Here is a 274,384-nt window from a genome sequence, read left to right as displayed (position 1 = left end):
TGATCAAAGATGAGTAGTGGTAATAACAGCTGCGATACAGCATGACATACCACTGATGGTGTTTTTATTGCTACAAATTATATAATATATAAGACTAATGATAGTATATATGACTAATAATGATAATAGTAGCAGGAAGCATCATGCAGGACCACGGCAGCAGGCACCACCACGATCAATAGAGACCTGCGAGACGACAAAGCACAAACATCTCCGGGGAAGAAGTTAAATTAGTAACATGCAATTATGAGACATGAATGATACAGACAGAGAGGAGAGAAGCTCAGAGTATCAGGAAAAGTATTATCCCCGGCAGACTAGGTCTATACCAGCATAATTAAGGGCTAGTAAGTCCTAATTATATGCTTTATCAAAGAGGTAAGTAAAATACAAAAGTATGCAAAAATCGAGAAATAGCCTTAGACCTCAGAGGGTTAAACATGACGGCCTGCACCCTAACCAGGAGGGGTCAAGACTTTTATCTGTTAACATTGACCTGACTGTCCAGCCCTGCACCACAACCACCTCCTGAGTCACTGCACCTTACACACACTCACCTTCACCCCCGCCTGCCTCTACCATACACTCACCAGCCACTTTATAAGGCATACCTGGTGCTTAATAAAGCTTCAGTGTGGTCTTCTGCTGCTGTTCCCTCTCTGCTAGAAAGTAGGTGATTTCTCTCGGTGCGGCCCCCAAAGGTAGATTCTTCCTCACCTCAGATCTCAGTGCCCAGCCATGTCTCCTAAGCAACAGCTAGAGGGTGTGTGTGGGTGTGTATGTCTTTCTGTATCTCTGTGTATATTTGAGGAGGTGGGAGGTTTTGGGTTTCGTTGTTCATGTTTTGTTTTGCTTTTATTTTCTGTAAGTACTTTTTGCTACTGTAAAAGTATGAAAAGTACCATATAAATAAAGATTGATTTGATGAAATACTACCAAAACAAAATTACAATAATAAAAAAAAAAATTACACTACACCACTTGATAAAAATATTGACTCCACTTCACTAGCTTTTAAAAAAAATCGTGCGTGGTGTTTTGGCATTTCATTGAAGAAAAAGGTATCTGCTCTCAGCAGGGCCAGGGCACATATGCGAGGAGACCCGCCTTATACCGGGTATTCCGCTGTAATGAAAACGCACCTAACATGAGTTTAATGCCGAATTCAGGTTATGTGCATGTAATCTGTTTAGGATAAAGCTTCAGTCAGCATGCAAAGACCTTGTGTCCGTGTGAAATATAGCTGTAATTAACAAAATGTACTTTAATTAACTTAGATCTACTTTCTAGTCTAGTTTGTTTGTTTGACCCATGTGATTACACTTGCGGCTTTAGCACGTCACTATTGCACGTGTACGAGCATTGAGGGCTGCCCTGAGGACTATTTACACTTACCGGCCACTTTATTAGGTGCACCTGGTGCTTTATAAAGTGTCAGTGTGGTCTTCTGCTGCTGTTACCTATCTACTAGAAAGTGGGTGGTGGTGTGTGTTAAACTAATTCCTCTGCTGTAACCAGTGGATGTTTCAGTTACTGTTGCCTTTCTATCAGCTCGAACCAGTCTGGCCATTCTCCTCTGACCTCTGGCATCAACAAGGAATTTGCAGAAGAAAGAACTGCCGCTCACTGGATATTTTCTCTTTTTGGGACCATTCTCTGTAAACCCTAGAGATGGTTGTGCGTGCAAAATCCCAGTAGACCAGCAGTTTCTGAAATACTCAGACCTGCCCGTCTGGCACCAACAACCATGCCACGTTCAAAGTCACTTCAATCACCTTTCTTCCCCCTTCTGATGCTCGGTTTGAACTGCAGCAGATCGTCTTCACCATATCCACATGCCTAATGAGTTGCTGCCATGTGATTGGCTGATTAGGAATTTGCATTTACAAGCAGTTGGACGGGTGAGTGTATATGTAGCTGTTCCCCGTGAAGGACATTTAAAAAGATGCCGCCGAAGGAATTGCGGTATTCTGATGCAGAAGAGTGTTTTAAAGAGTTGAAAATCTTATGGATTTAACTTTAAGTTTTACACAATATCAGTGTTTTTCACACCATTTCCTTCAAACTTCCCTTCTATTAAACTATCCAAGTGTTACTCCCCTTGTTCTCAAAGGGATTGGTTTCCTCCACTGTGCCTACATTTACGTATCCGTAGGGACAATAACTTTTTTTTTTTGGGGGGGGGGGGGGGGGGGGGGGGTGTACTTGACATTTAGAGCATTAATATAGCAGTAAAAGATATAGTGGAGTAATGTCATCCTAAGGAGAGAATTAAGTCGTCCCTCTGTGCATGATGACAGTTCAGACAACACAATCAGATAAGTAGTGAGACAGAGAGGAGGGAGGGAGTGATGCTAAGAGTGATTTCAATCTAAACGATAACAGTTCAAGAAGCACTTGCAGTTGAGTGCAGAAACACTTTAATATGATAAAAGCAGCATTTCAGCCTGTTGAGTGGACAACAAAATGAGTTTATGATTTTAAAGAATGTTGTTAAAATTATAAAGCTGTAGTTAAGAATACAATCATCCAACAGGTTTTTTGACGTTTTTACAGTTTTAATGGCATCCCAGTGTCCCTGAGCTCCTGTTCAGCTGCCTTGAAACTTCTGTATAATAAGGCTGCAGGGTGGTGCATTGGTGTATATTGTCCCCACAAAAACATGCGTCCCCCACAGAGGGTGTCGGATCACTCTGCAGCAGCCCAGGTCCTCAATCTGAAAGCCAAGGTGACGGTACCTGTCATCCGTCTCAAACAGTGTATTGTTGGTGTACGAGCCAAAGAACTGGGGAAAAACACACATATTTATTATATTAATATCTGATCACACCCATATCTTGCTTCTGTGCTTAGCCCAAGACACAAACATCTTGTCGCCTCACCATTCGAGAGAAGTTGTGTGAGCTATATGATGTGGTTACTGTGCAAGGCCCAGATGACATGGAGGGGGAAAGCAGTGACACTCGGGGACACAACGTCGCTAGCACAGAGGCACTGGACAACCTCTTCAGGGAGGACTAGTTTGAAAATATGGATGTCAACGAGCAAGAAGTCCAACAGGCACAGAATGGAATGAAGATTTAATCACGTTTTTGGAAGCAAACAACATTTTTAAATTGTGGTTGTGAAAAATCAATCCTTAAAGGGTAACTGTGACTGTTTTGATTGAGAATAAGCATTATCATTATTCCTGCAGGAAGATGCAGTGTTTTCTAAAAATAGATTTGGAAAAAAGAGGACGCCTTGAGGAACTGATGCAATCCCCCTTCAGAATAGTTGCAGTTTGAATGATCTAGTTGACATTCAGACAGTTTTATGAGAAGATCGAGATCTGACCATTATTAAAATGTATAGTGTTCAAGAATTAGGATGAAAACAAAGAGTTTGTCATCATTTTGACATTTAAGGTGGCTTGTATGATTCACAATGTTAACTTATGTAGTAACATGAAAAAAAACACTGCACAAGAAGTGTGTGTTAGTGACAGAAAGGCTGTCACCGGTGCAGAGGAGATTATATATTATATCATTATATTTACAAGCCAGTGAAAAGATGTGAGTGCACAGATCATTTTCTGCACTCCAGTAGTAAAAAAACAAAAAAACAGCGCTTCACCACTAGATAAAAGTGTCTATATGTGTGTATATATATATATATATATATATTATCACTTCTGTTCATATAATTCTAGTAATTCCGCTGCAATAATTATTATTAGTTATAATCCTATTATTATTGAATTTAATTATCATAGTTGCTTCTGTTAATTCTGTGGTTGCTGTGAATCTCTGGGTCTCCCTCTCTTTTTATTCTCCCCAACTGGTGAAGAAAGATAGCCGTCCTACAAAGAGCCATGTCTTTTCCGACGTTCCTGCCTGTTAAAGGTAAGTTTTAGCTGTCACTGTGTGCAAGTTTGCTGCAGTGAGACTAGCAGATCGTCATGGTGATATATTGGGTCTTTGTTTAACATCAAAGTGTAGTCTATATGGAAAGTGTCGTGAGATAAAATTTCTACTAAAAATAAAAATTCAACTGAAGTTGAATTGATTCCCACCAAACAAACTCCCTTAAAAAAATTGGATTTTGGATTGGATAAGCAGATTCTGAACATGTAATCTTACAACACTAAGTGACAATGGTATCTTACCGCCAGACCTGAGGATGGGTCGATAAAGTCAGCCCAGAATCCTTCTCTCTGCAGAGCATAGCAGATCTCCTTCGCTCCATCAACAAACTGCAAAGCAGAGGATACAAGTTTCTGTTTTATTGGTTAAATATAGACACAAGGTCAATAGTACAATAAAATGTGTTGACAAGACAAGAGAACAGGTCACCTAAGCAATATAAAGACATAAAATAAGATAAATCGACATTGATAAATGTAAAATGACAAGATGACAGCAAGCCTGTGAATGTTCTCGTCTTTAATGTCAACATTATCTCAGACATGTAATGACACATTTCCGAATTAAAGAAAATAAAAGAATGCACATGCTTAAATACATAAGAAATAAAGATAAAACATGAATGAAAATATAAAAATAGCATCTCACATTGTTGTTATCACTTGGTTAGGTAGAGGATACTAATGGCGTTAAGAATAAAGGATTTACTAAATACACCTTTTGCCAGAGATACTCTGTAGCACCTCCAAGCTTTCGGGAGCTCAAACTAGTTGGAAAGAGGTTGGGCACTATCTGCACTGATTTTCTTAGCTTTCTTCATTTGGGTCAGGTGTTTTGGGGGTTTTCCCACTATTTTCCTCTCCATTGACACTATCGTGTTAAACTTGTTCTTGGATTTACAGCTTAAATGGCCAAACCAAGCAGGGAGGTGAAAGGTTAAATATATACAGTATATACAACCTTTATTTAACCAGGTTTGTCCAATTGAGATCCAAGATCTCTTTTACAAGGGAAACCTGGCCAAGAATGACAGCACTTGAAGTTTCAACACAATGTCACAAAACACAAAAAGAAAAACAATTAGAATACAATAACAATTGAATTTTTCAAAAAAATAGTTAAAAGAATTTACAAGATTAATTTTAACATTTGCACTCAAATAAAACATTTGCACTCCTGACACCTGGATGTAATGGAGTTTATCTTGGACTTGAATACATTCAGAGATACCAGACTTTGGAGTTTAAGCTCTGACTGCAAAATGCTCCATGTACTTGGAGCAGAAAATCTTAAAGCTTTCTTCCCCATTTCTGTTCTCACCTTAGGAAAAGCAAAAAGATAAAAATCCTGAGAGCGGAGACTGTAGGCCCTGTTAGTTAAGATAAGAAGGGAAGATAAATAAGATGGAATCATCTCAAGAATAGCCTTGTTAATCAGCACATACCAATGGCCGAACCTGCGCACATATAACGATGGCCAATTTACTTTACTGTATAAGACAAAATGATGAGTTAGAGCTCCATAGTTTGCAATGAACCTAAGAGCACCATGATACACACTATCCAGCATGTGGAGGCATTGAACAGAAGCATTCATATATAACACATCGCCGTAATCAATAATCGGAAGAAAGGATGACTCCACCAGTTTCTGTTTCACCCTAAAGGAAAAGCAAGACTTATCTCAGAATCAGAATCAGGTTTATTGCCAGACAATTTTCATTGCAAGGAATTTGACTTGATTTGACAGTGCCTACATAAATATAAACATGAACACAAGCAAACTAAACATATGGCATTGAATTATATACATGAAATATAAGTGACTGTATTTGTGTGACCAGTGCAGGTAGTAATGTGCAAGTTAAAGTGTCCAGTGAAAAAAAAAAAAAAGGGGGGGGGGGGTTAATATAACACCTGTGATTTGGGTACGTTAATATAACGTGTGAGTTCCAGATGTCGTTAATATAACGAATGACAGTTAAGTGTCTTTAACAGAATTCCAGAGCCTGACGGCAGAGGGGAAGAAACTGTTCTTGTGGCGGGAGGTTTTGGTCCTGATGGACCGCAGACTCCGGCCAGAGGTTCAAACAGATAGTGTCCAGGGTGGGAGGGATCAGCAGCTATACTCCCTGCTCTCCTCAGGGTCCTGGAAGAGTAGAGTTCTGGGAGAGAAGGGAGGTTGCAGCCAATCACCTTTTCTGCAGAACGTATGATACGCTGCAGTCTGCGCCTGTCCTTGGCAGAGGCAGCAGCGTACCAGACGGTGATGGAGGAGGTGAGGATGGACTCGATGATGGCAGTGTAGAAGTGGACCAGCATTGTCCGTGGTAGATTGAACTTCTTCAGCTGCCTCAGGAAGTACGTCCTCTGCTGAGCCTTCTTGATAAGGGAGCTGATGTTTGGCTCCCACCTGATGTCCTGGGAGATGATGGTTCCCAGGAAGCGGAAGGACTCCACAGTGTCCACTGGAGAGTCACACAGGATGATGGGGGAGGGTGGGGCTGTGCTCTTCCTGAAGTCTATAGTCATCTCCACTGTTTTTGAAGCATTTAGCTCCAGGTTGTTCTCCCTGCACCAAGTCACCAGTTGGTCGATCTCCCATCTGTAGGCAGACTCATCCCCACCAGAGATGAGTCCAATGAGGGTGGTGTCATCCGCAAACTTAAGGAGCTTGACGGACTGGTGACTGGAGGTGCAGTTGTTAGTGTACAGGGAGAAGAGCAGGGGAGAAAGAACACAGCCCTGCGGAGAGCCGGTGCTGATCGTCCTGGAGTCCGAGGTGAGGCTTCCCAGCCTCACGTGCTGCTTCCTGTCAGTCAGGAAGCCGGTGATCCACCTGCAGGTGGAGTCTGGCACGTTGAGTTGAGAAAGCTTGTCCTGCAGACGAGCCGGGATGATTGTGTTGAATGCAGAGCTGAAGTCCACAAACAGGATCCTGACGTAGGATCCTGCAGAGTCCAGATGCTGGAGGATGAAGTGTGTAGCCATGTTAACAGCATCGTCTACAGACCTGTTGGCTCTGTAGGCAAACTGCAGGGGGTCCAGGAGTGAGTCTGTGATGGATTTGAGGTGGGACAAAACCATCTCTAAAATAAAATCCAAGTAAAAGCTTCAGCTTCTTTACAGTGTACTGAATATGTTCTTTAAAAGACAATTGGTCATCAATTAAGAACCCCAGATACTTAAAAGTAGATACAAGTTCAATTTGTTGACCATTAGGGCCTAGTACTGAACCTAAAGGTACCCCCTTGAGGACAAATTGAACCTCAGAAGAGACACCTTCTAACTGGAGAGCCTGGCTTCTGTCTTTAAGATGGTTAGCAAACCATCCAACTGCATGTACAGAAAACCCAGCTGCTGTAAGTCTAGGAAAAGAGAGAGAGAACACTGTCTATTATCTAAGGCTTCAATTATGTCATTTATAACCTTCAAGGCTGCAGTGCTAGTACTGTTTTTTTTTACAAGGAATTCAAGTACCTTAGCCAGAACATACAGTTTAGAAATAGGCCTATAATTGTTTAAAATGTTTGGATCTCCTCTTTTCAAGAGGGTAATAACAAACGCAGATTTCCAGACTTTTGGAATTACATTGGTCAATAAACTAAGATTAAAAATGGAACACAATGGAACAGCTACAATTTCAGATGCCAGTTTTAAAAACAAAGGCTCCAAATTATCTGGTCCTGGTGTTTTTTTAGGATCAAGGTCTTTAAGAGCTTTAGCAACCTCTGCTGTAGAAAAAGGTGTGAAATTAAAAGCCTGAACATTACCAGGGGTCCTATCAACCAGTGGAGGGTCAGAGGGTTGTTTCGAGAGGTTTTTAGAGTTAAACAAAAGCCCAGAGGAAATAAAATGTTTGTTAAAACAGTTTAGTATGTCTGTTCTGTCAGTTACTCTGCTGCCATCAATCAGCATACTGGAAGGAAGATTAACTGATTAAGAGGTAGACAACAGGGACTTAATTGCTTTCCAAAATTTCTTTGGATTTTTCAGACTTCCAGTAGTCGTGGACAAGTAAAACTCAGCTTTTTTATTTTGAAGAAGAGAGGTAAATTTCTAAAATTTCTAAAATAAAGCCAGTCAGTTTCCAAGCAGGATTTACTTGCACTGGAATTTCGCTCATGCAGAACTTCTGCTACTTTGGATGTAAACCATGGGTTATCATGACCTTTAATTCAGAATTTGCGCAGGGGGGCATGTTTGTTAATAATGTGACTGAAACTTCCATGAAAGTAACTCCAAGCCAATTCAACATCATCAAAAAGAGCAATCCTTTCCCAGTCAAAATGATAAAGGTCATGCACGAAAGCTTGTTCACAAACATTTTCATATTGAGCTTCTCTACAAAGCGTTGTTTGCTTTTAGGATGCCTTGTGTCTCTAATGACCGCTATCACAGATAATTTGGAAACACACCTGTTGTCACATATTCGGAAGGCATGTTGTTTAAAACTAAGTCAATGAGTGTTGCTTTTTGGGAACATTAAGGGTTGGGTCTGGTAGGGGAATGAATTAATTGCCTGAGGTTGAGAGAATCACATTGTGCTTTCAGGTCATCGGACACAGGCATGAGCCAGTCACAGTTTAAATCTCCCACCAAAAGTAATTAATTATATTTCAGCTGTGATAAAAACTTGACAAGGGAAGACAATGCATTTTTAGGAGCAGATGGTGGTCTGTAACATCCTACCAACATGATACGGTGATTCTTTGTTAATTCTATTTCAAGAGCAAGCAACTCAAGCTCCTTAGATACTGACTCTTTAAGCACTAAATTAACATCAAAATATCTCCTGATATAAATCGCTACTCCGCCCCCTTTTCTTGAACGATAAGCACGATAAACATTGTAGCCATTAATAGAAATATCCTTATCAAGCACAGATTTGGTGAGCCAGGTTTGAGACAAGACAATAACATCAGCATTTGTTGAGTTTATCCAGAACTTTATCAGGTCCATTTTGTTTAGTAGCCTCCTTACATTTATATGAATTAATCCAAGACCAGTTCTAGATTTAAAGTCTACATTTTCAATGTGTGTGGTGTAAACTAGCTCAGTTTCAACTGCTAGGACATTAAGTAAAACTGTCTCTGTTGTTGTGTCTTGTTTTTTGCAAAAGAGAAACTCCTTTGTCTTTGACACATTGATCTCTAGCTCGCTATCGTTGCACCATGCTTCAAGGGCCTTTATGTGTGCTAGATAAGGGGCCTCATCAGAGAGGTCAGGATTTGTAAGAGGCCTACTAAGGCTATGTCATCAGCATATTTGATCAATTTAAAAGGCTATTATTCATAGAAAACTTGTTTGTGAGAGAAAAGCAAAGGGGAAAGAACGCTGCCTTGTGGGCAGCCTGTAACGATGGTTTGCACTTCTGACAGAATGCCATTTACACAAACCCTCTGAAGCTGCGTTCAAACCAAACCCGATAGACACATATACAATCGCTTCAGACGCTTGTATCGCACCGCTTGCTCACATTTGTCACATTTCTGATCATCTCCTCATCGCTTCAATCGCAGGAAGCAGCTGAGGCGGCTAGCAAACTAAAGCTAACCCCAGGCTCAGCCTACACTGCTGTTGTGCTAAATAGGCAGTTATGCTAGTGCAAACCAGGGATCTGAATGCTTTTAAAAAAACAGAAAAGAGCTCTCAGATGAAGTGTGTGGCTCTATTTTCGTTCCAAACTCCAGCTAAACAAATAACATATTTAACAACAACAATATATACAGACAACACTATATATCTGGAAAAACAGAAATATAAAACAATATATATATATATATATATATTGTTTTATATAGCCACAGTGACTGACACAGTGAACGGATTGCGAGTCTGGATTCTAACGCTAATTTAACGAAAGAGCGCATATAAGCTTTAGAAATATCATGCTCGAGGCCAAGCTCAAAACCAAAAACATCGATCTGGAGGGACGAAGTCAACGTAACAACATCAGGATTGTTGGCCTACCTGAATCCATAGAAGGTCCACGGCCCACAACCTTTTTCTCGGACGTCCTGATAGAGGTTTTCGAGATCCAGGTGCTACAATTCCCTCCAGAGCTTGACCGGGCCAACCGCTCCCTAGCTGCTAAGCCGCGACAGGGAGAAAGTCCCAGCCCCATAATCGTCTGCCTTCACCGGCACCAGACCAAGGAGCTAATAGTCCGGGAGGCCCGCAAAAGGAGGAATGACCTGAAGTACCGTGATTTGCCGGTCCGCATCAAGGATTACTGCCCCAACGTTTTGGAGCAACGAGCGGCCTACCATGATTTCATGGCTAAGCTGTACGACCTGGGCCTTCAACCAGCTCTGCCTTACCAATCGAAGCTCCAAATAACCTAGAAAGATGGAGAAGAAACGTTTCTCCTCAGTCGAAGAAGCCACGGCCTACATAAGTTCTATGCCCGACCCATAAGGTTGCATCACTGACTCAAGCCTGCAGTCGAAGTACAGGCTAATTTACTAGTGGCTAACGCTAAACCCATTACTAACACGGGCCTCTGGACAACTCGCCCAGCCGGTGTCTTGACATGACATCATTCAACACACAGTGACTGTGAACTCTTTCTATTGTCGTATGATGCTTTTCAAACTTTGAGACTGTTTACAATGGTAAATTTCCACCCGGGCTTGTTGAGCTGCAGCTGGGTATGGAGTGTACCCCATTTGTTTTCCTTAGGCCTGCCACACGGCCCATTTAACCGTTTATTATTGTCCATGCTATTCATAAGTTGCTATGGCGCAATACTAGGTGGCAGCCTGTAACAGCAGCTCCCGAGGGTTTTTAAGATTTAAAAAAAGTTTTTGTTGTGTTGTGTTTTTTGCTGAACTTTTGGCGACTCTTGTCCGGAGACTGGGAGAGGACGAACACCTTCCTTTTTTTCTTTTTTGAACTTTTACGGCACTTTTTGTGACGTTTTTGTGATGTTTTTGCTAACCCTAGCAATGGAGGGTTCAGAAGTGCATTACTGAGCGCATTGTTTACACACGCAACCAGCTGATTGTGCAGTGTGAACCTGTACTGCTGCCCGGAGCCAGACCTGAGGTCCTGAAGGAGCTGCGGAGGAGACGCCATGGCTGCAGAGCTGGAGTGAAACGGAGGGTGAAGAGGAGACACAGACCTGCTGTACCGTCGATCGTCATGGGAAACGTGAGGTCTCTGGGGAACAAGACGGACGAGCTCGCCGCGCTGATAAAGGCTCAGAGGGAATATCGTGAGTGCAGTGTGTTGTGTTTCATGGAGACATGGCTTCACTCACACATCCCGGACCACAGCGACGCGATTCCTGGCTTCAGCACTGTTCGGGCAGACAGGGACGTGACAAGCAGCGGAAAGAAAAAAGGAGGAGGGATTGCACTGTACGTGAGTGAGAGGTGGTGTAATCCCGGGCATGTTCACGAGAAGAAACGTCTCTGTACCCCGGACATTGAACTGTTAACTGTGGGGATGAGGCCTTATTATTTGCCCCGGGAATTCACGTCTGCCATCATTATCGGTGTGTACGTTCCTCCTTCAGCTGATGCAGCGCTGGCCTGTGACGTCATCCACTCCGCTGTTGCGCAGATACAGACGCTGCAACCTAACGCATTTATTGTCATCACTGGGGATTTTAACCACGTCTCACTGGATAAAACCCTTCCAACATTTCACCAGAATGTTGACTGCCCCACCAAAGACTGTAACACACTGGATCTGTTGTATGCAAATGCTAAGGATGCATACAGTCCCACATCCCTCCCCCCTCTTGGAAGATCTGACCACAACCTGGTTCTGCTGACCCCTAAGTATATTCCCCTTGTTCAGCGGCAGCCTGTCCACACTAGGAGAGTGAGGGGGTGGACTCAGGAGGCAGCTGATGCACTACAGGACTGCTTTGAGTCGACAGACTTGGATGCACTTGTTGAGCCACATGGAGAGGATCTGGACAGCATGACCGACTGCGTCACAGAATACATCAGGTTCTGTGAACACAACACCATGCCAACCCGGTCTGTATGCCGCTTCCCTAATAATAAGCCGTGGATCACCAATGACCTGAAAGCCCTGCTTAACAAGAAGAAGAGGGCGTTCAGGTCTGGAGAAAGGGAAGAACTGAGGAGAGTGCAGCATGAACTCAGGGATATGCTGAGGACCTGTGAAGACGTCTACAGGAGGAAGCTGGAGGCCAAACTCCAGCAGAACAATGTGAGGGATGTGTGGACTGGTATGAAGCAGATCACTGGGTGTAAGGTGAGCGACAGGAAGTCATCAGGCAGCCTGGAGAGGGCAAACGAGCTGAACAGATTCTTCAATAGGTTCAGCTCACAGCCTTCTGTTATCTCCATGACACCTCCAGACCCCCTCATTCCCCCAAATGCTTCCTCCCTCCCCCCTCAATCCCCTGCTGTGAGCTCTCCTGTGCAGCACCTCTCCTCCTCCTCCTCCTCCTCCTCCTCCTCCACCACCACCTCTTCCTCCTCCACGTCCTTCTCCTCCTCTGCCTCCTCCTCCTCCTCCACCTCCTCATCCTCCACTGAAGACACCAGCAGCCTCCCCTGCATAACTGTGACTGCAGGCCAGGTTAGGAGACAGCTGGAGAGACTCCACCAGCATAAAGCTGCAGGCGGTATCAGCCCCAGGATCCTGAAGACATGTGCCAGCCAGCTGTCTCCTGTCCTACAACACCTCTACAACCTGAGCCTTGGTCAGGAGAGAATACCAGTGCTTTGGAAGACTTCCTGCGTGATTCCTGTTCCAAAGAAGTCGACACCATCAGACCTCAATGACTATCGACCAGTGGCCCTCACATCTTACGTCATGAAGGTGCTGGAGAGACTGGTTTTGGTCAACCTGAGGCCACAGGTGAGAGCCCTGCTAGACTCTCTGCAATTTGCTTACCAGCCCCACTTGGGAGTTGATGATGCTGTCATCTACCTGCTGCAACGAGCCCATTTGCACCTGGATGGTGGAGGAGGTACTGTGAGAATCACATTCTTTGATTTCTCTAGTGCTTTTAACACCATTCAGCCACTGCTACTGGGGGAGAAGCTGCGGGTGATGGGAGTAGACGACACAATGATCTCCTGGATTACTGACTACCTGACAGGCAGGCCACAGTTTGTCCGTATGGGCAGTGTTCTGTCTGATGTGGTGGTTCGGGATACAGGAGCTCCACGGGGGACTGTACTGTCTTCTTTCCTGTTCACCTTATACACCACTGACTTTCAGTGCAACACTGGGTCGTGTCACCTGCAAAAGTTTTCTGCAACTCGGCTGTTTTTGGGTGTATAAGTGACGGACAGGAGGAGGAGTACAGGGCACTGGTAGACAACTTTGTGAAGTGGACTGGACAGAATCACCTGCGGCTGAACATCAGCAAGACCAGAGAGATTGTGATAGATTTCAGGAAGAAGAGGATGACAGCTTTCCAACCTCTGTGCATTCTGGGAAAGGATGTGGAGGCGGTGGAGGATTACAAGTACCTGGGTGTTATATTCAACCACAGACTGGACTGGAGATCTAACACTGAAGCTGTTTACAAGAAGGGGATGAGCAGACTTTACTTCCTAAGGAAGCTGAGATCCTTCAACGTGTGCAGCAAGATGTTGGAGATCCTTTATCAGTCTGTGGTGGCCAGTGTACTTTTCTTTGCTTTTTCTCTGCTTTGGTTTCTACTCCTGGGTCATATCGCCACCTACTGCGCTTAAGTGAATAATCATGTCATGTCCCTTTTCTATATTACTCCATAATGCAACTTTATGCTCACGTGTGAATTAAACTGGTTACAGGCCTTACAGTATGGGAGGCACTAAACTTTTTTCTGTGCTATATGGGTTACACTTGACCCTGCGGGAGTGGTGAAGTCATGGGGATCAGTGAGTATAAAGGAACTGGAAGCTTCACAAGGGTTTTGAATGTGTTAATAGGGTTTTCTGTTGTTACTGCCTTCGTGTTTTTAAAAAATATATATATATACATTTTTTTTTAATCTTCTTGCGCCCCTCCCCCTCCTTCCTCAGGGCATCACCACCGTACATCTTCACTTAACAAAGGGTGAGTAATGCACAACACAACTATACCTCAAAATCAGGGCTGCAGGTTTTTGTCATGAAACGTTAGGGGTGTCAATGGTGTAATCAAGAGGGGCAAAGTGATGTCACATTTGAGACAACTCAAGGGGGATAATTTATTTCCTTCAAGAAACTCACCTCAGGACCTCTGAGATTTCTCACATTAAAAGACCTTGAATGATTCATTTATTTCATTCATAATTTTCTGCAAGGGTGAGAGGAGCGGCCATCATTATAGGTAAAAATAGAGCATTCGAACCAACAAAATCCATTGAAGATCCCAATGGCCGTTTTGTGGCAGTTTCAGGCAAGTTGTTTGACATCCCAGTTATTTAAGTGAGTGTCTACGCCCCTCGTGGGATTATGACAAATTAATTACCCATCTTTTATGTTCCTTCCCAGATATTGATAATCACTACCCAATTATAGGTGGCGAATTCAACCTCATTCAAGATCCTGTTCTAGATAGGTCCTCTTTTAAACCCCTTACTCTGTCCAACTCTGCCACTACATTAAGCTCTTTTATAAATCGGCTCAGCCTATGTGATCCCTGGAGGTCTCTTAATCCATCCACCAAAGCTTTTTCATTTTTTTCCCCCCATGTCCATTGTACATATTCTAGAATTGATTTTTTTTTTTGATAACAGACTGTTGCATTGGGTCAATTCTAGCCAGTACCACAGTATAGTGATCTTAGACCATGCTCCTACATCAGTCGTGATAAATTTCCCAAATCGCAGCCCGCTTCAGACGCAGTGGAAACTTTCCCACTTTTTACTGCATAACCCACATCTTAGAAAATTCCTTAAGGAAGAAATTGCCAATTTTTTTCCACGCAAATGACACCACAAACATCTCCCAAAGCACTTTATGGGAGGCGTGTAAGGCATATCTGAGGGGTCAGGCGATCTCATTTGCTTCTCAGCTGAAAAAAGTAGACACGCAAAAGCTGCTGTCAAAATTCAGCAGGCCAAGATTCAGCTGCAAAATTCAATTTATAAAATTCAGTATTAACACCCGGGAACCCAAGGAAGAGCAATCGATTCTAGATACTAGATCAGGTCTATGTGGTCGAGCAAGGAGAGCTGTGACAAGCGTGGCTGGCTAGTTATAATAATCGACTATGGCCATTCTCCTGCATCTTTTTAGATATGTCTTAGAAATGTAATTGAAATCTTCTATTATGATTTATTCAAGCTTCACTGTCTTTAAGGATTCATTGAAAATGACACTACATATTCTGTTGTGACTGTGAGGTATGGAACACAATCCTGTTTACAGGTAGCAGAAGACACCTTATCTGTACTGTTTGTCATTAAAGTTGTACTTCATAAGATTTCCAACTATTTTTAATTGCCTTTTAAGTTAATATCTATCAAATAGTGAGTTAAAACAGTGGTGAGTGATCATATGACCCACTGATGAAAGCACGTGTTGCCTTTTTCCTGAGCATTCCAGTATCCGTGTCTGTGGCGACATTCGTGGGCTAGATGTAAATAAGCCACCATGTTAGTGACTCTGCTGACATCGTAAATTGGAAATTGAAATCGGAATTCCCAATTTCTGAGTCAGGCTTGTAGTAAGGGCAGAAGTGTTATAGTAACGTGTGTGTGTGTGTATTTAAGAGGGGGAAATATAGGGGATGGAGTGGAAGTAGAGAGGTGAATGTGTTTCAATAAAATTTACAAGAGAAAAAAAAGAAATTAAATTGTCAACCCACATAGGGACCATAAATGTGACAAGATGGAAGCTCTGAAAGAACAGGCTCACCTGCAGTTACATCTTACTGCCAAAGAGGCCTCTAGAAACAACATATCTCAAATCTAGATTTCCACCACACAAACTCAAGACAGAAGCTCACCTTGTCAAGCATCTGCTCTCTCTCCTGTTCCACTTCCGCACACCATGACGTCATATCATTCTGGGTCTTTTGGGTCACTGTGACCACAATCATAGCAGAGGATGGAGCCTCAGGAAACATGGACTGGAAATCTATTCATCAAGTTATCAGGAAACATATTATTAACAACACATCAGACAAAAAGGCTGCTTCTCGTCAGCAGTAAGAGCAACACTTAATATGTTTTGCTGACCCTAGGGTGAACAGAAAAAGAATTACAAACATTTAAATTACAAAGTCACCATACCAGCAAAGACACAAAACACAACAGCTTTTGCCTGTTTATTAATGGACAGTCCAGACAAAGAAAAGGAACATGGATACATTTGCAGGAGTGCAGTATCAGCACTCTACCTTTCTTTAGAAGTTCAGGGCAGGACTGGATGGCACATTCCACACTGGAGTCGTGAAAGCACTGTTCAGCTCTATTGACAATCTGAGAAGAGGCTGGGTCATCTTTCTCCTGTGAGAGAGAGAGAGACAGACACACACACACACACACACACACACACACACACACACACACACACACACACACACACACACACACACACACACACACACACACACACACACACACACACACACACACACACACACACACACACACACACACACACACACACACACACACACACACACACACACACACACACACACACACACACACACACACACACACACACACACACACACACACACACACGGAATAATGGAGCTAACGATTGAGGAAAGACTTCAGATAAATTCACTTTGAGGCAGTGGTGGCCTAGAAGTTAACAAGCATGCTTGTGACTGGACCATCGGGGAGGTGATAAAATAGGACTTCCCTCTCCCTCATTGAGGTATTTGCCTACTCTATACTGTATGTAGAGTGTCTTGAGATTTGGCACTGTAAATACAATTGTATTGAATTGAATTACAACTACTGAGGTACTTAATTCTAGCCTTGTGAGACCATCTTGAGCTCACAAACTCCATTATATTTTACTCGCAGATCAGTCTGGTAATGTGGTGGAGAAAATTTGGGGAAGTTTGCCAAGTGACCGAATCAATAGAGTTGGTTTTGAGGCGGATATAAGTGTGATGAAACAAGAAGCTACTGTTCAGTGTAAACAACATGGCAGCTATAGAGCAAGCCACTCACTAACTCTTTTTTCTCTACGATCCTTCTGTTGGAATATGGACCAGGCACCTAATTGGGCCTTTGATCTGTGAATTTGAGCTACACAAACGGAAAATATCCTTCACGACATGTTGTTTACTTTCTGAGCTTTGCCCCAACGCCATTAGTACGTCATACTCTTCATTAATCTGATTGGTTGATTTGGCCTGTATGTTGTTGATGACCGATGGTTTATCCAACCAGCAACCAGTATTTTCGCCCCTTCCCAAAAGATCTCTAAACGAGAATTCCTAGATGGATATGCAGAGCAAATGAGAATCAACCCACCTGCCGGAGTCATGTTATCTTAATTCAACACCCTGTCTAAATACAACAGAATATTTATATTCTGACTTTAGCCCTTCCTAAATTCATCATCTTGCTGCAGGCTCACTGCAAATGATACTGAATGCTTTGCTCCTTTAGCAAGACTAGGTCAAAATCTAGTATATGGCTGGACTGTGTGTGGTCTTTGGGCTTACTTGTGGTCAAATCAGTGGTGTATTGTTGGAGCAGCCACACTTCCGGCCTGAGTAGGTGAGGCTTGGTTGCTGACATCCACAGATTTGAGTCAGTGACTAATCTCTTGACTGTCATATTGACCATGTAGAACTATCGAGCAGGTGTGTTCCGAGTTTTGATACCATTCTTTATATATATATATATATATAAATATATTAAAAGTGATGGATGTTATGATTATGTTCAGGGGTATTTGAGGATATAAGTGTGTATATTTACCACCTTATTTAAAACTAATTAACATCACTAATTATCAAGCTGAAAGGCTAACCTAGTAGTAGCAGTCAGGCTACCCAATGTGTGTATGCTTATTGTGTATGTGTGAACAATAAAAGTTTATAAAGTGACTCAAGTTGTATCCGCCATACTTGTCCTTTGATATTTCATATACAGTACAGACCAAAAGTTTGGACACACCTTCTCATTCAATGAGTTTCCTTTCTTTTCATGACTATTGACATTGTAGATTCACACTGAAGGCATCACAACTATGAATTAACACGTGAGGAAATGCATACTTATATTCTACTTTCTTCAAAGTAGCCACCTTTTGCTCTGATTACTGCTTTGCACAAACTCTGCATTCTCTTGATGAGTCAAGGTAGCCACCTTTTGCTCTGATTACTGCTTTGCACACACTGTGCATTCTCTTGATGAGCTTCAAGAGATAGTCACCTGAAATGGTCTTCACTTCACAGGTGTGCCCTGTCAGGTTCAATAAGTGGGGTTTCTTGCCTTGTAAATGGGGTTGGGACCCTCAGATGTGTTGTGCAGAAGTCAGGTGGATACACGGCTGATAGTCCCACTGAATAGACTGTTAGAATTTGGATTATGGCAGAAAAAAAGCAGCTAAGTAAAGAAAAACGAGTGGCCATCATTACTTTAAGAAATGTAGGTCAGTCAGTCCGAAAAATTGAGAAAACTTTGAAATCGTCCCCAAGTGCAGTCGCAAAAACCATCAAGCGCTACAAAGAAACTGGCTCACAAGAGGACTGCCCCAGGAAAGGAAGACCAAGAGTCCCCTCTGCTGCGGAGGATAAGTTCATCCGAGTCACCAGCCTCAGAAATCGCAGGTTAACAGCAGCTCAGATTAGAGAGGTCTCAGGTCTCAGGCATAAGAATGGGAAAGAAAGGTGATGACTGACTTTGAACGTGGCATGGTTGTTGGTGCCAGACGGGCTGGTCTACTGGGATTTTCATGCACAACCATCTCTAGGGTTTACAGAGAATGGTCAGAAAAAGATAAAATATCCAGTGAGCGGCAGTTCTGTGGGAGCAAAGGCCAGAGGTCAGAGGAGAATGGACAGACTGGTTGGAGCTAATAGAAAGGCAACAGTAACTCAAATATCCACTGGTTACAACAGAGGAATGCAGGAGAGCATCTGTGAACACACAACACCACCTACTTTCTAGCAGATAGGTAACAGCAGCAGACGACCACACTGACACTTTGTTAAGCACCAGGTGCACCAAATAAAGTTGCCGGCGAATGTATTTATATTCAGTTTTTCTTATATAAGCTGAAATTAATTTCCACCTGGGATTATTAAAGTATTTCTGATTCTGACTGTTCTGAAACCCTTTCAGTGGGGAGTTTGAGCTATGGCAGGTAGCTTAATAAAAAACTGGACAGTTGTAAACCGCCATCGGAGCTGTGCCAGAGAGTCGCAGACCTCAAGCAGAGGCTAGCCATCGTTCATGACCGACGCCCGGACCAGAGAACCGGAGTCTCGGAAGAAACGCCACCATAACTAATTCTACTAAAGCACTCACAGCTCTCCTTCTTTCAGTTACTTTCTCCATTCTATGGTGTTTAACACGCTATCCGTTAGCCACTTTAGGTTAACAGTTAGCCTTACGGCTGGTGATGGCTTCCCCGGCTCTCTCTCGCTCGGCGTGTCGTATGTTTAGCTACTCCTCTGCCTCCTTTAGTGATAAGGGTAAATGTAATAAGTGTAGTGTATTTGTAACGCTGGAGGCGAGGCTCAGTGAGTTAGAGGCACGGCACAGCACCATGGACGCTGAGTCCTATGCTACGGTAGCTAGCCAGCCACCTTAACTATAGTTGGTGAAAAGCTACACAGAGTAGAATTAGCTTCTGGTAGCTCTACCTCAGCAATCCCTGAGCAGCCGGGGGCCCTGGGTGACTGTGAGACAATGGAATAGTTCTAAGTCAAAGCCAGTGGTTAACCATCCAACCGTTCATGTTTCAAACAAGTTTTTTCCACTCAGTGACACACCCGCTGAGGAAACACTTGTTATTGGCAGCTCCATTATGAGAAAGGTGAACTTTGCAACACCAGGGATCATAGTAAAATGCGTGGGGCCAGAGCGGGCGACACTGAGTCCTATTTGAAACTGCTGCCTAAGGATAAACTTAAATATGGTAAGATTGTTATTCACGTTGGCGGTAATTACACCCAGTTCTGTCAATCGGAGGTCACAAGTTAAAGTGGAGTTGGTCTGTGCATATGCAAAAACTATGTTGGACTCCGTAATTTTCTCTGGTTTCCTGCCCAACTTGACTTGCGATGACATGTATAGCCGCATGTCATTATTCCGTCACTGGCTGTCTGGATGGTGCCCAGTAAATAATGTGGGCTTCGTAGATAATGCTGCTCTCATATCTAAGAACCTGGACGCAGTTGTTAGCAGTCTAAAACCCTGACAACCCAGTGTTGGGAACAGGAAGTAGAGTGGCAGTTTAATACACCTCTCTGCGCTGCCCTTATCACAGATGCCCAGGAAGCAGAGTGGCAGTCTTACACACCTCTCTGCACTCCTTGTGGAGCACATACAAGCTCAGTATCCTATACAAACGCTGTCTGCCCTACGATCATTTAAGTTAACCAGATCAAAAATTAACAGAAGAGGAGATACACAGAAAAACTTGATACAAATCAACACTAACTCTGCAATAGTGTAACAAAATTGTAAAATAAAATGTGGACTTTTAAACATCAGATCTCTGCCATCTAAAGCTGTATTAGTAAATGATTTGACAATCATATTGATTTATTCTGTCTGACTGAAACCTGGCTGTGTCATGCCTGATTGAATAAAAGACTGTTTTGTAAAATAATCAGCAGTGTAAGCATCGTTAACAGAGAGGCAGTGCATTCCAGAGTTTGGGTTCCACTGCCTGAAAGGATCAATCCCCTCTGGTTTTAAAACAAGTCTGGGGAACAACTAACAGCCTCTAACCTGAGGCGGGCGGGAGTGTAAGGTTGTATCAGGTCAGAGATGTAAGAGGGAGCTTGGCTATGTAAAGCAAGAAATGCGAGTAGTAGTTCATTATGAGTGTATACCATGCTGCTTTTTAAAAAATGTATTATTTTTATTTCATCCATTATACGTGATTGCTGTCATGTGTTTGTTTTCTTTCTGTTCTAAAAACTTAAAGTATTGCTAAAAAAATCAAAACTAAATAAATAAAAGATGCATCTTACTGCAGTTTTCCTGTTTTCATAAAAAACAGTCATGTCAACATTATTACACTTACAAAAAACTCTCTGAGGAACTGGGCCAGAATGAACTCATGTCTCTCACTGCTCGATGACGACGACAGCAGGACATGCGCAGGGGCCATCTTGTGTGCAAGGCTCTTCTTCTGCTCAGTTAAACCTTCCAGGTGGCAGTCAAAACTAACATTACCAGGCAGCTGGAAGCGCTGGTCCTGGAGTCCAAAAGGCCCCATGCTCTCATCAGCCCACACCGTCTGCAGTCCTTAACCAGGGGGGCACATTAGGAAAAGTTCATGATGCATGAAAATGCAGGTTTCAGAGAAAATACATCTAAACCAAAAGCTGTCTCCACAGCACTGTGTGAGCACTGGAGAATGAAGCTGAACACTGTATGTTATTTTTAAATGTCAATCCCTTGTAAAACAAAAAAAATCCTACCCATGTCATAAGGACTGATGGTTACGTGGGGCTCATCAGAGGCAGAGGATCCAGCAGCAGAGAAAGCTCTGGCTCCAGTCACACGATGCACCAGCACATGAAGCCCTGGAAGGTAACTGATCAGCCTTACTCTGCTGCACAGCACCTGAAGACAAACACATTGGACTTGAGTGTTCGTAAATGAAACTTGTTTGCTCATATTAAGTTTGAACACTTGTTGGTTCTACCATGAGCTGGGAAAGATGACACAAAATAGTTTAGAACTCGTCTAAAATATATATGTGCATCAGTTCACTAGACAAAAAGGAGTCCATGAACTAAAACAATAAAACTGAAATAAAACAGCTTTATATGCAATATTAATACAAATATATATATATATATATAAACAAATCTAAAAATAACATTGCTGCCTTTAATGTATAACTGATTATAAGAATAGTATATGATAATTGTATTAGGATACACTAAAGCCATGTAGACTAGTATATTGTAGATATATTGAAACATAAAGGTCAATAACGGAAGTAGAATTGAAACAAGTAGGCAGGTGGGACGCAATTAAAGCTGATGCCGCTTTCTTCATAGTTATACAGTGCCCTCCATAATTACTGGTACCCCTGATTAAGATGTGTTCTTTAGCTTCTAATAAATTCATTTCTTTTCTAAATAATATAGAACCAAAATGAAAAAAAAGAGTAAAATCCAACCTTTGATTCAAGTGCACGTATTCAGAAGGAAAAAAATCCCACATTAAGAAATAATTATTTTACATCAAATCAAATGTGCCACAATTATTAGCACCCCTGATGTTAATACTTTGTACAACCCCCTTTTGCCAACAAAACAGCACATAATCTCCTCCTATAATGTTTTACAAGATTGGATAAAACAGAAAGAGGGATCTTTGTCCATTCCTCTTTGCACAATCTCTCTGAGGGCGCACTCACACTGTCCTTCCACACCGCGCCCCGGGCTTTAGGGTATTTGCCCCCCCCCCCCCCCCCCCCCCCTCCCTCTCCCCCCGCGCCCCAGGCCCGTTTGTACTCACACTACCTTGGCCTCGCGCAAATGCTTCTTGCTGTCCATACGTCATCCACTGTAAGACTTCACACGCATTGATTGACGTCATCGCGATGCATCGCTTTGTTTACAAATCTTTCCATAGACCTCAGAGTTTCTGTGCGTCTTGACGACTGTTTTTGAATATTTTTTTATCGACCAAATCTGCAGTAAACACTCCACCTCCGCATCACACCAACGTGAACCTTTCGCCGCCATTGTTGTTGTTAAATGTCCGCGCATGGTCCGTCCTTCTATTTTCTATGTCCGAACAGGCGCACATAAATTATGTCAGAACCGTCATAGGCCTCGTGGTTGTACACGTGCGCACGCTCGTGCTCATACATGTGCAAACGCACTCTACAAAAGCCCACCTCTCTCAGACAGGCCGTGGACGGCCAGCTGGCTGCAGTTATGCGCGGAGCGGTTGCACTCACACTGGTCAAATGCACTAGGCTTGACCTGAAAAACCTGTTTTGGCCCGGTGCAGAAGGACAGTGTGAGTGCGCCCTAAATCATCCGGCGACCTGAGTCCTCTCCTCTGTACTCTCCTCCTCAGCTCACCCCACAGGTTTTCAATGGGGTTGAGGTCTGGGGACTGAGATGGCCATGGGAGAGCTTGATTCGGTGTCTGGTGAACCATTTCTGTGTAGATATGGCCATAAGTTTAGGGTCATTATCTTGCGGAAAGACCCAGTGACGGCCCATCTTCAGCTTTCGGGCAGAGGCCACCAGATTTTGATTTAAAATGTCCTGGTATTTCAAAGCATTCATGATGCCATGCACCCTAACAAGGTTCCCAGGGCCTTTAGAAGAGAAACAGGCCCACAGCATCACCAATCCTCCCCCATACTTCACAGTGGGTATGAGGTGCTTTTCTGCATACTCGTGTAGATAGCGCCTGATGGTTGTTTTGGAGACTTTGTGACCCCAACATGCAACCATTTGATGCAATTCTGTAACAGTGAGCTTTGGAGATTTTTTTATTTCTCTTACCCTCCTCCTCACTGTGCGTGGTGGCAAAATAAACTTGCGTCCTCTTTCAGGCTTGTTTAACACTGTTCCAGTTGTTTTAAACTTCTTAACGATTTCTCTGACCATAGAAATGGGCAGGTGTAGGCGAGTGGCTATTTTCTTGTAGCCTTTGCCTGCCTTGTGAAGGTCGACACACATCTGCCTTATTTGAACGGTGTGTTCCTTTATCTTTTCTATGTTGAAGAGACATGGCCTCTGTGTCACGTCATATTTATACCCCAGGGAAACAGGATGTTAAGAATTACTAATTAAATGTTCCTACAAACTCTGATCAACTTTGTAAACTCCTGTAGAAATGACCGAAATACTTTAATTACATTTATTTCCTAGGAATTGTTAGGGGTTCCAATAATTTTTGGAACAGGTGATTTTATGAAGAATAATTAATTCTTAGTCAGGGATTTTTTTTCCCACCTTAAAATTCATTTGAGTTGAAGGTTACATTTTTCTACAATTTTCAGTGTGAGAGTATGCTGCTACAATAAAAATTTAATTTATTTTAAGGCTTTTACCACATCTTAACCAAGGGTGCCAATAATTATGGAGGGCGCTGTATATATATATATATATATATATATATATATATATATATATATATATATATAGTTCGATGAGCATGACCGGTCCAGCTGATTCTTCCATGTTACAGAAACAGAGGTAGGACCTGAAAGAAGAGGTTTGTGTTAACAAACAACTGGTATCATTAGTAATAAAATAATTATCTGCTATAATTCGTTAAGTAATCACAATTGTCTTTGTGTTGCACATTTTGTTGAGTAATGTGTAATCTGTATTGCCTCTGTGCTCCATGCTATGTTGGATAAGTTGTATCGCTTTGATGGTCTGCTGGTAATGTTGCTTCTGATTATTTGTATATATTGAATTTTGGCAGTTTTGACCATACATAAGGTTAGAGGCAGGCCATGGAGGATAACGTAACACAGAGGTGGACAGACTCAACCTCTTCCACGGTAGATGGTAGTTAGACATCTTTACATGCATAACTATTCACCCCCCTCAAAGTCAATACTTTGTAGAGCAACCTGTAATGGCAATCACAGCTTAAAGTCACTTTGGATAAGTCTCTATGAGCTACACCACTGGGATTTTTGCCAATTCTTCCTTGCAAAACTGCTCCAGCTCCTTCAAGTTGTATGGTGAACAGCAATCGTTAAGTCTGACCATAGATTTTTTTTGACCAGGCCATTCCAGCACATTTACATGTTTCCCCTTAACCCACTCAAGTGTTGCCTTAGTGTGTTTGGGGTCATTGTCCTGTTGGAAGGTGAACCTTTGTCCAAGCCTCAAGTCACGCACAGAGTGGTTATAGGTTTTGCAAAATATCTCTGTATTTAGCACCATCCATCTTTCCCTCAACTCTGACTCTGTTTCCCAGTCCTGGCTGCTGAAAAACATCCTCACAGGATCCTCACAGCATGATGCTACCACCACCATGGGATGGTGTTCTTTGGTGTTTTCTTTGATGGCCGAAAAGTTTGACTTTAGTCTCATCAGACCAGAGCACCTCCCTCCATACATTTTGGGAGTCTCCCGCATGCCTTTTCGCAAACTCAAAATGTGCCATTTGCTTTTTTGCTGAAAGTAATGGCTTTCTTCTAGCCACTCTGCCATAAAGCCCAACTCTATGGAGCGCACAGCTTATTGTCGTCCTATGTACAGATACTCCAGTCTCTGCTGTGGAACTCTGCAGCTCCTCCAGGGTTACCTTAGGTCTCTGTGCTGCCTCTCGGATTAATGCCCTCCTCGGCAGGTCCATGAGTTTTGGTGGGCGGCTGTCTCTTTGCAGGTTTGCTGTGTGCCATGTTCTTTCAATTTGGTTATGATAGATTTGATGGTGCTCCTGGGGATCATCAAAGATTTGGATATTTTTTCAACAACATTGTCCTTCACGTGTTTGGAGAGTTCCTTGGTCATCATGGCAGTGTTTGGTTAGTGGTGCCTCTTGCTTAGGTGTTGCAGCCTCTGGGGCATTTCAAAAAAGGTGTGTATATGCACTGACAGATCATGTGACAATTGCACACAGGTGGACATCATTTCACTAATTATGTGACTGAAGGTAATTGGGTTTTTTTTTGTAACCTGGTCCCAGAGTGGGAAAATTTGAGAACTGACTGTGCTGCAGATGAAGGAGCAGAGGAGTAAAATTCAATTAAAATTGAAACTATGCGAATACTGTCATGTACAGGATCTCATTACATTACCATCAGAAGCTCTGCTGGCTGTGTGACATGTGACACTTAGTGGTGGAAGTCCGGTATTACCGGTCAGTATTTTGCATAATAGCAGGTTTTGATGTAATCTTTTTGACATTTATCTGATCTTACTGTTCTTTCAGATTTTGTTTTTGTGGAAGGAGGGATCAGTGTCATTTAACCTTATACATTACATCATATTATGTTGTATATCATCAGATTATTTCTAATGAAGGAATTTAATTAATGCATGCAAACATTTGAAATGTTTAGCAAAGGAATGAAGTGTCAAATTAAACAAAGTAGACCAAACTCATAGCCGTCTAAAGCCATGCCATCAGTAGCAATCAACATATATGATCATATCAAGTGAAAAGTTATTTTTCCCACAGTGTAACATTTTGCATTGGGGAAGAAAGTGGCAAATTTGGGTCACTTACAGGATATGTTTGTTTTTTTTGTTTCTGTGCATTGAACAGCCTGCTGTGCAACTGTCCATTAAGCCCTCTTTTGTGAAAACTACAGCAAAACATCTACATTCTCCAAGTTTTTGGATCATGTTTTGTAAAACTTTTCAAAACATGAAACTATTCAAAACATGAATTTACATAGATATAGCTGTGTTTACGCTCCATTTCCCTGCACACCATGCTGTCATTTTATCTTAAGACAAGCTTTAACCCTGGACAAGTATTAATACATTGAAAATGTCGCAACATCAACAGCTACAAAAAAGCATCTTGACAGCTTTCTAATCCATTGGGTAAGTTTTCTAACACTGGACTATACAAACCGTTGTCTGTCTGCCTATGGATTGTGGGAGAAAGCTATGGTATGCTGAAATTCTATTCAAGGACATTATTTTAACCAAACCGACACCTTCGTGAGTCAATTCCATGAACATTACCCAAAAGCATCATACTGAGGACTATTGTAAGATCTCTTTGGATGATATATTGCAAATATACAAATTACATTACAAATATATTGTAGAATTCTAACTTTGTATTTAGTTTTTCTTCATGGGCTTTTTTAAGTAACATAAAGTCATTAAGGCTTGATCAAAACTAGCATTACGAGATGTGGGGAGTGGCGAGTTTCAGAGAAATTATACAGAATAAAGAAGTATTTTATATTAGACTGGTTATTTCACAGTTATATAATGTTTTATGGAATGGCAAAACTTTTATTTCTACCTTATTTTTGAGAAAAATTATGCTGAAAAGGGTAGTATTTTATTTTCATACAGACTCTTTGTTGCACAGTAAAATAGTTTTATTTCATGGCAACACCTTTGCTTATACGGTATTTTCATGTTTAAGAAAAGGTAGAATATGGAAAAAATCTCCAACCTTTACCGTAAAATCAGCAGTACTAATATCCTTTTTACCGTTATGTAAGAAAAGGTTTTACTGTATTCATTACATTAGACTTCTGTTAACCAAAGCTGCCATTTTTACTCTAAACCTGGGTTGTTTTTTTTTAAGTGTACTGCATATTTCCATTTACTGTAGGTATTTTTACAAAGATACACCAGAATGTAAATTTTGCAGGAAATTAATTCTTATTTTTTGCATTCAGCTATTATCTTTACAAGGCTCCAGTGGATAATATGATTTTTGAAATGAATTCAGATTTTAATGTGCAATAAAGGTTCTTATGAAGGCATTGCCATAAGTCTGTTGATGGGTACACATCTGGTATGAATTTTAACATTAGAAACATGTACATTATTGTAAAAAGACAAGAAAAAGCAGTGTTTTGATAAATTGTAACAGTTACAATGTTCTTTATGCAGTATTTTAGCTTTCATCAACATTATAGAAATTGTTGTGCCTTGTGATAGGCACATGATACATTTTGAATAACCAAGCAAAAGTATTCTGTATTTCATGGAAAATAAACTCAGTACTGTTCAATCACTGCAGGAAAACCGAAAACTAGGATTATCATTTATTATATTGTTCAATTACAATTACTGTATATATGAATATAAGTATTGTACACTTTAAGGACAGAACAATAAATTAATTCCAAAAACTGCAGTGGGTGATTTAAAGAGCTCACAACATCATTGGTATCTAGTGAATATCAGTTATATAGTGATGATCCTCCTTCACAATAAAACATATTTTCTCTTGTGTAACATAAAGTGAATACATTTGCATTTGGTTGTGCAACCCTGTGTTGTAGAATGAGATATAAATGACCATCCATTCATCATCACCACACATTGAGAACTAAAAATGTCGCCCTTCTCTACAACCAGATGAATGACACCAAATATGCCCCTCCACAGATGAGCTCTTCCTTCTGTTGGCACCGGTCACTCACTTTTCTGTGTGGAAACCCTTTACAGATGCAGCAAAAAGACTAAAAACATACAATCAGTACATTATACCATATAAAACAAGACATACCTCAAACGTTAACTGATGTTAGTTTTACATTCACCACTAAGTATTGATACATTTACTGTGTGATCAGTGCATCATAATGCATCTGTCTACCTTCTTGTCTAAGAAGAACTGATCCTCCTCAGAGTGTGTACTGCACAGACCTGATATGTCTGATGGGTCCAGTTGTCTCCTCATGTTCACCAACCACTGCATCAGCCTGCCACCATCACCTGAAGGAAATCTGTTTGAAAAATGTCTTTACTGTTGTGCGTTCAGACTCTACATTATAGTATAATGTGTATATTCACATTAGGTTTTTCCAACTAACATGTGTACACATCTGCAATATGCATCTGCAATGAATATGAGGATTGTTTATGACGGTTGCATATCACAAAATGATGTGCAAATAAACTGTATAAACTAACAACTTGCTACATCTGCACAATGCATCCGCTATTAAACTGAACTTGAATACATCAAATAAATCTGACAGATACAGCTATACAGGCTCATTTTAATTTGTAAAACATTAAAATGAAACTTAAAACATAAATGATGAAGCTACATAGAGCTAGTATCAGGTAACATTAGAACTAGCTTAGTGAACAATGTGCAGCTATAATTCACGTTAACTGTGATACTGTGCTGGCATGCTAACTTTGGTTAGCGAGAGATAAGGCTTATAATAATATGTAACATTACTTACCAGATAAACTGAACAGCTGACTGCTTGGAGTGTCTTCAGTTCAATGGGTTAAACTTTACTTTAAGAAACCGAAAAATAATCTGCAGACACCAAAGAACAACATCACGGCTGTATTTTTCCACGGCTGTAGGTTTGATTGACAGCTCTCTGTCTTTGAGACCTGTCAATCACAAGTAAGCCTGTCCCCAAAGCATCCCCTGCTTTATCAACTGGGACCGAATTTGGAAAATGAACACTGTTGGGTATTTTAAAAAGGCATTAAACTAACGATAAAGACAGTAAAAACCTCTGCAACCTTCATATTCTCACATTATCAAGTGAGAAGTAGGTAATTTCATCGTTAACTTGCCGAAAGTCTCTCTGCAACCGCACGTGTCGCCTCCTACGGGCCACTCGCTAGAATACAGGTTAGCTTCACGCACACGCACACACACACGCACGCACTTACACACTTACACACTTACACTGGCCATCCTGGTGTGTGTGTTTTCTGGCAGTGTCCAGTTATGTTTCTGTAAGAGTAGGAGATGAATCAGTCAGCAACTACAATTAATGCTGAAACTTCAACCTAAGAAAGAAAGAATCACGCTTCAAGAAACCAAACTGTGGCTATAATGTAACGTAAGGAAACAACGTTAATTGTGCCACTGAATTGTGAGATCCATATTTATATCATATAGCCTGACGAAACTGCATTAAGATATTAGCACTTTGAGATTGTTGAATGTAAAGTGCAATACAAAAAAAATGATTACTTCTGCACTAAGACACATTTAGAATGTTTATGTTTACATGTTTGAAAAGGGCCTTTTTTATACTCTCACGTTACTACTCAGAGTCTGAATCAAGTCAAGACAAGTCACGGATTTCGTAACACTAGAAGAGTTTACCTAGTAACTTAGCATTAACGCTGTCTATTATGGCAATTGAGGATAGCAGAGCAGCAAGAACACGAACTTACCTAACTGAGTCAACGTTCACGTTACAAAGTTGAAAGAAGATGGCAGCGTCAATTAACGTCAGTTTGCAGTGTTAGACAGAACACCGAATTGCAAGACATTAGACCTGTATATGACCGTTCTAAATGCCGAACTCATTCAGTTAGAATTAGCACATCCGTGGCAGCTAAATGCATCCTTGCTAGAATCACCTTGAATTCACGCATGCGTGCTTCTGCTTCTGCTTCTTCGTCTTCTTCTTATTTATTGGCGGGTTGCAACCATAACTTTCTTTGGTGCATACCGCCACCACCTGCATCGGAGGATGGAACAAAAGCAATAAATAGATAAATAAAGTAAATAATAAATGAATAATCATAACATTAAAGAGTGAAAAAGGGGGGTGTTAGGTTATATAAACATTTAAATAAATCATTTGAAATAACCCTGTGTCCTTTAAATACTTGCTGAGTGCCTTCTTCGTAAGTGACACCCTCTCCTGTTGTTCCAGTCTGCCTCCCAGACTCCACACTCTTCCTGATCTCTGCACTTCACCAGCCAACCTCATTCTCTCCTCTGTGTATCTCTCACACTCCATCAATACATGTTCTTCACTTTCTGTTTGTCCACATTCACACTCATCCGTTCCACTTTTTCCTATTAAAAATAAAGTTTGATTCAGTCCTGTGTGTCCTGTTTTCGTATCAGAGCTGTTTCCTCGCTTCTATTTTTCCATTTAGCACCATGTGCACTCACATTTTTTTGTATATTATAATAATTTCTTCCAGTAATGTTTCTGTCCCACATAGCTTGCCTTTTTTATTACTTATTTTTTAAATATTGCTTTAACTTCTGCTTTTCAAAAAGACATATTACATTATTCATTTTTGTTGCTCTTTTGGTAGTTTTGTTGTTCTCTTGGCAGTTTTGTCTGCTCCCTCATTCCCTTCGACTCCTACATGGGCAGGAACCCAGTAAAACATTACAGATAATCCTGTTCTGTGTAATCTATATAAACTTTGTTGTATTTCTAAGGAAAGGTCTTGTCTGTTAGAATTACAATTCTGTATACTTAGAATGGCGGCTAATGAATCAACACAGAACACTAGTCTATCTGGTCAAACATTCTCCATCCACTGTAATCCAGTAATGATTGCCATCATCTCTGCTGAGTAAACTGAAATTTGGTCTGGTAACCTTTTCCCTATATAGATGTGCATTGATGGAATATACACACATATTCCTACTTTATCATTTTCATATTTTGATCCCTTTATATATGTCTAAATACATGTAGTGATTGTTTTTAATATAGTTACTTACCTTCTATTTTTTCTCGCCCACTTACCATTCTCTCATTTCTATTAAATTTATATCTAACTCTATTCTAGGAAAAAACTAATTTGATCTTTACTTATAGGAGTAGAGGTCACTCATGTATTACTTAACCTATATTCCTCTGTTTTAGCTTTTGTTATCCATCTAAATCCATTACATTGATAAGTTTCATATTCCCAACATTCCCAGATCACAGTTTTTTTCAAGGTTTTCATATCCACATCCCTGTACTCCAGTATTCAAGCAACAGTATCTCTTCTGAGTTCTGATGACCTTATTATCCTTTATTACTCTATCTATTTTATTGAGTTGTGTTTTAGCTGTTCATCCTTACACCATACATCCAAAATCTAATGTCAATCTCATTAAAGCCCTATATAATTAAATTCAATTAAATTCAATTTTATTTATAGTGCCAAATCATAACAAAAGTTATCTCAGGACACTTTACAGAGTAGGTATAGACCACACTCTAGGACTTATTTATGATTTACATAGACCCTGTAGAGTACGGTGGCAAAGAAAACCTTCCCTATAACAGGCAGGAACGTATAGTATAGTATATATATATATATATACATATATATATATATATATATATATATATAGTATATATTGTATATAAGTGCTGTCAAATGATTAAAATATTTGATTACAATTAATCGCATCAATGTCATAGTTAACTCACAATTAATCGCAATTAATCACACATTTTTATCTATTCTAAATGTCCCTTGATTTCTCTTTGTCACATTATTTTTTTTTTAATTTATTTTAATGCTCTTATCAACAAGGAAAAGTGGATTGGCTAGCTTTATGCAAGTATTCTTACTTATTGAAAAACAACATTGGCAAACATGGCGATCCAAATAATTAATTTATAAAGTAAGAGCTCAAGCTAGAGTTAAAGCTCAACCCTCGTCCTCCACAACGTTAACAGGTCTACATGCAGCAGCCACCCATATAGCTATATTGAAAATAAACTTTCCATTCAACATCTTATTGCCATCCATTTCGGCGTCTCTCGCTCACCATCCACTCAAAACGTAACCTACTACTCTTTGGCTGGTTCAAGCCCAAACGGTGTATCTGTTGTTTTTTTCCAGTCTAGCTAGATTCCGTGTGGTGTTGTAGTTTTTTTTAACGTTACCAGTTGTTGCAACATTGTGTGAAATTAAAACGACAAAGTTTGCTATGCCAAAAAGAACGTTAATCTTGCGATAAAACATTTAAAGCCTGTTAAAATGAGTTTGCGTTAACGCCGTTAATAACGCGTTTAACTGACAGCACTAATATATTATACTGTATATAGCTTAACGACTGCTAGGTGTGAGACTGTGTTGGGGGAGTACATGCAAACTCCAAAAATAAGGGCCCCTGAATTTGATTACACACCGTGCCGCCAGTATCTGACCTCAACTGTGTAGGTGCAACTGGCATCCCAAAGATGTTTGTTCATTTCTGGATTAATGTGAACTTTCAGTTTGATTATGAGAAGGCCTTAGTCTGATCAAGCAACTCTCCCACAACAGGTCACACCCAGGTGTTAACTCCAAGGGACCCCAAACTGTTAGTCCATTGGCTGACCTGACCTCTGGTGATGACATCACCATCGTCACTATAAAACTGTAGGACAGCTTCCTCCTCACACTCTGTCTTTGATTCCCTCGACTCGACTCTCTCCTGCTGGATCCAGGGACCAGCTGCCAGCTGTCCCTTGGCCCTGAACATGGCCTGTATGGAGTAGGATCATCAGCCAGGTTTACCAACCGGTTACCAACCCAACTGAACAGAACAAAGCAATCTGACTCCTCTTTTGTCTAAGAGCAAACAACAAGGACAAGAACCTTTCTTCACCCAGCTTCCTTCACAAGGACCAGCCACTGGCATCGAAGCAACGCAACTTATCTTTCCTATCTCATGGACTGGTAACTTACACCAACTGGGGCATTACTACAGCTAAGCACAGAAGTGTGACTTTGACACGACTGATGTTCAATGATGATTATGTGTGACTGCGTTGATTCAGTTAAGTTGAGGATGTTTTGTTAGCAATGCTCCACACATTATTGCAAGCACTAACACTATAACTGTATTTGAACAGACTACACACACATAACCTGAATGTAGAACGTCTGAGATCTTCAGCCTGCTGGCTTTTGTGTAATTGAAACATTCACACCTTTTCTGCAAGGATCCAAGCCACAAACCCCTCCCCCTTCTAATTCAATTCAATTCAATTTTATTTATAGTGCTAAATTATAACAAAAGTTATCTCAGGACACTTTACAGAGTATGCATAGACCACACTCGACACTAGATGTCACCTTCCACCTGGCTGTCTGAGGGAAGTCGTTGATCTCCAACTTATTTATGATTTACATAGACCCAACAATTCCTCCGTAGAGTATGGTGGCAACGAAAACCTTCCCTATAACAGGCAGGAACGTCGGACAGACCCAGCTCTGTGGAAGACAGCCATCTGTCTTGACCGGTTGGGGAGGAAGAAAAGGAGAGAGAAAGAGAGAAAAGACAGACAGATGGACAGAGAGAGAGAAACAGACACACTTCCAGAGATGCAAGCAACCAAAGCGTAACAGTAACTATAATAATATTATGGTAGAACAATGTATTATAAAAATAGAAACGTCTACAAGAAGGAGTCAGCAGAGAGGTCTCGCAGCAATCAAGGAGAATTTATTGAATCAAGGTCTGATACACTCATCACAGAGTTCCAAGATCCACAATACCAAATTCCAATTCCTCGTGTCTCTTAACAGAACTTCCCGTCTTATAACGAGGCTGACAACAGTTACACGCCCCATCAGGGGCCTCATGTACTAAGAATTGCGTGGCTTTCTTACTAAAACATGGCGTACGCTAGAATTCAGAAACTGGCGTAAGCACAAAAAAATTCAGATGTATCAATGTGTGCGTACGCATGGATCCAAGCACTTTTCCTTTGTACATCCCAATCAACGTGGAATTGAGCGCACATGCAGAAGTGCTAAACTCCTCCCTGTCCACGCCCCCATTTAAATATGCAAATCAATGTAAATAGGGCCTGCACCGGGGATTCCCTCTCTGCACTATCAGATTTAAACGATGAGTAAAGGTAAGAAGCGCAACTTCAACGAGTCTAAGCTCGAAATTTTATTAAATGAAGTGGAGACCGAAGAGCGGTTTTATTTGGTAGCCTCTTTTCAGGGATAAACACAAAGAAAAAGACATTTCTGGGGAGTGTGTGTGTGAGGCAGTGAACGCTGTTGGGTCGGAGCAGCGCACAACCACTGAAATAATAAAAAAAATGGTCCGACGTGAAGCGGAGGATTTCGGCCCACCGCCGAAGTATCACCGCAACGGGCGGGGTGACAGGAGGGGAGGAACTGACCCCCTTTGACCAGAGAGTGGCGGCTATTGTGGAGGGAACAGCTCTAAGCGGAGTTGTGGGGGGCCATGAAGGCGACACAGATCATCCTCAAGGTAAATGTGTTAAACTCAGAAATGTCATTATACTAGGCTGCTCACATTACACATGCTCGTGCGTTAAGTTGCCAGGATATAAACACATTGACTCATGTTTAATTACTTCATTTTTTTAATTATTATTTCTCAATAGACGATGAGACAGGAGAGGGCTCCTCCCTCTGCATCGTGCGCCCTGGCGTCTCCACCGGCACCTCCAGCACCACGCGCCCCGGCGACTCCACGCCAGCTGACGTCCGCCCGACTGGCCGTGTCCTTTCACAAGCTGTGCTGGAATCACAGGAGGAAATAGTGAGAGCACTCCGTGGCGTCAGTGATCTTCTAGATCAAATTGTCAATGCACTGGGAGATATTTATCATGCAATAAATGCACGTACAAAGTAAATCGTGTCCTTGCCTCTTTACATCATTGAAATCAGTCGCTGCCGGGCCCGTATCGCTTTGCGGGGTGGGTCGAGGTTGACGGGTCCGGCATCCGGTTCCTCCGGTGGGGGGGATGTGCTCTGGCAGTGGTATGCCATGGCGGTGTGCCAAGTTGTGCAGGACACCATAGGCCAGCACGATGCGGCACACCTTCTCAGGTGTGTACAGCAGCACCCCGCCCGACCTGTCTAGACAGCGCCAGCGCCCCTTCAATAGGTTAATTGCCCTCTCCACCACTGCCCGAGTTCGGGAATGGCGGTCGTTGTATCTCCCCTCTTGGTCGGTGCCGGGGTTAGTGAGAGGGGTCAACAGCCACGTTCTCAGGGGGTAACTATATATATATATATATATATATATAACTCACACTACTGTTCGCGGGAAAACAAACAGGACAAAATAACTGCATTACAAGGATTGACAAGACTGATCACACTTATATTAATGACTGCAGAGGTTCCAACTTTACGCACGCGTTTATTGAGACGAATAATGAACACAAGGAGACATTCTTTTTTCACCAGGAAAAAAAACAAATATACATATTTGAATGCGCGTGTCCAAACGGGCATTGTGCTGGTTTAAATTCAGGGCGCATTAAACGGATAAATGATTTACTCACCGATAAGCCACCCATCGCGCACCGTGCCAGCCTCCAACCTGTTACCAACCATGCTATTGTTTAGATTGAACGAGTCATGCGTTGCCAGAAATCCCAGAGTGGTCAGCACCTGTGTGGGAATGGACAACCCCTCGCTCCTGGGCGTGTGTCGTTCTAAGTCTGGCCGCGGCTCCGCGCACAGCTCTAGTAACACTGGCCTCGGCAACCCGAAACGACTCATGAGCCAGTTGTCGTCATTTGCAAACAGATCTTCCCGCTCTCTAAACACCCTCTCACGGCTGACATAACCATTTGCGATGTCTTCTAACAAGGCCAAGGCTGCCATTGTTAATTCCATTTTTTATTAAATTGCGCATGCTTTTATATCCTTCTCCTTATTTTATATCCTTACGATTGCAAACACGTGTGTGTTAATTGTCCATTAATGTGTCGCTGATGCGCACATTACACTGAGGATGAATTGTTTTCACATAACTAACAGTTTCCCAGCATCACCTCTAAGTGTCGCCAACGAAACAATAGCTGTAGAAACGTGCGTACGCCAGCCATGAAGTTTGCGTGGCGCACCGCACATTTCCACGGTCATTTCACTTTTGATACATCCGAACGTTGGCGTGGAAAATGGCGTACGCCACGTTTTTGTGCGTACGCAACATTGATACATGAGGCCCCAGGTCTTTCCAATACACACTCAGTACATTTACAATCAGTGGGGTATACTTTGTGTCCAGACGTCATCATGCCCAAATACAGTTCAATTGTTTTCTAAACAGAATTTGCTTTATCAGGCCTATGTCCCCAGTACACGGTGACCTCGCCCTGTTATTCACTTTCTCAATCATATTTTCTTCCACATATCCCTCCTGTGAGGGTTTTAACCCTCATTAAAGTGTTATCGTTAGAAACCAATTCGCCATCCGCGGCTCATGCAGGTGAAAAACCTCCGGCCTTCATTTCTTCATCATGTAATCATTCTTGATCATCTCATCATTCTGTGGAGGAGAAAAGCCCTGCATAGTCCCCATGGCCTCTGTTTTGACGTACATAGATAATGGCCGACTGCGCTGGGCGCAAGCAACGGCTGCATTGATTTCTTCACGGTAATCTTTTAGCATGTAATGCTAATTAACCAGTGATAAAACATTTGTAAATGAAATCATACAAAACTAAGACAATAAACTGTAACACTGTAAATAATAAGTGCAATCATGATATAGTGTTATTACCTGTAAAACTTTCAACTGAAATCATCAAATGTAGTGTAAGCCTGAGCAACTGTGGATTAGCGCTTGCCTGCGTTGCTCAGTTGTGTTAAATCAGAACATGAAATTAGAGTATATATGTGTCTATATCTGAAAATGAATCATAATCTTTAATTAGATAGACAGATAGATAGATAACTTTATTTATACCCGAGGGGAATTTAGGTAATTAATTACCTGTAAAACTATCAACTGAGTTATAAATGTAGTGTAAGTCTGACCAACTTTAGATTAGCGCTTGCCTGCGTTGTGCAGTTGTGTTAAATCATGTTTTGATCAGAATAAAAAATAAAAAATGAATGAATGAAAACACTTAACAATGAATGAAAATGTATCTTAATCTAACTGAGTATATTGACTGACTTTCCTGACTCTCAACTATGCAGATCATTCACTGTGAGCTGGTGATTATATCTATCTAATCTGTGTGTGTGTGTTTACACCCACCATACCATATCCGTCCTGAAGTCACCTTATGTGATTTACCTTGATTGTCTTATTACCATAAAACCTGTAACTATTCTCTAGTGTATGATTATGATGTAACCTTTATATTGCAACTTAAACTCTATTATTGGACAGCATACCCATATGAAATGCAAGAACATTCTTTTACAGTCTTAAACAATAATGGAATAATATGTGGGTTAATCACCCATCATCAGTCCTGGAAGTCGCAGACTCCGCCAATACCAAGATTCAGTCGGGCAATATTTCAGCGTGAGAGGATGTCTGATGGCACAGTCCTGATGAGCTCTCTCTCAGTTAGTTTGTGTCCATTTCACCATCCTCCTAACTGCTCCGAAAGAGAAAAAGAAAGAATCAGAAACCATGTAGACATTCCATAGTTCATTTGCCCTTGGTAGTGGTTCAGTTGACCAACTCCAGTTGAGCCATTTGTAGTTTTGTATCTTCCACTGCCGGCTTGTACAACATTCCCTGGATCCACCTTTTCAGTATGGGTATGATGCAACAGTGTAGGGATGCTACAATAATTAACACTATGAAAACCTCCGCAATAGCTTTTATACATAACGTCCCCCACTCTCCGGCTATTGCTTCTAGTCCTCTCCACTCACAAGCATCTCTGCCAGCATTTTTGTAACTTTATTTCATTTAAGCCAATTTGTTCATAGCTATAATCTCATCTCAGCCTTAAACTCGTATGGAATTCCTCGTGGTTGTCCTATCACATCCAAGTACACTTAGTTGTAGTAGTCGTCTTAGTTGGTGTTGTGATACTTTTAGTTGTAGTAATAGTCTTAGTTGGTGTTGTAATCCTTTTAATTGTAGTAATATTGTACTCACAGGTGTAGTCGCTTCTTCTTCAGGTGTGGCGATCGCATCCCTCGCCAGCCTTTCACACAGCACGTCCATCGTTGGCTTTGCATACCTTGCACTCCATCGTACTTTCACGTTCATCTGACCACCTATTTCTGCAGCGCTTACACTATTCAGTTCATATGTTTTACCAATATTAATTGCTGCATTATCTACTTCCATGATCCATCCACACAACGCCTCTCGGACTACTGGCATGCATTTCACTGCCCCCTTGTCCCACACTGACATTACTAACTTATCTGACATCCACCCACATATAACTTGTCTACTTCCATCTCTGAGTATTTCTGAAATCGTCACCTCTCTTCTTTCTACCAAACCTTAATCTCCCTCCTGTTACCACCTCTGTCCTAAATAGCTTGTTCTCTTCTAACTTCTCCGGTACCACTGCGTCAGTCACCCTTCCTAGATTTATGTCTCCCCATATAGTATTCATTTGGGTTTGTTCAGTTATTTTTATAAAGGCTTTGTGGTCATAATTTGGGTCCTATTGTTTACCCAACTTAACTTTGATCTGACACTGATCTAACCCCCATCGGCTGCCTTCTTTTCCTCTGTCTATACTACACAGGTTTGTCTCACCTACTTTTACATGCACAATGTACTCATATATTGTTCTGGCCTTGTAAATTGTTCTGAAAGTATTATTTTATCTTCCTAGATCCATGCTGTATGACTGTCTTTTCTTCCGCATTTTTATGCTTTCCTGTGTTAGACGCAAATGGGTTTGTAAATTTGTTTCTATCTGACAATGCTGGCAGATGGCACAGAGTGTTTAGTTTTGCATCATACTCATCTGTTTTAGACTGATGGATCCCCGTCTGGGGCTGGATCGCCTTTTCCTCGTCTCCGACTCCTCCGATTCCTTTCTGTGGACTCTCGCTTGTCGGTACCTGGCTTGGCACGGTTGTGCTCTCCACTGTCATCATACTCTGAACACACAGGGATGTCAGAGTCAGTTTTACCACATTTCTCATCTCCCACTTCTGCCGTTGGGTTCCCTTCATCCTTGATTCACGTTTTTGTGAAATGGTTCAGATGGTACCACGTGGTGCTCCCTTCGACCTGGACAGCTGTCGGCGTGGCCCTGACCACCTGGTACGGCCCTTCCCAACGCGGTTGATGCCACTTCCTCTGGAACACCTTGATCCACACCAAGTCTCCTGGTTTCACTGGCGACACCCCCTTCTGCTCCAGGCTCTCCTCTCGTGCTCTTTCCTGTGTGAAGTCAGTTCTATGGATCATAGTTAGATATTTCATATATGCTTTCAGCTCATTTTGCAATTGTTCAAGCGGTGGTCCTTTAAAAGGACCTCTTAGCTGCGGTGCTGGCATAGGTCGACCTGTTAGCCTTTCAAGCGGTGTTAAATGCGCTATTCTATGCATTTGCATGGGATAGCTCATTAGTGCTAGTGGCAAAGCATCTACCCACCTCGTTCACCATTGCTTGCATATAAGGCGACCAGTAACCTTGTTGTTGAATTTTCTTCATCACTTCCCCCCTTGCACAGTGATCTAGACTGTGCACTTCAGAAATCAACATGGACAACAACGTTACTGGGGCCATCAACAAACCATCTAATTCAATTCAATTCAATTTTATTTACAGTGTCAAATCATAACAAAAGTTATCTCAGGACACTTTACAGAGTAGGTAAAGACCACACTCAATGACTTATTTATGATTTACATAGACCCAACAATTCCTCTGTAGAGTACAGTGGCAACGAAAACCTTCCCTATAACAGGCAGGAACGTCAGACAGACCCAGCTCTGTGGAGGACGGCCATCTGTCTTGACCGGTTGGGGAGGAAGAAAAGGAGAGAGAAAGAGAGAAAAGACACACAGATGGACAGAGAGAGACAGACACACTTCCAGAGATGCAAGCAAAGCCTAACAGTAACTATAATATTTATAGTAATGTGAATATAACGTATATGTTAAGGCAGTTAATACAACAGAATAGTAGAAACAAGCACAGCTAAGGTGACAGAATATGAAAATGATAATAATTATGGTGGCAAACATGATCAATGATGAGTAGTGGCAATAGCAGCTACGATACAGCTACAAATTTTATAGTTTATTAAACTAGTGATAGTATATATGAGTAACAGTGACAATAGCAGCAGGAAGCGTCATGTAGGACCATAGTAGCAAGCACCACCACGATCAGCAGAGACCTGCGAGACGACAAAGCACAAACAGCTCCGGGGAAGAAGCTGAATCAGTAACATGCATTGATGGGACATGAATGATTCAGACAGAGAGGAGAGAAGCTCAGAGTATCAGGAAAAGTATTATCCCCCGGCAGACTAGGCCTATAGCAGCATAATTAAGCAGAATAAAGTCTCATCGTAAGCCCTAGCTGTAAGCTTTATCAAAAAGGAAAGTTTTAAGTTTACTCTTAAATATGGGGACAGTGTCTGCCTCCCGAATAACATTTGGGAGTTTGTTCCACAGGAGAGGAGCTTGGTAGCTGAAGGCTCTGCCTCCCATTCTACTTTTGGAGACTCTAGGAACGACGAGTAGCCCTGCATTCTCAGAGCGCAGAGATCTAGTTGGGTGATACGGTACTATGAGCTCTTTAAGATACGACGGAGCCTGACCAATAAGAGCTTTGTACGTAAGGAGAAGGATTTTAAATTCTATTCTAGATTTTACAGGTAGCCAGTGCAGAGAAGCTAATACAGGAGAAATATGTTCTCTTCTATTTGTTTTAGTTAGTACACAAGCTGCAGCATTTTGGACCAACTGGAGACTCTTAACAGACTTATTGGAGCAGCCTGATAATAAGGAATTGCAATAGTCCAGCCTAGAAGTAACAAATGCATGAACAAGTTTCTCTGCATCTTTCTGAGACACAATGTTCCTAATTTTTGCAATATTACGCAGGTGAAAATATGCAGTCCTTGTTGTTAGTTTTATGTGAGAATCGAAGGACATATCCTGATCAAAAATAACACCCAGATTCCTTACTGTGGTGCTGGAGGACAACACAACATCATCCAGAGTAACAATGTCTTTAGCTATTGAATTTCGGAGGCCTTTGGGGCCAAGTACAATAATTTCAGTTTTGTCTGAGTTTAACATCAGAAAATTGCAGGTCATCCAGCTTTTTATTTCCTTAATGCACATTTGAAGTTTATCTAACTGATGGGTTTCTTCTGGTTTGATCGACAAATATAATTGTGTATCATCAGCATAACAATGAAAGTTAATGGAGTGCTTCCTTATAATATTTCCTAAGGGAAGCATATATAAGGTGAAAAGAATCGGTCCAAGGACAGAACCCTGTGGGACTCCGTGACTAACTTTAGTGTGCATGGAGGATTTGTCATTAACATGTACAAACTGAGATCTATCTGATAAATATGACTTAAACCAGCTCAGTGCGGTTCCTTTAATGCCGATCAGATGCTCTAGTCTGTGTAGCAGGATGTGATGGTCAATAGTGTCGAAGGCAGCACTAAGATCTAGTAAGACAAGTACAGAGACAAGTCCTTTGTCTGAAGCTATTAGAAGGTCGTTAGTAATTTTCACCAGTGTTGTCTCAGTGCTATGATTTGCTCTAAATCCTGACTGGAAATCCTCAAATAACTCATTATTATGTAAAAAGTCACACAACTGATTGGCAACTAATTTCTCGAGGATCTTAGAGAGAAAAGGAAGGTTAGATATAGGTCTATAGTTGGCTAGTACCTCAGGATCAAGACTGGGCTTTTTAAGAAGAGGTTTAATTACAGCTACTTTAAAAGACATTGGTACATAACCTGCTGATAAAGACATGTTAATCATATCTAATACAGGAGTGCTAATTAAAGGTAACACTTCTTTAAGTAACCTAGTTGGAATAGAGTCTAGAAGACAAGTAGAAGGTTTTGATGCTGAAATAGTAGAGGTTAATTTGTTAAGGTCGACTGTAGAAAAGCAGTCCAAGAATATATCAGGTCGTACAGTTTGTAAGGTTCCTGGGTTCGATGAAAGATTGGTGCCAAGCGAGTTGATTTTGTCCCTTATAGTTATAATTTTGTCATTAAAGAAGGTCATGAAGTCGTTACTGCTGAGGGTTATAGGAATACATGGCTCAATAGAGCTGTGGCTCTCTGTCAGCCTGGCTACAGTGCTGAAAAGAAATCTAGGATTGTTCTTATTCTCCTCTATTAAAGATGAGTAATATGCTGCTCTGGCATTACGGAGGTCCTTCCTATAGGTTTTAAGACTTTCTTGCCAAACTAAGTGAGATTCCTCCAGTTTAGTGGAGCGCCATTTACTTTCCAACTTTCGCGATATTTGTTTTAATTCACGGGTTTGTGAGTTATACCACGGAGCTAACTTCCTCTGTTTTATTATCTTCATTTTTAAAGGAGCAACAGAGTCAAGTGTTGTTCTTAGAGAGCCTGCAACACTTTCAACAAGGTGATCAATTTCAGAGAAACTAACGTTAGTGCAGGAGTCTTGAATATTAGGATGAGGCATTAAAGTAAATGCAGATGGAATCGCTTCCTTAAATTTAGTTATAGCACTATCAGATAAACATCTGGTGTAGAACCCAGTGGTGAGTAGTCCTGTAATATGAATTCAAAAGTTATTAAATAATGGTCTGATAAAATAGGATTCTGTGGAAAGACTATTAAGTCATCAATTTCCACACCATAAACCAAAACAAGGTCGAGGGTGTGATTAAAACAGTGAGTAGGTTTATGTACACTCTGACTAAAACCAATCGAATCTAATAGAGAGATAAACGCGATACTGAGACTATTATTATCGCTGTCCACATGAATATTAAAATCACCTACAATTATTACTTTGTCGGATTTAAGGACTAAATTTGACAGAAACTCTGAGAATTCGGACAGAAATTCAGAGTACGGACCAGGAGCACGGTACACTATAACAAATATAATTGGCTGCACAGTTTTCCAGGTTGAATGTGAAAGACTAAGAACAAGACTTTCAAATGAATTATAATTTAGTTTAGGTTTAGGGTTTATTAATAGGCCTGAATTATAAATAGCTGCAACGCCTCCTCCTCGACCACTCCCTCGAGAAATATGAGTATTAATATGACTGGGAGGAGTGGATTCATTTAGGCTAACATATTCTTCGGGACGCAGCCAGGTTTCGGTCAGACAGAGTAAATCAATATGGTTGTCTGATATCAGATCGTTTACTAATACAGCTTTAGATGAGAGAGATCTAATGTTTAAAAGTCCACATTTTATTTTCTGATATTGTTGCATTGTCGCAGATTTTGCGTTGATTTGTATCAAGTTTTTCTTTGTAGCTCCTCTTCTGTTCATTTTTGATCTGTTTAATTTAAATGATCGTGGGGCAGACAGTGTTTGTATACTAAACTGAGCTGGAAAATGCTCCACAGGGAGCGCAGAGAGGTGTGTAAGACTGCCACTCTGCTTCCTGGGCACCTGCGATAAGGGCAGCGCAGAGAGGTGTATTAAACTGCGACTCTGCTTCCTGATCCCAACACTGGGTTGTCATGGTTTTAGACCGCTAACAACTGCGCCCAGGTTCTTAGATATTAGAGCGGCACCCTCCAAAGTAGGATGAATACCATCTCTCCTAATAAGACCAGGTTTTCCCCAGAAAGACTGCCAATTATCTACGAAGCCCACATTATTTACCGGGCACCATCCAGACAGCCATCGACCGAATGATGACATGCGGCTATACATGTCATCGCAAGTCAAGTTGGGCAGGGGACCAGAGAAAATTACGGAGTCCGACATAGTTTTTGCATAAGAACACACCGACTCCACATTAATTTTAGTGACCTCCGATTGACGTAATCGGGTGTCATTACCGCCGACGTGAATAACAATCCTACCATATTTACGTCTATCCCTAGCCAGAAGTTTCAAATAGGATTCAATGTCGCCCGCTCTGGCCCCTGGGATGCATTTTACTATTGTCCCTGGTGTCACTAAGTTCACGTTTCTCAAAATGGAGCTGCCAATAACCAGTGTTGTTTTCTCAGCAGGCGTGTCACTGAGTGGAGAAAACTTGTTTGAAACGTGAACGGGTGGATGGTTAACCATGGGCTTCGATTTAGAACTATGCTTTCCTCTCACAGTCACCCAGGAGGACCCTGGCTGCTCAGGGATTGCCGGGGGAGGGCTAGCAGGAGCTAACGCTACACTATGTGGCTTCGCACCGGCTAAAGTTGTAGGTGGCTGGCTAGCTACTGTAGCGTAAGACTGAGCTTCCATGGTGCGGAGCCGTGCCTCTATCTCACTGAGCCTCGCCTCCAGCGCTACAAATACACTACACCTATTACACTTACCATTATCACTAAAGGAGGCAGAGGAGTAGCTAAACATACGACACTCCGAGCAAGAGAGAGCAGGAGAGAGAGCGGGGGAAGCCATCACCAGCCGTGAAGCTAACTGCTAAGCTAAAGTGGCTAACAGCGTGTAACGATTAATTAGCCAGAAAGCGGCAGAGCAGGAGGCGGATTACCGTCGCAGCAGACAGTCATCTTGTGACCTCATAACCCTTGTTCACTCATTGTTGCACCTGGCCTTCTCCAAATGTCTCATTCATCCTCAGCAGCTTTTTTTGTATCAAAAGTTGTACTTTTAAATATTTGGGTGTTTTCAACTGAATTTTGCATATTTTTTGATGAACACAAAATTGTCATGTTTATTTTACACAATGCCTCTTCCTAATCAAATTGCCAAGTGTTTATTTCGCAACCAGAATTGGGATTTTCATTTCTTAGTTTTCTGTGGGAGTTTTCACTGGAGCCATCATTTGAATTAGTTCTTAGTTAATAGTTATTCTTAGTTTCCTGTGGTTATTTTCACTGGAGCCGTCATTTGAATTAGCTGCTTTTGTCCCGAGAATCCTACTGTCTCAACAAATCTTTCTGACATGGGGAGGTGCATGGAAAACTTTGTGTGAGTGGCTCCAGTGTCCACTAACATTGGAACTTGTCTACTTATTTTTGAACCTGCAGCATAGGTTCTTCATCAGCACATAATGCCCCTGAGTGCCCTTTATTAAAATTAGATACTGGCCTGCCACCTATCTGTCTGGTTTACATATGTTTGCCCATTTCTTTGATAATCTTGGGATATCCTTAATGTATTCTGGGTATTTGGCCCCCATTATCTCAATTGGTCATGCAGTCATTGTTATGTTGCTGTGTTATAATGGCGATGCTAATATTTAATAGCACTTTTGCAGAAGTGAATGGTATTTCTATGTTTTACTGGTGATAAGTTAAGGCCTAGCTTACCTTGGTTATGCTCATTTTTAGTGATATTTGATATCAATTGAACCGTTAATTCTTAATCTTTAATGCTAGCTATTTTAGCCTTAGCTAGATTGGTTATGCTATGCTAGGCTATGGAAATACCCACAGTCTAATTAAAAATGCTAGTTTTAAATTTTTTCAATGCTAATTAGCTTAACCTTAGCTATGCTAGTTATGCTAAGCTAATCTATGGTTATACACCAAGTCTAATTTAATGTTCTAGTTTTTAGCTCAATGCTAATTAGCTTAGCCTTGGCTATGCTAGTTATGCTAAGCTAATCCATGGTTATACCCAAAGTTCAATTTAATATGCTAGTTTTTTAGCTCAATGCTAATTAGCTTAGCCTTAGCTATGCTAGTTATGCTAAGCTAGGCTATGGTAATAGCTGTAATCTATTTTAAATGCTAAGACTTGGATTAGCCTTTCAGGTAGCTATGCTATTTGGGCTTATAGCTAACTGCTACGTCCTCTCAGTTGGTGCTATCTTTTGCACCCCCCGCCTGGCGGTCTGCCAAACCACACCTGGCAAAAATTACGCTCACCAAGAATTTAACCTGCACAAGGTTTGATTAAAAATCAGATCCTGCTCAGTTTGTAGTGAATTCCCTTTTACGTATATATCAATGATTTAGTTTACTCTGTAGTACCACAGCTCAGCCCGTAGCGGTAGCGGTAGCGGGTCAGCATGTGCGTGTGACCCATATAGACAGACTCTAAAGCGCACGCCCCCCATATTATATTTCCAAACTCTTTGGAAATATCCTCTTAAGCCAATACCAAAAATTCAGTCAGTTTTTTTATTGAAACACTCATCCACTCCCCATTTAACAATCACAATGACCAGTCATCCACACACACCCCTATTTCACACTTTTTCTGGCCAGTATTCTTTTCCCTTTTTTTTCTTTTTTTTCACAGCTGCTGACACAGTCCAATGTTTCAAATTCTTGTTATATCATAGCAAATTTTAAAGAATTACAGCAGCTGTCCTGCATGCAGGAACACACAAGACAGCCAGAAACCTCCCAGCTGACTCAACCTGTTCAACCTGGAATGCACCTCAAAAACGCTACCCTGAGTCAAGGCTGAGCCTCAACAGGCATACAACTGTGCGAGATAGGATAAAAGTTCCTTCCTTTTTGGCGCCTTACGCACAGCCCCTGAAGTGGTGAGCTCAGCCGTAGTCCCAGCGAGCAGGTCCAAACCGATCGAACGCCCGGGGTCACCAATTTATGATAAAACAATGTATTATAAAAAAAGAAAGGTCTACAAGAAGGAGTCAGCAGAGAGGTCTCACAGCAATCAAGGAGAATTTATTGAATCAAGGTCTGATACAGAGTTCCAAGATCAACAATACCAAATTCCAATTCCTCGTGTCTTAGCAGAACTTCCCGTCTTAAAACGAGGCTGACACTTACACGCTCCATCAGGTCTTTCCAATACACACTCAGTACATTTACAATCAGTGGGGTCTACTTTGTGTCCAGACGCCATCATGCCCAGATATAGTTCAATTGTTTTCTAAACAGAATGTGCTTATCAGGCCTATGTCCCCAGTACATGGTGACCTCGCCCAGTTATTCACTTTCTCAATCATATTTTTCTTCCACAATATCTATCTAACAATATATAAGTGAATATGACTTATATGTTATGGCAGTTAATATAGCAGAATAGTAAAAACAAGCACAGCTAAGGTGAATGAATATGAAAATGCTAATAATTATTGTGGCAAACATGATCAATGATGAGTAGTTGCAATAGCAGCTACGATACAGCGAAATATACCTCTGATGGTGTTTTTATTGCTACAAATTTTATAGTTTATTAGACTAGTGATAGTATATATGAGTAACAGTGATAATAGCAGCAGGAAGCCTCTTGCAGGACCATGGCAGCAGGCACCACCATAATCAGCAGAGACCTGCGAGACGACAAAGCACAAACAACTCCAGGACAACAACTCTCTCCTCTTTGTCTCATTGACACACACACACACACACACACACACACACACACACACACACACACACACACACGCGCACACACGCACACATAGAAACATTTTTTTGTTTAGCTTTAGTTTATTGTGTGTTTTTTTTGTGCATTTATTAATTATTTATTAATTATTTGTTAATAAATGTTTGTGCTTACAATATGTCTGTTAATTTAATATAACACAAAGATGAATGGGCCAGCCTCTACTAAGAAAAGAACTTTTAAATCCTTCAACTGAGTAAACTATTACATTTATCGGTGGTCAACCCTTAATTCGTAGTTTAATATATTTAACGAGACTTTCATATTAGTTGTCATTCCGTCTATGACGGTGGTGCACCGAGGAACTCTGGTTTAACTAGAGTAATTTTTATTATTATCTTTGATAATTATTGGTGATAGCTAATATTTACTTAATTTATGATAAATTTATTGAAAATACTCAATCTTAATCCGAATGTGAGTCAAGGCCCTACATTTAATTGGTTCTCCTTTAAATATTTACTTTTGATCCAATTAATCTAGAGTACCTACAACTGCATAAAATGTTGGGTTGTATTTTTTTTTTTTACAGTAAGACACTTTGTGATCAATTTTGTAGCTGAAAAGGGCTTTTTGTAATGTGCCTGCCATAGGCCCAGCAGACGACCTGCATGTAAGCTGTGTAATGATCGTGCATGACGGGGACACAATATCTACAGTTCATAATGATATTAACATTAAAAGGAGATATAGTTTGTGATGATGCACACATTTATCGGTGTTCAACCCTTATTTAGAACAAATATTAGAACAAAAACCCATGCTGCACAGAGCTAAAGAAAGTATAGATGGAGCTGAGATGTATCCTTTCCTCTTGGACTTCCCTCTTCCCCTGTCTGACGTTCCTGCCTGTAATAGGGAAGGTTTTCGTTGCCACCGTACTCTACGGGGGAATTGCTGGGTCTATGTTAATCATAAATAAGTCATAGAGTGTGGTCATTACCTTGTTTGTAAAGTGTCCTGAGATAACTTTTGTTTTGTTTTGGCACTATAAATAAAATTGAATTGAATTGAATTGAATTGAATTGATGTAATACTTGTAAAAGTACAGAAAATAACCCAGATTCCATTTTATTATAGTCTCCAATTTACTATTTTATTTATAGGATACCATTTTTTTATTTTACTATTTAGTTTTACTATTTGTAGTATTTGCAAGTTCGAAGCGGTAAAGTCAACATCACATATAAAACATCTGGGGCCTCATTTATGAAGCTTGCTGCGCACAAAAACCTTGTGTAGACAGGCATGTAGGAGATGAAGAGAGAACTACTGTCACACAGTGAGAGGTGTCCCGTCTTGGGTTTTTTGTCTTGTGAAATTCCCGTTTTATTTTGAAAAGTAATCTCCCTCTCGTTTCAGGTCACTTGCTCTTCCTCCTGCGTCACTGCTCTGCTCTGTTCCCTTATTACCAGACTGTGTTCATCTGTGTCACCCTCCCTGATGTGTATATAGCCTTCATCTGCCCCTGTCTTGTTGCCAGAGTGTATTGGCGCGCTGTGAACCGCCAGCCATTACTGCAGCTGTGTCTTGAGTCTAAGTATTGCCTCCCTTATACTTCTATTTCCTTGTTTACCTCTGAAGAAGAGGGTTTTTTTTTTTCCTTAAAGGTTTTTTGGTCAGCTTGTGTAGCTAGTTAAATTTCATAGTGCCCTTGTTTTTTATCCTCTTCAAACCCGTGAATTAAAACAAGTATCGTGAAAATTGGAAAGTAAATGGCGTTGTACTAAATTGGAGGAATCACGCTTAGTTTGGCAAGAAAGTCTAAAAATATATAGGAAGGACCTCTGTAATCCCGGAGAGCCTATTACTCATCTTTAATAGAGGAAAATAAGAATCCTAGATTTCTTTTCAGCACTGTAGCCAGGCTGACAGAGAGCCACAGCTCTACTGAGCCATGTATTCCTATAACCCTCAGTAGTACTAACTTCATGACCTTCTTTAATGACAAAACTATAACTATTAGAGACAAAATCAACTCGCTTGGCACCAATTTTTCTTCAAACCGAGGAACCTTAGAAACAACCTCCTCTGAGGGCAGAGGGGGTATTGCCATAGACATATAAAGAGTAGACGACGCATCGAACGTTTGGCCGCGAGAAATGCGGCCGCCATCTTGGACCGGTCATTCTCCCAGATCAGTTCTATGAATGACTCGTTGAGCCTATGAGTTGAGCAGCAGAAGGAACAAGATGCCAGAGCACTATGCAGCGTATTCCTGCTCTAATCTAATATTACAATATTACAATTCATAATCAGTACGGTACAGTACAATTTTAAACAATTATACATAAATCCATGCATTTTTGAATGTTATAGTGAGTCCCTCAGGCTGTGGCAGGTAGATACATATTTAGCTGCCAGAGGAGCTGCTGTCCCTTATTATATTATTATTATCTTGTCACAGTAGAGGCATGGAGATTAGCCTCTGTGGGAATCTTAGTGCGTGCGTGTGCGTGCGTGTGCGTGTGTGTGTGTGTGCATGCCCGTGTAGATATGAAAGGAAAAGCAGGGAGGAGAGGGGTTGTCGTACATGTGGTCTAGTGTAAATGGATTGCACATTTCCAGCAGTAGGTCAGCGGAGGATGTGCTGTGGTTTCATGAGAGGAAGACACTTCAGAGACAGTTCATCTCAGGTCACCTCAGATATTCTCAGTTTTGTTTTTTTAAATATTGAACATGACATTGACATGAATTATGAGATCATTTTTCATGTCATGTCACTTTTTTTTTTTTAAAGTTTAGTCTATCAAAGGAGAAGTGGCAGAATCGGATCAATATCCTTTGCTGTTAAACTGTTTCATCAAACAGGAGCAACATGATGTGGGGTTTATTATAAAGAATGAATTAGAGATTTACGAGGCAAGCGTGAACATGTATTTCCACTCTGTGCCCGATATTCTCACAGCTGAACTAAATGTTCCATACATTTTTACTTGGTTCTCCACATCTCCACTTAAAGCAGGACGAACGTCACATGTTTGTAAACCAGAGCTGATGAGTCCAGGCTTTTTTAGTTCAGTTGTACCACAGAAGTTGAAACAGTCTGAAAAGAAAAAATCATACATTTATTTAACTAAGGAAAAATCTTAAATGGTTTGTATAATTTAAAATGGATATTACTGAACTATGCCCCGTGTTTTTGTTTGCACATTAAATACATTTACTACATCATTAAAATATAAATAAATAGAGCTACACTCTAATTGGTAATTGTGCAAGAACAAAACCGTGTGAAAATGATCGATTTAACAAAATGTTATATATATTTTTATACCACACACACACTCGCTCCCTCTCCTCTCCACTACCACTACTATGCGACTGGCAGAGCATGGATCATTTCCAAATATTTATTTTTGTGCTATAAATGGAAGTGTGTCTGTTTGACTTGTATTTAGATGTGTCCAAAATGTCATCTCTCTCTCTGACCTAATTGTATTGATACTCTTGATTTATATGTATTTTAATTTTCTCTGTGTGTGTGTGAGTGTGTGTGTGTGTGTGTGTGTGTGAGAGAGAGAGAAAGAGAGAGAGAGAGAGAGTGAGAGAGAGATGTATGTATTCATGTATGAAATATAGCCTATTAATACTCTATAAATGATTTCTATTGTTGTGTTTATATTTATAGTGTTTGTAAAACACCTATCATACATCACATATATCATATATCAGAATATTCTATTACTGTTAATCCCACTATGAATATTAAAATACGCCGAACCGTGTCCTGTCCTTACACTGAGTGGAGCGGGCGACCGGTCCAAGATGGCGGCCCCACCGCTCGTCAGCGCCAATAGGCCCAACGTTCGATGAGGCGTCTACTCTTTATGTCTATGGGTATTGCTACCAGCATGACCTTTAACCCCGCCCACTCTCCATCCCTGCTGCTCATTCCTTTGAACACCTGTCATTTAAACTATCTGACCCTACGCCTCTCATCATTTCTATCATCTACTGTCCCCCCCAAATCCAACTTACTTTTCCTTTCAGATCTCTCAGGATTCATCACTGCATTGTCTTCAACTTCACCATTTATTTTACTCCTTGGTGATATTAACCTCCATATCGACTCCCCGGACTGTAAAATAGCTATGGACTTTCTGGACCTACTCAACTGCTTTACCTTCACCCAAGACATCAACTTTCCCTCCAACAACTGTGGATACATCTTAGACTTGTGGTTTGCGCCACTGGTCTCCACATCCACAACATCTCCAGCACCGACCTCTTCATCTACGACCACTGGGCCATCACGCTCGTAATTGACATTCCCATCCCCCAACCCAAACAGGACCACACAATAACTTTCTGGAATTTTAAATCCATCTGCCTGGTCTGTCTCTCCACCTGCATTTCAAACACTCTGGCCTCACCCTCCCTGTTAAGCCAGCCCCCATGGATCTTGTCAACATCTATAACAACACACTGTCCACCACCCTCAACCAGTTGGCCCCCCTGATAACCATAAAACCATAAAATTTCCACTTTCACTCACTCAGCCCCTAGGTTCACCCCTGAACATCACAAACTAAAAACAAAAAATTAGAGACAATTAGAGACAATTAGAACGACTGCATAAGAAAACCAGTCTCACAGTTCACCTTTGCATCATTCATTCTGGATCCTCAGACCCACGCACTCTGTTTTCCACTATAAACAAACTCCTCAAACCCCAGGACAACATCTCATCCTCTTTCACCCAGGAAATATGTGACAACTTCCTATCATTTTTCCACCTCAAGATCCACAACCAGCTCACCATCTCCTCTGCCACCACATTCGACTTGGAACCTCCACTTCCTTCACCCCCAGACCACCAATTATCCCTTTTCTCACCCATAACCACAGCTGACCTCTCCAATGAAATCATCCACCCCCCCTGGATCCCCTGCCCTCTGACCTCGTCAAGGCCTGCTTCGCCTCTCTCGCCCCACTCAACTCCTCCCTTACCTCTGGCACCGTCCCCCCAACTCTTAAGCACAACATTGAAGCAAAATGATGACAAACCTTGTGCCCTTATCAGCAAGGCGCTAAACAAACTTGTCAGTTTACATTTCCTTGAGTTTTTGCACTTTTGATAGACCCGTTTGCAAGACATTTAAAAACTGTAAAGTTGTTTTTTTTCCCCTCTCTTTTCCGGTTACAATCTATCAAAATAAAAGCACAAGCCTAGAAACAGGAAGTAACGGTAAAAATAAACAAATTTCAAGAGATTTCTCATGAAAATGCAACTACACATTTTGGGAATATGATGTGCTATATTAAAGGTAATTTACAGGCCCAGGATCAGGTTGGGATGAATACTGGCAGCGAGTAGTAGGACGGGTGAATCGAGCAGGAGAATATGGTAAAGATAATTCAGTTGGAGGAGGACAGAGCACGTGAAGAAGTAGTGGGAAACAGAAATAATGGTCTGAGTAGGTTGTGGCATAAGAGAAAGAAGGAGGAGAAGGAATAGGAGAAGAGGGAGGAGCGAAGAGCAGATTTGCAATGGCCGGACTGGCAGCTGAGAGTGTAGAGACAGCTGAAAAATAGGGCAGAAAAGAAGGAGGCAGAAACAGTACCCCCACCCTATCCCAACCCACCCCCGTCACCATCAGCCCTTTCAGCAAGTAGAATATACCCAGATTTGTCTTTACAGTTACCTACGATTGAGGCAGAAGGAAGTATGAAGGTAAGAATGAGAAGAAACGCAGATTAAAAGAGAGGAGGACTTTAGTATAATAACAGGTGAATCTGAGAGGGTGAGACTTTAGACAGAAGAGGAGAGACAGTGGGAGGAGGAAAAACAGTAGGAGAAGGAGAGACAGCGTCAGAGAGGAGCGCGATATGAGGAAGAGAGATTGCATGAGAGGGCACAACAGAAAGGAGGGGCTTTTGGAGAGACAGTATGAGAGAAGAAGTTAGAGGGAGAAATAGAGGGAGCAGCAGCAAGGACAAAACTGCCATTTAATGAAAAAACACCTACTAACATCCACAGACACCAAGCAGGAAAACCCAAACCTGAGACTGACTTAACTGACTCAGACCACTCTGACTATGACTATGTAGAAGCTAGAAAAGCGACAAACACGGGAGAAGAGAGAGGGATTTAAAAACAAACACGTAAATCCAAAAATCAGTATGATGAGTTCTGTCTCAGAGGGGGAGGAAGAGGAGATACTACGGTCAGAATGCGGAAGTGAAGGACCAGGAACTAAGACTGGACGAGACATGAAGGAAGAAAGGAGGATGAGGGAGTATACATGCAGGAATTAGTAGAGATGCAAGAATTAGTGGAAAAGAATCGAATAGAATTAGAAGATGAGTTACGACTTCTGGCACAGCATGGAGCAGACGGACCAGTAGCGTTTAGAACACGTGGTAAAAGGACTCACATGATGCCTCTAGTACGCTCAAAAGGGACAGGACCAGATATACAAACCATTTAGTTTAGCAGACAAGGAACACATGAATGCACAACTGCCACCACTTAGTGACGGAGCTGGAATATGGTTACAGAAATTAGCTGGTCTAACCGTGGGCACAGAGCTCACCATGAATGAATGAATGAATTTTATTTTTGGTTTTACATCAGATGTTAAATAAAATGACATAATGTTTTGACAATTTCAACCAAAGAAAGGATTTGGCTGAAGCAACTTGCTTTTATTAGCCCACCCTAACATCACAGTTCTGACTGTTTAAACACAACATATTTACTTATGATTAAACATATATTTGATTCAAAGTATATTTACTTATACCTAAATAAATGAAATCATTGAATTACTTTATATACATTTAAACATATTATACATATACACACACACACACACACACACACACACACACACACACACACACACACACACACACACACACACACACACACACACGCACACACACACACACACACACACACACACACATACATACACATACTCACAAAGCAAAATCTGCAAAATCAAAATTCATATTTGCTTAATTAAGGTTTACTGTTTAATAATCAAAATGAATACCATTTCCCTTTTTTATTTATTTATTCATTTCTCTCTTTTACAATTATAACATTTATACAGATGCATTCATTATTTAAGATTTCAAGGTCTTTTTGAATAACGGTCGTGTTGTAATTACTTTCAGTTTATCATTAAGGTCATTCCACGTTTTTACACCAATAACGGACGCGCATCTTTGTCTCATGTTAGTTCTTGCTTTTCTTGTTTTAAATCGAAGCAGTCCTCTTAAATTATAGCAATTGTTTCTTAATTTGAATAAAGATTAAATACCTGTAGGATGATTTTTTTTTTTTACAGCTCTGAATAAGATTTCAAGTATTTTTAGCTTGACTATATCCGTAAATTTTTAAATATTAGATTTTATGAAAAGCTCCTTAGTAGAGTCATGGTATCCCATCTTAGGTGATGTGAGAGAATTAAGATTCAAGATTCAAGAAGCTTTATTTATCCAGAGGGAAATTATTCTGCAACAGTTTCAATACAAAGATGGGAAAGGATCAGAGTAACAATAAGCTAACATAATCAAATAAAATAAGCTAACATCAAATAAATCAAACAATAACTAAGTGTGACAGAGTGCAACAGACATTGTGGTTAAACGTAGGTTTATACAATATACAACAATACGCACTGTGCAGTTTAGCAGCAGATTAAATTAGTACAAACTAGATAAGTGATAAAGAGCGATAATTGAAACAGTGTTAAAAAGGTAGCAACATTTCCTACAGAACTAAGGATTAATTGGACAGAAATACGGATTAGGGACAACAGACCAATTAGATTTAGATGCAGGAAAGACTGGCAGGAAAGGTCAGGAACAAACCCAGGGTCAGATCCACTGCAGGGATCAATGTTTAAAGCTGCAGTTATGAAAGGAACAGATAGGGAAGTGCAGGCAAAGATGGAGGATGACCCCAGAGCAGACACAGATCCACTACACATATGGATGAGGACACTTCAACATCACATGCATAGAGCAGATGAAAGAAAGGCTGCGAGCAAAACAGAGATAGAGAATTTGAAAATATAACTGAACAAATTACAGTTAGCAAAAGCCAGAGAGGAAGGCACAAGCCACAAACAAGCAGCTAAAGCAAAGACACAAGCACAAATGAGCCAACAACAGCAACAACGTGAACAGCTCTCCAAATATTCCATAGAACTTGTGGGATTTGGAGGACAGCCAACACTCCCTTTCACAGAACCCCTCCCCACTAAAATAGCTGGTTACCAGTTTCATCAAAGCTATGTATATTCGCCACAATGCCCAATCTCACTGTTAGGAAGAGATGTCCTAGTTAGATTAAAAGCATCAATCCTATTCAGCCCACAGGGGGTACAAGTTAATTTCCCTAATGGGGTAAAAATACAATTACTTCAAGATGTAACAATGGACAATGGATCCTAGGGGAAGATCCTGATCAGCAGCAACAGTCGGCCAACGTTTACTGGGCTCAATTGAAAGAGGACCCAGACCCGCCAATTACCAATGTTTTGAAACTGTATCAACACCGTGGATTCACTCAGTGCACCCATATGAACCGGTCCCTGATGTTCCTCACTGTACTTTTCTCTATGACCGCACCCAAACTGAAGAAGTGTATGAGGAAAGATTTTGGGAAGTAGAGGGTTCCCCTTGGACACTGACTTCGGACTGTATAAATCAGAATCAGAAAACCTTTAATGTCCCGCAGACGGGGAAATTCTTTTGTCACAAGCAGCAACAGAATATGACAAAATAAGATAAAAATAGCAAAAATAAGCAATAAAATTAAATTTAAAAAAGGGAAGAAATAGAAATAGACATATATACATATTCACATGATATAGTGAAGTTGTTCTTGTTTTGTTTGTTTTGTAATAATATAATATGGAGTGAATAACTAGAAGTAAATAAGACCAAATAGTGCAAAAACAGAAGTGACCATAGTACATAGTATATATGTATCAAAGAAAGGAGTAGTAGCACAAGTCCTGCTCACTGCAGAACAGGCAGAGTGGTACAACATGGGTGACACTGCAGCACCCCTTATTAGCTTAGCATTAGGAGCAGGAAGTCAAGCTATAGATTTAGAGCCCATGGTAAAAACAACATCTCAGTTACAGGACTGGGAACAAACCACAATCCCGGCAGTCACATACTCTAAAGAAGGACAGGTGTACAAGATCACTCATCACACCACCTCGCACTCAGAATTAGAGAAAAAGGTAATCCAGACATCCACTCAAAATTTTGACCAGGCATAGTGTAATAACGTTAATCTCATCATCCGTTTTTACTCTATCAGGCTCTCGACTGAGGAAAGTAGAGGACGGCTTAAATGCATACATAACGTACACACACGAAGGAGTAAATGCAGCGAGCTGTTTAGCAGTTCCAGATGACGAAAAACCCAAATGACTGCATTCCACTGACAGCGCAAGCCATTAAAGTGAGACCCGACTTGCATGCAAAATCACAGGACCGACCAGACATGGACTTGTATGTAGACGGCTGATGTTTCAGAAAAGATTAGCGGAGGACTAAGCGCAGCATGGGCAGTGGTTATCAAAGATCAGGGAAAGTTTGAGACACTAAGTACAGGAGAAGTGACAGAAAAACCGTCAGCTCAGCTAGCGGAAGTGATGGCAGTGACAGCAGCTTGTAAGCATGGTGAGGGAAAGAGAGTGAACATATAGGATAGATAGATAGATAGATAGATAGATAGATAGATAGATGTAGTGTTTAAAAGGATCTATTTCTTTAGGTGTAATCACTCCCCATGTACATTGTTTTCCCTATTGGTGGTTCGGCATGCGCAGTGATATTCATGTTCTACATTAAAAGTAAACTGAGTGAACTTCATCTCCGTTTGAGAATTATACTTTTATAATTATGTAGTCCTAAAGACACGACAAATTGGCGACGAGTATTCCACGAACCTAACGTGCAAATGGAGCCGACTGTATGGAATGACAAGTCAACCGGAGGAAAGGAGAGAAAGCAAGAGCAGCAGCACTAACGGAGGGGAAATGTGGATGCGTGAGTAACGTGCATAGCACACAGTAAGCTACGCAACTAATCAAGCTAAAGAGGTTCATCTGCAGACTGACAATGGCTTTCGTTGGAAAAGTAGACGATTTTGACAACGCAAATGAAGACTGGGATGCTTACATAGAGAGAGTGGAACTGTACTGTGATGCTAATGACGTGGAGGATGAGGGGAAATTAGGTCATCGTAGCAGCGGTACAGAGCAATCGGAAATACTAAAAATAAGATAAAATATAAAATACAAAATATGAACAACAATAAAATAAAATAAAAGTACAGTATCGCAGATAAACACTATATTACAATGTGATATGTGGATTTTAATGTGCAAGAGAGATAAAGGTGCATTTCAGTGATAGGTCACTTTGAGTAGTGTGAGTTTATTTCCTGAGCGTCGCTCAGCGTGGCTGTGCAGCGTTGTACAGTCATATGCAGACTCTGCATAGGCCAGTGCAGCAGTGCATTGTCAGTTGAAAGAGTGAGAGAGAGCAGGGTTTGTGAGAGCTTTAGGTCTGCCTATTGAGCATGAGGAGGAAATGAGGAAAGAGAAAATAGCGAAAATGATGGCAACTGCAGGTCTATCATGATTAGACTGTTTGCCTATGGCACTATACTCTATAGTGTGAACAGAGAAAAGAAATTTACCCCTTATGAGTTATTTACAGGTCGCACCATCCCCGGACCAAGACACCAGGAACCGCTGCAGCCAGGGGCCACACCAGGACTGGCATGGTCCTACGTGACTCAACTCCAAGGCTGGGTAAAAACATTGGTCAGGAAGCCAATGGGGGGGGGGGGGGGGTCAGGACCAGTACCAGCTCCATTGATGATTGACCCACATACACCATTAGTAAAAAAACACCACAGTATATAGAGTGGATAAATAGGGTAAAAAAAAAAAAGGGAGCAGAAAAACAAACAGTGTGTGTGTGGACACGTATTGTGTTTATTGTAATATTCATTATTTTAGTGGTAATTTATCTCATATGTGCATGGTTTGATAATTGTTAGAGTTATGGAACTTGGCAGGCCACGTCCGTGGCATTCATTTAGACATCCAGGATTTTGTGGTCTCGGAGAAATGATCACTCTAGTGAGTGATCAACAGGGGGAATTGAAGAATTAAAAATCATGTGTTAGTGTGTGTATTAGTAATGATTCAATTAATAATCATGTGTCAGCATGTGTATTAGTAATGATTAATGAGAGTGTGATAATAAGACGCAATAAGTATAATAATCTAAGAATGTGATAGTATGTGCCTCTGATATTATTATTATTATTATTTGACCAGGCTCAAGCTTTTCTGCTTTCTCCAAAAGCACACGAACAGTCAGTCAGTCAAGGTCACAAAGACAATGAACTAGCCATGTTGCAAATATGCACCTGGCAAAGTTAGTTGAGATTAGGGAAATTGCTGTACGTGTTGTGCTTTCTTCACAGATAAAGAAGAAGACTCCTGCTATACAGAGGCTACTCCTACGCGCAGGGAGGAAGATGGAGGCTGGAGGACTGCTACTTCTGAAAATACACATATGCACGCACAAGCAGACACATAACCCCGCCTTTGTAACAAGTTTATATGCTGGAGTAGTTAGAATAGATATTAGAACTTTTTGCCTCTGGTCACGGGTACTGTGTGTTCACAGTTACTCTAGATAGAGACTAGAACATTTCTCCAGACGTCTGTAGAATCCGATGTTCTTCTGCTAATAAATGCCTGCTGGCGCACTAAACTACCAACGACTCTGCTGACTCCAGAAAGCCTCCTGTAGAATTTGAATTACGCAAAATATATACTCTGTGAGGTCCTTCTGATTTGTATTATATTGTATATTGTATTGTAACCTATTGTGTGTAAAATTCCTACACCACCTTTGGTAGAAACCGGTGCTGGTTTGTTTCAGCCAGCAGCTCCTTTACTTGGCCAAAGATTTGTGGCAACCTAAGAAAAACAGAACAGATAAGTCAGCGTACTGTGTGTAAAACAGTGGCAGAAGATGAGAGACTTAGCAATGCAAGCTTAGTTATGCAAGCTTAGCAACAGTCCCTGGTGCAGCTGTAAGTGAAATAAAATCTTCCTTTGTAAGTAAAAAGCCAATACTTTATACTTTTATACAACTCTTTTCAACAGGCATAAACATGTAGAAAAGCAATATTTCAATCTGCTCTGTCTACATGCAGTGTGTGCTGCGGCTCACTCATTAATCGGCCATCAAGTATAATAGTACCGTTCACGTTTTATTGTACATATAGTGACCCTTTGTCACTATGTGTGCATACTAGTATGAAGGGCTTATATGCTTGCCAGTGTATAGGCCTATATGCAAGTGTAAGGGCGCACTCACACTGTCCATCCGTACTGTGCCCCGTGCTTTAGGGTACTTGTCCCACCCCCCTCACACTACCTGGAACTCGGAGCAAATGCTTCTTGCCTGCTTATACGTCATCACGCCGTAACACATCAAACGCATTGATTGACATCATCGCAATGCGTCGCTTTCCCAGTCTTTTGGCCACATAATGTAAAGCAGTGCAGAAAACATGGTAACGTTTTTGGCTTTGTGTTTTTTTTGGACTCACTGTGATGTGGCACGATCCCGTTTAGTCGACGTTGCAAGGTCCGTCCTTCTTTTTTTCTATGCCCGAACAGGCGAACATAAAATGACGTCAGAACCGCCGTAGGCCTCATGCTCGTGCTCGTACACATGCGCACACTCGTGCTGGTACATGTGCAAACGTGTTTTACAAAAGTGCTTGACCAGCGTTTGACTGGCGCTAGACTTTAGCCGTGAAACGTGCTTAAATGGTACGGATGGACAGTGTGAGTGCGCCCTTAGTGCACAAACACAGCAAAATGTACAAACATTTACTTTTCTTTCGTGCTGACTTATTACACACAGATGAGGCAGTAGACTGCTTTATCAAATTTTCATATTACACAATAACTTACAATTATTCTGCGGTGTTGCAAGCCATGGCACAGTCAAAATCTGTCTGATTCTCCAGTGTGCCTGTGCTCATTAACCCAACTGACAGAAAACCACCGGCCTGGATAGATACTGCCTACAGTACCCATAACGTTAGAAGCGCCAAAATGCAGTCTCTCATCCGCTGACTGCCGTATTGTAGGGGTGAGCCGGTACGATTGAAACACGGGACAAATGAAACACAGCGATTTCCTGGAAAACCATGCAAGTCTGACACGTCAAATTATGTCACTACGTTCAGCATGCAAGACTGACCAACCCCATGAATTATCATGTTATGATTTGTATATTTATATGAAAACTGATCCGTCTTCGGAGACAAAGGAAAGAGGGAGTTTCCTCCACTTTAGGCAGGAAAATGAATGCATCATATTGTTCTGCCTTCCATTTAATTTCATGTCTGAGCTTAGTTTCACCCACATAAATCTTATGGTGAATACCGCCACCTAGTGGACCTTTACGGGTTACTGCGCCTATTGCGCAATCCTACTTCCTGTTAGTTCCGGTCAGTGTTTTCAAGTGTTTCTGCCGCAAAGCCACGGACTTCATCTCTCTCGCAATCCATATCTTTTCACACTCGAGCCTTGGACAATATTAGTCTGTAAGTAATCCTTTGTGTGAGATTCAGTTTGTAAACGAAATTGCATTGTTATTTTGTTGTATATTTCGATCTATTTGGCTCTTGAAATGATGTTTACTTTGCCTGGAAATGTCGGCTAATCTCATTCTACTTAGCTATGCTAGGTCACGTTTTGTGTTGGTTGAAAATAGATCGCTGGATTGTGTGTAGATTCATGTCATGTGGAAATGTTTAAGTATGTGAGATTCATGTATCTTTATTTCGTTTTCTGTTTACAGTTTTACAGTAAAGAGAAGTGTATGAAGAATGAAAGAAAGAAAATATAAGGACAAAATCACACTTCAGCTTGCCTTCTCTTGAACTGTTCGCTAGCTGTCTAGTTCTGCACCAGTAACGCAGGCCGAGGGCAGCATAGTAAAAAGACTACAGCGCGGCGGGCCCAAGTAAGAAGATTAGGATGGAAAAAGAAGTCATGAGCGAACACTCAATCAGCCCAGAGCAGAATGCCGTCGAACAGGCAACTGGTGGAGCTCCAGTAGAGCCAACCACAGCAGATATTCACCTGTCAACTGAACGGGGAGAGCCATTTCATACACCACAAGATGCCCAGTCACAAGCATCCCATCACCCCTCACACTGCTCCAGCAGGAGATCAACGTCAACTGCCAGAGCCATGGCACGCGCCAAACTAAAAGCTGCACAGGCAGAGCTAGATTTCGCTGCAAAAGAAGCCAGCATGATGATACAGAAAGCTGAACTCGAAGCCAATCTCCACCTCCTCAGCTGCCAAAAGAATGCTGCTGCACGCAAGGCTGAAGCGGCCGCATACGAGGAGGAAGAGGAGATTGAAAGCGGGGAGAAGCGCCATGGGCCATACGTTCCAGGACGGCCCCTCAATGCAGCGGAACGAGCCGGTAACTACGTCCAGCAACACGCAGCGCTGTTTCATAGACAACCACAGCCACTGACACACACACCAGTGGAGCCCCAAATAACACCCAGACACCAAGTCGCCGCAGCCGGGCCAGCCGCAGTGGGGCCCCAGAGAACACTCACACATCAAGCCGCTGGAGCCGGGCCAGCTGTTCGCCAACATCCGATGCCAAACGCCACGCACATCAAAAAAGAAGAACCCAGCGTGAGGCCTCCACCCAGGGCACATCTTGACAAACTACAGTCGCTTACAAACCCCCAGAGAGTGACCTCACACGAGCCACATCAAACACAAGACCTGGCCAGGTATCTCATGCGGCGAGAGCTCCTCAGCTCAGGCCTTCTCAAGTTCGACGACCGCGCTGAAAACTACTGGTCGTGGAAAGCATCCTTCGTGACCGCCACACAAGAGCTAAACCTCTCCTATAGAGAGGAGCTGGACTTGCTAGTCAAATGGCTTGGTGCCGAGTCAGCCGAACATGCAAAACTAATCCGCTCAGTGCACGTCCTCAATCCCGCCGCCGGCCTCAGCATGGTGTGGCAACGCCTAGAAGATTGTTACGGCACACCTGAGGTCATCGAGCATGCACTGTTTAAAAAGCTGGAAGATTTCCCTAAGCTAAACAACAAAGACGGCGCCAAGCTCCGGGAACTGGGCGACATCCTCCTCGAACTGGAATGCGCGAAGGCGGATGGATACCTCCCTGGCCTCACCTTCCTAGACACGGCCCGGGGGGTAAACCCCATTGCGGAAAAGCTGCCCTATAGCCTCCAAGAGAAATGGATCAACACGGGGTCCAGGTTCAAGGAACAACACGGAGATGCCTTCCCTCCATTCCAAGTCTTCTCAGACTTCGTCCGCCAGCAGGCCAAAGTCCGGAACGACCCCAGCTTCGCTTTCGCCACCTCCACGCCGTCCAGACCCGACAAGGTCGTAAAACCCAGCCAGAACGCTACGGTCGCCGTGCACAAGACGGAGGCTACGTCCAAGTCCAGCGACAGTCATACCGGTTCCATGGAGAAGAGCACCAGCGCACCAGACCGGGAGTGTCCACTGCACAAGAAGCCACACCCACTCAAAAAGTGTAGGGCTTTCAGACTAAAGACTATCGACGAACGCAGGGCATATCTGAAAGACAACCACATATGCTACAAGTGTTGTGGGTCAACTCAGCACCTCGCAAAAGACTGCAAAGCGCCCACCAAATGCACCGAGTGCAACAGCGAAAGACATATAGCAGCTCTCCACCCTGGTTCTCCGCCACCTGCAGAGAACGCCAAAGCAGTCAAGGATGAAAGCGGGGAGCCAACGGAGGACACACCGGCAGCCGTGTCCAACTACTGCATCGAGGTCTGCGGTAATGCAAACACCCCACGCTCATGTGCCAAGATCTGCCCCATTAAAGCCTTTCCTGCAGGGAAAAAAGAAAAAGCAATCAAGATGTACGCAGTGCTGGACGAGCAGAGTAACAAGTCTCTCGCCAAAGCAGAGTTCTTCAACCTCTTCGGTGTCAAAGCCAGCCCAGCACCGTACACGCTGAGAACCTGCTCGGGGACTACAGAGACCTCCGGCAGGCGAGCCAGCAACTTCGTGCTTGAGTCCACGGATGGGAAACTGCAACTCCCGCTCCCCACGCTGATCGAGTGCGACATGGTGCCCGACGACAGATCAGAAATCCCGTCACCGGACGTGGCATACAACCACCCACACCTCCAGCCAGTCGCGCACAAGATCCCCGCTGTGGACCCAGACGCACCCATCCTCCTGCTCTTGGGAAGGGACATCCTGAGAGTCCACAAGGTACGGGAGCAGATCAACGGGCCACACAACGCTCCTTATGCGCAACGGCTTGACCTAGGATGGGTCATCGTGGGCGAAGCCTGCCTGGATGCTGTCCACAAACCAGCCGAAGCCAACGTGTACAAGGCAAGTGTGCTACCCAACGGTCGAGCATCTTTTCTCTGTCCCTGTCCGAACAACATCCAGGTGAAGGAGGACTACAGTGGCAAGTCACACCGCCACCAATGTCTCTCCGCCACCCAGCAGGACGACCCGGACCAGGCAACGAGCACAGATGGGCTGGGGCACTCCATCTTCGAGAGCTCGAGAGACGACAACAAACCAGCGCTGTCGATGGACGACAAAGCGTTCCTGACCATCATGGACAAGGAGGTCTACCAGGATGACAACCACAGCTGGGTAGCACCCCTGCCGTTCCGGTCGCCACGACGACTCCTCCCCAGCAACCGGGAACAAGCAGTGAATCGTCTAACGTCACTCAGGAAGACTCTGGAGAAAAAGCCAGAAATGAAAAGTCACTACACCGAGTTCATGCAGAAAATGCTGGACAACGACCAAGCTGAGCGCGCGCCACCCCTGGAGCCAGGTAAAGAACATTGGTACCTGCCCACGTTCGGCGTGTACCACCCGAAGAAGCCGGGTCAGATAAGAGTAGTGTTCGACTCAAGCGCCGAATGTCAAGGCACCAGCCTGAACAACGTGCTCCTCAGCGGCCCTGATCTGAATAACACCCTCCTGGGGGTGCTCCTTCGATTCAGAAAAGAGCCAATCGCCGTTACAGCAGATGTGCAACAAATGTTTTACTGCTTTGTGGTCAGAAACGATCATAGAGACTACCTCCGCTACCTCTGGTATGAGGACAACGACTTCAGCAAGCCCGTAGTGGAGTACCGGATGAAAGTCCACGTCTTTGGGAATACCCCATCCCCAGCCATCGCCATCTACTGCATGAGGCGAGCCGCCGAGAGAGGCGAAGCGGAATATGGCTCCGACGCAAGACAGTTCGTGGAGCGCCAGTTCTATGTCGATGACGGGCTGACCTCTGTCGCCACACCCAAGCAAGCGATAGACCTCATCACAAGAACCAAAGAAATGCTCGCAGAGTCGAACGTACGGCTGCATAAAGTAGCATCAAACAGCGAGCAGGTGATGGAAGCCTTACCTGAACAAGACCGCTCCAAGGACCTGAAGGACCTGGAACTCGGCGTCGATCCTCTCCCCCTCCAGCGAAGCCTGGGCCTATCCTGGAACCTGGAAGCGGACAGCTTTACCTTCTTAGTGTCCCGGGAAGAGAAGCCGTACACAAGAAGAGGTATCTTGTCCACGGTCAACAGCCTATACGACCCCCTGGGGTTCGTCGCTCCTGTCGTAATGCAAGGAAAAGCATTAGTGAGAGAACTGTCAACAGAGCAGGGGTGGGACACTCCACTCGACCCAGAGAAGGAGACTCAGTGGAACACGTGGAAGGATTCACTAAAAGCTCTGGAAGACCTGCACATAAAGAGGTGCTACATCCCCGGGCTACTGACTTCAAGTTCAAAGCGAGAACTCTGCATCTTCTCCGATGCCTCCACAGTAGCCATAGGCGCCGTCGCTTACCTGAGGGCAGTCACCGCTGACGGCAAACCACATGTGGGCTTCATCATGGGAAAGTCCAGGCTGGCCCCCCGTCCTGCTCACACCATCCCCCGCCTCGAGCTCTGTGCGGCCGTGCTTGCTGTCCAGATCTACGAGCTGATCAGAGACGAGATGGACATCGACGTGGACGCTGTCAGGTTCTTCACGGACAGTAGAATCGTGCTTGGCTACATTCACAATTCGTCAAGAAGATTCTACGTCTACGTAGCCAACCGGGTGACCCGCATCAGGCAATCCACCCATCTAGACCAGTGGTACTACACCCGCACGGACCTGAATCCTGCGGACCACGCTACAAGGTTCATGCCAGCAGCAGAGCTACAGCAAAGCAGTTGGTTCTCCGGGCCCAGCTTCCTCTCACGCGAGACCACAAAGGAGCCTCCAGAACCCAACGTCTTCACCCTCGTGGAACCTGAAGCAGACGCAGAGATCCGACCCGAGGTTGCGGTTCTAGCTACCAGAGCCGTGGATGCTCCTCTGGGCTCCCAGCGCTTCGAAAGGTTCTCTAGCTGGAGGAACCTCTGCAAAGCTACAGCCAGGCTGATCCATGTTGCCGCATCTTTCAGAGGCAGTCCACCCAACTCATCGCGCAACAGGTGGGGCTCTTTCAGGGACGCACTCACCACGGACGAGCTGTCCCACGCAGAGAGCGTCATCATCCGTGCAGTCCAGCACGATGCCTACAAAACGGAACTAGAGTGCCTCAGAGAGAGCAAGGCACTTCCCAAGCAGAGTCCCCTCAAGAAGCTCAATCCAGTGACCGATGAAAGCGGCCTGCTGCGGGTCGGAGGTCGCATCTCATCCGCTCCAGGCCTGCCAACGGAAGAGAAACATCCTCTGATTATCCCACACACTCACCACATCGCCACACTGCTGGTGAGGTACTATCACGAACAAGTAGTGCACCAGGGGCGTCACATAACGGAGGGTGCTGTGAGAGCAGCTGGATACTGGATCGTCGGAGGTAAGCGCCTGGTGTCTTCTGTCATCTACAAGTGCGTGATCTGCCGCAAGCTACGCGGGCGCCTGCAAGAACAGAAGATGGCCGACCTACCTCCCGACAGGCTCACTCCAGAGCCTCCCTTCACCCACGTAGGCCTTGATGTCTTCGGGCCATGGGCCATTATGACTCTTAGGACAAGAGGAGGAAGCGCGGACAGCAAGCGCTGGGCAGTGATATTCACATGCCTGTCCACCAGGGCTGTTCACTTCGAGCTCATAGAGTCCATGACCACCGACAGCTTCATCAATGCCCTGAGAAGATTCTTCGCCATCCGGGGCCCGGCCAAGCTTCTCCACTCCGACAGAGGGACTAACTTTGTCGGTGCCTGTAAAGAGCTGGGCATCGACACGGAAGACTCCTCAGTTTCAACTTACCTCCAGAGCAGGGGGTGCTCCTGGGTCTTTAACCCGCCCCATTCTTCACATATGGGGGGGGCTTGGGAAAGACTCATCGGCGTCGCCAGGCGCATCCTGGATGCCATGCTGCTCCAGACCGGACACACTCGCCTGACACACGAGGTGGTGAGCACTCTTATGGCCGAAGTCATGGCTATAATGAATGCAAGACCCCTGGTGCCTGTGTCCTCCGACCCAGATGAGCCCACCGTCCTTACCCCGGCAATGCTCCTGACCCAGAAGATGAGCACCGTCTCCGCGCCCTCCGGAAACTTTCAGATGGCTGAGCTGCATGGGAAGCAGTGGAAACACGTCCAGTGCCTCGCAAACACCTTCTGGAAGAGATGGAGGAGAGACTACTTATCCACGTTGCAGGGCCGCCGAAAGTGGACCGACGAAAGACCAAGTGTCAAGACCGGCGATGTCGTCTTGCTCAAAGACAGTCAAGCCCACAGGAACGAATGGCCTGTGGGAGTGATTGTCAACACGCTGCCGAGCCGGGACAAGAGGATCCGGAAGGCGGAAGTAAAGATCGTGAGAGACGGAACTGTTAAAGTCCTTCTGAGACCCATCTCAGAGATCGTCGTTCTGCTTTCTGATGAAAGCTAGAAGACCATATCCTTTTGGACTTATTGTGTATTTTGTGTTTAAGTAAAAGCTTGTAGTGGCATATTAGTTATACGCCAAGCGGGGAGTGTTCTGCCTTCCATTTAATTTCATGTCTGAGCTTAGTTTCACCCACATAAATCTTATGGTGAATACCGCCACCTAGTGGACCTTTACGGGTTACTGCACCTATTGCGCAATCCTACTTCCTGTTAGTTCCGGTCAGTGTTTTCAAGTGTTTCTGCCGCAAAGCCACGGACTTCATCTCTCTCGCAATCCATATCTTTTCACACTCGAGCCTTGGACAATATTAGTCTGTAAGTAATCCTTTGTGTGAGATTCAGTTTGTAAACGAAATTGCATTGTTATTTTGTTGTATATTTCGATCTATTTGGCTCTTGAAATGATGTTTACTTTGCCTGGAAATGTCGGCTAATCTCATTCTACTTAGCTATGCTAGGTCACGTTTTGTGTTGGTTGAAAATAGATCGCTGGATTGTGTGTAGATTCATGTCATGTGGAAATGTTTAAGTATGTGAGATTCATGTATCTTTATTTCGTTTTCTGTTTACAGTTTTACAGTAAAGAGAAGTGTATGAAGAATGAAAGAAAGAAAATATAAGGACAAAATCACACTTCAGCTTGCCTTCTCTTGAACTGTTCGCTAGCTGTCTAGTTCTGCACCAGTAACGCAGGCCGAGGGCAGCATACATATTATCCAGGCCCCATCTTTGGACTTGGATAGCAGACCCAAGCTGTCTCTTCAGATTTCCTCAGAAGAAGTTTTCCTCAGATTTCTCACTTCTTTCCTTCAATCTTCTGTCTTATTTTGTCTCCTCAGTCTTTAGGCTCTTAGTCTTGCTTATTGTACAGTCTTTTATTTTGTAATATTTATCTAGTTTTATTTTTTTTATTAACTTTCTGCTTGGCTTTGTTTCAACGAAGTTCATTGTTTTATTTGATTAATAACATTTTATTAATCAGTCAAAAGTTGTTTTAAATTAGTGCTTGTGTTTTTGAGAACAAGCTTATTTTATCTTGAACAGAGAAATTAAGCTTTAGTCAACAGTGTGAAGTTACCCTTTATGTTTATATCAAAGTCCAGAATTCACCAGGAGCTTGAAAGTGACCAACTGACTCTCTCATCCACCTAACTCAAAGCTGTCAAAGCTGAAGAATCCAGAAAGACTCTTTTTGGCTTAAAGCTGAAGATTTAGGGTTCTCAACGGAAATGAAACCTTGACGCTGAACATCCGCTGCCACGGTGAAGCGTCCCCTATCCAGAGGCTATCACATCCGCCCTGTTGGACAGCCCGTCCACTCCTTGCCCTCTGACGACCTGGATCAGCCAGCAGTGCACCTTGGGAGAGACCCGGTGTTATATATTCATATTTTTGTAGTAAAACCCCCAAAACCCCAAGTCGTTGTCTATGAGCTTTCATTCCGTTTTGCAAAGTTTTGAGGTCACTGTTTTATGAGAACAAACGTTTTCGGATTGAGATTGATAGAAATTTTTGGATACAATTAATTGAATAATTTACTTGATAAGAGAAACTAATAGAAAAGTATTCTTTTAATTCTTGCAGGGGACTAGGTTTCCATCAGGCTCAAATTATTTATATAGTAACATCATCTTCGCAAAGACGTTTAACTGAAAAGTGTTTCAATTGACCTGTGCCCTCCCTTCATGTCATCGGACCTTGTAGCGTCCTCTATTCTTTCTAAACTTCTTCTTCTAAGCTTTTTTTATTTAAATGGTAATAATTAAACATCAGAAAAGTCTTTATGGCACACTGAAACCATTCTGGACAGAATTCTGGGACTTTTTGTGGCAGGATGGATCAAAACATGATGCGGTTTGCGTGTTATTTATCAAGGCAGTGGCTGTGAAGATGGAGATAGAGGTGTTTTTGTTAGAAGCTGCAGTTTCTTCCTCTTGAAGTCTGTGGGCTTCTTGTACAGTTCCATGACAATGGGGCCCAAGGCAAAACATTTAGTGCCGGTGAACCCCTTTTTAAGGTTTGTAGTGCTTGAATTCAAAGAAGATAGCTGCTCCTTCTGGTAACTTCTCCACTTGTCTCTGGATCTCCACGTCCACACTGGAGTGAATGTAGGTGTCTTCCTTTCTGGAGGCCACAGGGGTGTCCTGCACTGGGTCACATCTATACCGTTGAAATCTTTAACACCAATAGTCATGTATGGTAAGGCAATATACCAGTTTCTACCAATCTGGATCTGAATGATCAACACTGACATTTTACCTCAGGCAAAAGCACGTTAAAGACAAAGGCAACAGAATCTATGGGTTGTCTCGCTCCTGGTGTGTCTTTAAGGATTCCAAAAAGAAAAGAGACCACTTCATCAAGCTGCGTGTCATCAAAGTAGATGGTGGCCGTTTGCTTTTTTCCTTCCCACAGCGAATGCAGATAGCCAGTGGTGATGGCCTTCAAATAAACATCACTTTAAAATGACATGGCATTGATCATCTTCTGATAAATGCTTTAAGATGGACATCCAATGAAAGCCATAACTGCTAATGAATTTAGTGCCATATAGATACCTCAAGGTGTTGCCTTAGTTTAGTCTTCCCTGTTATGAAGTCAATCAGTACTCAACACTGCTGTTTCCGCTTCTCCTGTGCCTCTTCTACCATTTCCTATAATTTCATAAAGCAAATATTAAAATTATACTAAGCGCAGTTAATTCCACATACTAAGATGGCTTTTTACTGACCTCTAGTCTTTTCATGCTCCCTTAGATCCATTGTCCTAAAAGTAAACATTTTAAAATGTAGTTATGTTTAGTAAATGCTTGATATAAATTAGGGAGACTAGATAGCATGCTTGATACTAATAACTAAATCACATACTAACCAACTCAGCCAGGTTGATTGTGCATGGCCTCTGTAAGTCACCGTGCTCCCTGATGACGTGGTCATCCTGTGTTAGCTCCTGTTGGCCACATTTATAATATAATGAACTTATAGCAATGTCATGAACATTTACATTACTACCACTACTTAAAAATATAAAACACACTTTCTTAAACAAATAATGTCTCAAACCTTTCCATTTTTGTCCTCCGCTTGGCTTGTCACCTCCCCCTGGACATTAAAAACAACTGTGTCCTTTTGAGGAAAGTATTTATTTTTTTTAACCATGTCAAACTGTTAGAAATCAATCAGTTATGGTGATTAACATACATAGACTTTTATAATATTGGACACTTAATTCACCTCTCTTTCGTTTTAGTCTAAAGACTGGTGGAAGAAGACCATTCAGCATGCTTTCTGCCTCCTTGGAAAAATGGGCAAACCTTCTGCCATGTCTGTAGAACAAACAAAGTCAAGTCAAAATATGACACAGACAAAAACAGACACAGACCCCACCAGGTGCAGGTTTTCCACTAGCACTGCACACCACCATCTCCACAGAGCTGCCATGTCATCCTAAAGGAAGAACATTGCCACAAATACAAAGTGCATGTTTGTATTTTTCTATGTTGTACGGTAACCTCATGATTCCAAAGAGATATTATTTCTGTTTGATAATGTCTACTTACAACAGTGAAGTCAAATGGTGCATCCATATACGGGTTAAAGAGAAATATGCCTAGGCTGGCTTGTCTTTTCATCATTGTGGTGCTCATGGTTTTCATTAGCACTGGCAGTTTAATAAGCATTTAGCGGTCGACACAACAATCTCAGCGCAGGAAAATCCCTTTCACATCTAACAGGTTGCAAAAAAACTTTATCAGAAATGTATTTGCCACAGAGTGACAGCACTATCCTCAAATTCCTGCGCATCAAATATTGCTAGTTAGCTCGTAGTTAGCAACATTATCAACATAGCAAAGCTTACGTTGTTTTAAAACGTCTCCATTATCTTCATCATGTTCAGCCGTGACAGCGAGTTCGCTAAAATTCCTGCCCACTTACTGATTCCCTTCCGGCAAGCAAGGGGCTTTGTCAAGTGAGGGACCTGTGTCAAGTGAGGGGCTTGTACTCCGGGTCTGCAGCTGGATGCTACTCGGTTGATCAAATAAGGAAGTGCCAAAACTGCAATTCTCCGAGTGTCCAGTAGGAGTACTTTGCACAATAGAGCAGTTTCTCATTGACCCCCATGTTTCTCATTGACCCCCATTGACCCCCCGCCGTTTTTCACAGCATAATTCAATCTATTTAGGGCTTGTTTACAAAAAACATTCTAGTCTGTATGTTTAGGTCATATCTCATCATTTTTTTTTTATAATAGGCTAGTTTTTATTTTATTGGAGGTTAAAGTTTGAATGAATGAAGAAGCTGGCTGAGGAGGCTGAGAGGGAAGCTTTTGGCTCTGGTTAAGGAGAAAGAACAAGTGCTGGGGAACGAACAACTAAACCCAACAACAACCGCAGGGGGGAACACCTATCTGCTGCAGGGCTTGGCAGGGAGACGTCCGTGTCATTGCTCCGCTACCAGGAGATGTTCCAGGATTAAAGGAGCGAAACATTAGCGATTGGTGGTTCCTGGCTGATGACCCTGCAGCTGACCCGTGGGAACTAGAGAAGGTGCGAGCAACAGCAATGCCTAGCGTTAATGTCACATGTGTAAGGTAGTGGTTTTTATTGTGTGTATTTTAAACTCCCGGTGTTTTAAGTTGCATGTCTGCTTTTATTGTGTATTCTTATTGTGTGTTATTGCATGTTGTGTACACTGGGAGTGTGTGCTTTTATTTTAAACAACCTTACTCTAGTGGTGACAGTCCCAAATGCAATCATTGCACCTGGGAGTGATTGGGAGGACTTTAAGAAGACACAGAGCAGGCGAAGGAGAGAGAGGGGACAAAGCAGGTGACGGAAGAGGAAGCGGCAGGAAGCAGCGAGTCTACACGAGGGAGGACACCGACCGGAAAACCTACGCCAGAGCACCCAGTAGACGGAGTAGCCAGGTGGCTAATTGACCGCAGGCTCCATGAAGAGACGCGCAGAGTGAAATTCTGCCCTTCTGCGTGAGTGGCGGCCTTGAAAATAAAGCGCGACTCACAATAACCGTTTGTGTAAAAGTGCAGTGACTGCCGTCTTGCCTCCGATAGCTCGAAACCATGCCAGGAGAGGACGACAGTGCAGAGCGGTGGAGTCAAGAGACGGGGTACCGAGTAAAGGACGTTTGGCTCTTTCCCTCGGTGACCGAGCCACCCCCGCCTTTAATCTGATTTTATTCACTGAACAAAAAAATCAGTGTACATCCTGTTGATATATTGTGGTTTCTTGGTTTTAACGACTGCTCTCTCGCCTGATTTTAAATGTAATTAATTTTTAATTAAACACCTTTATTTTAAATTTCATAATTTTAATTATTTATTACTCACACCATATACTCCTGCGTTACATTAACGTTAGCTTTGTTATGCTAATTAAATAGCTGCACTTGCACCATGACTTGCAGTTAGGGAGTTTTCACATGTGATCGTCCTGATTGTTTACATTCCTCCGACTGCAAGCGCAGCGCACGAGTGACGTCATCCACACCGTCGTCGCGGGCCTTCAGACACGGCACCCAGACGCATTCATTGCAATATCTGGGGACTTCAACCACATCACTCTGGCTGCAACACTGCCCACTTTCAAGCAGTTTGTGGACTGTCCCACTAGGGAAAACAAGACACTGGACCTGCTGTATGCTAATGTTAAGGAGGCTTACAGCTCCACTGCCCTTCCTCCTCTTTGGAAGATCGGACCACAACCTCATCCACCTGCAGCCCCTGTATAAGCCCCAAGTCCAGCGGCTTCCTGTGACCACCAGGACTGTGAGGAGATGGTCTCAGGAGACCGATGAAGCTTTACAGGGCTGCTTCGAACTTACAGACTGGGATTTGCTCTGTGATTCACATGGAGAGGCCCTTGATGATCTCACGGACTGCATAACAGGGTACATCAATTTCTGTGTGAACAGCGTTGTTCCTACAGTGACTGTATGCTGTTTCCCCAATAACAAGCCGTGGGTCACCAGAGACATCAAGGTCCTGCTGAATGAGAAGAAGAGGGCCTTCAGAGATGGGGACAGAGAGCAGATGAGGCAGTTCCAGAGGGAGCTGAAGGAGAGGATTCAACAGGGCAAAGACAGCTACAGGAGGAAGCTGGAGCACAAACTGCAGCAGAACAACTTGAAGGACGTGTGGAGCGGCATGAGGAATGTCTGTGTGAATGGGTGAATGTGACAGACACTGTGAAGCGCCTTGAATAGTCAGATGACTAGAAAGGCGCTATATAAGTACAAGTCCATTTACCATTTAAGTACAAGTCCATCCTGCCTGGTACCAGTACAGAAGAAGGTGTGTCCCAGCACCTCCGAAGACTACAGACCGGTGGCGCTGACGTCGTACCTGATGAAGTCCCTGGAGAGGCTGGTCCTGTCATTTCTTTGGCCCCTGGTCAGCTCATCACTGGACCCTCTACAGTCTGCCTATATTACTCAGATGTAAATAACCTAAAGATTTCTTTCATAATATTTTGTTTGATGTCTTACTTTGACACATGGTTGCTCCCTTATTGCCAGACAAGCTTATCTAGCGTCCACCAACCCACAGGGAAAGGAACTCTGTTCCAATCAGGACAGCAAAATTGCTCGTGCCACACACGGAGCGGAGATGTCCAGCTTATAGAAACGGACAAAAGTGATCAGCGAGGACCAACTCGCTGCAGCACAGATGTCCCGAACAGAAACTCTTCTAAATAAGGCCCAGGATGGGGCCAAGCCCCGAATCGAGTGCGCCCGAAGGCCCCGCAGGTGGCTGCAGACCCAAAGCAATTGCCTCCACAACCCCGTGGGACAGGCGTTGCTTTGTGATAGGTTTCCCCTTATGAGGATTAGCCCAGGAGACAAAGAGTGTCAGTCGTTCCGCCGAGATGCAGGCTGTGAAAGTCACCGAGTCCAGGGATATTCCCAGAAAGATCATGTCTTGTGTCAGGGACAGCATGCTCTTTTCTGTGTTTACCACAAAACCCAGATCAAATAGGTGCCGTGTGAGAATGTGGAAATACGTGTCTTTTGGGCCTTGTGTAGTCTTTTATTTGATCAGGCTGAGGCCTTGTCTGAACCAAACTGAAAGTTCACATTAGTTCAGACAATCATCTGTGGAATGCCAGTTGCACCCAGGGATACACAGGGATAATGTGCTCACTTACAGTATATAAACTAGCTGAAAATAAATTATAATATAGTATATATATATATATATATATAGTATATATACTGTATATACTTTACATATACTGTATAAACTGTACATATACTGTGCATATAGTACATATACTATATACACACAGTAGTGGCACAATCTAAAAGGTACTAGAAATTCTGTGTAACAAGCTGTCAAGTCGTAGCTACAAGATTGGTAGAGGAAGAGCAATGCCTCTGATGGGCAGATTTATAGACCAGTGGGAGTTTCTTTCTTTTTTTTAGGCCATTGGGAGTGGCCTGCGTAGCTGTGCATTGTGGTGCATTATGGGAGTTGTTATTTTCAATCCACAAGCGCCATAAAGTCACTTTCTGCGTTTTCTTGGTCATGAAGCCACCAAGTAATGTATGTTACATATCGACTACATACAGTGCCTTGCAAAAGTATTCACCCCCCTTGGCATTTTTCACGTTTTGTTGCCGTATAACCTAAAAGTAACATGGATTGTTTGAGGATTTCTCACTCACTCAAGTCATTCATCTTCAACCGCTTATACGGGGTCGGGTCGCGGGGGCAGCAGCTCTAGCAGGGGACCCCAAACTTCCCTTTCCCGGGCCACATTAACCAGCTCTAACTGGGGTATTGAGAGGCTTTCCCAGGCCAGTGTGGAGATATAATCTCTCCACCTAGTCCTGGGTCTTCCCCGAGGCCTCCTCCCAGCTGGATGTGCCTGGAACACCTCCCTAGGGAGGCGCCCAGGGATTATCCATACTAGATGCCCGAACAACCTCAACTGGCTCCTTTCAACGCAAAGGCAGTGGCTCTACTCCGAGTTCCTCACCGATGGCTGAACTTCTCACCCTATCTCTAAGGGAGACTCCAGCCACCCTCCTGAGAAAACCCATGTCATGACCTCGTTCTTTCGGTCATGACCTGGCTTTCATGACCATAGGTGAGGGTAGGAACGAAGATTGACCGGTAGGTCGAGAGCTTTGCCTTCTGGCTCAGCTCGGTGCAGTAGAGCGACTGCAATACCGCCCCCGCTGCCCTGGTTCTCCGACCAAACTCACGCTCCATTGTCCCCTTACTTGTGAACAAGATCCCGAGGCCCTTGAACTCCTTAACTTGGGGTAAGGACTCATTTCCCTTTGAGCATTTGCATCATTTAATTAACTGAACATGCCGACAACTTTGAAGGTTTTTCTAATTTTTTATTATGAAGCAAACAACAAATAGGACAAAATAACAGAAAAAAGTCAAAGTGCATAACTATTCACCCCCTTAAAGTCAATACTTTGTAGAGCCCCTTTTTGTGGCAATCACAGCTCCAAGTCGCTTTTGATTAAGTCTTTATGTGTTTTCCGCATCTTACCACTGGGATTTTTGCCCATTCTTCCTTGCAAAAGTGCTCCAGCTCCTTCAAGTTGCACGGTTTGCGCTTGTGAACAGCAATCTTTAAGTCTGACCATAGATTTTCTATAGGATTGAGGTCTGGGCTTTGACTAGGCCATTCAAACACATTTACATGTTTCCACTTAAACCACTCAAGTGTTGCCTTAGCAGTGTGTTTGGGGTCACTGGGGCCTTAGCCTCAAAGCACGCACAGAGTGGTACAGGTTTTGCTCCAGAATATCTCTGTATTTAGCTCCATCCATCTTTCCCTCAACTCTGATAAGTTTCCTAGTCCCGGCTGCTGAAAATCATCCCCATGGTTTTCTTTGGGTGATGTGATGTGTTGGGTTTGCGCCAGACAGTGTTTTCTTTGATGGCCAAAAAGTTCAATTTTCGTCTCATCAGACCAGAGCACCTTCCTCCATTCATTTTGGGAGTCTCCCACATGCTTTTTCGCAAACTCAAAACGTGCCATTTTGTTTTTTGCTGAAAGTAATGGCTTTCATCTGGCCACTCTGCCATAAAGCCCAACTCTATGGAGCTTACGGCTTATTTTCGTCCTATGTACAGATACTCCAGTCTCTGCTGTGGAACTCTGCAGCTCCTCCAGGGTTACCTTAGGTCTCTGTGCTGCCTCTCTGATTAATGCGTCATCAAAACGGGATGTCCTTGTGTTGCTTTGCATCGTTTTATACAAGTCTATTTTAAGCTTTTAATTTAATCAGTAACACTGTTTTGGAGCGATTCAGAGCATCTGTCTTTCTGAAGGAGACAATTATTTCATTAAACTGCTTGCTAGTATTTAATAAATACAGCATTATTTTTGTGTGCATAAACAATCTTTGGAAGTTAAAGCTGCAAACTGACAGTTATAATATCATTTTTTAAGTTAAATATGTTTGTTTATTGCACTCTATTCTGAGTTTGTAATTAAGATAAAATGGTTAAAAGGGATATTTCATGATTGTAAATGACAATTCATTTTCTGTTAAAGGTTAAAAACACTATTTTGATATTGTTGAACATGATATTACATAGATGGTATTATTTATTTATTTATTACATATTATTTTTGTTTCATTCCATAGCTCTTACTCTTATTGTTCACGTTGTGTTCAGGGTCTTCAAGGTGTCAAAAGATTTACGGTATCATATATTTTGCCCAAAAAGAAACACTTGTGAACCACTATTTAAAGAGTCCGACCATCAATCAGCCGGGGACGCTACAGGGCCTGTCATAGTTATTTCAGCTGTTAAAGTACTATTCACAGGTATTTATTTATTCTTTATTCACACACACTCGTTATCCGGTCAGTGGATCTAGTCCCCAGTGATCCTCCCCTCACTCAAGCTTCTACTCTACCGGGATAGAGCGGAGTGAGACGATATCAATCACCAGTTTTAATGACCAAAAGCCGAGTGTCACAGCCCCGTTATTTATGTACCCTCAGATAAGAGAAGACCAGTGGTGAGTTTAATCGTCAGGCTTTTCTGGGATGTCTGCAACAAGCTTCTACTGACAGTCTTTATCTATCAGCGGCTCCAGACAAGGTGTATCCACCACCACAGAAACCTACTCACACTTTTATCTGTTTGTGTTTTCTATTATCCTCAAAACCTCCCATACAACAATCCCACAAATAAACACAACTTTTAAGTATTTCTTATACTTTGGTTCCCAGAACCTTTAGGTCCCAGACCTACAATTTTTTCTTTGGTTCCCAGAACCTTTAGGTCCCAGACCTACGGTGGCTTTCTAGGCTCACCTAGGGGCTATTCCCCTGTGGCGCTTTTAGTCCTTAATGCCTAATGTATATTTGAGGGTCTCTACAGCCTCCGGCCTTTCTGCGTTCCCTGAACGTCTTACTGAGCACCGTTTATGCGCCTAGGACCTGTCGGGATTTCTGATCCCAACCCTCCTTTACCTTTTACTCTTATACTGATTCCAAATCAGTTTAACAGGCCTTTTTTCAATCGTCAGTCCCCCGGCTAAATTTGGATCAAATTAACCTCTAGGAAACATACTGACTTTCTCCACCAATTTAGATTATAGGCCGAATCACAGTCTTTACTTCTTAAGATGAATAGGTGACTGCTTACCTTTTTTAGTGGTGGGCGCCCTTGTGGAGAAGTTCAGTCGGCCCCAGGAGGTTCCCAGTGACTCCGCTTGGTCACCGGTCCAACCTCTGCAGCTCCTTTTACCTGAGCCTCCTTGTTAGAATCCCGTCTGGGGTCACCAAGTTTCTCTGTAGGAATTTTACACACAATACGTTATAATACAATATACAATATAATACAAATCAGAAGGACCTCACAGAGTATATATTTTGCGTAATTCAAATTCTACAGGAGGCTTTCTGGAGTCAGCAGAGGCGTTGGTAGTTTAGTGTGCCAGCAGGCATTTATTAGCAGAAGAACATCAGATTCTACAGACGTCTGGAGAAATGTTCTAGTCTCTATCTAGAGTAACTGTGAACACACAGTACCCGTGATCAGAGGCAAAAAGTTCTGATATCTATTCTAACTACTCCAGAATATAAACTTGTTCCAAAGGCGTGGTTATGTGTTTGCTTGTGCTTGCATATGTGTATTTTCAGAAGTAGCAGTCCTCCAGCCTCCATCTTCCTCCCTGCGCGTAGGAGTAGCCTCTGTATAGCAGGAGTCTTCTTCTTTATCTGTGAAGAAAGCACAACATGTACAGCAATTTCCCTAATCTCAACTAACTTTGCCAGGTGCATATTTGCAACATGGCTAGTTCATTGTCTTTGTGACCTTGACTGACTGACTGTTCGTGTGCTTTTGGAGAAAGCAGAAAAGCTTGAGCCTGGTCAAATAATAATAATAATAATAATAGCAGAGGCACATACTATCACATTCTTAGATTATTATACTTATTGCGTCTTATTATCACACTCTCATTAATCATTACTAATACACATGCTGACAAATGATTATTAATTGAATCATTACTAATACACACACTAACACATGATTTTTAATTCTTCAGTGGCTATAATAAAACAAGTGCCGCTAAAGTTTCATAGATCTAACGCTAGAAGCGTCACAATGCAGTCTCTCGTCCACTGCTGTAATGTACTGTACGTGATGTCATCGGACCTTGTACAGCCTTCATTCTTTCTAAACTTCCAAACACAGTATTTTTCAGAGTAAGCTGGAGACATAGTAGCCTGCACTGTGTTGATATTGAAGTGATGTAGTTCAACAGGGAGTGTAAAACGGAACACTTGAGGAGAAAAATAAAACACTATCTTTCGACTTTGAATCTCGTAAATCTGCAAGTTTTTTCTCGTAGATTTGACACTTTTTAAACTCATAAATCTGCAAGTTTTTTTATTGTGGATTTGCCACTCTAATCTCATAAATCTGCTAAATTTTTCTCAAAATATTACCCCCCTTCCCCAGGTCCGTCATTTTTTCTTTTTTTTCACTTGGCCCTAATATGCCGTCGTAGAAAACAGTATCAAATTTAAACGGTGAAAATTTAGAAACTGACCAAGATATCAAACAGCTGAATAATACGTTAATAGTTCAAGGTCTTGTTAGTTGTTTAAAGTTGGAATGGAGTCTGTAGCTGAAACTGGGTGAAAGCTGACACAAAGCTGAATCAACCCCCAATATGTGATTAAAGAGCTGATCATTTTGATATTTTAATGGTTTCTGTAGCATAATGTATATCAAAGTAGTGAAGAAGAAAATATGTATGGAAGAAATCCGCAGAATAATAATAAAGATTAGATTAATGCCTTGAAGCATTCCCACTAATAAGCCCAAGAAACAATATACTGTGTGCTTTCAGGCCCACAAAGTGGGCTACGGTAAGTTACTGTGTAAATGATCACACAAACTATATAGTAATGTTTTGTTGACTTGTCATTATGCCACTATACACATCCACAGTCTCAGCCGTTATAAAAATCCCTATAGATCCCCATAGATGTACAGTAGAAGAAAAACGTGGACAGTTAAAGTACCAGTATAAACCATGTAGAGTACTTGCCTAGAAAACTGAGTATGGGTTCAAACCGAAAACTGTGCAGGAGGAAGCAGGAGTGTCTTGTTTAAGGTTAAGGTTAGACAATGAAACTCAGATTTCCGGTTTCTCGGTGTACACATACAGGAGGACTTAACTTGGAACATTAACACCACAACCACCACCAAGAAAGCACAACAAAGACTGTACTTCTTGAGAGTTCTCAGGAATAACAATCTGACTCAGAAACTTTTGGTGTCATTTATTCGTTGCTCCATAGAAAGCATCCTGACTTACTGCATGTGCGTGTGGTTTGCCAGCTGCCCAGTGGCTGACCGGAAAGCCCTCCAAAGGGTTGTTAACACAGCCCAAAAGATCATTGGTTGCTCACTCCCCAGCCTGGAAGAACTGTACAGCTCTCGCTGTCTAAGTAGGGCTAAAAACATTGTACGGGATTCGTCCCACCCAGGTCACCAACACTTTGAATTATTGCCTTCGCGCAGACGTTTCAGATCTCTAAATGCTCGGACTAATAGACTCAAGAACAGTTTTTATCCAAAAGCTATAACAGTGCTTAAAAGCGCAAATACTGTTACAGACAAATCTCCATCTGTATAATAGTATTGACATGCAAAGTACATGCACTGAAAACCACCTTTTTTTTAAAAATAATCACCAAATTTGCACTCTACTGTTTGATCTTCTCTCAGGTCCCCAAAGCAATCTCAGTCAAAAGCAATTGGACTTTATTTTTTGTCTAGGAAGACGTTTCACCTCTCATCCAAGAGGCTTCATCAGTTCATGTACGCATCTGACCAGGCTGGGACTGGTATGGCAGTTTTTGATTCCACGTTCCAGGTTGTTTATTTGATGTACATTTTTATACATTAAGAACAACACACATACAAATAAGACTAAAACTGTTTTAGATGTATGGTAAATGTATTATAAAAATAGAAAGGTCTACAAGAAGGAGTCAGCAGAGAAGTCTCACAGCGATCAAGGGGAATTTATTGAATCAAGGTTAACACACTCATCACAGAGTTCCAAATTCCAAGATTCCAAATCCTAACTTCCTAAATTCCAAATGTCTCTTAACAGAACTTCCCCTCTTATACTGAGGTTCGTGTGCTGACAACGGTTACACGCCCCATCAGGTCTTTCCAATACACACTCATTCATTTACAATCAGTAGGGTTTACTTTGTGTCCAGACGTCATCATGCCCAAATACAGATCTATTATTCTCTAAACAGAATGTGTGCTTATCAGGCCTATGTCCCAAGTACACTGTGACCTTGTCCTGTTATTCACTTCCTCAATCATGTTTTCTTCCACAGATGTTTTAATTATCTCTGTAAATCAATACATTACTGATAAGCAGATTAAAGAGTAGTATTTTCATTCACTCAGATGTTTATTTCTAGATTTAGAATTTTCATTTTAATAAATAATAAATTACAATCAATGTTATTTTAGGGCAATTTCACATAAGATAAACATTTTTGTCCCACAGTCCTCCACCCTGATTTATTTTTTGGCCCATCGTATGAAAGAAATTGGGCACCTCTGCCCTATATTGAATGCATATTATATAAAAATATTAAATCTAATCACATAATTCTTTGCAGAATAGCAAATTAATTTCCATAATGTTAATATACTATCGAGTAACCTCAAGCCCATCCTGACTGAAAAAATGAGACCGATTCTGGCATTAAAACAATGAAAACGACCCAGCTACAAGTTGCGGACAAGCGATTCAGCAGTGTGGAAGATGAACCTCTGTACGCACTTGCCACCTTGCTGGATCCAAGATGTAAAAACCGGAGAGATAGTAAACCATTACATAATAGAATCTTTATCTCCATAGTAAAACTCAGCCCATAATTTCACCTAGCTATGTTTTATTTTTGTTTCACGTACTTTTCAGGTGTAGACTCCATAAAGCATGTTAAAGATGCACTGACTCAGGAACTTCAGGAAGCTGACTTGAGAAACATCAAAGCTGCATTTGAGGCTTCAGAGCCTGCAGACAACCAGCTCAACTGGAAGCAGCAGTAAGAGCAGCTTAATGAAGGAATTTGTGCTGATGCTCAAGTGCATATTTTTTTACTGAGAGAACAATTGCTACCTCAGACAACCCTTATCATTACTGGAGAGTCAACAGGGATCGGTTTCCTAACCTTGCTGCCACTGCCAGAAAGTTCCTCTGTGCCCCTTGCACAAGTGTAGAAAGAGAGAGACTGTTCAGCACAGCCTCCAACATTCCGGACAAAAAGAAGAATAGAGAGAGGAGAAACACATATTCTTATGAGGAAAAACCTGCCATTGCTCCTGAAGTGAGTACTGTATTTTGAGCAGGTCAGGTCAGGTGTGAGCACAAAATGCTGACATTTTATCTGAATTATTTACCTGTATTGATTTTGGGAGTGTTAGACCACTTCTGTTTATTTTGTAATTTTAAACAAATAAATTAAGCCACTTCTGTTTGTAGGTTTAAGTTGCTTTATTTTATATTAGATTAGTTTTTGAATATCTGCTGCACTAAATGTTTACATTTACAATCAAGCCATTGTTTGCTGGGTTTCAGGCAACTGCTTTAATTTATATTACATTTTAAAATATCTGTTTGCAGTGCACTTTACATGGAAGTGTTATTTATTTCTTTTTTCCGCTAAAGTACACTTTATTAGTTAATAAATAATATAATTACATTTATATTTGTGTTTATTTGTTACCCTTTTTTAAACAAGGCTAAATGTCAATGTCAAGCCTGATGCCTTCACTCACATGGCGAAGTAAACAGTTCATTCATTCAACAGTAGTATGGTATCAGGTATCTTCCGATATGCTCAACCCAGGTTTTGGTATCGGATTGAATCAGAAAAAAATAGATCTGGGTATATCTACCTCTTGGACAACTACATGGCAGGGTGAATGCAAATGTTTATGTGAACCTCCTTCAGCAACATGCAATACCTTCACTGCAATTGTTCACCCAATCAGCTGCAATTTTCATGCAAGACAATGCCCTCTGTCCTACTGTAAAACAGGTTAAGCCGTTCCTTGAAGCTAAGAATATTGAAACAATGAAAAGGCCAGAGTCCAGATCTAAACCCCATAGAGAATCTCTGGAAAATCCTTGGTGACAAAGTAATGTCTAAGAAACCCACCACAGTTCCTGAACTGGGTGAGACTGAGTCAGAATGGACCAAGATCAAACCAGAGCAGTGTGAGAAACTAGGGATAGCAGATGTGCTGAAGTAATTTAAAGCTGTGGCCTCTACACTTCCTATTCATTTTTGAATCCTATAGCACGAAGAAACCTTCTCTTTTTTCATATGCTAGCCAAAAGTAGATCTGGCCACACAGCTGGCTACTTTCACGCTAACTCAGGTTTTTCCACAGAGATGAACAGTTGCATGATGCTGCTTGTGAAATGCTAAAGGTTCTACGGATAATAAGGACCTAGCTGGACAGGAACAAGGTATTTATTGTTTTTTTTGTGTTATTTAAGACAAGTATGTTACTTTATTGGTCGCAAAGATAGCCTCACCTGTTGTCAATTACCCTTAATTGCACATGGTTAATGTTTTAACTACGAGTAATGTTTGTGTGGGTTTTGAACAGTATGTTTATATAAAGGGCTCATTCTTGTTTCATTTCTGTAAGTCATAAAGATCTGACTTTTTTGCATTGGAAAACACTAGTGTCATAATGAAAACGTGAAAAAGCCATGAGGGTCGTTACGCTCATAAACGTTTAATTCAATATAAATGAATCTTTAACCTGTACATTTTATTGTGCTGATGTGTTGATCCTTAATGGTGTGACCGTGTACACTAAATTATCAATTGTTCTCCATCACAGGTTGTTCTGATATATTTGAGTAGTCGTTCTCCCTCTGTTCTACATGTGGACTTGTTCTCTCATTTGGGACCATTGTCAGAATTTGGTAAATTTATCATGTTTTTGTTTTTTTAAAGATTATTATTTATATTTATATATATATATTATATTTATTTTTGCCAGTTTTTCAAGATCTTTATTATATACGACAGACAGGAGATGGGGTGAGAGAGAGAGAGGAGGAGAAATGCAGCAAAGGGTCAGAGTCTAACCCGCGGCCTCGAGGACCTTCAGCCTCTTTAGATGGCACTCCAACCACTCAGCCACCGGCTGCCCCTATCATGTATTTTTTAATGTTATATAAATTTAAAAAAATGTTAAAAGAAGCGCACATCCAAAAAGTTTTCAACTCTAAGTGCAGGACAGAGGAAAACATTTTCTTTATTTTTCAGAATTAATAATGTATCAAATACCCTCTAAGGTTTACCAGTTGACATTCAAGAGCTTGGGCAATTTTAAAATGATCAATTAACCTAACACGTGCATATCTTTGGATTGTGGGAGGAAACCAGAGAACCCGGAGAAATCCCACGCTGAAATGGGGAGAACATGCAAACTCCACACAGAAAGGCCCCCGCCGGGATGCGAACCTGGAACCTTCTCGCTGTGAGACGACAGTGCTAACCACTACATTGAGGATTTTAATTTCAAACATCTGCATATCTTAAACGATTAACAGTTATGCAGGTAGGCCCTAGGGCTTTCTTGAGACTTGAGTCATCCTTGATGACGGATAAATTTGTTACCAGGGCATGAAATTGGCACCCGCCCACATGCCAAATGAATCAGAATCAGAAAACCTTTAATGTCCCGCAGACGGGGCAATTCTTTTGTCACAGCAGCAACAGAATATTACAAAATAAGGTAAAAAATAGCAAATATAAGCAATAAAGTTCAATTTAAAAAGGGAAGAAATAGAAATAGACATATATACATATTCATATGGTATAGTGCAGTTGTTCTTGCTTGTTTGTTTTGTAATAATATAATATGGAGTGAATAAATATGAGTAAATATGACCAAATAGTGCAAAAAACAGAAGTACCCATAATACAGGCATGTTGCACAGTGCAGGGTACAGGATGAGGTCAATAGTCTATAGGGAGAAGTGCTGATTGTAAAGTCTGACAGCAGCAGGAAGGAAGGACCTGCGATACCTCTCCTTCGCACACTTAGGGTGTATCAGTCTGTTGCTGAAGGAGCTGCCCAGTGCTGTGAGAGTTACCTGCAGGGGGTGGGACTCCTGTACCAGCAGCGATGACAGCTTGTCCAGCATCCTGCTCTCTCCCACCACCTGCACTGAGTTCACAGGGCATCCCAGGATGGAGCCGGCCTTCTTGATAAGTTTATCAAGTCTCCTCCTGTCTGCTGCTGATATGCTGCTGCTCCAGCAGACTACTCCACAGAAAATGTCTTATATGTTGATGCAGTGTGGTCAGAACTCCCAGGTACTTGTAAGATGTCACCATCTCAATGTCCGTTCCCCGTATGTTCACCTGTGTGCAGGGTTGTTTGTGCCTGCGGAAATCCACCACCAGCTCTTGGGTCTTCCCGTCGTTGAGCTGGAGGTGGTTCCGCCGGCACCAGTCCACAAAGTCCTGAATAAGTTCTCTGTAGGCTCCGTCGTCACCGTCCCTGATGAGGCCGACGATAGCAGAGTCGTCAGAGAACTTTTGTAGATGGCAGTGAGGGGATTGGTGGTAGAAGTCTGCAGTGTACAGAGTGAACAGGAAAGGAGCCAGGACCTTTCCCTGTGGGGCCCCCGTACTGCAAATTATTGTGTCCGACACGTAGTCCCAAGTCCTCACATACTGTGGCCGGTTAGTGAAGTAATCCAGGATCCAGGATGTGAGGTGTTGGTTCACCCATGCCAGCTCCAGCTTGTCCCCCAGAAGTGCAGGCTGGATGGTTTTAAAGGCACTGGAGAAATCAGTCTGATCAATCCTGTTGAAAAACAGGTTCGTGTTGTTCACCCACGTCTGATCCCCCGCAGCCTGGGAGCCTGGTGTCCTCTGCCCTGAGATAGTTTTTAGGCTTTTCCAGACTCCACTGACATTTCTCTGCTGCAGCTGGTTTTCCATCTTCCTCCTGTAGCTGTTCTTCGCCTCTCTGATCTTCTTCCCTCAGCTCCCTCTGCACAGCCTTCAGCTCCTCCTTGTTTCCTGACCTAAAGGCCTTCTTTTTCTCCTTAAGAAGGGCCTTTATATCAGGATAAATCCAGGGCTTGCTGTTTGAAAAACACAGTACAGTCCTGGTGGGTACAGTGTTATCAACACAAAAGTTTATGTAGTCCGTTATGCAGTCTGTTTAGCTGTCGATGTCCTCCCAATGAGAAACACACAGTTCTTCCCCCACAGTTGAGTCAAAGCAGTCCCTCAGAGCCTCCTCAGACTCCTTAATCCATGCTTTAACTGTGCGGACTTCCACTGGTTGCCTGTTTACGAGGGGCTTGTACACAGGCAGAAGATGCACCAGGTTGTGGTCAGATCTTCCCAGGGGAGGGAGGGGGGATGAGTTGTATGCCTCCTTGATGTTGACGTACAATAAGTCCAGCGTTTTATTGTCTCTAGTGTGGCAGGTGACATACTGTGTGAATGTGGGCAGAGTAGAGGACAGAGAGGCATGTCCCCAGAGATGAGAAAGAGGGCCTGTGGGTGCTATGTCTGCAGTGAGCTTGAGACTGAATGAAGAACATCACAAGCTGCATCAGCGTTAGCAGAGGGAGGGATGTACACAGCGAACACAATCACCTGTGTGAACTCCCTCGGGAGGTAGTACGGACTCATGCTAACAGCTAAAAGTTCGATGTCCTTATTGCAGACTTGCTCTTTAACAGTGATGTGCCCAGAGTTGCACCAACTGTCATGAACAAAAACAGCCAGCCCTCCTCCATTTCTCTTACCGGTCTCCGCCGTCATTGAAACCCGTTGTTGAGATCAACCTGCAGTTACCTCCCCGGGTCCGTTGAGGATAGAAGAAGATATCTTGAGACGATGGCTTGAGATCACACCAATATCTTTGCAAAGCGGAGACAAGTTCTGATACAACTCAAACCAGGTCATACATCAGACGAGTCTGTTGTGGTCTAAGAGTAGCGGCTTTAAATACACTGGTGGGCTGATGGTTACGCCCCCAAGGTAAAAAAGGCAGCAACAGACATTAATCTGCCTAGCAACATCTTATAACACTAAAGGCTGAGAGAAGGAATTTAGTGCATGTCCCTATATGGCTATCTAGAGAGACAGATGTGTCTGTGTTTGCAACACACGAACTTATTAGTTAATGAGTATGTGTGTGTGTGCCTAAAATGAGGAAATGAGCATTTCCTCTGTTTGTTAGAATCTTTACGAGGTGATGGGTGAGTGGGCACGAGATCTCTATCTTCCTCTCTTTTCTGTGAGGGTCTGTGATGCAAGTTTATTATCTGCTCAACCAGCAAGGACTAGTCTCATTCCAGGGGTTTATGTACCATGACCCCACTGTGTACCAACTTCAGTTTAGCCATTTCAAAAGCCACATGAAGAGAGCAGCTCATTTCTCTTTCTTCCACAATACCCCTTTTGAGCTCTCAAAAGAGCTCAACATCAAGCGTTCGCAATTGCAGACAATCATTGATAGCAAGCCTGGATATAGCTCGGCGTATGCTATAGTTCGGCCGTACATGGGTTATGCACTTATCCTTTTTTTTTGCGTTCCTCGTTTCTTACGAGAGAGCGGGCTAAGGGGTGTCACTGCCTTACTCTGTTCATGCTGACCCTCGCATACCCAAAAAATCAGGGGTACAATTATACACACGATAATAACACGCCGCTATTACCAAATAGTAGCATGATTTAGCACTAAAACCTAGTGGTGCCTGTGAGTATTAGTTTTAGCAAACCTAAAGCAAAGTAAATAGCAAATATTACAGATAGAAAAACGAAAAAGTTCAGTTGACACGTTGTCATGGAGATGGTGGGTCTGGCGACGTCCTCTTCTTCGGGTGTTGGTTTTAACGAGCTCAGGTATACTACCTTCCCTCCAGTGCCACCAGGGGATTATTCTGCCCCTTGTTGGTCGGTGGTCTTTTCTTCTGTACCAGCCGGTACAGTGCACGATGCTTTCAGGTCCTGATGCACCTCACTCAAGGAGCGTTGTGGTTCTGCTGCTGCCGCACACTGGCTCCAGTGGTACCAAGTGTCGCCTTTCCCCTTCAGTCGGACAGCGTGGGATGTTCGCTCCACCACCTGGTATGGACCTGTCCAGGGAGGTTCGGACCACTTCCGCTTGATGACCTTCAGCACCACCCAGTCTGTCTCCGGCGTTGACTGGGCCTCCGCGTTGCAGAGTCGATCGGTCACCTGTTTGGCGAATGCTGAAACGAGACTTTGCAATTCACGGAAATACTCTCTGTTGGTTAGTGATTGGTCATAATTTTTCATACCAGGCAGCCTAGACTGTGGCCCTGGCAGAGCCCTTCCTGTTTGCAACTCAAAAGGCGTGAAACCTGTGCTCTGATTCACAGAGCTCCTAACAGACATCAAAGCTAATGGTAGGGCGTCAACCCAATTCATTTTGATCTGTGCACAGATTTTGGCCAATTTGTTTTTTATAGTCTGATTCATTCTTTCCACTTTCCCTTGTGACTGGGGATGGTAAACTATACCAAACTTGTGTTTCAAACCCAACATTGATTCTTGAAATGTGTTCCGTTATCTGACCTGATTTTCTCCGGGAACCCATGTCTCCTATCCACAATCCCCCCAGCAGTCATTCATAGCTTGACTGTTAGGTAAATCAACATACAGGGATTTACATCATAGATAAATAAAGAGTTACAAAAAAAAGTAAGGTCAATCTTGGTTATTTCTCACATTCCCCCTTTTTGACACAAAGTGTCAAATAATTTTCTTGAAATAACACAATATCATCAACGCACTCTTTCTTTGACTATACACTGCAACCATTAGTAGAGGTTAACTTTTAACTCTCCGAATATGACAAGGAAAAATATAAACAACGAAAAACATTAAAACAAAAACAATTCTATTCACACCGTATCATCATCTGCTATTGCATTGCCCTGTGAAAACTGAGTCAGCGTGAACACTTTTAACTGTAAACAGGTAAAAGTGTTAGAGACAAAAGGTTAAGAACAAAAGGTTTTCCTGTAGGAGTGAGAATGCCACAGTTTTTCCCAGAGTCTGCAAGTTATGGACAATATTAAAGCATATTGTGACTCTGACACTGTATCATCTGTTGCGCCTAGAAAGAAAACTACAGATTAATACAATAACTCTGTCGCCTTAGCCGACGAGCTATTTTGGCAGTTTAGTTCAAAGGCAAACACAGAAAGAGCAGTTAGATGGATTCCTCACAGAACCATCTATGAAGAAAAACAGAATCATCGTTAGACACTATGTATCAAACAATGCTTTCCATGGTTTTGATCCACTGTTAAACATTTCCATCCAAGAATGGTTCTCCATCTTCAGCTGTAGGATCAAAGCTCAAAGATTAACGGTACAGCGCTTCAGGCTGACATTAAACATTAGTGTGACAATGAGTATCATGCATAACATGCACACTTTGAAAATACAATAGGGTCAGATGTTAGTGTTTGTTAATAGACATAAAACTACTGACATACAACTATCATGCAAAAATTAAAAAGAAACAATCAGAGCTCGATCGGGTAGGTCATTTTAAGTCGGTAGAGGCTATTTGCCTCAGCAGTCACAGTCTAAAAAGTCAGTCATTGGCAAAGTTTCTTTATACAGGGGAGATCTCCACAGAAACATAAAATAATCCATAAGTGGCAATAGAATTTAATCTATTTATTTATTTATTTATATATATATTTTTTAAAACCCATCCAGTTCCTATGGATGCAGTCAGGACCCACTTATTATCATTATTAATAATATTATCCTTATTATTGTTATATCTAATGCTTCAATTCGCAAAAACAAGACGTATGTTTCTGAAAACTTCACCATCACTATGGCAGTTTTTTAAACCAGGTTTTCCCAGAAAACTATACCATTAAATTCCAAAAATTAAAATACCATTGAGAGTGAAAGCAAAAAACCCAGAATAATGAGTTAGGATTTACAGTGATGCATCAATATTGCATTCTCTAAAATCAATCCCCAAAAACTCAAACCTGTGACATCTATGATGCCTCTTCAGGTAAAATGGGAGGTATATTTGAGACATTCCACAATGGCATGCTTGTTTTATAAGAAATAATCAGTGTTACTTTCAATAACTTGAATTTTTTCTTATGTGAGCTAAAAAATATTTTGTCTGAGCATAGTAATCAAAACCTTAACTTTCTGTGTCTAATGATCAACTCTCACTGCAAAACCCTAATTTTCCCTATTGACACCAATACTTATTCTTAATAAATGTTCCTATATGTATATGCAAGTGTATGTATGTGTTGAACATTAACATCCTGTTCATTCTAAGTTCAACTAACGGTGTCATCTAGTGTGGATGTTTTTATCTTTAATTTCTAATTTGTGATTTTCAAATGTTCTGACCTTCCTCCGCTGTCTGTATGGCCTGTTCATGGGGGAACCATGAAAAAACACCAAGCAGAAACACGCAACCAGGACTTCTCTGGATCTTCAGCATTGAGCCATTGTCCCAGTCTCCTTCTGTCTCTCCTTCTGCTGTTGTCTTGATGAGGCCATCTTTGTCCAGGATTCTGTGCCCCATTCTGCTGGTATAGCGAACCAAATGGCCAGTCGAATGTTGCGTTCACACCTCTCCAGCTCCCATCTCCTTGCAATCTTTCAGTTCCTCTGGCTGCCATGTCCTGAACACAAGCTCTTCAGTGTTCAATTCAACTGAACATCTGGTGCCGTGGCCATCCGTTTCCTTTTCTTCAGGCCAGTAGTCAAAAAGAAGTTGCTGTTTGGAGAGAGAACTTTTCTGGAGAAACAATGCTAACTTTTTCCTTGTTTCAGTCTGTTTTCCTCATTTACTGGTTTTGTGACAACTGCCACATCAGATGCAGGTTCAGTCTCCCCTCCCCCTCATTGTCAGAGTCCTTCTGGGAATATGCATATGAGCTTGATGGAGGGGCTGCATGGCTTGGAGACATTAGGAGGAGGCCCTGTCTTTTATCCCTAATCTCTGCTCCTCATCATTCACACATACTTATTTCTTTAATTTCTTGTCTTTCTATAACTGAGTTTGCTTTCCTCCTATCTTTCCCTACTCGCTGTCCCTTTCTCTCTCATCACTTTACCCTCTTCACTACATTTGTACCTAGACATGTGCCTAATAAAAGACGAAAAAAAAAATAAAAATAAAAATAAAAAATAAAAAAATAAAAAACCTCTTAGTCTAGTAATGCCAAAATGGAAGCTCTCAACCACATTAACCCATTTATCTGCTATAAATTTAGCAGGATCTGTAAAAATTTTAACTTTCCCATTTTGTTTCCCATTTTTCTATTGACTCACTGGGATGTGCTTTTACTTTCAATGGGCTTATTGTTCACTCAGACAGATTTCACACATGCTGATCTTTCCATACGAATATGGTTAGATCTTATCACACATACGCTAACTTTGGATAATCTTTCAGCCAGGTGGTCTGTACGACAATGCACCCTTTAATATCCAAACTGGATATTTAGACACTGAAATGAGTTACCACAAAGTTTATTTTTCTTACCACATTCATACGCCCATTTTATTGTAGTTGGGAATCCCTACACTCATGCAAATTATATTTGCATTTTAAAAATTTCTACTCCTTTAAAGAATTGATTGATCATTCATTTTCTCCCTAAATGCTTATGTATTTTCCAAAACACTTCGCTGTTCTCGTCAACGGGGGTCAATGCCGGTAATGCCGTTCTAGTAAAGGAAGCTTCTACACAGACTCACGTCTGTGCGCCTTCACTCTCGGGGTTACCCCAGAACATGCACCACTTTTCCCATTTCAGATAAAAACAGCTACAGAACTATACCACCCTCTGTTGTCCCACAGAAATGTGTATTCCTCAGAACCTGAGTCTGATGTCAAAGTGGATATACACATGAACCTCCCACACTTCTTTAAACACACATATGAGTCCCAGACTCGTCTTATAGCAAAATTGCGATACAAACACACATATGAGTCCCAGACTCGGCTTATAGCAAAATTGCGATGCCTCTACATATGAGTCCCAGACTCGGCTTATAGAATTCGGGGTATCCTCAGTTCCCCGGGCCTCTAACCCAGTAACCTCCTAGGTTTTGTCCGTATCCTCGTCAGAATAACGGTGGGGTCAACCGCGACCCAGGACCATTCTCAGTTTACCATTCTCAGTTTACCATTTTCAGTTTTTCCATTATCTCAATTTAAATTGTTTACTCACTGTGGCGCAGGCAAGACACAATGTTTTAGAATGCCCAATGTGCAGAGTTTCCATTAAACAGGTTCTGCTTACCTTTACTAATGTGCCGGATTGTGTCTCACGCTGTTCCCCGTGAAGAAACCTTTTTGGGTCAAATTTACCTTCTCCTCCTTCCGATCCCGGACGAGCCCCCAAATTGTTGAGATCAACCTGCAGTTACCTCCCCGGGTCCGTTGATCGGAGGATAGAAGAAGATATCTTGAGACGATGGCTTGAGATCACACCAATATCTTTATTGGCTTACTTTGCAAAGCGGAGACAAGTTCTGATACAACTCAAACCAGGTCATACATCAGACGAGTCTGTTGTGGTCTAAGAGTAGCTGCTTTAAATACACTGGTGGGCTGATGGTAACGCCCCCAAGGTAAAAAAGGCGGCAACAGACATTAATCTGCCTAGCAACATCTTATAACACTAAAGGCTGAGAGAAGGAATTTAGTGCATGTCCCTATATGGCTATCTAGAGAGACAGATGTGTCTGTGTTTGCAACACACACACTTATTAGTTAATGAGTATGTGTGTGTGTGCCTAAAATGAGGAAATGAGCATTTCCTCTGTTTGTTAGAATCTTTACGAGGTGATGGGTGAGTGGGCACGAGATCTCTATCTTCCTCTCTTTTCTGTGAGGGTCTGTGATGCAAGTTTATTATCTGCTCAACCAGCAAGGACTAGTCTCATTCCAGGGGTTTATGTACCATGACCCCACTGTGTACCAACTTCAGTTTAGCCATTTCAAAAGCCACATGAAGAGAGCAGCTCATTTCTCCTTCTTCCACACCGTCCAGGTTATCATCCGTGTCAGGGGTCAGCTCCGTTAGCCAAGTCTCAGTGAGCACTATGATGCTGCACTCGCGATAGTCCCTCTGATGCCGGGTCAGCGCCGTTAGCTCGTCCATCTCGTTGGGAAGAGATCTTACATTGCACTGCACCGCAGCGCTACTGAGGGCCAACAGCTGATCCTTACTGTAAACAACAGGGCTGCGTACAGGCTCCCCGGACACAACGGAAAAGGTTGAAAAAATAAGTATTGAGACCAGAACGAAGTACGCAAGTCTGGTCTCCATACTGCCCAAGAGAGAGCTCAAAAGAGTGTTAAGAAAGAATAGTTAAAAAAGTGCAAAAGAAATATAAAAAGAGGAAAAAGCTCAAAAGTGAGCGAGAGCTGCTGTAACAGGCTGCCACCAACGCAGCGCCATCTTACTATCCACAATGCAGGTAACTTTTGTGATTGGCGGGTGAAATTGTCAATTTATCTGCCACGTTGGGGTGTAACCAATAAGATAAGTGAGTAAGTGTTGTGTTATCTTATTGGTGTGTGTTGTTGACCAATCGGGTAGTCTGTTTTTGCTAATCAAGCCCCGCCGTTTTCTTGGACTTTCAAAATAAAAAACAAGAAGAAGAAGAAAAATAACAAATGTGGCGGCATATTGCTGGCGCTGTCTGCAACAGAACAAATAGTGGATGAGGAGGACGATTAAAAAAAAAAATGGTGTGTGGAATGTCATGAACGGTGCAGGGAATAACTCCGGGGAGTGGGACCCAAATGCAGACAAAGACACCAAGAAAGGTTTAAACAAATATTTAATGAAACAGAAACAAACAAAAACCATGGAACGGGGAAAACACAAACACAAACACAAACACACACACACACAGTAAGGTTAGATTACTTTTAATAATATCTTGGCAAACATATTGTTAGCATGGATTACTTAAATTACAATTAAAGAATAGGGCCCAGGTCCGATATAAAAGGGGGTGTCGACACATTAATAGACAACCCTTGGATACCAACATGTCTACATCTTTTTGTGAAGATTTATTGAGATTTAAATGAAGCTTTGAATGTCTGTCATCATATTTTATGACTTAATCACCATAAGAAAATGTTTTTAAAAATGCAAAGGACTGCCAGTGAAGAATCAGAATCAAATACATATTATTATCTTTTTTTGTAACATCTAAAATGCTATTAAGCTTATTATAATAGTGTTAGTGTAGTGCCAAATTAGTTTTTTGTTATGATTGTTCTATACATGTTATTAATGGTTGCTCAATCAATACAGGTGCATACCTTCTTTTTGGTACAGCAAGCAGTAGATCAAACAGTATTTTGTCCAAATTGTTGAAACTCTTACATAAATCATACGGTATCACACACACACACACACACACATACACACACACGCACACGCACACGCACACACACAGGCAACATTTTGCTTTTGTGGAGATGGAACATGAAGTGTGTCAGGATTCCATTCCTGGCAGTCATCCCCTCCTTCTTTTTTGTGCTTGTGTTTGTCTCCCTCTGTCACCCTCTCAGTGTTTGTCTGGATCCCCGCCGGTTTGCCTACCACCCATTTGTGTTTTTTTTCCCCTTGATCACCTCGTAGATGTCTCTTTACCTGCACCTGGACCTCACCCCTTTTCTCCCTGCTCCCTGGTCACTTTTGTTTATAGTTTATTGATTAAAACACTTAAAATCTACTCTGTTTCCGTGTCTGCATTTGGGTCCCGTTTCTCTGTGTTACTCCAAGTACCGTTCATGACAAAGTGTTTATTTTTGTCACAATATAATTGAAGTTTTGTTATTACTCACTGTGCATGTATAGCAGTGAAATAAAAATGATTTAGCATGCTTTAACATTATTATCAATTTAAGATGCCATAATTAAAGGATGCTGCAGATATGCTCCAGTTTGAAACTAGGTGCAATATAATGAGAGGGGGTTAGCCCCCGGAAGTGGAAAGTTCCAGAGTAGGGACAGTTCTTTCTACAGGAACTGGCGGTTCATTGGAGGATCCGTGTGACCAGTAGGCGGAGTATTTAACTTGTGAACGAATGAGAATGATGGACAGAAAGCCAGAACCAGGGACTGCCTCAGCAACATTCTGAGCCAATCACAACAACTCAATGAACTTTACTGCTGTTATAAATTCTTTGTGAAGGGAGGGCTCTGTGCTCTTTTTCTGGCTCCTTGGTTGCAGCAATAGCTTGGCTAGGATGACTGTGATTTCTGACCCCAGAGAGAGTCCTTGGCCAAGCAGAACATTCTTTGCCGTTTTTAAAATAAACATTTTAAACTTTAAGAAGTAGTCTGTTTTTTCTTGAGTAAAGATACCAACACTTTCCCTGTGAGTTATGTAAACAAAAACAAATGGTAAAGTGTGTGGGCTCTCATGGGATTGCTTTGTGTACTCTGGTGCACCTTGGAGAATCAAATCATACCCTTCTGGCATCTAGAAGTGACATTTTCTGTATCAGCATTGTTGATAAAAAAATGTGTGTGCCTAAGATGTTTTTTCCTTTTGCTGAGGTATCAAGTATTGTTTACTAGTACCAGATTAAAGTTTAAAATTGTGGTATTTTGAAAACCTTGCTACTATAGGGCCCAAGCCCTGCCCAGTGGAGAAGTTAAATCATGCCACCATTAGCTGTGTTTCCGTAAACATATTATCCCGATTATGATATTTCACATTTCAGGACCCCAAAAGTCACTACAAATAGTAATACTCATATTTTTTGATCGATACACCACCAAAATATGTCAACGTATGCAACCAGACAGAATGTAAAAGACCAGGGGGCGAAGGTTAGCACCGCAGACGAGCCAGGTGGTGAGATTAGCATGGTGGCTATTGCTAACCTATGAGAAGAGCCCCGTACAGCCCTATCCGCTGAGTTCAAAGCCCTCTCCGTCAATCTTAAAGCCTGCATTTCAACGCTCAAAGCAAAAATTGTACCATGTCCCAGGCCACAGTTTCCAACCATGCTCAGAAGATAGGCCTCCTCGAGGTTAACTGCAAGTTTACAAGATGAGCGTTTGTCGACACTGGAGGCCTCCTGTGCCATGCTTGCAAAGATTGCAAGTCTAAGCTGGTGGCTAAAGTCTGTTTCCTGGAGTCCATGAGCCGACAGAATAATATCCGAGTCATCGGCCTACCTGGAGCAGTGGAGGGACCGCGGTCAACAGCCTTCTTTGTGGAGCTGCTCATGGAGGTTTTTGGCAAGGCTTCCTGGAATCAGCACCAGAATGTGACAGAGCTAATCGCACATTCTCCAAAAGCCGAAGCCAGGGCAGAGAGCACGGCCAGTCATTGTCAGGCTGCACAGGTACCAGGTGAAGGAGAAAATCATATGCGAAGCACGTGCAAGGAGGAGCTATCTAGGAGGACCACGAGCCGGAGGTTGTGAAACAACGGCGGAAATACCGAGGGGTAATGTCAGAGCTTTACAACCTGGGCTTCAGACCCATGTTTCTGTTCCCTGCCAGGCTTATTATCGTGATGAAGGACAGAGGGAGGAAGAGGCTCTCTTTGGTCACTGAGGCTAAAGGCTTCATAACATCCATCCACGCGGAAGAGACCTGATGACCGGGGGAGACTATTGATTTTACCACAGATGAGCCGCTGTCACGCTATCTGGATAACCGTGAGTTGATGCGATGCCAGCTGTATAGCTGTGCTTTAACCAGCCCCGGACGGGCCGGAATTTATTTTTGGACAGCAGCATTAGTAGTTACAGTCCTGACTGTTTGCTGATATTGTGTCTGTTAAGTGTTTTCTGATGTTTTTGAAATTCCTGTTTTTTCATCTTTTTTCTTGTGCCTGCTACTATGTGAATTCAGATTATCTTTAATTGGCCCTTGTGCCAAGAACTAGAAGCTCGTCTACATGCAGATTTCAGTTCGTTATTATATTTTCATAAATTTTATCACCCACCACCACAGGGTTATCTGAAGTTTTCTTGCTTTCTGTTGCTCACTCGGTTAGGGGGTTTTGCTGAGGCCTTTTTTCTCTTGTCTTATGGTGACTTAAAGGATCAAACACTGTTAGTTAAGGGAGGAGACCCCGGAAGCTCAGACATGCTCAAAATGAGGCGTCACCATAAGATTGTGCTGAGGTTTTACCTGTTTTACCTTGTGCTACTACTCCTTTCTTTGATACATATGTACAATGAACTATGGTCACTTCTGTTTTTGCACTATTTGGTCGTATTTACTTATATTTATTCACTCCATATTATATTATTACAAAACAAACAAAACAAGAACAACTGCACTATATCATGTGAATATGTATATATGTCTATTTCTATTTCTTCCCTTTTTAAAATTTAACTTTATTGCTTATTTTTGCTATTTTTAATCTTATTTTGTAATATTCTGTTGCTGCTGTGACAAAAGAATTTCCCCGTCTACGGGACATTAAAGGTTCTCATATATATATATATATATGAGAACCTTTATATAACCATATATACAGTCCGAAGTCAGTGTCCAAGGGGGACCCTCTACTTCCCTAAATCTTTCCTCATACACTTCTTCAGTTTGGGTGCAGTCATAGAGAAAAGTACAGTGGGGAATGTCAGGGACCGGTTCATATGGGTGCACTGAGTGAATCCACGGTTTCCATTGTTGATACAGTTTCAAACAAATGGTAATTGGCGGGTCTGGGTCTTCTTTCAATCGAGCCCAGTAAACGTTGGCCGACTGTTGCTGCTGATCAGGATCTTCCCCTAGGATCCATTATCCATTGTTACATCTTGAAGTAATTGTCTCTGAACAGTCTATTTTTACCCCATTAGGGAAATGAACTTGCGACCCCTGTGGGCCACATAGGATAGATGGTTTCAATCTAACTAGGACATCTCTTCCTAGCAGTGAGATTGGGCATTGTGGCGAATATACATAGCTTTGATGAAACTGGTAACCAGCTATTTTAGTGGGGAGGGGTTCTGTGAAAGGGAGTGGCATTGGCTGTTCTCCAAATCCCACCAGGTCTATGGAATATTTGGAGAGCTGTTGACGGAACTGAGGTTGTATCAGAGTCGAATGTGTTGCTCCTGTATCGACTAAAAAGTCCACTTCTCGTTCGTTCACTTCTCCCCGTAGCAAGGGGTCAGCCTCTCCCCTTGCCCTTGACCCTGGGCACCCCTAGTATTGGTCTGGATACCAGGTGCCTTGGGGCGACTGGTTACCTGGGACCAGTTGTGGTTGTGGTGGCACATGCTGTTGTTGCTGCTGTGGTGGTGGTCCCCCTCTTGGTGGCCCTCTCTGGTTTTGTGGACAGTCTCGTGCCCAATGTCCATGACCTCCACACACGAAACACCCATTGTCCATAGCCCCCGGTGATCCGCCCCTGCCCCTTCCATAACCTCCTCGAGGATTAAAGCCTCGTCCTCTTCCTCCTCTATAATGTGATTGTGGTGGGCCCCATGGTCCTGGTGGGTTCCATGGTCCCTGGGGAGGGGGTCCTGTATAAAATTGGCCTGCAACTGGAGCAACTGGAACTGGGGATTCCCATTGGCGCTGGCTCCTCCTGATGTTGGCTCATTTGTGCTTGTGTCTTTGCTTTAGCTGCTTGTTTGTGGCTTGTGCCTTCCTCTCTGGCTTTTGCTAACTGTAATTTGGTCAGTTGGATTTTCAAATTCTCTATCTCTGTTTTGCTTGCAGCCTTTCTTTTATCTGCTCTACGCATGTAATGCTGAAGTGTCCTCATCCATATGTGTAATGGCTCTCACTTCCTTGTCTGTTCCTTTCATAACTGCAGCTTTAAACATTGATCCCTGCAGTGGATCTGACCCTGGGTTTGTTCCTGACCTTTTCCTGCCAGTCTTTCCTGCATCTAAATCTAATTGGTCTGTTGTCCCTAATCCGTATTTCTGTCCAATTAATTCTTAGTTCTGTAGGAAATGCTGCTACATTTTTAACACTGTTTCAATTATCCCTCCTGATCACTTATTTAGTTTGTACTTATCTTATTTAATCTGCTGCTAAACTGCACAGTGCGTATTGTTGTATATTGTATAAACCTGTGTTTAACCACAATGTCTGTTGCACTCCGTCAAATTTAGTTATTGTTTGATTTATTTTATGTTAGCTTTATTCTATTTGATTATGTTCGCTTATTGTTACTCTGATCCTTTCCCATCTTTGTATTGAAACTGTTGCACAATAATTTGCTTCTTGAATCTTGAATCTTAATCCTCTCACATCACCTATGGTGGGATACCGTGACTCTACTAGGGAGCTTTTCATAAAATCTAAAATTTTTGCTTTGTGAGTATGTCTATGTATGTTTATATGTATAATATGTTTAAATGTATATAAAGTAAGTAAATGATTTAATTTATTTAGGTATAAGTAAATATACTTTTAACCAAATATATGTCTAATCATATCTTGTGTTTAAACAGTTAGATCTGTGATGCCAAATCCTTTCTTTTTGTTTGAAATTGTCAAAACATTATGTTTTTTTTATTTAACATCTGATGTATAAACAAAAATAAAAAATTCATTCATTCATTCATGGTGAGCTCTTTGCCTACGGTTAGACCAGCTAATATCTGTAACCATATTCCAGCTCCGTCACTAAGTGGTGGTAGTTGTGCATTCATGTGTTCCTTGTCTGCTAAACTAAATGGTTTGTATATCGGTGGTCCTGTCCCTTTTGAGCGTACTAGAGGCATCATGTGAGATTGACCACTTGTTCTAAACGCCACTGGTCCGTCTGCTCCATGCTGTGCCAGAAGTCGTAACTCATCTTCTAATTCTCTTTGATTCTTATCCACTAATTCTTGCATCTCTACTAATTCCTGCATATATACTCCCTCATCCTCCTTTCTTCCTTCATGTCTCGTCCAGTCTTAGTTCCTGGTCCTTCACTTCCGCATTCTGACCATAGTATCTCCTCTTCCTCCCCCTCTGAGCCAGAACTCATCATACTGATTTTTTTAGATTTACGTGTTTGTTTTTAAATCCCTCTCTCTTTCTCCCATCTATGTCGCTTTTCTGGCTTCTACAGTCATAGTCAGAGTGGTTTGAGTCAGTTAAGTCAGTCTCAGGTTTGGGTTTTCCTGCTTTGTTTCGCTGTCGTGTGTGTTGCTGCTCCCTCTATTTCTCCCTCTAACTCTTCTCCTAGTATTCCTGACTTCCCATGTTCCTTTCATACTTTTTTTTTCTCATACTGTCTCTCCGAAAGCCCCTCCTTTCTTTTGTGCCCTCTCATGCACCCTCCTTTCCTCCTATCGCGCTCCTCTCTGACGCTGTCTCTCCTTCTCCTACTGTTTTTCCTCCTCCCACTGTCTCTCCTCTTCTGTCTACCTCAGCTGCCAGTCCAGCCATATGCAAATCTGCTCTTCGCTCCTCCCTCTTTTCCTATTCCTTCTCCTCCTTCTTTCTCTTATGCCACAACCTACTCAGACCATTATTTCTGTTTCCCACTACTTCTTCACGTGCTCTGTCCTCCTCTAACTGAATTATCTTTACCATATTCTCCGGGTCGCATTCACCCCCAACTTTACACGTCTCTAAATATTCCTTCCTATCTGTCAATCTAGTCTTATGTTTCCTTTTATCCTGACCGTGAGTAGGCCTTCCGGAAATGGCCTGTCCTACTACTCGCTGTCAGTATTCATCCCAACCTAATCCTGGGCCTGTAAATTACCTTTAATATAGCACATCATATTCCCAAAAATTTGTAGTTGCATTTTCATGAGAAATCTCTTAAAATTTGTTTATTTTTACCGTTACTTCCTGTTTTTAGGCTTGTGCTTTTATTTTGATAGAGTGTAACCGGAAAAGAGAAAAAAAGGAACTACTTTACAGGAAATTAAGTGTATTGCAAACGGGTCTATCAAAAGTGCAAAAACTTAAGGAAATGTAAACCGACAAGTTTGTTTAGCACCTGGCTGATAAGGGCACATGGTTTGTCATCATTTTGTTTAATGTGGTGCTTAATGCTTTATCAAAACGGGATGTCCTTGTGTTGCTTTGCATCGTTTTATACAAGTCTGTTTTAAGCTTTTAATTTAATCTGTAACGCTGTTTTGGAGCAATTCAGAGCATCTGTCTTTCTGAAGGAGACAATTATTTCATTACACCTCTTGCTAGTATTTAATAAATACAACATTATTTTTGTGTAAATAAACAATCTTTGGAGGTTAAGCTGTTAAAGGTTAAAAACACTATTTTGATATTGTTGAACATGATATTACATAGATGGTATTATTTATTTATTTATTACATATTATTTTTGTTTCATTCCATAGCTCTTACTCTTATTGTTCACGTTGTGTTCAGAGTCTTCAAGGTGTCAATAGATTTAATGGAGCAACTGTATCATCTATTTTGCCCAAAAATAAACACTTGTGAACCATCAGTTAAAGAGTCCGACCATCAATCAGCCGGGGACACGGTAGAGTTTAATCGCCAGGCTTTTCTGTGATGTCTGAAACAAGCTTCTACTGACGGTGTTTCACCATCAGCGGCTCCAGACAAGGTGTATCCACCATCACAGAAACCTACTCACACTTTTATCTGTTTGTGTTCTCTATTATCCTCGAAACCTCCCATACAACAATCCCACAAATAAACACAACTTTTAAGTATTTCTTATACTTTGGGTCCCAGAACCTTTGGTCCAAGACCTACAATTCTTTTTCTTTGGTTCCCAGAACCTTTAGGTCCCAGACCTACAATTTTTTTCTTTGGTTCCCAGAACCCTTAGGTCCCAGACCTACGGTGGCTCTCTAGGCTCACCTAGGGGCTATCCCCCTGTGGCGCTTTTAGTCCTTAATGCCTAATGTATATTCGAAGGTCTCTACAGCCTCCGGTCTTTCTGAGTTCCCTGAACGTCTTACTGAGCACCGTTTATGCGCCTAGGACCTGTCAGGATTTATGATCCCAACACTCCTTTACCCTTTACTCTTATACTGATTCCAAATCAGTTTACCAGGCCTTTTTTTTTTTCAATCGTCAGTCCCCCGGCTAAATTTGGATCAAATTAACCTCTAGGAAACATACTGACTTTCTCCACCAATTTAGATTATAGGCCGAATCACAGTCTTTACTTCTTAAGAAGAATAGGTGACTGCTACCTTTTGTCAGTGGTGGGCGCCCTTGTGGAGAATTTCAGTCGGCCCCAGGAGGTTCCCAGTGACTCCGCTTGGTCACCGGTCCAACTTCTGCAGCTCCTTTTACCTGAGCCGCCTTGTTAGAATCACGTCCGGGGTCACCAAGTTTCTCTGTAGGAATTTTACACACACTACGTTAGTCACATCAGAAGGACCTCACAGAGTATATATATTGCGTAATTCAAATTCTACAGGAGGCTTTCTGGAGTCAGCAGAGTCGTTGGTAGTTTAGTGCGCCAGCAGTCATTTATTAGCAGAACATCGGAATGATACAGACGTCTGGAGAAATGTTCTAGTTTCTATCTAGAGTAACTGTGAACACACAGTACCCGTGACCAGAGTCAAGAAGTTCTGATATCTATTCTAACTACTCCAGCATATAAACTTGTTACAAAGGCGTGGTTATGTGTGCGCTTTGTGCGTGCATATGTGTATTTTTGAAACAGCCGTCATCTCGACACCCACACGTAGGGGTTCCCTCTGTGTCCACAGGACTCTTCTTCTTTATCTGTGAAGGAAACAAAACACGGACAGCAATTTCCCTAATCTCAACTAACTTTGCCAGGTGCATATTTGCAACATGGCTAGTTCATTGTCTTTGTGACCTTGACTTGTTCCTGTGCAGAGAAAGCAGATACAGATTGAGTCAAAAGTTTGTGTGCTTTGCTGGAAGCAGAAAAGCTTGAGCTTGGACTAATCACTATCACACTTTTAAATGATCATACCTAATAATCACACTTATCACATTCTTATTAATCATTACTAATACACACGCTAACACATGATTACTATACTTCACACATTGATTTTTAATTCTTCATAATGTATGGTCTCTGTACAACAAAATGGATGAACTGAAGGCGCTAACGCGGAGCCATCCGGAGCACCGCGAGTGCAGTCTGCAGTCTGTTTCACGGAGACATGGCTGCACAGGGACATCACGGACCAGAACGTCTCCGTGGATGGCTTCCACACCATTCGGGCTGACCGGGATTGCACCGAGAGCGGTAAGCATGGTAACATGGTCTCTGAACCTAACCTGGTCGGGACCAGGTTTTTCTCAACAAACCTCAAGTTTCTCTCTGTCTCCGCCCTCTTTCAGCCACACACGGTATTTGATTTCCTCATTCAATCAGTCAGCAGGCGAGTTTTGGTATAGTATAGTTCTGCTATAGTTCCGTCTGTTTTCTGAGAAAATCATTGCAAAAATCAGTCAGTAGGCCTACATTAGAAGTTATATTAGATGGTGACTATTTCCACTACCATGGCATGTCCTTTTGTTAATGATCCCGTGGAGCAAGGTGCAGCATTACTGCGCAGCAAATTAAATATTCGTTTGGAGATGATTATCAGACCGCGCATGGATGTTCTTGCATTTCCAGACAATTATCTTTTTGAGTGGTACTGTTTCATGTCACAGTCCATCATTTACATATACAACCTCATCCGTCCTTACATTTCCAACATTAACAACCGAAGTCATGCTTTCACATCCCAGCAAATATTGTGTGTTGCGCTGCAAATGGGAGTTTTTTATACAACATATAAAAAAGCCACTTATGGTAATATTTACTTTACAATGTAAAACATGCTCAAAATGAGGCGTCACCATAAGATTGTGCTGAGGTTTTACCTGTTTGAACAATGTTTTTATGTTTCATCTTAAGCTGCTGCCAAGTGCGCTCCCCCCCCCCGCGGGGTTGCACCTATGTGAAATAAATTAATAGGCTACCACTCAAGCAGTTTCCCCTGTGATATTACTGTGATTGCAAAGGACTACATTTAAACTTACGCACTGACCCGAGCAGCAATGCTCTCCCGCGCCGTCTCCCTCTCTTTTGCTGCTGCAGCGGTGTTACACTTTCGGAGAAAAACCAGCTCAAACTCCCGTATGAGCGCATTAATATTTCCAATTCCAGTGGGGTGAAAAACGTAGCCCTCCCCTTCCCCGTTGCCATGGTGACTTGTCGAATCAGGGCTCCATTGATGCTGTCTTTTTATACTTGTGGTGCACGCGCTTAACTCCAGGTAAAACTACTCCGAGTTGATCAAACTAACTCAAATCAGCTGTTCTGGAACCGAAAACTCAGAGTTTCCTATCTCAGAGTAGATCAACTCAGAGTTCAGGGTTAGTCTCAGAGTTTATTGAACCTGCTTTGTGAAACGGACCCCTCTTCCTAGACAAGAAGGCAGACAGATGCTTCATGATGCACTGATCACACAGTAAATGTATCAGTTCTTAGTGGTGAATGTAGGCTTTCTTTTTATTTTACATGGTATAATAATTTATTGATTTGATTTGTTTATCATTTTGCTACATCTGTAAAGGGTCTCCAGGGGCGTTTCTTGGGACAGAGAACATTGAGGGCTGAGCCCAGAACCTTATAGGGAAGTCTTGGGGAACCTACCTGGGGAAAAAACTCTATGCTTTCTTGAGCCTTATTGCGTCTTGTTTACAGCCAAATACTGCCAATATGTACTTCAAAATGTGTCAAAATTATATTATATTGAAATATATCAATATAGAAACAGGATGATTGACGCAGGGGCGTTTCTTGGGACAGAGAACATTGGGGGGTGAGCCCAGAACCTTATAGGGAAGTCTAGGGGAACTTACCAGGGGAAAAAAACTCTATGCTTTCTTGAGCCTTATTGCGTCTTGTTTACAGCCAAATACTACCAATATGTACTTCAAAATGTGTCAAAATGATATTATATTGAAATATATCAATATAGAAACAGGATGATTGACGCAGGAATTAAAGCCAAAAAAAAAATGTATTTTGTAGATATTTTGACTGAAGCCAAGTCATATAACCCCCTCAATTTAAAAAAAATGTTAAAGGTAACATGATTTTCGTTTTGTGGTTAGCTTTTTTTAAGACACCAGACCATTCGAAAAAGTTGAGTGATGATGTCTACAGACTATATCAGGAGCCATATTTTGAAAAAAATGCACATTACAGAGTCTGTTTAATTCTTGGTATTTTATTTTTCCTTCCACCTCTACTGTGTAGTGTTGCACCTCTGTCTCTGCTGCTCTTTTTTCTCCATCTGCTAATGCCTTCCATCCTTTGAATCTGCTGCCAGAAAAACAAAGACATGTATACTGAATGACAACAGAACATATTCAATTAAATATTTTAAAAACATTTCTTTTTTCACTTGGACAATTTTCAGATACATGTCATTGAGTGTTACTGTACCTTTCACTTTTCCAGGCTGCTGCCATTTCCCTCCATGACTCTTGTTTCTCTGTCACACATCTTCTGAAAAAACTAAACAAAAAACAACAACAGATAAACAAACTGATTTCAGGCACACACCATTTTCTGATGAGGCTAACTCACCATGCTGTAGTTTTCAACTCTCCATCTGATTCTCTCTTCACTGTTTCCCTCCATCACTTGCTGCTCTCCATTGACCTGCTTGTTTCTTTCTTTCACTCGCTTGTTTCCTTCTTTCACTTGCTTATTTCTTTCTTTCACTTGCTTCTTTCTTTCTTTCACTTGCTTGTTTCCTTCTTTCACTTGCTTGTTTCCTTCTTTCACTTGCTTGTTTCCTTCTTTCACTTGCTTGTTTCCTTCTTTCACTTGCTTGTTTCCTTCTTTCACTTGCTTGTTTCTTTCTTTCACTTGCTTGTTTCCTTCTTTCACTTGCTTGTTTCCCTCTTTCACTTGCTTGTTTCCTTCTTTCACTTGCTTGTTTCTTTCTTTCACTTGCTTGTTTCCCTCTTTCACCTGGTTGTTTCCTTCTTTCACTTGCTTGTTTCCCTCTTTAAACTGCTTGTGTCCTTCTTTCACTTGCTTGTTTCCCTCTTTCACATTTATTATTATTTATTCCTGCATTTATTATTATTATTATTATTTATTTAATTTATTTTGTTTCCCAGTATTCCAGCAATTCAAATGTTTCAAACCAACTTGATTGAAATGCTCTTTTTTGCTTGCCAAACATGCTGGAAGGAAAGCAGTGATTTTTTATGCGCCTTGGTCCTGTGTCTGCGGCCACCAAATCACTGACCTGTGTTATTGCCTTCCTCACTGTTGTCTTCTTTGTCTCCTATCTTCCTTCTCTGCACTGTCATCTGTAAACAGAATATAACATCAGATTCATTTTATCATACAGACGTTATCAAAAAGCAATCATATAAGGGAACTGGCCCTTGCAACAGGATTAGCATTTACTTGTCTTTTTCCTTCCTTGCTAAAGTGGCACTCACTGGGCTCAATTATATTGTTTTAATTATGAAATACAAGAGATGGTAGTAAAGAGTTTAAATGTTGCAACAATATATGAGGGGCCTAATCAATAACAACATTGACAAATATCTACATGAATAACTGTATACATGCAGGCAAAATGAGATAGCAGCGCTCGGCAGCCCTTCAGAAAGTCCTCGGGAGTTTTATTTTACCCACACAGCAACGTTAGAAGGACATAACAACAGTTACGTAGTTGTGTGCGGTAACTTATGTGAGAAAAATATCACTGGATTTATGTGTGGGAAAAGTCGCCAGCTGTACCAAGCCTTCAGGGATTTCAGCCTGCCTAAGAGCGTCTATCACCAGGGAGGTCCCGCAGCTCCGCTGGCACGTCCCCTAACAATACACGTTTCACATAATTTTGAAGGAATAAACCGAATTTAAATAATTAATTAACTGTTTCTGGAAACGGCTACCCGGAGACGTGAGCCTCAGCCGAGTCAGCCTCCTTGCTTTTGAAAAATCGCCTTATATCCATGATCTTTCGTGTTATTGCTAAAACATCTCTCTCCTGCGCGCCAACGGTTCAGATACCGGAAGAGCCGGCTGACGCGAGGCTATCAGCCAATATAACACGGATGCTTCACGCAACCCCTCTCTCTGATAAGCCAGTCAGTCTCAACGTCATCCTGTGCTGCATTCACTAAAAATGGAAAACTACAACTTCTATAGTGGTTAGTTAATGTACAGTTATCATTATTTCTTCCGAAGTTGAATTATCCGGGGCTTATGAAAAAACGTTCGGAGCTAAAGCCCCGGATGCCCAGGCCAGGCGACGCCACACAGAGAAAAGTGAGTGACCGGTGCCAACAGAAGGAGGGGCTCATCTGGGGAGGGGCATATTTGGTGTGGACAATACTTTAGTAATCCCCGGGGGAGAATTATTTTGGTTACAAAACTCCAGATATATAAATAACAAATATTTTTCAGACTTAGTTCTCAAATGTGTGGTGGTGATGATGAATGGATGGTCATTTATACGTGATTCTACAACACAGGGTTGCACAACCAAATGTAAGTTGTATTCACGTTATGCTACACAAAATATATATTTTTTTATTGTGGAGGAGGATCATCACCAAATCACTTATACTCACCAGGCTCTGTTAATGTTGTGAGCTCTTTAAATCACCCACTTGCAGTTTTTGCAATTTATTTATTATTCTCCATCCTTAATGTGCACAATACTTTTATTCACATCCACAGTTATTGTAATTGAAAAATGTAATAAATGATGATCCTAGTTTTCTGTTTTCCTGCTGTGATTTTACAGTACTGAGTGTATTAACATGAACTACAGAATACTCATGCTTGGTTAATCACAAGACACATTTCTATAATGTTGATAATAGCTAACAGTGTACAAAGATCTTTGCAACGGATTACAAGTTGTGGCAAAGACTTTTAGCAATGTGTTCTTGTCTGATTACAATACTGTACATGTTGCTGATGTTAAGATCAGATCTGCACCATAAAAAGACAAACTTTGGGCAAGAATTTTTTAAGAACGGAATTAATGTCTACAATTACAGTATATTATTCATGTAAACTGTAAAGATCAGTGCAAAATTTACATTCAAGTGTATCTATGTAGTAGGCGAATACATAGTGGTGGTTAGCACTGTTGCCTCACAGTGAGAGGGTTCCTGTTCAAATCCATTTGAGGAGCCTTCTGTGTGGAGTTTGCATGTTCTCCCCGTGTCTGCATGGGTTTTCTAGGGTTCTCCGGCTTCCTCCCACAGTCCAAAGACATGCAGGTGATAGGTTAATTGGTGACTCTAAATTGCCAGTAGGTGTGAGTGTGAATTTTTGTCTGTGTGTGCCCTGTGATAGACTGGCGTCCTGTCCAGGGTGTACCCCGCCTCACGCCCGATGTCAGCTGGAATCGTCTCCAGCCCCCGCGACCCCGATAGGGAATGAATGAATGAATGAATGTATCTATGTACAAATAAATACAAAATGCAGTATGTCAGCTCCCTCAATGCCAAGGCTGTTCCCCTGTTCTCTGTAGTGCTGTAGGCCCATCACCGGACATAGTCGCCTATAATCCACGCACCTGCTGGATAGACAGAAAACATGTGAGATTGATCATATCCTAGGCTGTAGAGGGAAAGCCTTCGTTTTAAAAATAAAACGTCTGCTGTACTGTTTTACATTAAATAGCAATCGAAAAGTAACTCATTACGCACATAGAGCGGGTTTACATGCCATGGTGACTGTCTTGTTTTTATTCCTGAAACAAAAGATTAATATCAATGGATTCTTAGTTAAATATTTTTGATGCCATTGACAATGATAATGATGCAGTTGAAAGGACTCGTAAAAAAAAGTGTACAAACCTTCATTCTTAACACACATAATGCTGGGCAGACAGTATTCCGTGGTGTAAACTAGTTAAATTAGCTAATTTCCATCTGCTCATATCCTGAGTCTTGAACAAACAGCACGTCATTATTAAACCAATACAAGGTTAACAGTTATTTTTCATGATTACCAAACGTAGTTCTACTACACTAATGAAGGTTGAGTTAGCTGTACAGCTTACCTCCAGTTATCCAAGCTAATGTTGTTAGCAGCAGTGGCTCAGATACATCAGGTTGCTGATAGAAATGGGCGGTCACATGGACTCCTCGTGAGGTCCAACCCAGGATCGAATCGATGCACCCTCGCTCCCCAAGCTCCTCCCTTTCCTGTCCACGCTTGCGAAACTTAAAGATGGCAGAACACCGTGGACATAAAAAACTTTACTACTTACTCTACACTATTACCGTAACGGCACGTACAGCAAAAACCTGGGTCAGCTGGCTTGACTGTCGTTCACGAAGTATAGGCTGGCTTGACCACAGTGTTTTAATTGACTCTGTGAGCTGTCTGGACCCAGACAATAACAGTCCGTTACAACCATAAATTATCAATACATTAGCTGTGCAAACATGATCATAGGCTAAAACTCTGTAATTACACTTCAGGGTTTTAACATTAGCGAAATGACGTTACAGATAAACTCGTAGATTTGACAAAATTTGATGCTAACTCCTAACGTCAGCTGAGTCTCCATGATAATGGCCATCTCTCCTACCGGGGGCGTCAGCTGCAATGATGGTGCACCTCAGCTGTCTGCCTCACATGAATATCCGCTTCGGCTCCAACTCTAAAATGCATCATATTGCCGGAAAAATAAGAGAGTGCCCTAACCTTACAGATCCGGGTTTAAGTGCCGTCTCTTCACCAACAAACACACTTAGGCACGAAGCTAGCTCTGGTCATTTTCTTAAACATAAACTTCACGTCTTGACAGGCTGAAGTTTGTGCTTCCTTTACAAATACAATAAATCACCAAGATGACAAAGAGTGACATTTAACGTAAAACTACAGAAAAAAAGTCAGATTCAGGAAAATTAAAACTGTTCAAATCTACTATCGCCTATGATCGAACAGTAGACAGCGAGAGATGAAGAAGGGGCGTTCCAGTTTGCATAAACAAGAACGCCCATTTTGTGTCTAGAGTGGGATGATATTGAGAAAGGCCAGAGCAGACCCTATCTGCTCAGGAGGCTGGTGTCTTTTGGGGTGCAGGGGGAACTCCTTTTATGACAATGACATCAACCATTTTCTATGGCGTGGGGTGCAGGGGGAACTCCTTTTATGACACTGACATCAACCATTTTCTATGGCGTGGTCTGCTAGGGGAGCAGCATCTCTGCGGCCGACAGGAAAAGACTTCACAGACTGATCAGGATGGCCAGCTCTGTCCTGGGATGCCCCCTCGACTCTGTGGAGGCTGTGGGAGAGAGGAGGATGATGACAAAGCTGCCATCCATGATGGAGAATGACTCCCACCCCCTGCAGGAAACTCTAACAGCACTGGAGAGCTCCTTCAGTGAAAAATAAAAAGTGAAAAAAAGAATCCTGCCCAGCTTCCCACCTGCTAACAGTGTCAACAATTTTTGATGATGCACATGGCCAAGACAGAATTACTGATTGAGAAAGGAGAATAATGACTTTACATCTGGACCAACATTTACAGGGACTGTACACACATTGTCTTAATACACAGATGACTCCCATGTTACATCATGTATCAATATTTAACCTACAAGGCAATTTTTTATTGAAATGAATGCAAACACATCAATGATCACAATGTTTTCTGCTGTGATGAGTAAAGCTATATTTGTTTAATGTATATAATTGTACTCCAGAGCAAAATCTGTTTTGCATTATGATGCACTTATCACACAGAAATAGATCCTGCCTGTTGATGTATTATCAACAAGCATTGCTGTCCAAAACACCGGTTTGCCGTATCAGCAACATAAAGTTGTACTCCGTAAGATTTTCCTCTATTTAATTGTCCGTTAAGTTCCTATCTATGAAATAGTGAGTTAAAGCAATGGTGGTTGGTCATACGACCCACTAGCCACAATGTAATGCAATGAGAAACATATAAAGTTATATGAAGAGACTACTTCTAATTTTTGCCAACACAGATATGTTACGCCTAAACAAAAAACATTCACTGAACAAGCCTTTGTATCCACATAAAATTTACCATTAACCAACACAGTACCAACAAAGAAACTAAGCTATTTTATTGTTATTCCGGGTCTGACTTCAAGGTGTAAATAACCATTTGCAAATAGAACATGGTTTTGGATGAAATACTGTGTAATAAGCATTTGGTCTCAGAAGAAAGAAGTATCTGATGAGAAGGCTCCTGCCAGCCTGAATTCCTCCCTCATTAATACACAGAATAGCCGCTGAGGCAGAGCTTTGGAATACGGTGCTGCCCGAGGGACACATGTGCGCAACAGAATTTCCCGGCCTGCCGGAGAAGGGAAGTCAGACCCTTTATTGCTTCCTCCAGTTGGCTTCCTGTCACGCCCCAACTCTTGATCCAGTGGTGCCATGAGGGCCGCCTGAGGGTTGAGTAAAAGTGAAATGTTACTCATAGCAGTTAAAAGGTCACACCAAATAGATTTGATACCACAAACTCAGTGACATAAAAAACATTTAAAAAATAAAATAAAATAGTTGCTAGAGTAGGTAGTCACTGTAGTTTTTGAGATCTTGGCTAAGAGCAGGCATTTTCTTATTTCAACTTTAAGTTGGACTACTTACTTAAACGGATTACTGTTTATAAAGACCTCTACTGTAGTGTAGCTCTATATATGCTGAAGGAGGACGGTGTGCTGATTAGGGAAAAATTATAATACAGTAGCTATATCTGGAACCATCTACTACATACTACAGATGAATATATTATGCAGGATACAGTACAAACTGCAAACTCTATTCATCGGTAGTAGGTAGTACAAACTGTTAAATTATTTATTTTGCAGTATGCTAAGCAATACACTGGACAAAAACCCCTGAAGTCATATCACCATTGTAATATTATTGAAAAATACAACATATTTGAGCTTTGATTTTGGGTTTATGACCATTGTTTGCTTACTTTATAAGTGGATTCAGATGGCATCAGAGCCATCAATGCATTTGTCTCATATGCAGTCAAATGGAATTGTTGATGTGACAGGACTGTGAGAGGGCGACAGAGCCGTAACTTTGCGGCATTTAGAGGGAAAGAGACTGGCATTTAGAGGGAAAGAGAGATGACACATGCCCAATTCTGATCTGACCCCTACATCCTCCCCCTTCCCACTCTCACTCTGTTATAGAAATGCAGTATCTTGCTGCATGCAACTCAAGGTAGAGAATGAATGACTAACACAACTGAAAAAACAAAAGATAGTTATTTTACACCATTACATACAAACAACAAGAAGACCGGAGAAGCAAGCAATTTCTATCAGCATTAGGCCAATTAGTCACTACCTTATGTGTCTTGTTTATGCACTAAAACACTAAAGCAAGTTCCTTTGATTACGATTTTCTCCGTAGGCTTAAGGCCTACTGTGGACTACATTTAGTGAGTCTGCCACGTCACTGCCCGCAATTTTACTTATGGAGCCTATTGTTATTAATATTTGTATCTATGTACAGTTCCTGTTTTTGCTGGAGAGAGAGAGGGTTTGTGCCAAAGCTCGACACTGTATTTAAACCATAGACTGTATTAAAAATGGACGCAGCCTCTACCCTGTGGTCTGTTTTTTCTCAACTTGACCCAATCCTCCTTGCCTACTGGAGTCCCAATCAGACTTTGACTCTGTCTCATAAATCATAAACTTTAGCTTCCAATGAAATAAAAACTAGCCTGGTACAAAAGAAATCCACCCCCCTCACTGTTGACCTAGACATACAGACTAGAATGTTTTTTTTTGTACCAGGCCTTAAATAGGTTTAATTATGCTGTGAAAACGGACTGTTTAACATGTGGGTCAACAAGAAAGTGCTCTGTTATGAAACCCACCCCTAGTGGACACTCAGAACTGCAATTTTTTGCACTTCCGTATTGGATCAACCAGGGAGTCGCTGTGGTTTGGGGCTGGATTTAAATGCTACACCCAGCTTAATGAAGGGAGCTTCATTCAGTTGTTACTGGGACTCCCACTCCTCACTTAGTGGAAGGGTAATAGGGCAGGTTCAGAATTGGGACGATCATTGGTTTAATTCATGATACCCCCATGAGACACCCATGATTAATGAAGATACTAAATAAAACCCCTGGTGCCTTTAATTGCCTCTAACTAGGAAAACTTGGACACAACCTGAATTAACTTGCATCATACAGTCTAGACCATGCACTATTGATCATCTAAATATGAGTATTTTGTATTTGAGTGCGATTGTGCCGTTTTCCTTTCCTGCCTAAGGGTGTTGCTGTTCATTCTGTTCTGTGTTTTTCAGTATGTTGCATTAAAGGAACCGACTTAACTGGATTAAGTCCTATATATTAGATCAATCTCAAGATCTAAACTACAAGCATGCATTAAGGACATAAAAACCTGAATGACCTGCAATTTCCTGGTGTCCTTTTTTGCAGGCAATATTGATTTGATTGAGACAGTTCAGGAGACAAGTGCAAGTGCAGCAGTGGCTCACTGGATAAAAACTGGATACAAATAAGGAGTTAAAGTGACCACAGTGCTATTAATTTGTTAAGAAGGCCAATAGCTAATGGAACACAGGATTTTTTAAATCTGTCAGTCCTGCATCTGGCCACATTAAATCTGCGTCTTGATGGAAGCAGTTTAAATTCAGGTGCTAAGGGATGGCTCAGGTCAGACAAGACAAGTCTCGCTTTATTCAGGGCCCTGGTTTTGTACAAAATGGTAATGTCCGTGAGTGGAGTACTGATGATTTTACTGCACACTCTAACAAGGCCCTGAAGTCTGTTGCGTTTTTTAAGGTTAATTGACCCAAACCAGCAGATACAAACAAATGTCAGGACAAATTCAATAAAACAACAATAAAACATTTCCATGAACTTGGAGTCAATGTTTATGTTTCTGAGCTTCCAAAGAAAGTACATGCGTTGATTGGCTTTTTTGCACACTGCATCGACCTGATGCTCAAAGGACAGTCTGTCATCAATTACTGTCCCCAGATATTTATACTTCTGGACAGACTCTACAGCATGGTCATTGATCGACAGGGGAACTGTGGCTGGGCGGGTCTTCCTGAAATCAATCGTCATTTCCTTAGTCTTTGAGACATTGATGGTAAGGAAGGACGACTTAAACCACCGGATAAAATCCTCCACTACGGGACCAGGCATTGGGTCATCATGGCTGAGGAGGGACACGATCACTGAATCATCCCCCACTGCTCCGATTCTCCGGCCAAACTCACGCTCCATTGTCCCCTCACTCGTGAACATGATCCCAAGGTACTTGAACTCCTTCACTTGGGGTAAGGACTCATTCCCTACCTGGAGTACGCAATCCACTGATTTCCTGCTGAGAGCCATGGCCTCAGATTTAGAGGTGCTGATCCTCATCCCAGCCGTTTCACACTCGGTTGCGAACCGATCCAGTGAGTGCTGAAGGTCACTGACCGACGATGCCATCAGGACCACATCATCTGCGAAAAGCAGAGACGAGATCCTCAGCCCACCGAACTGCAACCCCTCCCCACCACGACTACGCCTCGATATCCTGTCCATGAAAATCACGAACAGGATTGGTGACAAAGCGCATCCCTGGCGGAGGCCAGCCCCCACCGGGAATGAATCTGACTTACTGCCGAGGATCCGGACACAGCTCTCACTTTGGGTGTACAGAGATTGGATGGCCCACAGAAGTGACCCCCTCACCCCATACTCCCGCAGCACCTTCCACAGTATCTCCCGAGGAACCCGGTCATATGCCTTCTCAAGATCCACAAAACACATGTAGACTGGATGAGCATACTCCCAGGCCCCCTCCAGGATCCTTGCGAGAATGAAGAGCTGGTCCGTTGTTCCACGTCCAGGACGGAATCCGCATTGTTCCTCTTCAATCTGAGGTTCGACTATAGGACGAACCCTCCTTTCCAGCACCTTGGAGTAGACTATACCAAGGCTGAGTAGTGTGATACCCCTGTAATTGGCACACACCTTCTGGTCCCCCTTTTTAAAAAGAGGAACCACCTGCCCTGACAGCCCCCTCCAAACCCAAAACTTTCAGCATTTCTGGACGAATCTCATCAACCCCTGGGGCTTTGCCACTGTGGAGTTGTTTGATTACCTCAGTGACTTCCGCCAGGGATATTGACAATGATTCCCCATCAGCCTCCAGCTCTGCCTCTACAAAAGAGGGCGTGTTAGTTGGATTAAGGAGTTCCTCAAAGTGCTCCTTCCACCGCCCGATTACCTCATCGGCTGAGGTCACCAGCGTCCCGTCCTTACTGTAAACAGCTTGGACGGTTCCCCGTTTCCCCCTCCTGAGATGTCGAATGGTTTTCCAGAAGCACCTTGGTGGCGCCCGAAAGTCCTTCTCCACGGTTTCTCCGAACTCCTCCCACACCCGCTGCTTTGCCTCTGACACAGCAGAGGCTGCAGCCCTTCTGGCCTGTTGGTACCTTGCAACTGCCTCCGGAGTCTTCTGGGATAGCATATCCCGGAAGGCCTCCTTCATCAGTCGGACAGCTTCCCTGACCACCGGTGTCCACCACGGTGTTCAAGGGTTACGGCCCCATGAGGCACCTAAGACCTTGAGGCCACAGCTCACCGCTGCAGCTTCAGCAATGGAAGCTTTGAACATTGCCCACTCCGGTTCAATGCCCCCAACCTCCACAGGGATGCCAGAAAAGGTGTGAGTTGAAGATCTCTCGGACAGGGGCCTCTTCCAGATGTTCCCAGTTAACCCACATTACTCGTTTGGGTTTACCTGGTCTGTCCAGAATCTTCCCCCATCCTCTGATCCAACTCATCACCAGATGGTGATCAGTTGACAGCTCTGCCCCTCTCTTCACTCGAGTGTCCAAAACATACGGCCTCAGATCAGATGATACGATCACAAAATCGATCATCGACCTTTGGCCTAGATTGCTCTGGTACCACGTACACTTCCTTATGTTCGAACATGGCGTTAGTTATAGATAATCCGTGACTAGCACAGAAGTCTTATAACTGACGACCACTCGGACTTAGATCAGGGAGGCTGTTCCTCCAAATCACGCCTATCCAGGTGTCTCCATCATTGCCGACGTGGGCGTTGAAGTCTCCCAGCAGAACTATGGAGTCCCCTACCGGAGCCCCATGCAGGACTCCATTCAGGGTCTCCAAGAAGGCCGAATAGTCTGAACTGCTGTTCGGTGCATATGCACAAACAACAGTCAGAGTTTTCCCCTCTACCACCCGCAGGCGTAAGGAGGCGACCCTCTCGTCCACCGGGGTGAACTCCAACACCGCGGCGCTCAGCCGGGGGTTTGTGAGTATCCCCACACCCGCCCAGCACCTCACACCCTGGGCAACTCCAGAGAAGAATAGGGTCCAGCTTCTGCCTTCCCCCTCAGCGCACCCGACCCAAGTGGATCCTCCTGCGAGTGGGGGCCCACAGGATGGAGAGGAGGGAGGTGGGAGACGCTCGGCTAAAATATGGGGCTGGATGCAGTTAAAAGCAGATGTAAAATCAATAAAAAGCAGACGAACAAAGCTTTTGGTCCCTTCTAAGTGCGTCACAATCATATTAAGAAGAGTGATTATTGCATCATCAACTCCCCTCCCCGCCTGATACGCAAACTGGAGAGGGTCTAAGTTTGCCTGAACATTGTTCATGAGCTTGTCTTTCAAAAGACTTCATTACCAGGGAGGTAAGAGCCATGGGTCTAAAGTCATTTAGGGTCTTTGTGCATTTATTTTTGGGCACAGGAACTATAATTGAGTCCTTCCACAGGCGGGGGACACTGTGAGCCTGGAGTGACCAGGAGAAGATAAGCTGAAGATGTCTGCCAGCTGTTCGACGAAGCTCCTCAAGAACCGACCTCCAATCCCATCAGGACCCGGCCTTTTCCTCTCCTTTACCCTCTGGAACACTCTCTGGACCCTCTCCTTGTCGACATGCACGGTCGACATGCACCGCGGTTCATGGCTTAAATCATGGTCATCATGAATAAATATTGGTTTGAATAAAGGTTTGAATAAATATTTAGTTAATTTGCCAGGTCGTAGTCAGACTTCATATCTAAGGAGATATTATTCTTATGGGGCTGCGTCCCCAGCAAAGATTTCACCCCCCCCCATGCAGGGCGTGCACTGCCAGTGCTGAACAGGTTCTCCACCCTGTCCTTATATTGCTGCTTGGCAAGTTTTATTGATTTCCTGACATGCTTCTGTAGCTCCTTCCATCCATATCACCGGTATTAAAATTGATGTCTCTTTTATTAATAGCGTTTTTGACTGATTTTGAGACCCATGGCTTATTATTAGGGAAAATGGAGATTGATTTTTTATGGATACATAGCTCCCCACAAAATTTAACATAGTCAGAGACCGTCTCTGTAATTTCATCCACAGTCTCGCACGACTTTTTGAAAAAGTCCCAGTCCGTGCAATCGTAACAATCCTGGAGAAGTCCAATAGACTCCTCCGTCCAGACCTGAACTAATCTTCGTTCCGGTTTGTGTCTCTTCAGGACTGGTTTGTAGGACGGGACCAAATAAACAGTGTTATGGTCTGACGCACCCAGTGAAGCTCTCCGGAGGGTCTTATAAGCCCCTTTTATGGAACCATAACACAGATCCAGGCACTTAGTAAGTCTTAGTAAATACTGGACTGTTTGATTAGAAGAAGAACAAAAAGAAGAGGAAGAAGAAGAAGAAAAATTACTTTTATTTATCCCGCAAGGGAAATAACATTTTTATTATCTAATATAACTAAAAACTAAATGCTTGCAGGTAACCCCTTTACGTAAAACAGATGTCAATTCTATACGTATGACTAATGTCTGAATAAACAGGCAATCTTAAAACCAAAGGGTTGGACCAACATGTTCTCATGAACAGGCCGTAACAAATTCTATGAAAGGTTATGCACATAAATACTCCCAATTGAACCCTGCTCCCCTGGCAAAAAATCCTGTATCACTTTAGATCTTGTAGCTGCAAAAAGCATAGTTCACTTCAGTTCAGTTCACACAGTTATTACTATATATTATATTTATTATATATATGCTGTATAAACACTATTTTAAACTCACATTAAAATTGTAATAAGCATTCAAGGACTTAGCAGGCGCTTATTACCTAACGTTTATGACAAGGGCCAAATATAAAGTTTATCCAAGAATATAATATTATTTTCTTCATCATGAGAAAATTTTATTTTTGATAGTCCTACATTATACACGTGTTTAAAAATGTATTGAAAAACTCTAATATGATTAATATTTAGCGAAATATAAATTTCCCACATAGAAAGTTAAAAAAAGTCCCTTGGGCGGACCGCCGACTCACGCTATGGCAAGTGCAATTTGTGGAGTCCCACAGGTGGATGGATGAACACATAGCGTTATCTGCTAGGCCATGGAGCTATCGTTAGCAATCTGTGCTAAGTTATAATTTTGGCAAATAAGTTATAATAATAACTGGAGACACTCTATTGACTCACCCATACAACATCTACAACGAAATCATGAACTTTAATGATAAAATCATAACTCTTAGTCATAATTGACTCAACTGGCTCCAATTTTTCTTCAAACCCAGGAACCTTAGAAACAACTGTACGACCTGATGTATATGACTCAGCTGTGTGACTTTTTCACATAATAATGAACTATTTGAGGACTTCCAGTCAGGATTTAGAATGAATCATAGCACTGAGACAGCACTGGTAAAAAATGACGAATGATCTTCTAATAGCTTCAGACAAAGGACTTGTCTCTGTACCAGTTTTACTAGCTGTAAGTGCTGCCTTCGACAGTACTGACCATCGCATCCTGTTATAGAGACTGGAGCATTTAATTGGCATTAAAGGAACCGCATTAAGCTGGTTTAAGTCCTATTTATCAGATAAATTTAAGTTTGTACATGTTAATGACAAATCCTCCGTGTACAATAAAGTTAGTCACAGAGTTACACACGGTTCTGTCCTTGGAACGATTCTATTCACCTTACATATGATTCCCTTAGGAAATATTACAAGACAGGACTCCATAAATTTTCATTGTTATGGGGATACCCAAATATATTGATTGATCAAACCAGAAGACACCAATCAGTTAGCTAAACTTCAAATGTGTATTAAGGAAATAAAAACCTGGATGACCTGCAATTTTCTAATGTAAAACTTAGATAAAACTGAAGTTATTTTACTTGGCCCCGAAGGCCTCGAAAATTCAATATCTAAAGATATTGTTACTCTGGATGATTTGCTTTCCTCAAGCACCAAAGCAAGGAATCTGGGTGTTATTTTTGATCAGGATATGTCCTTCAATTCTCACATAAAACTAACGATAAGGAATGCATATTTTCACTTGCGTAATATTGCGAAAATTAGGAACATTGTATCTCAGAAAGATGCAGAAAAACTACTCAATGCATTTGTTACTTCTAGGCTAGACTATTGCATCTCCTTATTATCAGGCTGCTCCAATAAGTCTGTTAAGAGTCTTCAATTGGTCATATGCTGACTAGAACCAATCAAAGAGATCATTTTCTCCTACACTGGCTACCTGCAATATCTAGAATAGAAAGCTCTTTTTGGTTGGGCTCTGTCGTATTGCTGCACTCTGAGAATGCAGGGCTATTTGTCGTTCCTAGAGTCCTGTGGAATCAACCCCCAAGAGTTATTCAGGAGGCAGACACCGTCCCCATATTTTAAAATTAAACTTAAAACTTTTCTCTTTGATAATGCTTATAGCTAGGGCTTACTAACCCTTAGTTATGCTACTATAGGCCTAGTCTGCTGGCTGATAATACTGTTCCTGATACTCTGAGCTTCTATCCTGTATCCTTCATGTCCAATCAATGCATGTTACTAATTAAACTTCTTCCCCAGAGTTGTTTGTGCTTGGTTGTCACGCAGGTTTCTGCTGAGCGTGGTGGTGCCTGCTGCTGTGATCCTACATGACACTTCCTGCTGCTGTTATTACTATTATTCATACACTGTTTACTGTCATTAGTTGTATAAATCATAAAATTTGTAGCCATGCATGAAGCAATGCAATAAAATCGGAAAATAGAATTTGGACTTTTAAACATCAGATTTATGTCATCTAAAGCTGTATTAGTAAATTATTTGATATCAGATAATCATATTGATTTGTTCATAAAGAATATGTTAGCCTAAATGAATCCACTCCTCCCAGTCATATTAATACTCATATCCCTTGAGGTAATGGCCGAGGAGGAGGCGTTGCAGCTATTTATGACTCAGGCCTTTTAATCAACCCGAAACCTAAACTAAATAAAATTTCTTCGAAAGTCTTGTTCTTAGTCTTTCACATTCAATCTGGAAAACAGTGCAGCAAATTCTATTTGTTATAGTGTACGTGCTTCTGGTCCGCACTCTACTAATTTCTATCTGAATTCTGAGTTTCTGTCAAATGTAGTGCTTAAATCTGATACAGTTATCATTGTAAGAGATTTTAATATTCACATGGACGTTGATAATGATAGCCTTAGTACTGCATTTATATCTCTATTAAATTCGATTGGTTTTAGTCAGAGTGTACATAAACCTATTCACTGTTTCAATCACACCCTCAACCTCGTTTTGGCTTATGGTGTGGAAATTAAAGTCTTAATAGTCTTTCCACATAATCCAATTTTATCAGACCATTATTAAATAACTTTTGAATTTGTATTACAGGACCACTCACCTCTGGGCAAAAGCTGCTACATTAGATGTTTATCTGATAGTGTTGTAACCAAATTTAAGAAAGCGATTCCATCTGCATTTGCAATGCCTTATCCTAATATTCAAGATCCCTGTACTAACGTTAGTTTCCCTGAAATTGATCACCTTTTTGACAGTGTTGCAGGCTCACTACGAACAACACTCGACTCTGTTGCTCCTTTAAACAAGTAGACAATGAAACAGAGGAAGTTAGTTCCATGGTATTACTCAACGCACTGTAGCCAGGCTGACAGAGAGCCACAGCTCTATTGAGCCATGTATTCCTACAACCCTCAGTAGTAATGACTTCATGACCTTCTTTACCGATAAAATTATAACTACTAGAGACAAAATCAACTTGACTGGCACCAATTTTTCTTCAAACCCAGGAACCTTAGAAACAACTGTACGACCGGATGTATACTTTGACTGCTTTTCTACAATTGACCTTAACAAATTAACCTAAGGCATCAAAGCCTTCTACTTGTCTCCTAGACTCTATTCCAACTAGGTTACTTAAAGTTACTTAAGTGTTACCTTGAAGTAGCCCTCCTGTACTAGATATGATTAATATGTCTTTATCAGCAGGTAAAATAGCTTTAAATAAACCTCTTCTTAAAAAGCTCAGTCTTGATCCAGAGATACTAGCCAACTATAGACCTATATCTAACCTTCCTTTTCTCTCTAAGATCCTCGAAAAATTAGTCGCCAATCAGCTGTGTGACTTTTTACATAATAATGGGTTATTTGAGGACTTACAGTCAGGATTTAAAATTAAATTTCTAACCCGGAGTTGTTGCTTAAGTCAGGTTGGAAATGACAGTATCCTGTGACCCATGCGTTGCCCAAACTGCTCCTACCCTGGTGACCGGAAGGAAATGGACCCGTGCTGCAGCTTCTCTGCAGGTTAAGTCAGACCTCAGGCACAGGGACATCGTTGGGGTAGCTCAGCGCCGACGTCAGGTCGTCGAGGAGGTGCGCTGACACGAGTGGGCAACAAGGCGTGCAAAGGCTGTCTCAAAAGCCAAGCAAGGACAGTGGATGAGATGGGAAGGAGTTGAGAGGAGAAAGTTCTCTTGGAGGGAGTTGTTGGGTATGGAGGCATTTCACATCAGCTTCATCTTACGCACCACATATGAAATCCTGCCTTCCCCCTCAGCTAATGGTATGGAGAAGACCCCACGTGCCCCCTCTGTCCTTCTCCCGCAATCCTCAAGCATATTCTGCAAGACAAGCCTGTCACAAGTCTGTTACACACAAGAACGTCCTGAAGTGCCTAGCAGCTACTTTGGAGACCAGACGGGTAAAGATCATTGGCCTGCCTCCTCCATCATTCCATCCTACATCTGCAAGGGAGTTCATCCGAGAAGGTGCAAAGCCAGCCAAAGTCCATACAACATCGGACATCTGCCAGCTCGAAGGGGCTCATGACTGGAAGTTGGCCGCATCTGAACCAAAGGCTCTGCTTTTGAGATAGCTACAACAAACCTCAGACCGGACCTCGTGCTCTGGTACTCCTCACTCCACACCGTGAACATCACAGAGCTTACTGTTCCCTGGGAGGCTGCTGTGGAGGAGGCATTCGAACACAAAAGCCTTAAGAACACCGAGTTGGCAGCGGATGCTAGGCAAACCAGTGGAAGTTGGCTGCAGAGGCTTTGTAGGCAAGTCTACCATCAGGCTGCTTAAGGACTTGGTAGTTTGAGGCCAAATCCTACGCCAAACCATCAAAGCCCTCTCAGATGCAGCAGAAGAAGCAAGTCTGTGTTTATGGGTGAAGAGGCGAGACAACACCTGCAGCACTACTGACACCTGCAGGGGAACATAGGGGGTCTCAGGTTTTTTGTATCAAGGGATTTAGTCATCAAGTCCTGAAACCTAACTTATTCAACCTCATTCCTGGAGTTGTTTGTGCTTTGTCGTCTGGCAGGTCTCTGCTGATCGTGGTGGTGCCTGCTGCCGTGGTCCTGCATGACACTTCCTGCTGCTTTTATCACTATTGCTCATATGTACTATCATTAGTCTTATAAATTCTAAAATTTGTAGCCATAAAAAAAACATCAGTAGTACACTGTATCACAGCTGTTATTACCACTACTCATCATTGATCATATTTGCCACCATAATTATTATCATTGCCATATTCTATCACCTTAGCTATACTTGTTTCTACTATTCTGCTAACTACCATACACGTCATATTCACATTTATAGATATTATTATAGTTACTGTTACATTTGTGGTCGCTTGCATCTCTCGAAGTGTCTCTCTGTCTGTCTTTGTATCTGTCTTTGTCTCTCTGTCCATCCCTCTGTATTTTCTGTCTTTCTCTCTCCTTTTCTTCCTCCCCAACCGGTCAAGACAGAAGCTAAGAATGGGAAAGTGGTGGAGCTATCAACAGTCCAGACGAAGCGGCTCTGTTGCTGCGCAAATAAGCATTGCTCACAAGAAAACCGTGAATATGCAACCACCATTGCTACGCAAGGGCTTGCTTATCGAGGACATGATGAGAATGAGTGCGCAAACTGTGGGAACTTTTTGGAAATGTGCAGCTTCCTTGCCAAGTGAGATGCGTCACTTTGTATGATGCAGCGGAAATCAGCTTCTCTAACAAGTCATGACACCCAAAATTAGTTCATACAAATAGCTTCTGGAATGGTGATTAAGAAATCATCAACCAGATAGAGGCAAATGTTTTTTCACTCTCATGGTTGATGAACCTTGAGACTACAAATCTGAAAAAAGACAATTTTCGTCATGGAAATACAAGAGCGTTTCCTTGGATTCGTGGACTGCTCTGAGGGGGCTGATGCAGAATCCCTACATGATCACAATAAAAAGTTCCTGGATGAACATAGAATTTCCAACATTCTCGTGGTTGGGCAATGTCATGATGGTTCTGCCATTATAGCTGGAATAGTTAACGGGGTGCAGCAGAGGATATGCCAGGATCACCCCAACGCTATTTACATCCACTGTATGGCGCACAAGTTAAATCTGGTGTGATTGAAGCTTGCAAAGTCAAACCGGGTGGCCTGTTTTTTTCTGTGTCATGGAAAGCCTCTACACCTTTTCGACCAGCCAGAACCCACCATGCCTTTCTATAGATGCAGAAAGACCTGGGAGTAAAAGCTGTGCTCTCTGCCCTGAGTGACACGCGATGGGCCTGCAGATGGCATTACGTGTCCGCTGTGAAAAACTGGCACAGCAAAGACTGTCCTCTTGTTCGCTTCTCTACATCAAGAGTATAATTAAATTAATACATTAATAAGAGGATTAAACATGAGGAAATTGTTGACAAATACGACACAAAGGCCCTGCTGTGACTGTTGCTAGGCATCTGTCATAAGGGCAGCACAGAGAAGTGTATTAAACCGCGACTCTGCTTCCAGATCCCAGCACTGGGTTGTCATGGTTTTAAACCGCTAACAACTGCGCCCAGGTTCTTAGAGATGAGAGCGGCACCCTCCGAAGTAGGATGAATCCCATCTCTCCTAATAAGACCAGGTTTTCCCCAGAAAGACTGCCAATTATCTACGGAGCCCACATTACAGTGATCAAACTGATCAGAAACCTGGATAAGATGCTAATATACAACATTAACCCAGTTAAAGAATAATCCAATTACCATATGCTATGCAATCTGCTGTTTATTACAACATGGGTTTTGTTTTCATGGCTCTGGCCATCAGGAGATGGTCATGGCCAAGGTCAGATTGAAGCCCATCATGTACTACTGTAATAAACATTAGACTTCCTGTAAATAAGTTTCTGTTACCAAGATTTGAGTTTTTTCATGCACCAAGAAAAAATACAGAAAATAGACTACAGCAAGGTTACTAGCATGCACGTAACAGCATTCTACTTTGACTAATTGGTTTTATGTGCTTCTTTGAAAAAAACGATCAATTCATTGTGTGTGTGTCTGTGTGTGTGTGTGTGTGTGTGTGTGTGGGGGGGGGGGGGGGGGGGGGGGGTTATTAATCTGGAGGAATGGTATGGCCAAGACAAAAAGCAACTGAGCTAGAACTACGGGAAATCACAGCAGCATGCGACACAGGAGCAACAAGACTAAAAGTATCACATGTATTATCACATGTATTTTTCTGTGCAAACCTCCATGTCATCAAAAAGTCCCTGTTATCAAAGCAGGTCACATCCGAGGAATATGAAAGGAAATGAAGATAAAATACATACAATTTTGTTAAGATTTGTTGGACAGAGGTCTATTCGTGCTTTAGAAAGGCATTTAGGATGCTTCATTTGTTCTAGGGGCGCACTCACACTGTCCATTCGTACTGTGCCCAAGCACGCTTCACAGCTGAAGTCTAGTTTGTTTGACCAGTGTGAGTACAATTGTACTGCACCCAGGCATGGCACGCTTGCCGTCCGCGGCTCGTTTGAGAGAGGTGGGCTTTTGTAAAGCACATATGCACATGTACGGGCACAAGCATGCACACGTTTGAGCATGAGCGCGAGCATGGACGCCGGTCCTGATGTCTATTTACTGTATATGCATCTGTTCTCCGCAAGGACATGTAAAAAGATGCTGTCAAATGGTTCGCAGTGGTTTCATGCTGAGGTGACTGTTTACTGCAGATTTGGTCAAATGAAAATATTCAAAATAAAGGGGTGACGATGACGTGTAAGCAAGAAGCAATGCAGCCGCGGGGGAAGGGGGGGTGGGGTGGACGACAATCACCCTAAAGCACGGGGCATGGTATGGATGGACCGTGTGAGTGCACCCTAAGTGCTGTCATCTGCGGAACTGATAAAAGGGGGAGAAAGTGTGTGTGTGTGTGTTGGCAAATAAAATGAAGGTGATGGAATTGCAGAGGACTATGATGTTTTATACCTAATATGAATGTGTGTTAAACAGTACAACTCATTAACATTAACATGTAATATATTTATGTATGTATGTTTAATCAACATTAGGATCCAAAACTCTGAGTCTTAACTGTTAGAACAGAAAGTTACAGAGGGACTGTGAGGGGTAAATGTATAATGGTAGTTGGGAGGACAAGTCTCATTGCTCATGGTTACCTCGTCACTGGTGATGTCAGTCAGCTTGATGTAAGCAGCATGGGAAGAAACAACACAATAACACAGTTGAATGGAGGAAAACATCAAAAAAGAGAAAGCAAATATTTCTCTCTCAAGAGGGTCTTAGTTTAACTGCCCATTACCTTGCAAGCATACACCACATTGTTATGCTAAGAAGCAGTATGGTTTCACAATAGACAGTTTATGAATGGAAATTGCATAAGCTGTCAGCTGCATCACAGTATCACAGCTCTACTCAGAGAAAACTTAATTCTTCTGTTTGCTGTAGTTGACTTTATATTGCAACCCAAATCTGCAGAATAAGGTTTCATTTTTCATTTTTGCCTAACTAACATGCCAAAAAAGAGAATATTTTGTTCCCTAAGCAAAAGCATTCCAGATTATCTGTTTCAAAAATGTAATTTCAGATGAAGACCAGTTGGAGACCACCAAATGTGTTCTACACCTTTACCTTCTGTAATGAAGTGATCATATAGTGAGTTACAGGTTAAGTTACGAATCACAGATTTTTTAGTAGCGTAATATATCATTTAAATTATGAGTTCATCAAAGTAGTGATTTTCCCAGGCTGTGGTTCCAAATATATGTTCAGTGATATTTGTAGATATGATGTTCATTCTTGACATTGAAAACGAAAATAAAAGTGGATTCTACTTAGAAAGAACAGATGTGGTTGAGTTGCATTAGAGCTGCATCGGTTAGTCAACTAATCAGTAAGTTGTTAACTATTAAATATTATAAGTAAGCACTATATAAGCACATTATAAGGAAGCACTCCATACATTTTCATTGTTAAGCTGATGATACCCAATTTTATTTATTGATAGATAAAACTGAAGTTATTGTACTTGGCCCCGAAGGCCTCGGAAACTCAATATCTAAAGATATTGTTACTCTGGATGATGTTGTGTTGTGTTGTCCTCCAGCACTATAGTAAGGAATCTGGGTGTTTTTAAAACAGGATATGTACTTTGATTATCACATGAAACTATCGACAAGTACTGCATATTTTCCAATCCAAAAAATCTGTTAAGAGTTTCCAGTTGGTCCAAAATGCTGCAGCTCGTGTACGGACTAAAACCAATCGAAGAGATCATATTTCTTCTTTATTAGCTTCTTTGCACTGGCTACCTGTAAGCTCTAGAATATAATTTAAAATCCTTCTCCTTACCGTGGTCCTGCGTGATGCTTCCTGCTGCTATTATTAATATTATATTTTACTTTGTTTTATTAATGATTATATTCACAGCCATAAAAACACTATCTGTCAAATTTATTCTATTCTGTTATAACTATTTTGAGTATACCAAGGGTGCTAAAAAATTGCACTCAAAGGCTACGAGTGATTGGGGGCATAATTTTGTGAGATTTTGTGCATCTTAAAGTGAAATTCCGGCGTATGATCATCCCAGGGTCTTTTTCGGCAAATTCAGTTATCAAATAAGACATCGAAACATTTTTTTAGTCTAAGAACTATAAATGGAGATTTTCCGCGGAATCACTAACAGCCGCTAATAGGTCTGACGTGGCTAACCCTAATTAGCTCGGGGCAGCGCGGTGAAGGCATTAAAACAGATTTTTTAACCACTAATACTGCTCCAAATAACACCAAACCTCTGCAGTAGCATGATAAGAGTAATCACACATAAAACGAAGCACCAACCACGTAGTAGTGAACCCGGTGTTTATTAAGAGTGTTCTAAAAGACTTGCCAACTGGTCCCGGTACCAGCTGCTCGTAGTAAAGTCCATTCAAGTCCAAGTTCGAGCCCATTGGTAGTTTATTCCAGCAAAACACGTAAAGGTTGTGGGTTTTGGCAGTTTGGTGAAATATAAGTTAATGGTAAAACGGTTTGGAAAAGTCTCAGACAGCATCTCTCCCTGCATCACCGAAACGTTACGCAAGATCTCAGGGGGCAGGAGCGTGTGTTGCCGGAAGACGCACAGCATATGTGAGTGCAAGCACAGGTAGAAGCCAACAAGCCTGCAACTTGAAGTGAAGAGATACAGAATGGTTCGTGTTTTTATATTTCCCTGCTGCAAAACAAATATGAAAGCTTACAACCCAGAAACTTTTCATAGGCCGCCATTGCGGTACGATGATCGTGCTCTGGTGAACCTGTGGCTTAGTGTTTTGAATCTGGAAATTGAGACACTGATCGAGACGCTTAGGCAGAGGGATTACCGTGTCTGCAGCAAACATTTCAAAAAGGACGACTTCATTATTACTAGAATTAATTTCCTTCTGACCCAAAGAACCGAAAGAGGGCGTGCTTGAAAGAAGAATGCCATAGACCCTCAAAACAAAACACTCTTTTAATAAACTCTGGGTTCACTAACTACGTTGTTGGTGCTTAGTTTTATGTGTAAGGACTTTTTTCATGCTACTGCAGAGGTCTGGTGTTATTGGGAGCAGTATTAGTGGTTAAAAAATACTTTTTAATGCCTTCACTGGGCTGCCCCGGGCTAATTAGTGTTAGCCACTGCCATCAAAAACTGTCTTGATGGCGTATTTGATGACAGAATTTGCAGAAAAGGACCCTGGGATGATTTCATGCCGGAATTTACGCTTTGAAGTTCTCAAATGTGTTTATTAAATGAAAATGAACGCCTGAAATACATGATTGCTGACTAACTGTCAAAATATTATGAACATTAAAGGAACTTTCTTCCAACCGTGGCGTGCATTTGGGGGGTGAGAAAAGAGACCAATGTTTCTCATATTTGCCTATGAGGATCACCTCGCTCATATCTCATGTAATTAGCTTCACATCAGTACAACTGCAATATTATTAGTCCTTACTAGGCAGTGGTGTAAGAAGTACTCAGTATTAATACCATAGTGTAGAAGTATTAGTCCTGCATTGAAAATTTAACTTAACATTTTTTAAGTAAAAGTACAAAAGTATAAACATCAAAATCGATTGATGTACAGAAACTATTGCAGAAATGCCTGTTTAAGAATAATATATTATTGGATTATAATAACGCCCTATAAAAAACGCCCTCTTTTGTAGAGGCAGAGGTGGAGGCTGATGGGGAATCAATGTCAGTATCCCTGGCGGAAGTCACTGAGGTAGTCAAACAACTCCACAGTGGCAAAGCCCCAGGGACTGATGAGATTCGTCCAGAAATGCTGAAAGCTTTGGGTTTGGAGTTTGTCTTGGTTGACACGCCTCTTCAACATTGCGTGGAAGTCTGGGACAGTGCCAAGGGAGTGGCAGACCGGGGTGGTGGTTCCTCTTTTTAAGAAGGGGGACCAGAAGGTGTGTGCCAATTACAGGGGTATCACACTACTCAGCCTCCCTGGTAAAGTCTACTCCAAGGTGCCGGAAAGGAGGGTTCGTCCTATAGTCGAACCTCAGATTGAAGAGGAACAATGTGGATTCCGTCCTGGACGTGGAACAACGGACCAGCTCTTCATTCTCGCAAGGATCCTGGAGGGGGCCTGGGAGTATGCTCATCCAGTCTACATGTGTTTTGTGGATCTGGAGAAGGCATATAACCTCGGCAGTAAGTCGGATTCATTCCCGGTGGGGGTTGGCCTCCGCCAGGGGTGCGCTTTGTCACCAATCCTGTTCGTGATTTTCACGGACAGGATATCAAGGCGTAGTCGTGGTGGGGAGGGGTAGCAGTTCGGTGGGCTGAGGATCTCGTCTCTAATTTTTGCAGATGATGTGGTCCTGATGGCATCGTTGGTCAGTGACCTTCAGCACTCACTGGATCGGTTCGCAGTCGAGTGTGAAACGGCTGGGATGAGGATCAGCACCTCTAAATCTGAGGCCATGGCTCTTGGCAGTAAACCGGTGGATTGCGTACTCCAGGTAGGGAATGAGTCCTTACCCCAAGTGAAGGAGTTCAAGTACCTCGGGATCATGCTCACGGGTGAGGGGACGATGGAGCGTGAGTTTGGCCGGAGAATCGGAGCAGCGGTGTTGCAGTGGCTCTACCGCACCGTTGTGACGAAAAGAGAGCTGAGCCGGAAGGCAAAGCTCTCGATCTACCGGTCAATCTTCGTTCCTACCCTCACCTATGGTCATGAAAGCTGGGTCATGACCGAAAGAACGAGGTCGCGGGTACAAGCGGCCGAAATGGGTTTTCTCAGGAGGGTGGCTGGAGTCTCCCTTACAGATAGGGTGAGAAGTTCAGCCATCCGTGAGGAACTCGGAGTAGAGCCGCTGCTCCTTAGCGTTGAAAGGAGCCAGTTGAGGTGGTTCGGGCATCTAGTAAGGATGCCCCTGGGCGCCTCCCTAGGGAGGTGTTCCAGGCACGTCCAGCTGGGAGGAGGCCTCGGGGAAGACCCAGGACTAGGTGGAGAGATTATATCTCCACACTGGCCTGGGAACGCCTCGGGATCCCCCAGTTAGAGCTGGTTAATGTGGCCCGGGAAAGGGAAGTTTGGGGTCCCCTGCTAAAGCTGCTGCCCCCGCGACCCGACCCCGGATAAGCGGATGAAGATGAGATGAATAGATTAATGTAAATATCTAATGTTGCAGCTGATAAAGATGGGGCTATTTTTTATTACTGAGCAAGTCTTCTATAAGTTCTACATTTCAAAAGGAAATCTCTTGCTGCGTTCCAATAGTGGTTCAACATGCCCTCGTTCACTTCCCCTCAGCTATTGCCCTCGGGGGAATCCCCGCCTTCATTGTAAGTGTCGGTATAGGCCGGTATTGTAATGTAATTAACTTAATTAAATTCAAGTACCTGAATTTCAAAATGTTAAGCTAATGATGACAATGTATTGAAGTGTGTATTTACAATGATTCTGAGAATTGTGATGTTGTTTTTGTACTGTATATATGTTTATATGTCTGTATTGTTTTGTTTTATTACCCCCGATTTTTTAATTACATTTTGCAGAAAAATACACAAGAAAAAAACATTACAGCCATTACAGTGTGTCTGCTTTAAATGACGATGAACAGAGACAAAAACACAAAAAACGCCAACGTGAATCCCATCATCTCTACCAACAACCCATGTCAGACACGGTCGCAATAACCAATCAAGCAACCGAACAACGTATAACGTAAGAAGAAAGGTAAAAAAAAAAAAAAAAAAAACATGTTTCCATTTAAGCAGAATGTTACATCTGGCGAGCAGGGTAGTAAAGCCCACGACACATTCTGTAGTAATGGGCAGATTTTTCGACGGAGGGAGCCCAAAAAGAGCAGTCAGGGGATTGGGATCGAAATTTGTGTTAAGAGCCTGTATGAGGATTTAAAATATCGGATCAAACATGTGTGCCTGGTCAGCTGGGGACTGCTTACAACTGTTACAAGCATCACTGTGACTAGGGTATATCTTGGGCCTGTGAATGTTCTCATTCGTCCAGGTCATCGTTATCCGCAAAGCAATTTCAGTCAAAAAACAACTGGACTGGTTGTTTGTCTAGGAAGACGTTTCACCTCTCATCCAAGAGGCTTCATCAGTTCATGTACGCATCTGACCAGGCTGGGACTGGGACTGGTCCTCTTGGATGAGAGGTGAAACGTCTTCCTAGACAAACAACCAGTCCAGTTGTTTTTTGACTGAAATTGCTTTGCGGATAGGGTATATCTTAGCCAATTTAGCGTTGGTGAAATGGACTCTATAAAGCACCTTCCACTGTAATAGGCCATGCCTGGCACAAATTGAGGATGGGTGGACCAGTTTTAGAATGTCCCTCCACTGGACCTCAATAATGTCTACCCCAAACCCTCTTCCAATGCATTTTTAGAGGATTTGACAGAGCATAGGCAGTATAGGCAAATGCTAGGGGCACCGTCATCCGCGGGGGGCGCCGCAAACGGGCGAAGGAAAAAAAACAAAAACCCAGTATATATGTTTATAAATTCTTATTTTTACCAGCACCATTACGAAATATTATTTAAGCCCAAAGCAACATAACTTAATAGCGAAGACTACTAAATAACGAAGAGGCCTTTTTTCTAGTACCCGGCTTTCTGCACTGTACCTGTCCTCCGTGAGGGGGGGCGGGTCGAAAGGCCAGTTGCCTGAGACTGAGACCGTCGGGCGCCCAGAGAAGGAAAAGAAGAAAAGAAGTGGAAGAAAAACGTGAAAAAGATAGAGGTACAGTACCGTCAATGTGATGAAGTAAATGAAATAAATAGTTCAATGATCGTAGTTACCGTTGTTGGGGCAGAGTGTTAGCTTGCTAGCTTACCTCAGACAAAAGCAGCATCGTTTACTAATCAATAAATAGCTGAGTCGACGTGTATTAATGTTACTCGACCTTAAATTCATCAGGGACGTTTGAAAAGTTAACGTTATAGCTGTTCAGGTGTTATTTTACAGGTCTCTACTGCTGGTATGTCAGTTAAAATGCTTTTAGTTTTCCACCCCCTTTGTAATAGTGTAGCTGTAAGCCTTTGTTAATTGTGCCGCAGTTATGTTTGTTAAAGAGTACATCAGTGTTGAAGTGCAGTTAAAGTGTATTACTGTTAATACTCCACACCTTAGCTTTCCCATATCATTCATGGACGAAATATACAAATTAATTCCACTGCACATTACTGCTTTTTGCTCTCTGGTTAGAGTGAATTGTATTGCAATGACAATAAAGTTTAATGAATCTCATAGTATTTTCATTTTAGTCTTATAGCACACCAAACATCTGTTTGTTAACAAAATGTAACATCCAGCAGTTACATTTCTTTTCTTATCTCTAAAGTATTTCAGTACCACCCCCAGTGAAACAGCATCAGGTGCTCCTGTCCCATCTAACTCTGCACAGCCCAGTGACACAGCATCAGGTGCTCCTGTCCCATCTACCTCTGCACAGCCCAATGACACAGCATCAGGTGCTCCTGTCCTATCTACCTCTGCAGCCCAGTGAGACAGCATCAGGACTGAAGGCTGCACCAACAGACCCTGCTGACTGGCCAGCTCTTCTTACAGACAAAGTAAGAAGAGAGTTACTACACAGAGGACCATTTCAAACAAAAACAGTTACACATTACCGAAAAATAAAGATGGGAGAAGGTGTCAACATGACTTTTTTTTAAAAGAGTCTTAGTTAATAGGGAAATAATCAAAAGAAGCTGGCTGATGTATTCCAAAAAGAATGATAGCTTGCACTGCTTTTGCTGCAAAATGTTCTCTATGTTCTCACAAGATTACAACAACAAATGCAAGCCAGTTGCTGAAAGCTCACGAGAATAGTCAGGAGCATAATGCCCACATGGCAACATGGTAGGAGTTGGAGGTCTGTTTTCCAGAGGGGTTAACAATAGATAGGAAAGAGATGGCACTCGCTGAGGCTGAGAGAAACAGGTGGCGTGATGTATCATGTAAATAGCGGTGTATCAAGAGGTCTCTCATTTTTCTGTATGTGTAATAGTGTGTGTTGTCATATCTGCACTGGTTTCATTATTTATTTTGTGCAATACCATATTTATATTGTATTTTTAATTCATATTATGTCACTTGTTTACATGCGCACTGTTTAGCTTAATAAGTTTGCCTTATTTATTTTGTATCTTTAATTCATATTATATCACTTGTTTACATATGCACTGTATAGCTTAATATGTTTGCCTTATTTATTTTGTATTGTTAATTCATATTATGTCACCTGTTTATGTGTGCACTGTTTAGCTTAATATGTTTGCCTTATTTATTTTGTATTTTTAATTTATCACTTGTTTATTTCTTTAGTTTTTATTTGGTGTGATATTTTTTACTCAAAGGAATAAAATCTTGAATACACACATGCAGTTTATGTGTGAGTGTATGAACGTTGATTGTGAAATTGACTGCTGTGATGCAAGGGGGCGCCGGCTAAAATCTTGCCTAATGCACCAAATTACACTGTGATTTGAGATGTGTTTCCTGCAGAAACATCACATCCCCCTTAAGGTGCCCCTTCACTGTGGAAAGACCTTACCGATTTTGATCCCGTTGTTCATGCCCTTACTATTCCAGGAAATCAGACACACTCCAGTACCTGTCTTTACAGCATTAGCCATAGGAACAATAATAATAAGTTACATGACACTACATGACCTCAAGTATTCTGTAGTAGTGGAGGTAGAGAGAGGGGCGAAGGGTAAAACAGGAAAAAAAAAAAAGGAACCCAAACACACATAAAACATAACAAAACAACATAAAGGGAAAAAGACAATAACATTGTGACCTATCTGAGGACTACTCCCATAGAAAAAAAACATCATCTGCACTCTCCAGCTCGCAACTAACAGCTAAACTGAGCTTCCAGGGTCTCCTCCCTTACACAGTATTTGACCCCGTAAGTCACATGGAAATAATAATAATGATATTATTAATTATAATATTATATAATTATATAATATATATAATTATAAATCAAAGCCTGTTCAAGCAGCGATGAACGGGGGGAGCCTGCCAGACCCTGGGGGGGGCAGTCATGGCTTAACGCGACCTTGGAAGGCTGCGCCGAGGGTGGGGGGCAGCGGGATATCTATCACCATTCTTGCAGCGCTTCCTGCATCCCCCCTGTGGCGCTAGAGTGCACGTACCAAACATGCTTTGTGTTGCTCTTCATCAAGTGTATGACACACGTTAACATTTTAATGTAAATCGGATGAATTTGTCCTATCAGGCCGACTTTTCTGTTGCTAGTAGGTGGCGCTGTGGCTGTTGGTAAATCTTGGCATGTGTTTGTCTTCAGGCCTGGACTCTGATCATGTATGGGAAACTTGATGCAGTTTGGACGATGTATATTTAAGTTAGAGCAACAACTGGCCACCATGCCATTACCCAACGACAAAAAAAAAAGTCTTATGCTTCCATACATGAAGTGCAGAATCCACAATGGGAATTTCATGTAAATCAGATAATTTTTGTAATTCTTCATCCTGCCAATCGGGGGTGCGTGTGAGTCCATATTGAGATGATGATTCTCAATGATTCCCATGATTCTTGTCGTGCATGAGAAATTTGGTGCAGATTGAACAATGTATGCTGAAATTACAGCCAGTTCCTGTTTCTTAACTATGGCAAAAGGCCTAACTTTGACGCCAAGCTACGGCGACACGGAGAGAAAATTTGAAAAAGTACAGAGTATAGTTTGATCAGACATGCCTTTAGATGATACTGGCTGATTTTGAAGTCAATCTTATTAAATGCCTAGGAGGAGCTTGTGAACATACGACACATGCAAATGTCCAGAAATGGCCATAGAATTCAAAATGCCCGACTTCCTGTTGACTTTAGCATATCGTTTCAGGAGGATTTTTTGTAAGTCGAGATGTATATGTATTATATTATATTATTATACATGCCTACCGGTTTTCAGAATTTTATGTCAATCCCGGGGGAAGGGCTGTAATTTAGTGTATGCCAATAGGGGGCGCTATCATTGTGAGTCAATAGTAAGATGTAGGTGTGTTCAGGCCTGGACTCTTGTCATGTATAAGAAATTTGGTGCAAATTGGACAATGCATGGTCAGGTTTCAACAAAGTCCTCTTGTTTGGTGGTAGGGCTGACTTTGGCGGCACGCCTGAATGGTGCAGTGAAAACTCAAAGTTTTCAGTATCATTTGATCAGACATGTGTTTTGATGGTTCTGATCTCGTTTTTAAGTTGATTGTGTTAAATCTCTAGAAAGAATGACACGTGCAAAAGTGGAAAAATGGACATAAAATTCAAAATGGCCAAGTTCCGGTTGAGTATAGGATATACCGCCAAGAGGCTTTTTATGTCTGGGTGGGTTCTATATGTTCACCGGTTTTCATAAATTTACGTCAATCTGGGAGCCGGAGATGTATTCTAGGGGGCACCCGCGTGTCAATTTGCCACGTCCAATTTTGAAAACAATGAAATAAGTACATTTTCACCAACCATGAATGATTTGTGAAGTTTGGTGAGTTTATGAATATGATAAAGCTTCAAAAAAGGCAATTCATTGGGGTAAAATAAAAACAGGAAACAATAGGGCCTTCACAGACCGACTTTCAGTCGGTGCTCGGGCCCTAAATATCAGAAAACACTGGATTTCGAGTCAACATGCCCACAGTGCATTAAAATGTCCATTTAGAGAGTTCTGTTCAAAACTCTTTATTGGACAGAAAATCAGCAGTCGACGAGACTTTAACTGCAGCGGCCTAAAAATAAACTCAGGCCAGTCCGGGGCTGGTTAAAGCACAGCTATACAGTTGGCATCACATCAACTCGCGGTTAGCCAGATAGCCTGACAGTGGCTCATCCGCGGTGAGATCAACAGCCCTCCGCGGTCATCGGGTCTTATGAAGGCTTTTGCCTCGGTGACCGAAGAGAGCGTCTTCCCCCCTCCGTCCTTCATCACGATGACAAGCTTGGCAGGGAACAGAAACGCAGGTTTGAAGCCCAGGTTATAAAGCTCCGACATCACCTCTCTGTATTTCTGGCGTTCTGCAACCACCTCCGTTGCATAGTCCTCGTAGAAAGCGATGAGGGAGCCTCTATAGTGCAGCTTGCCTCTTCTGTCACAGGCTTTGTTTGATTTTCTTCTTCACCTGGTATCTGTGCAGCCTGATAATGACTGCCATTGTTTCCTGCCCTGGCCTAGGCTTCTGAGCTAGTGTGCGGTGAGCCACATTCCGGCGGTGATTCCAGGAAGCCCTCGCCGAAAACCTCCATGAGCAGCTCTGTGAAGAAGGCTGTGGGCCGCTGACCCTTCACTGATTGAGGTACGCCAACCACACAGACATTATTGCGCCGGTTGCGGGACTCCAGGTTGCTGACTCAAGCCAGCAGCTTAGCGTTGCTCTCTGTAAGTGTGGCACAGGAGGCCTCCAGCGTTAGCAGACGCTCGTCTTCAGAGCGTGCTCAGACACTGTGGAATGGACGTGGTCCAGCTTTGCTCCGAACCTTGAAATGGAGGCTTTGAGATCGACGGAGAGGTGTTTGAACTCGGCAGAGAGGGCTGTACTGTACCTCCAAGAGGTGAGCAAAAGCCACCATGCTAATCTCATCATCTGCCCCCTCTGCGGGGCTAGCCTTCTCCCCTGGTCTTTTACATTCTGTCTGGTCGCATGCGTTAGCATATTTCGGTGGTGTATCCGTCAAATGAGACGAATATTACTATTTGTAGGGGCTTTCGGGGTCCTGAAACGTGAAATTATCAAAAGTTGCGTGAGCAAGACTGGACCCATGTCAGCCGAACCAGAAGTCTCCCTGTTTTGTTTTTTATTTTATGTGGACCCCAGGAAGATTAGGGACCACAGCTGTGGAAGCTAATGGGGATCTGAATATAGAAATAAAGAATACATCCACGGGTAGGTGGCAGTAATGGATGTAAAACTATGTTTGCTCACCACTAAAGAAGAACAATATGCATAAATAAAGCAACTATTTATCATCATTAAAAAACTCTGACATGCTTTTCAGTTTCAGTTTTACAAATTTGTCTATAATATTGTATTGTAATTGTGTGTACCTACTCTGTAAAGTGTTCTGATATAACTTTTGTTACGATTTGGCCCTATAAATAATAAATAATAAATAAAAAAGTGATTTGAATTGAATTGAATTATTAAAAGTCTGTATTCCCACATGTGTGGGCTGTTTGCCCATTTAGCAGATTTCTGAAGAAAATCTCATTTGATGCTTCATATTTTACTGAAAAATGACTAGAGCAGTAAATATTTATCCTACATAGTTTATATATAGCTACACTCTTGACTTGTGTGGTTTCTTCTCAACATTATCTGTAAACACATGGAACAATTTTTATTTTGTAGTATATCATAGCAATAATAATGATGATACTCATGATACAGATCACAAACAGATGTTTCTGAAACAAATACGGATACAGCTGTTTGCAAAGTGCAGACGGTGCAGACATATTACAATCACCTGTAGAAAACACCTTCATCTCATTGAAATGAGGTATTTCTAATTATTAGTAAGAAGCAGTACAGCGCTAACCCTACACCTGGTGGTAGCTTGGGCTGAAGTGAACCAGGACAGATGAGTTTCATTTTATCCCCCGCCCAATTTCCCTCTGCTCGCCAAGTGGCCTCCGTGTGATGTGTGCTGTTATGTAATGCCAAGGGCTGAGGGAAAATGAAGGAAGGCGTGTTGAACAACTATTGAAACGCAGCATCTGTCGCTGAAGCGGTCAGCAGTGTGATGCCACCTAACCACTGATAGATACAGATGACTATGCAGTAGAGATAATCAGTACAGATGATCAGTTAAAGCAACCTATTTCTGTCACTAGCTTCCAATTGTGCCTCTATTCCCATACTTGAAATAAAACCTGCCAATATGAAAAACATACAAAAAATGACAACACCTGGTTTTGTCACATATACTAAAATACAATATATAATCTGTTCTTTACACATTATTACAGTACTTTTGATCTGTATATATTACTATTGTAAATTTGCTATGTATATATATATATATATATATAATATCATTGTTTTTACAAATATATGTTATCTGTATAAAATTGTTGTTTGTATAGCTGGAGTTTGCAACAAAAATAATTTCCCCCTGGGGTTATTAAAGTATTTCTGATTCTGACTCGGCTACTGTATGAGATAACCACCCCTGGTGAACTGAGTGACATGGAGCAGGAGAGAGAGACGATGAGTGAGGCACTGCTTACCTTCTGAGCGTTGACAAACAGCCTGTGGATTATGCTGCCAGCCTGCCCCTGGCCTGCTCCAATCACCTCCACCTCTGGTTCTTCCAGAAGGGAGCTCACAAACCTGGAGAAAGTAATCAAACATAACTGCTAAGTGTCTGGACTTAGGCTTTTAGCCTACTCCTTTAAGTGTCAATAAAACTACTCTTTAAGTTTCAAAATACCCTTCTAAGTTGCAAAAGTACCTTCAAGTTACTCAAATTACCTTCAAACCACTAAATATTTAGATTTTAGATATCCTCAGTGATGAACTCAAAAACAACTCAGTGGGCCCACACTCACAGACACACATAGCCAGCAAAACAAAAAAATCCTGTTGCAGGCCTGATATGGTGACTTTTGAATGCAAAGAAATCCAGCATCTGCAGTCTGGAAGGTGACAGTGCAGGTAGCCTAGAGACAGACCGCTGAGCACGACAAACGAGTCACTCACACACTGGCAGTGGCCGAGCCGAATCCTCATACTCCCGCATTTAGACCACAAGGCACAGCTTATCAGAAGCTGGTTTAGCTCCTCACAGCTAAGTTTGTTCGCTTTGATAGCGGATGCTAACAACTAGGGATGAGCGAGTACAGCATTATCTGTATCTTTATCCGTTTACCATATGAATTATCCCCGCACACATACACACACACTCACTTACATTCCGTAAAACCGTAAAAGTTAACAGAAAAGACCTGCAAACCTGAGTGAGAGAGGGAGAGATGTTCTGTGTTTGAGTGAGAGCAGAACACAGCAACACGATCTGCATGTGTGTAGGGAAGGTACGCTGTGACACACAGTTCACAACCCTATGAGGATATTCATTCAATCCGAGCACAGATATTGACGTGTATTACTCGTATATTACTCGTATATTACTCTTATATTACTTTGACTCTGCAAGAGTGTTTTGTCCGGCTCATCTCCACTAACAACACACTCCGAGTTAGCCCAGTAGCTGGGCTAAGCTAAAAACAGTGCAGCTTCGACACATATCCAGGTTCCGAGGGTTGAGCAGACATGTCTCATAGACATTGAAAACTACACACTACTACACACAACTATTATCTCTGTAGAATTTCACACTCTCGGACATGCATCTCAGTTGCACCTGGTCACGTCGTCGTCATTTTTCTCTGTCAAGTTCTCCCCAAAACACACCTTCTCACACTTTCGGTCTACACCGGTCAATCACACCTTAACCAACAAATGACCAGGATCACACTTCTTTTCAATCAGTACTTCCTCTCTCCCCATGAGTTTCTTCAAAATAAAATGAAATATTTAACAATTTATTTTATTTATTTTATTATTTAATAGTAATTATTTCAGCCTGTGAATGTTCTCATTTGTCCAGGTCATTGTTATCCCCAAAGAAATTTCAGTCAAACAACCAGGCTGGGACTGGTCAGATGCGTACATGAACTGATGAAGCCTCTTGGCTGAGAGGTGAAACGTCTTCCTAGACAAATAAGTCCAGTTGCTTTTGACTGAAATTGCTTTGGGGTTATTTATTACACCTTACTCTTTTATCAAACTATTTTAACCGTTATGAACTATTCCTTTTGCATTTTTACTGTTTTAACCAAACATAAACTTTTTTTTAACCATAAATTATTTATTTATTTATTTTATTAGTAAGGATACTTAACAGGGTTACACAATGATGGACCTGTGAAGTTGCTTTGGCTCATCACAGAACCATGAGCCAGGCCAAGACTACTGGAAAGCCTCCCCTATAAGACAGTAATTTAAGTCAGTGGCCAAAGCTGCTACAGAGGCAATGTTCCATGCAACAAAATCAGCATTGGATAGATCGGGTGCACCAGCATTATTTGCCCCTAGAGAATGAAGGTCGTGGCCCTCTTTGGGTTAAAGAGGAGTCATATAAGGCGTGTTTCCATTAGCCCTGTAGAGTGGCCTCCCCGAAAGTTGCAGGGCACGCACTCTCAAATGGCCATTCACTCGCTGTGTTTCCATTACAAGCAAAAAAGGCCCAAGAGGGATTTAGGAGACTCTGGAGGTGACATATCACTCTGAATGGGTTTGGATCGCCGGGGATCAGCTGATCATTGATACAGTGTGTTGTAGTTTGAATTAAGGTGGCCCGTATTATTCACGTCAACTTATGTACAAGTAACATGAAAGAAAACACTCCACCTTAAAGATTCGAGGCGCTGTAAAAGTGTTTGTTGACAGACAGGCTATCACCCTGCTGCAGGTTAGGTTGGGTTCTTTATTGTACCCAAGGGGATAATTGTTTTCACAAAAGTCAGTTCTCTTTTCCATGGCAGCATACATTAAAAAAAAGGCACAACACATGGATATCATACACAGATAACACACCCTCTCCTCACAGTACAGTGTGTGCATGCGTTTGTGTGTAAATGGGAGAGAGAGAGAGAGGTATGTAGTGTGCAGCAAAGGACCACAGGTCGGAAATTCATTCCAGAATTCATGCACAGATCATTTTCTGCGCTGAGTTTTACTTCACCACTGGATAAAGTGTCCACACTCTGCTCTCAGATAGGGCCGATTTCTACTCGGTCAGATGGCCTCCTGAGCTACTCACATGCAAATTAGGGATGATTTTTGGCGAGATAGACCCGCCTCATTCAGGGTATTCGACCATAGTGGAAATGCACCTATAGTCATGAGAGTAAAACACAACAGCCACACTGGCTGATGCAGGCCGCTAAAGTCTGAGTGAGAACACAGGCAGGAAATATGCAGTGACAGGAGAGTGAGAACACTCCCCCCACCAGCACAACTCTGACAATATTTGCCAACACTGACCACATGATCCTGCTAGAATTCCACAAAGTTAGCATAAGCGAGAGCACTCTGCTAACTCTTCATTAGTGCAGCTGTATAGCTAACACTGTGCACATGCTGTTACTAGTGTCCCACCAAGTTAGCATGAGTGATAGCACTAACCTTGAGAACAAGACACAAAATAATGTGTAACGGTACAGTTAAAGGGGAGCGAAAACACTCACTTCACTAGTACATTAGCTGTCAGTATATAGCTTACGCTAAGCACATGCTCTTGCTAGCGGCCCGCCAAGTTAGCCTGAGCTAGAGCACAATCCTCGGCATCTTAGCTGTCAATATTAGCTAGCACCAGCACATGCTCTTGCTCGCGTCATACCAAGTTATCCTAAGCGTGAGCACTGTGCTAATTGGTTAAACAGTATGGGAAATCATGTTTGTAGTAAGGGGAGAGTGAGGACAATATACAGCCTGTAGCTGTCAATATTAGCTAGCATAATACACATATTCTTGTTAGCGTCACACCTTATTAGTCTGAGCGGGAGCACTGCTAACCATGAACTTGATATATGCTGTGTCCGAAATCACTTCCACCTTCAAACTGGCCTTTTTGAGGGTGGATGTGTGTTCACGGCAATTAAATAAAATGTGTGTTCACGGCACTCAAAAACAGGCAAACCGTTGAGTGTGGATCGATAGACAGTCAACGCCCTCATTCACCACCGCCATTTGTCTACTTAGCGGAAGAGGCAGAATTCAATTCAAACTGGAAAATGGTGGAACAACAGCGCAAAGGAGCTGCAACAACAAGATTCACTTTATAAATGTATAAGAGGATCACAAGGATTTTTGGTGGTGTGCTGAGTCAGAAGAGTTGTTGGTAAAGCTTTTGGAAAAATATACAGAAGAATTTCTGCTCTCAAGGAAGGCTGACAAAGCTCTCTCTTATCTTCCCTGCTTTGCTTCTCACGTCTTATCCTGTCTTGTCTTGTCTTGTCTCATACTTTAAGAGTTAACTTAAAACTTTCCTTTTTGATAAAGCTTACAGCTAGGGCTTACGAACCCTTAGCAATGTTGTTATTTTTTAGCTGATTTTGTTCTGCTTAATTATGCTGCTTTAGGCCTAGTCTGCCGGGGATAATACTTTTCCAGATACTCTGACCTACTCTCCTCTCTGTCTGTATTCATGTCTCATCAATGAATGTTACTAATTCAACTTCTTCCCCGGAGTTGTTTGTGCTTTGTCGTCTCGCAGGTCTCTGCTGATCGTGGTGGTGCCTGCTGCCGTAGTCCTGCATGACGCTTCCTGCTACAATTATAATTTATAACCTTAGCTGTGCTCGTTTCTACTATTCTGCTGTATTAACTGCCATAACATATAACTCATATTCACATTACTATAGATATTATTATAGTTACTGGAAGTGTGTCTGTCTCTGTCTTTGTCTCTCTCTGTCCATCTGTCCGTCTTTTTTCTCTCTCTCTCTCCTTTTCTCTTTCTCCCCAACCGGTCAAGACAGATGGCCGTCCTCCACAGAACTGGGTCTGTCCGACGTTCCTGCCTGTAATAGGGAAGGTTTTCGTTGCCACCGTACTCTACGGGGGAATTGTTGGGTCTATGTTTATCTTTAAGTCATAAGTCATAGAGTGTGGTCTTTACCGAGTTTGTAAAGTGTCCTGAGATAACTTTTTCTTATGATTTGGCACTATAAATAATAAACAAAAATCACCCAGATTCCTTACTGTGGTGCTGGAGGACAACACAACATCATCCAGAGTACCAATATCTTTAGCTATTGAGTTTCGGAGGGCTTCAGGGCCAAGTACGATAACTTCATTTTTTTCTGAGTTTAACATCAGAAAATTGCAGGTCATCCAGCTTTTTATTTCCTTAATGCACATTTGAAGTTTAGCTAACTGATCGTTTTTTTCTGGTTTGATCGATAAGTACAATTGTGTATCATTAGCATAACAATGAAAATGTAGGGAGTGCTTCCTTATAATATTTCCAAGGGGAAGCATATATAAGGTGAATAAAATCGGTCCAACGACAGAACCCTGTGGAACTCCGTGACTGACATTGTCATTAACATGTACAAACTGAGATCTATCTGATAAATGAGACTTAAACCAGCTTAATGCCGTTCCCTCAATGCCAATTAGATGCTCCAGACTCTGTAGCAGGATGCGATGGTCAATAGTGTCAAAGGCAGCACTAAGATCTAGTAAAACAAGTACAGAGACAAGTCCTTTGTCTGAAGATATTAGAAGGTTGTTAGTATTTTTTACCAGTGCTGTCTCAGTGCTATGATTCATTCTAAATCCTGACTGGATTTCCTCAAATAACTCATTATTATGTAAAAAGTCACACAGCTGATTGGCGACTAATGTCTCGAGGACTTTAGAGAGAAAAGGGAGGTTAGATATAAGTCTATAGTTGGCCAGTACCTCAGGATCAAGACAGGGCTTTTTAAGAAGAGGTTTAATTACAGCTACTTTAAAAGACTGTGGTACATAACCTGCTGATGAAGACATATTAATCATATCTAATACAAGAGTTCTAACTAAGGGTAACCTAGTTGGAATAGAGTCTAGGAGACAAGTAAAAGGCTTTGATGCCAAAATAGTAGAGGTTAATTTGTTAAGGTCAACTGTAGAAAAGCAGTCCAAGAATATATCAGGTCGCACAGTTGTTTCTAAGGTTCCTGGGTTTGAAGAAAAATTGGTGCCAAGCGAGTTGATTTGGACTCTAATAGTTTTAATGTTGTCATTTAAGAATGTCATGAAGTCGTTACTACCGAGCGTTATAGGAATGCATGGACCAGCTTGGAGGCTGAGCTGTGCTGTCAACACAGCTGGAGGGCGGAGGACTCAACCTCCCTGACACGGGCTCCAGGGCGGCAGAAGGTCCGGCCGCAGGGCACCCTCACATGCCTGACCAGCGAGGTCCCGACAACCAGCACGGAGGGAATGCGCTGTTCCACGGGCTGCATGGAGGTGCACCGGCCCGCGGTTGCTCCTAACCAAGAAGGAAGGGAGGGATCGGGTTGGGTGAGCGGACCCTGGCTCCTGGGTCGGCGAGAGACACAACCGGCTGTATGGACGGATCCCGGGGATGAGCTTGAGCGCGCACCGAACGTAGGGAAGGCGGGAGGTGGAGGGTGCCGATGTCTTGGGCTTGGCTCCCTGGTGGTGCCAGCGGGACTCGGTGAGTGCTGGTGCCGGAGATCCGGTGGTGATGGAGCCAGTCCACGGCAGGGTGGTGTTGTCGGCAGCCTTCATGGTCTGGTCACCAGCGCCGGAAGCCTTAAAATGGGCGAGGAGCTTCGCCTGAGTTGGAGAAATCCAGAGGGATTTTGTTCTTCTCCATGAGGTCGGCCTTCAGGCCAGAGACATTCTCCCTCAGTTTTCAGAGCGTGGGGAGACAGGACTGGCATACAGCCATTATATCGCAGCCTGTGCTAGGGATCCGTCAACCCGGGACAAGGAACCACCACAGGGAGGTGAGTTTAATTCCGGCCCTGGAGCCGAATGTCCAGGGAGATCCTTCTTCACTCCGGGGCAGGCAGCCCACTTCACCAGTTGTTTTAGATCCCACTGAGATGAAGAAGTTCTTTAAAAATTGGGGCGATACGGCCAATTTCAGGACTCTTATCATGCTACAGCAGAGGTTTGGTGTTATTTGGAGCAGTATAAGTGGTTAAAAGCAGTTTGAATGTGTTTGACTCGCCGCCCCGAGCTAATCAATGTTAGCCGCTACAGACTTTTAGCGTCTCTCCGGAAAATCTAAGATAATCGTCCATACACCAAAAAAATTGTCTCGATGGCTTATTTGATGACCCGACTTGCCTAAAAAGACCCTGGGATGATTTTACACCGGAATTTCACTTTAATTCGGCACTGGCATTAACATGTTACATCCACACCAGTAAGCTTATGTAACTGAATTTGAATATTTATTTACAAGCAAGAAATACAAGATGGCTTTTACCATCATATTTGCAAGACATATCGCTGAGTTAAGACGAGCATGTCAATCTAGCTTGGTGTCTATGTAGCCTCCAGTGGCTTGAAGTCCAGGCTCAGCCGATACAATCAAAAGAGGAAAGCAAAGCCACTTCCTCTGCTGACACGGTAACGTTCTGATATAATCCTGCGTGTGAATCATACTTACCGAGTGATGGTCACCACGCAGGGGATGACTGCAAACAGAAGTGTCCGCCGGTCGGCTACTTTTCCTCTCTTACGGGATTGCTTTTCTGAAAAATTCCAGCTCGTCACAGCCCTTGGAGGGCAAGTAACTTCAACCTATGAGGTCACAAAGCTACCAGCAATGAGCTCAGCTGGTATCCATAGCTAATGCTCAAGTAAATTCTAGTTAACCTGCGTAGCGAGGAGATGAAAAGGAAATTATCTAGTGGATGATACCCGAACTTAGAACTGAGCCAGGGGTCCTCCTAGGTAACATGTGACTTTGTTGTTATTAATACTTGACCTGCGCATGCGCGAGACAGAAGATGTCCAGTGTTAAGCACTGCCTCTGGTGGTCAGTAAGGATGAAATACAACGGTTACATAACTTACTTCTCTAGTTCTTCTGTGTCCTCTCCCTTCCTTCCCTCACAAATGGCGAACTTGGCTTTGAGCGAGCGAGCTCGGGTGATGACTGTCTCCATGGCCATCAACTGGTTAATGAAATCCTACAGATAGAGACGGTCATACGTACATGCTGTCAGAACAGATGCTGGAAGAACTTCACATGAAACATGCTTTAACACTAACACATTAACAAGTAGATTGCAATCCAAACGTGTAAGGATTATTCTAATTTTGTCCAGACTAGTTGAGCATGTTGGATTTGAAGTTAAACAATAACTACAATGTTGTTAAGTGTAATCTTTTGTCTTTATTAAAATGGACAGTACTTTTTATATACATAATTTTAGGGGTTGAAAATGTAATGGTAAAAAACATGTTTTACCTTTATTTATTCAGAGGGAGTACAGAGAGCAATGCTCTCTTTTTCAGTAACACATTCACACAGTTATACTCTACATCCACACCTAGAAGCTGCCCAGTACAACCACAGTCTGATCTGCTGCAACTGAGCAGCTCCCCTGAAGCGGTTGGGATTATGGGCCTTGCTCAAGGGCACCTCAGTAGTGGTAATGAGGGAGGGGCAAGCACTGCTTATTCACTTCCCCTCCCAGATTTATCCTGCCAGTCTAAGGGATTGAACCGTCAACTCTAATACGTGGAAGTAAGGGGATTGTATGTCTTGTTTATGAATCATATGTAATGTTTTATTTTGCTCTAAATCAGTAATTTTGAACACATATAAGTGAAAAAACAATGAGGAAAAAAAAATGAATGAGGCACGTTGTGTCCAAGGATTATGTATTCACTAACCTCATCCATCGCAGGCTTTTTTTGCCTGGAGCTAAGGTGATGATCGAATGATCATTTTGATGTAGATGTAAATAGTGCTTTACATCTACTGGCCTTTTTGAGCCTTGTTCTTACCACTGGAATCTAATGCTCTCTAACTACAATAAACATGTCAACTTCAGAGGTTACAGTTGATTTAGCTCGTTTTTGCTTTGATAATTTTGAACTTAATTTGGGCTTGGCTTAGAAGGTAACAGGTAACTGTTCCCATTTTCCAGGAATTGTTTATTTGAAAATACAGGGCAGCACAAACGGTCATATAATTTACTGCTCACAGCTCTGTAAAGTTACATTTTCAATGAAAAGATAAATAGAAAATTGGAAAATTTAATTCAACTTCTAAAATTAGACTTTTCATTTTTTATTTCATGTCAATGTGATTAAGATTCTGGAGTTGTTTTTTTGAATTGTTTGTTTTTAATGTTGTATAGAGTAATGTATGTAAAAGGCTTTCTGCCAGAAAGTCAGACGCAAATTTCAAATGTTTACAACTCTCACGCGCCTCCCCCACTATCACAGAGCGACTCTGCTCCCTCCTATCTAGTGCTCATGATTGTATGTGCACCAGATTCCTGTGAACGGGAAGCATAGTGTCATTTTCAGTGAATATGATGTTGCTGACTGCAGCTTTAAGATAAGACAAGATCCCACAGTGGGGAAATTTACAGTGTAACAGCAGCAAAAGAGGATAGTGCAAATAACAAAAGCATCAATAACATGCAAAAACCAACATTTGAGTATAAAACAAATTAACAGTTAAAAACATCTTAAAATTGTTAAAAAGGCAAAGTAACAAGTAAAAACAGTCAACAGTGTTTTTGTGTGTGTGTGTGTGTGTGTGTGTGTGTGTGTGTGTACAGTGGAGACCAAAATTAGAGAACAGCTAATAAATACTTTTTATTATTAATTTATTCTGAAATACTGTTATTCTTTATTGTTTAGAATTTGATAAAATATCATCTGTGGCTATACCACTACTGTCCTTGCATGTGTTTTTTTTTTAAATAACCAAGGCACAAAAAACAGTGAGCAAGATTTGAACACTTTCAGATCCCTTCCAGTTATTGGTGTTAATCTGGCACCTGGTGACAATTTACTTAATTGTTGGACACACCCTATTTATCTGCAGCTCTCCTGGTTACTTTGCAAGATGGCAAGCCGCCATCTGAAACCCTGAGACAGCAGGTTGTCCAGATGAAGGCCAAAATGGAATTGAATCCAAAGGGATGACCCCCTCAGCCATCGCAAGAGAGGTTGGGCGTTCCAAGTCTGTGATTTCAAGAATATTGAAACTTTACAAGTCCACAGATTCATTTAAGTCCTTCAAAAAGGCCGGTCGTCCACGTAAAACAAGTGCACAAGAGGACAGGATTATGAGAAGACTCTCAATGGGGAATCAGTTCAACACTGCAGCTGGAGTTACTCACCACTTCAATGCTAAAGAGGACAAGGATATGTCTCGGCACACAGTGTCTCGTCATTTAAGACAATGTGGACATAAAGCCCATTCTGCAGTGACCAAGCCCTCATCACCAGAAAAAATGAAAAGGCTAGACTTGCCTTTGCTGAGGAGCATGTTGTGTGGACAGAGGAGAACTGGTCCAGAATGACTTCAGTGATGAGAGGTGGTTCAATTTATTTGGGTCTGATGGGAAACATTATGTCCGGCATAGGACTGGGAAAAGACTAAACCCAAAGTATGTCAAGACGTCAGTTAAATATGCAGCAGGAGTTGGACCTCTTGTACAGCTACATGGCAGGGTGAATGCAAATGTTCAGTTACTGAACTGTGGAAGAGACGGGTTGGACCAAGATCAAACCAGAGCAGTGTGAGAACCTAGTGATGTCCTCTGGGCGCAGATGTGCTAAAGTAATTCAAAGCAAGGGCCTCTACACTTCCTATTCATTTTTTAATACTATAGCCCTAAGAAAACATTGTTGAAATCTTCTTTTCTGACACAATGGTTGCTTTTCTCTAACTTTCCCTTGGTTATTAGAAATATGTGCTGGTACAGCAGTAGTATAGCCACAGCTGATATTCTATCAAATTCTGGATAATAAGAAATAACAGTATTTCAGAAAAAAATCAAGTATTTATTATTTCTCTAATTTGATCTCCACTGTATATGACAACAGTTACTGTAACATTAAAATAGCCTGCCATATTGCATTTAATATTCTGATATACTTCTCTATTAATCTGGATAATATTATTATATCTTATACCTCATATTCTATTTAGTTAAAAGTTTTTGTGCTGTTCACACCTTTACAGTTTGGGAATTAGACAATCCCATTAAACTGTAACTCCCTTCGTTTTGAGTAAACAAAGAGAATTGTCATCAGAAGGATCAATATTCACTCCAGGGTCGACCTTGGGACGAAGCGAGTTTTGTATGCACTGACTTAATTTTTCTGTTTCAGTTTTCAACACTTTTTGCAAACCAGAAGGTGTTTGTGGTCGGTGGAATAAATGGACAAAGGACTGAGCTTCGTTCAGTTTCCTGGCGCGTTTGTGTTGTTCAGTGAGACACAAGTGCTTGCCGCTCGAGCTGAGACAAGGATACTCAACTGTCACCATACTGTATTACTCTCTGCTGTCACTGTGCTGTGGTGCTCGATCAGAGACCATGTTGCGCTGACTAAAGCCAAAAGAGGGGCACTCTGAGTGCACTCAGCCCCAGCACATAGCCCAGCCCCCCAGTACGTCCAACAGAGCCTGAGGTAATGTTAGGCCAGTAACGTTAACTACAGAAACACCACCGCCATTCTCAGCAATGATAACGATGAACACAAGTCAGAAAGCTTTTAGTGGCTAACGATTGCAGTTTAAGCTAGGAAGCTAGGAAACTGTGGGAATCATGATTTTAAATAACTATGTCAGATACCGATTGATACTTTATTTGATATTATTATGCTAAGATATTCCATCACTTTCATCTTATAGTCTAGACTATAGTAGAAACTGGGAAGCAGATTAGCATCATCTGCTAGCTAACGTAAGCAGTCGTACACTATTACACTGTTGAAACAAGGCAATAACACACTAAACTGTATACTAACCACACAGAGATTGTTAGTTATCATACTCGGCATTTCTGTTTATGGTGGTAAAAGCAAATTATCCACAAGTTGTCCACCAACAACACAACAGAACTGTCAAAGTTTAGGTTAGCAGGGCTATTACCAATTGGATTTAATGGCAGCCTGTTAACTTTAGAAATAGCTAGCTCTAAATTTATGTGTATTATCATTATTTCAGTTCATAAAACACCTGATACTTTAACTTGCTGGTACAATAGCCTCATAACAAATTCAACTCAAAAAATGCAGCCACTAAATGGTGGAGTAGTGGCAGAAGGTTACGTACACCACAGTTCTGTGACTGAGGGTGGTGGTTTTCATCTTGAATAGAATAGAATTTATTGTCATTATATTGCATACAACTGTTGGTACATTTAACAAACAATAAGAACAGTAAGTAACAATTAAAAATGTAAAAAAGATTTTTGGGAAAATTCGAGACGATTCAAAATGTTTTTCTGGACGTTTTTAACTTTGCTGAGGTTTGACAGAGAGGGAATGATGGATCTTCTCCAACCCACCTGTTAAGGTTTTTGGGGGTATGTAGAACATTGTTGGTGGCCCTGATGATGAACATTAATTGTGCTGTTTGAAATTTAACCAGGTCTGCAAACTTTAATACTTTTAACTGTGAAACTGTGAAAATGGTTTCGTATTGCTCTTTTCTGTTGAATAAATAGTGAATATAATGTACTTTTGTAATTATTTAATTATAAAAGTAATTTGCCTAACTCCAGATTTTCGAGGGGGTCCTTTCACAAAATAATCCACAATTTTTTTCTTCAAACAGCAGTTAGAGCCTTACAGACCTTTGGCATTCTACCTATCAATTTGTTGAGGTAATCTTGAAACCTCATCCGTTTCCAGCTAGAATAGTCATTTACCACATTAACAATGTCTAGACTTTATTTCTGATTAATTTAATGTTATCCTCACTGAAAAAATGGGATATTCTATAAAAAAGAAAAGGACATTTCTAAGTGACCCCAAACTTTTGAATGGTAGTGCAGATATGTATTACTTACCATTATGAATATACATTTACTGTACTCTTATTTACATAGTTTATTCATTTCAAATACTGTATTTATCTTAACCTAAACTTTTTTGTATTAGATTCAGATTTTGCTTTGCAGTTTCATATTTCCTATCATTGGTGTGTGTTTTGTAGAGTGCTTAAGCAAATATCATGCAGTAACTGGGTTACTAGTATTTATCATGTATAGAGGAAATATGAATAACCAGGTTTCTATGTGCTTGTGTAAACACCATATCCCACATATGATCATAACCGAGATAAACCTCAAAAATTGGTTATTCATGTCCATGTAAATGCAATGTCAAAAAAAAAAACCTAGGAAGGACAAGCAGCTTGTGGAGTTAATTTCCAATCCTTCCCGTCACTGACCTCTAACTTCTTGTAGTCATGGTTGAGGGGGTGCAGCAGCTTGCTGGCTTGACATGTAGCTTGTTGGATGTTTCTTTTGACTGATGGAATTTCTTCTGATGACTCTGTTAGCAAAGGGAATAAAATGACACAGAGAAGAGAAGGACAAGAAAATAAAAACATTTTATTCAGAAAATAAATGATTCCTTGTCTTTTTGTTCAGTGCTCTTATGAACATTTATAGTTACATGTGACTCAATACATAAGATGTTGTTTTTGTTAATAATTGCTAATGTAAAAGGCAAGTTCAGATGAAAAATATATAAATGGACATTGAGTATGCAGCCATGAACTGAAATAAAAAGGGAAAAGTAACGTTCAAACCAAAGGCAAATCACAATCTTTAGTGTGTGCTACATCAACTCTGAGGGGTGCTTCTGAATGAAGGTAGTAACCAGGTAATCATAATTGTTGTTATTGATCTTTTTGACCAATAAAATGCCCTTGTACCCCAGGTCAAGTCAGGTCAGTGACCAAGATAACAGCAGTAGGCTGTGACTCATCTCAATCAAAGCAATAACCCAACTCTCTGTCCCCCTGTATGATTGGAGAACATAACCTGTTTTTGGAATCCAAGAATATTGTTACATACTTACTATGGGTAAGACCATATTTGGTTATTCCTTCTTGTATGTTTAGACAGGAACCTTCAGAGTTGGAATGGCACTACACAACGCTGCACTGTGGTTGACTTTTACTGCTTAATCCTAATTCTCCTAGATCGAGTGTTAGTAAATGTTTCAGTCATGAAGTCTCCAAGACCTTTTTTGTCAAGTTCATTAGTTCTGAGATTTTTCCACAACAATAACGACGTGCTCTCCCATGCTTTCTAATATGGGTATCAATGGAAAGTTTCATGGGTATGAAAAATATACCATTTTTTTGAACGCATTGCATCAATCATGCTTATTGCTTAATTAGTCACCCACAAAAACATGGAAGTTACCCTTGTTTTTTTATAGTTTGACTTAGAATTATGTGTTGGTCTTGATAATATTATGGAACTTACTAGTACTGACAGCCCATATGTTTTACTATTTGACGTCATAACACATTTTTAAAAAATCTAGACTCACCTTCCTCCTTCAACTTCAAAATAGCAGCATGGAGTATGCAGGGCAGGAGATGGCAGGTCAGGTCTGCAGGTGTCTGCAATGCCAAATAGTGCAGAACCTAAAAAGACAGTGGAAACCAGGTTACATTTGCCCCATTCATTTGCCTTGGGGTTGCTTCTTGTTGCTCTCTCTCAGTTACATCCCATGAACTTAAGTTAAGTCAGTGACTTTTGATATCAGCTGAAGGTGTACCATCCAGGTATACTGAAAATTACCTTTTCTGCCTCCTTAGTGTCATCAAAAAGTCTTCTCTGGCGGCGTGCAGGTGTAACCCTAGCTGTCTCCCAAGCCTCCACCCACATGTTGCCTGGGATCTTCATCCTGGCACTAAGCCTGCCTTTCACCAATGTGTTACCCTTTTCTTCGTCCACCTCCTCCACGTAATCTCTGGGCGAGTACCAGCGCACAAAGTCCTCCAGAACACAGCCTGGGTTTGCTGCCTGTGGAGAGACGGGAAAACTGTTTCATTTCAATCTGTGTTTAAATTTCAGTCTACTAGTGCATTGCCTGTAGAAAGCAAGTGGGACACACAAAGAGGTGTACATGTAGGCAGTCTCACAAAGTCAACCACAGACATACAATACAAACTGTGACAGACATGTGTAACGGGGTCAGTTATTTACTGGTTACATATTATAATTAATCCCTATTTTAGTTTGTCAACAAAGCTCCTACGTCCCTCCTGGGTTCACCATACGTATATAAATTACATTTCCCGCTGTTGCCTCATCCCATTGTTATGAATTAATGAAGAGGTATGCGGAATTGTTTAGTAGGTGCCTAGGTGTTAGCTTAAACATAATGAACTTTATGCTAACTCTTTTATGTGTGTTTAACTTTCTAGGAGCTGAAGTTAATGGGATGTCTCATTGATGTTTTTGTTTGATTTTACGTGTCAGTGTTTCTGAGATCGCCTCCAGATCCTGTTGGCCTTGTGCAACCATTTACACAACACAACGCACTGAAACCGACAACACTAGCCACACCGGTTACACTTGGTGCCATTCGATCTGTTGGATCGTCCGATCAGCGGTGTCCGATCCCCGGAAAGACTGCTGTCGCGTGATACCGCTGTCACCTGGCTCCTCTCCGCTGCTGCTCGTGCCCGCCCATTGGTTGCGTGCAGGTACCCCGGATACTCTTGTCGTATGCTTCCATGGGCTTAGTGGCAAAGCGCAGTACTGCAGCACTCGCCTGTTTGTGTGGTGGTCCTGCCCTGAAGCACATTTGCCCATTCACTACCACACATGCAGGGAAGAGGGAGGAATTTTTTTTGGATACCAATCAAAAGGCTCAGAATTATCTTGAGACCTCCACTGAAAAAAATGTATGTGGGCATTATTTTAGACCCTACCATAATGAAGTTATGGGCAGGGGAAGGAGGGTGCAAGGCTGTAGTGAAAGACATTCAGCAGCTTACATCCCGCCTCCATAGAGCCCAGTGCAAGGCTCCTGCAGAGACACAACTATGCTCAAACTTTTTGTGCATTGCGTCCGATTGTTTTTCGTGTTGTTTCCTGCTTGGCGCTCAGACATGGACTCGGGAACGCAAAGATTTCTACATCCGAACTAAAAATGGTGGCGTGCTTATGGGGACCTGCGCCACTGAGCAGCTTTCCATAGGAATGAATGGGCACAAATTCTTCGCCCACGGTCCATTCTTTTTTCTATGCGCATGGTTGCAGGCGTCTGCTACTGGCTCCCCTGCTAACTCGAGACGTGTTTACTAAGAGACGTCCAAGTACTGCTGAGTTCATTTCTATTTCATGTTGCTTTGAATCATTTTTTTCAATTTTATCTTTTCTCAAAAGAGGAAAACAAACGAAAGAAGGGGCATTGTATGAGTTCAGAATATTGATTCATATATGTATATATTTACTGAATTATTAATATGGTAGCTTTGCACTACTTGAACATCCTAATCGATCCACTGATTCACTGGAGTGTTTTGTTGTAGCCTACATAATTGTTTTTGCTGTGTGTGTGGTCTTACACACATTTCCCCCTGGGATTATTAAAGTATTTCTGATTCTGATTCCCTATCCCCTTCAGGAGTTTTCATTCTCCTTAAATGCTGGGTTGTACTGGGCTTATTCGATTCAAATGTACAAAGCTGTTTATTACGTATAAACAGTTTTCTGAGTTTTAGTTTTTTTAATTGTTTTGCTAACGTGCCCATCCCCAAAGCAATTTCAGTCAAAAGCAACTGGACTTGGTTATTTGTCTAGGAAGACGTTTCACCTCTCATCCAAGAGGCTTCATCAGATGATGTACGCATCTGACCAGGCTGGGACTGGTCCAACTAACTGGTGTGGAGATCCTGGTATTTAACCTCTCACAAGGCCGATGATGTCACTGGAACCCTTTGTGCTCCAAGTGCCAAACACCGTCTTTAAAGTTACAGTCGTTGATGGGAAGTAGGTTTCGACTTAGTTAGTGCTCTGTTGAGTCCAGTGGCGGGCCGTGCATTTCCGATCTGCGCCTGCAGCGATGCCCTGCCAGACTTAATCCACCTCTTAAAACCATAATTATGATGCCATGGCTCTACACATTATGCATTTAGACCAAAACGCAGTACAACTGGGCATTGCATCACCTTAACATATAGTCAAATACAACAGAGTTATCTTACTCTACTGAGTTTTATTCAATCCACCAACAGTATGAGCTTCAACAAGTTTGTTCACAAAACAGCGCAGAGCCACTGTCAAATCAATTCAATCAACCAATCAATCAAGTCGCAGCCGAAGCAGCGTCACAGAAACATTCCTTAAAATATTTTTTTAACAATAATATTAACTAAACAAAATAAAGAAAGCTGCAAAAGTCCCCAACTCAAATACAAAAATAACTCAACTATAAGCTATACTGTCACGTTCATTTGCTCCATGTATTCCACCACGGGCTCACGCACCATTATATATCACACAAAGGCATCATTTCAGAAATAAATAAAAGGCTTTTAAGGTATAATACAAAGTTGTATGAAGTCCAGCAACACTATAGCCATGAGCTTTAACAAGTGTGTTCACCAAACAGCGCATCATCACACACAAACCCGCAGTGTCAGAAACATGTTTGAAAATATAGCTTTTCAGCCTCTAACCTCAAAATCTCTTCTGAGGGAGGACTGACCGCAGACGCCCCAGATTGTCCCTGCTGGAATTCTGCGAACAATAAGTCAGCGAAATTTATCTGGTGAGCATTGAAATATTCACATTCTAACTCCTTGTCTTTTAAAATTTGGGATTTAATTTTACATAATATTTCTAGTTTTCATTTTATCCACAATTGCTACTGAGTCTCTGACTCAGGGATCAAAGTTTAAATACTTTGGGTTACGCTTTTATCACTTGTGCGGGTTATATAAATATTTTATTATATTGGTATAAGTAACGAAGTGGTCCTTGCAGAGACGTCTGTATTGTAAGTTGTCGTGTACGACCTCCGCAGCTGGAATGGGGAGTAAAGGCTCTGTTGAGGCAGGACCTCCGGAGGGGCAATTGTGGATGTAATGAGAAAGAAATATGGGGATAAAACTCTATAATATTTAAATGTCTGGACAGCTGAGTTTGGATTCCCAATAGGGGGATCTCTCAGTTTAAAAACAATATTACTATTAGAGGAAAAACTAAAGAAAAAAGAACTAAACATGAGAAGGTAAAAGAAATTATCTGTTAAAAAAAAAAAAATAAATAATAATAATTGGAAACTATAGAAGATCAAAGGGAATGTTTACAGATTTGGAAAATGGAAGCAGATGCTAGAAATAGGAGAATAATGCAGAAACAATTTCCTTTTTCACACGAAATAACTGAAACAAATGAAAAACAAGATTTAAACACAAAAAGAACATCCGACCCGCAGGTTTCTTCCTTTTTGTTTCCACAGTTGGCGGCTTTGAAGCTGGACCCATACCTCTACGGCAACCACCGAACCACCCTTCAGCTCCACCACCATACAACGCTACAACAGCTGACGAGAGAAGAAGAACAGATCCCTTCAGCATGACACAACAAACAAGTTCGGGAGCAGCCCATCCAGATGCTTCTGTTCAAACAAAAGATTCTTCGGACAAACAAAAGAAGAAACAACTCAATAAGAACTTCACATGGCAGCAATGACCATGTATAACACAGCCCGAGACTACAGATAGCCACAGCGTGAACACAGACAAAGAATACACAGCCAAGACAACAACTGGAAAAACAATGCTAACGGATCTGCAAGAAGATGTCCCGATGATATCTGTTACTGCTGTGGCCAATCTGGACATTGGAGACGTGAATGATCTACCAAGATCATCAGTTCCACAGACATCAGACTGACGGTGGTCTGGGGTTGCTGGCGAGAGATGGACTCTTGCTGACAGGCTCAACCAACTTATGAAACCAGAAGGAGGTACTGCACCACACTCACACACACATGTTGAGCAGATTGACACACAATCCATTGAGAGCTCAGACACAATTGCTTTAAGATATGTTCAATACACATCTGATCATTTCAAAAGGTTTCCCAAACATACATTGACTATTGCTGAACAAGATGTTGTATTCTTAGTTGATTCAGGAGCCACATATTCTGTGATAAGAGCTCTAGAACTCACTACAAAACCAGGACTGAGGGGAAAACATGTATACTCTGTTGGTTCATCAGGTCAAACAATCAGAGGATGTGAAAGTTCACAGACTATCCGATTTGGAACCAAGTCTTTCACACTCCTTTGTTCACCCAAATTTAAATTTGCTCTATGCATATCAATGGAAATTACAGGAACTGACACTAACTAACAGTCTCTTCTGAACTAGTCACAGAAGCTAAAAAGACAGTTTTAACAACTGCAAGTGATTTCATGACACCGGAGGATCTGTATTGTACATCTCATGTACATCTCATGTGTCACCAGAACCTGATGAGCCATTTGAGGAAAGCTGAATGAGAGAGAGATTTGACAAGCTTAAACTATCACACATATATTGGACACAACACAGATGTGCTAATCAATCTATCTCACATCAGCTCAATCAAACATGTACACCACAACTGATTCCGTCCCACAAATAACACTTGCAAAACACAGATCAGATAACTGGGAAGATTTGGGCCCATTCATAAAATCATGTCAGCCCGCAGCCGATTGGCAAAAGACATGTGATCGATCTATTTTTTAATTTTTATTTATTATTTTTTTTTTTTTCTCACCAACACTGCAGTGTAATTGTAAAGGTTTAACATCTGTTGTGCACACTACGAAAACAATCCAGCTGGTACCCGAAAGCACTTCTAAATCTTTTTCTTTTTTGTCTGAAGAACAAGCTGCAGCTATCACCGCCCTACAGGAAGTCCCTAAGACACTGTGGGCTATTAATAAGTATGATGTTGGCCTCATCAAAAACTGTGAACCTGTTGTCATAACTCCAAAATCTGACTTTAGACCTTGCAAGACTCAATATCCACTCAAACAAGAAGCCATCAATGGCATAACGCCGGTTTTTGAGTCTCTTAAAGCAGCAGGAGTAATTATCCCCTGTGATGACTCTCCAGTGAGAAAACCCCTTTACGTCCCGTAGCTTACTTTTCTTCCAAACTGGATCCTGTGGCTGCAGGCCTCCCAAGATGTCTCAGAGCTGTTGCTGCTGTAGAAAAGGCAGTTATGGCATCCAGAGACATTGTGGGTTACTCTGATGTAACCCTCCTGGTCCCACATGCTGTGTCCATGATTTTACTTGAACAAAAAAACTTCTCACCTCTCCACAGCAAGATGGCTCAGGTATAACACTGTGCTTTTAGAAATGTCTAACATCACTGTCAAAAGATGCAATGTTTTAAATCCTGTCACTCTCCTCCCTACGCCTGACGACAGACAGGAACATAATTGTGTTGCTGTCCTCCAACAGGTTTGCTCTCGAAGACCAGATCTACAAGAAACCCCATTAACTAAACCTGATTTGGTTGTTTTTGTAGATGGATCCGTCTCACGTGACCCCCAAACCGGTCACAACAGAGTGGGATTTGCTGTTGTCACTAACCATGAAACTCTTGTCTCAGACTCACTCCCTTCCTAGTACTCTGCACAAGCAACAGAACTGATAGCATTGACACAGGCATGCAAACTGGCAAGAAACAAAACCGTAACTATTTACACTGACTCCAGATATGCATTTGGTGGTGTACACATTTTGGCACTCTGTGGAAACACAGTAAATTCTTAAAATCTGAAGAGAAACCCATTCTTAATCATGACAAAGTTGCAGCTCTTCTAGATGCCATTTTGCTCCCAACCTCAATTGCTGTTTGTAAATGTCTTGCTCATACTAACAACTCTGACCCTATCTCCCTAGGGAACGCAAGAGCTGATACTGCTGCAAACAGAGCACGTTCCAACCCATTATGCTTATTCCTTTGTTTGTTTCAACTCCAGCCTCCATAACCAGCTCCCTCGAAGCATTACAGACCTTTGCCACACCAGAGGAAAAGACGCTGTGAAAACGATGCGGTGCCACACAGAAAGACGCAGTGTGGCAAGGGACTGATAACAAACCATGTCTACCTAAACACTTCTTTCCTCACTTTGCAAAGTTGACACATGGATTGGACCATGTGTCAAAAGGGGGAATGTTGGATGCCATAACCTGCTATTGGTTCACCAAAGGTTTTTCAGCTTTTGTGCAGAAGTTTTGTCAATCATGTATGATTTGTGCAACACATAACACAGGTGAAGTCAGCCCTTCCACCGCCAGCTTCCACATCGCTCCATGACTTCCAGCCTGGTGACTGGGTGGTGATAAAGGACCTGAGAAGGAAACATTGGAATTCCAAACGCTGGCGAGGTCCATTCCAAGTACTCCTGACAACACATACCGCTGTGAAGATTGCTGAAAGAACAACGTGGATACACACCAGCCACTGCAGGAAGGTTCCCGAACCAACAGAGGGACTCAGCTGTCAACCCGGACAACGCGAGAATGAACAACGAGAGGACAACACGAGGGATAACTCTGTGAATTCAACAAACACCAATTAGAGGCACAGAACCATTTTCTTTCAACTGCATCATGCACCACGGTCAGCGATGGTCATGGTCATGGTCAGCGATGCTGACAGAAGCTTACACCTACAAACCCGCCAAGACTGTCACTCTGAACAAAGGACAAAATGCAACATTCACCTGCACTGTTTATCCTGAAATTTGGCGATCAGGACAAGTTCATGCATATTGTGACAATTATGACAAGTATCTATGCACAGACTTGCGTTTGTTCAGTATCACCATTCGGCCCTTATCTAGGTCAGTCAAGTTCTCCAACTAAAATATTTGTAAACACTACACCATCAAATAATTGTTTTTTTTTCTTTTTTTCTTACTTTTACTCTTATATTTTATATTCTAAATTCTCAACTTACTTTTTTAAACCACTGCCATGATGAGTCATTTTCAAAATCTACGTGAATTAATGTGTCGGATTATTAAGTTGTAGTAGAATTTTAAAGTTGCATTTTATGTTAATTTTATTCCATTTTTTAAAAATGTTTTGCTTTTGTTTTACTTCTTTATCATTATTTCATTTCATCTATTTTGATTTTGCAAATATTATTATTCTTATTTCTTGTTTATGCTTTATTCTCTTCAGTTGTGATTAATGAATAATCAAAAAGGGGAAATGTAATGGTAAATTTGAATATTCCTTTTTCCTTGAGAAGCCTTTCGGACAGGCAGAACAGAAGGCTTTCCCCCCAAGATATCAGATCTCTTTTTCTTTGCTACCCATTTGTGTATTTTAATGTCTAGACCTTGTAATGGCATTTCAAGTTTCGGAGACAGCCAACGGCTCACTGTCTCATGATGTAGTCAAACCCTTTTGTATTCTGAACTGTGTTGATCAGAGCTCTTAATTATACGGCAGGATGTCTGTGAAAAGACAAGAGTGTGAACTGTGTTGACTAGACCTCTTGATCAAACCACAGGATGTCTGGGCTGGTCAACCCCACAGTAGACAAAGGATGTAATACACATTCAAGGGGTGGGCTTTCCCTCAGGTATAAATGTTCAACGTTTCTTTATGCTCACTGTCTTTCTTCATTCGAGCCGCTCGCATGTCGATTGACCTTTTCTTTGCAAAGAAAATAAAACTTTGTCGGCCGGCAAGAATTCGTTATTTCATTCTTCACCAAGAGCAGAAAATTTCCACGACAACGCTGATTGGTTAATGCCACAGGTCCGTTATCATTGGTCAGGTCAGCTGCCATGCGCCTGCACTCTTGCTTCTGCAGGCGTAAGGCCAGATTTGGGACCCTGGCAACACATGATAGCTGAATAATGATTGGATAAAAACTATAACATAAACGCCAGTCCACCCAGACCTCGACCTGGGGCTGGAAGCAGAGCAACCAACTTAGGAAATCTATGAAATGTAGAGTATAGACTATGGGGAACAATTTAATACATATTTGTGGAAAGAAAAAAAATATATTCCTGATTATGTTTAGGCCAGCAGAGAAGGCCTTGCTGGCATTGAGGGTTCACCACTGGTTGAGTCACAGGAGGCCCTTTGTGAACAGTTGTTCTTTGAGGTTAGATTGTTGAATCTCCTGGGAAAGGATGACAGAGCAGCATTGTAAATTGGAGAAAAAGTGGTGTCTCAGACCTCCTCCTCCGTTTAGCGATGATTTCTCTACTTTTGCATAGATGGCTTCTTTTACTCCTCTTTCAAATCATCTGTCTTCTCTGTCGAGGGTGTGGATATTGTTGTCATCAAAGGAGTGGGCTTTCTCCTTGAGATGTAAGTGGACAGCAGAGTCCAGGCCTGAGGAGTTAGCTCTCCTGTGTTGGGCCATGTGTTTATGCAGTGGTTGTTTTGTTTCTCCAAAGATACAAAGCAAAGATCTCTACATTGGAGAAACAAAATAAGCACTGCATCCAGTGACATCATCGGTCTTGTGAGAGGTTAAATACCGGGATCACACCAGTCATATGGATCAGTCCCAGCCTGGTCAGGTGCGTACATGAACTGATGATGCCACTCTAGGGAGAGCTGAAACGTCTCCCTAGACAAATAACCAAGTTCAGTTGCTTTTGACGGAAATTGCTTTGGGGATAACGATGACCTGGACAAATGAGAACCATTCACAGCTCACCTCTAGACTACATACTATAGCTGTTTGTGGGCATAATGTCACATTTGGTGTGGGGAGGGGAGAATAGTAGGCTTCGCTGTGTTATGGTAAGAATAGGGATGTGGCCCCCAATGTCCTCATTACACAGTTGATCAGTCAGTAGTTGATCCATCATTGGCCCCCTCTCCTGAACAATTCACCTCTGTTGAAGTTATGATTAAAAGTTTGACTAAACAGATTGGAGATAGCATCTCACCTAACTTAAGCAGTACGCATCATGTTAGCACTACCCAGCCAGTCTCCCATGGGTTAGCCATCCAGCCAGGATGTCATTGTACAGTAAAATGCAAAAGCACCACCTTATTTCAGAGGCAATCATACTGATGAGTTTTCTATCCATAAGTGGGAGGACATGATGAGGTGCTACCAGGTTGGCGCCGGCGCATCCAAATAATGTTTATTCACTGTCTCTGTCAATATCTCAGTGATAATAGAGCGTAGAAATGTGATTTAAATATTGACAGAATCGGCAGAATCTCCACTTCCGCATTATATTTTTTTTTTCTAGAGATCATTTGTCAATCACATGGCCAATTAGAAGACAGGAAAGAGAGCGTTTGACCCTCATCTGCCTCTCTGTGCGTAGTTGGTGGACTTGCACCTCAGTCACCATTTTCTTTGAAATTAACCAATAGACACTAAGGATCTACCTACAACACTGAATATGTTATTGTGTACATTTCCACAACACAAGAACGCTGACAAGGTATTATAAAAGTTCACAGTAGAGGTGTTCTGGAACTGATTTGGTAAAGTTGTGGTGAAGATGACGATGCTTCTGGGCCAGAGGGGTTTGACTCCTCCGACAGTGGAACAATAGAGATCCATTTCAAGACGGTTAAGTGTTTTACTTTACAAAAACTGTGCGTAGATGTGACCAGATTGGCCAAAGTGTGCTTCTGTGTGCAATGCATGAAATTGCTTTGTGTATCATGAGACTGTCCATTAGTAAAGTATCACCCTGTCATAGTACCGTATTTTCCGCACTATAAGGCGCACCACATTACAAGGCGCACCTTCAATGAATGGCTTATTTTGAAACTTTTTTCCATATATAAGGCGCACCGCATTATAAGGCGCATAGAATAGACGCTACAGTCGAGGCTGGGGTTACGTTAAGGACCGCCTCTAAATTCATTGATGTTAAGTTCGCGAGTAGCATCCAGCTGCAGACCCGGAGCACAAGCCCCTCACTTGACACAAGTCCCTCACTTGAAAAAAAAACTTTTGCGTCACTTCGGTCAAGCAAGGGGCCTGTGAGGGGATTATAACAGGTGAGGGGCTTGTGTCAAGTGAGGGGCTTGTGCTCCGGGTCTGCAGCTGGATAGTATTGGCTAGCGCTGTTGCCTTCAGTCGATTAGTGATTGTACGGACACTTCTACTTGCTGCTCTCTGTTCAACAACCCACTGTTCGAGTTTGTCCTCCAACTGTAGCCATCTCGCTCTGTTCCCTCGGAAACTCTGTTTAGTTTACTTTACTTGGCGCAGGTCTTGTTGCTTCCTCCACTTCTGCACCATTGATTCGTTAATGTTACTCTCTCGCTGCTGCTCTATTCCTGTGTTCTACTGCGTGACTAATCGCCTTGAGTTTAAACTCTGCGTCGTAAGCGTGTCTCTTAATAGGAGCCATTTTGGGGTCTTTACACAAACACACAAATGGAAATGAAACGGCACGCTTCGCACAGTCATATATCACAACATGCACCGCACGTTACTTCTTCTACGGGGGAAAATAGAGTCGGCGGTTGCTTACCGTAGTTGCAAGACCTGTTGTGGCTCTATATTGGTCCATATATAAGGCGCACCGGATTATAAGGCGCACTGCCAGCTTTTGAGAAATTTGAAGGTTTTTAGGTGCGCCTTATAGTGGGGAAAATACAGTAATTTAGTTTTGTAAAAGTGAGCTTCACTTACAAATAGCATTGATGAATGGATATGTTTGGCCATTTTTTTAGCATACTGTTCTGCACAGTTGAAACTGTCTTTCATAGAATATTTACAGTATTTATGTGTATGCGATTTTTATACTGAATGTAAAGTTAACATCAAGGCCCAGTGAATAGCAGCCACCAACTCCTTTTCTGCCCGCCACCAGGTCAAGATCATCCTCCACCACAGACATCACCACCACTAGCAGAGAGCACAAGTACCTCCCCCACAATCAACAGCACCTCATGCACCTGCACATGGCACAGCTGAATATATGAAGCATAAAAACATGCACATTGAGTAAATATTGTAAATAGTGTTTTTTGTATATAGTTAATACTTGGTTTGGAAAATAAACTTTTGTAATGCTCATTTTTTCATTTGCACACATCCCATGAAGCTAAATATGTAGTATGAGGTCATTATAGAGTCACATTTCATCTCAGTCCCTCTATGGCAAAAAATAGAGTGAGAGACAGCACTTTTTAGACATTCATTTTACAGTTATCTACTATTTCTTAAAATATATTACACTACTTTTGTGAACGTGCGCACGCTGGTGCTCGTAGATGTGCAGATGTGCTTTACAAAAGCCCGCCTCCCAAACGGTCCGTGGCCGGCAAGTGGGCCACAGCTAGCCGCGGTGCGGTTGCACTCACACTGGTCAAACGAACCAGGCTTTACCCGTAAGACCTGTTTGGGCATGGTACGGATGGACAGTGTGAGTGCGACCTGAGTGTGACACTCATGCTGGAATGTTCAACCTGATAATGTCAAGATTAACTGGCAAAGCTAGGAATGTGGTGAAGGTGTCACTTCGCAGCTGCGTGCGACTGACCTACCAACTGCTGTGTTCTACATATTAAAGGGGGACTTCAGTGATCTGTCATACTCTAATCTTCCCATGAAAGATTTTTACAGCACCATTCCCTGTGCCAGTGCAAGTGCAATAGACTACAGGATTCGCCTTGACAAATCAACTGATGCTGCTGACGAGTGTCTCAGGAGACAGAGTAGGTCTGCAGAGGACCACTGTGATTAAGTTGTCCCGAGCTGTCCCGACCCAAGCCTAGCTATGTCTTTCCAGCTAAAGTCACCTGAGCTTTGGACCCGGGTTGAGGTTCAGGAGCGTCTGGATAGCCATATGAGAAAGGTGAAACAGACAGCAGCACTGTCCCAAAGTGCAGTGGGCTTGTCAGCTTGCAGTCAGAGCTCTGTGACTGATGCCTTCCAACACATGCACCATCCCACCTCCTTGCCGGCCTCTTCCCTTAGGGCGCACTCACACTGTCCAAAACAGGTTTTACAGGTAAAGCCTAGTTCGTTTGACCAGTGTGAGTGCAACCGCTCCGCGCCTAGCTGCGGCCAGATGGCCGTCCACGGCCCGTTTGAGAGAGGTGGGCTTTTGTAAACATGTTTGCACATGTACGAGCACAAGTGTGCGCATGTGTACGAGCATTAGCATGAGGCCTACGGCGGCTCTGGCGACATTTTATGTGCTTCTGTTCGGACATATAAAAAAAAAAACTCGTACCCTAAAGCCCGGGGCACGGTACGGGCAGACAGTGTGAGTGCCCTCAGTCTGCCCTCAGGCTCAGCCAGACAATGTGACAGCACGTCAATACATGCCTGCATCCTTGCCCTTTCCCTCTGCTGCCCTCTTTAGTCAAACTCGGGCTGCCAATGACCAGTGAGAAGGCTGTAGAGCAGGTTGTGGCTATGTTTGACAGAGATCTGTCCTTGTGTAACGCCTCTCTTGCAACCAGTCAAAGACCAAGCAGCTATCCGCCGCCAACCTGCCCACCGTCAACCTGGCCGGCCCCGTAACCGGCAGGTCCTTTCCATGCAGAGTTTGTGGTTCTAGGGACCACTTGACCCACACACACTGTAGGCTTTACATACTATAGCTGAACTGTTTCAGTCCTGGTCATATATAAAGACCAGATCAGACTTAATGTCCTTGGGTCTTGGAGATGTTTAACTCGAACTTCAATTCTAAAGCCAGGGGGGTTGGTATTTTAATCAGTAAGTCAATTCAGTTTTCGGCTTCTATGGTTATATCAGACGAAAATGGCAGATACTTAATTGTTACAGGTACACTATCCCAAGTTCCCATTTTATTAGTTAACATATACGCCCACAATTTCGATGATCCGCATTTTAATAATAAGCTTTTTGAATGTCTTCCCTCATTGAATAACAATCACCTTATAATTGGAGGGGATATGAATTGTGTAATTGATCCCAATTTAGAACGCTCTAACCCAAGAACTCTGACCCCATCGTTAATGTCGAGGTCTCTTTCCGATTTCATGTCCAAAAATGGTTGCATTGACCCTTGGAGATTTTACAATCCAAGGAATATTCCTTTTTTTCACAGATGCATCGGCCTTTCTCTCGGATTGATTACTATTTTATTGATGCTGAACTAATTCCTAAAGTACTTACTAGTGTTAATTACCACCCTATTGTTATTTCTGATCATGTCCCTCTTTCTTTGGATATTCAGTTTTCCTCACAACCCCGTTATTCAACACCTTGGAGGTTTAATACATTACTTTTTTCAGATGATAAGTTTAATAAATTTATTGCAGCTAAAATTGACGATTTTATTGCTATAAATAAAAATGACACGGACCCAGTCTCGTGCTCACTGCTCTGGGAATCGTTAAAAGCATACCTACGGTGATAAATAATCTCCTACTCGGCCCATTTGACCAAGTCTGGTAAAGCCAAATTGCAAGAACTCTCAATTAATATCACTAAATTAGACCAACAACTTGCTGCCTGCCGGTTTACTTAAACAACGTGTTGAGCTGCAGACTGAATTTGATTTTCTCACCACTAATGATGCAGAACGACTTCTCTTACAGTCACGTGCCACATACGGTATCAGGAACATGGTGATAAGGCAAGCTGGCTTCTAGCTCATCAGCTACGTCGCCAGGCAGCCTCACGTATGATTACCCAGATAAAAGATTCTTCAGGCACATTGCATAGAGATCCCACCACAATTAATTCTGTTTTTCACTCATTCTATTCCTCTCTATATAAGTCTGAATCTCCACCTGATACTACTGGAATGAACTCGTTCCGAGATAGCCTCAATTTTCCACTGATAAACCCAGACTCTGCAAAAGAACTTGACTCCCCATTAACAGTAGAAGAAATTACTCTAGCTATGAGAAACATGCAAAATAACAAGACCCCTAGCGTTGACGGATTCTCGGTTGAGTTTTTTAAAAGGTTTCAAGACAAATTGTCCCCATTACTGCATGCTGTATATAAGGAGTCGCTACAACATGGCACTCTCCCTCACACTTTAAGATAAGCCTCTCCTCTTAAAAAAAAATAAGGATTCAGTTCTCTGCAGCTCCTACAGACCTCTCTCACTGATGTGGATGCTAAGATCCTTGCGAAAGCTTAAGCCCATCGGCTGGAAAATATTGTACCAACTATCGTTTCATCTGAGCAAACTGGTTTTGTTAAGGGGCGGAAGCTGTTTTTTAATGTCCACACTCTCTTAAATATTATCTACTCTAAAACCAACACAGCTACACCTGAAGTAGTGATCTCGGTTGATGCCGAAAAAGCATTCGACAGGGTTGAATGGGACTATTTATTCACTGTACTAAAAAAAATTTGGGCTGGGAAATGTTTTCATTTCGTGGATACGTCTCCTCTATACATCTCCACAAGCTAGTATCACCACCAATAACACCCAATCCAGTTTTTTCACTCTTGCCCTTGGAACCAGACAGGGGTGTCCTTTATCTCCCCTATTGTTTGCACTAGCTATAGAGCCCTTGTCAATCCTTCTGAGGTCCTCCTCCATCTTACTGGGATTTCACGATTGGGCACAGAAATTAAGCTATCACTTTATGCTGACGATTTATTGCTCTATGTCTAAGATCCTGTCCTTTCCATCCCAACAATTTTATCTATTTTTCAGAGATTTGGATCATTCTCTGGCTATAAAGTAAATATCTCTAAAAGTGAATGCTACCCGGTAAATGCTTCAGCATCACAACTCAAACAGTCTGACATCTTCTGACATTCACTTTGTCACTATTTACCATCACTGCATCACTTTATTCAGTTGTACTTTATTCAGTTGTACTGTCACTTACTTCAGTAAGTAATGCTGCTATTCGACACTGTCACTTTATATCACCACTACATCACTTTATTTATTTATTAATGGTTTACTGTAACTATCTGCTGATACACTTACTGTGCTTTAGGACATGCTGCTACATTTCACTGTGGTTTACTGTAACTGACTGAAGTACGAAATGCTGCTACACTCCACTGTGCCATACTGTCACTTAGTTCTGTAGGACATGCTGCTACATTTTTAACATTTTTAACACTTATAACTTATCGCTCCTTCTCACTTATGTAGTTTGTACTTATTTTATTTCAATCTGCTGCTAAACTGCACGCTGCGTATTGTTGTATATTGTATATACCTACGCTTAACCACGACGTCTGTTGCACTCTGTCACACTTGGTTCATTGCTTGATTTATCTGATTTATCTGACGTTAGCTTTATTTTGATTTGATTTATGTTTTTATGCTTATTGTTACTCTGATCCTTTTCCGCCTTTGTATGAAACTGTTGCACAATAATTTCCCTCGGGATAAATAAAGCTTCTTGAATCTTGAATCTTGAATCCCTTTAAAATTGAGACTCTCTGGCTTTAAGTATCTAGGGATAAATGTAACCAGAACGCTAGACTCTCTTTTTTCTGCTAATTTCCTGCCATTAATGTCTAAAATTAAATTTGACCTCCAAAGATGGCGAAACCTAACTCTATCACTAATTGGAAGAATTAATGCAGTCAAAATGAACATTTTGCCCAAATTTCTATTTCTGTTCCACTGTCTCACACTTTTCCTGCCTAAGCAGTACTTTAAAACAGTTGATCAAACTATTTCTCAATTCCTATGGTGTGGAAAGGCATCCAGGATCCGCAAATCTATACTTCAGAGATGTAAATTCAATGGCGGATTGTCACTTCCAAATTTTCAATTGTATTATTGGGCAGCACATATCCATAAGATATCATTTTGGTACCAATCAGTGGATTTGCCATGGTGTGACTTAGAGGAGCAGTGATGTGTTTCACACAGACATTCACACTGATGGCAGTGGACATCTACATACCATCTAATCTGATCTAACCATTCACACCACATTTACACACCCATGCGCAGCACGGGGAGCAATTCGGGGTTCAGTGTCTTGCCCAAGGACACTTCGACATGTGGACCAGGGGGAGATGGGGATCGAACCAGCAATCTCTCAAACAGAGGACGACCCATTCTGCCACCAAGCCACAGCCGCCCACTGGAAGTCAACTAAAGCTCCCTCAAGCACCCAGTGGCTCAAAGACACCATGGCCGTCATTTATCAATCTTGCGTGAAAACGGGCACAGATCTGAGCGCAAAATTGGTCGTACGACAGGACACACGTGTGATTTATGAAACATTTGTATCTGACCAATCTCAGCGTAAGAAAGAGCGGGCCTTGATAAATGCGGCAGCTGAATTCGATCTTCATTGACATGTTACGCCCTTAAATATTCCTGGTTCGGAGGCCTCGCCCACTGAGGTCAAACGTGGAGAGAAGAAACACTGGTAAGAAAAGAAACTTTTCCAACACAGAGATCGGCATCCTGATATCCGAGATGGAGCCAAATAAACATGTGCTTTTTGGCAGTCTTAAGAGTGGAATAAAAGGGGCCCTTAAAACACTGTATGGAAAAGAATAACGAGGCAGTCAACCGGAAGCAGCGCTCAACTGTGACCCGTGTGCGTTTGTGCACACTGTTGAACCTGCGCTCCTGCTCTGTAGCGGGGTTTGCCAGCGGGGTTATTAGGTATTCCGTTAGAGGATAACCTTTGTCACCTAGAAGAACCATACCAAAATGTTAATCATCTGATACCTTGTTTGATTTAATGCAATTTATCGAGGGTAGCCACTTACCGAGGAGGTGACTTTGGGCTCTGCAGTGCGCCTTCCTGCAGCCCCGCGCCAACACAGCTGTTTTGAAATATAAAAGAATCATGTGTCCCTCCTGGCCACCACGTTTAAAAACGATAGCTTGGCATCACAAATCACCTGTACATTCATCGAGTGGTAGTTTTTGATATTGATGAAGGCGTAATCATTAATGGATGGTGCCTTCAGACGCACATGAGTACATCAATTGCTATAACCACAATTTTTATTTTTTTTAATTTGTTTTAAGAATCCGTTTTGATCTGTTCCTAATATGTGACTGCTCATGCTTAATGACAGCTGAGGTTTGTTAATTATTTTCAGCCAGATTTTGCTGTGCTGCACCGCAAATCCACAGGCTCAAATTTGCGTACACGATCTCAGACCTGACGTGAAATTTGATCGTAGCTCCCGCTCACGTCCAAATTGATAAATGCCGAAGTTTGCGTGGAAATGGTTGTACGCACGGATCTCTGCCGTACGTTCGTTTGATAAATTAGGGCCCATGTCTTTTCTAAAGCTGGAGAAGATCAGATATTCAGTGAAAGGTAACTCTGATAATTTTTACAAGTGGTTTTCCTTTTTAACTTTTTTTCACTCTCCTGACTGATGGATCCCCATCCCCTCTCTTTCTTTTTATCTTTATCATTATTATTATTTAATGTATTAACCTGTTAATACCCTGTAGCTTAAACGCTTATTCACCTATTTTTTTCCTTTTTTTTCCTTTTCTTTTATATTTATTTATTTTATTCATTATTATTATTATTATTATTATTATTATTTATTTATTGACTTTGGGATGCGCATAGTATGTCGCCTGATCATTTTCCTATTGGGCCACATGTATAAAATGAAAAAAAACATCTTAGGAGGCAGACTGTATATCCTGTTCATTCATCATGATGCACAGTATTTCCATTGTATCGGTATGTTTATATCTTCAATTGCGATGCGGATGTGATGTGATAATCAATGTACGTATAACATTGAATCCTGATCTAATGTGCCTTACCTCCTAATAAAAATATTAACCAAAAAAAAAAAGAAGACAAAACTTTTATTGTCGTGGGGTCACAAAGAGTAGAAGGGGCTAGCAACTTGTTTTATGCTCCAGTGTCAATTGGGGGCCAGTTACCCTTAAGGGGGATGCTAGATTCAGGGAGCATGTTATGCACGCTCAGTGTAGATGGGGAGTCCAAGCTTAGGGCGGCTGGTGTGCTACCAAGTCCTCAACCTATGCCGGAAAAAACAATCCACGTTGATTCCACTCATAGATAGGCCTGTGAATGTTCTCATTTGTCTAGGTCATCGTTATCCCCAAAGCAATTTCAATCAGAAACAACTGGACTTGGTTATTTGAATACATAACAGATGGGTTATGAATTTGTCGGAGAGAGATCTTTCCCACTCATAGAAGGAGGTCTTAGCCAAGGGCTTGAAATTTTCCATGACACCAAAAGAGTTACCCATAGTGGAGTTGATTACAGATACACAATCTGCTATAAAGAAAAACAACCTTACTGGAACTGAGGCTGAACAGCTAAGGTTAAAAGTGTCAGCAGCATTGACCCAAGTCGATCCAACCTCACTATTGAGGAGATAAATGCAGTGAGCACTAAGCAAAAGACCACAACATCACAATACAGCCATTAGACAAGGGTAGATGCACTTACAAAACTCTGAAACGAGACCCTACCAGCGGTTACAAAAAAAAAAAGGTTATAGAGTGTCTACAGCGCCTACAAAAAGAAGGGGTCATTGACAAATCACAACATTACAGGCTCTATCCCCAGGACTCAACCCCCTGCTTATATGGACTCCCAAAAATCCATAAAGAAGGGGCCCCGCTCAGGCCCATTGTCAGCAGCATAAACTCGGTCACTTACAACATTGCCAAGCACATAGCCAATATCCTGGCACCACTGATGGGCAACACCCCACAACACCAAAAAAAGTCAGAGACCTAAAAATGGATCCAGATGAAACCATGGTATCCTACGATGTGACTTCCTTGTTTACCTGTATTCCAACCATGGAGGCTCTGGCCACAGTAAGAGAGCAGCTCACACAGGACAACTTACACCTGAACACCACATATTTCCAGTTTAATGGTAATTTTTACAGACAAAGACAAGGCTGTTCCATGGGTTCACCAGTATCCCCTATTGTGGCAAATCTATACATGGAGGAAGTAGAGGACAAGGCTTTGAACTCCTTCAAAGGAATAACCCCCAGCCATTGGTTCAGATATGTAGACGACACATGGGTTAAAATCAAATCCAAAGAGGTGAAAACTTTTACCGAACATATAAACTTAGTGGACAGAAACATCAAGTTCACCAGAGAAGAAGTCAAGGAAAACAGTTTGCCTTTCTGAGACTGTGAAGTACATATGGAGAATGACAGGAGCTTCCATATTGGGGTATACAGAAAAACCCACTCACACAGATCAATATCTACTGTTTGACTCCAACCATCCCCTGGAACACAAGCTTGGAGTTATCTGAACCCTTCAACACACAGCTGACAACGTATCCATCTGCTCACAGGCCTAAGGGGAAGAAAGAAAGTACCAGAGAGAAGCCCTCACAACTTGGGGTTACCCCAGCAGGACCTTTGTGAAAACCAAAGTGGTTGAAAAAGAAAACAAGAGAAACAACATAGTCATTCCGTATGTGGCTGGGGTATCAGAGAAACTCAGGAGGATCTTCAACAAACACTGACTCCCTATGCATTTCAAACCCAGTAACACACTCAGACAGAGATTAGTACATCCCAAGGACAGAACCCCACACACCCACAAAAGCAATTTTGTTTATGCTTTTCAATGCAACGAGTAATGCAAAGATCTCTACATTGGAGAAACAAAACAACCACTGCATACACACATAGCCTAACACAGGAGAGCTAACTCCTCAGGCCTGTACTATACTGTCCACTTACATTTCAAGGAGAAAGCCCACTACTTTGATGACAACAATGTCCACTTCCTGGACAGAGAGAACAGATGGTTTGAAAGAGGAGTAAAAGAAGCCATCTATGCAAAAGTAGAGAAACCATCGCTAAGCAGAGGAGGAGGTCTGAGACACCACTTATCTCCAATTTACAATGCTGCCCTTTCATCCCTTCCCAGGAGATTCAACAATTTAACCTCAAAGAATTAGTGTTCACAAAGGGCCTCCTGTGACTCCAACGACTTGTTGTTATGTCCCAAAAGAGCTAACTACTAACGACTAACTAAGACGAAAACCTACTTCCCACCAACGACTGTTACTCTAACGACGGTTGTTGGCACTTGGAGCACAAGGTTTTCGATGACATCATCGGCTGTGTGAAAGGTTAAATAGCTGGATCTCCACACCAGATAGTTAGACCAGTCCCAGCTTGGTCAGTTGCGTAAATGAACTGATGAAGCATCTTGGATGAGAGGTGAAACGTCTTCCTAGACAAATAACCAAGTCCAGTTGGTTTTGACTGAAATTGCTTTGGGGACACTCATAGATAGGTTTACTCATAGTGCTAAGGCTCCGTCTCCTCAAGCAAAAGCTCACTGCAATTTGTAAGGATCTTGGATTTGATGATGTGGAGAAGTCTCCACCCTGCTAACAAAGAAAATACCATCTTCTCTGCACCTCATGGTTGTCAGACCAGAGTGTACTATCTCTTTCTGCACAGAACTCAATTTCAGCTAGTTTTGACTTGTTATAGGTAATATTATTATATCGGATCATGACAGTGTTGTTATGGATATAAAACTTCAAGTTTCGTTATAACAGTCCAGTCATTGGCGACATAAATCCTTCTTACCTACAAAGCTCTTATTGCTCAGGCTCCATCGTATCTTAAAGAGCTCATAGTACGGTATTACCTGACTAGATCGCTGTGCTCTCCAAATGCAAGGTGACTTGTCATTCCTAGAGTCTCCAAAAGTAGAATGGGAGGCAGAGCCTTCATTTGAGCTCCCCTACTGTGGAACCAACTCCCAAGTGTAGTTCAGGAGGCAGATACCGTGCCTATATTTAAGAGTGAACTTAAAACTTTCCTTTTTGATAAATCTTATAGTTAGGGCGGACTAGCCCCTAGTTATAATGCTATAGGCCTAGTCTACTGGAGGATACGACTGTTCTTGATACTGTGAGCTTATATCCTCTCTATCTGTATCATTCATGTGTCATTATTGCATTTAATTAATTCAAATTCTTCCCTGGAGTTGTTTGTGATTAGTTGTCTCACAGGTCTCTGCTGATTGTGGTGGTGCCTGCTGCCGTGGTCTGGCGTGATGCTTCCTGCTGCTATTATTACTATTACTCATATAAACTATCATTAGTTTTATGAATTACAAAATTTGTAGCCATAAATCATTATCATTCGTATTTTTCAGTGTTACTTTTGAGTTTGCTTGCAAATGTCTGTAAAAAATAATGGGACTTCGCATAGGTGCCCACTTGGGTTAAACAGTGTAGATATGAGATCTGATGGAATCATATTTTGAAGACACTGTGTGTTCCACATGGCTACTTAATATTCACGTCAATGGATGACGTGATCATTAGCCTACCTGATGCGTAGAGTGCTTATAGAAAGTCATGATGCCCTTTTGAAATAGTCACTTTTTTTGTTTTACAGCCTGAAATGATAATACATAATTTATTAACACATTTTGCCTTACAACCTTCAAGTGAATTTTTTTTTTTAATTTCTTAAAATTAATAAAAAAAATTAAAAACTAGAATAGCAGGGTTGGAAAAGTGATGAGTCCCCAGATGTAATACTTTGTGGGGGCCCCTTTTGCTTTTATTACAACCATCAGTCTGTTTGTATATGTTTCTACCAGCTTTGTGCACCTAGATTGGGAAATATTTCCCCATTCTTCCTTGCAGAACTGTTTGAGTTCAGTCAAATTCTGTGGTGAACTGCGATGGACTGCACTCTTCAAGGCCATCCACAGATGTTCTATAGGATTTAGGTCAGGGCTCTGACTAGGCAACTCAAGGACATTCACCTTCCTGTCCTTTAGCCACTGTGCTGTTTCTAGGCTGTGTGTTTTAGGTCGTTGCCATGCTGGAAGGTGAACCACTTGCCCATTTTCAAGTGTCTTAACAGAGGGCTGAAGGTTTTCCTCAAGAATTTGGGCTGTACTTGACAGCATCCATTTCCCCTTCAATCCTGACCAATTGCTGCTGAAGAGAAACAAGCCCACAACATAATGCTGCCACCACCATGCTTCACTATAGCTCTGGTATATTTTGTTTGCGGTGTTTGGTTCCAGCCAAACATAGCTCTTGGAGTTCAGCCCAAAAAGATCAATTTTGGTCTCATCTGACCATATAACCTTTTGCCGTATGGCATCAGAATCTTCAATATGTTTTTTTACAAGACTCAGTGTGACATTTTTTCAGAAGAGGCTTCTTTCTTGCCTCTTGGATGGACTTGAAGAGTGCAGTCCATCGCCGCTCACGACAGAGTTTGACTGAACACGAACAGTTCTACAAGGAAGATTGGGGAAATATTCCCAATCTAGGTGCAAACAGCTGGTAGAGATATTTCCAAACAGAGTGATGGCTGTAATTAAAGCAAAAGGTTCCTTCACGAAGTATTAAATCTCCCCACGTAATATTACGCACAGACATACAGTAGTGAACTGAGTCACCAGACACAGATCTCGCGCTTATAAGCACAGGACAATGAAATTGTAAACATGACAAACAATGCAGAATGCAAAGGTTATGAATATGGAACAATTATGTATACAGGCTGCTTTATTTTCATGAAGTAGATGGATGTGACTGTATTTTATAGTTGGTGTATGCAGCCATACTTGTCAAAGAACAGTGACTATTTAAACTATGAAATATATAGGCCCTAGTGAAGTTAATCACCTGAAAACAAAAGGGGTCTGCTACACTTAAAACACACAGACTTCCTGTGAAACAGCCATGTCCAGATGCATCAGCTGTGATGTACAAATAATGTCCAGGTGTGTTTTTAACTTGCTATTTGTTGTAACATTTGTTTACATATTGCATTTATTGCATCCAAGTGCACCTTTTTTTTTCTACACAGAAAAAAGTATGACCGTACAGAGTAAGAACAAGAACAGCAAAACCTCAACATGAATCCCGCTATCCCTCCCAACAACCCACGTCAGACACAGTCACAATAACCAACCAAGTAACCGAATAACATATAACATAAGTAGATAGGTAAAGTAAGAAGAAAAAAAACCTAAATAACGTAACTCAAGAAAGAGAAAAACAAAAGTAAATAAATAAATTAAAAAGAAGTGGGATGAGGGTAGGTCTCTCCTTCCAGGCACTAGGAAGTGTCCTCAGCATCATCAGGAATAACAGTAAGGCTATTGCTAATAAGACCCCACAGGGTTACGTCTGGCGAGCATTGGTGAAATGGGCTCTATGAAGCACCTTCCACTGTAATATGCCGTGTCTGGCACAAATCGTGGATGAGTGGCCCAGTTTTAGAATGTACCTCCACTGGACATCAGTAATGCCAAATCCTCTTCCCATGCACTTTTAGGTGAGACAGTGGGGACTGGGCTCAGAGGAGCAATCTTATTATAAATGACAGATATCAGTCGTTTGTGTTGTATGTTGAGAGCCAGAAATTGGTCCATATCAGCTTCATGGGGGCTTCGGAAAATGTAGGAATTGCTTTTGGATAAAATGTCTCATTTGAAGGTACCGAAAAAAGTGGCATCAGGCAGGCTGTACTTGTCCGACATAAATGCAAAGGACGCAAAAACACCTTCATCCAGGTGCATCATATACACATTAGGTAGGTTTACACTACCTGCAGGCATTATGATCACATCATCCGTTGACGTAAATATTAAAATCGCAGATCGAGTTGACAAATTTCGAGTTTACAACTTTCACTATCACCAAGCTACTCTGCTCTCTCCCATCGAGTGCTCGTCAGTGCATGTGCACCAGATTCCTGTGAAATTCCTGTCTCCTCTGTCATCAATAAATGGCGTACACGCTACACAGAGGTACGTATGCTGGGTAACTTATTGATGGATAGCAATTGCTAACATCATTTAGCATATGCCTAGCTAGAGTTGTGTGCCTGTGATACTGTTACATGCGCGAGGGGGGATCTGTCGCGTGTGCTCAAACTGTACCTGACAGTCAGTTCCCACACAACCCTGCACTGAGTGCCGAGGATGATACAGGTACGGTTGATTTTTGCAAAACAAACCACAAGCTCTAGGTGAGGCCCGTTTTTTTTCTAAAACCGAATGATTTCATTCATTCATTCATTCATTCATTGTTTATTCAGGGAAATTGGCTGAGCACAAGCCTCTTTTACAGCAATGCCCTGATAAGAGGACAAAACATAACATCAGTAATTACATTAAGTAAAATCTGAGAAATCAGAGGTAAAACTAAAACTTAAATAAATAACAATACAAGTTATGAGAATCAAAACAAGAGCATTGAGCTAAATTCATCTTATTTAAAACAAAAGCACTACGCTACATCCATCTCAATTAGTAAACTCTTAAATTCTTTAACAGACACAAACATTTTTAATTTAAGAGCTTCTTGAATAGCATTCCGCAATAGCAAATCAGATCTTATGTATGTTATGTCTGGAGAAATTAAACTCTGTGACCGGGTACTGTAACAGGCAGACTTAAAATTCAACAGGGAGATAAGTTATGGAGGCAGCTTCCCAAGTAGGGCTTTGTAAATAAAATGAAGGCAGTGCCCATCCCTCCTAACAGACGATGAGGGCCACCGCACATTTATGTACAGTGCACAGTTGGTGAGTTAAAAAGATCTCCGGTGATAAAATGAATGGCACTATGATAGACAAGTGTCAAAGCAAAGTAACGAGATGCTAGCATTAAAAGGAAACGGAAATACAGCGCGACTACACAACAAACATTTCAAAATAAGTCTCAGAACATGAAGATTTCACAACAGGCGCTACATAGAAAATAAAATAAATTAACTTGACCTTCAAGGGGGGTGGGGGGTCAGGGGGTGCTGTTGGGGGGGTGGGGTGCCCCCCTAATATAATGGTAGGAGAAACACTGAATGTAATGGCCAGCCAGGAGTCCAGATCTAAACCCCATTGAGAATCTCTGTAAAATCCTTGGCAAAAAAGTAATGTCTAAGAAACCCACTAGTTACTGAACTGTGAAAGAGACTGCAAGAAGAATGGACCAAGATCAAACCAGAGCAGTGTGTATGCATTACAGTTTGTTATTTCTTTATGGGAGAAAATATTGAGATATACTGTATATCAAGTCTCATCGAAATATGATTTTTAGTCCATATCACCAAGCCCTCTGACAATGACATGACTGACAAGAGTCCATTCCTGAACACATCTCCATCTCAATATTGATTGTTATAGTGCCCCCTAACAGAAGAAAAATTGACAAACATCCGATTTACATGCCTGAGGACAACTACATGCCCACCGGAAGACAACCTAATTTGGAAAACTTCATCCGATTTACATGAAATTTTCAATATGTGTTCTACTCTTGATACAGAGCAACATAAAGCATGTGTAGTAGTCTGTATGTCTGCGTAGTTTACCTTAAAGGACTCCATGTCAGAGAGAAGACAGGCACTCTGCATCCGGGCACGGAGGTGGGTGCCTTCAGCTGATGTGCCCAGTTTGGCCAGTACCTCTGACTGCTCCTCTAACAGATCCTCTGTCATGGGAGCAGGTTCCTGAAAATCACGCACACACACACAATGTATTTCCATTAACTAACAACATTAATTTGTGTTTGAAGCACAAAAAAGCTACTTCTTATATAATGTGGCTCCATGAAAAATGTCCACATAAATCTCACATAACTGCTTGAAACAGATATACTGTACTTGTTTGCATAGACTTGTTTGAAAAATGACAATACATTATTTTCACATGAAAGAATCATTTTATATTTTTTCAATTCCTCTTGAAGCAAACCTATATGCCCCTGAGGACATTGATTATTAGGGTCTGAGCACCAATAATGTTGGGCTGGCGCAAAGTTGGATTTGCTCTGTTTATAATTATTGACAAATATTAATTACGTTTAGGGGAGCTTTTTTCTGTTCAAAAACTTACCAAACGTAACAAATACTGGTAAAAATGTACATATTTTATGGTTTCAGAAGTGGGCGTGGCAAATTGACTTGCTAGCACCCCCTAGAATACAGCCCAGACTCCAAGAATGACGCAAATTTATGAAAGCCGGTAGACATATAGAGCTCTTCCAGACGTACAGAAAAACGTCTTGTACTAATACCCGAAACACAACAAGAAGTCAGCTATTTTAATTGAATGGCTATTTTCTAACATTTACACGTGTCATACTTTAATGAACTCCTAGATATTTAACACGATCAACTTCAAAAATTGATCAGTACCATTTAAATGGTATGTCGAATCAAACAATACTCAACACATTTTCTTTGTTTTGCTCTAAGTGGCCGTGGCATGGTGCCAAAATATTACTTTTGCCAGTGCGCCTATTTCTCCTCTCTGTGTCAGTCTCTCTCACAACTTGGCCTTGCTCTGCCTTCCTCTCTGAGTGAAACCAAGACCAGTCCCACCCCTAACCGCTCACTCACACACAAGCCCCACATGCAACTGAGACACAAGCGAGAGCATTAGAAGGAGAATGGGTTAGAATAATAAATTTTAAATAATGGCTCGATCATTTGGATTCAAAGTTTTAGATGATTTTAATATGCGTATATATTAGGGATGGGCTTGAGTGATCAATTCCTCGAGCAGTCCTTGTTTCAAATTAACTCGATTTATAAACAACAGCACTCGAGTATTTTTGTTTGCCTGCGTGTGCTTCTGTGCTTGACCCGAGACAAAAACACCTTAGATTTTTAGAACCAGCTTACCATCCGAAAGAAGTTGTGTGACTAAAATGACAGGGTTGCTGTGCAAGGCCAGGATGATATAGACCGGCCTTGCACACTTCTGAACCGCAACGACTTTCGGGGCCGCAACGTCACAAGCACAGAGGCATCGGACACCGTCTTCGGGGAGGACTAGTTCGAAAAAATGTGACAGCAAGCTCGAAGCTTGGTTCAGTGAGCCATATCATCAGAAAATCCAACTGGAGTGGTGGAAGTCCAACAGGCAATGGGAAAAAAAACCTGGTTTCTTTGCAAGATGGCAAGCTGCTCTAAGGTGACTGAAACCCTGAGACAGCAGGTTGTCCAGATGAAGGCCAAAGAGATGACCCTTTCAAGAAAAGGAAAGACTGAACCCAAAGTGTGTAAGGAAGTGTCGGGGTTCGGACTTTGCGATGGATAGATGAGGGCCCAGTCGGCAAACTTCAGTGTGGTTATTTTTTTTATTGACACCAAAAACCAAAGAAAAATATCCACAGGTGGCAAAGCAAAAGTAGAAGGAATATTTACAACAGGACAGAGAGAAAAAATATTTACGGGATTTCAGAGCAGCGTTTTGGACCCACATGCCTCTCAGCTGAATGCCCCCCTCAAGTGAGCTGAGCTTCCTTTAAATACCCCCTTGGCCCCTCCGCCAGGGAAACCAATTATCACAGCACAGGGGTTTCAACACGTAAACAGGGAAACAGAATACCCAAACACAAAAACCCCATTAACTTTCACTTCAGTATGTGGCACTAAAAACCCTGCATATGGCTGTGCCATTGTTCACACAGAATACCTCAATTCCCCATACATTCATCATAAATCATAATATTAGTATAGTCCGCGGTCAGCTGACCGATTGAAGCGGGCAAACCAGTGCTATTTATATTATGATCCGGAACTGCCCTGGTTCGGCCCGTGAAACCGAGACAGACCTCTGCAGCAACAGCAGGTGAGCGTGTGTGTATGTGTATGTGTGGGTGTATGTGTGTTGCGTAGGCGCCGAGTGTGCACCCTTGACAACCTACGGTGGGCAAACAGAGTTCAGGGAAATGGGCGAAAGTTTGTGTCACTGCTGGAGCGCGAGATGCGGTCTGTGAGAAGACAATTTGGATGGAGCATGGCCCCGCTGGAACAATAACAGCGCAGCATGCGCTCCCAGCACCGGCACACTCAGAGAGAGAGTGTGCCGGTAAGGGAGTGACGGGCCTTCAAACGCGCTCTGTTTTGAAGTCAGTTTTGAGGGATGGTTTCTGCAGCAGGAGTTGGGCCTCATGTATAGCTACAGGGCATTGCAATTGTCTCCCAATCAGCTGCAATTTTCATGCAAGACAATGGCCCCTGTCACACTGCAAAATGGGTTAAGCAGTTCCTTGAAGCTAAGAATATTGAAACAATGAAATGGCCAGCCCACAGTCCAGATATAAACCCCATAGAGAACCTCTGGAAAATCCTTGGCAACAAAGTTATGTCTAAGAAACCCACTACAGTTACTGAACTGTGGAAGAGACTGCAAGAAGAATGGACCAAGATCAAGCCAGAGCAGTGTGAGAAACTAGTAATGTCCTGTCGGTGCACATGTGCTGAAGTCATCCAAAGCAAGGGCCTCTACACTTCCTATTCATTTTTTTTAATCCTATAGCCCGAAATAAAACATTGTTGAAATCTTCTCTGCTGACACAGTGGTTACTCTGCTCTAATTCTGCTCACTGTTTTTTTCACAAAATAAAGGTTTTTGTTAAAGTGCCTTGGTTATTTAAAAAAGCATGCTAGTACAGCAGTGGGGAAGAATAAGGGGAAGAACGCAAGCACCTGAGAGGCGCTCCCACAACTTGTGGCTACCCCAGCTGAACATTTGTGAAAACGGCAGCTGCTTCCAGAAAGAAAACCAAAGTGGTGGTGTGGCTGGGGTATCAGAGAAACTTAGGAGGATCTTCAACAAACACTGTATCCCTGTGTATTTTAAACCCAGTAACCCACTCAGACAGGGACTGGTACATCCCAAGGACAGAACGCCACACACCCACAAAATCAATCTGGTTTATACTGTCCAATCCAACAAGGAATGCAAAGATCTCTGTATTGGAGAAACAAAACAACCACTGCATAAACGCATGGCCCAACACAGGAGAGCTAACTCCTCAGGCCTGGACTCTGCTGTCCACTTACATCTCAAGGAGAAAGCCCACTCCTTTGATGACAACAATGTCCACATCCTGGACAGAGAGGTTTGAAAGAGGAGTAAAATAAGCCATCTATGCAAAAATAGAGAAACCATCGCTAAACAGAGGAGGAGGTCTGAGACACCACTTATCTCCAATTTACAATGCTGCCCTTTCATCCCTTCCCAGGAGATTCAACAATCTAACCTCAAAGAGTCCAGTTGCTTTTGACTGAAATTGCTTTGGGGATAATGATGACCTGGACAAATGAGAATATTCAGCCACAGTGGACATTCTATCAAATTCTGAACAGTAAAAAATAACAGTATTTCAGAATAAATCAAGTATTAATACTTTTTTTTTTTTTTTTACAATTGTAAATTGTAAAAACTAAATAAAAAGACCTTGATCAAAAAAATATATATACAATTTTTTAATTTTTAATATACTGTATATTCAGGCTGTCAAAAAGGCAATTAATTTAGTAAAAGTAGAAAAACAATAGTTCCCTTGCTGATGAGCACTCTGGCCCTAGTAAAGAAATTATTTTCTCTTATTTGGATTTTCCACAAAGCTAATGTTAAAAGACTGGAATGTTCATCTATAAGGGTTTAAAAGCAAAATAAGTATTATATCATTGAAATGTTTTTGCTTGTATTTATAGTCGTCTATAGTCGTATAGCCATCTGACTGCTGCAATACACGCAGCAGTCAGATGGCTTTATTAAAATTATTGGATCACAGAAAGAATACACATAATTTAGCAAGAACTAAATAAAAAGAAGACATTAAAATATTAGATATAAAATATAAAGTAAAACGTGCATATGTGCAGGTGATGGCATTAATGTAATTAATCATATGTATGTGGACGTAAATATAACATTTAATGGTAAGGGGTGGCAAGGGTTAATCAGTAAATCAGTGATGGAGGAGGTGAGGATGGACTCAATGATGGAGGTGCAGAAGTGCACCATCATTGCCTTTGGCAGGTTGAATTTTTTTCAGCAGCTGCAGGAAGTACATCCTCTGCTTTGCTTTCTCAGTGATGCAGCTGATGTTCTGCTCTCACTTTAGGTCCTGGCTGATCACGGTACCCAGGAAGCAGAAGGACTCCAGAGTGTCCACTCGGGAGTCACACAGGGGGAGGTAGTTTGTAAGCAGCCTCAGACCCTTCCAGGCAGTTGTTAAGTCATTTGCTGAGAACTGCTGTTGGAGTCTCTTTGGGCGCACTCCAACTGTCGGTGCATACCGTGTCCTGTGCTTTAGGGTACTTGTCCCCCCCTCCATCTCCCCCCACGGGCCAGGCCCGTTTGTACTCACACTGCCTGGGCCTCGCGCGAATGCTACTTGCCTGTATAAACGTCATCACGCCGTAACACGCATTGATTGACGTCATCGCGATGCGTCGCTTTGTTTACAAATCTTTCCATAGACCTTGGAGTTTTTGTGCGTCTTGTCCGACTGTTTTTAAATATTTTCATCTGACCAAATGTGCAGTAAACACTCCATCTCCGCATCACACCAACATGAACCTTTCTCCACCATTGTTTTAAATGTCCGCGCATGGTCCGTCTTTTTTCTTCTATGTCCAAACAGGCGCACATAAAATGACGTCAGAGCCGCCGTAGGCCTCATGCTTGTGCTCGTACACGTGCGCACGCTCGTGCTCGAACATGTGCAAACGTGCTTTACAAAAGCCCACCTCTCCCAAACGGTCTGTGGCCGGCAAGCGGGCCGCAGCTAGGTGCGGTACGGTTGCACTCACACTGCTCAAACGGACTAGACTTTACCTGTAAAACCTGTTTGGGCACAGTATGGATGGACAGTGTAGTGTGACCTTTGAGTACATGCGTAAAGCATCTCTCACCGCTTTGCTGAACCTGTATTTGGACTCTTCAAACTGTTCTCTGTCCCCACTCCTGAACACGTCTTCCTTTTCCAACCTTAGCTGTATGAGTTCTGCTGTAAACAGGGTGTGTTGTGGTAGATTACCCTGGTGCGTGATGGTACACAGCTGTCCTCACAGAAGCAGATATATGACATCACAGCATCTTTGTACTCATCCAGACAGTCTGTGGCAGACCTGAAAACATCCCAGTCAGTATAGTCCAAGCACGCCTGTAGATCCTCCACAGCTTTACTGGTCCACTTCTTTGATGTCCTCAAAACAGGTTTAGAGAGTTTTAGTTTCTGCCTGTATGCAGGAATCAGATGAACCATGGTGTGGTCAGAGTGGCCCAGTGCAGCGCGAGGGACGGCATGATAGGCTCTTCAATTTTCAATTCAGAGTCACAACATTCAAATACATAATTTCAATGTATAAATATTAAGTGCTAGAAATTCAATGGTTTGTTCATTTTAATATTCGATGATTTTCGATGATCGATGAGGATTTTGTCGCTAAACATTTAAGAGTCAACTTGGGTTTGTTCACCATACTTACAAATGTTTTATCACTAGCTCATTTTTATCACATGCTAAATGGTTAATGTGAAGAAATCAATGTAGCCGCTGCTTGCGCCTAGCGCGGTCGCCCAGCACAGTTGCCCATCACCTATGTCATGTCAAAACAGAGGCCAATGGGGACTATGCAGGACTTTTCTCCTCCATCATGTGATGAAATGATCAAGAATGATTACATGATGAAGATATGATGGCGAATTGATTTCTGACAATAACACATTTTCTGATGATTCTGACAACCATACTTTGATGAGGGTTTAGGAACCCTCAGAGGGGGGACATGTGGAAAAATTAAGGCTTTATCATTGAAAAAGCGTGTGTGCAACAGGAACAGTGGATAACAGGAAATAGAGGCCGATAAGATCACATCCTGCCAAGTGAATTACAGGACTATATATGGGCATGTTTGATGACGTTCTGGACACACAAAGACACTGGGAGAGCCTGGGAAGTGATGACCACTAATACGAGTGTATATATGAAACCATGGGGCGTATAAACTTTTTCAATGCACGAACATCAGTATAAATTTGTGTGACGAAGGTGTAGTGAGAGATTCTGTCAATTTGTGTTAATAAAGAACCCCCTTGATGGCTGAGACGGTCTCTGTTGACTCATTTGTAAATCTTTCTATTTTTATAATACGTAGTTCTGCAATACAATTCGCACAGATTTACCAAAATTGGACGATAGCAGTTTGGAGAAAGGTTGCCTGGTCTGATGAGTCTCGATTTCTGCTGAGAAATTGAATAGTAGGGTCAGAATTTGGCGTTAACAACATGAAAGCATGGATCCATCCTGCCTTGTATCAACGGTTCAGGTTGCTGGTGGTGGTGTAATGGTGTGGGGGATATTTTCTTGGCACATTTTGGGCCCATTAGTACCAATTGAGCATCGTCAATGCCACAGCCTACCTGTGTATTGTTGCTGACCATGTCCATCCGTTTATGACCACAGTGTACCCATCTTCTGATGGCTAATTCCAGCAGGATAATGGGGCATATCATAAAGCACGAATCATCACTGGTTTCTTGAACATGACAATGAGTTCACTGTACTCAAATGGCCTCCACAGTCACCAGATCTCAATCCAATAGAGCACCTTTGGGATGTGGTGGAAAGGGAGATTCGCATCATGGATGTGCAGCCGACAAATCTGCAGCAACTGCGTGATGCTATCATGTCAATATGGACCAAACTCTCTGAGGAATGTTTCCAGTACCTTGTTCAATCTACGCCACAAAGGATTAAAGCAGATGGTCCAACCCGGTACTAGCAAGGTGTACCTAATAAAGTCGCTGGTGTACAGTAGGACGGTATGATGTTTTTTCTGAGGGGGATTTCCCTGGCTTCAACAAAAGGGAAATTACTGCTGATCTTAAGGATGGAAGTAGTATTCCTTTTTTGAAAGATTCATTAAACATCTCAAGGAGATGTGGTAACAATTTCCCAGAGAGCCTGTGAATGTTCTCATTCGTCCAGGTCATCGTTATCCTCAAAGCAATTTCAGTCAAAAACAACTGGACTGGTTGTTTGTCTAGGAAGACGTTTCACCTCTCATCCAAGAGGCTTCATCAGTTCATGTACGTATCTGACCAGGCTGGGACTGGTCCAACTAACTGGTGTGGAGATCCAGGTATTTAACCTCTCACAAGGCCGATGATGTCACTGAAACCCTTTGTGCTCCAAGTGCCCACGCCCGTCGTTAGAGTGACAGTCGGTGGTGGGCAGTTGGTTTCGACGTCGTTAGTGCTCTATTGAGTCTGAACGACAGTCGTTGGGGTCACCCGGGCCATGTGTGAACAGTTGTCCTTTGAGGTTAGATTGTTGAATCTCCTGGGAAGGGATGAAAGGGCGGCATTGTAAATTGGAGATAAGTGGTGTCTCAGACCCCCTCCTCTGTTTAGCGATGGTTTCTCCACTTTTACATAGATGGCTTCTTTTACTCCTCTTTCAAACCATCTGTCCTCTCTGTCCAAGATTTGGACATTGCTGTCATCAAAGGAGTGGGCTTTCTCCTTGAGGTGTAAGTGGACAGCCGAGTCCAGGCCTGAGGAGTTAGCTCTCCTGTGTTGGGCCATGCGTTTATGCAGTGGTTGTTTTGTTTCTCCAATGTAAAGATCTTTGCATTCCTCGTTGCATTGGACAGCATAAACCAGGTTGCTTTTGTGGTGGTGTGGTGTTCTGTCCTTCGGATGTACTAGTCTCTGTCTGAGTGTGTTACCGGGTTTGAAATACACAGGGATGCAGTGTTTGTTGAAAATCCTCCTGAGTTTCTCCGATACCCCGGCCACATATGGGATGACTATGTTGTTTCTCCTGTTATCTTTTTCTTTCTCAACCACTTTGGTTTTCTTTCTGGAGGCAGCTGCCGTTTTAACAAAGGTCCAGCTGGGGTAGCCACAAGTTGTGAGGGCGCCTCTCAGGTGCTTGCGTTCTTTCCCTTGAGCCTGTGAGCTAGTGGGTACGTTATCAGCTCTGTGCTGCAGTGTTCTGATAACGCCAAGCTTGTGTTCCAAAGGGTGGTGAGAGTCGAAAAGTAGATATTGATCCGTGTGAGTGGGTTTTCTGTATACCCCTATGTGGAGGCTCCTGTCATTCTCCATATGGACGTCACAGTCCAAGAAGGGCAAGCTGTTGTCTTTAACTTCCTCTCTGGTGAACTTGATGTTTCTGTCCACTGAGTTGATATGTTCAGTAAAAGTTTGCACCTCTTTGGATTTGATCTTAACCCATGTGTCGTCCACATATCTGAACCAATGGCTTGGGGTTACTCCTTTAAAGGAGTTCAACGCCTTGCCCTCTACCTCCTCCATGTACAGATTTGCCACAATAGGGGATACTGGTGAACCCATGGCACAGCCGTGTTTCTGTCTGTAAAAAATGCCATTAAACTGGAAATATGTGGTATTCAGGCACAAATCCAGAAGTTGGCAAATGTGGTCTGGTTTGAGATTTGTTCGGTTTTGTAAGGAAATGTCCTGTGTGAGCCGCTCTCTTACCGTGGCCAAGGCCTCCATGGTTGGAATACAGGTGAACAAGGAAGTCACATCGTAGGACACCATGGTTTCATCTGGATCCATTTTTAGGTCTCGGACTTTGTTCACAAAGTCCATGGAGTTTTGGATGTGGCGTGGGGTGTTTCCCACCAGTGGTGCCAGAATATTGGCAACATGCTTGGCAATGTTATAAGTGACCGAGTTTATGCTGCTGACAATGGGCCTGAGCGGGGCCCCTTCTTTATGGATTTTTGGGAGTCCATATAAGCAGGGGGTTGAGTCCTGGGGGTAAAGCCTGTAATACTGTGGTTTGCTAATGACTCCTTCTTTTTGTAGTTGCTGGTAGGGTCTCGTTTCAGAGTTTCATAAGTGTTAGAGTCACTGAGTAATGCAGAGATCTTTGCCTGATAATCAGTTGTATTGAGAACAACTGTGCATCTACCCTTGTCTGCTGGAAGGATAGTGATGCTGTGGTCTTTGCTCAGTGCCGTTACTGCTTTTCTCTCCTCAATGGTGAGGTTGGATGGGGGGACCTTAGCCTGGGACAACGCTGCTGATTTCCCAATTTCCCAGAGAGCTTCTTTTTCTATGGGTATTCCATCAGTCCAACAGTTTTACCAGTTTATTCAAACCTCTTGTATTCCAGCTCGAGATTTTTAAATCTGACCTGTTAATCAAGGGGCTCATCTGTTTTGTATTTGGACATAAGGATGGCATGACCAGAAGAATAAAATTAAAACGTAAAAACAACACTTGGAGAGCTTAACCTGTCCCAATAACCCCTCTTGCACTTCCCCAAACGAAGTACACATAAGCAACCCAAATTGTAATAAACCTTGGTTATGCAGAACATTAGATCCACACCATGAGGAGCCACGTTGGTTTAGGTTGACTAACATTGAACATAAATAGATTCACTTCAGTCAGTAAATCAACAGTTGGGAAAGGACGGCATCCGTACAATTAACGGGTCAATACAATAACATATATTAGAAAAATAAGGGGGGGGGGGTGTCAAGGTTCTCATCTATTGAACTTTTTGACATATTTACCTGACATTGTGTAAACAGGAGAATAAGGTGATCAGTAAGTTACATGTCCATTTCAGCACTCAGGGAGGCTCGAGAAGTTGTTTTTATTTTACGGAGAAAGTCTTCTGCCTCGTGACAGATTTGAAAATGACCACCAGGTGGGCTGGGTACAGCAGCCCGTAGCGGATATCCATAGCCCGAAACCGGGCCTTACTCCGTCAAATTGTCGCTGGCGCTGACAGGTTTCAGTCAAAAGGTCCGGGAAGAAGAGACCGTCACTCAAAACTCTGGGAAGTCAGTTTTACAAAAAGTTGCACGTCTGAGCCCTCTGAGGCCAGTTAGTCTCAAGTTCAAGCATCTCCAGCAATCTTCATGCTCTTGGATTTTTTATTATTGCCACAGTCCCTTCCAGCTGCTCGGCTTTTTACTGGAGTTTGGTCACATCTTCCTCTGCCTGTGTGATTCTCTCCTCCGTCGAGTGCAACAACAACATTCCTTTAAATGCTTCCAGCATCTCGTTGGAGAGTTTGGCGAGTCCTTCCTTCATTAACGGGATCTCATCCAGTATAAAACCGTTGGACAGCACGCTGTTGTTAGCTTCGCCATCGCCCTCATCAGCATCATTGCTAGTCTTGATGATATTCCATGCTTTTTTTGCATTTTCCCTTAGGTGGTTGTGGTCCAGGTTTAGCACACCTAAACCTGAGGATGTTCTCCGAGCCTCGGTCAAGTTTCAAGTCACGGTTGCTGTGACCGTTCAGCTGTGGTTCATAACCAAAAGTAGTCCTTAATGCACAATTACGATTTACAATTGATCATTGATGACATCACTCCACAACAGTGTTTACGGAAGAGAACAAGGCAACGGCCTTTATGGCTTAATGCTAAAACTTCACTATCCCTCCACTGGCCACACTGCTGTCCTCCATGACTGTTTTGATTCTGTTCCTGGCTAATGTCCGTGTCACAATTATATTTTTCAATCAACTTTATTTTTTATTCATTTTCAAAAGAGTGTAGCGCGAGTCAGGATTATGTAAAAGTTGCATTAAATGCAACCTGGCTGTTCAGATTGCAGTCACATTCTGATAAATTTATGATTCAGTAGCACATTTAAAACTTTACTCCCTCTCTCTCTCACCCCATTTCCTGTCTGTCCTAACTAATAAAAGTCTTGAAAATTGCCAAAAAATAATCTTTAAAAAAAGGCCTCATTCTGCTTCGAAAATGTCAGATTCAATGCGACTTGTGCTGTTCACACTGTCAAAGGCAAATCAGATATGGGTCACATATGGGCGAAAAAAACAGATTCAGGTCACTTGTAACTGCAGTGTGAACGTAGCCTTAGTGCAGGGGTGTCAAACTCAGGCCCGTGGGCCAAATCTTGGCCACCGTGTAATTTTATTTGGCCCGCAAGATCGTATCAAGGTTATATGAGAGCTGGCCCACGAGTATATAGCACATACACTGAGCATCCATGCCACCCCTCCCTAAAAATGACCAAAAGAAAGAAATAGAAAACAGGAGCTCCCAACACAGGTGGGAGGCAGATTATCTGTTTATGAATGTAGAGACCAGTTTGTCTTGTCAGCAGAGCCACCACACAAAACAATATAATATATGAAACACCACAAGTACAAGGACCTGCACTGAAAAGGTTAAACATCACATATCTGGAGAGAAGGGAAAACATGCACATTTGCAGTCTGCAGTTTTTTAGTAACTATTGAGTTTGGCCCTCAACTTTGTCCCAGTTTTTAAAATTGGTCCACTGTGAATTGGAGTTTGACACAGCTGCCTTAGTGAGTCAGAGAGAGAGATCCTTACCTGTGTGACAGGAACGTAGAGAGGCTCCATAGAGTTGAGTAGAGTCATGTTGTTATAAGGATGGAGCCTACCCTCTGCTTTAATTTTACTGCCATCTTTTTCAGCCTCAGTATGCGTAGCCACTATCTCCCCCTGATCACTCAGGCACTCAAAGAACTCTTCCTCACTGTCGCTCCATGAGTCCCAGGATTTACCCGGAGACACCTCCCTTGTTGACATGGATGCAGTAATTACTGCTGTTGCAGACTCTGATACAGGGTGACCATTCTGGCAGCTAGAGGACACCATGCGCTCTCTCTCTTTGCTTCCCTCCAGCTCCTTGCGGGATTCATCTCTGGCCCTCTTCCTCTCGATACAGCAGTTCAGCATCTATGCAGGAACATAAGCCGTTTCAGACATGGAATGCTTAATATGTCTTGTTTTATCTGTTAAAGTAATGGCTTCTTGTTGTCACTGAGAAATGTATGTACTGACAGCCTTTTTTAGACAGGACACAATCATTAAAGAAAAGTGAGTGGAAGTGGTGCCACCGTTAAAAAACAATGAGTTGAAAAGTTTCCATTTCTTCAACATCCTTTTACACAGGGCTCAAACAGTGGGTACCTTATTAATTAGCCAAATCTTCTTGAACAATTGTATCTAAAGACCAATTGCCCTTCTGTGCCTGTAGTTGTTACATAGAGACAGTTTATTAATTGAGATAATTTTTACTTGAACTAAATCTCCAAATCCTGTTTCCTCTGAATCACCCAAATAATGTGGTGGTGTAAGGATAATTACAGACCCTTCTCAGTGTATGTAAGACATTGGATTGATTGTACACAATGACAGGAGCTAGAGATCTGGCCTAGGGTGCCACCTAGTCTAGATGCGGCACTGACCTTCACCTCGAGGCAATTTGGTCTATTATTAGTAAAAAAAAAAATTTGCGGTTTTGCATTTACATGAATAATTATTATATAAACTAAATAATTGGAAACAATGAAACTGAAATGATTGTTTTTTTCTCCTAGTGTCACGTTTCCCCACTGGAAATGACCATAGCCACTGATTTCACTTTCTTATGTGTTATAAAATGAGCTTATCTTCCCTTACGGCTAAAACACACACTGTTTGCATGTTGTAAAAATTGCTACCTGTAGCTTCTGATGCAAAAGACAACAGCGAAGATCAGGAGGTCCACCAGCCAGTCTGCAGATGGAGAAGCATATAGAGAAGATAAAGTGGATACCAACTGTATTAATAAATCAAGAACATTTCTCAAGTACTTCTTGAACTGCTTCAACTAGAACAGCCTTGCAAAAATAAATACCTTGCATATATAGATAGTATATAAAATTATATAAAGCCTCTTTGTCCATGTGAATTATTTCAAATAATCCAAACGTATTCGCCTATGGAGTAGCTATCTTGTCAGTTTTTGACTCCACTGCATTTCCTCTTACTAAAAAAGGGAATTGTGCTGTGTGTGTGTGTGTGTGTGTGTGTGTGTGTGTGTGTGTTGGGGGGGGGGGGGGGGGGGTGAATGGGATAAGACCATCTTGCTTAAGTAGACCAAATTAGCAAGATCGCCAGGAGCTTGAGCTGCCTGATCTCGGGTGTCAAACTGATCCAGTAAAGGGCCGCTGTGGCTGCAAGTTTTCCTTCCAACCAAACAAACCTGCAGCCACATCTGCCATTTACTGGATCAGTTTGACAGCCTTGTAATAGATAAAGTTGAGTGGGCGGGAGTGGGAGTCAATGTTGAGTAATTTTTTTTATTTTGTAACGGAAACCCCATGGAGCTGGATATTATTTTCAGGAGCGGAGGGGGACGGCATAGGAGTGAAAATCCACTCCTGTGTGAGTCTCAAGCTGCTTCTGTCTAAATAGGCTGTTCCTGACAACCAGCCTCCGAGACACAGTGAGGGCCAGCGGCTAGCTGTCACTCAAGAAGGCGGATTCCCCTATTTATTCATATATTTTAACCTCCAATGGAATAACAACTAGCCTGGTACAAAAAAAATCACCCCCTCAAGTGTTGTATATGTTAAGATATTGTTACTCTGGGTGGTGTTGTGTTGTCCTTCAGCACCACAGTAAGGAATCTGGGTGTTATTTTTGATCAGGATATGTCCTTCGATTCTCACATAAAACTAACAAGAAAAAAAAACTCCTTGATACTTCTAGACTGGACTATTGCAACTCCTTATTATCAGGCTGCTCCAATAAATCTGTTTTAACTGGTCCAAGAAGGTTGTGTACTGACTTAAACAAATTAAAGAGAACATATTTCTCCTGTATTAGCTTCCCTGCAATGGCTAACTGTAAAATCTAGAATATAATTTAATATCCTTCATTTTACCTACAAAGCTCTTATTGGTCAGGCTCCGTCGTATCTTAAAGAGCTTATAGTACAGTATTACCCAACTAGATCGCTGCGCTCTGAGAATGCAGGGCAACTTGTCGTTCCTAGAGTCTCCAAAAGTAGAATAGGAGACAGAGCCTTCAGTTACCAAGCTCCTCTCCTGTGGAACCAACTCCCAAGTGTTTTTTGGGAGGCAGACACCGTCCCCATAAATAAAAGTAAACGTAAAACTTTCCTCTTTGATAAAGCTTACAGAAAGGGATTACTTACCCTTAGTTATGCTTAATCATGCTGCTATAGGCCTAGTCTGCAAGGGGATACAACTTCTCCTGATACTCTGAGCTTCTCTCCTCTCTGTCTGTATCATTCCTGTCTCATCAATGCGTGTTTCTAATTTAACTTCTTCCCCGGAGTTGTTTGTGCTTTGTTGTCTCACAGGTCTCTGCCAATTGTGGTGGTGCCTGCTACTATGGCCGTGCGTGTTGCTTCCTGCTGTTATTATTACTATAATTCATATATATCATAATTATTTTTATCAACTATAGTATTCATAGCTATAAAAAACATCATCAATCCAATTCCTCACTGCATCACAGCTGTTATTACCACTACTCATCATTGATCACATTCACCACATTGTCATTGTCATATTCTATCACCTTAGCTGTACTTGTTTCTACTATTCTGCTGTAATAACTGCCATAATATATAAGTCATATTCACATTACTATAAATGTAATCATAGATACTGTTACTTTTGTGGTTGCTTGCATCTCTGGGACTGTCTGTCTCTCTTTGTCTCTCCCTGTCCATCTGTCTCCATAGAGCTGGGTCTGTTAGACATTCCAGCCTGTTAAAGGGGAGGTTTTTGTTCCCACTGTGTGCACAAGCTTGCTGGACTAATGCTGTATATAATTATAATAATAATAATAATAATTATTATTATTATTATTATTATTATTATTATTATTATTATTATTATTAATAATTATAATTATTAATTTTAAAGATAGTGTGAATCGTTGTTGTTTATGGGGGAATTGTTTGGTCTCTGTAAATCATAAATAAATCATAGCTTCTTGACCTACTCTATATGTAAAGTGTCTTGAGATAACTTTTGTTATGATTTGGCACATTTGACATTTGATATGACCTAAACATACAGACTACAATGTTTTTTTTGTACCAGGCCTTAAATAGGTTTAATTATGCAGTGAAAATGGTCTAGTTAACATGGGCATCAATGAGAAATTGCTCTATTATAAAACGTGCCCTTAGTGGCCACTCGGCAAACTGCATTTCTTGCCACTTCCACAATGAATAAACCTAGAATTCTGTGGCTGGGGTTTGACTGCATATGGTTTGTATCTTAGATGGATTTAGACTTGGATTTCTGTATTTTATCAGTACATAACCAAGCTTTTTCTGCATTAAGAATTTGGTGGCAACTGCCTCGCTGAAATTGTCTGCCCCCGCCGCACTGTGTGAATATTTAGGGAAATGATTTTGACACACGTGGGCTATTACATAATCAACAGGTTCACAGAAGTTCTGTTGTCAACTTCAGGTAAGCTTGTGGACGCTTAGTAAAGAGGTTTCACATTCCATCAGCGAACATCCATGGCAGCAGCAGACTAGTACATTTACACAGTCTACAGAACAAGGAAGAAACCATGGAAAACCACCACAAGTGAAGAAGAACACAAGTGAAGAAGAACACTAGTACCGCAACCACAGTAAGCAGCTGGAGTGAGGAAAACTGTTCGCCTGCCCAAGCCTAGCGTGATTTTATTAGACAAGCCTCTCCAGCCAACATCCAGTTTCAGATTTCCTGCACAGCACCTTGAGTAGTGGGAAGACTAGAAAGGCGCTATATAAGTACAAGTCCATTTACCATCCATTCTGTGGCACCGGCTCGGTACTTGGAACTCCAGATGCAAATCTCACAAAAGACAGAGGGCCTAAGTGTTTCACAGGCCAAGATTTAGCATCCTGTTTGACAAAGCTCAAGCCACAAACAAGAGCCATGTTTTCAGAGACAGAAAATCTGATTATTCACTTCATCGTCCCCTCATGAAAGACTTTATCTCAAAGATCCCAGAACAACTTCCACATTAGTTACCATGGAGCCCTGCCTGTAGCTCAAAGTAAGTGCATGGTGCTGCCACGCACTTTCGTCCTGTAACTATTCACGCAGTTTAATGTCACACTATAGCATTTCTGCAAGATGGTGGGGATGGAGACACAGAGTGTTATTTTGATCAAATGTTCCTTTGCGTAATGGATGTGGAGAACTGTTCAATAACGTGCTTAAATAGTCAGTTATTATTATTATTATTTCCTTGGGATGTGCGTAAAAGGATTTTGGAGCTAATAAGAGTGTGATGAAACGTAGATGGTGCAGTGACTCAGGTTTATGACAAAGTAGTGAATCTCTCTCTATTTATTTTTTCAAGGTCTATGGGCTCATAGGTTTTCTAACCAACATAGTCATTTTTGGATTATGCGAACAAGCGCAATGCTAAACTTCAGGGTTTAGACGTCAACCCTGGCACACTAACTACTTACAAATAATAAGGGTGGAAATAATAATAATGTAACGGACTGTAGTGACTGTTAATGTTAATGTTAATTTGTGAGTGTCACTGTTCGAGTGAATGGAGGACTTGGGAGTTTGCGGCCAAACCCTATGCAGCGCTACGAACACCTGCAGTACAGAAAAGCAGAGGGGCGCACTCCTGGGACGCCAGGTGTTGCAATGAGCCCTCTGGAGGTGCCGTGGGTTTATCATTGAAACACCAGTGAAGGAGGGTGCCCACCTGATGACCCCAATGAAGCTGCCAACCCCCCCCCGATCTTATTTAATCAGACCAATCACCATTACAGCGCTGAAACGGCTTGATGGATGTATCGTCACCACTCGTATCTCAGGGTTTTTTGGGTTGTTTTTTTTATAACAGGATTGTTTCATCTAGTCCTAAAACCTAACTTATCTTCTGGATCCACCCAGTCACTGTTGTGAAGAGAGCAGCTGGCAACCAGGGAAAGACCTGGTGACTGCATGGAAAGACAGCGGACAGGAGGGAAAGATCCCAATGGGCGTGCCTCAGGCTAGCTCCCTGTGGCAAGTGGGACCTGGCACAAGTTACACCCATCTCTGGCTAAGAAAAGTTCAAGGAGGAAAACACCCCAAAGAGCGGGGGAGAATGATGACTGACCCAGGAACGACACAGCCAATGAGAATGATGATCAACAAGATACCCGAGTTGGCAAAACCTACTCCAGGAATTGAGCTCCAGAGTTGTAGATGGGGCTGGACTAAAGTAACACCCAATGCAGGCCTGAAAAGACACCAAGTCTTGAAAAAGTGTAAGAGCAACAGGGAACTCGCATTGACCGCTACTTCTTACAAAACAGGTTGAGTAAGTTAGGTTAGGTGAAGTTCAGCAGCAGGACCAAAACCAAAGTCTGCAGATCATCAATCTCCCTGTTCAAGAAGAAGAGGGGGAGCCAAGCACAGCAGCGCCTCACATGCCCAACCTGCAACCGAGAACAAGATCCAAGGGTGAAAACAACAAATCGGGTGGCCAAAATCCTGTGAGAAAAAGGATTGGGAGACGATTGGCACAGACATTAGCAAACTCCTGGGACAACTAAGGGGAACTGCAGTTAAGATGCTATAGAGAATGGGAGACCTGATTTACAAGTATGGTGCACTGTGCTTTGAAAGTCCCGAAGGTCGTTTCGTCCGTCAGTGGGTGCGTTGCCTCTGAGCTTACAAATCCGGAAATCGGGCAGCAGTAACGAGTCAGTTCAACCATTCACAGAAATTTATGAAGAAGGGAGTAGAAACTGGACATTTAAAAAGCTAAAAGGCAAATCATCAAAAGTAGTGGCAGACAGCCACCAGAAAACTCAAACAAGAAGGAGAAGAAGTAGTGGACATCCTAAAGTTTTGAAAGTGCCTTTAGTCATCCAGCTCTCTCATCGGCAAATCCGATTTCGGATGACAAACAGCAAAATCATCTCCTCTACGGACGCCATGTTTGTGATTGTCGATGCCATTAATCTGCGACACGGCACTGCCCTTTAGAGGATGGTTTGCATAACATCCAAGACAACGCTGAAACCAGACGGAGGTATGAAGGGTAGTACCGCAGACAATGTTTGGAACGGACGGACCAATTTCTTCAGATCCGGAAGAAATTGCACCATTGATTCATATTGGAGGTATGAATCCAGCATTAACCTGCTAAAGGCAGAAATCAAGAACCGACTGTCAACCTTGGGGAGAGCTGAGAATCTGAGAGAGTGGCGTAAAAGGAAGGAGCAAACAAGATCAAACTTCTTCAAAGACCCCATCTAACTCAATCAGACCCGTCACCATCACAGTGCTGAAACGGCTTGATGGATGTTTCGTCACCACTCAAATCTCAGGGGGGTTTTTTTGTAACAGGTTTTAGGACTAGAAGAAACAATCCCCTAACAAGTGGTGTGATTACTCAAAAAAAGGTGGCGACTAAATGTGTAAATTAAATTAACATGTGTTAAGAGTATCATTGCAAAATTACATCTTTCTTCTTGAACAATAGGACAATGCATTGGGTGGTTGTGGCTTTGTTTTTTAGCTGCAATCTTAAAATGTGAAAACCAAGTGTATTCCTATGCCTATTGCCCTTTCCAAGCAAGTCTAACAGTAGGGCGTCGTACCCACCCGTAGATAAGGTAGTTGTTTTCCCAGCGGTAGCGCAACTCTAGGACAAACTCCTGCCAGAGGTGGGCAATAGCACGTAGCCCACCATAGCTGTAGTTGATCAGACATGCACAGAGTGCCAGCCGGTAGGTCAGACTGTCACTGGGTGCTGACTTCAGCTGAAGAAAAAGGTTCTGTACACGGGGGGACAGAAAGCAGGAGGAAGAATGGAAAAACATGTTTATTCCTCTGTGAACATTTTTTTCAGAGCAGTAATCAAATTAACGTAAATAGTTGCTTTGCTACAATCAGAAGTGAATGCACAGCTGCATCCTGACACCCTTTTACCAGGGGTGTTTTAACTCATGGGGCCTCCTAATCAGCTTTTCTGACAACACATGATACAACAGAATTATGACTGAAATACATTAGTCATTGTTTGAAAAACAACAAATCCCAAAGATTTACGCGATATCTTGTAATTGCCATTTAAATGTTTTTTTTGTAAATTTCAATTAACTATTTTTCAATGTTTAAGGTTATTATGGATCTGCAATGGTTGTAATTACTTTAATGGTTCTGCAGTTAGGGTGTGACGAGAACCCTCAGCTCACAAGACGATACACGATATTGAGTCCACGAGAACGAGATGCGAAGGGATTTAAACACAATCTTTGAATTTTCAGTATTTTCTTTACAGGAGCAATTGATTTTAGCAGAGAGCTGTGGTTGTGCTGCAGGTGTCTCTCAATAGTGCTTATGTTAGCCATGGTGTAGCCTACGGTACTCATGCCAGTAAAATCCCCCCTTTGCCACCACTCGCTCATCTAACAGAACAGATACAGTCCCATTTTGTTAAATATATCGACTGTCACCCGCGTTTTCTCCCGCTGTATATGTGTTTTAAACATTTGAACCTTATCTACATTGACAGATCAGCTCAGTCCGTTTGCCTGACTCACTGCACTGGGCAAAGAAATGTCAACACCATGGATTTCTTCTCCTGGAGCCGACAGAAATGTACTAAATCAAAATAGTTTTCATAAGTTATCGAGCCGCTGTCACTCGGCTCAAGAGCTGCCGACACAACTCTCTACTCGTCACATACGAAGGCTTCGGGTCCATCAGGTTGGATGACCGCTTACGTGCTGACACTGAGCCTATAACTTGTAGCCTGGTGCTAAAGAAGCTGCAGGGGCCCACGTCTTACGTGTTTGTTCCACAGGCACTATCTTCTCACAGTGTTTACATATTGCTCCAGACTTATGTCATTCTGTTGCTGTTCATCCACTTACATATTGATATCGCGAGACAACTTTTACCTCGATGAGAAATATTGTCACATTTTAATTCTGCAAGATCTTGAGGGACGATATCTCTTCACACCCCTATTCTCTAGTGTTTAAAAATGTATGTTGCATGTACATTTCTTCAAAATATGCATGATTTATTGACTTGATTACACCTGTCTGGCAACCCATTCAAATTTTCACAGTGTGTAAGTGGTAAAAGGGCAAACATACATAGTCAGAGTTTTTATTTTCCTCGGCATTCCCACAGGCGTTTGACTCTGAAGTTTTATTCACTGACGACTTTTCCACAGCAGCGTCTGGGAAGAGAAACTGAAACATGCAAGAAAAAACACACTTAAATAGAAAAGCGTCAATAAATTATACATTGATATAAAACCATTAGAATAAGTGTCCTTAATCTATTGCTTGTCATACATAATATATTGGTCTTACCCAGCCTTTGTGCTAATTTAGCATAAAGGAGGATATCTTAATTGTCCCAGGGGGAAATTGGTTTCAAATCCAGAACATTGTTGCTGGAAAAATATACAAATACATACACACATACCATAAACACATATGCATATATACATTTCTGCCACTGCATAAAACACACACACACACACACCTGGATGGAAGTTACAGAAGAATAAATGTGGACTAACGGGGTGATGAATGTCTTTCACTACTCTTTTGTTGAGCTTTAATGAGACTGAACATGAAGTGAATGTGTCAGTTTGAATTAATAAATCAGCAATGGAAAGCTGCAAGTTGACAAAAATAGAAACACATTTTCAAAGGCTAAAATTGAAGAACCCCATTGAGCTAGTTTGTACAAGTTTGTACAAGTTAACAAATCCTTCATGTACACTAAAGTTAGTCCCAAAGTCGGACGCGGTTTTGCTCTTGGAACGACTCTTTTGACCTATGCTTCTTTTAGGAAATATTATTTGGAAACCATAAAGTGTCCTTGTTATGCATATGATACTGTTGAAAGTAAAGGGATTGGAAAGCCTATTTGCCGGAATAAGCGAATTAACCACTCTAAGGCAGTGCCATTCTCAGACAGGAAATGCACACAAAAATACCAAATAAAAAAGTAATGACACATATTTTTTCGTACGCAGACAAATATTGAATTATTAAGTCATGCACAACAAATATTGAGTTCACGTTCTTCTGTGTAGCACATAATGTTGGTAAGCCAGTGCAGCAACACATAGCCGACTATCAGTATTTTATTGCAACGTGTTTATTCATTCATGGCAAAATAAAACATCAGTCAAAACCAAAATAAAACATCAGTGGGGGGGTTCCTCCCCCTCCTTGAAAGACCAGCAGCCACGCTGGTCTTTCAAGGAGGGGAAGCTCATTTTTCAAACAAAGTTTGTTTGTTTATTTATATGTAAAAAATTTTTTATAATGTAACTATTTACATTTGCAAAACAGCTATTATTTTTATGCAAAATTTAAATACACATTTACAGCCTTAGTTCTACATATTAAAAATCACTAGTTATTTTTTGTGATATAACTTCACAAAACACATACAAACTATTGCATCGCACATTTGTATGGTTTATTTTACAGATCCAGTGGTAAAACTGGAAATTGGACAAAATTATACAAATAAATTAAGTAATAAAGACGTGCTTTCAGCATGAAAGTCAAGTACTTCGGCAACAAGAACGCCCAGTTCGGTCAAGTGAGCAGTCATTCTCTTTCCTGTAGTCAAACTTGTCAGCCCTATAATTGTAGTGCGGCTGTATTTTGACATTTATGGTAAATGAACACACCAAATGAAATAATCAAAACTGTGTTGCGCCGAAAATATTTTTGTTGTGTCCACGTCCGGTTTTCAGTTTTCAGAATAAACTGTTACACAACCAGGTCTATGTACAGGATAAATATGGAAATAAGACAAATTGCATGATATTCACAGGAACTATTTACTTAAAGGTCTTTCAAAATATACTTACTACACTTAAATATTATATTGTATAAAAATCAACAAACTGGCAAGATACCAGATTTACAGTACTACTTTTGTAAAACATTTTTGGAATGACCAAGATTGTGATAAATAAGGCAGCTACTGGCCTAAGCTACCAGTCCGGTTCCGGCGCTGTGTAAAGCGGCAGCCAGGAACAGTTGCTCCCTCTCCTTTCCGCACTTTTTTGCTATTTTATCTTATTTTACTGTCTTTTTATTAAGTACTTTTTCCTGTAAGTCGTAGTGCTAACCTTAGCCAACTATGTTCGTGAACTTTCTTACGTGTTTTTTGTCCGTTTGTCTCATTCTTGGGACTATTTTTGCCGACCGCGTCTCCGTCTGGACGCAACAATGCGGCGGCTCCATTGTTTACACCCGTGAACAGCTGTTGTCGCTAGCACCAACGGCGCTAATGCGGGAGAGGCCTGAAATCCCCAAAGAACTGAGGAGAAAGTACAGGGGATGTAAGGCTAGACGTAAACAACGGGAAAAGAAGAGGAGATATAAACCATCTCTCCCTTCCATCACCATGGGGAACGTGAGGTCGCTGGCTAACAAGATGGACGAGCTGGCGGGCCTGGTGAAGACTCAGTGGAGGTATCGTGTGAGCAGTGTGCTGTGTGCAGTGAGACGTGGCTCCACGAGGACATCCCGGACTCGAACGTAACTGTGGACGGCTTTCAGACTGTTCGGACGGACAGGAGTCACCGTGAGAGTGGCAAGAGGAAAGGTGGGGGACTTGCTATTCTTATTAACAACAAGTGGTGTCATCCTGGACACGTTACTGTAAAGGAGCGTGTGTGTAGCCCGGACATTGAGCTGCTTGCCGTGAGTCTGCGGCCATATTATCTGCCGAGGGAGTTTTCACACGTGATCGTTCTGGTTGTTTACGTTCCTCCGACTGCAAACGCGGCGCGCGCGAGTGACGTCATCCACACCGTCGTCGCGGGACTTCAGACACGGCACCCAGACGCATTCATTGCAATATCTGGGGACTTCAACCACATCACTCTGGCTGCAACACTGCCCACTTTCAAGCAGTTTGTGGACTGTCCCACCAGGGAAAACAAGACACTGGACCTGCTGTATGCTAATGTTAAGGAGGCTTACAGCTCCACTGCCCTTCCTCCTCTTGGAAGATCAGATCACAACCTCATCCATCTGCAGCCCCTGTATAAGCCCCAAGTCCAGCGGCTTCCTGTGACCACCAGGACTGTGAGGAGATGGTCACAGGAGACTGACGAAGCTTTACAGGGTTGCTTTGAACTCACAGACTGGGATTTGCTCTGTAATTCACATGGGGAGGACCTTGATGATCTCACGGACTGCATAACAGGGTACATCAATTTCTGTGGGGACAGCGTTGTTCCTACAGAGACTGTACTCTGTTTCCCAAATAACAAGCCGTGGGTCACCAGAGACATCAAGGTCCTGCTGAATGCGAAGAAGAGGGCCTTCAGAGAGGGGGACAGAGAGCAGATGAGGCAGGTCCAGAGGGAGCTGAAGGAGAGGATCCAACAGGGCAAAGACACCTACAGGAGGAAGCTGGAGCACAAACTCCAGCAGAACAACTTAAAGGACGTGTGGAGCGGCATGAGGAGCATCACTGGCTACAAACCATCTGGTAGCCAGACGGTAGGAGGTGGTACTGAACGTGCCAATGAGCTGAATCTGTTCTTCAACAGATTTGATGAAAGGGCTCTGGACCACCTCCCCACGGCTCCTCTACAACCACCCACCTCCAAACCTCCAACCCTGCTGACACCTCCCCCTCAATTCCTTCCTGATTTTGCCCTACCTGTCCCCTCCCCCCCGCCATCACCTCTCTCCACCCCCACCAACACACACAGCAGACAGACCTTCACTGCAGAGCATGTGAGGAAGGAGCTGTGCAGACGCCGCCCAGGCAAGGCAGCGGGTCCCGACGGTGTCAGCCCGAGGGTCCTCAAAACTTGTGCGATCCAGCTGAGTGGAGTCCTGCAGTACATCTACAACCTCAGCCTGAGTCTCGAGAAGGTCCCTGTGCTGTGGAAGACATCCTGCCTGGTACCATTACCAAAGAAGGTGCGTCCCAGCACCTCAGAAGACTACAGACCGGTGGCGCTGACGTCGCACCTGATGAAGTCCCTGGAGAGGCTGGTTCTTTCACTTCTTCGGCCCCTGGTCAGCTCATCACTGGACCCTCTACAGTTTGCCTACCAGCCGAGACTAGGAGTGGAGGATGCTATCATCTTCCTGCTCAACCGTGCCTGCGCCCACCTGGACAGAGCGGGGACCACAGTGAGAATCTTGTTCATGGACTTCTCAAGTGCGTTCAACACCATCCGGCCTGCTCTGCTGGGACGGAAGCTGACGGCGATGCAGGTGGACCCTCCCCTGGTTTCCTGGATTACGGATTACTTGACGGGTCGACCACAGTATGTCAGACTGCAGGACGGAGTGTCTGACACCGTGGTCTGCAGCACTGGAGCTCCACAGGGTACTGTTCTTTCCCCATTTCTGTTCACCCTGTACACCTCAGACTTTCAGTTCCTCTCTGAGTCCTGCCACCTGCAGAAGTTTGCCGATGATTCTGCAATTGTTGGCTGTGTCAGTGAGGGGAAGGAGGAGGAGTACAGGGGCGTTGTGGACTCCTTTGTCGACTGGTGTGCAGCTAATCACCTGATTCTAAACGCCACCAAGACAAAGGAGCTAGTGGTGGATTTCCGCAGGAGTAAATCTGCCCCCACACCCATCTCCATCAACGGCGTGACTGTGGATGTTGTCCAGGATTACAAATATCTTGGAGTATACCTGGATAACAAACTGGACTTTTCCAAGAACACTGAGGCTGTATACAAGAAGGGCCAGAGTTGTCTCTATTTCCTGAGGAGGCTCCGGTCATTCAATGTTTGTAACACCATGCTGAGGATGTTCTACCAGTCAGTGGTAGCCAGTGCCATCTTCTTTGCTGTTGTGTGCTGGGGCAGCAGACTGAGGGCAGCAGACGCAAAGAGGATCAGTAAGATCATCAGGAAGGCTGGCTCCGTCCTGGGGGTCAAACTGGACTCTTTGGTGGCGGTGTCTGAGAGGAGGATGCTGTCTAAACTGCACAGCATCCTGGACAATAACTCTCACCCTCTCCACCAGCTGCTGACCTCCAGCAGAAGCACATTCAGCCATAGACTCATTCTCCCCCGGTGTAATACTGAACGCCGGAGGAAGTCTTTTCTTCCGCCGGAAGAAAAGAGGAAGTCTTTTCTTCCGGCGGCCATCAAACTTTATAATTCATCTCCCCCCAGTCAGGTAAGGAACAGTGGAGACACTGTATCCTGAAAATGTCCCTTTGTCACTATATACCATCACTGCATCACTTTATTCAGTTGTACTTTATTCAGTTGTACTGTCACTTACTTCAGTAAGTAATGCTGCTATACTACACTGTCACTTTATATCACCACTACATCACTTTATTTATTTATTAATGGTTTACTGTAACTATCTGCTGATATACTTACTGTGCTTTAGGACATGCTGCTACATTTCACTGTGGTTTACTGTAACTGACTTAAGTACGAAATGCTGCTACACTCCACTGTGCCATACTGTCACTTAGTTCTGTAGGACATGCTGCTACATTTTTAACATTTTTAACACTTATAACTTATCGCTCCTTCTCACTTATTTAGTTTGTACTTATTTTATTTCAATCTGCTGCTAAACTGCACGCTGCGTATTGTTGTATATTGTATATACCTACGCTTAACCACGACGTCTGTTGCACTCTGTCACACTTGGTTCATTGCTTGATTTATCTGACGTTAGCTTTATTTTGATTTGATTTATGTTTATGCTTATTGTTACTCTGATCCTTTTCCGCCTTTGTATCGAAACTGTTGCACAATAATTTCCCTCGGGATAAATAAAGCTTCTTGAATCTTGAATCTTGAATGTGTAGCCTACGTGTATAGTTGTATACATGTATTTATGTTAATAGCACTTTTATTTTTGTACAACTTGGAAACTGGACTTAACTTGAACCTGTTCTTGTTGCAGTCACCAAGAAAGCGAGTTATACTTATTTTTTGTCACTAAGAATGGAGATATACTATTCTCCGGCCAAACTCACGCTCCATCATCCCCTAACTCCTGAACAAGATCCCGAGGTACTGGAACTCCTTCACTTGGGGTAAAGACTCATTCCCTACCTGGAGTAAGCAATCCACCGGTTTCCTCCTGAGAGCCACAGCCTCAGATTTAGAGGTGCTGATCCCCATCCCAGCCGTTTCACACTCGGCCGCGAAGCGAACCAGTGAATGCTAAAGGTCACTGACCGGCAATGCCATCAGGGCCATGTCATCCAGGAAAGACATAGTAATCATAACCCTACATAGTGCTGCCGACAAAGAGCCATGGTCTCAAATACACTGACCCTTGCTTGTATAAATACTTTCTGTTGTTTTGAACACATGCACTAGTGCACATTTCATTTCATGTTTTAAGCACATCTGATTTTTATTTATTTTTTCACCTTGAGTTTCCAGTTTTCCATTTGTTTTCTGTGAAAATATCTATATAAAACAGTCAGCATTGATATGACTTACCAGAAGGACAGAATTGAGTATATCAGCATTCAGGGGTGACTCATCTGTTCGTCGATGGCGTCTGATGTGCTTCCGGGCACTATGCACCATATTGGAGACAGACAGTTTGGAGATTGGCACTTTTGCTGTTGGCTCCGTTAGCTTTGATAAAGCAGAGCTGATGTCACTATTTTCTACAGGGACAAAACAGCAGTAATTTACAATCAAACTCAGAAGTTACCATCTAATATTTAAGATGAGTATAAATTAAGCATTTGTATATTGTATCTCTGAGGTAACATTTAGAGTGGTGGAGATGAGTTATAGGAGGCTATATGGAAACAATTCACAAACACCACTGAAAGAGTTACTAGGCCCAAAGTTTTGAACTACTGGTTGCATGGGTACATTACAATAAGAAACAATGCCATCCATTCTACTGTCCAAACAGTACAGCCAGTAACCTGACCTTTGCCTTCCTCTTCAGCCAATCCTCTTCCCAGAATCTCTTCTGTAGACTCCTTCCTACAGTAGAGTTTAAAGAACTCTGTCAGAAAGTCACCTGCATGGGAAGATAAGATTGCCCAAAAAAACCCACTAAATTAATCTTTTGTCTTGCGAAAGTTCTTCTCACAGATGCACACAAACACACAATGCTTTTTAGGAGAATATGCATCTCATTAGGCAGTAACTTTCTGTTATTATGCTTTTTAGCAAAGAAATATTGAAGATCAGACCATTATATCAACCATCATATTTGCCAAAAGGCCGATAGCGGTTAACGAGGCGAATATTGGCCAATACCAATGTTGAGCAAATAAATTGGTATATCCTTTACACACATAGATATAAATATCTATAGACGTGCACATAAGCTCAATTTTACACGAGGACATGCAGAGATCAACACATCAGATTGAAAAACCCCTTTATCAACATTGACGCATAGAATGAGGATAAGACAGATCTATGCCTAGATTTTGTCTGCTACCTATAAGTTTGGTGAGTTGGTGAATTTATTGTTTATCTGACCACAGCTAGCGAGCGCACCTTGCCATGTCAACTATTTAACCAGTGTTTTTTGTATGAAAGCATCAGTTAAGAGCAGGCTAACTAACTAGTGAACTTGCCAAAAGAATAATAAAAACTTATCACTCATCCTGGGATATGCTTTTCTAGTCTTTGACAAGTGAAAAGTTGCATTATTAAATATCTTTCCTTCACTGTTGATGTGGTTTTTAATTTTGGGATTTGGATATTTGTTATATAATTTTATCAATGCTGTTGAATAACAGAATCCTTTAAAGTGAATGCCTTTAATTAAACTGAAAGGAAAATTAAACATAAGATGTTTCAGCATAGTGTTTCCATTTCAGCGCAGTGTGAGAGTCTTTACTAGTTTCTCTCTCCACTGATCTCTGTTATTCACTGAGAACAGTTCTTTGCATACACACAGCTGGTGCAGAGCGGAGAGAGAGGTGCAGTGAAAACTCGGAAATCCAGCAAATTTGTTACTCTCCCTACCAATATAAGCTGCTCTGTTTCAACAAAGTAAGACTGAAAAAAATGTGCAAATAAACTGAAATTCACCACAGTGTTTTATCAAGACTAAGCTATAAGCAGAGAAATGATCTGCTAACTGCTAGGCTAACACTGAGACGCAGCAGCGTTACCCCGTCCATCTCAGCCGTGACCAGAGAAATGTCTGGGTGAGACATGCTCAGCATGGTGCTTTTTGTATAAAGGCCTCACTGTTCGAAAGCAGTACAGTTCAGAATTTGACACACTCAAACTAAAACTCAGTTGACAACTACAAAAAGGGATAGTTAGACATTTTTTGATTAGGTTGAGTAAGGATGGGACAATTGCAATGAAATAAGTAATAAATAAGTAAAACATGGGACATTTCCAAGAGGCATGTACAATTAACATCACTGTGGACATACTTATCAACCACTACAAAAAAATGGAAGTTTGATCATTTAATAGTTTCTTAAAGATTGCTGCAATACTGTTTTTCAATTAAAAAATTGTGTCCTTGCATCTGTGATGCAATAAAAATAGTTTCCTTGACAAAATGTACTGTAAAGTGATTCCAGTGTGTTTTTAATGCCATTTTAAGCATATTTCATTGATCATTTTAATAATATTGTGAATCAAAATTATATTGGTCACGATAATTGTTTCATCTCATCCCATGCTAGGGTTGGGGGAATCCACTTGTATTGTTCAAACAAGATAGGATAAGATCACTGCACGGGATTCAATAAAAGAACACTTGACTCTAAAGTAATTTTTGTAGAAATTGTGTCTGGACACCAGTGGCGTCGCCTGGCCTGGGCATCCAGGGCTTTAGCCCCGAACATTTTTTCATTAGCCCCGGATAATTCAACTTCAGAAGAAATAATGATAACTGTACAATAACGAGCCACTATAGAAGTTGTAGTTTTCCATTTTTAGTGAATGCAACACAGGATGACGTCGAGACTGACTGGCTAATCAGAGAGAGGGGTTGCGTGAAGCATCCGTGTTTTATTGGCTGATAATCTCGCGTCAGCAGGCTCTTCCGGTATCTAAAACGTTGGCGGTTTAGGGAGACGTTTAAGCAACATTACGAAAGATCATGGATATAGGGCGATTTTTCAAAAACAAGGAGGCTGACTCGGCTGAGGCTGAGGTTTATTCCTTCAAAATAATGTGAAACGTGTATTGTTAGGGGGGCGTGCCAGCGGAGCTGCGGGACAGTCCTCCCTGGTGATCGACACTCTTAGGCGGGCTGAAAATCCCTGAAGGCTCGGTACAGCTGGCGACTTTTCCCACACATAAATTCAGTGATATTTTTCTCACATAAGTTACCGCACACAACTACGTAACTGTTATGTCCCTCTAACGTTGCTGTGTGGGTAAAATAAAACTCCCGAGGACTTCCAAAGGGCTGCCGAGCACCGCTATCTCACTTTGCCTGCATGTATACAGTTATTCATGTAGATATTTGTCAATTTTGTTATTGATTAGGCTACTCATATATTGTTGCAACATTTAAACTCTTTACTACCATCTCTTGTATTTCATAATTAATACAATATAATTGAGCCCAGTGAGTGCCACTTTAGCAAGGAAGGAAAAAGACAAGTAAATGCTAATCCTGTTGCAAGGGCCAGTTCCCTTATATGATTGCTTTTTGATAACGTCTGCTATGATAAAATGAATCTGATGTTATATTCTGTTTACAGATGACAGTACAGAGAAGGAAGATCAAAGTAAGATAGGAGACCAAGAAGACAACAGTGAAGAAGGCAATAACACTGAGGTCAGGACTTTAGATGGCGCTGCGTGAGTGGAAGCCTGTTACAGCAGCTCTCGCTCACTTTTGAGCTTTTTCCTCTTTTTATATTTCTTTTGCACTTTTTTTTAACTATTCTTTCTTAGCACTCTTTTGAGCTCTCTCTTGGGCAGTATGGAGACCAGACTAGCGTACTTCGTTCTGGTCTCAATACTTATTTTTTCAACTTTTTCCGTTGTGTCCGAGGAGCCTGTACGCAGCCCTGTTGTTTACAGTAGGGATCAGCTGTTGGCCCTCAGCAGCGTTGCGGTGCAGCCGCACGAGCGGCCTCATGTCCCCCGCGAGCTGAGGAGGAGACGCTGGTGCCGTTCCGGAGCCTCTCACCGTCGCAGGAGGACACGCTACAGACCCGTCCTCCCGTCTGTCATCATGGGGAATGTAAGATCTCTTCCCAACAAGATGGACGAGCTAACGGCCCTGACCCGGCATCAGAGGGACTACCGCGAGTGCAGCATCATAGTGCTCACTGAGACGTGGCTAACGGAGCTGACCCCCCACCACGGACGCTAAGCTGGACGGGTTTCAGTTACGGCGGGCAGACAGGACGGCTGAGAGCGGTAAGAGGAAAGGAGGAGGGCTGGCTGTTTTTGTTAATGACAGTTGGTGAAACTCTGGGCACATCACTGTTAAAGAGCAAGTCTGCAATAAGGACATCGGACTTTTAGCTGTTAGCATGAGGCCGTACTACCTCCCAAGGGAGTTCACACAGGTGATTGTGTTAGCTGTGTACAACCCCCCCTCTGCTAACGCTGATGCAGCTTGTGATGTTCTTCATTCAGTCTCAAGCTCACTGCAGACACAGCACCCACAGGCCCTCTTCCTCATCTCTGGGGACTTTAATCATGCCTCTCTGTCCTCTACTCTGCCCACATTCACACAGTATGTCACCTGCCACACCAGAGACAATAAAACGCTGGACTTATTGTACGTCAACATCAAGGAGGCAAACAACTCATCCCCCCTCCCTCCCCTGGGAAGATCTGACCACAACCTGGTGCATCTTCTGCCTGTGTACAAGCCCCTCGTAAACAGGCAACCAGTGGAAGTCCGCACATTTAAAGCATGGACTAAGGAGTCTGAGGAGGCTCTGAGGGACTGCTTTGACTCAACTGTGTGGGAAGAACTGTGTGTTTCTTATGGGGAGGACATTGACAGCTTAACAGACTGCATAACGGACTACATTAATTTTTGTGTTGATAACACCAGGACTGTACGGTGTTTTTCAAACAGCAAGCCCTGGATTAATCCTGACAAAGAAGGCCTTTAGGTCAGGAAACAAGGAGGAGCTGAAGGCTGTGCAGAGGGAGCTGAGGAAGAAGATCAGAGAGGGGAAGAACAGCTACAGGAGGAAGATGGAAAACCAGCTGCAGCAGAGAAACGTTAGTGGAGTCTGGAAAAGCCTAAAAACTATCTCAGGGCAGAGGACACCAGGCTCCCAGGCTGCGGGGGATCAGACGTGGGTGAACAACATGAACCTGTTTTTCAACAGGTTTGATCAGATGGGATCAGCTCCAGGCTGCTCAAGTCCTGTGCAGACCAGCTGTGCAGGATTGTAGAGCACATCTTTACCATGAGCCTGAAGCTGGGAAAAGTGCCACTGCTGTGGAAAACCTCCTGCGTGGTTACTGTACCAAAGATCCCTCACCCAAAAGACTTCAACAGCTACAGACCAGTTGCTCTCACTTCACACCTGATGAAGACCCTGGAGCGGCTGGTCCTCATCCATCTCCACCCTCTGGTGGGCCCCTTTTTGGACCCTCTCCAGTTCGCATATCAACCCAGCATCGGAGTGGATGACGCCATCATCTTCCTCCTGGACAGATCACTGTCTCACCTGGAGAAGGCTGGAAACACTGAGGATTATGTTCTTTGATTTCTCCAGTGCCTTTAACACCATCCAGCCTGCACTTCTGGGGGACAAGCTGGAGCTGGCAGGGGTGAACACACACCTCACATCCTGGATCCTGGATTACCTTACTAACCGGCCACAGTATGTGAGGACTCGGGACTACATGTCAGACACAATAATCTGCAGTACGGGGGCCCCACAGGGAACGGTCCTGGCTCCTTTCCTGTGCACTCTGTACACCGCAGACTTCAACCACCAATCCCCTCACTGCCATCTACAAAAGTTATCTGACGACTCTGCTATCGTCGGCCTCATCAGGGACGGTGACGACGGAGCCTACAGAGAACTTATTCAGGACTTTGTGGACTGGTGCCGGCGGAACCACCTCCAGCTCAACGCCGGGAAGACCAAAGAGCTGGTGGTGGATTTCCGCAGGCACAAACAACCCTGCACACAGGTGAACATCCGGATAACGGACATTGAGATGGTGACATCTTACAAGTACCTGGGAGTTCACCTGAACAATAAACTGAACTGGTCTGACCACACTGCAGCAACATATAAGACAGGTCAGAGCAGACTGTTTTTCTGAGTAAGCTCAGGTCCTTTGGAGTGCAAGGGGCACTCCTGACCTCCTTCTATGACTCTGTGGTGGCATCAGCCATTTTCTATGGAGTAGTCTGCTGGAGCAGCAGCATATCAGCCGCAGACAGGAGGAGACTTGATAAACTTATCAAGAAGGCCGGCTCCATCCTGAGATGCCCTGTGGACCCAGTGCAGGTGCTGGGAGAGAGCAGGATGCTGGACAAGCTGTCATCCCTGCTGGTGCAGGAGTCCCACCCCCTGCAGGTCACTCTCACAGCACTGGGCAGCTCCTTCAGCAACAGACTGATACACCCTAAGTGTGCGAAGGGGAGGTATCGCAGGTCCTTCCTTCCTGCTGCTGTCAGACTTTACAATCAGCTCTGCTCCCAATAGACTATTGACCTCATCCTGTACCCTGCACTGTGCAATATGCCTGTACTATGGGCACTTCTGTTTTTGCACTATTTGGTAATATTTACTCATATTTATTCACTCCATATTATATTATTACAAAAACAAACAAAAAAAACAAGAACAACTGCACTATATCATGTGAATATGTATATATGTCTATTTCTATTTCTTCCCTTTTTAAAATTTAACTTTATTGCTTATTTTTTTACCTTATTTTGTAATATTCTGTTGCTGCTGTGACAAAAGAATTTCCCCATCTGCGGGACATTAAAGGTTTTCTGATTCTGATTCTGATTCAGTGATTTGGGAGCCGCAGACACAGGAGCAAGGCGCATAAAAAATCACTGCTTTCCTTCCAGCATGTTTGGCAAGCAAAAAAGAGCATTTCAATCAAGTTGGTTTGAAACATTTGAAATGCTGGAATACTGGGAAACTAAATAAATGGAATAAATAATAATAAAAATAATAATAATAATAATAAATGCTGGAATAAATAATAATAATAATAATTAATGCCGGAATGAAGGAAACAAGCAAGTGAAAGAGGGAAACAAGCAAGTGAAAGAAAGAAACAAGCAAGTGAAAGAAAGAAACAAGCAGGTGAAAGAAGGAAACAAGCAAGTGAAAGAAGAAAACAAGCAAGTGAAAGAAGGAAACAAGCAAGTGAAAGAAGGAAACAAGCAGGTGAAAGAAAGAAACAAGCAAGTAAAAGAAGGAAACAAGCAGGGGAAAGAAAGAAACAAGCAAGTGACAGAAATAAACAAGCAAGTGAAAGAAGGAAACAAGCAGGTGAAAAAAGAAACAAGCAAGTAAAAGAAGGAAACAAGCTAGTGAAAGAAGGATCCTCAAAGCAATTTCAGTCAAAAACAACTGGACTGGTTGTTTGTCTAGGAAGACGTTTCACCTCTCATCCAAGAGGCTTCATCAGTTCATGTACGCATCTGACCAGGCTGGGACTGGTCCAACTAACTGGTGTGGAGATCCAGGTATTTAACCTCTCACAAGGCCGATGATGTCACTGACACCCTTTGTGCTCCAAGGGCCCACGCCCGTCGTTAGAGTGACAGCAGTTTGTGGGCAGTTGGTTTCGACTTCGTTAGTGCTCTATTGAGTCTGAACGACAGTCGTTGGGGTCACCCGGGCCATGTGTGAACAGTTGTCCTTTGAGGTTGGATTGTTGAATCTCCTGGGAAGGGATGAAAGGGCGGCATTGTAAATTGGAGATAAGTGGTGTCTCAGACCCCCTCCTCTGTTTAGCGATGGTTTCTCCACTTTTACATAGATGGCTTCTTTTACTCCTCTTTCAAACCATCTGTCCTCTCTGTCCAAGATTTGGACATTGCTGTCATCAAAGGAGTGGGCTTTCTCCTTGAGGTGTAAGTGGACAGCCGAGTCCAGGCCTGAGGAGTTAGCTCTCCTGTGTTGGGCCATGCGTTTATGCAGTGGTTGTTTTGTTTCTCCAATGTAAAGATCTTTGCATTCCTCGTTGCATTGGACAGCATAAACCAGGTTGCTTTTGTGGTGGTGTGGTGTTCTGTCCTTCGGATGTACTAGTCTCTGTCTGAGTGTGTTACCGGGTTTGAAATACACAGGGATGCAGTGTTTGTTGAAAATCCTCCTGAGTTTCTCCGATACCCCAGCCACATATGGGATGACTATGTTGTTTCTCCTGTTATCTTTTTCTTTCTCAACCACTTTGGTTTTCTTTCTGGAGGCAGCTGCCGTTTTAACAAAGGTCCAGCTGGGGTAGCCACAAGTTGTGAGGGCGCCTCTCAGGTGCTTGCGTTCTTCCCCTTGAGCCTGTGAGCTAGTGGGTACGTTCTCAGCTCTATGTTGCAGTGTTCTGATAACGCCAAGCTTGTGTTCCAAAGGGTGGTGAGAGTCGAAAAGTAGCTATTGATCCGTGTGAGTGGGTTTTCTGTATACCCCTATGTGGAGGCTCCTGTCATTCTCCATATGGATGTCACAGTCCAAGAAGGGCAAGCTATTGTCCTTAACTTCCTCTCTGGTGAACTTGATGTTTCTGTCCACTGAGTTGATATGTTCAGTAAAAGTTTGCACCTCTTTGGATTTGATCTTAACCCATGTGTCGTCCACATATCTGAACCAATGGCTTGGGGTTACTCCTTTAAAGGAGTTCAACGCCTTGCCCTCTATCTCCTCCATGTACAGATTTGCCACAATAGGGGATACTGGTGAACCCATGGCACAGCCGTGTTTCTGTCTGTAAAAGTAACCTAGTAACCCCAAGCCATTGGTTCAGATATGTGGACGACACATGGGTTAAGATCAAATCCAAAGAGGTGCAAACTTTTACTGAACATATCAACTCAGTGGACAGAAACATCAAGTTCACCAGAGAGGAAGTTAAGGACAACAGCTTGCCCTTCTTGGACTGTGACATCCATATGGAGAATGACAGGAGCCTCCACATAGGGGTATACAGAAAACCCACTCACACGGATCAATATCTACTTTTCGACTCTCACCACCCTTTGGAACACAAGCTTGGCGTTATCAGAACACTGCAACATAGAGCTGATAACGTACCCACTAGCTCACAGGCTCAAGGGGAAGAACGCAAGCACCTGAGAGGCGCCCTCACAACTTGTGGCTACCCCAGCTGGACCTTTGTTAAAACGGCAGCTGCCTCCAGAAAGAAAACCAAAGTGGTTGAGAAAGAAAAAGATAACAGGAGAAACAACATAGTCATCCCATATGTGGCTGGGGTATCGGAGAAACTCAGGAGGATTTTCAACAAACACTGCATCCCTGTGTATTTCAAACCCCGTAACACACTCAGACAGAGACTAGTACATCCGAAGGACAGAACACCACACCACCACAAAAGCAACCTGGTTTATGCTGTCCAATGCAACGAGGAATGCAAAGATCTTTACATTGGAGAAACAAAACAACCACTGCATAAACGCATGGCCCAACACAGGAGAGCTAACTCCTCAGGCCTGGACTCGGCTGTCCACTTACACCTCAAGGAGAAAGCCCACTCCTTTGATGACAGCAATGTCCAAATCTTGGACAGAGAGGACAGATGGTTTGAAAGAGGAGTAAAAGAAGCCATCTATGTAAAAGTGGAGAAACCATCGCTAAACAGAGGAGGGGGTCTGAGACACCACTTATCTCCAATTTACAATGCCGCCCTTTCATCCCTTCCCAGGAGATTCAACAATCCAACCTCAAAGGACAACTGTTCACACATGGCCCGGGTGACCCCAACGACTGTCGTTCAGACTCAATAGAGCACTAACGAAGTCGAAACCAACTGCCCACAAACTGCTGTCACTCTAACGACGGGCGTGGGCACTTGGAGCACAAAGGGTGTCAGTGACATCATCGGCCTTGTGAGAGGTTAAATACCTGGATCTCCACACCAGTTAGTTGGACCAGTCCCAGCCTGGTCAGATGCGTACATGAACTGATGAAGCCTCTTGGATGAGAGGTGAAACGTCTTCCTAGACAAACAACCAGTCCAGTTGTTTTTGACTGAAATTGCTTTGAGGATAACGATGACCTGGACAAATGAGAACATTCACAGGCTAGTGAAAGAAGGAAACAAGCAAGTGAAAGAAAGAAACAAGCAAGTGAAAGAGGGAAACTAGCAAGTGAAAGAAAGAAACAAGCAAGTGAAAGAAGGAAACAAGCAAGTGAAAGAAGGAAACAAGCAAGTGAAAGAGGGAAACAAGCAAGTGAAAGAAAGAAACAAGCAAGTGAAAGAAGGAAACAAGCAGGTGAAAGAAAGAAACAAGCTAGTGAAAGAAAGAAACAAGCAAGTGAAAGAGGGAAACTAGCAAGTGAAAGAAAGAAACAAGCAAGTGAAAGAAGGAAACAAGCAAGTGAAAGAAGGAAACAAGCTAGTGAAAGAAAGAAACAAGCAAGTGAAAGAAAGAAACAAGCAAGTGAAAGAGGGAAACTAGCAAGTCAATGGAGAGCAGCAAGTGATGGAGGGAAACAGTGAAGAGAGAATCAGATGGAGAGTTGAAAACTACAGCATGGTGAGTTAGACTCATCAGAAAATGGTGTGTGCCTGAAATCAGTTTGTTTATCTGTTGTTGTTGTTGTTGTTGTTGTTTGTTTAGTTTTTTCAGAAGATGTGTGACAGAGAAACCTGAGCCATGGAGGGAAACGGCAGCGGTCTGGAAAAGTGAAAGGTACAGTAACACTCAATGACATTTATCTGAAAATTGTCCAAGTTAAAAAATAAATGTTTTTAAAATATTTAATTTAATATGTTCTGTTGTCATTCAGTATACATGTCTTTGTTTTTCTGGCAGCTGATTCAAAGGATGGAAGGAATGAGCAGATGGAGAAAAAAGAGCAGCAGAGACAGAGGTGCAACACAACACAGTAGGGGTGGAAGAAAAAATAAAAAAACAAAAATTAAACAGACTCTGTAATGTGCATTTTTTTTTCAAAATATGGCTCCTGATATAGTCTGTAGACATCATCACTCAACTTTTTCACATGGTCTGGTGTTTTAAAAAAAAAGCAAACGAAAAAACGAAAATCATGTTACCTCTAACATTTTTAAAAAATTGAGGGGGTTATATGACTTGGCTTCTGTCAAAATATTTATTTTTTGGCTTTAATTCCTGTGTTATCTGTAAGTGCATCATCCTGTATCTATATTGATATTATATTTCAATATAATATCATTATATTTTGACACATTTTGAAGTACATATTGACAGTATTTGGCTGTAAACAAGACGCAATAAGGCTCAAGAAAGCATAGAGCTTTTCTCCCCAGGTAGGATCTCCTAGACTTCCCTATAAGGTTCTGGGCTCAGCCCCCAATGTTCTCTGTCCCAAGAAACGCCCCTGCTGGACACCAAGGAATACATCTTACCGAGTAAACACTGAGGGTTTTCAGCTGTCCTGACTCGGACTGACCAGTGAGGAGCTTGAAGAGGGTCAAGGTCACTGCCGAGTCACACAAAGAGAGAGAACATATATGGTTAAATCACAAAGCCTGTCACCGCTGATTCAAGCCGATTCATGATTCATGTTCAAAAATCGCGATTTCTATCTTCTAAGATTCATTATCGATTTATAACTTCCAAATATCGATTTAAAAAAAATATTTTTCTGTCTCACGGCTTCCGTAGTACATTGTTGCAGGAAGCTACCAGCTAGTCAGTCACTGCCAGGCCGCCCATCATTGAAGGCAAGTGTTTAGGCGCACTTCGGATTTCCCAACCTCCAGGGAAGGAATCGAATCGTGACACCAAGAGTCAGAATTTAATTGAATCTAATCGTGAGGCACCCAAAGATTCCAATCCATACTTGTGTATGTTCGTATCTTGTCCTTTTTGTTCTAAGAACGCAGGTTTGTAAGAATGACGGATGGGAGGGACGGCCGATTGACTCTCTGTTGCAGTCGGCTCCGAATGCACCCTCTTCTTTCTTGTCTTTTTCCATTTTAGTTTTAAACATTTCCTTCGGGATGTTATTCAGCATCAAATGGTAGAAGTGGCTTGATGTCCCCTGGGTCAGCTCATACGATGCACATAGGCAGATTTTACAGATGGGATGGGTTAAACGAAAATTAGCAACATTTAACACAAAACAGAGCTGACTGGGGCGCATACTTCCCCATCTGGTTTATGTCTATACCATTTCAGGTTTGCAGTGTATATGTTTAAGGGGCTTATCAAAGCAAGGTATTGCAGAGGCACAGACCGTGCAGCTCGAGAATCCGGGACACACTTACCTGTATACATCATTATCCACAACTATGCCTTCTGTTAGGTGAGGCCAAGTTGCTGCAAGATGAAGCTCACTGCAAGTCAAAACAGAGACAAAATAATGTATAAAATTCAAAAGTATTGATTTTATTTTTGCACAGAGATTAAGAGATTCATTGGGCCTCATGAAGAACACATTTCCTCTTATTTTTCTTCTTTGTTTGTACCCAGTAGCATTGATTCCTGTGATTCACCAATATTTTCTTATTTCTGCTCTTCTGCTTTACAAGGGGAGAGCACATTTACCAAGAAAAGAAAAAAATGTTTGTCGTTATACGATCATATATTAAATTAAATATCATAATGAAGACTATTATATATTATATTTATACTGTATAATATATTATTATGTTTTATTAAGATATATTTTCGATGTTTCCCGTAACACCAGTACTGAAATCAGTACTACTTTTTACATCCTCTTTTGTAACATCTCTGCAGTTATTATACAGTGATTGGGGGAGGTGTTACCATATACAAATAAACAATGATCAAGTGGGAGTCATCATTCAGCACACCTGGGGGAGAACAGATTTGGATGGTTAAGTATGTTTGCTGGATCTGGAACCTTTTTTTAAAACAAAAACTTAAGACAAAATATAAAATTTAAGTGAATGTTGCTGCATGAGGCCCACTCTAACAATTTATATGGTTTGTTTTTAGATCAACTGCTTGTATTATTTTTATGTAAATATAGCACAAGCGAAATGCATAAAACCCAGCTAGGTTCTCACTGTTATAATACATTAAATGTCAATTCTTATATGTAATAAAGTTCACAGCTACTGCACACAGTGTATAATTGAAACACCAGTTTTGTTTGTAGTGTAATGCTTTTGATTATTACCTGATTGGTTCCTCATATGCTCCAAATGGAAGCTTTCCAAACTCCACTCCTCCCACCTCACTTCCAAGGAGGGTATCAAAGTCTGCCAGAAAGCCAAACACAATACACAACATGAAAAAATAACAGCTGCACTACACAGCAGTAAATCTGTTTTCATCAGAACCTGAATATTAATATGTGACAAGCACCGGGAAGGGTAAAAAAAGATGTCATAGTGTCACTGGTGTACCAGGCACAGAAAAATGTGGTGTGCAATTGGCAAAAGGATCAAAAGGCGGCGCACTATAATAAACGCTGCAATGATTAATTTGTTTCACAGAGGCATCCCATAGTCGCCCTTGGGTCAGAATCAAGCATGGACATAGAAAAAAGAACGGACAGTGTATCAAAAATGGCGCCCCATTCTTTCCTATGGAAAGCTGCTCAGTGGCGCAGGCTCCCCTGGGGACGGCACCATTTTTGCTTTCTCGTGAACGCGGGAGGACTTATCGGATGTGGAAATGCCTGAGCGGAGAGCACCAAGCACAAGCGAGAGAACAATATTTTCAGGGTTTTTTTCTGTCCATGGTATCTACTGCTCGGGAGTTAGCAGATTGAGTAAATGTTGTCTATATACTCAGTTGGCATAGGTTTATATATTTATTTAAATTAGCCGAAATAGTATATAATATATACTGTATTAACGTTTTTAATCAAGCAAAGTAATGTTTGTATACTTTAATGAGCTTTTTTAAATTTAAATCACCTCCCTAAAATGTGCCAAAGTACCATTTAAAGAAAATATAAATATTGTTTTTACTTCCCCGTCTAAAGGATTATCTTGAATATAACTGGAATGATTATATTCATATATTTTTTATTCATATATTTATTAGAAGTAGTAGGTCTACCAAGTACTAACTAAATAAAATACAAACACAAGTAGGCCTATTTAGTATGATGAGGTTTGACTACCCATATTGTAATACACTTAAATTGTACACTGGCAGAGACTACACACTAGCAGTGTGATAAAAAGTATGGTTGATAAGAAGTCGTGGTGAATGCTTGATAAGTAGACAATAATAAATAATGCAGTGTATTTTTAGGTACGCTATGCGCACTATTTGTTAATATGATAGTACCGGCAAGAAATCAAATCTACTTTCACCCCTGCCTCTCACGCAGCAGCACTGTTGTTGTTATTTGACACCGCAGGGTTAGAGGTTGGAGGTGGGGCAAGGACATCATCGTTTAAAAAAGTGTGCGGCTTCGCCGTCCAGACAACTGTGCGATGGGGCGCATTTTCAGATCTACCCACTCTGGGACCCGGTTTCAAAAGATACTGTTTCCAGGCACTGATTATGGCTCTGTGTGCAAGGTCGGCCAATACAATACAAAAGTTATGCGGTTACAGGAAAACGTGTCTCTGTGTGGATGGGCCTTCCCTCTTCACCCCGCGCCCCAGGCACACTTGCACCTACATTACTTGAAATGATCTGAGCCTCGGCTCGATTGCTTCTAGCTTATAGACGTTATCAACCCTCTGAGTTTTTTTCATTGCCCAACTGCTTTTGAATATGTTCACCTGCCCAAATCTGCAGACCATGGCGAACCCTTCGGCGGCATTTTCTTAAATGCCTGTCGCAAGGAACAGTCGTATCTTAATAGTTCCAGGACCGCCGTCAATGTTCGTGCTCGTTCATGTGCATCCATGCTTTACTAAAGACCACCACTATGGAGCCAAAATTGGGTCACATATTGTTGGCACAAAACCCTGACTCACGAGCGATGGATGTGTTTTCACACGCACAGATATTAATCATCGCGCAGCTTTGCTGCTCCAGGGTTATTTCTATCCTTGCGGTGCAAATTATACACTCGCGGGTTTTGACACTTCGGGCGCGGAGCCACTGGACTTTGATTGACAGCTCTCAGATTGGGGAATTTCACGTATAGGATACCAGCAAGAGGAGAAACAGTGGCCGCATCGACAGGAAGGGAGTCAACTAAGGGTAATGTCCATTGAACATGGTTAACACTCATCATTTAAGGGTCACCTTAAAACCCATCTCTTCAGGATTTCCTACAACAACTAAAATCAACCATCTTCCGCCCTCTGTTTTTCTATTATGTTCTTTGTTCTAGTGTTGTTTAACTTGCTTCCTATTTGATTGTCTATATTTTATTTATTTATTTTTTATGCGTAAAGTCTGAGTACTGAGAAAAGCGCTATATCAAATTGATATATTATTATTATTCATACATTTTCAAGTAGGCTATAGCTGTCAAAAACTACTTGATAGCTACGTTTCATTAGCTACATATAAAACCTATCAATCTTTTAGCTCACTCATTTTCTATCCTGATTTATTATCTAATAACCTGTTAAAAAGAATTTGCTAATCATTGTATTCTGTTTTTATTTACACTTTACACAACGTTTTAACTTTATTGGAATGGGGTTGTACTTGTAGTGTGTTTGATATCAAGACAGCCAAGCATATGTGATACCTGGAGGCTGCTGTGGCCATGAATACTGCTGCCAGTCCTGGAGAATATAGGTAAACCGGATAGCAATGTTGATTGGAGGTTGGGGCGACAAGGTACAACCCTGAGGAAATAAAAAAAAAAAACAGATTGCAAAGATTGTTGAGCTCTTTCTGGCCAATCAGGAAATTTGAAACCAAAGAAACTATACTCAGGAACTCGGAACTAATGGTCAATTTTGCACGTTTCTACTTCCAAAACCTTATTGCAATGTTTCTTTTAACATCTTTCAAACAATTGTTTATTTCCATTGAAAATCCATTGCACATTTTTGTATTTTTTTTTATACAAGATGCATTAATACATTACAGTTGTAACAGACTCAATTTTCACAGAGGGAAATAACAACATTGTCATCTTGAGCTATTGTACACCAACAGACTCAACATTAAGTGTGCCCAAGACCTTCTCTTTGCACTTGTTTTACACTTTTGTCGACGTAACCTAGAAGTTCCCTAGCTGCAGGATTAATCACCAGGTACATTGTTCTTGCCTGAAATGTGCTTGACGTCAGTGTTATACAGCTGAGACACCAGGCTACATATGCAGGGCCAGTTCTAGATAAGTGACAGCTTAAAAGAAAGATGTAAACAGTCCTCTTTTTATTATTCTTCAAAGACTAAAAAGTCCAAGCCGCCTGGTGCACATATTAGAAAGTGGAAAAAGTAGTTATAGACTTTTGAGGAAGTTTAGTCATGTTGGTTTGTTTACTGTCAAAATGAGTTGAGTAAACGCAAATCATAGTTGCAAACGTATTTGTTTTTATTACCAGTACTGTGTTTCTTAACATACATACATAATAGCCATCTTTCTACTACTGTGTAAGTAAAAGCTAGGACTATAGCCGATAGCCTTGTGGAAGAAGGCTATCTAAGGCTTTTCCTCTAAAAACCCCCACAAAACATGTCACCCCCCCGTGTATACACAATCATCCCACACACAAACAGACTTAGGGGGCACTCACACTGTCTATCCGTACTGTGCCCCAGCACGTTTCACGGCTAAAGTCTATTTTGTTTGACCAGTGTGGGTGCAACCGTACCGCGCCTAGGAGCGTCCACGGCCCGTTTGGGAGAGGTGGGCTTCTGTAAAGCACGTTTGCACATGTGCGAGCACGAGTTTGCGCACGTGTACGAGCACTGAGCCTACAGCGGTTCTGACGTCATTTTATGTGCGCCTTTTCGGACATAGAAAAAAAGAAGGACGGACCATGTGCAGACATTTAAAACAATGACGGCAAAAGGTTCACGTTGGTGTGATGCGGAGGTGGAGTGTTTACTGCAGATTTGGTCGGATAAAGATATTCAAAAACAGTTGGACAGACGAACAAAAACTCAGAGGTCTATGAGAAGATTTGTAAACAAAGCGACGCATCGCGATGACGTCAATCAATGTGTGTGAAGTGTTACGCGTGATGACGTATAGGCAGGCAAGAAGCATTCCGCCGAGGCCCAGGAAGTGTGAGTACAATGGGCCTTGCCCGCGGGGGGGGGGGGGGGGGGGGGACAAGTACCCTAAGGCACGGGGCTCGGTACGGATGGACAGTGTGAGTGCGCCCTTAGAATCCTGTAACTTAAAACAGCCTCCTGGAATACAGTTAACATCATCCAGCAAACCACAACACAAGTAAAGTCAGGCTCACGTTAAGATATATTCAGGTCAATCACTTCCGCTGTTTAGCTGCCAAAATAAACCCCAAAAAATTGTGTCCCGGTCTGGGTATACAAATTAATATACGAAATGACTAAAATTATTATTATTGCAGAGCAAATTAGAACTAATTACAGTAATGATGATGATGATGATAATAATAATAATTATAATAGATAAAAGCTCTCTCAGCTTTTATCTTTTATGGCACAAAATAACTATAGATCACAACTTTTTAATTGACTGTCTTAAATCCTGGGTTGTATCAGGGATACTGCACTTAGTTGGTTTTGTTCTTACCTTTTTAACAGAACCCGTGCGGTCACCATAGGCAATCACTCTTTCTCTACAACCCAAATAGCCTATGGTGTACTGCAGGGTTCTATTTTAGGTCCAATTTTATTTTTTTACTTACAGTATACAACAGAAGTGAGTACACCCCTGTGCAATATCACTTAAAATTGTATCACCTTACAGTAATTGCATCACTTCTGAGTTGAACAATTGGATATTTGCTCTTATGTAAAAAAAATTAAATTAAGTTTAGATTTACTATATTAAAAATACAGGCCCCACAGTAGGAACTCAATGCAACAAAAGTCAGTACACCTTTCATTACTGAGATTCAAATCTTTTATTTTGTCAATACTTCGTATGTCCACCTTTATTTTGATGACTCAATCCTCTCTGGCATTGAGGACACAAGTGTTGCACAAATTTCTGGAGAGATGTTCTGCCATTCTTCAGAGACAATTTTCTCAGCAGTTCTTTGCTGGATAGGTTGTGTTGCTCTACCTTTCTCTTTAAATTACCCCAAATGTGTTCTATATTCGATCCCAGCCAAGTTACATATTTGGCCAGGTCATAGTTTTCACTTTTTCCTCCTTTAGGAAATCTTGTGTGATTTTGGCAGTGTGTTTTGCTTTCATTATCATGCTGGAATATTTGTCTTCTTCCAAGCTTTTGGAGTCATCTTGTCAGCCTGTATTTTGATATATACACATGCATTCATGGTGCAATCTATAAATGTCTCTCCAACAGCTTTTGCACTCGTGTAGCCCCACATCATCACACTACCACCTCTGTGCTTCACTGTTGGAACAATGCATTCACTGTGGTAGACCTGGCCAGGTTGGGGTCCAAACATGCTGGACCCCATCTGAGGCTAACAAATTTATCTTGGTCCCATCTGGAAAGGTATTTTTTTCTTCCTTCGCACTGTCTGAGCTGTCACATAAACTGATTACTTTTGATAACCCCTGTGCCAAGTCTTAAACACTTGCCCGTCTGTTTTTCAGAGCTAGATTGTGCAAGTAGCGTACTGTCTGTGGTGTCATTTTAGGTGGACTGCCTTAGTGTTCGTTCTACATTATACCTCCTGATTACTGCTGCAACTGTGTGTTACGTGATTTTTTGTTGATCTCTGATCTTCCTGTATCCTTTTCCATCTTTGTGAAGTCGCACAATCAGATGTTTCAATTCCTCTTACAATTATTTTCCATGTAGAGCCATGATGCAGACATGCAGATGGACACAGCCCATAGGTCAAAAACGGAGAAAGTTCTGCTGTCCATAGGTCATTTGATAACCGTGTTCATGCAATTAAGCTTGGATTGGAAATCACAGGTGTACTCAATTTTGTTTCAGTGATCACAGGATTTCTAACTTGTGTGTCAGTAATCACAGGTGTATTCACTTTTGTTACATTGCGTTTTTACTTTGCGGCCTCTATTTTCAATATAGTCTTTCTAAAGTTTTTGTTTTTGATTGTTCATCAGAGGACATACTCTGCTTGTCAACTTAAAAATAATGCAAATACTGTAAGGTGATTCTGTTTTGAATCATTTGACATTTAAGTGATATTGCACAAGGGTGTACTCACTTCTGTTGTATACTGTATGCACAATGTTTCTTTCCACTGCTATGCTGACGACACACAGATATACCTACCGCTGAGACCCAACGATCCGAGAAGCTTGGTTGCTGTTTTAGACTTTTTAAAAGACATGAACCCCTGGATGGCCCACAACTTTCTGTAACTGAACAATTCCAAATCAGAAATAATACTGTTTAACCCGCCAAACACCATCTCCATCAGGCTTGGTCTGTTGTCCGGTAATATTAAGCCCACTGTCAAAAACCTGGGTATCTTCTTTGACTCAGACTTCACCTTCATCCCTCACATCAATAAAGTTGTTCTAGCCCTCACATTCTCCAGTTTGGATTACTGCAACTCCCTTCTAAACAACATCAACCATAAATCCCTCTCTCGCCTCCAGCTGGTTCAGAACTTAGCAGCCAGGCTTCTCACTGGTTTTAACAGACAACATCACACCACTCCAATTTTAGCCTCACTCCACTGGCTCCCTGTAACTTTAAGAACTGATTTTACTGATCACTTTTAAGGCTCGTCAAGGTCTAACCCCAGAATACATTTCAGACATGCTGACTCCAATACAAGCCTTTTCGCGTCCTTAGATCCGCAGGCGGGTCTCCCTTAACCGTTCCGAGGATGAGGCTCAAAACCAGAGGTGACCATGCCTACTCTGTCAGAGCGCCTCTGCTTTTAAATCACTTGATAGACTTGCCTTCTTGTGATGTCGTCTTTTTATTCTCTTATCGTTTTTTTTTCTCTTTGCAAGCACCTTAAGCTGATAATTATTTTCTTTGTCAATTTATGATGCCCCTTCTTTCTATAATATGGCTATGTTGTACCCTACTGGATTATTTTTTGTTTTGTTCATACTGTGTGTGCTTGTGAGTGTGCGTGTGTGTGTGTGTGTGTGTGTGTGTGTGTATATACCGTAATTTCCGGACTATAAGCCGCTACTTTTTTCCCTCGTTCTGGTCCCTGCGGCTTATACAACGGCGCGGCTTTTCTACGGCTTACGGTAACCAGGGGCGCGCACTACCGAGGATGCGCAAGACCGAGGCAGACATCTGGCGCCAGGTAACAAGAGCAAAACAAAGAGTAGGAGAGCGTCAGTGACAGTTAGCGCGAAGGAAGTGTTCATGCAAACACCCTCAATATGGAAAACAAACGGAGAAGTGCATATGATGCTGCTTTTAAGTTAAAGGCAATCGATCTGGCTGTCAAAGAAGGTTTTGAGAGGAGAGAGGAGAGAGAGAGTGGCTGACGACGCCATTTTGGACCTGTTCTTCTCCGAGACCGACGAAGAGGATTTCGGTGGTTTTAGTACGCAGGAGGAAGACGATGACACAATGATTAAAGACTGACTTTTCATATACCGGTAGTAGGCTGGTTATTTTGATAACGTAAACGGCCACGGGACTTCACTTTTACTGCCGTGTTACAGGCGAGCACTTTGTATTACTTTGCACCGTTGTATTATTTGTACTCTGCACGAATGCTGTTCGCCATGTCAAAGATGTGAAAGTTTGATTGAATGATTGAAAGATTTATTGTTAATAAATTGGACGCTTTGTGTTCCCAAACAGTCATTTCTGTCCCGACAATCCCCTCCGTGGTAGCAGGAACCCCTATATACTACGGTAATTACACATCAAAACGCCTGCGGCTTATAGTCAGGTGCGCCTTATAGTCCGGAAATTACGATATATATATATGATTAAAAAATGAATAGGTGTGTAGAGGCCCTTGTTTTGAATGACTTTAGCACATCTGCGCCAACATGACATCGCTAGTTTCCCACACTGCTCTGGTTTGATCTTGGTCCATTCTCCTTGCAGTCTCTTCCACAGTTCAGTAACTGTAGTGGATTTCTTTGACTCTGTTGCCAAGGATTTTCGAAAGATTCTCTATGGGGTTTAGATCTGGACTCTGGCCATTTCATTGTTTCAATATTCTTTGCTTGAAGGAACTGCTTAACCCGTTTTGTAGTGTGACAGGGCGCATTGTCTTGAATGAAAATTGCAGCTTATTTGGAGACAATTGCAGTGAAGGTATTGCATGTTGCCGAAGGAGGTTCACATAAACATTTGCACTCACCCTGCCATGTAACTGTACAAGAGACCCAACTCCTGCTGCAGAAAACATCCCCCAAACCATGAACCTCCTCCCAATCTAACCAGGTTCTTTCTGCTGATCGGAGGTTTGATCACTGCAGAGTGGGCTCTTAGTCAAAAAAGTCTTAAATGGCGAGAAAATGTGTGCAGAGACAGATCCTTCAGTTTCACAGACAGATGTTCAGCACTAAACTAGCGAGCAACTCCAGCTGCAGTGTTGAACTGTTTTACCATAGAGAGTCTTCTCATAATCCTGTCCTCTTGTGCACTTTTTTTACGTGGACGACCAGCCTTTTTGAGGGACTTAAATGAATCTGTGTCCTTGTAAAGTTTAAATTTTCTTGAAATCACAGACTTGGAACGCACAACCTCTTTCTGATTGCTGAGAGGGTCATTATTTTTGGCCTTCATCTGGACAACTTTGAGCAGGTAGGCATCTTGCAAAGTAACCAGGAGAGCTGCCTGATAATTAGGGTATGTCAAACAATTAAGTCAATTGTCACCACTTGCCAGATTAACACCAATTAATCTTCAAGAATCAATATTCTATCAAATTCTAAGAATAACAGTATTTCAGAATTAATACTTTGTTTTCTAATTTTGATCTCCACTGTATCTAAGTGGCAGGAGAGGGACATTTGTACTCTAGCATAAAGTAAGTAGCAGAGAGGGCTAGCATAAAAGTTTTAGTTCATCTGTTTTCTTTGTTTTGCAAGAGTCCTTTGTGGTGTGACTAATTTATCTCTTAAAGGTCATACTTTGATTTTAATTAATGATAATGTAAATCTTCATGCCAGCTTAGAATGTATCTTAGACAGTTTTGAGAGGATGGTGAAGAACATTTAAGAGCCCTGGGACCCACTCAAATGACCACCTGTGGGTCCTGGGCACTTACTACATTGAAACATCATCACAAGTCTGCAGCTGCCTTAACCAGAGAGCAGTGTGAGTGGCACTGTGTTTGAAAGCACTGCAGAGGGAGAGGACTGTGGTTAGATTGGTAAAAAACTCGCACAGAGACAGCTCAGCGATGGTAGCCCAATGTGGCCCGTCATGAAGCATTGCAGCAAAGTATGTTGCAGCGTAACGTGTTACAGCGAAGCGTGTTACAGCGAAGCGTGTTGCAGCGAAGCGTGTTGCAGCGAAGCATGTTGCAGCGAAGCATGTTGCAGCGAAGCATGTTGCAGCGAAGCATGTTGCAGCGAAGCATGTTGCAGCGAAGCATGTTGCAGCGAAGCATCCAACTGCTGCTACCTCTAATCTGGGCATCGCTCAGTAGGCCTCACAGGCTGCTTGCTGCTGGACACCGCTCTCTGCATGGTCTGCACAGAGGCACTCGAAGCAGAGGTCGTGAATGTCGTGAAGGTCTCTGTCAACGGTGAGGCTGAGACACAACAGGCACTGGCGATGTTCCTAAAGTGGTGACTTAGCGCGCGCGTGTGTGTGCGTGTGCGTGTGTGTGTGTGTGTGTGTGTTGTTCCATGGCACTTACTATCTTAGACTTGAAGATGTCAAGTAGGCCAGACAGGTGGTTGTACTGGCTTGGCACCTTGCGGAGGTGGACTATCTCAAAGTCAGTGCGCACACCTTGGCCCTGGCACTCTCCAGCATACACCCGCCTCCACTTCTGCTGAATCTGCACAAACATAGGCACCTGGCTGAATGTAAAAGAAAAAGAGGATCAGGTATTACTCAGAAGAAGTCAATGTGTTCCATTTCTTGGATCATATCCAATGGCAGGTTATCTCAAGGGGCCAGCTGTTCAAAACATTTAATCTGGATCAAAATTATCCGGATTTGGAAATCCCATTTTTTGCTATCCAGGATCAGGTAATCCGTCTTACTTTTATGCCGGTTTTTCAAAGCAACATTGGATCACTCTGATCCAGATACACAGTTTTCAAGATTACCAAAATCCGGATTGCCAGTGCTCTAAATGGGACAATATATCACAATGTTGGCTACAGCTATGTAAAGAACAACAGGTAGAAGAGCTAACATGGGGTCACTGTAAGTGTTTTTTTTATTTTGAGACAAAACACAAATATAACAAACATCCACTTCCACTCATAATTTCTTTTATGACCCCTCATCTGAGCCACAACAGATACAAAACAAATATGCAAATGCATTGTGGATATTTTGAAAACGCCTTAAATGAAAAAAAAGGGCTAAATGTCCAATAGTTACAAAATAAAGAATGTTCAGGGTTCTTCGTCATTTGAGGAGGAGAGACCAGCATTTTCAAGCCCTGCTTTTAGGAGGTGGGTCTGAAGTTTCACATTGGTTTCATGGAGTTTGGTCAGCTTGATTTGTTCCTCTGCTAGGAGTATCTGTGCTTCTGCTCTTTCAGTTTCTCGTTTGAGAAGTGATTGATAGGCATCATCATCGTTATTATTTGGCAAAGGACGCTTCAAGCCTCTTTTCTCAGCTCCTCCTCAGACCAACCTCTGGTTCTGTCAGAATGAGAGACTGACTGGACGTGTAGTAAGGGATACCATTGTGAGACATTATTTTTGACGGTTTAATCTGTGATGATTGTTTGTTTGAATCTAATATACAGTGATGACAGAAAATTTTAATAGTATTTTTGTTTGTTATTGAAATCTGGGGGATTGTTTCATTGTTTTCACAAGATCATTTTTATTTTATTTTGACTTTACTATACTGAAAGGCTTATTTGGTAGCCTATGTCTACTTGATTTACTTTATCACTTTAACGGTAAACAAGTGCAAAATATAAATAAAGTATATACACTAAATGAAACAAATGTATTATTTTACTAACTTTACCGTTTCACTACATTTTCTTCCTGAAATCCACCTTGAAATCCTATCTCCTTTTGGGATCAGGATAATCCTGTTTTTTTGGATCAAACTTGTCCAAATCCTACTGAAACGTTTTGAACAACACAAAGTGAAGATTTGATCCAGATTCGAACTAGGATTGGATTCTTCTCTTTCCCTTTTGAACAACCCATTTTCAGTATTTGATCCAATCCGATAACCAAAATCCGATCGGATTACCTTTGAACAACTGGCCCCAGAACCTAGCTGGTTCCTCTGAAGCTACATTAGGCGGCTGCATATATGAAAAAATTCTTACAAAAGCTTTCTCAGGTGTTTTTTGTAGCATTAGGTGTCCTTAATAACATAGTAAAAGTTTACCAAGGTTTGACCACTAGAAAGATGTAATTTTCATGATAGAGTCCAAGATGGGCAAGAAGCCCTTAAAATAATATCTCCTTTATTATTTGACCTAGCCAAGTGATCTTAGTGTCTAACCCCATGTTTTCTGGGTCTAGGAATACAGTAGCTCAGTCCATAGGTGACTCGGCTGGGAACCGTAGGGTTGCCGGTATGAGTTCCTGTGTGGACCGAGAATGAAGTGTGGACTGGTGGCTGGAGGGGTGCCAATTCATCTCCTTGACACTGCCGAGGTACGGTTGAGCAAGGCACCAAGCCCCCAACTGCTCCTCGCTCTGACATCTCTCCATTAATTGCATGTATATAGGTATGTATGTGCATGTGTGTGTATTCCGGGCTTGTGTGTGTAACAGAATGAAAAAATTGAATTTACCCTTGCGTGACGAATTACATTTTCAGCTCATAAAATGTGGCCAGTGTAATTTTCAGTGCAGTTCATTAAGATCCCCATTAGCTTCTATCTGTCTTTACCGGTAGGATCACTATATAACACAAGAATAATGCATAATTTGGATTACATACATCTTTAACCGAATACTCACAATACATCACAACACAAACATAAGCTTACGAACATAAGAGTAATACTCACAACATAAAATGCATCACACAAACAACACAAGTTCAAAATCCGTCTAATACATATGGCAGCTCAACATCATCCTCTTTATCTATAGTTGGAAAAGCCACAAAATAAAGCGTAAATAGCATTAAGTCCCTTTCAAAACTTTAAGATCACTATAAACTTACGAAACTTACAAATTTAACTTCCTCCATTTGAAAACAAGTTTTTACAATTCATATCTTCAGGTCATTATAAATAAATGTAATCTTATATTTCATACTATTTCTTGTGTAACTAATTATCAAATCAAATCAGCTTTATTTATATAGCACCCTTATACTTAAAATTGCAGCCAAAAGTGATTTACATTAAAATAAAACAAACCCCCTTGACATCCACACACACACACACACACACACACACATCCACACACACACACACACACACACACACACACACACACACGCACACACACGCACACACACACACGCACACACACGCACACACACGCACACACACGCACACACACGCGCACACGCGCACACGCGCACACGCGCACACGCACACGCACAAGCACACGCACACACACACCTTTACTCCACTTTACACCCCTGGCCTGATAACCTTGCAAAAAACACAACACCTAACAGGTGTACGTACGTACAGATCGGTGTAGACCGAGTAAGGACACAGCATCCTAAGGGGGCCACCCCCACTGAGAGCCGTCCAAGCCCAAGCATTACAGTAATCTAACCTGCTAGAGATAACAGCATGCATTAGCACCTTTGTGCTGGCCTGAAGGAGAAACGGGCAAACTCTGGCTATACTCTTAAGATGGTAAAAACAAATCTCTCTCTTGTCTTCAGGACCAATAATTAAAAACTCTCAATTGTCCTGGTTGAGCTGTAAGAAGGTCTCTGCCATCCATGACTTTATATATAAAATACAGTTTAAAGGGGAATCAATAGGCCCTGTGTCCATTTAAGAACAGTACAAGAGAGGCCCACCAGGTGTCTGAGTCCATATTTTTATTTTTTTTTTAATTTCATTAAATTTTGCAGACAAGAACACAGAAACAGGTAGAACACATATACAGTACATCTGCTTTAAGGTGAAAAAAAAAGAAGAAAAACCCCAACATGAATCCCGCTATCCCTCCCAACAACCCACGTCAGACACAAAACAAGTAACCGAATAACACGTAACATAAGTAAAGTAAGAAAAAATTTAAAAAAAAAAGAAGAAGAAGAAAAACACACTTAAACTAATAGCAAAAATAATTAACGTAATTCAAGAGGGAGAAAGCCAGCAGTGGGTCCCAGGTTTGGTGGAATTCTGTCAAAGATCCCCTCTGTGAAAACCTTAACCTCTCCAACCGGAGAGATTGCAAGATTTCTTAGATCGAGATGAGTCGGTGGAGAAACATGTTTCCATTTAAGGAGAATGTTACGTCTAGCAAGCAGGGTAGTAAAGGGCAGATTTTTAGACAAAGGGAGCCGAAAAAGAGCAGTCAGGGGATTGGGTTCCAAAATTGTGTTAAGAGCCTGTTTGAGGGTTAGGAATATATGGGACAAAATTCAGCAAGCTTCAGGCACGTCATGGACATGTGTGCGTGGTCGGCTGGGGACTGCTTACAGCGGTTACAAGCGTCACTGTGACTAGGGTATATCTTAGCCAATTTAGCATTGGTGAAATGGGCTCTATGAAGCAATTTCTACTGTAATAGGCCTTGCCTGGCACAAATCGAAGATGAGTGGACCAGTTTCAGAATGTCCCTCCACTGGTCATCAGTAGTGTCTACCCCCAAATCCTTTTCCCATGCATTTTTAGGTGAGGCAGTGGGGACTGGGCTCAGAAGAGCAATCTTATTATTAATGACAGATATCAGTCGTTTGTGTTGTACGTTGAGAGACAGGAATTGGTCCATCTCAGCTCCAGGGGGGCGGTTAGGAAAATGTGGGGATTGCTTTTGGATAAACTTTTTTTAACATTTGAAGGTAAAAGTGGCTATTAGGCAGGCTGTATTTGTCTGACATAGATACAAAGGACGCAAAAACCCCTTCGTCATACAGGTCCTTAAGAGTTTGGAGGCCCTTATCTGACCATATGCGGAATGCAGGGTCGGTGCAGGAAGGGAGAAACACATGGTTATTCAAAACTGGGCCCTTTGCAAGCTGTACTGCTTCCTGAACTGGATCCAAATTTTTATGGCATTAACGACAGCTGGATTGGATGAGACCTTGTGGGCAGTTATGGGGAGCTGTGAGCAAATTGCAGAGTGCAAAGAGCAGGAGGAATGGCGGGCAGGCGTCTGCAACTTCAAGTGCAAGCCCAGAAGTAGTGGCAGAAATTAGGGAGTGCTAGTCCCCCTTACGGTTTAGGGAGTTGAAGAATATGTTTTGATACGGGCTGCTTTATTTTGCCAGATAAAGGCGTTAAGTTGTTGGTCTAGGTTCATGAGGAACGATTTGTTAAGACAAATTGGGAGGTGTTGAAAAAGGTACAGAAACTCTGGTAAAATGACCATCTTAATAAGATTAACCCGGCCTGCAAGGCACAGTGCGAGTCCCTAATATGAAGCCTGTCTGGTCTTGTGAAATTATCGATGACATCACACTTTGTGAGGCGGAGGGTGAGGACCTTAGCAACGATCTTACAATCTATGTTTAAAAGTGAGACCGGTCTGTAGCTGTCACATGAAGCAGCGTCCCTGTCTTTCTTCATGAAATAGATGCCTCATCGTTGCATTCAGAAGTATATAATGCGGTGTAAAAATCAGAAAAAAACTTGTTGATCATCACTGGGTCAGAAGCGGGGCTACCGCTTCTGGCAGTCAAATTTTTTTGCTGCAGCTGTCTCTCCACTACCCGTGTTATTAAGAGGTTGTGTTCCGAATGTAGTAGTAGCCATTTCTTATATAGAGGGGGGGATGGAGAGGTGGAGCAAGTTTAATTGAGTTTTAGCAGTTCCTTCGCACTTTCCACCAGCCTAGCCCGTTTAGCCGTTTTCATTTGAGAAATATAAGATAACACTTGTCCTCGAACAGTAGCTTTAAGTACTTCCCACATCAGGGGTTTCATTGAACTCTATGTAAGAGTGGATTTGAGTCGCAACAAAATCTTTAATCTTACTATTAGACAGTAAGTGTGAGCTGAACCTCCATGGTAAACGTGGAATTGTATATCTCGCGAAAACCTAATGTCAACTGTGGTAGGAGCATAGTCAGAAGTGATTATTGGGTGATATTCACATGCATTCACGCAGTCGAGGAGTGTGTTATCGAGTAAGAAGAAATCAATTCAGGAGAATGTGAAGTGTACATGGGTAAAAAAGGAGAAAGCTTTCCCATGGGGGTTTCCAAACCTCCAGGGATCAGAAATTCCCAACTGTGATGCATATGTTTTTACTGTGTGTGCTGATTTGGATAGCGAAACCTGTGTAGGAGAAGATCTGTCAAGAGTCAATTCCTGCACCAGGTTGATGTCTCCGCCTATGATCATGCGATGACTGTCAGCATTTGGGATTTTGGTGAATAGCCTTGTAAAAAACTGTTCATCATCCCAGGTGGGCGCGTAAACCGAAACTAAGACCACTGGTGTGTTCTGTGCCCGAAACTATGACATAGCAGCCATCAGTATCTAGGATTATATTTGTTGGCTAAAACAGGACCCTTGGACACTTGAGTAGAATAGGTGGCTCATCCACACCCTCTTAATACCTGGGGTGTCGGCTGTTTTAAGATATGTTTCCTGCAGAAACATCACATCCCCCTGAAGGTGCTGCAACTGTGTCAGGGCCTTACCGATTTTGATCGCTTTGTTCATTCCCTTAGTATTCCAGGAGATCAGACGCACTCCAGTACCTGTCTTTAAAGAATTAGCCATAGGAACAATAATAATAAGTTAAAATGACACTGCATGACTTTAAAGTAATCCGTAGAAGTGGAGGAAGAGAGTGGGGACGATGGGTAAAAAACAAAAAAAACAAAATCAAACAAACAAACAAAAAAGGCCCAAACGCACATAAAGTAGGACAAAAACAACATAAAACAAGACAGTAACTTCTACTACTCCCATAGAAAAAAACAAATTCTGAGCTCTCTAGCTCGATCTACAAATAAACTGAACTTCCGGGGTCTCCTCCCTAAACAAACAGTGTTTAACCCATTAAAGTCACATGAGAATAATAGTAAAGAATAAAACATAAAAATATTATTAATAATTGTGAGGGTATTTTTCTACCTCAGCTCAGATGAATAGAATGCATTTATAAAACCCTCCACCCTGCGTTAAAATGCACGCTGTATTGATACAGGTCACCTCTGCACATCAGACTATAAAAAGTGTCAGGCTTCAGTGAAGCCCTTTGACCAAACAGAGAACAAGAATACTTCAGATAACACTGTGGCGGTGGGTGATAAAAAGTTAAAAATAAAATAAAGCTGTGAAAGAAATATATAATAACAAACTGAAATCCACATGTAGAAGAGCTTCCAGTGCTTGGCAAGAAGGCCGACCAAAGACAAACTGAATCTGAACTGAACTGAATGTCCACAGTGCGTTAAAATGACCACTTAGCGAGTCCTGTTCAAAACTTTAACAGATAGAAAGTTGGCAGCCCGTCAGGACTTTACCTGTAAAGGCGAGGCGGTCTAAAAATAATATAAAATATATAAACTGCGGTCAGTCAGGGGCTGTTATAGCACAGCTGCAAAGTTAGCACCACACCAACTCGCGGTTATCCAGAAAACATGACAGTGGCTCGTCTGCGGTGAAATGAGCAGCTCTCCTGCGGTCATCAGGGCACCTCTGAGAGGGTGGATGTTATGAAGGCTTTTGCCTCTGTGACTGAGGTGAGCCTTTTCCTGCCTCCATCCTTGATGGGGATGGGAGACCATCCGTATAGTAGCTGGCCTTTCCTGGCGCAGGCTTCGCATATGATTTTCTCCTTCACCTGGTACCTGTGAAGCCTGATGATGACTCTGTCCCGGCCTCGGTTTCTCAGCTAGTGTGCGGTGAGCCCACACTCCGGGGGTGTTTCCAGGATGCCTTCCCTGAAAACCTCCATGAGCAGCTCTGCGAAGAAGGCTGTGGGCCGCAGACCTCCAACAGATTCTGGTAATCCAATCACTATGATGTTATTGCACCGGCTCCGGGACTCCAGGTCGCTGACTTTAGCCAGCAGCTTAGCGTTGCTCTGTGTTAGCGCGGCAAAGGAAGGCCTCCAGAATTAGAAGGCACTCTTCCTGTAAATTTGCATTTACCTCGAGGGAGCCTATCTTCTGAGCAAGGTCGGACACTGTGGTGTGGACGTGATCCAGCTTTGCTTAGAGTGTTGAAATGGAGGCTTTGAACTCTGCAGAAAGGGATTTGATTTTGGCAGAGAGGGCTTCACGGTGATACTCCAAGAGGTTAGTTATGATGCTAATCTCGCCACCTGCCTCCTCTGCGGGGCTAGCCTTCGCCCTGGCCTTTTACAGTCTGTCTGGTCGAATGTGTCGGCATATTTAGGTAGTGTATCCGTTAAACGATACGAATATTACTATTTGTGTGACTTTCGGGGTCCTGAAACGTAAAAATTATCAAAAGGTGCGGGAGCAAGACTTGACCCGTGTCTACTCCATCTCAGCCAAACTGGAATATATGTGGTGGTCTACTGTATCAAAAGCAGCACTTGGATCCGCTAGCAACAGGACTGACAGTTTCTGAGAGTCTCTCACTCTCTTTCTCTCTGTATTTTATTGCACTGCAGGTATGTACATGAGCTCCTGGGTTGGTAGGCCTATGTCTCCTGCTCTATGGTGCTGCCTAACCTCTGCTATTTGTAGCATGTAATGGAAGTCTCTGATGAAGACCCTGCAAATGTGCTGAGATTTAAGACTGCATTCTAGGAAGACCTAGCCTCCCGCCTAGAAAAGACCAACAATGCACGGCTCAAGCTTGCAAAAGAGCTGGATCCACGTTTTTAAAGACTTGAAGAGCCTGTTCAAGAGTGAAAGAGAAGAGATGTGGACCACACTTGGAGGCATGCTGCTTGAACATTCACGAATAAGGTCTCCACAGCTTTGAGACTGGTGTGACTGATGTGACTATCTGTGGAAGTATGACCTAATCATCTCATCCCCAGGGTAATATTCCACACAGGAGATTCCCACACAGTCTGTGGTGCCTAAACCTGCTTTGTGCTCATTGTTGCATTTGTATTTTTAAAATATGGCTATTGTAGTTCATACTTTTGGCTATTATGTACGTCGCAGATCATTCAGAGCTGTATTTGATTATTAGAAATTTCTCTGAAAATTGTAACATGTGTTGTTACAACATCTTTTTTTACCAACATTTCTAATGTGTTGCTAAATTATTTATTACTCCATAACCTAATTTTCAATATTGATGCCTTTAACTCCTATTCCCACATTGGACTAGCACAGAAAACGTCCACATTCATAAGGAAAGCCACCCACTGCCCTGAGTGATGAAAGTGACTCACCAGCCGCTGTTGGCCAGAGAAATGGAGATGGAGCTGAGCAGAAGATTGCATTTGGACTCACTGATGATAGCTTCGCAGTTGGTTCCAGGGGTAATGACAACAAACTCTCGTATACCATACCTGAGAGACAGTGACAGCAGTACATAGAAATCACTTTTTCTCCACTTCTGAATCTTTCCACACCTTGTCTATTTTTAGCAAGTTTGCATCTCTGAAGTATGGTAAAGGGTTGGGCAAGATATCAGCCCACTCTGCAGTGATCAAACCTCTAATCAGCAGAAAGAATAAAAAGGTTAGACTTTTCTTTGCAGAGGAGCATGTTGTGTGGACAGAGGAGAACTGGTCCAGAGTGACAATGATGAGAGGACGTTCAATTTAGTTAGGTCTGATGGGAAACATTATGTCCGGCGTAGGACTGGGGAAAGATTGAACCCAAAGTGTGTAAAGAAGTCAGTTAAATTTGGAGGAGGAGTGTCATGGTTTGGGGGATGTTTTCTGTAGCAGGACCTCTTGTACAGCTACATGGCAGGGCGAATGCAAATGTTTATGTGAACCTCCTTCAGCAACATGCAATACCTCCACTGCAATTGTGTCCCAATCAGCTGCAATTTCCATGCAAGACAATGCCCCCTGTCAAAGAGTAAAACAGGTGAAGCAGTTCCTTGAAGCTAAGAATATTAAAACGATGAGATGGATATATATAATAAAAGTAAATAACCAAAAACCAAGCATGTCTGTGAATATTTTATTGCAGAGTCTTGTCATCAATGTTTTATAAGATCAAGCTTTTTCGGATGGCTATTGATAAAATAATTTGATAAGAGAAGTTGTTAAAGTATTCTTCTAAAATTACAGACTAGCGTCTCTTATTTAAATGTAAAACCCTCGCTAATGCTTAATAAAATACTGTAGATAACGGTTTGGTGATCTCTTTAACAAACACAAAAATGTATGTCTAATAAATAAGTCGATTAAATAATTTGTTAACGCTTATCGGTGGAGTATCTAATCTCCCCTCTTCTCCTTCACCCTGTGACTGCAGGGTTGAGAGGGCTGCAATGACACACCTAATGAATACTTGGGAGTCCAAATAGAGAGCACCCTGAATCTGATAGTCACAGCTTTGAAAGTCAAAACAAAGAAACTGCTTGTGGTGAGGCACAACTAGAACATGAAAATAACCATCCCTGATTGTAAACCGATACAAACCATTAGTCTCAACAGCAAAAAGAACATCTGCTTTGCTCAATTTTGATGATTTTGGCTGGGGGGTTGATGATAAGGCCCCAAAGCCCAGGGTTGACCATTCTCTCTGTGGGGTTGTAGAGCCTTGACTCACGATCAGATTATGAGACTGAAAATTCTCAATAAATTTATCGTTTATCAATTAATATTAGCTATCACCAATAATTATCAAAGATAATAATAAAAATGACTCTAGTTAAACCAGAGTTCCTCAGGGCACCACGGTCAGAGACGGAAGTAATAACCAATATAAAAGCCTCATTAAATATACTAAACTATAAAGTAAGGGTTAAGCACCCATTAATGCAATAGTTTACTCAGTTGAAGGATTTTAAGTTCTTTGCTTAGAAGAGGTTGGCATGTTTATCTTTGAGTTAGGGTTACTTAAATGCCGACTATAATGATTCAACAAAAACCAGGATTGAATGTAAAACTGGTTTTCTGATTTTCTGAATAACCTCATTTCTCTTTGCATGAAAACATAAAGAATGACGGAACTCACCATCTAACCAGGCAGTGGGCTCGAGGAGGGAAGTCATTGTTCATACACAGAAGGTCCTGCATTGCACAGGGGAAGGCATCTAGACACAAGAATAACAGTTATGTCAAACACAAACTGTTACAAGGATGAATTGTGTGCATTCTCTCACCTTTTAACTTTTGCCTATTATTGTTATTAACAATAGTCACCTGTCAATATTCACTATGATATAGGCCTAGGCATAAGGGAAATTAGAAATGCAGGAAAGATAACAGGGAATGCTGTTGGGAAAAATATGGCATATATAATGATTTTTGTGCTGAGACTTAAAATTAGCAAGTGAAAAGAAAAGGAAAAAGCTAAATTTTTTTGTATTTTGCATTACACTCCATTATAATTATCTAATTAGCAGTACTATTTCTTCATGTAATTAGGTATAATTTTGACCTTCTACTGCCTCTTATGACTTGAGTGTGAGGCAGACAATGACATTTTTTCACCAATTTCTAGGCTTTCTTTATGCATTCTCTAAAGAAGAGAAATGCTCTACTTCTCAAAGCATTGCATTGAACACAGATATAACAAAAAGCACAGAAGAATGCAAAACTGTAAACACTAACTTAAAGGGGCTGTACTCGGTATTCAGAACATTAATAGAGCACTAAAGAAATATGAGCTTTGTAAAGATAAAGTAGAGTAAATCACTCTCCCTCTGTGTGTGTTGTAATTGAGTTTCTATGTTAGTTTGACTTGAAAGTCCAGCTGTGCATGCATGTAAGTGCCTTGCGCATGGCTATCAGATGCCGATCCAGAAGTCAGTCTCTGATAAGTTGGGGAACAGTTGTCAAGGACCGTGTGGATTCAACTTTTAGTACAGCACCTTTAAAGTGCAACTGCTAAAACATAGCCATCAGGTAAGCTACCTATTATAACACTTTCAGGCATAAATGTACCTTCCTCGAGCGTGTCCTTCCTATTGTTCACCTCACATTCTTGTTTCAGGAAGTGATGAGTTATGTAGAACTTAAAGTCAGCAAAATGAATATCCTCCGACTTCTCCCCCCAAGTGCCACTGGTGTATTCACCCTGTTAAAATAATCAAGCATCAGAACGGAAAGGAAGGAAGGAAGGAAGGTGACAAACCTTTTGGCAGCATACGGCTCATATTCAGCTGACTATTTAAGCCTTAATGAGAGTAGAATACCTTCTCTGGACTCAAATTTCCTGAAGCGATCCCAATCAGCTTCCAGTCATTTAGGACTTCCTCGACTCTGGACACAAACCTATAAGTACATGATTTAAATTTGTCAGTAACTATGATATTGTATATACACAGTACCCTAAATTGTCATGCTTTGATAACTGACTTTCGCTAGAGACAACAACACTACACTAGCACTAAAATTAGATCCAGATGGAAAATTAATATTTGGGGTTGATACTGATATTAGGAAGAAAAAATACATATCGGCCAATATGTATTTCTGTTTAGCGGTCCAAACCTAAGAGGCTGGGGGCCACTCATGTAATGCAGCGTGGCTTCCAGTATCAGTGGTGCTGGGAACCCTACTGTTTTCACTAAGATTTTTATTAGGGATCCAAGCCCTCATGGTGCAGTCAAACTCATGGTATGGATCGTTTCTCGGATCAGAGTCACAGATTGGATAATTTTTCGGATCAGTAATCATAAATCATAAATCAATCCGCGGATCAAGTGTGTGCCGAACCAAAGATATTGATCCGAACGGATCACGGATCCATGATGATCCATTGCACCACTAGCTGTGGGCCATACAGGCAACATATGTCTACAAGGAAGTGGCACTATAACCAAGGGGAATCAGTTTCTGTAAGTTTTTTTAATTCCACATTGAACACAGCAGTCAAAAACTGTTACATTCATTCCCTGAATTTAGGTTTTTCCACAAAATTTCCAAATATGCTAAACCTAATTTTTCCACCCCCGATGACAGTCCGATCAGTACCAAACTTTGTACACTTAAACCCCTGATCTAGACTTATCAAATGATTTTGATAATCCCAAAAAATGCACAAGTGATAAACAAAGAACGTCCTATAGATTGCAAAAACAGGAAGTGTGGAAGATTTTCACAATAATCAGACACAAAACATGTAAAAGTTGTTTTGCATGTCACTGAGGTTTGTTACTTAATTTAATGCCAACCAGCCAGTAGTTGGCATCTGACCAGGATGGGACTGTTCCTGGTCAGATGCAGCTGTTTGAATGATTTGTTTGCTGTGCGAATGATTCTTTGCAGTGCGAAAGACAACAACAAGATGTAGGATCGTAAATTCAAATGAAGATATCTTAACTCTCATAACTCATAAATATATTCTGTAATTATTAAACAATACTTATTATGTTATTCTCATTAATAATACGGCGAACAGGACAAATAATGTTTAGACACTGATACTGTTTTCGATGCCTCTGTCTGGCAGATAGAGGCATGGTTTTAATGTGGTTATCATATATCATAGTGTTTATTTGTATGGATTTAGTTTGTTATGTTTTCAATGCGTTTGTTTTTAAAATTACTTTTGATTATTTCCCCACACCTGTAGCTTTTTATATCCATCAAATCAAATAAATAGATATAAAAAACATGCCAGCACAATGTGTAATGACGCACACTCGCTGATTTACTGACAGAAGAAGTATTCTGGCGCTGTAGGAGATGGCTGCCTCTCCAGTAGCTCTCCAGCTAGCTCTTTTACCCTATTTTAACCTCTTTATTTCTTCGTTTTATATATTTCCTATGGATATTTCTAACTTTAAAATGCAACCAGGACCCAGTTTTCTCAATTACTCAAGAGAGGAACTGCTGGCTCTACGCACAAAGGGACAAGCTGGGATACGACACCCGTCCCAGCGGAGTTGAGGAGGAGCCCCCGGGGCTGCAGGGCCGGGGCGAAGCTAAAAGTTCGCTACAAGTTCTCGATTCCCTCCGTAATCATGGGCAATGTGAACTTGCTGCCTAACAAGATCGACGAGCTGTCCACGCTGTCTGCGCAGAACCTGAACTTCTGCGCAGATGTGGTCTCCTCTGTCAAGACTGTCCGCTGTTACCCTAATAACAAGCCATGGGTAACACGGAAAGTTAAGGCTGTCCTCAACAAGAATCAGGCTGCCTTCAGGAGCAGGGACAGGGAGGCCATGAAGGCATCACAGCAGGAGGTGAAACACTGTGTGAGGGAAGCTAAAGACAGCTATAGGAGAAAGGTGGGGAAGAACAACATGAGGGAGGTCTGGGAAGGTGTGAGGACCATCACAGGTCACAACACAAAGACCAGAGCCACAGGAGGGACAATGGAAAGTGTGAACGAGCTGAATGACTTCGGTAACAGGTTTGACCTGCAACCATCTCTCCTCCTCCACCTCAATACAATCCCCGCCTCAAATCACCACAGACAAGGTCAGAGGACAGCTGAGGAAGCTCTGGCCCAAGAAAGCAGCAGGCCCGATTAAAGAAGAAGAAGAAGAAGAATTCCTTTATTTGTCCCACAATGGGGAAATTCAATTTTCACTCTATTATTATTTTTTATTTTACACACACACACACACACACAGGCCCGAAATACACACACATGCACAGACAGTGTGTGTGTGCCGAGACTACTGAGGACCTGCGATGCAGAACTGGAGGAACCACTACAACAGATCTTCAACCTTAGCCTGCAGCTAGGAAGAGTGCCTACCCTCTGGAATACATCCCGCATTATTCCGGTTCCCAAGAAGAACAGGCCCAGTGAGCTGAATGACTTCCGACCGGTGGCATTCACTTCACAACTGATGAAGACGTTGAAGTGGCTCTTCCTCAGCCTCTTCAGACCCAAGGTACAACACGCCCAGGACAGCCTGCAGTTTGCGTACCAGCCAGATGTTGGTGTGGAGGATGCCATCCTCTACATGCTGCACCAAGTCCACCCCCATCTGGATTAGGGAAGCGGCACAGCAAGGATTCTCTTCTTGGTCTTCTTCAGACTTCTCACAGTATGTCTGGCTGATGGACACCACGTCTGACAGTGTGGTCAGCAGCACTGGAGCCCCTCAGGGCACAAAGAGGAGAGAGGAGGAGACTGGACAAACTGCTGGACATTATGGACAATGTCAGCCACCCCCTGCACGCCGTCATCAGCAACCAGAGGAGCCTGTTCAGTGGAAGGCTGCTCCTGTCCAAGTGTAGGACCGACAGGCTCAAGAACTCCTTTGTCCCTCAGGCCATCATCCTCTACAACTCCTCACTCGGGGGGAGGAGGAAATAAAGAGGACAGAAGGGAAGGAGTGGGAGCCACTCACTGTGCAATTAATCATCTACTCTTACATACCTGGACACTTATCATCTTCTTTTTTGTGCAATAACTTTATCCACCATTTAAGTGCAATAACTTAATCTTAATGCTCATTTCTGTCATATAGTCATACATATTTTATCTTATACATTTCCTCTACATTTAACTTATCTGATTTCATTTTCCGTGAATTATACTTTACCTGTATTCTTACATCTACCTCATATATATTTGACTAAGAGTTTATTGTTTACTGTATATACTGTATATTTTCTGTATCTATTTAGTTAAGAGTTTATTGGTTATCCTATATTGTATTTTTTTATACCTCCCTCATGTTTTTGTTAGCTGCTGGACATTCAATTTCCTTCTGGGAGTCATCCCAAAGGGATCAATAAAGAGAAGTCTAAATCTAAGTCTAAGATGAGGACGAACGGTTTATTAGCTGCTCCGACTGTTCTGTTCTGTGTACTGTTCTCATGGTTCATTTGGATCTCTGGTAACAGGTAAATAGAAAGGTGCAAGTGTCCTGTTTCTCGAATGTAAATGGTGCTGTTGACTGCACTCATGTTGCTGTGAGAGCACCGAGTGAGAACGAAATTGCTTTCATTCATCTCTGTTTAGTTTCGGCAACGGTCTGACCCTCTGACTCTGCATTAAGCACCACATATTGCCACTCTACGGCCGTTTTGTCATTAGTAATGCCCACACTGTGACCTCCAGACAACATGTTTTTTCCATCTCTCCAACAAAAACGTCCACATCACATTTATTGTTGATTTTTTTTGTTACCCTTTCTGTGTTTGTCATGATGTCAGTATGAATGAATATCAATTTTGGCCTTTTTATTGAATAATTATAGGCATCTATAGGCGTGACATGAAGCCGCCTCACTGTTTTTTCACTAAATAAAAGGTTTTTGTTGAAGTGCCTTGGTTATTTAAAAAAAAACATGCTAGTACAGCAATGGTATAGCCACAGAGGATATTCTTTCAAATTCTGAACAATAAAAAATAACAATATTTCAGAATAAATCAAGAATTAATAAGTTATTCTTTACATTTGATCTCCAGTGTAATGTAATATCGTACTGTACAGGAAATATCCAAAGGCGTTTTATTTTTAAAAAATTCAGTGAAAAATTGTGAGAAGATACCTGAGGTCATGTAGAATGTACCTGAAGTGGAATTAATGATTGAAAACAGTTTTATTTGAACACATTTTAATATAATGTAATATTTTACTGTACAGTATATATCTAAAGGAGTTTTATTCTGAAATTCTCGGGTGAAAAGTTATGTGTATATTATGCAATTAATCTTATTTCCATATTTCTCCTTTAAATGGGCCTGGTTATGCAATACTATTCTGAAAACCGGACGTTGACACAACGAATACAATTTCGACGCAGTTTTTATTATTTCACTTGGTGTGAAAATGTATACTGCAGAGTGAGACAGAATGAGAGTAAAGTGTTTACTTTCATGCAAGGGTTTTATACTGCAAAGTGAGACAGAATGAGAGTAAAGTGTTTACCTTCACGTCAGCTCCTCTGAGCAGTTTAAATGAATTTACCATAAACGTCAAAATACGAGCGCACTACGAATATAGGGCCGGCTCGTATGACTAGCGAGAAACGAATGACAGCTCACTTGACCGCAGTGATTAACCATAGCAATAATGATCAGTTAGTAGGTAATATAGCCTAAACTAGCAATTGTATTCATGCAAGGGGTGATCGCTTACCGTTCCCACTCTGACGCGGTGGTGAAATCGGTGATCTCAAACACCTCTGACTCGGGCTGCAAGAGAAACAAACTACTTAACAGGTTGAACATTTAAATGATATCCTATTTGCGCTGATTTATTTTGCACCGGGTAACTTTGGTAAAGAAACTCACATCACTGTCGGCAGCCATGTCGATGTCTTGTTATTGTCTAAGATTCTTCTTCTTCTTCTTCTGGATTTGATTGGCGGCTGGCATCCAGCTTATAGGTGCATTCCCGCCACCTACCGAACTGGAGTGTGAAACATTAGATGACAGAGAAAAAAAAAAACTATTTTTAAAAATAACTAAAAATTAAACCCTATCCATTAAGCCTGTTTCCCTCAAGTATTTACACACATACCCCCTAATGCTTTCTGATCTTTGCAACATGTTCTCTACTGTAAAGCTCACTTTTTCCCTTTGCAGTGCAGATTTTAGATCTCTCCTCTCTCTCTCATATCCCTTGCATTCCATAAGAACATGCTGCACAGTTTCAGGATGATCACACTGTCTACATTTACTAGTCGGATGTTTAGCAATTCTGTGTAGCGTGCTGTTAAGCCCTGTGTGTCCTAATCTGAGGCGGGTAATGACCGCCTCCTCCTTCCTGCTCCCGCCCACCATTCCTACTTTTCCCACCAGTTTTTGTATACCGTAAAAGTGTCTTCCTGTCTCATTTATGTCCCAATATTCCTGCCAAACCCTTTGCATTTGTGTTTTAATGACTGTCTTTCCTTCGGCTTTCCCTAGTGGGATATTGTTTACTGTTTGTAATCTGAGTGCTTGTTTTGCCAGTATATCTGCATCCTCATTGCCCTCAACCCCTGCATGAGCAGGAACCCACAGAAAGCTGACAGTCCTCCCCCTGTTTTGAAGGTCATATAAAATTTGATGGACCTACATGACTTCATGGTCCTAATACTACTGAGGGCTGCCCAGCTATCTGATGCAATGAGTGCATTGGCCCTGTTGTCTCCCCCTAACCATCTCAGTGCTAGTGTGATAGCCAGGAGTTCAACTGTACTGATGCATGATCTGTTGCTCTCTGCTTAACTGCCACTTTAAATTCTGGAATGTACACCGCAGCCCCAGTGCGCCCATTTTCTGGCTCTTTTGATCCATCTGTAAATATTGACATTCTATTTGGATAATTCTGTTCAATGTATTTTTGCACTATTACTCCAATATCTCCCTGCCTTGTCTTCTTGATAAGCTTCTGCTGAATATTAAAATCTACTGAAGGCATCTGGAACAACCAGGGCGGAATTTCCGGTAGAGGAACATTGGAAATATACTGCACGTCACATAGACCAATACTTTCAGCTTTTTCATTTCCAACCCAGCCTAAGCTCCTGAAGTTTGATTTTTTATGCTCTGAGCAGTCCTCTAGTATGGACTTTGCTGGATGGTACCTTTTATGACCCTGCAGATAGACCCAGTATGCCAGCATGAGCTTAGTTCTTCTTATTCTCAGAGGTTCTTCCCCCATTTCGCCTTGCAGAGCTGCAACTGGAGAGGTTTTAAATGCCCCACTACATATCCTGAGACCTTTAGCCTGCTCCACATCCAGCTTCTTAAGGTGACTTTCTGCTGCTGACATATATGCAACACTCCCATAATCTATTCTGGCTCTCATCATGGTTTTATATATATTCAATAGCGACTTCCTGGATGCTCCCCAATCACGACCTGATAAGCATCTCAAGAGGTTATTAACACTTTTACACTTACCTTTTGTCTTCTCAATATGCTGCCTCCAGGTAAGCTTTTCATCAAACAGCACTCCCAAGAAACGGATGACTTTAACTTGCTCCAGTGTTTCACCATATATCTTTATTGATATTTCTTTATGGCGCTTTGCAAAACATATCACTTGAGTTTTTGCAACTGATAATTTAAACCCCCACCTATTTGCCCACTGCTCCACTGTATCAACTGCTGCCTGCAGCTTCTTCTGCAGATACTTCTGATTTCTCCCCCTTACCCATAATGCCCCATCATCAGCAAATAATGATTTACTTATTCCTCCCCCCACCTCCTCAAAAATGTCATTAATCATACTGTTAAAGAGTATTGGACTGCATACGTTCCCCGGTGGCGTTCCATTTTCAACCATATATACTGGTGAGTACTCTTTCCCCACTCTGACCTCTATTGTCCTCCCAAACAGGAAACCCAACACCCAATTATACATCTTCCCTCCCACTCCCAATTTATCCAGTTTGATTTGCAGGCCTTCTTTCCACAACATGTCATATGCTTTCTCTATGTCAAAAAACACAGCAACCACGGTCTCTTTATTTGTCTGTGCTTTCCTGACTTCTGATTCTAAGCACAGTATTGAGTCCATTGTATTTCTCCCTTTACGAAACCCACTTTGGTATGAAGAAAATAGATCTCCATTTTCCATGAAATACATTAACCTCTCTGTTACCATCTTTTCCATAGTTTTCCCTAGTTGAGATGTAAGTGCTATTGGTCTGTAATTTGATGGGTCTGATGCATCTTTACCTGGTTTTAAAATTGGCACTATAACTGAGTGCTTCCATGCAGCTGGAATCTCCTCTAACTCCCACACTTTGTTGATTAGTTTCAGTATTAACTGTAGTGATCTGTTATCCATGTTATCCAACATACAGTAGCAGATGTCATCTTTCCCTGGCGCTGACTGCCGGGTGCTGGGGATAGCCCTCCTTAGCTCATACATACTGAATGGAAGATCCAGATTCTCTTCTGTTGTTATTTTTTTCTTGTTAACCCATGTATTATGTGCCAGAATAGCGCTCCTATGCTGTTTAGCCTCTGCTGATAGATTCCCTGAACTATGAATTTTGATTAGTGTTTCAGCCAATAGCCTTGCCTTTTCTAATCCACTAACAGCTGTTCTGCTGTTACTTGTCAGTATTGGTATTTTTGTATTCCTTCTTATTCCACTCATTTTCCTGATCATTCCCCAAACATCTGATAGCTGTACCTCCCGACCTATCTCACTACAATATTGCCTCCAGCAAGCACGCTTAGCTGTTCTAACCGTCCTTCTAGCCACTGCTTGTGACCTTTTATACTGAACTAGCGACTCCATAGAATGATGTTTCTTTAACAGACTAAATGCCCTATTTCGTTCTTTAATTGCTTGTCTGCAGTTTTCATCCCACCACGGCACATTCTTTTTGTTTCTGTATCCCGATGCTTTTGGTATCGACTCATTTGCTGATTTTATTATAGCTGTGACTACTACCGTATTAAACTCATCCACCTCTGCCCATTCCTCTTTATATGCTTGTTCAAATCTTTTCCTCCTCAGTTCTTGAAAGAGTTCCCAGTTAGCTTTATCAATTTTCCATCTTGGCAATCTCATGTCTTCCTCCCGTTGTACCTCTACTCCAATCTTAATATTGATTGGATAGTGGTCACTACCCATTAATGTCTTATTTAGCACCTCCCAAGTAGTGATACTTGCCATTTCATTTGATGTCATAGTCAAATCAATCACACTCTCCTTATTTTGTACACAGTCATATCTTGTGCCCCTCCCGTCATTCACACATACTAATCCTTTATCTTCTATAAATTCTTCTACTATTAAGCCATTTGCATCAGTTCTCCCACTACCCCATAGAGTGCTATGTGCATTAAAATCACCACACCACACTACTTTCCCCTGCACATCCCCCATCACCATATTCAGTATATTTACACTTAATCTGTTGCATGGATTGTAGTAATTTATTATTGCTAGCTCATATTTGCCTGTCCAAATCTTTATTGTTATGGACTCACATTCTCTTCCTATTTGAACAGTACTGAACCTTATTCCATTTTTGACAAATGCGGCCACCCCACCACCTTTCCCCACCTTCCTGTCATTCCTTATAGCAGTGTATCCTTGTATTATGAAATCCCATTGCACTCTCAGCCATGTTTCCTGCACACAAATTATACTGGGTTTATCCTGCTGATCTGAGACAAACTTCTTAAGCTCTTGTCCATTGGCTACTAGACTTCTTGCATTCCACTGCAATAAACTTATGACCAGGATGATCCACCACCCCATAATGATGTCTGTGACGATGTCTGCGAACTGGGTGAGCCTCCTTTCAACACTTCCTCCACTTCCCCCCAACAAATGGCCTCAACTCCCAAATATTTCTCTGCTGCTTTTACTACTATTTTGATTTTTTTCCGTTTTCTTGTCTGTTTGCGCAGTACAGTTAATTACATCAACCATGAACAGTATAAACTGCCTTTTCTCCACAATCAGTGTGTCCTCTTTAACTCTGCTGCATCCCTCACATGCTCTCACTTCCTGCCTGTCTGCCATCTTAACACTACTGCTGTTTGGCTGCATCCCCACCTTTCTGACCGCTTCCGCATATGTGATCCCTTGGGATGTTTTCACTCGCTGCACCTCTTCTGCTCTCTTACTTACTTCACACCCTCTATATGCGGAGGTATGCTCCCCTCCGCAGTTGCAGCACTTGAGTTTAGCTCCTCTTTCACATTTTCCATACTCATGCTCCCCTGCACACCTCCCACATCTTTGCTTTCCCTTGCATACTGCCGCTACATGTCCATATTTTTGACACTTGAAGCACCTAAGCAACGGGGGAACATAGAGCCTCACATCATAACTCATGTAGCCGATAAACACTTTATCAGGGATTCGATCTTCATCAAATGTAAGCAGCACCGACAGACTGTCACATTTTTGGCCCTCTCGAGTAGTTTGCAGGCGTCTGACTTCCCTCACTCTTGCTCCTTTTACGTTCTCTTTTATTTGTTCAGTGGACACTCTAAGGGGAATCCCAAAAATCACTCCTCGAGTGAGACCCCCACCAGTAGCTATCGTTGCTTTAACTTTCTTCCCCTCGATCTTATTCAGTCTAATCGCTTTCCCCAGTTGTGTGCTGTCCCTGCAAAAAATCAGTAGTGCCCCACTGCGCAGAACTTTGGCACTCTTTATCTCTCCCACAAGACTGTTTATCCCCTTGGTAAGGAGAACCGGGTTCCACTCACCGAACGAAGCACCTTCTTGCTCCAGTTTGATAATTACCTTATGCTCTTCCTCATTCCCTCTCGCTTGCTCATTATCTGTTTCTTCTGACATTGAGCTCCTTCCTTTCTGCCCCAATTTCTTGCGTTTTCGCCTGGCTTTCCCCATTTTCACTTCACTCCAACTTTCACTTCTCCCGCCACCTTGCTCCATTCCTAACTCATTTCCTGATCCGTCACTTCCTTCTGCCATCTCCTGTCCATTCCAGTCCGGCGTACCAGCTCACCAACCAATCATGTCACCGGTTGACCTCCCACCTGCTGCCAAGCCAACTCCAAAGATTCTTCTTGCTCGTCCACATCCTGTATCTTGTTTCCGCCCGCCGAGACGCTCCGTGGCGAATCCCTGTCAAGACTAGTAGAAAGAGGCTGAGTCACCGATCAAAGATGGTGCTGCTTTGGGGGGTATAGCGAGTATGGCACATGAGCAGTGAAATTTGGTCTGCAATTGCCATGATGTTCAAAAGTCGGCGCACTATTATAGGAATAGAACAGTGCAGCTCCAGTTCCACTGCGCAAGTGTGTCATACCCCCAAAGCACCGCCATCTTTGATTGCTGTCCTTGCCTTGATCCCTGCCATGCCCCATTATTGGTGCACTACCGCCACCTTCTGTCCCGGAGTGTAGATAGACTGTATCCACCAGGTTTTTTCTCTTTTTTGTATTTATTGAAAAGTGCAAATAACAATGCAAATAAGCCCATTCAAATGCAATTACAAAAGTTGTTGCTTACAGAACTGCTCGTATCATTTCTTTAATTAAAAAGAAAATATATAACAGAACAAAAATAGAAAGTAAAGCAATAGAAATTAAATAAAAAAAACATTTTCTTACAGGAGATCAATCCAAAGTAAAGTTGATAAAGTGTCATATGGCAGTAGGGCATTCTTTGATTTCATAAGTTTTAATGAATCAAAGTAAAGGTTCAGTTCTCTTTAAAAAATGTAGAAACGTGTGGTAGTTTTTAAGAATTGACATTGGCAAGTACAACCAAGTTATATATGTTATGTTTTATGTCCTCAATTATGAAACCAAATATCACATTATGGTCAGTCAGGGGTGGCACATCTATATTAGTACAGGTTATCCAATTTCTGAAATCAGAACAAGTCAGATAGATTACAAGTGAACATTAATCAAGTGTTTTTACTTCTGTTTTACAAAAAGCACATTCATTACAGTCCAAATTAAATATAAGTCTCAGGAATTCACTGCAAGGATAAATGTAATTTATTGTTTTAAAGTATACCTCTTTGGCTTTAGGGCAGATAGGAAAGCTAAGAAATCTACATCTAATTCTCTTGGCATCTAAGGTGGAGTGTTCCTTTAACAGTATTTTCTCATCTCATCTCATCTCATCTTCAACCGCTTATTACAGGGTCGGGTCGCGGGGGCACCCCAAACTTCCCTTTCCCGGGCCACATTAACCAGCTCTAACTGGGGGATCCCGAGGCGTTCCCAGGCCAGTGTGGAGATGTAATCTCTCCACCTAGTCCTGGGTCTTCCCCGAGGCCTCCTCCTAGCTGGACATGCCTGGAACACCTCCCTAGGGAGGCGCCCACAGGGCATCCTTACTAGATGCCCGAACCACCTCAATTGGCTCCTTTCAATTCAAAGGAGCAGCGGCTCTACTCCGAGTTCCTCACGGATGGCTGATCCAGCCACCCTCCTGAGAAAACCCATTTTGTCCGCTTGTACCCGCAACCTCGTTCTTTCGGTCATGACCCAGCTTTCATGACCATAGGTGAGGGTAGGAACGAAGAATGACCGGTAGATCGAGAGCTTTGTCTTCCGGTTCAGCTCTCTTTCCAACGCAACGGTGCGGTAGAGCGACTGCAGTACCGCCCCCTACTGCTCAGATTCCCCGGCCAAACTCACGTTCCATCGTCCCCTCACCCAAGGTACTTGAACTCCTTCACTTGGAGTAAGGACTCATTCCCTACCTGGAGTAAGCAATCCACCAGTTTCCTGCTGAGAGCCATGACCTCAGATTTAAAGGTGCTGATCCTCATCCGAGCCGTTTGACACTCAGCTGCAAACCGATCCAGTGAGTGCTGAAGTTCACTGTCCAACGATGCCATTAGGACAACATCATCTGCAAAAAGCAGAGACGAGACCCTCAGCCCACCGAACTGCAACCCCTCCCCACCACAACTACACCTCGATATCCTGTCTGGGAAAATCACAAACAGGATTGGTGACAAAGCGCAGAGGCAAACCCCCACTGGGAACGTTTCCGACTTACTGCCGAGGATCTGTCACAGCTCTCGCTTCGAGTGTACAGAGATTGAATGGCCCACAGAAGTGACCCCCTCACCCAATACTACCGCAGCACCTCCCACAGTATCTCCCGGGGGTCCCGGTCATATGCCTTCTCCAGATCCACAAAGCACATGTAGACTGGATGGGCATACTCCCAGGCCCTCTCCAGGATCCTTGCGAGAGTGAAGAGCTGGTCCGTTGTTCCACGTCCAGGAGGGAATCCAAATTGTTCCTATTCAATCTGAAGTTAGACTATAGGACGAACCCTACTTTTCAGCACCTTGGAGTAGACTTTACCAGGGAGGCTGAGTAGTGTGATATCCCTGTAATTGGCAGACACTCTCTGGTCCCCCTTTTTAAACAGGCGAACCACCACCCCGATCTGCCACTCCCTTGGCACTGTCCCAGACTCCCACGCAATGTTGAAGAGACATGTCAACCTAGACAGCCCCTCCCAACCTAAAGCTTTCAGCATTTACTTACTGTAAACAGCTTGGACGGTTCCCCTTTTCCCCCTCCTGAAGTCTCAAATGGTTTTCCAGAAGCACCTTGTGCCGCCGAAAGTCCTTCTACATGACTTCTCCAAAATTCTCCCACACACGCTTTGCTTCTGACACAGCAGAGGCTGCAGCCCTTCTGGCAACTGCCTCCGGAGTCTTCTGGGATAACTTATCCCGGGAGGACTCCCTCTTCAGGGAGCTTCCCTGACCACAGCTTCCCTGACCACCGGTGTCCACCACGGTGTTCAAGGGTTACTGCCCCTTGAGGTACCTAAGACCTTGAGGCCACAGCTCAGTTTCAGCAATGGAAGCTTTGAACATTGCCCACTCTGGTTCAATGCCTCTAACGCAGCGATGCCAGAAAAGCTCCGTCGGAGGTGTGAGTTGAAGATTTCTTGGACAGGGGCCTCCTCCAGACGTTCCCAGTTCACCCGCACTACTCATTTGGGCTTATTTGGTCCGTCCAGAATCTTCACCCATCCTCTGACCCAACTCATCACCAGATGGTGATCAGTTAACAGCTCTGCGCCTCTCTTCACTCGAGTGTCCAAAACATACGGCCTCAGATCAGATGATACAATCACAAAATTGATCACTGACCTTTGGCCTAGGGTGCTCTGGTAGATAATTCGGATTTAGATCAGGGAGGCCGTTCCTCCCAATCACACCTCTCCAGGGGCCTCATGTACTAAGACTTGCATGGATTTCTTACTGAAACATGGCGTACGCTAGAATCCAGAAACCTTCGTACGCACAAATCAGATGTATCAAAGTGTGCGTACGCATGGATCCAAGCACTTTTCCTGTGTACATCCCAATCAACGTGGAATTGAGCGCACATGTAGAAGTGCTAAACTCCTCCCTGTCCACGCCCCCATTTAAATATGCAAATCAATATAAATAGGGCCTGCACCAGGGATTCCCTCTCTGCACCATCAGATTTAAAAGATGAGTAAAGGTAAGAAGCGCAACTTCAACAAGTCTGAGCTCGAAATTTTATAAAATGAAGTGGAGACCCGAAGAGCTGTTTTATTTTGTAGCCTCTCGTCAGGGATAAACACAAAGAAAAATAAATTTGAGTGGGAGTGTGTGTGTGAGGCAGTGAACGCTGTGGGGTCGAAGCAGCGCACACCCACTGAAATTTTTTTTTTAAATGGTCCGACGTGAAGATGGAGGTGAAGCGGAGGATTTCGGCCCACCGCCGAAGTATCACCGCAATGGGCATTGGGACAGGAGGGGAGGAACTGACCCCCTTTGATCAGAGAGTAGCGGCTATTGTGGGGGACACAGCTCTAAGCGGAGTTGTGGGGGCCCATGAAGGCGACACATATCATCCTCAAGGTAAATTTGTTAAACTCAGAAATGTCGATATACTGGTCGTACAATAGGCTGCTCACATTACACATGCTCATACGTTAAGTTGCCCGGATATCAACACATTGACTCATGTTTAATTACTTCATTTTTTAAATTATTATTTCTCAATAGACAATGAACCAGGAGAGGGCTCCTCCCTCTGCACCGTGCGCCCTGGCTTCTCCACCGGGCGTCTCCACTGGCTCCTCCAGCACAACGCGCCCCGGGGACTCCACGCCAGCTGCTGACGTCCGCCCGACTGGCCGTGTACTTTCACAAGCTGTGCTGGAATCACAGGAAGAAATAGTGAGAGAAATCTGTGGCGTCAGTGATCGTCTAGATCAAATTGTCAATGCACTGGGTGATATTTGTCACGCAATAAATGCACTTAAAAGGTAAATTGTGTCCTTGCCTCTTTACATCGTTGAAATCAGATGCTACCGGGCCCATATCGCTTCGCGGGGTCGGTCAAGTTTGACAGGTCCGGCATCCGGTTCTTCTGGTGGGGGGATGTGCTCTAGCAGTGGTATGCCATGGCGGTGTGCCAAGTTGTGCAGGACACCACAGGCCAGCACGATGCGGCACACCTTCTCAGGTGTGTACAGCAGCACCCCGTCCGACCTGTCAATACGGCGCCAGCGCCCCTTCAATAAGCCAATTGCCCTCTCCACCACTGCCCAAGTTCGGGAATGGCGGTCGTTGTGCCTCCCCTCTTAGTCGGTGCCGGGGTTAGTGAGAGGGGTCAACAGCCACGTTCTCAGGGGGTACCCACTGTCCCCTTGAGTCAAATAAAGGAAGAATACAACATGTAAAATAGATTTAATTTCCTTTGTTCCTGCACCACTTGATTAAATCACTTACTTTTCTAAAGATATATATATATAAATATTCACACTACTGTTCGTGGGAAAACAAACAGGACAAAACAACTTTATTACAAGGATTGACAAGACCGATCACACTTATATTAATGACTGCAGAGGTGCGCCGTGGCTACTGCAGTGTGACATTTCCAACTTTACACACGCGTTTATTGAGACAAATACTGAACACAAGGAGACAAAAAAGGCTTACTAGATAGCTCTGCCACTCTATTTTCACCAGGGAAAAAACAAATACACATATTTGAATGCACGTGCATTGTGCTGGTTTAAATTTGGGGCGCAATTAAACGGATAAATCATTTACTCACCGAGAAGCCACCCATCCCGCACCGTGCCAGCCTCCAACCTGTTACCAACCATGCTATTGGTTAGAATGAATGAGTCATGCGTTGAACCAGGCCACCTTGCCACGATGTTGGTGAGCTGCATTTGCGCATCACATATTATAAAACAGAATAGAATAGAATAGAAAAGAATTACTTTAATGATCCCAGACTGGGAAATTATTTTGTAACAGCAGTAGTGGTTCAGCAAATAAAAACTTTGTACATAACATAAATAGTATCCAATATATACATAGTGTATATATACAATGCACAGTGTGCTATAAACAGTAAACAATAATAATATATACACCAAAATATGCAAAATATACTATAACAATAATAATATATACAAAACAAAAAAAACAGTAGAGAGAGCAGAGTTCTCTGTCAGGCAGAGGTGAGAGAGTTATTCTAAAAAGTAATGGCAGGAAAGATTTCCTGAATCTGAAGCTGAAGCTGAAGCAGCCTTTTGGAGAAGGTGCTCCGCTGTCTGACCAGTGTGAGTTGGAGAGGGTTGAGAGGATTATCCATGATGGATAACAGTTTTTTCAGTGTCCTCCTTTCCACCACAGCCTCCAGAGTGTCCTGTTTGCAGCCAATCACAGAGCCAGCCTTCCTGATCAGTTTGTTGAGTCTGTTGGTGTCGCTGGCGCCAATGCTGCTTCCCCAACAAACCACAGCAAAGAAAAGTAGACTGGCCACCACAGACTGATAAAAGATCTCCAACATCTTGCTGCACAAGTTGAAGGATCTCAGCTTCCTCAGGAAGTAAAGTCTGCTCATCCCCTTCTTGTCAACAGCTTCAGTGTTAGATCTCCAGTCAAGTCTGTGGTTGATGGTAACACCCAGGTACTTGTAATCCTCCACCGCCTCCACATCCTTTCCCAGAATGCACAGATGTTGGAAAGCCGTGCTCCTCTTCTTCCTGAAATCTATCACCATCTCTCTGGTCTTGCTGATGTTCAGCCGCAGGTGATTCTGTCCAGTCCACTTCACAAAGTTGTCTACCAGTGCCCTGTACTCCTCCTCCTGTCCCTCACTTATACACCCAACAACAGCCCAGTCGTCAGAAAACTTTTGCAGGTGACACGACTCAGTGTTGTACTGAAAGTCAGTGGTGTATAAGGTGAACAGGAAAGGAGACAGTACAGTCCCCTGTGGAGCTCCTGTATCACTATCCATCACATCAGACAGAACACTGCCCATACGGACAAACTGCGGCCTGCCTGTCAGGTAGTCAGTAATCCAGGAGATCATTGTGTCATCTACTCCCATCACCCGCAGCTTCTCCCCCAGTAGCAGTGGCTGAATAGTGTTAAAAGCACTAGAGAAATTAAAAGAATGTGATTCACACAGTACCTTCTCCACCATCCAGGTGCAAATGGGCTCGTTGCAGCAGGTAGATGACAGCGTCATCAACTCCCAACTGGGGCTGGTAAGCAAATTGCAGAGGGTCTAGCAGGGCTCTCACCTGCGGCCTCAGGTTGACCAAAACTAGCCTCTCCAGCACCTTCATGACATAAGATGTGAAGGCCACTGGTCGATAGTCATTGAGGTCTGATGGTGTCGACTTCTTTGGAACAGGAATTAGGCAGGAAGTCTTCCAAAGCACTGGTATTCTCTCCTAACCAAGGCTCAGGTTGTAGAGGTGTTGTAGGACAAGAGACAGCTGGCTGGCGCATGTCTTCAGAATCCTGGGGCTGATACCGTCAGGGCCTGCAGCCTTATGCTGGTGGAGTCTCTCCAGCCGTCTCTTAACCTGGCCTGCAGTCACAGTCATGCAGGGGAGGCTGCTGGTGTCTTCAGTGGAGGACGAGGAGGTGGAGGAGGAGGTGAAGGTGGAGGAGGAGGAGGCAGAGGAGGAGGAGGTGGACGTGGAGGAGGAAGAGGTGGAGGAGGAGGAGAGGTGCTGCACAGGAGAGCTCACAGCAGGGAATTGAGGGGGGAGGGGAGGAAGCATTTGGGGCAGTGAGGGTGTGTGGGGGTCTGGAGGTGTCATGGAGACGACAGAAGGCTGTGACTTGAACCTATTGAAGAATCTGTTCAGCTCGTTTGCCCTTTCCAGGCTGCCTGATGACTGTCTGCCGCTCACCTTACACCCAGTGATCTGCTTCATTCCAGTCCACACATCCCTCACATTGTTCTGCTGGAGTTTGGCCTCCAGCTTCCTCCTGTAGGCGTCTTTACAGGTCCTCAGCATATCCCTGAGTTCATGCTGCACTCTCCTCAGTTCTTCCCTGTCTCCAGACCTGAATGGCCTCTTTTTCTTGTAAAGAAGGGCTTTCAGGTCATTGGTGATCCACGGCTTATTATTATAGAAGCAGCTCACATTCCGGGTTGGCATGGTGGTGTATTCACAGAACCTAATGTATTCTGTGATGCAGTCGGTCATGCTGTCCAGATCCTCTCCATGTGGCTCAACAAGTGCATCCCAGTCTGTCGACTCAAAGCAGTCCTGTAGTGCGTCAGCGGCCTCCTGAGTCCACCTCCTCACGCTCCTATTGTGGACAGGCTGCCGCTGAACAAGGGGAATATACTTAGGGGTCAGCGAGAACCAGGTTGGGGTCAGATCTTCCGAGAGGGGGGAGGGCTGTGGGACTGTATGCATCCTTAGCATTTGCATACAACAGATCCAGTGTGTTACAGTCTCTGGTCTCATTGGTGTTGGAAGGGTTTTATCCAGTGAGATGTGATTAAAATCCCCAGTGATGACAATAAAAGCATTAGGATGCAGCGTCTGTATCTGGGCAACAGCGGAGTGGATGACGTCACAGGCCAGCACTGCATCAGCTGAAGGAGGAACGTACACACCGATAATGATGGCAGACGTGAATTCCCGGGGCAAATAATAAGGCCTCATCCCCACAGTCATTAGGTACAGAGACGTTTCTTCACGTTGTAGAAATTTTACACACAATACTTTAGTCAAATCAGAAGGACCTCACAGAGTATATTTTGCGTAATTCAAATTCTACAGGAGGCTTCCTGGAGTCAGCAGAGTCGTTGGCAGTTTAGTCCAGCAGGCATTTATTAGCAGAAGGACATCGGATGATACAGACGTCTTGAGAAATGTTCTATTCTCTATCTAGAGTAACTGTGTGCAACACAGTACCCATGATCAGAGGCAAGAAGTTCTGATATCTATTCTAACTACTCCAGCATTTATGCTTGTTACAAAGGCGTGGTTTATGTGTCTGCTTGTGCATGCATATGTGTATTTCAAAAGTGGCCGCTGCTCCAGCCTCCATCTTCCTCCCCGCGCGTCGGGGTATCCGCTGTTTCCGCAGGACTCTTCTTCTTTATCTGTGAAAAAAGCACATACTCTCATCCTCCCTGTCCCCTGCCTCCTTATATGGTGTTCCTGCCTCCTTATATAGTTGTTGTTTGCGAACGGCAGTTCCCTAATCTCAACTAGTTGCCAGGTGCGTTTGTGCAAGCTGGCTATTTCATTGTCTTGTGACCTTGACTGACTGCCAAATGTTCGTGTGCTTTGCAGAAAGCAGAAAAGCTTGAGCCTGGACAAATAATCATACTATCACACTCTTAAATGATTATACTTATTGCGTCTTATAATCACACTCTCATTAATCATTACTAATACACATGCTAACACATGATTATGATACTTCACTCATTGATTATCACACTCTCATTAATCATTACTAATACACTCGCTAACACATGATTGTGATACTTCACTCATTGATTATTAATTCTTCAGCCTGAACGTGTCCGGGATCACACCACCTCTCACTCACGTACAGTGCAATCCGTCCTCCTTTTTTCTTTCCGCTGCTTTTCACGTCCCTGTCTGCCTGAACAGTGCTGAAACCGGGAATCGCCACGCTGTGGTCCGGGATGTGTGAGTGAAGCCATATCTCCGTGAAAAACAACACACTGCACTTACGATATTCCCTCTGAGCCTTCATCAGCACAGCGAGCTCATCCGTCTTGTTCCCCAGAGACCTCATGTTTCCCATGACGTTCGCCGGTACAGCCGGTCTGTGTCTCCTCCTCTTCGCCCTCCGTTTCACTCCAGCTCTGCAGCCAGGGCGTCTCCTACTCAGCTCCTTCAAGACCTCAGGTCTGGCTCCGGGTAGCAGTACAGGTTCACACAGCGCAATCAGCTTGTCGCGTGTGTAAACAATGCGCTCAGTGATGCGCTCCTGACCCTCTGTTGCTAGGGTTAGCAAAACCATCACAAAAACAAAAACAACACAAAAAGTGCTGTGGAAGTTCAAAAAAAGAAAAAAAAAAGAAAGGTATTCGTCCTCTCCCAGTCTCTCCCAGCCGGAGAAGAGTCGCCAAAACTTAAAAACCCACGGGAGCTGCTATTACAGGCTGCTACCTAGTACGGCGCCATAGCAACAATCATATCATTATACAACATTATAATGTCACGCTATCCCTGTGAACCAGCTAGAGACTCCTTTAAATGTTAATGGTCTCAGTGGGAGCGAACTCTCTCAGATTTCTGCGGAGACTTTGCCTTTGTCTCTGGCTGGTAACCACTCGGAATCCATTGCCTTCCACGTTATGCCCTCCACTAATGCTCCTGTAGTTCTTGGTCACCCCTGGCTTATCACTCACAACCCGATTATTGATTGGTTAACAGGTAGAGTAGTGAGTTGGAGTAGCAATTGCCATTCCTCCTGTCTTCGCTCAGCTCCTCCTAGATGTCCTGGTGCCCCCAGTTCCTCTCTACCTGATCCTCCTGACCTGTCTTCCGTGCCTCCTGTGTATCATAATATCGCCGAGGTATTTAGTAAGGCTAAGGCGTTATCTTTACCTCCTCGCCGTCCTTATGATTGTCCCATTGAGTTGTTGCCCGGGCCACTTTTCCTACTAGTCATCTCTACAACCTGTCAGGTCCCAAACGTGAGGCAATGGAGACATACATAAATGACTCGCTTAAATCAGGGATCATTCGTCCATTCTCTTCTCCACTGGGAGCTGTTTTTTTCTTTGTAGCCAAGAAGGGTATATTGCTACGCCCCTGTATTGACTACTGTGTTCTCAACAATATCACGGTTAAAAACAAATACCCCCTCCCGTTGATCAATTCCGCGTTCGAGCCGTTGCATGGAGCAACTGTCTTCTCCAAACTAGACCTCCGCAACGCATATCATCTTGTGAGGGTGAGGGAGGGGGACCAGTGGAAGTCAGCCTTCAACACTCCATTGGACACTTTGAGTATTTGGTCATGCCGTTCGGGTTAACTAACGCGCCAGATGTTTCAGGCCCTAGTAAACGATGTACTTCATGATATGCTTAATCGCTCCGTCTTTGTGTACCTGGGCAACATCTTGATCTTTTCTAAGGACTTGAACGAACATGTGGTGCACGTTCATCAACTTCTCCAGCGTCTCCAGGAGAATCGTCTCTTTGTTAAAGCCGAAAAATGTGAATTCCACGTCTCCTCCGTGACATTTTTTGGGTATATTGTGGAGAGTGGACAAGTTAGGGCTGACCCTACGAAGGTCACTGTGGTGACTGAATGGCTGACGCCCACTTCCAGGAAGCAACTACAGCGATTTTTGGGTTTCGCTAACTTCTACCGTCGGTTCATCCATAACTACAGCCAGGTAGTTACTCATATGACAAGGTTAACGTCCCCCTGGACTCCTTTTGACTGATCTCCTGCCGCCAACAACGCCTTCCTCGTCCGCTCCAGTGCTAGTCCAACCTGATACTGCCCTTCAGTTCATTGTCGAGGTAGATGCCTCGGATCTGGGAGTAGGGGCGGTTCTGTCCCAGCTGGCAGTATCCGATAATAAGGTGCACCCATGTGAATTCTTTTCTAAGAAACTGTCGCCTGCTGAGAGGAACTAAGATGTTGGGTACCGGGAGCTACTAGCGTTGAAGCTATCGTTAGAGGAGTGCCAACATTGGTTAGAGGGGGCAGAAGTTCCATTTGTGGTCTGGACTGACCACAAAAACTTGGCCTATATTCAGAAAGCCAAGAGACTTAATTCCTGTCAATTCCTTTGTTTTTGGGGGCTTTTAGCTTTACACTGACTTACATTCCTGGCAGCAAAAACATCAAGCCAGATGCACTTTCTCGGCAGTTTGGACCAGCCAAGGAGGAAGAGTCCGGTGTGGATAACATTGTCCCCTCATCTTGTGTGATGGCAGCATTTACCTGGGAGATCGAATCCACTGTCAGACAGGCTCAGCGCGCTCACCCCGACCCTGGTGGTTGTCTACCAGGGCATCTGTTTGTCCCTGCCGGCGTTCGCTCCCAGGTGCTCCAGTGGGGTCATTCTTCTCATCTCTCCTGTCATCCCGGAATCACCAGGACCCTATCCCTTCTTCATCCTCACTTCTGGTGGAAGACCATGGGTACGGATACTCGGGAGTTCGTCCTGGCCTGCACAGTCTGCGCTCGGGGAAAGACTTCTCATCGCCCCCCAGCAGGTCTTCTCTGCCCTCTCCTGGTACCCGGTCGACCATGGTCCCATATTGCCTTGGATTTTGTTACTGGACTTCCTGTATCGCAAGATAACGACACTATTGTCACTATTGTAGACCGTTTTTCAAAGATGGTGCATTATGTCCCGCTTCCCAAGCTGCCGACCGCCATGGAGACCGCACAGATCCTGGTGGACCATGTCTTTCGCATCCACGGAATACCAGCGGACATCGTATCTGACCGTGGGCCCCAATTCACCTCTCGGGTCTGGAAAGCCTTCTGCCAGGCTTTGGGAGCTAAAGTTAGCTTATCGTCTGGGTTCCATCCCCAGTCTAACAGACAGACAGAGAGGGCTAATCAGAACCTTGAGACCGCTCTTCGTTGCATCTGTGATAAAGTTAGCTTATCGTCTGGGTTCCATCCCCAGTCTAACAGACAGACAGAGGGGGCTAATCAGGACCTTGAGACCGCTCTTCGTTGCATCTGTGCCCGCAATCCTTCGTCGTGGTCATCGCAACTCTCCTGGGTGGAGTACTCCCACAACTCCCTGACCTGCACCACAACAGGTATGTCCCCCTTCGAGGCTTCGTTGGGCTACTTACCCCCTCTTTTTCCGGCCCAGGAAGCTGAGATCGCTGTTCCGTCTGTTCAACACCATCTCCGGAGAGTACGTCGGATATGGAGAGAGACCCGAGGGGCCTTGCTTCGGACGGCGGAGCAGAATCGAGTGTCTTCTGCCGTCTAGGTCCGGTAGGCGTTCCCCCCAAGCTGCAGCCTGTTACGCTGATCATCTGGATCAGTACTTATACCCTGAGCGGACAGGCATGCAGCGCCGGACCGTTGTATTCCTTCACTGGTAAACTATTCCCCCCGGATTGGCATTCCCTTTCTCGTTGTGGTTATCACGCTCCCCGTCGCTAAGTATATCTAATCGTGTTTGTTTTCTTTTCTCCGTAGTTTCCCGTGTTCCTGTTTCCACGTCCGTCTTCCTGATTCTCCGTTGTCTCCTCGTTCCTGTTTTCCCTCGACCATCTTGTTATTAGTATGGCCTGTTTTTCCCTGTAGTGTTTTGCGTTTTGTTGTTTGTTATCATTAAATGTTTGTTTGTACTTTTATTCTGTCTCCGTGTCTGCATTGGGTCTTCTCTTTTTGTGTTATCTCTGAACCGTTCATGACAGTGCAGCCATGTCTGCCATGTAGAACACATCAGACTGCATTCATGGTACTCCAGGTGGCTCCGCGTGATTGCCGTCAGTCATCCATTTTGTTGTACAGACCTGTACATTTCCCATAACAACAGAGGGGAGACAAGGCTTAAATCTTCTCCTCTCCATTAGCGCGTCCCGTCTCGACCCTCCTCTATTGCCCTGATGTTGCTTACCACCTCTGCGTCCCTGATGGGTTTTTGCTTCAATGTTCGGGTGGAGTTTCAGTTGGTCTGGTCTCCAAGCCGGCCGGCATTAGGGCGATCATCTGTTCTTCGGAGTAAACAAAGACAGTGTGTCCTGGTGGAAGCTGCATTGATAAAAACAACACCAAGAGAAACATGAAAACTATCAAAAGTAATCTCATTGTAGAGGGTAGAAGTTAGGGTGAAGAAACAAAATGGACAAAGGAGAATAAAAGTTAAGAAAGTTTTAAAAAAGCGAACTCATAGACCGGAGCAGTAACAGGCAGCATGCAACTTTCATGCGCACTATGAAGTCTTACATGCCGCTTGAAAAAGAGAGACAAGTTAAAAAAAACTATATTTTTGAAATTATGAACTAAAGGAGAACACAGAATAAAACTTTACTGTGTTCACTTATTGGCACTTTCCCTCCTCTGACTCAGGCTCTTTGCTTTAACGATTAATGTGCACAGGTTCATATACAGTACAACCATTAATATTTCTACATGCACAGGATTAAAATGGAGGCTCTGCCTTTTATTTTAATGTTCTGTGTTTTTATCTCAGCTATTTTGCAAATGAGGTTGCTCCTCAATATATTCCCACGTTTAAATAAAGGTTTTAAGAAAAAATAAATAAATGTACCATGGTGAATCGTAGTATCAGAGCTCCATTGATGATGTTTTTTATGTCCATGCTCAACCTACTCAGAGTAAATTTAAGTAACTCTGATAAGCTGTTCAGAAAAGATGGAGTTTCCCATCTCAGGAAACTCTTCTTTGAGCTTAGATTGTTGAATCTCCCGGGAAGGGATAAAAGGGCAGCATTGTAAACTGGAGATAAGTTGTATCACAGACCTCCTCCTCTGTTTAGCAATGGTTTCTCTACTTTTGCATACATGGCTTCTTTTACTACTCTTTCAAACCATCTGTCCTCTCTGTCCAGGATGTGGACATTGTCATCAAATGAGTGGGCTTTCTCCTTGAGATGTAAGTGGACAGCAGAGTCCAGGCCGGAGGAGTTAGCTCCCCTAGGTTGGGCCATGCGTTTATGCAGATGTTGTTTTGTTTCTCCAATGTAGAGACCTTTGCATTCCTCATTGCATTGAACAGCATAAACCAGATTGCATTTGTGGGTGTGTGGTGTTCTGTCCTTGGGATGTACTAGTCTCTGTCTGAGTGTGTTACTGGGTTTGAAATACACAGGGATGCAGTGTTTTTTGAAGATCCTCCTGAGTTTCTCTGATACCCCAGCCACACATCTTTTTCAATCACTTTGGTTTTCTTTCTGAAAGCAGTTGCCGTTTTCACAAAGGTTGAGCTGGGGTAACCACAAGTTGTCAGGGCGTTATCAGCTCTGTGTTACAGGTTTCTGATAAGTCCAAGCTTGTGTTCCAGGGGGTGGTGGGAGTCAAACAGTAGATATTGATCTGTGTGAGTGGGTTTTCTGTATACCCCAATGTGGAGGCTCCTGTCATTCTCCATATGGACAACACAGTCTAAAAAAAGGTAAACTAGTGTTCTTGACTTCTTCTTCTCTGGTGAACTCATGGCACAGCTGTGTTTTTGTCTGTAAAACGTGCCATTAAACTGGAAATATGTGGTGTTCAGGCATAAATCCAGAAGTTGGCAAATGTGGTCTGGTTTGAGATTTGTTTGGTTGTGTAAGGAGTTGTCCCGTGTGAGCCATCTTACTGTGGCCAGAGCCTTCATGGTTGGAATACAGGTGAACAAGGAAGTCACGTCATAGGATACTGTGGCAGTTTCCCCTGCCACTGGTAAAATACCACACCAGCACACCACACCATCATTCAGTTCACATGCCACATGTTAGCCAGGTGGCATTCTATTGTTAGTTTGGTGGGTGCACACACTGAACTACAGTTAGTTTCTTGTGCTATGTATTTTCATAGTTTTCCATAGACACACACACACACAAACACATGTATTGTTTTGAGTATTTTATTATTATTTGAGAATAAGTAATCCTGAGTTTAACTAATTGTTTTTTTTCTCACCATAGTATTTCCTGGTGCTAGCCAGGGACAAAGGAGCCGAGCCTTGTGTCAGGCTGGCTTTTATAGTGCCCGAACCATACCAATTGTGGGGTAGAAATTGGTTTGTAAGGGCATCTCTGGATTAAGGCATTTTGTAATGTTGTGATGACTGCCTTTAAGGGGGGGTAGATGTAGTGTATGTATATATGACAGTGATTTGGGATCTGAAAATAACTTTTGATGACTTTTGAGTGATTGATGACTTTATTGATTTCAATTAAAGATGGTATGGTCCATGGGAGGGGCTAGGCCTTTAAATTGAGGTGTTTGACACTGCCTAGTCAGTTGGTGAAGGGCTGTGTAGCTGTGTGGACCCAAGTACTGTGAATATCTTTTTTTTGGCTTTCTGGTTGAAACATTGAAACTCTGCTGTCAAGGGACAATGTTTAAAGGACAATAAAACGTTTCATTTTTTTCTTCAAGTGGACTCTGTCTTGCGACTTTTTTTGGTATCAACATTTTAAGGCTAAACCACCCCTTTTCCAGTCAGCCTTCCGGCAAACTACCCTCACTCTAGGCCAGAGTGTGACAGATACCATGGTTTCATCTGGATCCATTTTTAAGTCTCTGACTTTGTTCACAAAGTCTATGGAGTTTTGGATGTGTGGTGTGGGGTGTTGCCCACCAGTGGTGCCAGGATCTTGGCTACATGCTTGGCAGTGTTGTAAGTGACTGAGTTTATGCTGCTGACTATGTGCCTGACCGGGGCCTCTTCTTTATGGATTTTTGGGAGTCCATATTAGTGTTGTTTTTGGCGGCCTGTTTTACTTTTAGTCTAGTCTAAAAGTCTAAGCATTTTAGTCTAGTTTTAGTTGACTATAAGGCTGAGGATTTTAGTCTAGTTTTAGTTGACGACAACTTATGACATTTTAGTCTAGTTTTAGCCAAAGAAAATTGTATATTAGTCTCTTTTTAGTAATGCAATTATATTTAATCAATATAATAAAAGTACCTAGTAGTATTGACGAAACCAACATTTTCTTTTTGCCAAACCCATGCAGATATCTTTAGTTTACATGCATGTACAGGTCTAGAATAAGTAAATCGCACATGCACACACACACACACACACACATATACATTCTCAGCTCCAGTGGCTAACGCTAAAGCTAGCGTTAGAATCCGACACATTAACCGTAGCATCATGTCGCATGAGCTTTCTAAAACAGAAAGTATCATTACGTTAATGTGTTGACTGACCTAAATGTCATTATGGGATGCCCTGAGGTGTCCCTTAAGATCCGTGGTGTTTTTTCCTGTGATTTTGTGGTCGCACTTCTCCCTTTCTTTTTCCACAACACATTCCATTTTCCTTTCCACGTCTATGTAATGAAAGTGTTTCTTCTTTTTCTCCCAAAGACGACCCCCGGCTGGTGTCACACTTTGTTCTCATTTTTCTTTAGTTGTCGTTAACGCTGACACACAGCAGCGGCATCTTCAGAATCTAAATAATGCCGCGTGTGGGGATTGAGGAAGTGACGTCGCCCAGGCGCGAGACTGGGAGAAAACTACGAAATAATAATAATAACGTGACTAAACGAGACGAAACAACGTTATTTTGTTGCGTTTTTGTCAACGAAAATGAAGAGACATTTCGTCTCGTTTTTATTCGTCAACGAAATTGCATTATATATTTAGTGTTAGTTATCGTCACATGACCAGCATTTTTGTTTCATCTCGTCTACTTTTCGTCACGTGATAAAGGTTCGTTGACGACAATATTTCGTCATCATTTCCATTAACGAAAGCAACACTAGTCCATATAAGCAGTGGGTTGAGTCCTTGGGATAGAGCCTGTAATATTGTGATTTGTCAACGACCCCTTCTTTTTGTAGTTGCTGTAGACGCTCTACAACCTTCTTTTTATAACCGCTGGTAGGGTCTTCTTTCAGAGTTTCAGAAGTGTTAGAGTCACTGAGTAATGCAGAGATCTTTGCCTGGTAATCAGTTGTATTGAGAACAACAGTGCATCTACCCTTGTCTGCTAGAAGGATTGTGGTGTTGTGGTCTTTGCTCAGTGCTGTTACTGCTTTTCTCTCCTCAATGCTGAGGTTGGATGGCGGGACCTTAGTTTGTGTCAACGTTGCTGACACGAGACTTAAAAATGGATCAAGATGAAACCATGGTATCCTATGACGTGACTTCCCTGTTTACCTGTATTCCAACCTTGGAGGCTCTGGCCACAGGAAGAAAGTGGCTCACACAGGACAACTCCTTACACAACCGAACAAATCTCAAACCAGACCACATTAGCCAACTTCTGGATTTGTGCCTGAACACCACATATTTTCAGTTTAATGGCACTTTTTACAGACAAAATCAGGGCTGTGATATGGGTTCACCAGTATCCCCTATTGTGGCAAATCTATACATGGAGGAGGTAGAGGACAAGGCTTTGAACTCATTCAAAGGAGTAACCCAAAGCCATTGGTTCAGATATGTGGAAGACACATGGGTTAAAATCAAATTCAAAGAGGTGCAAACTTTTACCGAACATATGAATTCAGTGGATAGAAATATCAAGTTCACCAGAGAAGAAGCCAAGGACAACAGTGTGCCTTTCTTAGACTGTGACGTCCATATGGAGAATGACAGGAGCCTCTGCATTGGGATATACAGAAAACCCACTCACAAAGATCAATATTTACTGACTCCCACCACCCTCTGGAACACAAGCTTGGAGTTATCAGAACACTGCAACACAGAGCTGATAACGTACTGATAAACGACTGTATAGTCCACTTTCCAACCACATAATAAAAGTAAATAATGCTTCAGTTGTTCAACTGAATAATGCCTCCTCAAAATATAAACTGAAATTCATGGAGGAAGTGAACGCTTTTGAGAGTGTAAATTAGTCTAACGTATCTATCTTTCTGATTTTAACTGTCTTTCCTTGTGTGTCTTTCAGTGCAGACACTCCCGATTTGCATTTGTGTAGATCACAGCATAATCATTTACATGTGAAAACCTTACCCAGTCCTTGGAGCCGGTATTGTCATCAGTACTGTGGTTTTCCTGTTGTGTTTCTCTAACAGCTATCCTGGGTACTGTCATCAGTGTGAGCTGGTGTTACCTCTGCTATGGTTTCCCATTTGTGTTTCTCTAACAGCAGCAGCTGCCCCTGGTACTGTCATCAGTGGGAGCCGTTGTAACCCCTACTGTGGTTTCCCTGTTGTGTTTCTCTAACAGCTGCGCCGGTTACTGTCATTAGTGTGAGCCGGTGTTACCCCTACTGTGGTTTCCTTGTTGTGTTTCTCTAACAGCTGCCCTGTTTCCAGTCATCAGTGGGAGCCAGTGTTACCCTACTGTGGTTTCCCTGTTGTGTTTCAACCACAACCATCCACCTCCAGCCCTGCCGACACCCCCCCCTCAATTCCTTCCGGATTTTGCCCTACCTCTCCCCTCCCCCCGCCATCACCTCTCTCCACCCCCACCAACACACACAGCAGACAGACCTTCACTGCAGAGCAGGTGAGGAAGGAGCTGTGCAGACTCCGCCCAGGCAAGGCAGCAGGTCCCGACGGTGTCAGCCCGAGGGTCCTCAAAGCATGTGCGACCCAGCTGTGTGGAGTCCTGCAGTACATCTTCAACCTCAACCTGAGTCTTGAGAAGGTCCCTGTGCTGTGGAAGACATCCTGCCTGGTACCAGTACCAAAGAAGGTGCGTCCCAGCACCTCCAAAGACTACAGACCGGTGGCGCTGACGTCGCACCTGATGAAGTCCCTGGAGAGGCTGGTCCTTTCACTTCTTCGGCCCCTGGTCAGCTCATCACTGGACCCTCTACAGTTTGCCTACCAGCCGAGACTAGGTGTGGAGGACGCTATCATCTTCCTGCTCCACCGTGCCTGCGCCCACCACAGTGAGAATCTTGTTCATGGACTTCGCCAGTGCGTTCAATACCATCCGGCCTGCTCGGATTACGGATTACTTGACGGGTCGACCACAGTATGTCAGACTGCAGGACGGAGTGTCTGACACTGTGGTCAGCAGCACTGGAGCTCCACAGGGAACTTTTCTTTCCCCCTTTCTGTTCACCCTGTACACCTCAGACTTTCAGCTCCTCTCTGAGTCCTGCCACCTGCAGACGTTTGCTGACGATTCTGCAATTGTTGGCTGTGTCAGTGAGGGAAAGGAGGAGGAATACAGGGGCGTTGTGGACTCCTTTGTCGACTGGTGCGCAGCTAATCACCTGATTCTAAAAGCCACCAAGACTAAGGAGCTAGTGGTGGATTTCCGCAGGAGTAAATCTGCCCCCACACCCATCTCCATCAATGGCGTGACTGTGGATGTTGTCCAGGATTACAAATACCTTGGAGTATACCTGGACAACAAACTGGACTGGTCCAAGAACACTGAGGCTGTTTACAAGAAGGGCCAGAGTCCTCTCTATTTCCTGAGGAGGCTCTAGTCATTCAATGTATGTAACACCACACTGAGGATGTTCTATCAGTCGGTGGTAGCCAGTGCCATCTTCTTTGCTGTTGTGTGCTGGGGCAGCAGACTGAGGGCAGCAGACACCAAGAGAATCAATAAGATCATCAGGAAAGCTGGCTCCGTCCTGGGGGTCAAACTGGACTCTTTGGCAGCGGTGTCTGAGAGGCGGATGCTGTCTAAACTGCACAGAATCCTGGACAACAACTCTCACCCTCTCCACCAGCTGCTTACCTCCAGCAGAAGCACCTTCAGCCACAGACTCATTCTCCCCCGGTGTAATACTGAACGCCGGAGGAAGTATTTTCTTACGGTGGCCATCAAACTTTATAATTCATCGCCCCCCGCTCAGGTAAGGAACAGTGGAGACACTGTATCCTGAGAAAATGTCACTTTGTCACTTTATATCATCACTGCTCCACTTTATTCAGTTCAGTTGTACTGTAACTTACTTCAGTAAGAAATGCTGCTACACTTTACACTGTCACTTTATATCACCACTACATCACTTTATTTAATGGTACTGTAACTTACTGCTGCTACACTAACTGTGCTTTACTGTAACCTAGTTCTGTAGGAAATGCTGCTACATTTCACTGTGGTTTACTGTAACGTATCTCAGTAAAATGCTGCTACACTGTAACTTACTTCAGTAAGAAATGCTGCTACACTTCACTGTGCCATACTGTCACTTAGTTCTGTAGGAAATGCTGCTACATTTTTAACACTGTTATCACTTATCGCTCCTTCTCACTTATTAGTTTGTACTTATTTTATTTCAATCTGCTGCTAAACTGCACAGTGCGTATTGTTGTGTATTGTATATACCTACGCTTAACCACAATGTCTGTTGCACTCTGTCACACTTAGTTAATTGTTTGATTTATTTTAAGTTAGCTTTATTTTGATTTGATTATGTTAGCTTATTGTTACTCTGATCCTTTCCTATCTTTGTATTGAAACTGTTGCACAATAATTTCCCTCAGGATAAATAAAGCTTCTTGAATCTTGAATCTTGAATCTTTCTCTAACAGCAGCAGCTGTGCTCAGCCTCTCTCGTCAGATTATCAACATCTTACCGATGATTTTCAGGCCACATCTCATATCTACTGTGGCAAATATGATTGTATAAGTGCAAGAGTTTTTTTTATCAGTATCATTTTTGGATACTGTCCTGATGTTAATATCATAAAAAGGAAACATATATTTTCAGAACCACTGTTTTGTAAGCTAGAAATAAAAATGTCTAACATCTGCCAAAGTAGCAGTTAAGCTAGCCAACATGAGGTCAAAACATGGCTGATCCAGGGACTGTTGTAACATCCTGTCAATCCTGAAGGCTTGGATGGATGGATAGATGTATAGATAGACAGATAGATAGATATATGGATGGATGGATAGGTAGATATAATGGATGGATGGATATATAGATAGGTAGATATATGGATGATGGAAAGACAGACAGATAGATGGATGGATGGAAAGACTGATGGATGGGTGGATGGATGGATGTATAGATAGATAGGTAGATATATGGATTGGATGGACTTTATCTTTGTTGAAAACGACTAGCGTTGTGTTTGGCGACTCTGTTCTGTCACTCTGCGGTTTCTTTCCCCAAAGGGTCAAATCCCTGGAAAAGACGCCTAGTTGGTACAACAAGGTCACAGATAATTTTCTTGAAAAGGGACAAAAAGTAGAATTTACATATAAATAAAAAAACCCATTTATGATTTAGGCCGGAAAAATTAGCTTTCCCTCCTTGACAGACCAGCAGTCGCCACTGATAGATCGATAGACAGATTAATAGGTGGGTAGATATATGGATGGATGGAGGGATAGATAGATATAGATAAATAGATAGATCTGGAGGTACTGAAATGTTATTGCGAAATGTATTGAGTAGTAGGTGCTGGTTTGTCACCTGTAATGTGTTTGATTGCAGGATGCCAAATATCAGAAAACAAAAAACAGACAGATCGCTGTGTTTTATCTCATTGTTGGGGAGAAAGTTTTTCTCTTTTATGTTTATTGTTGAGGATGAGCACTTCACACCCATGATGAATAGATTTTTTTTTAACATTTGATGAGTGTTCTCCGCCCATTAAAAATATGTTGAATTATAACTATGTAACTAACCTATCCTTTAATCACGTAGTGTGAATAAGAGATAATTATTTTAAAAAAGAAAAGAAAAGAAATGGTCATAATAATGTGTTATGTGCACGTGTTATGTTAATTGATTGATGACTCTAAATTGGCGTAGGTGTGAGTGTGAATGGTTGTCTGTCTCTGTTTGGCTCTATGTGCCCTCTGTTTGTCTCTATGTGCCCTGCGATAGACTGGCATCCTGTCCAGGGTGTACCCCTTACAGCTGGGATTGCTCCCCCACAACCCCAAGGGAGATGAGTGAATGAATAAGCCTGTCAATGTTCTCATTGTCCAGGTCATCGTTATTCTCAAAGCAATTTCAGTCAAAAGCAACTGGACTTGGTTATTTGTCTAGGAAGACGTTTCACCTCTCATCCAAGAGGCTTCATCAGTTCATGTACGCATCTGACCAGACTGGGACTGGTCCAACTAACTGGTGTGAGATCCAGGTATTTAACCTCTCACAAGGCCGATGATGTCATTGAAACCCTTTGTGCTCCAAGTGCCAACGGCCGTCGTTAGAGTGGCAGTCGTTGGTGGGAAGTTGGTTTCGACTTTGTTAGTGCTCTATTGAGTCTTAACGCCCGTCGTTAGAGTCACAGGAGGCTGAACAGCTAAGGTTAAAAGTGTCAGCAGCGTTGTCCCAAGCTATGGTCCCCCTATCCAACCTCACCATTGAGGAGAGAAAAGCAGTAACAGCACTTAGCAAAGACCCAAGCATCACAATCCTTCCAGCAGACAAGGGTAGATGCACAGTCTTCTCAATACAACTGATTATCAGGCAAAGATCTCTGCACTACTCAGTGACTCTAACACTTATGAAACCCTGAAACGAGACCCTACCAGCTGTTACAAAAAGGTTATAGAGTGTCTACAGCAACTACAAAAAGGAGTCATTAGCAAATCACAATATTACAGGCTTTACCTCCAGGACTCAACCCCCTGCTTATATGGATTCCCAAAAATCCATAAAGAAGGGGCCCCGCTCAGGCTCATTGTCAGCAGCATAAACTCGGTCACTTATAACATTGCCAAGCATGTTGCCAATATTCTGGCACCACTGGTGGGCAACACCCCACGCCACATCCAAAACTCCATAGACTTTGTGAACAAAGGCCGAGACCTAAAAATGGATCCAGATGAAACCATGGTGTCCTAGGACTTGACTTCCATGTTCACCTGTATTCCAACCATGGAGGCCTTGGCCACAGTAAGAGAGCGGCTCAGGCAGGACAACTCCCTAAACAACCGAACAAATCTCAAACCAGACCACATTTGCCAACATCTGGATTTGTGCCTGAATACCACATATTTCCAGTTTAATCGCATTTTTTGCCGACAGAAACACGGCTCTGCCATGGGTTCACCAGTATACCCTATTGTGGCAAATCTGTACATGGAGGAGGTAGACGACAAGGCTTTGAACTCCTTCAAAGGAGTAACCCCAAGCCATTGGTTCAGATATGTGGACGACACATGGGTTAAAATCAAATCCAAAGAGGTGCAAACTTTTCCCGAACATATAAACTCAGTGGACAGAAATATCAAGTTCACCAGAGAAGAAGTCAAAGACAACAGTTTGCCTTTCTTAGACTGTGACGTCCATATGGAGAATGACAGGAGCCTCCACATTGGGGTATACAGAAAACCCACTCACACAGATCAATATCTACTGTTTGACTCTCACCACCCTTTGGAACACAAGCTTGGAGTTATCAGAACACTGCAACATTGTCAGGGTTTTGGGTCCGGTGCACTCTGCTGGTCTGTTTGTGTACTGTTGGCCATGTGTTTGTTTGTGGCTGTGACGCCACTCCCCCTGTTTTTTCCACCACTTATTGTCTGACTGACTTATTGACTCCTATCTACAATCCCCCCAGCAGTCATTCTCAGCGTGACTGTTATGCTAATCAAGGATTTACAATCATAGATAAATAAGGTAGGTCAATCTTTGGTTATTTCTCACATTCCCCCCTTTTGACACAAAGTGTCAAATAATTTTTTGGAAATAACACAATATCATCAACTAACTCTTTCTTTGACTACACATTAGTCGAGGTTCACTCTTAACTCTCTGAATATGAAAAGGAAAAATAAAAACAACGAAAAACATTATAACAAACACAATTCTATTCAAACCGTTTCTTCATCTGAGCCACTATATAGGTTTCTTTGCTTTATTTTGCCTCATTGGATGCCATGGATGCCATTTCCTTCCCTCTTCCATGTTCTTCTGGTGTCAGAGGCACCATCATCTGCAATGGCGTTGCCCTGTGAAAACTGAGTTGTTATAGTCAGCGTGAACTCTTTTAACTGTAAACAGGTAAAAGTGTTAGAGACAAATGGTTAAGAACAAAAGGTTTTCTGTAGGAGTGAGAATGCCACATTTTTTCCCAGAGTGTGAAAGTTAGGGACAATATTAAAGCATATTGTGACTCTGACACTGTATCATCTGTTGCGCCTAGAAAGAAAACCACAGATTAATATAAATAACTCTTCGCTTTAGCAGACAAGTTATTTGGCAGTTTAGTTCAAAGGCAAACACAGAAAGAGCATTTAGATGGATTCCTCGCAGACCATCTATAAAGAAAAACAGAATTATCCTTAGACACTATGTATCAAACAATGCTTTCCATGGTTTTAATCCACTGTTAAACATTTCCATTCAAGAATGGTTCTCCATCTTTAGCTGTAGGATCAAAAGCTCAAAAATTAAGACAGTACAGCGCTTCAGGCTGACATTAAACATTAGTGTGACAATGAGTATCATGCAGAACATGCACACTTTGAAAATACAATAGGGTCAGATGTTAGTGTTTGTTAATCGACATAAAACTACTGACATACAACTATCATGCAAAAATTAAAAAGAAACAATCAGAGCTCGATCAGTTAGGTCATTTTAAGTCAGTAGAGGCTGTTTGCCTCAGCAGTCACAGTCTAAAAAGTCAGTCATTGGCCAAGTTTCTTTAAACAGGGTTTGGGAGATCTCCACAGAAACATAAAATAATCCATAAGTGGCAATAGAATGTAATCTATTTATTTATTTATTTTTTTAAAAACCCTTCCTATGGATGCAGTCAGGACCAACTTATTATCATTATTAATAATATTATCCTTATTATTATTGTAATATCTAATGGTTCAATTTGCAAAAGCAAGACGTATGTTTCTGAAAACTTCACCATCACTATGGCAGTTTTTTAAACCAGGTTTTCCCAGAAAACTGTACCATTAAATTCCAAAAATTCAAATACCATTGAGAGTGAAAGCAAAAAACCCAGAATAATGAGTCAGGATTTACAGTGATGCATCAATATTGCATTCTCTAAAATCAATCACCAGAAACTCAAACCTGTGACATCTATGATGCCTCTTCAGGTAAAATGGGCGGTATATTTGAGACATTCCACAATGGCATGCTTGTTTTATAAGCAATAATCAGTGTTGCTTTCAATATCTTGATTTTTTTTTTCTTATGTGAGCTAAAAAATATTTTGTCTGGGCATAACAATCAAAACCTTAACTTTCTGTTTGTCTAATGATCAACTCTTACTGCAAAACCCTAATTTTCCCTATTGACACCAATACTTATTCTTAATAAATGTTCCTATATGTATATGCAAGTGTATGTATGTGTTGAACATTAACATCCTGTTCATTCTAAGTTCAACGGTGTCATCTAGTGTGGATGTTTTTATCTTTAATTTCTAATTTGTAGTTTTCAAATGCTCTGACCTTCCTCCGCTGTCTGTATGGCCTGTTCA

General features: G+C 42.4%; 2 protein-coding genes across 5 annotated transcripts; both read right to left on the bottom strand.

Moving 5' to 3' along the window:
* Window positions 1-2,403: 2,403 nt before the first annotated feature.
* On the bottom strand, window positions 2,404-29,996 carry mmadhcb (metabolism of cobalamin associated Db). 3 transcript variants are annotated; one of them, XM_083929831.1, is made up of 8 exons: window positions 29,828-29,996; window positions 29,331-29,378; window positions 21,449-21,593; window positions 21,049-21,272; window positions 16,214-16,322; window positions 15,821-15,951; window positions 4,148-4,234; window positions 2,404-2,785 (listed from the first exon to the last, which is right to left on the bottom strand). In XM_083929831.1, exons 2-8 carry the CDS (start codon window positions 29,337-29,339, stop codon window positions 2,591-2,593), a joined length of 900 nt encoding a protein of 299 aa, XP_083785957.1. In that variant the 5' UTR covers window positions 29,340-29,378; window positions 29,828-29,996; the 3' UTR covers window positions 2,404-2,590. The 3 variants fall into 3 exon arrangements, with proteins under 3 accessions (XP_083785957.1, XP_083785958.1, XP_083785959.1); XM_083929832.1 differs by having other exon boundaries at window positions 29,833-29,996; XM_083929833.1 differs by lacking the exons at window positions 29,331-29,378; window positions 29,828-29,996 and adding an exon at window positions 28,319-28,350.
* Window positions 29,997-110,707: 80,711 nt separating this feature from the next.
* On the bottom strand, window positions 110,708-243,981 carry rab3gap1 (RAB3 GTPase activating protein subunit 1). Of its 2 annotated transcripts, XM_083925041.1 has the most exons (25): window positions 243,927-243,981; window positions 243,772-243,827; window positions 238,916-238,994; window positions 238,665-238,797; window positions 237,733-237,811; window positions 235,986-236,105; window positions 227,217-227,382; window positions 220,052-220,151; window positions 217,559-217,640; window positions 216,678-216,746; window positions 215,814-215,887; window positions 205,225-205,317; window positions 204,777-204,949; window positions 198,433-198,531; window positions 196,931-197,103; window positions 191,006-191,060; window positions 189,870-190,238; window positions 178,071-178,208; window positions 152,595-152,819; window positions 152,341-152,437; window positions 151,226-151,329; window positions 145,870-145,985; window positions 138,493-138,595; window positions 125,887-125,910; window positions 110,708-111,534 (listed from the first exon to the last, which is right to left on the bottom strand). In XM_083925041.1, the coding sequence occupies exons 1-25, from the start codon at window positions 243,942-243,944 to the stop codon at window positions 111,301-111,303; spliced, it is 2,979 nt and encodes a 992-aa protein (XP_083781167.1). In that variant the 5' UTR covers window positions 243,945-243,981; the 3' UTR covers window positions 110,708-111,300. The 2 variants fall into 2 exon arrangements, with proteins under 2 accessions (XP_083781167.1, XP_083781168.1); XM_083925042.1 differs by lacking the exon at window positions 125,887-125,910.
* Between the last annotated feature and the right edge of the window lie 30,403 nt (window positions 243,982-274,384).

Source organism: Echiichthys vipera (assembly GCF_963691815.1).
Source record: "Echiichthys vipera genome assembly, chromosome: 2".
Taxonomy (NCBI): Eukaryota; Metazoa; Chordata; class Actinopteri; order Perciformes; family Trachinidae; genus Echiichthys; species Echiichthys vipera.
Note: the sequence above shows the minus strand (reverse complement) of the source record. Positions and strands in the feature narration are given on the sequence as shown.

Coding starts and splice junctions, on each gene's coding strand:
- mmadhcb (XM_083929831.1), bottom strand. Junction 15,952..16,213: donor CCCTGAACTTCTAAAGAAAG/GTAGAGTGCTGA, acceptor CTTGATGAATAG/ATTTCCAGTCCATGTTTCCT. Junction 2,786..4,147: donor ACCCATCCTCAGGTCTGGCG/GTAAGATACCAT, acceptor GTTTTTCCCCAG/TTCTTTGGCTCGTACACCAA.
- rab3gap1 (XM_083925041.1), bottom strand. Junction 191,061..196,930: donor AACAACTACCTTATCTACGG/GTGGGTACGACG, acceptor CTCCATCTGCAG/ACTGGCTGGTGGACCTCCTG. Junction 190,239..191,005: donor TTTTGCATCAGAAGCTACAG/GTAGCAATTTTT, acceptor GTTCCTGCATAG/ATGCTGAACTGCTGTATCGA.